At 41.3% G+C, this 241,484-nt stretch overlaps 8 protein-coding genes and 1 long non-coding RNA gene across 17 annotated transcripts; 7 read left to right on the top strand and 2 right to left on the bottom strand.

Moving 5' to 3' along the window:
• Nucleotides 1–4,830: 4,830 nt before the first annotated feature.
• SLC25A16 (solute carrier family 25 member 16) lies at nucleotides 4,831–22,563 on the bottom strand. The gene is made up of 9 exons (XM_082223783.1): nucleotides 22,320–22,563; nucleotides 20,698–20,790; nucleotides 18,512–18,645; nucleotides 15,720–15,783; nucleotides 13,311–13,432; nucleotides 12,466–12,532; nucleotides 10,090–10,252; nucleotides 7,337–7,405; nucleotides 4,831–5,243 (listed from the first exon to the last, which is right to left on the bottom strand). The coding sequence occupies exons 1-9, from the start codon at nucleotides 22,417–22,419 to the stop codon at nucleotides 5,087–5,089; spliced, it is 969 nt and encodes a 322-aa protein (XP_082079909.1). The 5' UTR covers nucleotides 22,420–22,563; the 3' UTR covers nucleotides 4,831–5,086.
• A 161-nt stretch (nucleotides 22,564–22,724) lies between these two features.
• On the top strand, nucleotides 22,725–110,129 carry TET1 (tet methylcytosine dioxygenase 1). 2 transcript variants are annotated; one of them, XM_082223778.1, is made up of 14 exons: nucleotides 22,725–23,194; nucleotides 30,845–30,924; nucleotides 31,177–31,251; nucleotides 41,693–43,765; nucleotides 55,415–55,465; nucleotides 72,809–75,416; nucleotides 76,706–76,796; nucleotides 78,820–78,913; nucleotides 87,705–87,913; nucleotides 88,524–88,674; nucleotides 92,118–92,207; nucleotides 93,273–93,410; nucleotides 94,172–94,496; nucleotides 96,101–110,129. In XM_082223778.1, exons 4-14 carry the CDS (start codon nucleotides 41,813–41,815, stop codon nucleotides 97,228–97,230), a joined length of 6,840 nt encoding a protein of 2,279 aa, XP_082079904.1. In that variant the 5' UTR covers nucleotides 22,725–23,194; nucleotides 30,845–30,924; nucleotides 31,177–31,251; nucleotides 41,693–41,812; the 3' UTR covers nucleotides 97,231–110,129. The 2 variants fall into 2 exon arrangements, with proteins under 2 accessions (XP_082079904.1, XP_082079903.1); XM_082223777.1 differs by lacking the exon at nucleotides 22,725–23,194 and having other exon boundaries at nucleotides 30,845–31,251.
• A 2,335-nt stretch (nucleotides 110,130–112,464) lies between these two features.
• On the top strand, nucleotides 112,465–139,325 carry CCAR1 (cell division cycle and apoptosis regulator 1). 4 transcript variants are annotated; one of them, XM_082223781.1, is made up of 25 exons: nucleotides 112,465–112,588; nucleotides 113,903–114,023; nucleotides 115,881–116,053; nucleotides 117,624–117,668; nucleotides 119,565–119,597; nucleotides 120,915–121,108; nucleotides 121,238–121,352; nucleotides 121,436–121,628; nucleotides 124,460–124,589; nucleotides 124,823–124,984; nucleotides 126,851–127,076; nucleotides 127,630–127,743; nucleotides 129,049–129,215; nucleotides 129,927–130,137; nucleotides 130,971–131,054; nucleotides 131,380–131,565; nucleotides 132,315–132,506; nucleotides 133,445–133,678; nucleotides 134,364–134,475; nucleotides 134,854–134,936; nucleotides 135,375–135,521; nucleotides 135,924–136,044; nucleotides 136,528–136,713; nucleotides 137,024–137,229; nucleotides 138,482–139,325. In XM_082223781.1, the coding sequence occupies exons 2-25, from the start codon at nucleotides 113,951–113,953 to the stop codon at nucleotides 138,533–138,535; spliced, it is 3,441 nt and encodes a 1,146-aa protein (XP_082079907.1). In that variant the 5' UTR covers nucleotides 112,465–112,588; nucleotides 113,903–113,950; the 3' UTR covers nucleotides 138,536–139,325. The 4 variants fall into 4 exon arrangements, with proteins under 4 accessions (XP_082079907.1, XP_082079908.1, XP_082079905.1 ...); XM_082223782.1 differs by having other exon boundaries at nucleotides 112,468–112,614; nucleotides 119,571–119,597; XM_082223779.1 differs by having other exon boundaries at nucleotides 112,469–112,614.
• Nucleotides 139,326–146,767: 7,442 nt separating this feature from the next.
• STOX1 (storkhead box 1) lies at nucleotides 146,768–167,627 on the top strand. Of its 2 annotated transcripts, XM_082222019.1 has the most exons (5): nucleotides 147,421–147,518; nucleotides 148,568–148,659; nucleotides 160,404–160,556; nucleotides 162,870–165,171; nucleotides 166,163–167,627. In XM_082222019.1, exons 3-5 carry the CDS (start codon nucleotides 160,424–160,426, stop codon nucleotides 166,320–166,322), a joined length of 2,595 nt encoding a protein of 864 aa, XP_082078145.1. In that variant the 5' UTR covers nucleotides 147,421–147,518; nucleotides 148,568–148,659; nucleotides 160,404–160,423; the 3' UTR covers nucleotides 166,323–167,627. The 2 variants fall into 2 exon arrangements, with proteins under 2 accessions (XP_082078144.1, XP_082078145.1); XM_082222018.1 differs by lacking the exon at nucleotides 148,568–148,659 and having other exon boundaries at nucleotides 146,768–147,518.
• Nucleotides 167,628–167,727: 100 nt separating this feature from the next.
• On the top strand, nucleotides 167,728–180,027 carry LOC309532099 (nucleolar RNA helicase 2-like). Its single transcript, XM_082222047.1, has 15 exons — nucleotides 167,728–168,165; nucleotides 169,175–169,432; nucleotides 171,042–171,117; nucleotides 171,511–171,689; nucleotides 171,970–172,087; nucleotides 173,045–173,230; nucleotides 173,972–174,117; nucleotides 174,472–174,621; nucleotides 174,973–175,134; nucleotides 175,381–175,500; nucleotides 175,622–175,695; nucleotides 176,455–176,614; nucleotides 178,024–178,158; nucleotides 178,944–178,988; nucleotides 179,765–180,027. The coding sequence occupies exons 1-15, from the start codon at nucleotides 167,743–167,745 to the stop codon at nucleotides 179,951–179,953; spliced, it is 2,421 nt and encodes an 806-aa protein (XP_082078173.1). The 5' UTR covers nucleotides 167,728–167,742; the 3' UTR covers nucleotides 179,954–180,027.
• A 2,565-nt stretch (nucleotides 180,028–182,592) lies between these two features.
• KIFBP (kinesin family binding protein) lies at nucleotides 182,593–193,101 on the top strand. The gene is made up of 7 exons (XM_082223725.1): nucleotides 182,593–183,064; nucleotides 184,977–185,075; nucleotides 187,728–187,807; nucleotides 187,888–188,071; nucleotides 188,648–188,732; nucleotides 190,165–190,274; nucleotides 191,683–193,101. The coding sequence occupies exons 1-7, from the start codon at nucleotides 182,678–182,680 to the stop codon at nucleotides 192,559–192,561; spliced, it is 1,824 nt and encodes a 607-aa protein (XP_082079851.1). The 5' UTR covers nucleotides 182,593–182,677; the 3' UTR covers nucleotides 192,562–193,101.
• Nucleotides 193,102–201,855: 8,754 nt separating this feature from the next.
• On the top strand, nucleotides 201,856–215,916 carry SRGN (serglycin). Of its 2 annotated transcripts, none has more exons than XM_082223714.1 (3): nucleotides 201,856–201,945; nucleotides 213,365–213,512; nucleotides 215,618–215,916. In XM_082223714.1, the coding sequence occupies exons 1-3, from the start codon at nucleotides 201,885–201,887 to the stop codon at nucleotides 215,820–215,822; spliced, it is 414 nt and encodes a 137-aa protein (XP_082079840.1). In that variant the 5' UTR covers nucleotides 201,856–201,884; the 3' UTR covers nucleotides 215,823–215,916. The 2 variants fall into 2 exon arrangements, with proteins under 2 accessions (XP_082079840.1, XP_082079839.1); XM_082223713.1 differs by lacking the exon at nucleotides 201,856–201,945 and adding an exon at nucleotides 208,001–208,354.
• Nucleotides 215,917–216,626: 710 nt separating this feature from the next.
• LOC309532919 lies at nucleotides 216,627–217,913 on the bottom strand. Its single transcript, XR_014220070.1, has 2 exons — nucleotides 217,348–217,913; nucleotides 216,627–217,086 (listed from the first exon to the last, which is right to left on the bottom strand). It is a non-coding gene; the product is annotated as an uncharacterized lncRNA (long non-coding RNA).
• Nucleotides 217,914–221,077: 3,164 nt separating this feature from the next.
• VPS26A (VPS26 retromer complex component A) lies at nucleotides 221,078–240,890 on the top strand. Of its 3 annotated transcripts, XM_082222200.1 has the most exons (10): nucleotides 222,479–222,555; nucleotides 223,835–223,904; nucleotides 228,536–228,685; nucleotides 230,859–230,934; nucleotides 232,416–232,572; nucleotides 234,343–234,507; nucleotides 235,728–235,834; nucleotides 236,562–236,630; nucleotides 237,479–237,621; nucleotides 239,323–240,890. In XM_082222200.1, the coding sequence occupies exons 1-10, from the start codon at nucleotides 222,494–222,496 to the stop codon at nucleotides 239,434–239,436; spliced, it is 1,113 nt and encodes a 370-aa protein (XP_082078326.1). In that variant the 5' UTR covers nucleotides 222,479–222,493; the 3' UTR covers nucleotides 239,437–240,890. The 3 variants fall into 3 exon arrangements, with proteins under 3 accessions (XP_082078328.1, XP_082078327.1, XP_082078326.1); XM_082222202.1 differs by lacking the exons at nucleotides 222,479–222,555; nucleotides 223,835–223,904 and adding an exon at nucleotides 221,078–221,390; XM_082222201.1 differs by lacking the exons at nucleotides 222,479–222,555; nucleotides 223,835–223,904 and adding an exon at nucleotides 221,415–221,449.
• The last annotated feature ends 594 nt before the right edge of the window (nucleotides 240,891–241,484 follow it).

The following is a 241,484-nucleotide window of genomic DNA, read 5'->3' as shown; positions in this document are numbered from 1 at the left end:
TTTTTTAAGCCGTCTGTCATGGTTGCTTTTGTTGGGATTCCTGCTTTGCAGAGGGTTGGACTGGTTGACCCTTGGGGTCCCTTCCAAGTCTACAGTTTTGCAAGGAAGGGTAACAACAGGGAGATTTAAAGAAGGAACTATTGGAATCTCAAGGCAGTAGAAACGTAAGATGATTGGAACCCCACTGAACTTGAAGCATGGGAAGCCCCAACAAAAAAATTATAATTTGGCAGAATATTTGGACTATATGAGATGTATTTGTATAATTTGGAATATGAAATGTGATCTGATTGGATTGTTAAAATGGAAAAATTAACAAAAATTATTATTAAAAAAATGTCTACAGTTTTGCGATTTATGCCTGCACTGTAATTCACCATGGATTGAGAGGCACACCTACTGGCCTGATGTTGATTAGGCTACTTTTATATAAAATTGCCACCAGAAATATTTAGGGAAGGGGTGGTGAAAAAGACCCCTCTTGTCTCCACATAGGGCTGGGAAAGATTTCTGCTTGAAGCCTTGGAGTGCTGCTGCCAGGCAGGGCTGACAATAGTGAGCTAGGAGGGTCAAAAGTATGACTTGGCCTTAGGCAGCAGATGCCATTTTTATTCCAGAATGAGGGACATCTCAGACAAAGGTGGGGAACCTCAGGTCCAAGGGCTAAATGCAGCCTCAGGCTTCTCTGACCCCTGCTCTCCCCAGACCACATACCTCATCAGCCCTGCTTCATACCCTCCCTGAATGTTTTTAGCTTGCTTGAATGGGTCCTTCAGACGCCTCCAATGTCTGAAGGATGGAGAGGGATGGGTGCAGAAACTATCCTACTACAGAACAATAAAATGTTCATTCTGTTTTTCCTCTGGTCCTGTCCACAACTGGCATGTGGCCCCCTCAGTAGGTTGCCCAGGTGCCAATGGGCTGCAGAATAGCTGAGCTCACTTAAAAAATCCCCATTGTGCATGGACACAGATGGCAAAGCAAAAGTACTGATTTATGTTTAGCCTGTCATGGCAGATGCAATCTGAATCGCCCCAGTGCCTACAGATTTCGAAAAAAAATCCCCAATTCAATGGAAACTTTTTTGCAATAGAAATTTGCAGGACATATATACTGTACAGGTGTGGGATACACATGCCACCAATGTTGTTAGTAGGATTTTTTCCCAGTCATACAACTGTAGAGTTGGAAGGGACCACAAGGGCCATCTAGTCCCACTGCCTGCAAATGCAGGAATCTTTGACCCAATGTGGGGCTCAAACCCATGACCCTGAGATTAAGAGTCTCCTGCTCTTAACAGCTAGGCTATCCCTGCATTGAACAGCAGGGTGTTTTGTGTGCAATGGCTTATGATATTCTGCATAATGGAGGGGGCGGGGTTCTTATCTCCTCCTTGCAGCCATTTGGAACACATTTGAGCCCAGCGTGGAGGCCAGGCTCATTCTTATAATGCTAAAACCAAGGTTTAGCATGTCTGAATACAGCCTGTCCACTATTAAATTAGGAAAAAGGAATATGAAAAGGCCAGAAACTTTTTAACATTTCTTATTTGGAGTAAAAATGTTAAGTATCTTTCAAAAGCACAATTGTCACATGAAATCCATTACATTTCATTGTTATAAAAAGCAGTCTTTTAAAAAGGTGTTTGATTATAAATTTAGTGAATACAGGATCTACGCACTATTCTCCAATAGGAACTTTACTAAGCCGCTGGAAAGGGGCCAAACATTCAAGAGAAAAGCAGATTACAAGAATCAAAGAAAGCTCCACAGTCAGCCCAAGAAAAGCAAGCAATGTTGTCAACTACGTTATTGCCATTCTGAGCAGTTACTTAGAAATAGGTTCTGGTGGGTAATTTGTGGCACATGAACTTTGATGCAAATGGGTTTTTTTGTATAAAAGCCTCGATTGTCTTCTTAATGATCATACTTTTTTAAATTTTTAAGATGTTTAGAAGATACACCTTTGTAAGTTTTCATTTTAAAAAATTGCAAATAAGGCCAGAGATTAACTGCAGTCACTTTAATATTGTTTCATCAAACATTTTAAATCTGCATAAAACAGAAAAAAAATATAAAATTCCAAACACATGCTTTTATATTGGCTGGTATGCTTAGTTATATTGCTATTCAAGACATTTCAGTTTAAAATAAAATATACATCTCTTGGACAATAATAATATCAAATGTCAAAAGACACATATTTCAATAAAATAAAAAATGCCAAACCACAGAACTTGTTATGTCCCAGCTATGGACTATTACTAAAAGCGATTTTTACAGCTGCTGCTAGATTTGGTAACATAGCTCTTACCAGTTTCATACTCCATATACAATATTTACAAAAAAAATAAATTATATTGCTTTACATAAAACATTTTGAGAAGTGTTGCAAAAGCTTTAGCATTTAAGTTTGGCAAAATCAGACTCTCTTAATCAAATAAACCCATTTTTAAAAAATAACCAAGACATACACATTGTTCCTAGCAATAGGAAGGTGAAATTGGAAGGCTGCTATTGAAAGGGAAGACACTTATCCAAGCTTCCTAAAACTAACCTATCCATAAAACCCATTGGCAAAATAGGTAGGATTTGTTGCAAAAAGTGGGCAAGTCCTCTTGAAAAAAAAGATGTAGCCAAACCAACAGTGGACAGCAAAGCTGTAATCTCAGGGCCGGGCCAGCCATTAGGTGGGGTGATGCCACCACCTCAGGGTGGAAGCCCTGCCACCTCCACCACTGGGGGAGAAGCAATGCCAGCATTGCAAAATCTTACTGGAAATCAGCATTGATGCTTCTGCACCAGCGTGGGGTGGGGGGGGGGTGGCACAGACAGCCTCAAGCAGCAAAATAGGATCTGCCGCCCCCATGCCATCATGCAATGTGGCTAGAACTTTACTGAAAAGCCCAAGCTCCCACTGTTGGGTAGACTTTTTTTCAACATTGAGAGATAAGTGAAGAATTAATAAAGTTGCATCCTATTACCAAAGGAGCCATAATAGAAGGCACAGAAGAAGAAAATCACTCAGTGCAGTAGAATATACTGCAGCGCACAGCAGGAATGGGGAACCTATGGCCCTCCAGAACTCTGACTACAACTTTCATCCCGGATCACTGTTTTTACTGGAGTTGGGAGTCCAGCAACATCTGGAGAAGAACAGGTTCTTCATCTTTGTAATACAGGCTGCATGGGGGAAACAGCATGTAGTTAAAGCTGCAAATTCCTGCTTGTTTCAGAAAGGTGGCCTTGTAGTAAAAGTATTCATTAACCTTCCAGCAGAAGTGTGCGCATCTTGGTCCGTACGTAAAATGTTTTAGATGCTCTCAATCTTACCAAAACAAAACCCATGCGAGGATAGGACTCTGCTTACTCATAGATACAGCATTAGATGAAGTGCTATCAATCAACCTTAACCAACCTGGTGCCAAATACAACTCCCATCAGCCCCAGCTTTGTGAAGACTGCTATAAATTGTAGGAGAACCTCAACTTTCAATAGCCTTTTGTACTTTTAATATTGGACCCATAAAGTTCATTTCTGTTTCCTCATGCCCCCTACCATTGTAGAAGTACTGAATCATATAAATCAAATCCAAATCAACAGCAGCTTAAAACAAGTTAATGTTTCCTAATTAATCAATCACATAACATCTGTGCAATTGCTCATGTTTGTGAGAGTTCCCCCTCCAACACATGGAAAGCAGAGGGGTCAGGTGATACAGACACATCAGAGAGAAGTCAGAAATGGCATGAAAGGGTTTCAAGCAGCCTTTCTCAACCTGTGGGTTCCCAGATGTTGTTGAACTACAACTCCCATCACCCCTAGCTAGAGGTCAGGGATGATGGGAGTTGTAGTCCAACAACATCCGGGGACCCACATGTTGAGAACCGCTGGATAGTGCTGGATTAATAAGATAGGCTTCTTTAGGCTACTGCCTGTACCCGTTTACCTGAGAGCTCCACTGAATTCAATGGGACTTACGTCTGAGTAGGCATGACTAGAATGGGGAGGTGTGTCATATAGAAAAGTAAGATCCAGTATCCAAAAGGAATTCCAGGAGTCTTTAGACTTAGTTTCTTGAAAACAGTTCCCAGAGCTTAATGACAAAGTGTTGTAGGGGCAAAATAGAAATGAAATGGGAGGTGCATGACAGCAATCACCTATGTTTGCTTTATATCCAAGAACTCCATGTGGCTGATTTGAAGTTCAAAGATGTTGTTTCTTACTCTCCTGCATCCCATGAAGCTTGTATCAGTTTTATTGTGGGGCAAGGGGGGGGGAGATAAACTGCAGGAAAGGCCTAAACACAGCCTCTTAGAGCACCACTTTCCCAATTTAAAAAGCAAGCCCCAAAACATCACATGATCTTCTATATCACATCTACTCCAACCTCTAACAGAAGTTTCTAAAGCAGCATTATGAACAGTTCAAAGACAAAAAAAATAAGTATTGCAAACCCCTTGGAAGAAACCGAGCACCACTTTTGAGTTCCCACTCAGGGAGATCTGTATCATGGAAATAAATTGTGAGATTATATACTTTCTAGCTACTAGAAAATCTGAAAATAAAATGAAGGGACTGTAATCCATGAATGAGATTACATTAATAAATTCTGAAGTAATTGGTATGTTAACTGCAGAAGCACAGCAGAACCTTAAACTTAATTGCATGAAAGCAAGTCAAAGTGAATTCATTAAAATGGGTTTCCAAGCGGATCTATAATTACTTTTATGTTTTAGTTAAGGTATATTGTCAACCCTTTAGAAAAGCAGATACTTAAACTCTCCAATTAAAAAAATGAAAGCAAACCTATTGAAATGGATTTTTTAAAAAATAAACAATCATTTGGAACTTCTAAAATTGGTTTACTTTTCACAGTAAATTCCCCAATTTATTTTTATTTCCATCAGTGACCTTCCACACTGTATGTATGCATAACAAAGAACTTATTCAACTTCTGTCCCATTTACATGCTATACTTCTTCTGGTAAAGAAAGCACTATAAGAACCAGTGATTCCCAAGGGAATTTTCACAGATAAATGCAATACAAAAACAAGAATTGTTTTTCAATAAAATTTAAGAGTCTTTAATTGAGGTGCAAGAACTGCTTCATAAATTCGTAGGTGGTGAAGGCGACAGCCTGTGAAGGAATACACCGAATATAATTCAGGGATAATCCTCGGTATAATCCTCTTCGTATTCCATGATTTCCATAAACATACTTCAGTGTCTGTACCATTGTACTAGAAACAGAACAGAGTAGATTTTAATATACTTAAAATGAAAGCTTTACTATTCACTTTCAATAATGGTTTAAAAATCTAGAAACTACTACACAATATTTGAATTTTACAAACTGGTTACTAAAAATTGCTACAAAATGTTTTCACTCATGCAGCACAGGAAATTGGACTTGGGGGGAAAAGCAAGGTGGTTGTTAAAAGGAGGGTGCAAAACTTTGTCAAGTTGTGGATTAGGTCTCTTTGTTAACGTACGGAAAGGACATAAGAAATATAGCATGCAGAAAAGGCACAAATATTTGTTGCTTTAGGGTGAAAATCCAACCGTCCCACATCTCCTACTTATGAACTAGGACACAATCCACCATAACAAGCAACACAATCCACCAGGAAGTCTCCCGGAAAAGTTACACGGAAATTAGTAAAAATTACATAGAGCACTACCCAAAAATGTAAAATTTCTGGAAAATTTGGAGTCATGAGGAAAATGTTTATTCCCTTAGGAAGTCTATGCAATATTCATTTTCTTATCTGACCTGTACTGTAACAAAATGCATTATTTATAAAGTAATAAACCAGTAAGATTGTTGTATTTGGCATATTTATGAAATTTACAGAGCAATTCTATCAATGCTTCCTCAGATCCAGTTATCTTAGTGGAGCTCACTCCCAGGTAAATGCATACTGTATAGGGTTACAGCCTCAAAAAGCATAACTGCCTTAGTTTTGTAGCAGGCTGTTTCTTGTCAGCAATTTAAAGAGAGAGATGAAAACAGGATATGAGGAATAGTCTATGGGAAGTCCTGGGTCTTCACATCCAAATCAATCAATCAATCAATTGCTTTCCAAAAAACATCCTGAAGCAATTTAACAATAAAAACATATTTTAAAAGTTCAAGTCCGATAATGATTAGGACAAAAATCACCAAAGGCTTGTTGAGGACTCTAGCCACAACGCATCAAGAAGTCTTCATTTCTAATTTGTGGCCTGTGGCTCAGAGCTGCTATTCTGCAACCCCAGAATGCATACTAGACCAGTCATTTGTGGCAGCCACTTCTCCTTACAGCACAGTTGAACTGCCTCTGATGTGCACAACATAATGAACTGTTAATCATTATGGAGGGGTGGAAATGCAATGGGAAGCCTGTTTCAGGACTGTATCACTTTAAACGGCAGATGAGATTTGATTGAAGGGACTGAATCTCAATTCTATGTGCAGGTTATATGGAAGAACCAACCAGCATTTCGGAAGGGTGACTAAGGCGAGAATTCTTCCTGACATGCCAGTTGTGTATGGAGACGCCACCAACTGTTATGTGAATGAATCCCCACCTGTAGTCTGAAGGGACACAGTCCAGAAACCAACTTAGACCTCTTTCATCTGCTGTTTTTGAAAACTTGGGTCCACTATGGTTCATATAGTGACACAGCCTATTAAAAACTGACAAAATCCCATCTTTACATCAAGGATAAGACGTGATGGAAGGAAACCGATGCATTAGGATCATACACTGAGAACAAATCTCTACCCACTTTTTTTGAATGTACCACTGTAGAAATTTGCCAAAATGCATCCTTGACTAGTATAAATTTCGTAACTTTGCAAATAATATATATCTTTTAACCAAAAGACAAGAAAAGGATGCTAAAATTGTAAAGAGCTATAGAGGGACGCGGGTGGCGCTGTGGGTAAAACCTCAGCGCCTAGGGCTTGTCGATCGTATGGTCGGCGGTTCGAATCCCCGCGGCGGGGTGAGCTCCCGTCTTTCGGTACCAGCTCCTGCCCACCTAGCAGTTCAAAAGCACCCCTAAGTGCAAGTAGATAAATAGGTACCGCTTTATAGCGGGAAGGTAAACGGCGTTTCTGTGTGCTGCGCTGGTGCTGGCTCGCCAGAGCAGCTTCGTCACGCTGGCCACATGACCCGAAAGTGTCTCCGGACAGCGCTGGCCCCCGGCCTCTTAAGTGAGATGGGCGCACAACCCTAGAGTCGGACACGACTGGCCCGTAAGGGCAGGGGTACCTTTATCTTTATTATAAAGTAGCAGAATAAGATATCAGTTTTCAATTTCATTTAAGGCACTAAACTAAACTTACAGGCACTTTTCAGACTCCGGAAGTATTGCTCCCAACTGCATTCGTCTACGTGTTACATCAAGAGGATATCTGGGAAGAAAAAGATGGGTTTTTTTCCCCAAAACAAGCTCCTTGTGTTGAACCTACATTATTTTGTTGTTTGTTTTTCTTTGTGTGTTGTTGCTTTTTTCTTTCTGTGTATTGTCTGCTTTTTGTTGTACAATAAATTAAAAATTAAAAAAACCCACAGTGCTGAAAGTATTTGCACAATGAAATACAGTTAAAGGAAATTCATATGAGAAATAAGAACTGTGTGGAACATATGATGGTGTCTTATACTAAATCAGATTGTTAGTCAACCTATCCCAGTATTAACGTATTTACTTGAATGTAATGCACACCTTTTTTGGCCGAATTACATCACGAAAATTAGGATGCACATTAGATTTGATGGTGCATTTACATTCGCCAGCAAATAATTTTTTGGTTTCAAGGTTTTGAAAATTGAGATGCACATTAGATTTGAGGGCACATTAGATTCGTGTAAATACAGTATCTACTCTGACTAGAATCAGCTGTTCTAGGTCTCAGGCAAAGGTATTACCTAGTTCCAATGTCGAAGATCTCCCACACATTTTTTTTAGAAAGGAGATGCTGAGGATAGAGCCTATGATTTTTTGCATGTTAAGCACAAACTGTTTTTACAGAACTATGAACTTCTTTACATTAGGGTTTCGTTTACAAGAAAATAGGAGGTTCAAGTTTATGCTACTTAAAGTTATCAGAAAAATAAACACAAAAAATCAAACAAATATGTATTCAGTTTCATAGAAATATAATCTCTGAAGCTAAACATGGTTTGTGTAAAAACAAGGTTTAAGGCTCAATACCACATTTGCACTGGATGAAGTAAACAGAAAAAGGCCACAATCCAGCCCAAATTAAGCATTTAAATCCCTCGTATTCAGCTCTCTCAATGAAAGCACATGCTTACACCTCCTTTACTGACACCATAGTAACTAACTTTGTCCCAACAAAGTCCCAATATTTTAAAGGACAAAAAAATGTAACATACCTGCCCATCACACAACTTAACATATTATATGTGAAAAGGAGATGCCAGGGGGAAAATAATGGAACTCACTGGCATCAAGTTGTGTGAAACACCTTTGCAGCTCATTTTTAAAAAATTTCTGACCTATAATATTTAAAGCAGCATCTAAAATTCTTAACACCCTGTACTGCCAGTGTGGTTTAGCAGTTAGTGTTACATAAGAGCCAGATTCAAATCCTCACACAGCCATGAAGCTCATTGGGTGGCCTTGGGTCAGTCATTAATTCTCAGCCTAGCCTACCACACAGGGCTGTTGTGAGGATAAAATGGGGAGAGAACTGTTATTTATGCTACCATGAACTCCTTGGAAAAAAGGAATGATAGGTCAGGATACAGAGAAATGTGTTTTAATTTTCTCAGTCTAATACTTAAACTGAGAAAATTAAAATACATTTTAATGCGAATGCCAGCCTATGTAATTCATAAATACTATATTGGAAAAACATTTATTGTATGTTGCAATACATATTTACTGTGCAATCCTAAACATTTCTACTCAATAGAAATAGGGCTTACTCCTAGGCAAGTGGGGATAGGATTGTAGCCTTATTAAGGTTTGTTTTACTTTCTCACGTTTAAAGTTGGATTTTGAAAACCCTTCCTTGGAAAACAACATATTCTGGGGTCTAGCTTTTTAGTTTTTTTTTATTATATTTGTGCACTGCTCTTACATGGGACTTCTAGTCATTGATCAAGTGCAGATAGGCTTGGCTTAGCAAATTGGTAGTATGAGTTATAGATAGGTAGCCGTCTTGGTCTGCCATAGTCAAAATAAAAAAATTCCTTCCAGTAGCACCTTAAAGACCAACTAAGTTAGTTCTTGGTATGAGCTTTCGTGTGCATGCACACTTCTTCAGATACACATTCTTCAGATGTGTATCTGAAGAAGTGTGCATGCACACGAAAGCTCATACCAAGAACTAACTTAGTTGGTCTTTAAGGTGCTACTGGAAGGAATTTTTTTATTTTGGTAGTATGAGGTACTCCAACCATTCTCTGATCCTCCCGGAGGTTTAATTTGACAACTATACAAGTTATTATAACTCACATTATCACTGCTGTATAAAGATTATGATTTTCCAACTTCCAGCTGGAATAGTACAGTTTTACTAAATTGACAGAGAAAGCAGTTGCCTAATGGACTGCACTCTTATCAATAAACAAACTGATCAGTTCAAATGTTTTTGAAGGAAGTCATAATGAATAAGAGTTGCAGCCTTCAAAAACTTTTGCAGAATACAATATGCTGCCAGCAGCATCTATCATCATCATGATTATCAGCAGCAACAGCAGCAGCCTAAGGTTCAGCCTAAGGTGGATTACAACAATTTAAGATACAATACAAAAAACAGTTTGAAACCTTAAAAATGCAATCACAAAACATAGGACGAGACCTGAAAATAGATATCTCTGGTGTCAAATGCCATAATATACTGTTCTTTACTATTATAGTATGAAAGTTTCTTTTTGCCTGGGGCATTATTGCCCCATTTTAAATTGAGCAATAGGCTTTCTTCCCATACCGCAAAGGTGTGACTGATGCCTTAGATTATGACAAAATTAAAATTTCATGATTTCCAAGGTAGGAATTTTGTTTACTTACAATACTAATGCAAGCTATCCTAACAATTCAGTGCAGTAAAATACTAGAAAAACTTACGATATTGTCTGTGCTATTGCTCCAGCTATGCCACCACACAGCAAATTTACATGAGTTTTCAAAACTAAGACATCAGGATTATCTAAGCAAGGCTTCCCAAGCAGGGTAGGCGCTTGGGCAAGTCCCACACTCTTTAAGGTACCAAAGGTAAAAAATGAGAAACCTGAAAGGGAAAAATGTAACTTTAATGGAAACCTGAAAGGGAAAAATGTAACTTTAATGGAAACAATACCACAACAAGCTACATCAACAACAAAGGCACAATCCAACCAAAGGTTAAGCACAGTTAAAACTCATATATATATATATATATATATATATATATATATATATATATATAGGATTGTAGAGCTTGCACCAAGCTCTTCCCTCATGGAGGAAAAAAAAAATCAATGATACTTATCAAAGCTTTCCAAACTCTGTCACAACACCAGTGTGTTGGCTGTAGTGTGTAGGTATGTCACGTGAACGCTCCCTGTGCTCCTCCCGGGGCTGGAAAGGGGTGAGTTTAACCTCTGGTTTGCTAGTAAAACTGTGTTACTGTGTCATGAAAAGTCTGTCACCAACATGAAAAGTCTGGAAAGCTCTGGCTTAGTCATAGCTGAGTCATATCTTCTCTGTTTGAGGATAGTCACATTGTGAAATTGTTGTCAAGTATGTATTGAAGAACCAATCTTTGTTTTTGTTTATCACTTGCATCTGACACCAACGCCGTAATCTGGCACAAAGTATCCGGGATGTGGGAATTATGTTGGGTTGTGTATTTTCAGAGTTTTAATTGGGGTGTGAGGTGCACCAGGCACCACAGTTCCTATGGTGCTTTGGAGAGACCTTGAGGAATGCCTCAAAGTAGCACCTTGGGATCGAAGCATGTACAGCGGTACCTCGGGTTACATATGCTTCAGGTTACAGACTTTGCTAACCCAGAAATAGTACCTCGGGTTAAGAACTTTGCTTCAGGGTGAGAACAGAAATCATGCTCCGACGGCGCAGCAGCAATTGGAGGCCCCATTAGCTAAAGTGGTGCTTCAGGTTAAGAACAGTTTCAGGTTAAAAACGGACCTCCGGAATGAATTAAGTACTTAACCCGAGGTACCACTGTAAATGTGTGTGTGAGGGGGGAGAGAGAGAGAGAGAGAGAGAGAGAGAGAGAGAGAGAGAGAGAAGGAAGAAGAATGTGTGTATGGAAGAAAGAGACCATGTGCATATACAGAAGAAGGGGGCCAAATATGGAGGAAGAAGCTTGATGGTGAATAGGAGAGGGCAAGAATGGGTAACTATGGGCTGAGAAACCTTGCAGGGGAGTAGTTGTGGTAAATGAAATAGCAAGCAGAAGGAAGGTTGGTAGGGTCTGGCTAAAGGGAACCAGTCTGAGAGAAAGTTAAGGGGGGAGGACAGGAGGTTGTCTATGGGTAATTTGCACAGTGGAAGTCAGAAAGAGGTGCTATACTAAGCAACAGAGTAGGTAAGGTCCCTACCTGCCAGAAATTAAGAAGGGTGACAGGAACCCTGAACCAGAATAAAAAATAAATAGGTGCCTAAGGATGAGAAGAGTTCTATCTTTACGTTGGAAGAGTGAGGGGCTCAGCAGGGGGATCTAATGATAAGAACCAGGGGTTCTTGAAGGCACTTAGTACTGATAGATAGGCAGGTGAGAAAAACTTCACACGGGTGTTATGGGGAAGAGTTAAAATGCTTCTGGAAAGGAAATGAATATGTAAACGCCATGCTACACCTTTCAGTCTATTCCAGGTGCAGTGAAACATGTATTGATATTAGAAAACTACCTTCCCCACTACAAATGAAAGATAAAAGTGATAGGAGATACTCAAAATCAACACCAGCAGTCAAGACAAAGGGCAACAGGAACCGTACAATTGGTTTCAGAATTGAGGAATATACAAGTGCATATGGACTGGTGCAAAAACAACCCTTATAAATACTAGAATGCATAGTGGAATAGATGTCAAGAACACTGTTTAAAATTCAAAGAAAAAAGAGACTCCATGTGGCTATAAGAATGCATATTTCCATTTTTGTTAACAGTCTGTAATAGTTGTTTACTTTACCAGTGATTTTGTGCTTATGCAGATCTTTCAGACTGTTAGGACAACTAAGGACAGTCAGTAGAGCATTTTATAGATGGCTCTCAGTGTACATCTGTACTAGTTGGGGGCACATTCCACGAACAAGTCACTATAATTATATAATAAATTCCCGGCAACAACCTTCTCTGCTGGTATCTACGCAAATCCTAGCACCACTAAACATGTGCAATTTTTATTTTAACAGCAGCAATGTGAACAGTTTTGCGAATCAAAATTAAACACCAAGTGGTGGTTCACTGGGAAAGACTCTCATTCAAATTCAACTCACCTGCATATGGAGCCATTCCTACAACTGTTGGCGTAAGCCCTCGATAAAATCCTTGCAAACCACCTTCCTTTTGGAGTAAGCCAATGATGAAAAGAACAAACAAACAACAAATATTTAATTGCACTGAGTACAAAGTGCACATATACATTAGATTAGAGTGATGTTTTGCACATGTAAATGAAATCAGTCTTTTCCTTTTGGTCAGGTTTTTTTTTAAAAAAAGGTGTCTCTTTATAAGCAAATTTTGTGATCTGATCCAAACTTTCAGGGACAAACCCAGTTGTGGATCTCAGAATGATGCGGGTGGAGTTGCTCCTAGAGGTACACAGGTATACATGTTTATTAAGCATGTGTGCACCTAGTTTAGTGCTCTGAGGCAGCCTCACTGCTCTGAAACTCTCTCCCAAAAAGACAAAACTGTGTCTTCTATTGTACTTCCTAAGAGTTGATGACTTAAGAGTATGCTTTTTTTTTTTTACTATTGCATGCTCTTGTTCAGTTTGTTTTGCCGATTTTGCTGTTTACTGGGAATGGTTTTATTTGTTACTATGATTTAGGGTGCATTCTAGGGCACAGCCACACAAGAGGGCTGACAGATAATCGTAACATTTAAAATATAAATGTTTCTATTGTTTTATGTTGTGAACCACTACCAAATCTCATGAGCAGTATCATTTTCAAAACTGTATTTTTCACTCTGCCACAAACAGCATCTCTCACAGAGTGAGAGATGTTTACACAGAACAGCTGTTTCAAGATCCTTAAAAGCTTGTTTTTTAAAAAAATTATTAGCCTCAGAAACCAGCAACACAATAGCACTAAAACAAAAGAGATAAACAAGCTACCTTCGTATAAATGGTCTTGAATGCATGAATAATTCCAGTGTATGTGTGATCCCCTTTTACTTGGAATGCCAGACGTGCTCTCACCATGTCAAGAGGGTAAGTGCAAATTACTGCAGTTATACCTTCAAAACAAAAAAACCACAAATACGACCTGAACTGGGCAACACAGTTATGACATGCCAATATCAAGAACATCGCTAACAGAAAAACACAAAGGGTCCTTTAAATAGAGGGTGATTTTTAAACTCAACCTTGTTTTCACATTTGGAGGACTTGTACTTTCATGCTTATAAGTAACTTCTCTAAAGAGTTGGGAACACAGATAATTTTTATGCAAGTAACATGCTAAAGTCAGGGAGGCTGCACAGAGGAATGAATGACGTCATGCAGAACTTTCAGGAATCAGTTAAGTCACACTCTGGTTAAGACCTAAGCTGCTTCCTTAAAATCACTGCAGCTTGGAATGACACTTTTAAAATGTGCATGTTTCATATGCTTAAACTAGCACACTATCCCCACCCCACCCCCAGGAAATGAAGCCAGCATAACCATATGTGTTTGGTACTTTTTCCTGCTTTTGCATTTGGAAGGCTTAAATCCCTTTGTTCTCAAAATGCCTGGGATGAAGGGCACTTGTGTTTTGAATAGCTGAAATCATGTTTTCCCCTCTGCTTCAGCCTAGTTGTTTTTTCCTTAAAGGAGACTAAGGCAATTATCCACCAATGAAGAGTTACTACCAAGATTTGAATTACACAGGACTCAGGAAATCCAGGGTGGAAAGTTTTCCCCATAATGTTTATCTTTGCTACTTCGAAAAGACGCATTACAACAGACTTTTCTTGGCGGTTCCCCCCCATAGCCTTGATGCAAAGGAATTCCCCCCCCCCTAGTGCTAGAAGGGGGGGTTAATTTTATGCGTCTTTGCTTCTCAATTTGTGTCTTTACTTCTCAATTTGTTTTGTGTTAATTTATGCACTGTGACTTGCTTTCATTTTTAACTGATTAGAGTTTAGAAATTAATTATTATAATTGTTAAGAGTGAATTTCTGTTTAATTATTTTTTGCTGATATTTTATTTTATTGTGTAGTATTATATTCTAATGGATTACTGAATATTACTTTATTTGATACAAGTCTATTTTAAATATGTTTAATTCTGACATTTCCGTATTGGATCAGGTTGTTAATAAGTTGTGCGATCTTTGTTGTTTCTTCAGCTTGTAAACCAACTTGTGTATAGTAATAAAGAAAGGCAGTATACAAATTAAAAGTGAAATGAAATGAAACAAGAACCATGGAGGTTTTCACAAGTTTTCTCTGCATTTCTAATGCTCAAACTACATTGGTGTTAGCACCACTAATACAAAACCTCAAATTCACATTCAGATTGCACATTTCAGTGTGTTTTCATTCTTCCTTCCATATTAATATTATCCAGGCCACTCTTGCAGTATACCTAAAAATGTGAAGACTGTTCATGTGCTCATTTCTTATATAATACATTAGATCTCCATCTGCACTAGATGTGCCCTGCCAGCTACACCAGGAAAAGTGTTATTGCTACCCCCTTTCTATTCCTCAGCTTACACATAAATTTCAGAGACCATAAATATGTAGTTCATTGTGAAATTATTTCCACGTGTTGAAGTTTTGTGTACTGTTATGTAGAGGGAAAAGATGCTCTAACCAACTATTTCAATCCATGAGGATTATGACGTAGTTAAAATAGACCTCAGGAGCATTTACCTTGTTTTGATGCCTAACAAACTATAATTGGGGTGGGGAGATATTTCTCCCTGTTTAATACTAGCATTCAAGAATACCCAAATGAAATTGATTAGCAATGGACTTGGGAAAGATAAAATCCAAGTATTTCATCATGCAAGACATCCTAAATGGCTTTTTTAAAAGGGGGCTATACAAATGTGGAATTATGACTGGGGTAAGCAAAAATGCAACCATGACCCTCTGACTATCCAAAGGTGAAGAACACATGGCTTTCTTGTGAACTTCTCAGAAGCACATAGGTGGCTACCACTGGAAAGGAATTCTGACTATATACTTGTGTATGCCCTGCTTGCTACAGCCATCAGGAAAGAGTGGGAGAGCATGTAAACCACAGCTTTCTTGTTCAGAAAGTTTTATAGCCACTTCTGATCATGCAAATGGATTTGGATGCTGTTAGGAGACTCTTAATCTCAGGGTCGCAGGTTCAAGCACCACGTGGATAAAGGGATTCCTGCACTGCAGGCGTTTGGACTCTACAATTCTATGATTCTATTATCTATTTTATTAACTTTAACTGATTAAAGACAACAGCCTTTAGCTTGGACTTTGATTACTAAATTGCAATTTAAAGATTGGCAAGCAAAACAAAAGAATAGTTAAATATACATAAGAAGGCAATACCTGCCATGGATCCAGCCATTAACCGGTGAATATGCCCAGAAATGCCAAGCTTCTGCTTTATCATCTATGAAAAGATCAAATATATAGAGTGAAAAAACAATAATCCTTCAGCACACTTTAAGTGAGCTTCACTGGTCATCAGATTGAAAACAAACACAAATGGTTTAATGCTTCTGACTACATTTTAAATAACAGCCTCAACACTACTTTACTATATTTCTTATTTAATTTATATCCCACCCTTCCTCCCAAAGGCAACCAGGGTGGCAAAACAACACCCTTATATTTATTTTATTTTAAGGTATTTATATACAACTGATATCTTAATAAACTATTTTCATTTTGGTTTATGTTATAGCAATGCCAGTTCTTGCTGTCTGACAGTACTACAGTCTTATTTTTATTTTATTGGTTTATTTATTGGTTTCCTGTAGGATTTGTCATAAACTTGCTTTCTTCCCATAGATCAGAAGTTGTTTCAGGCCTGGGAGAGTCTTTTGAAATCAAAGAATCTTGCAGGCACCACAAAGTACCCATTGCACAGAAAAGCTGGCAATGATCAGACATCCCTCCCATTGTCATAACCAAACAAAGGAACCCAGGCAAAACAACTAAATCACCTCAAAAAATAAAACAAACAATAAAGCAGGCAACATCCCCAAAGCAGACAATCCTCCCATTTAAACAAACAAGGGGGAAAAGTCCCCAGACCAGTAATTAAATAATGAGAGACGTAAAGAGACTTGGAGGCATCTGATGGGCACCACTTTGGGGGCTCCAATTTCTGATTTTGATTTTTTTGCAATGTCTTACAAAAGAAAAGTTTTGATTAAAGTGAACACAGCGCATCAAATATGGGGGGGTGTGCATCATATCCTTCGACAGCTAATTGTCTTTGTTTTGTTTTTTTTTTCTTTTGCTACTTAGGAGGCTTTTTTGGTATGTTTGAAAAATGCATTGCAATTCTGCAAACCTCAGGATTCCCCTCCACCCCACCCCTCGTTCCAGTACTAAGTTCCTAAGTGCACCAATAGCAGTGATTCCATATCCCCAATAGCTGGGAAAAACCTTCATCGATCTATAGCAGAGGTTTTCAACCTTTTTGGGTCCACAGCTCCCTTGACCAACTACCGTATTTTTCACCCCATAGGGCGCACCTAGTTTTTTCGGGGGAAATAAAGAAAAAAAATTATTTCCCCCCCAGGCGCGGGGCTGGGGCGGGGGAAGCCCGAGCTTCCCCCGATCCCAGCCCCCAGAACAGACTGCTCTCTGCAAGCCGTGGGAGGGCTCCCACGGCTTGCGCAGAGCTACCCAAAGCCCGGGCGCGACTGCTCAGCGCGCCTAGGCTTCGGGATGCAGGCAGCTCTCTGCAAGCCATGGGAGCCGGCGGGAACTCCCGTGGGCTCCCAAGGCTTGCGCATAGCTTCCTGAAGCCTGCATTTGCCCCATAGGACGCACACACATTTCCCCTTCATTTTTGGAGGGGGAAAAGTGTGTCCTATGGGGCGAAAAATGTGGTACATTCTTTCTGCGGCACCCGAGGAGCCCAGTTATGTCACCCCTTGCCCACAGAGCCGGCAGCCTCTCCCCCCCATTTCAACACTCCCCCTTGTGGAGTGTTCCCTCAGCCTCCTCCCCTCTCCTTGGGAGTCCTCTGGGCAGCTGCTGCTGCTGCCGTCCCTAGTCTCGGAGCTGACACCCTTCCCCTTGCCCCCGCCACCCCAAAGAGAGGTGCTTCCCAGAGGCACCATGCAGCACCCCTAACCACCATCCAAGGCCCTCCAGGGTGCCACAGCACACTAGATCTACGGAAAGAGAAGCGGCCTGGCAGCTCTCCAGGTGCAGAGAATTCCAAGGGTAAATACCACTAAAGAAAAGGCTGCGTTGTATCTCAAGCACTACTCTTATACATGCCGTTATCCATTTTATACCATATGTAAGCATTTGGGATAGACAGTGATTTAGAAATTGGTACAGTGGTACCTTGGTTTACGAACTTAATCCGTTCTGGAAGTCCGTTTTTAAACCAAGGTGTGCTTTCCCAAAGCAGTGGGGGACTCACTTTACAAATGGAACACACTTAACAGGAAGCAAAGCATGTTCTTATTCCAAGGCAAAGTTCACAAACCAAAGCAGCATTCTTAAACCAAGTTGTTCATAAACTAAGCTGTTCTTAAACCAAGGTACCACTGTACTTGCATATTCCCATTGCTCCATTTCATATCGAAGTCGGAAAGAGCCAACTTGTGCAGATTATGTGATTTACATACAAAGACATATTTGACATTTTAATGATATACAGAATGAAATGTAAAATGATTTGCTTAAATAGATAATGTATTTATAGGTCTATAAATGTCCATAATGTAGAGAGGGTAACTGGTGTTAAGAAATTCAACAAGTTTTATGCAACTCATAATATATTTCAATTTATACAAGTGATGTCCGACCACAAAATGCTGTGGTATATCCCGAGGCCCCTAACAAGAGTGCTTTTTTTTGCCGCTCCTCCTTTAATTTCTCTTGCTGGGCTCAAGTTTATTTGGCCTCACTCAACCCATCATTACTGTTATACTGTTCAATTTTAGTTTTTAATTAGACTTGCAGAGGTAACAGTCTTGATGTTTACAGCATAAACATAAAAAACTGGAAGTAATTGCATTACTCAAATCACTCTTTTGGGGGGAAAGAAACAAGGCAACTGGCAGTTATACATAATAAATATGTCAATTTATACATATTAACCAACCACAGATAGTACAGTTGACATCAGGGAAGTTAAATGCAGCTACCTTTTTATACTGGCCAAATGCTGTAAACTGAATTGCACCATATGGAAATATTCTAATCATCATTGCTCCATTTCCTTTATAGAATCCCAGGTAGCCCTCCTTTTTGGGAACAGCACGCAATGTAGAGATCACGCCTGTGAGGAATAAAGGATGAAAACAAAAAGAAAATGATCAGACCAACCAACAGAAAGTGATAGCTAAACGATCCAACAAAGTACAAGAAGATTTTATCATAAGATAAACAGCATGTTCAGGAAGCTAGGCAGGAGGAATGATAGAAACAGGCTGACAGAACCGAAAAGTGAAGAGAAATGGTGAGTGGACAAATGAGAGACTAAATCAAAATTTCTATTAACAACCCCCCAAAATAGTAACTGGAAGAAGAAATAAAAAGGGAAAGTCGGATCTCAAAACTCGGGAGTAAGGAAAAATGACATCTGATAATGGCATATAAACAGTGGAGGAGGACATTGCTCAAACAGTCTGTGCTGATATTTACTCAGCCTCACCTAACTTCTACAAACCTTGCTGTGTTCAGGGACACATGTAGTTAGAATGTTTGCAAGCCTGCAACAAATACACCCTCAGCATGCTAGAATCAAATAAAAAGACTGCATTTTCATTCCACTTACCTTTCTACAGAAAACCCTCTGTTTTTAGTTTATGCACACAAGTGCTATATCAGATTTTCTTAGCAACATTCCCCATTCTCTCACACACATTCCAAACTAAACACCTGTTAAGGGAGTATTCACTAACTGCAGTTTCTATCAGGATATGTATTTTAAAAGAGGGGTTTTTTTAATCTACTGATTTAAATGGGGCGCCTTTTTAGTTAATCAAAACATTTTAAAACTGATCTAAAAAATTATAATAAACACAGAAGCATTCTTTTTTTTGGGAGGGGGGGGCTACATTATACCATATTGGCAATTTGGACAAAGTAATATCATATTAGGACCTCTTAATATAGTGTCCTTAGAACTTCTTTCATCACATTGTGCTAAAACATTTACCAATTTCAGCTAAACTTGGCAATCAAGTCGAAGTGTGTGCAAACTAGGAGTTTGCCTCTCTTCTCCCAATCTTACACATAGCTACACAGAAATACCATATTTACTTGAGTATAATGTGCCATCGAATCTAATGTGCACCACAATTTTCAGAACCTTGAAACCAAAAAAAGTATTTGCTGGCGAATGTAAATGTGCCACTGAATCTAATGCACACTTAATTTTCTCAACGTGATTTGGCCAAAAAAGGTGCACATTAGATTCAAGTAAATACAGTAAGTACAACTATGTTCACTCCTTGGTGAGTAAAATAACTCAATGGGATTTTCCAACGTCCATGTGAGGTCAGTGACAATGTGCAGTTGGAGAGGAGAATGAGTGAAGTCCCCACAGCTGAGGGCCTCAGACAAGGCTACTGGTAATCATACTAAGCCAATGTTGATTCTGTCATACAAAATGGGGGAACAAATGAGAGCAGCTTAACCTTAAAATATGGCATCATGAACATCTCCCCCATGCTTTTAAGAATGATCTGAATTTTTATTGGGTTTACTGGCTTCCATTCACTGTGAATCAGAATACAGGAGTCAAACTATACCTTCAATTTTTCCTGGCTATGCGCATGACTAGCACCATAAAAAATATATGGAGAAACATGAAGAAGTGAGTCTCCAAATTCATGTTTAGGCTAAATGTGGGTTCCAGCTCTGAAAAGAATTCCTGGCAACATTAATTTTAAAGAAAGCCGGCCATTTTTATAAAGTGCTGCCAGTGACCATGTAAGGCCCAGCCAATTGATGTGTGATCACTAACACATGGGTCAGAACGGAGGAGTAAGGGAAACGGGCATAACGGGGGCGGAGTGGGGGGTAACAGGGCAGGGTGCACTTATATGCGCTACATGACACATGGGGAGGGAGAATGGAACCCCTGCACAAAATGGTCACTGCCTGTATATCTAACCCGTGGAGAAAAAAACAGTATCAACCCTATCTTTCAAATTCGAGGTTTGCAAAATTTACCGGTAACTTTGAAATCTCATTGAAAAGCACAGGGATTAAACACAAATTTGCCTCCAAATGCTGTACTTGCTGACAATATTGCAGTAAATTGAAAATGAAATATACTTCCCTTACAAATACAAGAATGCAAAATACACGAAAACTGTCTTACCAAGATTTTTGTAATGACGATTATGGGCTTGTAACAAAATCTTTACTCGATCCAATGGCGCAATGGTTGTTTTGGCACAGCATCCCGCAACACCTTTCAGAGACAAAAATGAACAACTCTGTTTGCTGACTGCCAAATGTTACAGCATGTCAAACATTCAGCAAGTTATTTTTAAAGTTTTATCTTTTCAAGGTTCATCCCATACCCGAAAAGCATGGCCTCCCTCACTCAGTGGGCATTATCTTCACTGGCAAAGTAGTCATGTTATGCAATCTATGCACAGGGTTTCCCATTCTGTTCCATTTTCTTTTAGCAACATAAAGCTGATTCATTGTACATTGTATATATGCTGATGTTCATTTCCAGGAATGCCTCACCTTACGGTGGAGATTCTGTTTCCTAATATCTCCTCCAAGTTGTGAAAAACCTAACACTCCTGATCATATGAAAACAATAAAGAATCTTATGAAAACCTTAACAACAGTGTTTGCTACAACAGGACTACTCTTTTGAAATATGGGCATGTGATTCAGCAGACAGAGAACCCATTATAGGTAGTGTACTTATTTATTTAATTTATTGCAAGTATAGAGGTATCTTTGCCAAGTAGATCAAGGCATCAAATACTTTTTCATAAGGCTCACCAACTCCAGCCCTTCCAAATCAATCACTAAATATTGGTACAGCTCAGAAGTAATTATGGATCAGCTCTATTAGTATCTTCTTCTGTTAAAGGTCCACCTCCCACAAAGAAGTTGTATCAAGATGTTAACTCTCAACCATCACCATACCACCCAGCCTTATGCAGCATCTGTGCTGTATCATTCAACTTCCAAGTCAGATCAACTACAAATGATACAAAAGCTCGCAAGCAGTTTAGGATGCAATACAGTGGTACCTCCAGTTATTCTTTCCTTACCACTTTACAACTGTCATTTAAATAACCTTTGAACGTCAGATCTTTCAAGGTTAGGGGGGAAAGCAAGCTGCTGTCTTATGCTTATTGTTGATTCTGCTTACAATTAATCTGATAACAGTTATTAAGCAGGGTTCAAGATGTTTGCCTGTAGTACATTATGTCTCTTTCTTACCTAGGGAACAGATACAGGTATGCATGTCAAGTTCTTAGGAAATAGACACTATCTTTCAGAGTTTCATTAAGTCTGCCGTATCAACTCGGTTCGATCTACTATTTATACCAAGAAAGCTCGGGGAGGAAGGAGGACTCGGGGCAAAGCAGAGCAGAATCCGACCCCGGGACAGGTGTCGTGGCTATAAGTATAGCTTCTCCTTCAAGGAACAAGCTCCGCCTCGGTTCTCAACTCTACAGTAGGCAGCCTTGAAGAGCGACGAGAGCCTAACGGAGTCAAGGGCAGCGCGGTGGGCGCGTGTAAGCAAAAAACCCAAGACGAGCGTATCGTGGGAATTCCACGGATCAGAGTTAAAGGGATTCCGAGCTTCCCTCGAAAAGAGAAAACGCAGCCGGGCGTCCAAAAACATTTGATTTTTCTTTTTCTTTTTTTTTTTGGGGGGGGGGGGCGTCGCGCGAGCACCAAGCGACCGCCGGCCCCCTCGCCTCGCCACCCCTGCCCACCAAATAAAGAGGATTGTTCCGTGTTTACCTCCGGCGAGGAGCGAGCGGAGCCAGTAGAAGTCCCTCCGCGCGGGCGACGAAGGCAGGCGGGCGCTGGGCCCCGCCGTCGCCGCCGCCTCCGTAGCCATCGGGCCGTGCTGGGTCCCTCGCAAGCGCAGCGGCAGGAGGAGGAAGGGGAAGAGGGAGACGCGGCTGGGCTCGACCAGCACCCAGCGCCTTCAGCACATGCTGCCGGGCTGGCTCTGCCTCCGCCCAGCCCGGCTGAGAGGCGGGGCTCGGCCGCGGACGCCGAGAAAGGAGAGGAGGAGAAAGGGAAAGAGACGGGCCTCCTCGTACAGGCTCCTCTATCGGAGGCCTTGCAAGCCGGGGAGGAGCGTCTTCTCCCGCGCCCCGGGCATGGTGCGGGGGCCACGGCCTCCGGGAGCTGCTCGGCCAGGCCCCGTGATCGCGTCAGGAGGCGGCGGGAGAAGCTCGCTCGGCAGCCGGCGGCGGCGGCGGCGCGTCTCCTCCCCCCGGCCTCCTCGGCTCCCTTTTCCCCGCCCGCTCCAACTGAGGAGGCCGGCTGTGTGGCTTCAGGGGAAGTGGGGAGGGAGAGCGGCCAGGCGTCCCCGAATGGGCCTCAGGGGGAGGTCGAGTGGGAAAGGGACCCCGAGGGTCATCCAGTCCAGCCCACTTGCAGTGCAAGGGAGATCCCGCGGTTGAGAAGGGCGCGTAGATATACGCCTTCTTTTCTGACGTTCCGCCGCCCCCTCTTCTCCCCCAACAGCCCCCGCCCCCCGGTCGGGCTTCTTGGCTTTTAACTACGGCAGGACGGGCGGAAATTCCACTGGCAGAGTTGATCATTTCATAGCCTTGCCGCGCGTGAGGTGGAGGGACGACACATTAAAAAAGCAATTGCCGCAGGTTTATATATATATATATTATTGCAGTTATGTAATACCCTTTACTAGGCACAAAATTGTGGCAAGCCTTGGCGTTCTCCAGAATTCTTTGTTGTGCTTTTCACGTTATAAAAGGTCTTTGTGCTATTCTGCTCTTTGCATGAAAAGAGTTTTCAGCTAAATCAGCACGCCAAGCAGCTCGGGATCATGCCTTCCAACAGTTGGCAGATCTGGGTACAAAAAAGTGCACAGAGTACTAAAAAAAAAGGGAAAAGCCTGCCTCCCTTTGTGTAACATCTTGCCTTAATGAAGAATTTCCCGATTACATTATAGTTGTTTTTGTTTTTATTATGTATTTGTGGTTTTATATCTTGATTTTATTCTGTGAACCGCCCTGAGACCCCCTGGTATAGGCCTGTATATAAATTCAATTAATAATATTAATTAATAATAAAGGTGTTGTCCAAAGTGGATTCTGAAGGTGGAACACCTTGTAACCATCACCTTCACATTTCATTAAAGGTAAAGGGACTTTCATTAAAGGTAAAGGGCCGACTCTGGGGTTGTGGCGCTCATCTCGCTTTCTTGGCCAAGGGAGCCGGCGTACAGCTTCCGGGTCACGTGGCCAGCATGACTAAGCCACTTCTGGCGAACCAGAGCAGTGCATGGAAACGCCGTTTACCTTCCCACCGGAGTGGTACCTATTTATCTACTTGCACTTTGACGTGCTTTCAAACTGCTAGGTTGGCAGGAGCAGGGACCGAGGAACTGGAGCTCACCCCGTCGTAGGGATTCGAACTGCCGATCGGAAGATCGGCAAGTCCTAGGCTCTGTGGTTTAACCCACAGCGCCACCCGTGTTAAAAAAAATTCTTTAACTTTTCACTGTGATACAAAACTACTCTTTTTATAATCTCTATTTATGCCCCTTCAAAAAGCCCTTATGAAAAATGTAGAAATAAAGGCTGTCCACACATTACCATTCGTTCCAGCTCCAGGGTGCTCCCACCACTGGTATATTTAGCCACAATCCATGCATATTTTTCTGTTTCTTTATAAATACTTGTGTTTGATGCACTTTCCCTCAAACCAGCTTCCATCCAGTTTGAAAACGTAAGCCACAAGCTGAGATGTGTACATTTGAGACAGCCATTGTACATGGGCAGATGACAGCTCTATTGAACAGGAGGGACAGGGGACATGGAGATACAGGTCAGGTAATGTGCATCAAATGAAGATGTCCCCACTCTCTCTCTGCTGTGTACAGCAATGTTTAAAAGTACCAGTATTTGAAACACAGTGGGGGGAAATTAGTTTGCTGCATTTTAAGCTGCTAATGTGTACATAGCCAAAGATTAGATAGCTAAAATGCAGTTTGAGCCATGCCATACAAATCTCCAAATTCAAAGTGAACAAATAAAAGATTGTGGCAATTAACACTTTAAAACAGTAAAGACATTTCAGTATTTACACTGATGTTCCTTGTAAGGGATAGATAAAACTTTTCTTTGCATCATCAACAGATATAGGAACACAGCAAAGGGGGACTTTCAGATCCAATTCTAAGGGGATACCTTGCAGTCAGTTTTGACCCTTGCTATGTCTAACCTTTGAAGTTATGCACTAGGTAGGTAACTTATTTTGCCTTTTTACAGATGAGGATCTGAAGGTGAGGGAAAGGGATTTATCCCAGGCTGCTTAGTACATCCGTAGCAGACAAACCCACTCATTCAAGTCCAAGCCTAAGAAGCTGCTCACTGGACCATACTCTACTCTTAAGGATGCTGTTTCAAAACTGCAGAAACACAGCTCATTGGAGAGATCTGGTTTGCTTATGCAATTTGAAGTAGATCACCTTTTTCTGTTCTATGGGACTGACGTGCTGAAAATTAAAGGTTTCGTGATCCTGTTTCTAGTTTCTGAATGTGAAATTTCCCACATAACACTCTAGTCTCTTAAACTACAGCCTGTCCTCCTAGGAAGCCTCACAGAAGTCCCTTAACCCACTAATGGAGCATGACCCTCAACGTGGCAATTGCTGCTGTAGTACAGACATCATTCTGATGTACATGGGAGTATGTTTTATAGCAGGTGTCAGCAAACCTTTTCATCAGGAGGCCAGTCCACTGTCCCTCAGACCTTGTGGGCAGGGGGCGGACTATATTTTGAAGGGGGGGGGGAGAACGAATTCCTATGCCCCACAAATAACCCAGAGATGCATTTTAAATAAAAAGACACATTCTACTCATGTAAAAACACACTGATTCCTGGACCATCTGTGGGCTGGATTTAGAAGGCAATTGGGCCGGATCCGGCCTCTGGGCCTTAGTTTGCCTACCCATGTTTTATAGGAAGGAAGTATTGCAAGAAGAGAAAATATACACTGTTGAAAATTTAAGCAGGGTCTATGGGAAGTTCTTGCTTTATATTTCACTCAGTGTGAGGCACTTTCTTAGAATTTCCATCACCTTTAATTCTTCCATCAATGCTTTTCTCACACTCATACTTTTGACTTTATAAAAGGTCTTTGCGCTATTCTGCTCTTGCCATAAAAAAAGAGTTTCTGGCTAAATCAATAGCACACCATGTCTTCCAACTTTTGGCAGATCTGGTAGAATTGCATAGAGTACTAAAAAAAAGAAAAGGACATGTCATTTTAACTGCGGCCTCACATTTATGAAACTTGCCCACTCATAATGGAGAGGTGTGTCAAGCCCACTCCCTGCTTGCATTTAGGTGGGCTTTAAATACGTTTCTTTTTCAATCTGTTCTTTATTTAAATGGTGAGTTGGACTTTAAACTGTCATTCATTTCTGTTTTTAAAAAGGCTATGGCTTTTTACTGGTTTAATTGGAAACAGTTGTAGCCTGCTGTTGACACTGGTTTTGACACTAGTTTCAAGTGTTATTACATTAACTGTATTAGCCTATAAATTATTTTATTGATAAATAAATAAGTAGATGTAAAATAGCCTTGGGAAATTTTCATTTCAAAAGGTTATTCCTCAATAACATAAATAAATAAATAAATAAATAAATAAATAATGCACTCAAGGCTTAGCGAAAAGTGCTATTATTCTGCCCATCATAGTTTTCTATATAATTTGTATATGCTTATTTAATTCAGTCATCACTGCCTCCAGTGAAATGGCAATCCTTGTCTGCAAGGTGATGTCAGTGGTTAATTGTTTTCTGCTGGATGCTTTTGTGGGCATAAACTGGTACCCATTCAAATGCTGTGTGTATGGATCAGATCCATTAATGCACATTTACTGATGTATGTGATAGGGATAAAACCATGCATACAAATAAGCATCAAGGTTGTAAAATGGGTTATAAATGGAATAAGAAACAAGGTGTCAAGGTACTGTAATCTCAGTATTAATTCCCATAACTGACAAACTATACTTACTTGTCCTATAAATAATATTTGGCTCTACAGTTCTCTTTATATCTGAATGTGATGTAAGCTGGTGTCATGCTTCATTAGTAGTTCATACTAGTATAGATGTTTGGGGGGTTGTTTTGTTTTAACTAACTATTCTTCAAATGAAGGGTGGTATATAAATTTTAACAAAACAACCATCACCTTCTGATCTATGGTTACACCTCCCATCCCCTTTTGCAAGTACTTTAGTTAGGGTGCCCTCTTAACAGGCAAAATACCGTATTCTTTGCAACATAACACTCACTTTTTTCCTCCTAAAAAGTAAGGGGAAATGTCTGTGCGTGTTATGGAGGGTATGCCTACGGGTGGCATGCCTACGGATTTTCCTCCTCTAAAAACTACGTGCGTGTTATGGTCGGGTGCATGTTATAGAGCGAAAAATACGGTATTTGGTCATACCCAGCGCAGATAAACATGTAGCAACTACTTTACAGAACAAAGAGAACAGTAATTAAATCTGAGGGCAACAGCAATGTAATGCTTTACGACTGAAGTCAAAGTGAGAGCAAAGTACTCCCATGTGGAAATATGAATGTGGTTATGAATATTCTAAGGTGTGGTGCTTTCTCACAGCTCACCTGAATGCTTTCTACTATGATGGGAAACAATGGTTAGATATATACTGAGTTATATTATTTGTCCTAAATTACTTTATAGCTGCCAGCTACCCGGGGGGGGGGGAGAAGCCTAGCCTGTTGAATTTGTCTGTTTTTAACCTAAATTTGGTATGGATAAATCACCAGGGGAAGTTTCTAAATGCTTAAAAAGGTAAAGGTAAAGGTACCCCTGCCCGAACGGGCCAGTCTTGACAGACTCTGGGGTTTGTGCGCCCATCTCACTCAAATGCTTACCACTTGACTAATATATGGAAATTGAGCTGCTGTCAAAAGCATGGGGTAAAACAAAAATTGGTAACGGGCACTGGTGATGTTAAATGACCTTAAGTATCTAGTGCTGTTTGTCTTTTGCAAATGGACAACAGAAAACCAGTAGAAAGCTTCTAATAAGCATATTTGTGTTTTAATTGGTGGGATTGGATGCAATTATGTAGTACAGGCAATCCTTGTTGTTTATGTGCATGAGTAGCTTCATCTAGGGTGGTTTCAACAGCTGCAGGAGGCTATGTATATAAATTGTGGTGGTTTGAGCATTGGGTTTAGGCTAGGAAGACCAGGGTTCAAATCTAATTAGGTGAACTTTGGCAACTCCTCCTTTCAGCCTAACAGGATTGCTGTGATGATAAAAGCAGAGAGAACTGAACTGTATGATCAGGCATTGATTGTGTGGTCTTTGTGACTGGCTTTTTACTTCTAGCTCAGAAGAGGCATGTACTGTAAGTTTTTTGTTGTTTTGATGGTGGTCATATCAACCACAATGTTGCAGAATACAAAGTGCTTGGTTTTCCCCCCTTAAATTTGTAGCTCAGCTACTTTCTTCCAATAAGCTCTAAATGATGTGTGCAGTTTTACACGAAATCTTTAACCTGAGTATGCATGTTGGTGTGCAGAGATGGATGGGATCAGAATACTATTTTGCACTGTTGGGGCAGATACTTTTCAGCTTGTTTTACCCGAGGATGTGGTTAAATAGCTTGGAGTTGTGAGGCCTTTAGCTTCCCCCTTGATCCTCCCCTTCATGGTTGTGAAATCAAGGACCTAGGAGGTAGTGAGTGCCTCCCTAAGATAAGGAGCGGTTCCTATCTCAAGGATGCAAAGTGAGACTTCTCCTATAATTGACTTTAAATTATCTGGCAATTAACAAATACCATTCTGTCTAACTTGCATTTTTTACAAAGCAAGGTGATAGAGCACATTGTGGCTTTTCAACTCTAGGCAGTTTGTATTATTACTTGGATCCAGTCCAATCTGGGCTCAGGGTTATTTATAGGATGGAAGGAACCTTAATCACCCTGGTGGATGATTCAAGATAGAGTGGACAGGGGTAGGGTGCTACCTCAATCCTCCTGGACCTCAGAGGCTTTCAGTATGTACTATCAACTGTAACATCCTGGGTCAATTACTGGGATTTAGGAGGCTCTGTATTACAATAGTTCAGGTTGTTCTTGAATAGCCATTCCCAGAAAATGGTGTTGGGGGACTTTTGCTTTGTCTGGTGGCCATTGGCTTGTAGAGTCCATTTTTAGGTGCAAGCTGTACAACATGAATTTTCCAGGAAAGCCATCCGAAGATTTATACTGCATTGTTATCAGTCAACCTTTCCTTTGCACCCTCTGATCTCAGGGAGGCTGTCGGAATCCTAAACCAGGGCTTGGCAGTAGGTCTGGAATGGGTGTGAGCAAATGAGCTGAGGTTTAATCTAAGCAAGACTGAGGTGTTGTGGCTAGGGAGATTCCGAGTTCTGGAAGGTGGCTTACAGCTGATATTGGATTGGGTTGGCGATCTTAGAATAGGAATGCTCCTGGCTTAAACTATATACAGAAGGCTGACTTTTCCACAGTGATCCACACTCTTACTATGTGCGCATTATTGAAGATATTGTAGGAACTTCAGCTGGTTCAGAATGTGGCGGCCAGAGTCCTCTTGGGGACAAGGTGAGCAGCATCTTTATAATATCGGCTGCAGTGGTTGCCAGTTGTCAAGAGTGGGTCAGCAATAAATCACACAGACGAAGTTAACACTTTATTAGAAGAGCCAGGCTGCTCAGTAGTGCCATGCTTAGTGAGCACAGCAACTCTTTCCCATAGGTTTTTCCCCTTTGAGGCAGTTGTGGGGACTGAGGGTCCCTGCCTTCCCACAGCTGTCTAAAGCCGCCTCCTCTCCCGGGTCGCTCCAAGATTCTGCCAGCACACCTGTCTGCTCTTTCTCCTCCATACCTCTTCTAGTTCTGGGAGACCAGGGGTGAGGGGAGGTGATTGCAGCAGGAGTGGGAGACACCTTCGCTTCTTCTCCAGACTAACGTATCTCTGCCTCATGGCCCTCCCTCTTCCTCAGATTCTCCTTCTGGACTTCTTTCTGCCACAGGCTCCTCCTACTCACTAAACCCTGTTGCCTCTTCAGCTTCCAACACCATCTCTTCCCAATCTTCTCCCTCTGACCACTCATTGCCATCCCACCACCAGTCCCTGAGCTCTGAGCCTTTGTCCCTTGAGTGTTCCCCAGCTGATGTCTCCCACTACTCCTCTGCATCCAGCCAGTCTAAGACACCAGTGCATTTTAGGCCAATTTAAAAGTGCTGGTTGTAACCCTTTAAGCCATAAATGGTTTAGGCCCAAGCTATTTATTTGAACACCTGTACCTGTGGGTTAAACCACAGAGCCTAGGACTTGCCAATCAAAAGGTCAGCGGTTCGAATCCCCGCGACAGGGTGAGCTCCCGTTGCTCGGTCCCTGCTCCTGCTAAGCTAGCAGTTCGAAAGCACGACAAAGTGCAAGTAGATAAATAAGTACCGCTCCGGCGGGAAGGTAAACGGCGTTTTCGTTCGCTGCTCTGGTTTGCCAGAAGCAGCTTTGTCATGCTGGCCACATGACCTGGAAGCTGTACGACGGCTCCCTCGGCCAATAAAGCGAGATGAGCGCCGCAACCCCAGAGTCGGCCACAACTGGACCTAATGGTCAGGGGTCCCTTTACCTACCTGTACTATCCTGCCTATACCTTAGGATCTGCTTTGGATACTCTCCTGGTATGCCTATGTCAAGAAGGGTGGCTACAGGGAGAGGTCCTTAACTCCCAATGCACTTGTATCAAATCTCTGTTGCAGGCAATAATAATTTGAGCACTGACAGCACCTAATTCTTCTACAGTCTGATCTTAAGAAGTATTAGGCATGCCTAAATCAGTTTAAATAAATAGGAATAATCATAAAAGGCCATTAAAAACTTTCTGCTGGAGGATGGCTTTGAGTATTTGTAGAAATGGCATGTGCTTTTTGTGACTGTTCTTTCTGTAGTGTATTTTTACTCGTGCTTATGTTTTTAAATATGTTGCTAGTTTTGTGTGCAACAAGCAAGTAACAAATATTATCACCGTTATTAATAAGAATTGATATATTTGGAGTTTGCGGAATGCTAGAGGCCATTTAGCACTAGGGAATATTTGTCCCACATGTGAACAGTGTTAAACTGCAGGAAATAAGCCAAATGTATATTCTAGCCAATTTTTTTTGCATCATTAGATGCATTTGAATCATAGAACAGTTTTATGCTTGATTCTTCAAATCAGTTTTATGCTTGCTTCTTTCCTCTTTCCTCCCACCTTTGTTGACCTAAGCACTATACTGTTCAGGGGCGTCTTGAGTGAAACTTTTGAAGTTGCGCTAGTCAGTGGCCCCAAGAGTCCGGGGTCGAGAGGTAAGCAATCCGACTCCGGAGTGGCGATCCAGCTCGCATCTTACTTTTCACTAGGAGGGCTCCGTCCAGCTCCAGAGCAAAGCGCAGCCGAGCCTCCCTCTCGGAGGGTCTGTCCGGGGAAGATACTAACCTTCCGGGAAGAGCACGCTTTATTCCCCCATTGCTGGGTGCGGGGGGTCTCCATGTTCCACATAGGTGCTTATTTTCCTTCCTTCATGGATGAGCCATGAAAGTTTCCTTGCTTTTTTGCAGCTGTGGATTGCAAAGTCATGCACGGAGCGCCTTTTCCTGTTAGTACTGTATCTTATTGACAACGCAACGAGCCTGGTACGTATTAAGGGATCTGTTCCCAGAGAAGCTGGTCGGGGTGGGGAGGGGATGGTTGGAGAAGCAGCCTCGCTTGGTACGCGAACCTTCCTTGTCTGCCCAGCGGGCTGGCGAGAAGAGCCCATTCCGAAAAGTTGGCTGCACTTTCCTCCAGGATAGACGTGGAGAAGCGGAATGCAATTAAAAGTTGGTGGAACCCTGAGAAAAGTCCCAGGGAAGTTTCTGCTGCTGGCTGCGGGAGGGAAAGGAAAGGAAAAAAACAAAATTCCCACATTTATATTTTTTTAATTAAAAAAACACCAAAAATCCTCCATAAGGTCCGACCTGTGACCGCCTTAGTGCAAGTTTGCCTTGAAGCAGCCCAAGTCTGCCCGGAAAAACCCGCCAGGCAAGCAAAACTGCCTCAAATCTGCATACAAAGGGGTTGGGGGCGAGACAGTTTTAACGAAACTGGCTTTTTTTCTCGAGCGTTTGCTTTTTGGGGAAAAGGAAAGGACAAACAGCAACTTCTCGAGCTGGCCTTTTTTAAACCACCACCCCCTTGTTTCCTTAAACGGTATTACTACTGCTTTTTAAATGCAAAAAAACCCCCCACGCAACGGGTTAAAGTCTGCTGTATATCTCGGTTTCCCAGCAGTGCATCTTGGCTGATCTCAGTAGAGTTAATTAATCATCGCACTGTCGTCAATTTAAAATCGAATTTAACCCATTGTTTGGTTCCTCGGCAGCCCTTGTAAGAGCAGTTGTACAATGAGAGCTGCAGGCCACCGCTGGCTTCTACCTCCTGCAGAAATAAATCCCACTCCAGGAAGCCATCTGCTTGAAACAAGAGCAGAGGCAGCGGCTTGGTCCTCCCCCTTCCCCCTCTCTCTGCTGATATCTCGCTTGGGGGGGGGGCGGCTTGAGTTTCTCTATATGTCAGTAGTATTGCTCAACAGGGCAGCTTGTTTAAAAGCCAGTTCGGAGGAGAAGCGGGCTGGAGGCTTGCCTCTGCATACTTGCCTCCGGAGTCACCATTTGAGCGCAGGAGGCTGTCCATTTGCATACGAACCCTCTTGCAAATGCAACTGCCCCTGGAGTACGTGCAGATGCAAAAAGTCAGGAGGGAAGCCAGTCTTCTTGTCACACTGCATAAGCCTGAGTCATGAGCCAGCAGTTCTCTGTTCTGCTTCCCTAAAAAAACAGATCTGCAGGGGGCTGCAGAATCTCCTCAGTCTGAAGGGTCCTGACAGCAAGAGAGGCTTTTAGCAAGACACACTGGTTCTTGTATTTTGCGGGGGTGGGGGGGACTGTTGCATTTCTCCTTGCAGAAAGGCGTGGGCCTTTCAGTTGTTTGAAAAGGGGGCAGATGTGCATCTGATCTCTGCCGTCCGCATGGTGTCTGTAAAAGCACACACGCTGACTTATCTGACACATCACAGACAGCGGCAATTGCAAGAAGTGCGCAGTGTCTGGAATTGCGCTTTTGAGCCCACCAGGGAAAATCCCTGCTGCTTTCAAGGTATACACTTCCTGGTTTTAATACCCAAGTGTTGCATTTATTGCAGAGGAAACTGCCGTTTGAACTTGTCCATATTACTCCAGTATGAATTGTGACAGGGAGACACGTGTCCTCAAGCGCTTGGGGAAATGGGTAGGGGAGCTGTGATTGGCTGCTGTTCCCTTTTGCGCACCGCATGTTCGGAGGCGTGTGTATTTCCTTCCCACTTTATGTGCTTCTCATAGTGGACACCGCTGGAATGCTGGTATAAAGCAGCTCTTACTGGCAGATCACATAATGTTATATTTGCAATAGCTTGTTAATTGTGATATAAGCAGGGATATAAATGTTTGGAGCAGCTCTATCCTGCAGCTGCTTGGATTTTTGATATGTTGCACTTCGTGCAGGATGAATAACATTTCTGAACATTTTCTTCTCGGCACGTTTGAATAGGGTGAACACCCAAAGGTGTCTCTCTCTTACATGCTTACGGTGTTTATTCCTGGACGGTCCCATAAAATGCAAAGTGGTTCTAAAATCTTGTGGGAACAAATGGATTGATTGGAGTTGCATTGATAAGCACTTGTTTGCCAAAGCCAAATGAAAATGTTCCATTTCTAAAAATACAGATATGTAATAAGCAAGTTGTGAAACTCGAGGGATTCAGTCATTGTGGCTTAAAATAAAAATGTAGATTTGAAAATGGACGGAACTCATTAAAAAAGTTGTCAGTGTAGTCCACAGCCCATTGTCAAGTAATTTATGTGTAATGGCTTTGTGCATAGATCGCTTGGATGTAGTGACAAAAGAGATGTTGGTACTGAAGGATTGCTTAGTGAGAAGAGTAATTGTATTAAATCTTGAAGCAGTGCGTAGATTTACTGGAAGTTTTGTATTCCGATGAAACTAGGGTTGTATTTGGCCACAGAGAGAGCATAAGGCAAAGGAAAACATCTCTCTTAGGCTTGATCTGGTCTAGGATTTTCCTTGTGAGAGTCGATGTCAGTTTGAAACACACTTGTGCCTGTAAGTTGTTCACTTTATGCAAGCAGATGCATTGAGCTTCAGCGAACCCACAGCAAAATGCCTTCTGGTGCCTCCACTGGCGACAACAATAGCAATGAGTCTAAATCAGGGGTCTGCAACCTTTAAGGCAAAAAGAGCCACTTGGACCCGTTTCCGAAGGGAAAAAACCTGGGAGCCGCAAAACCATTGCGACATTTAAAACAAATATATCTCCGGAGCCGCGATCTGACAGCGGGCGGGAAGGTGACGTCGGGACGGTGCATGACTAACGCATGCACTGCCCCCATGCGACATCACAGCCAGTACAGCGCCCGCCACAGTGGGGAGTGTCGGGGCGCACAATGCGCCTCCTCCCCTCGCTAGTATCCGCCCCGGAGCCGCGGCAAAGGTGTAAAAGAGCCACATGCGGCTACGGAGCCGCGGGTTGCAGACCCCTGGTCTAAATAAGCTCTTGACACCACTGCCTGGACCTTAGAGTGCTGAGTGCTGGATTTTTTATTTTATTTTTTAAAAGGGGATACCACAGCAGATATCACTGCTGCTCAGATATGTTTTGTGATGAAGCCAGCTTGAGGGAGAAGCTCACTAGCTTCTAGTTCAGGGTTCATCAGTCTTTATGGGCCCATGGACACATTTTGGAATTTTGAGAAAGTGACAGAGTTTCCACTCCCTCCTCACTTCCAACAGATAGAAACAGAAAATGCGCCTAGCCACACATGCTTTTTGCTTTTCCACAGGGTCTGAGTAAAAATTGGTTCCAGTAGAATTAAATGTTATCTTCTTGAATCAGCATGATTTGATATGTTTTTCCTAAAAATACGTCATCAGCTTTACACTGGTACATAGTAAAAAATTGCAGTTCTAGTGCAAAAACACTGATTCAGGGTCTCCATGGGTTTTCATGACTTTTGCACAGGGGACCAACAAAACCACGAAGAAATCACAGGACACATATGCAGACACAGATGAATGAACCAATTTATTTATTGGGGGGGGGGAGACAGTGTAAAACTATGAGGAGCCGTAAGGATCTGTGAATTGGCTCCATGCTTTTGCACTATGGCAGCACTAGGAATGGTGTTTTTTCTTTTTGTTTTACTGTGAAATTCATAGTTGCTAAAGTCTGCTTAAAATGGATGGTGATTAATGGGGGGCCCAGTTACCCCAACCTGCCTACCTGGCTCCAGAAGAATGGAGAAGGTCTAGGTGGCCTTCCTTGCCTTGACCTCACATCAGCCACAAATTCTCTTGTTTACCTGAGGGGAGCCAGTCTTCTCTCAGCCTTGGTGGTTCTTGTTGGCATCCATCTGTCTTGAGAGACAATGGAGTGCACTTCCAGGGGTGAAGTCAAACGCATTATCGGTACCAAAGTCGCAAATCTGGGCAGTGTGTATGGAGATCCTAGTCTGTCCAGCCTTGCTGATGTGGTCCAAAGGAAAGCTGAGTAATACATTTGGCACCAGCTTGGCTGCAAGAGTTGCCAGAAGGAGGTTATGAGGCACCATCCAACTGCCTTAGGGACTGTACAGTGGTACCTCGGGTTAAGAACTTAATTCGTTCTGGAGGTCTGTTCTTAACCTGAAACTGTTCTTAACTTGAAGCACCACTTTAGCTCATGGGGCCTCCCACTGCTGATGCACCGCTGGAGCACGATTTCTGCTCTCATCCTGAAGCAAAGTTCTTAACCCGAGGTAATATTTCTGGGTTAGTGGAGTTTGTAACCCGAAGCGTATGTAACCCGAGGTACTACTGTACTCTGTATTTGTGTAGGGTTTGCTCCTTACCATTTTGATCTCATGAAGATATCCTGCAAGGTTTATGGTCAGAATTTGGGCTACCTTTCCAGGTTGACAAGCCCCATCTGCTCCTCACCTCCCTCTACAACATGTGCAGAAACTGCCTTCTTGACCACTGGTCCCACTATGGGTCTCATCCGCTCAATTCACCAGAGGCTGTCTTCGCATGCAGGGAAAGTTCCAGACTCACTGAATGATCTATTGGCTACCCTTACCTGGCTTAGCTGGCCAGTTAAAGCTGTTTCGGGGGTATGGCTGCTGTCACCTGCTGACAGCTTCTAGGAGCCACGGGTGAGTGCAGGGTGGGACCAAAGGTAGACAAATCACCCCAGGAGGAATATGACATGTTCCCCCCACCAGAGGTACTACCCTTCCCCTACCTCCCCCCCCCCAAATCCCACCCAGCCTTGGTAATCCAGAGTTACTTCTGAGCAAGAATGCAGAGGATTGCACTGTTAGCAAACTAATATCCTGGCTGCCCACTTCCCCTCCCTCCCCAGCTCATTTTTTAAGGCTAATTCATACCTCTGGTACCCAGATAGTGAAGCCTGTATGTGCTGAGGAAATGACAGAGTGTGAAGTGACAACTTGCACAGGTTGTGCATAAAATTACAATTGCTGCAATTCAGGGCCTGATACTCCCCCCCCCCCTTTCAAATTCAGTGTTGTTTTTAATTTGGTTAGCTACATTTGGGGAATACATGATCCCTTTCTCCTTAAGCCCCATAGGAAGCTCTGTTCTCTTTTACTCTCCTTTTCTATTTCCCCCCTCCCCCAACTCCAAATACAACTCTCTTTCCAAAAAAATTTCCCCCTCTTTTAAGCCTAGCCTGTCCTTTTCTTAGGCAATTGGTCATGTGACTTTGGCTTAAGCATAGCATAGCCCTGTGCCTCTGATAGTTACTATCAGTGGCATCTTCTCTTGGCAGTAGGTTAACCCTTTCCTGGTCAGACTTTGGAAACTCTTGACTTCTCCACAATTATGTTAGAAGTTCTGCATCTAGGAATCTAATACATGTACACTTTCAACTCAGATGAACACAGTGGGATTTACTTATGTATAAACACATGTAAGATCGCACTGCCTAAGTACTCTTATTAGAGACTAAGGCTGCAGTCCTAACCTCATTTACCTGGGAGCAAGTCCCATTGAATTCAGTTGGACTTTCTTCTGAGTAGACATGAGGATTGCATTGTAATGCCCATGGGACTTCAAAGTACACACATGCTTAGGATTTTACTGTAAGACTATGTATGGCTACTTAAACAACACATCCATCCCCACAGAATCTGGGGTAGAGCAGCATCCTTGATAGCATCTCAATATGCATGCATAAGATCCCACTGTATCTATGATACACTGAATTGGGGCCAGCGTATTGAGGTCAGGGCATAGGACAATGTAGGTGCATTGCTCAAAGCAGTTAGTCTGGCGCAAGGAAGGAGCAATAAATGTTGTTTTCATATCTGGATATTCCGGATTATGCATGCCTACCTATAAACAGTTGCTAAGCAGCATTGAAATATTACACTTGCGAGAACGTTCCTCAAGAATAGGGAGGATTCTAGTTTTTATCTTGATGAGATAAGCATTTGCCAGGATTATACTGCCTCCACCAAACTCTGGGAAGTATTACATTAAATTCCTAGCTACCTTAATGCTGTATACAACTGGAAATCATTCTGGGTGTGCATATGTAATACGTACAAAAAGGCAACATGAGAAAGAGTTATCCATTTGTTGGAAGGGGACAAGCGCTTGCTTCCTACTTCAGTAGCCTTGGAGCTAGAGATTTCTTATCTTTGCAGTTCCTGACCAATATTCTTACAGGAAGGGGATTTCTCAACCCCCTTGTTTCTTGCTTCATTGTTCAAGTGCTCTTCTATTTAAGGGGGAGAAATTGTATTCCTCCCTCTCACTTAATTAAATAAATGTTTACATCATTAAATTCTTGTTAAAGTTTGTCATATTGCAGACCAGTGTTCTGGTTCTCTTGTTCTTTGGACTGCCACATTTTCTGGACACTTGAAGGGCTTCTGAATTTTGGCACTGGAATGCATGGGCGATGTGTCTGAGGCTGACCCAAAAGCACATATGCAGCATGGAGGGTTGTGGAAGTTGTCTTCGTCTTCATCATACTTCTTAAATATTTGTGTCAAGCTGCAATGGATTGTGATCCTGTAAATTGTACTGTTTGAAAGTGGTCATTTCAAGACCATGAGGAAGGGCCATAGCTTATTGTTGGAGCATCTCTTTTATATGCAGAAGGACCCAGATTGAGTCCCTGGCATCTCCAGGTACAGCTGAGAATGTCTGCTGCCTGAAATATTGTAGAACCACAGCCGCTCATTGTAGACAATGTTGAGTTAGATGGACCGATGGTCTGACGCAGTATAAGACAGTTTCCTATATTAGTAAGATGCAAGAATAATTGTCATAATGACACAAAGCAATTGCAGAAGATGTGTTCAAGTTGGGAAAGCTATCAAAAACGGTGTCAGTCCTCAACAGTTCACAGCATTGATTGCAACGCTTTTGAGTAAATCTAATGAGTACCTTGTTCAAATATGGATGATTAATAGGGCTTTGAATAATAGTATTTTAGGTGACAAATACTGTATATTAGTGATGGGGGCATTTGCAAATCTATATCACCTACTGGCTACATAGCAATTCTTCCTCTTCTTTATCCTGCTCAGTCTGGAAAAGCTGCATTTGACAGCTTTAAACTCAGTGGGACTTACCTTCCTACGTAAGGTTGTGCTATGTATCCTTTTATATTTGTTTCTTTGGGAGTCAGCTACAGCTGGATTCTTGTGCTCAACATCTTTAGGTGGAAATGGAACCGTTTTGTCCAACATAAAGTTGCTGCATATATATGTCTGTACATCGTATTTTAAGGCATGTGAGCGTTTGTGAATTCCATGTGGAAGGGTTCAGCTACTGTATTGAAGAGAGAACTGTGCAAGAAAAAGTGTCTTGCAGAAAGCAATATGAAAAATAAGGGGAAATGTGCAATTCCTTGGCACATCCAAAAGAAGCTCTGCACACCCGATGGTTGGAGCAAGCATAATGATTACCACATTGCAGCTACTATAAATTACTCTCAAATGAGGACTCTTGATGTGGCAGCTCCTCACATGGAGTGATTTTTAATAATGCAAATGTTGATGCACAAGAGGCTTGTAATGGTATTTAATGTCATTGGCTATGCATGGTGAGCCATCAAAAGCTCAACACCAGATGAATTGTTAGCACACAAATCAATGGGTGGATGTGACTATGTGGCAGTTGTAACCTATATACCCAGTCATCCTGTTCAGATAAGTTGGATTTACAATGCACTCCCGTACATGTCTACTCAGAAGCAAGTTTCACTGAGGACAATATGAGACTTTCTGATAAGTTTTCATAGGACTGCACTGTTGGACTCTAGAATACATTTAACTTAGCTGGATAGGACGATACATTGCATTTCCCCCCCTCCCTTTAATCTTTCTTGTTGGCATTATTTAAATGTACTCATACTTTTCCAAACTCCTCCGAGTCTTGCTTCCCATCTCAATGAATCACTGCAGCACATATTTTAGAGTGGGTTTAAACAAAACCAAACAAAAGAGCATGCCTAAAATACAACAGGGATATCCCTAGCTTTCTTCAAAGTGTGCAGGGATTTTTATCACTGTTGGTGAGGTTGCAGGGAAGTTAATAATTTCTGGAAACAAATCCTGGGGGAATTAACTAGATTTTAGGTCTACAATCCTTTGCATGCTTAGTTGCTAGCAATTCCATTGAGTTCAAGTGGCATTTACTTATGAGTAAACATGCATAAGCTCAAACTTGTTTTAGATCTGAAAATGTAGTGACCACGCCAAAAGGAAATGTTGCTAAGATCAAAGAGACACATTTGGGAAATGAAATACAGTGAGCCAGCAACTTAACACACATTTAACTTGTACACATTTAGCTTTACATGCTTGGCAATTTAAAAATAAATAAAGGGGGTGGGAATCCAGGAAAAAGCTGTGCCAAGCCCATCCATCATTATGCCGAATGTATTTTGAGTATGCAATATTTTGGGTTTAGGCACAATCTCTAGAACGTAACCTGCATATTAATTGCAAGCTTACTGTAGATCCCCAGACTGAGGAACTAGTCTGTCAAATTTTGGATGTGGCTATTTTGAAAAAAATAGTATTGGTAGTATGAGGAAATCAATATAATACAGTGGTGCCTCGCAAGACGAAATTAATTCGTTCCGCAAGTTTTTTCTTCTTGCGAGTTTTTCGTCTTGCGAAGCACGGTTTCCCATAGGAATGCATTGAAAATCAATTAATGCGTTCCTAGGGAAACCGCCTTCAGACCAGGTCCGGGGACAGTCTGTCCCCAGACCTTTTCTGAAGGCTGGCGGGGGAAGAAGGAGTTCCCCGCAGGGCTCTCCAAGCTGCGGATAGCAGCCTGCTGCCCCGCACGAGGGGCGCTCTTTAGCAGAGCGCCCCTCGCGCGGGGCAGACATTCGCAGCTTGGGGAGCCCTGCAGGACTTCTCCGCAGGGCTCTGCAAGCTGCGGATAGGCGCAGCAGGCTGCTATCCGCAGCTTGGAGAGCCCTGCGGGGAAGTCCTGCAGGGCTCCCCAAGCTGCAGGTGTCTGCCCCGCGCGAAGGGCGCTCTGTTCTGAATGTTGGCGGTGGGGAGGAAAAACCCTCCTCCCACCGCAAGCCCCGGGAAGGCTGCGCGCCTTCTCCTCTGTTCCCGGACCTCCCACCACAAGCCTTCAGGACAGGTCTGGGAACAGAGGAGAAGGCGCGCTGCGTTTCCCCGCTGTCCCAGGAGATTTCCCTATGGGCTTTCGTCTTGCGAAGCAAGCCCATAGGGAAATTCGTCTTGCGAAGCCTCTAAAAATCGGAAAACCCTTTCGTCTTGCGGGTTTTTCGTTTAGCGAGGCATTCGTCTTGCGGGGTACCACTGTACCGAATGTAAACAGGATCAAAGTTCAAGGACAACTCAAAATATTCTAAGCAGTTTTGGAATATTACACAGAATGTGGCAACTGTTTTACAAGTGTACTGTGTTTTAGTTGAGCATTTGAATAAACTTGTTTAAACATAAGGTGCTGCCTTGTATCAGATCAGGCTGTTGGTCCATCTAACTCTATATTGTGCACAGACTAGCAGAAGAGGTCCAGGGTTTTGGACAGGAATCTTTCCAGAAATACCTGGAAATGCCAAGGATTGAAGCTGGCACTTTTTGATTACATAACAATAACATGTGCTCTACCACTGAGTTATGGCCCTTTCCACGCACAATGCTAACTTGTTAGTGACTTTTAGACACTATGCCACTGTAGCATAGTGGCCAAACAGACTGAGACTGAGGTTTGGACCAGGAAGCCCCTGGCTAACATATTTTCTGTGCCATGAACTCTCTAGGCCAGGGGTCTGCAACCCGCGGCTCCGGAGCCGCATGTGGCTCTTTTACACCTTTGCCACGGCTCTGGGGCAGATACTAGCAAGGGGAGGAGGCGCATTGTGCGCCCCAACACTCCCCACTGTGGCGGGTGCTGTACTGGCTGTGACGTCGCATGGGGGCAGTGTGTGCGTTAGTCATGCACCGTCCTGACGTCACCTTCCCGCCCGCTACATTGTAAGGGGCATGTACGCTGGTCACTGCATTGAAAGGGGGCATGTATGCTGGTCACTGTTTTGAAGGGGAGTGAAGAACACACACACACACACACACACACACACACACACACAAAGGTAACTTGTTAATTTAATGTTTATTTCTATGAGGAGGAGTAATTCTGAGGGGTCAAACAAAGAAATAATAAAAAAGTGACAAAAAAGTTATTTTTATAATGACGAGTTTTGTGGCTCCCAGTTTTTTTTTCTTTGGAAACGGGTCCAAGTGGCTCTTTTTGTCTTAAAAGTTGCAGACCCCTGCTCTAGGCAGCATTAGGCAAGATATGTCACTCAGCTTCCCTCTTCCCAGTTTGTAAGAATGCAGAGAAATAATGCAAAGATAGTGCTTTTCAGGGTTCTATGTAACAAGAACAACAACAACAACAACAACAACAACAACAACAACAACAACGTAAATATAATCCATAATAATCTTAAACTCCTATCTTCTATTTCAGCTCTGTGCTCTACAAGGACAGTGCAGGTGAATATGCCGGCTTCTGCTGAACTGAAGAACATTTGCAAGACTCCATGATCTTTAAGTCCACTCCTAGTTGCACATCTGCTGCTTGACAGAGATGGCTCGTGATGCCAGATCTTCACGATCAGTTAAAAAGGAAGAGATAAGCAAAAAGAAATCAAGCCCAGTCAAAAAGAAATCTTGCCAAGTAACAAAAGATGCCAAGAAAACTTCTCCAAAAGCAGAAAGTTCAGCAAACTGCAAAAAGCACCTGGAAGAAAAGAATGACGGCAAGAAAAAACTACAGGAAGAGAAACCACCACTGAATGCAACATGCCGATTTCTCAGGAGCAGCGTCACCAAAGCCTTGTCTGGAACACCTTGGATGGATCTGGGGTTAACTGATAATGTTCTGTTGCGTAACCAGCCTCCTTTGAGCTACAATGGCTTTGCCATGACTCTCCGCAGGAAACCGTTTCCCCATAGACTGTTCCAGACGCCAACAATCATGCGAGCAACTAAAGGTGGCCCAGAAAAAAGTGTAGGGAGAAGAGAGAAACCTAAATCAAGAACCTCCTGTGTATTAGGAAGGAAGGAAGCAGAAGAGGCTGGAAAGGATTTAAACCAGGTTGGTGCATTATCTTCTCCCAAGGAGGCAGTGGAGGAGGAGGAGGATCTGTGTGATCCAGAAGGCCACTGCTCTGAATGTGATAGTCAAGCCAAAAAGGGAGAGACACCTTCTGAAGAAGGTATTTCTTCTTCTAATGGTGATGTACCAGGTACCCAAAATCCAGAGATATTAAAGGAGGTATGCCAGTGTACAGAACCTGCGCCCACAGAGCAGGTTCTGAAATATTTGCCTCCGAGTACCTGTGAAGAAAATTTCACTCAACTTGCCCCTGCACATTTTCATCTTGACTCTGCTATTCCTATAAAGGTACATGAAGAGAATGACTCGGGAGCATTTGTGAAATCACATTCTGAGAGTTGTTTGGATGGGTCTCCTGCCCCCAAACAGTATACCTGTTCACATTCCGATTCCGCATTAAGCCTTTCCTCGGAAACAAACTCCAAGGAACTTGTAGAAAGGTCAGAGTTTTCCACAGAGGCTCACTCCAAAACTACCTGTGATTTGGTGCTAACTGATGGCGATCCTGATGCTGCCATTTTGATTACCTCTGAATTGATCTCGAAATTGCATTTAGATGACCCATGTGTGTTACAAGGGTCTCAGCTCAATCAGGATCCTGAGCCTACCATTCAAGAAGTAGAACCTGCCTCATGCTGCATCTCTGAATCAGAAGGCTGTTTAAAAGATCCAGGCCTTTGTGTGGAATCTCATTTACCAAAGGACTTGGAACTGGAGCTAAGCAGTAAAGCACTTGATTCTTATTTCAACTCCAGACAACTTTATTTAGAATGTGACCAAACAAATGGCACGTTAGCATGTGAACAGGTTTCTAATACCTCTTTGACTAGTTTTATATTGGGAGATCTTGAGCAGACACTTGAAAAGATCGCCGTAGACACTTTCACTTTAGATTCAGGTGCTGTGCCTGTTGCACCCCTCAACCTAGAAAGTACAGCAGATTCCGTTCTGGTAAGCAGCGACACCTTTAAGGAAAGTTTTCCCAACTTGTCTGAAGATGCTAATTCAGGGCCTCCATCAGCTGCTGCAGAGAATGCAGATACCAAGACAGTTGTGTTAGATGAATCCATTCCAAAACCTCAGGATCCATTGTTGCAGTTGGAAAGTGGTGGGACTGTTGCAAACTCTGTTCAGGACAGCGGGAAATGTGGTGCTAATCTAGTTGTAGTTTCAGAGACTGCCTCCTGTGGGAACCCAACTGGCAGCCTTCCTGTCTCGCTTGCATCTTTGCAACCTGTGCTAGAAAAGAAGAAGCGAAGGCGATGTGGGGTGTGCGAGCCATGTTTGCGGAAAACTAACTGTGAAGAATGCAGCTGTTGCAGGAAACGCAAAACTAGTCACAGGATATGTAAAAAGAGAAAATGTGAAGAACTGAAGAAGCCTCCACTGCCGCCCTTAATGCTGCCCTTTGTACCATCAGAGGTAAGGAAAAAGATGATTCATTAAATGTGCATGACGCAGCCTTATTCAGATTGGTGCTCTCCAGCTGTATTTGAGCATCACCTCCCATCATTCCCAGCCAGCATGGCCAGGGGGCAATAAATTAGGGGAATTATAGACCAATGACATCTGAAGGGCACCATAAAGTCATTAAATAAAAAACAAAAATTACTATGTAACTTAGTTTAAATGTTACTAAATCCTGGCACTGTTAAAGATGCAGACCTCAGTCCAGGATTGTGTTAAGTGCATTTAGGCCCACTGAAATCAATCAATCCAGTGGAACTTATTTTTATATAAATACCATACATATGCATGGGAACCAGAGGTCCAGAAAACAAGTATGACTTTGGACATCTTTTTTTCCATGTTAGTGCATCTCCCACATATATATATATATATATATATATATATATATATATATATATATATATATATATATGCAGGTTTTGGTGTCTTCGGGTGTCTTCCCGTGTAAGAGTCGGGGTGTCTGTGCGACGTTTCGACGAGGTCTCACTCGTCATCTTCAGGCTGGTGCTTTCGGCTTCTTGTTACTGGAACAGAGCAGAGTCTGGTGTTTGAGTTCCTATAAATACTGTTGAGGGGTGTGGTGTATAGCCTCCAACGTTCTGGGCAAAGAGGAAGTTCCTAGATTAGTGTGCCTTTTCTTCTTTTGTTCCTTAATTACTTGAGGGATATCTTGGGTGATTTCATGAGTGATATTCAGAATATCACTGGGTGGGTCATTAAGTGTAGATTAGTTGCTAAAGCTTTCGTGTCTTGACCTCTTGAGCTTGTGAAGAGTTTTTCTGAGAAGATGGCTGTGCTGCATTTAGTTGTGCTCTGGCTTGGCTTCGTGTATAGGGGCGAGCTATGGTTTTGTGCCTTGTGCCAGCCAGATCTGTGTAGGGATTGCAGGGGGGTGCAGCATCCGGAGGTGCCACTATAGTTTGGCACAGCCATCTTCTCAGAAAAACTCTTCACAAGCTCAAGAGGTCAAGACACGAAAGCTTTAGCAACTAATCTACACTTAATGACCCACCCAGTGATATTCTGAATATCACTCATGAAATCACCCAAGATATCCCTCAAGTAATTAAGGAACAAAAGAAGAAAAGGCACACTAATCTAGGAACTTCCTCTTTGCCCAGAACGTTGGAGGCTATACACCACACCCCTCAACAGTATTTATAGGAACTCAAACACCAGACTCTGCTCTGTTCCAGTAACAAGAAGCCGAAAGCACCAGCCTGAAGATGACGAGTGAGACCTCGTCGAAACGTCGCACAGACACCCCGACTCTTACACGGGAAGACACCCGAAGACACCAAAACCTGCATTCCTGTACCCGTGAAAATCTACGAAAGCATATATATATATATATATATATATATATATATATATATATATGGAAACCTCAAGCATTGTGATTTTTTTTTTAAGTGACTGGTTTAATACTAAGTTCTAAGTAGTGCTGAAGGTAGAGACATACTTGTTAGATTTTTGCAGTTCTAATAACAGAGTTCATTCAGAAATACAGTGTTTATGACCAGTAAATTTCATGATATTTTTTTCCTATTTCCACTGTAATTGCATAGAGTTTGTTTCTTTGTGGGCATTGTGTGTGTAACATTTCAGGATAGAAAATCACAGCCAGGCTTATAGATCAGAGGGATCATGAGACCATCAACATCCTAGTGGATCTTGCTGCCTTGGTCTGAATTTTTCCCTGTGAATAGAACTGCTGCATTTTTAAAGCTTTGATCTCTCCAGATGCAAACAGCCTCAGCTGTGGTTTCTAATCCCTTTTCTTACAAGGAAGTGTAGGACATGCTTCTGGTAGCACAGTAGTGAAAATAGCTATATTCAAGTGGAAAGAGTTAAACCCTTTTTGCAACTGTGGCAGATCAATTGTTGAGTCTGCAGTGAGTTGTGAACTTCTGGTGTCAAACAAGGAATTTTGCCTGTGTGTTGCCTCTCAGGTTTAGCCAGAGGATGGAGCTACAGGAAAGCCAACAGGCCAGCAAAGAAGCGCTTCAGTTGCTCTAAAACTATTCCGCTCAGATCATGATGATTTAGAAGTAGATTATGGTTTGCCTCCCTTGAATTGCGTATCTTATCTTTCTTTATGCTGCCAGACTCCACTGGATGGTAGATAGCATTCCTTGGGAGTTTTCTTCTCAGCAGGGGATATTCCTTTACGTTGGGGAGGGTGTTTTAGAACAACAATGTAACAGCCAATGTAGGGATCCTGGATCCACTTTAAGACCCTATAAGCATGGGAGTATATTTTGCATTAATTGTGCATGTTGTTAGAATTCAGTTTTCAATATGCTGTGGAAGAAAGCTGGGGGAAATATCAATTACTCCTTACATTCAAGAACATGGATAATTGAATAAGGTTTGGCAGCAGCATACTGACTCGCTGATTGTGAATGCTTATCATGACTCACATAAAGGTGCAATTAAAATACCAAATTTATGAGTCTTGTGCAGCATTAAGAGAAGCCGGACAATAATGTGGGACAAAGGTTTAACTCATCATTAACTATAAAGGTACATATAGAAGATAAAAGAGCAGCCATCCCTAGAAAAAAGTGTGTGGTTGGGGGAGAAAGGTCCAGATTCAGATGTAACGCAAAGCCATTCTACAGCTTCATTTCTGGCTGCATAGCAGCAGCAGGAATGGGGGTGGAGTACCAGGATGCTTGCTCCTTCACAATAGGCATTATGTGTGAACTTTCCCAAAAAATATTTAAAATTGAAGTGCCAGAGGGGAAAACACAGTGAAGACTACTTTTTTTTGAACAGCAGCATTGCTATCCTAAATTACATACTGATTCCTCAAAATGGTTTCTGTGATCTATAAACATTACCTTGTTTGAGTCTGGTCTCATTTGGTATCTAGTGTCTAACACAAACAGAAATTATGGCAGATAACCGTTGACATTTTCTTGCAGCACAAGAGAGTCTCAGTTGACAGTTGAATCAAGTTCAGTGCTAAGGCTGGGAATTAAACGGCATGCTTCTTCAGACAAATTAGGGAAAACATGGCACCCTACAATTTTGGGCAAGGCTTTTGAACTTGAGCTGGAAGAAAATTTCTTTGTTGCTTTTTAGTGAATTGATAATGTACTTTTTACAGGCTGCAAAACACAGCAATAATTGCCCAGCAATTTTTGCTTGATTGTTGTTGTTGTTGTTGTTTAGTCGTTTAGTCGTGTCCGACTCTTCGTGACCCCATGGACCAGAGCACGCCAGGCACTTCTGTCCTCCACTGCCTCCCGCAGTTTGATCAAACTCATGCTAGTAGCTTCAAGAACACCATCCAACCATCTCATTCTCTGTCGTCCCCTTCTCCTTGTGCCCTCCATCTTTCCCAACATCAGGGTCTTTTCCAGGGAGTCCTCTCTTCTCATGAGGTGGCCAAAGTATTGGAGCCTCAGCTTCACGATCTGTCCTTCCAGTGAGCACTCAGGGCTGATTTCCTTAAGAATGGATACGTTTGATCTTCTTGCAGTCCATGGGACTCTCAAGAGTCTCCTCCAGCACCATAATTCAAAAGCATCAATTCTTCGGCGATCAGCCTTCTTTATGGTCCAGCTCTCACTTCCATACATCACTACTGGGAAAACCATGGCTTTTACTATACGGACCTTTGTTGGCAAGGTGATGTCTCTGCTTTTTAAGATGTTGTCTAGGTTTGCCATCGCCTTTCTCCCAAGGAGCAGGCGTCTTTTAATTTCGTAACTGCTGTCACCATCTGCAGTGATCATGGAGCCCAAGAAAGTAAAATCTCTCACTGCCTCCATTTCTTCCCCATCTATTTGCCAGGAGGTGATGGGCCCAGTGGCCATGATCTTCGTTTTTTTGATGTTGAGCTTCAGACCATATTTTGCGCTCTCCTCTTTCACCCTCATTAAAAGGTTCTTTAATTCCTCTTCACTTTCTGCCATCAAGGTTGTGTCATCTGCATATCTGAGGTTGTTGATATTTCTTCCGGCAATCTTAATTCCGGCTTGGGATTCATCCAGCCCAGCCTTTCGCATGATGAATTCTGCATATAAGTTAAATAAGCAGGGAGACAATATACAGCCTTGCCGTACTCCTTTCCCAATTTGGAACCAATCAGTTGTTCCATATCCAGTTCTAACTGTAGCTTCTTGTCCCACATAGAGATTTCGCAGGAGACAGATGAGGTGATCAGGCACTCCCATTTCTTTAAGAACTTGCCATAGTTTGCTGTGGTCAACACAGTCAAAGGCTTTTGCATAGTCAATGAAGCAGAAGTAGATGTCTTTCTGGAACTCTCTGGCTTTCTCCATAATCCAGCGCATGTTTGCAATTTGGTCTCTGGTTCCTCTGCCTCTTCTAAATCCAGCTTGCACTTCTGGGAGTTCTCGGTCCACATACTGCTTGAGCCTTCCTTGTAGAATTTTAAGCATAACCTTGCTAGCATGTGAAATGAGTGAAATTGTGCGGTAGTTGGAGCATTCTTTGGCACTGCCTTTCTTTGGGATTGGAATGTAGACTGATCTTCTCCAATCCTCTGGCCACTGCTGAGTTTTCCTTTTTGCTTGATACAGTCGAACAAAGGCAAAACAAGGCAAGGGCTGATTTAGGTATAGTGTGTATTATATTACTCTTTTACACCATGTTGCCCCGTATTCATTTTGTCTTATATTAAATAGATAGTATACATAGTAGCACTAGATCATTTCTTTAGAAAAGTAGGTTTGCAAGTAGAAATTGCTAGGACCATGCTGCAAAATACTTGACACCTTCAAACGATGGCTTCCCAGATGCAACCTCGAGGGTAGTTTGCTAAATTACAGGGGCCAAACAGGGAGAAAAGAGGTGGAGCAAAGAGTCAGGAAGGGCATGACAGCAACAAGAGCAGAAGCTGACAGCAGCAGGGGCAGAAGTGAGCAGTGCGGCAGAACTAGTGATGGAGAGTTGACCCTCTGGAGTTGTAAGGGCAAAGAGGAAAGCTCTGGATAGGGTGAACCACTGATGAGAAGGGCAGCACCATGTACAGTATATTAGCTGCCATGCCTGTGGTCATCAACAAAGGCCACTTTGGAAGCCCCTGCTTTCTATGGTGATATTTGAAGGATAAGACAATAGCCTAAATCCGTCCTGCTCCATTACACTCACACTTACAGGGTTATCTTGCTGCATCTTAAATAGCTTGGCTTATTATTTTAGTTAGCCTGTGGAGGAGCTGAGTTCTTGCAAAGTGTTGTGCTTTGATCTTGTGGCCAAGCTGTTCCAGCAGTTTATCTTCCTTGTCCTATTTGGCAATAACATTATTTAGGCAGATAACCCTTGGGGGGGGGGGAATAAACACCTTTTGAAGCAAAACTGGTTGGAGCAAAAGCAAGCGACACATGGCTGCTTTTGAGTGTGTCTGCTTTTGAGTTTGCGTAGAGCAGGGGTCAGCAAACCTTTTCAGCAGGGGACCAGTCCACTGTCCCTCAGACCTTGTGGGGGGCCGGACTATATTGGGGGGGGGGAATGAACGAATTCCTATGCCCCACAAATAAACCAGAGATGCATTTTAAATAAAAGAACACATTCTACTCATGTAAAAACTTGCTGATTCCCGGACCTTCTGCGGGCTGGATTTAGAAGGCGATTAGACCGGATTTGGGCCCCCATGGTATAGAGGCTTGATGGCTCCTTTTTCTTGCTAATCTGGTGGAGGAGGAAGGGAGGGCAGTGTTAAAAACTGGGATAGAAATGCTAGGAGCCAAATAGCTCTTGGGACCAGGGTTGTAGGTGCCAAAACAGAATATCTGGTCTCCATTTGTGGGGGGTTGGCAACACTATTTATTTATTATTTTGATGACTATGAACTAGTACACAAATCACATAAGTGACACATGGCTAATACCAAATTTTAAACAGAAATTGCTATTACGTGTTTAATTTGATGTATACAATAAAAATATCGATACCATACTTCTGTTTTCAAAACACACTACTCCTGGCTTCCTCAACCTCGGCCCTCCAGATGTTTTGAGACTACAATTCCCATCATCCCTGACCACTGGTCCTGCTAGCTAGGGATCATGGGAGTTGTAGGTCAAAAACATCTGGAGGGCTGAGGTTGAGGAAGCCTGCACTACTCTTTATTGTTAAACTCCTTAACATATTGTCTATCCGCAACGTATACTTCGAGGCTTCAAGGCACATATATTTCCATAATCCATGAGTAACAGCCAAGTGCAAATAACGGCACCCAGACCTTTTGAGGTGTTTGCAAATGGAGAATTCTGGGAACTGTGGTTTAAGGGTGCTGGGAATTGTAGCTCTGTGAGGGGGTAAACTACAGTTTTAAGGATTCTTTTTTGTGGTCGGAGAGGGGTTGTTTTAACTTTATGATGTGTGTGCAGCCCAGAGGCTCTGTGCTGCCAGCTTGTGGACATAGTAGTCTTCCATGCTCTCCATTGTTGCTTGGCCTACATTGCTGCTTTAAAGGGAAGCACTGCCCAGAAAGCAGTGAAGCTGTGTCTGCTGGGTCCCATCTGCACTAGACATTTAAAGCGGTATCACACCACTTTAAACAGCCTTAGTTTCTTCTAAAGAATCTTGGGAACTGTAGTTTGTCAAGCATGTTGTTAGTTTCCTCACAGAGCTGAAGTTCCCTTGTAAGATAGATTGACCATTAAACTATTCTGAGAATTGTAGCTTTCTGAGGAGAACAGGGGATCTCCTAACAGCGCTCAGCATCCTTAACAAACTGCAGTTCCCAGGATTCGGGGGGGGGGGGAGCCAAAGTAGTATTAAACTTCTTTAAATGTATAATGCAGATGGGCCTCAGACAGCACCTTGAAGCATACGCTGAGCCCACTGGAGTTGAGTGAGAGAACTGGACCCTCTCTGGCTGTACTGGGGCCAAAGTAGGAGGTTCAGGACCAGATTTTGTCCTTTCAGGCTGACAAATAACATACTTTTGGATAGTTGGGTGAGGATCCCTGCCAAAACGTAAGTGAATGAAGAAAGGCTAAAAACCAGTAAAGGCAGGTGGGTTTTTAATCCAAAGATCAAAAGCAGGCATAGGAATGTAATTGAGTACATAAGCAAGTTCCCTCTTCGCAGGAGCATTGTAGTTGCAATATTATGGGTACTTATGTATTTTTAATTATTGAGCAAAGCAGACATCTGCTAAGGTCACCAGAAAAGAATGGTGGGAGCTAAGACAGGAAGTGATTAAGGCAAGGAGCAAAAAAGGTTTTAGCAGAGGCCAGTTCAAGCAAAGGATGAATTCTAGCTCTTCTGTCAATCTTTTCCCCAGACTAAACATGCCTCCCTTTGATTTCTTCTGACCTCCTCATTGTATAGCAGCTTTGCTTCTTCACCCTTTTCTTTAAGTCTTCTCTCTGCTTTTTTAATGAGCTACCCCCTATTCTTTAACTTCTTTTTCGCTGTCAGTTTCATTTTCTTGGGCACTTCTGGTGTGTGTGTGTGTGTGTGTGTGTGCACGATTTGTATGTTGAACATAATGCTCTCAGTTTGTATGGCAACAAGTACTTTTCATCTTGAGAATTCTAGACAATTGTATCTGTAAACTCTGTGTCTGGCCAGTACAATGGACAAACAGGCAGAGAAGTATATTGTAACATCTTAGCAGAAGTAGAAAATTCTAAGCAAAATAGTCTTCAAAGATATGTTCCTGCTGCAACATGGAAAGTGAGAAATTGAGTATCTTTTCTGCAGTGCTGATATGATCAGCTCCTGGAATGTAGCATAGATAGAGAATTCTTGGCTGATACTCTACACTTAGACTGAATTATGTGTGTCTAAACCTCAAGACTTCCTACTGTTACCTAATTATCTTTCATCTGACAAGCCAACTAGTAGATGCAGTGCCAGAAAATGGGTGAAATTTTTTCAGATGCACTTTATGTTCTATTAGATGCAATTTTGTTGAGTCTGTGCATAAATGCAAAAAGATAACTTACGCAATTGTTGCGTGTGTCAGTGTATACATACGTTTCACATCTGCTTGCTTCTTTTTAAGAAAAACATAGCTTGTGAAGTAGCTCTCTGGGGGGGTGGGGGGAAGTTTAAGTAACTCCCAATATGCACTAATTCCCATCCCAGATTCAGAAGCAGCCTGGGTTTAAGACACCTGCTACTTCTCTTCTCCCAAGAGCAAAATAATCTTGCATCATGTACAAAAGATCATGTGCTCGTACTGCAGTCATCCACTATTGCAATTACAATTCTTACTCCAGAAGCCTGCATTGAAAGTATATGAAATTGACCTTTTACAAGTATTAACCACATTGGACTGTTGATGCAGTCACTTTGCATCTAGGGGTAACTAATCTCCTTCTATGCTACAAGTGACATCTTTGTTTCTAGGTGGGATGGAAGTCATCACTCATTTCTGAAGAATGGGAAATGGCAGATGCTTCCTTTTCGCTCTTGTAATCATAGAGCCCACATGGTATAGTGGTTAGAGCAGTGCTTCGTAAACTTGGGTCTCGAGCTGCTGTTGGACTACAACCCCCATCATCTCTGACCACTGGTCCTATGAGCTAAGGATGATGGGAGTTGTAGTCCAACATCAGCAGGAGACCCAAGTTTGAGAAACACTTGGTCATGAAGCTCACTGGGTGACCTTGAACTAGTTATTGCCTCTCAGCTGAATTTACCACACAGGGGTGTTGTGGGGATTAAGTGAGAAGATGGAGAACCATGTACACCACCTTAGGCCCCTTGCTGAAAAGGTGGGATACAAATGCAATGAATGAATGACTAAACTGGAGTTGGTAGCCAATGTGTGTTTGCTGCTAAGAGTACACTGCCTAGGCTTGGAAAGGTCAGTGTGAGTTTAGCATGCCCTGAAGCATCTAGGACAAGAAGAATATAAATACATGGACATTTGTTGTGAACTGATTGAGCTAGATGATATGTATTCATAAAGTAGCTGGGAGAGTTCTATAGTACTTCTATCTTCTCTATTGTACTTTCAAGTGTTTTGAGCACTCCACACGCATCATTTAGCTGATCCTCATAGCCCAGTGACTATGGAGAGCCACAGGCTCCAACACCCATTATCCCTGACCACTGAAGATGCTGGTTGATGGGAGTTGGAGCCACAGGTTCACCACACTTGTTTTACAGTGGCCCTGTAAGGTACATCACTATTATTATTGTCCATGTTGTAGATGGATGAGCTGAGACTGCTGAGAGAGGCTTGTGGAAGGCCACTTAGCCTGTGTACACACCATACGTTTAAAGCACATGACTTCCCCCAAAGAATCCTGGGAACTGTCATTTGTTAAAATAGCAACCTTTCCCAGGATTCTATGGGGGAAAGCCATGTACTTCAAAGCTGTGGTGTGTACCCTACTGAGTTTCCTGTGGAGGCAAAACTGGCTGATTTGTAGTCTTAGTCACTGTGCTATACGAGCCATACAAGGGGCTTTGCTTACATTGATGGTTTTTAAACTCTTTGCCTTCAAGGAACTTTGTCGACTACAAGTCATCTGTTCAAAAACCCCACTGTGTATCTGTCATGGGACTTTGCAAATTCATAGGGGATTCAGAGAGGGCATGGTCAGGTGCGCAGCCTGCTCACCGTGAGCCAACTGGCCCGGCCTACAGAGCCTCATTATTTCTCACATGAAGTGCCCCCCCCCACTCCCCTGAGGCTGAGCATTGCATAGGAGGGCTGGTAATGGAGGGCAGCATGTTTGCCTTAACTGATCTTCGCATTGAGGAACCTCCAATAAGCTTCTCTGGAACACAATCTAAAGCCCCTTGACTCTCATGATTAGTCACTCCAGGGCAGCAGTGCCATCCGATGACAGGTGGCATTTCTAGAACAGAGAAGATTGAATGGAGGTAAAAGTGGAGGCGGCATTTCACTTTAACTCCCGAAGCCATTTGAGCTGGTTAAACCATTTCCTCACCCCCTCTCTGTGTAGTTTTCATTTAATGTGAAATATTTGCTCATCAGTAACTCGATTACAAGCTCTAGGTTGGTGGGTTGTTGTTTTTTTGCAGACAGCTTACTCCGTCCTTTAATCTGATTACTGCTGTGAATAAGGACTGACTTCTAACACATTTGTTTGTCTCTATCTATCTACTGTATATGTGTGTGTGTGTATATATATATATATATATATATATATATGAGAACGCGTGTGTGCACGTGCGCACACACATCAGTAGAAAATGGAGACCCCTGCCAGAATGGTGCCATGACCTTGCCCCCCTCCCCAGTCTTTTGGGATTCAACAAACAAACAAACAAACAAGCAAACCTTAGACATGCTAAAGAAAGGATAAAGAAATTAGCACCTTTCTGAGCATACAAGAGGAAGCAATATTCTCTCTCAGTGGCAGTAGGTGGAGGATGACAGCCAGAGCCTCGTCTCTCTCCGCTTTCCTTATCATTAGCTATTAATTGCTGCCGAGGCGTGGCCAAGGGGGGTTGCCGAGGCATTAGCCGCCTCGGAGTCGGTGTCCTCGCATAACCTCCCTCTTAACCAAAAAAACACCAAAATAGCACTAATATGTAGCCCTCGCCTTATAAAGTCAAAATGCACAATACCTTCCTGGTGAGTGTGTGCGTGTGTGCGCAGCGTCCGCAGACACTCTCCCCCCCCCCCCGGGCTCAATTGATCCCTCCTCCTCCTCCCTTGCTCTGGATCTCTCCTCTCTGTCTTCTCTTTCGCGTTCAGCTTTAAACCAATCAGTCAGGCAAACCAGGAATTGGGGGGGGGCGCGTTTGGTGGCTTTGCTTTTCCAGTCATTAAATATATATATATATATAAATAAATAACACACCTCGCTTCCGCTTAGCCCCCCCCTCCAGCTTTCCAACCCCTATTTCCACCCCACCCCACCCCACCCCTCGGCCGGATCCACGGTCGCAGGGAGTCCATGTCGCAGCTTGCGCCCGCCCCTTGTGTCCTCTTGCTCCGAGTAAAAACCCCACATAGGAGACCCTTTGTTTGGGAAGGGCTAGGCAAGGGAAGAAGCGCTTTGGAAGCTCCTGGCCTCGCTTTGCTATTGGCCGGTCCTTTTCTAGAGCCTGGTGGTTGATTTTTTTTTGTAGTGGATTTTTTTTTTTTGTCTGTGTGTGTGTGTAATAATATTCGAGAGGCATGCCCAGCACGTCCCCAGTGTTGGCAGGCAGGGCTTGCTGTGCTGCTTTTTGCTGCCGCCGCCGCCGCCGCTGTTCCTTTTAAAAACACCATGATAATAATACTCAAAAAGCAGCGTGAAGTAGTGCTGTACTGTGGAAGGTTCTTCAGCAGAAGGAAGCAAGATGGCTACCTTGTGGGTTTTGCTGTGAAGAATGCAGAGCCTAATTAAACCCGACTCTGAAGGGGGGGAAGGTTACTACTATTTTCCCCCCTCCTTCCTCGCTAACCCTCTTTCCCCCCGTTTTCTTTTTGTTTTGATTCCGGTGACTTCAACGCCTAAAGTCTACTCATCAGTTCCTTCTTAAGTTCTGCAGTGAGAGAGAGAGAGAGAGAAAAAAGCCCGTATGGTTCTGCTTTAAAGTCTTCTAATGTTACAAGGCGGGTGGGGGGGGGCAATGCTTAAAAATAAATATTTGCTTTATTCACAAAGGCTTACTTTGCAATTTGATGTCTTTCTTTAGGTGCTAACTGAAAACAAAAGGCCTCAGAGGAGAAAGCAAAGAGTTCAAAAGGTAATAACGGATCATTTAATTTATTAATAATTACAGAAAAGCAAACCCCAACCTGTCTTACACACTTTTTTTTTTTTTTTTGGCTGTGAAATAGGCGGTAGAAGGGTGGAAATTCTAGAAAGTATTAGTTTCCTGATTTTCATATTTAGGGTGAATATTAAAAGCTCATAACATTTTTGTCTTTCCCTCAGTATGATGAAGTGCGTTTTGTAGAGATTTAACTCTTTGTGCACAGAGTTGCAGGATAGAATTTTAAATTACTTGTGATGCACTGAAAATGACTTGTGTCATCCTTGCTTCTTAAAGGCTGCGGTCCTAAACATGCTTATTATGATGGAGTTGGTCCTACTGAATTCAATAAGAGTTATTTACGAGTAAATGTGTTTAGAAATTGTGTTGAAAGTGACCCTTTGGTTCTTGGAGGAGGGCTGTCTTCATACAGATATCAGGCTGTGTGTATGTTAACCGTGGAATGATAATATCTGAGTATTAAATGTTGGCTGTTCTTGCATTCCCACCCCCACCCCCCATGAATTGCTTCTTGTTTTGTAAAATTGACACATTCAGGTAAATGTGGCCTGCAATTGGTAATTAAAAAAATACTACAGGTATGCATTTTCTTCAGTAAGTGTGTGTTGATCTGAAAATGGTTTTTAAATCAGGCGGCGTTCCATAAGTGTTTTGGTGTGGCGTGGAGCTGCTGAAGCAAAAATCGGGAGGGGAAAAAACCCTAGTGCATATTCGGTGTTTCTTGTGCATATATAAATGGCAACCCTGTTCTCTTCAGTGAGTCAGGGAATTCCTGTACACGTGCAGAGGAAATCCCTGTTTACGATGGGGAATCCCCATCCCATAGTAGAGAATTAGGGCCCCTCCCACACAAGCAGAGTGCTGAATGTCATTGGAGCTTTCCAGAATTCTGGATCATGGCGGATGTGTTTAGTCTCAGGATTCAAAAGTGAAAATGTATTGCGCGTTTATGTTGCCATATTTGTACTGGGGTGTTTGCCTCCAACTCTGACATAGCGGCATGTTCTGTAGTGTGACTAAAGTCCTGGCAAACTTACTAACTCGCTGCTACACCATGCGTTAGCTCCTGTGACCAGGCTTGAAGGTCTGTGGATGTTGTTCTTTTGTGGTAAGAATACTTGGTATGAGTGTAGTAATAGTTAACATGTATTTTGCTGTGTGTGATAGCTTGCAGTTTATTTAGAAACTAGTCATATGGTCCTTAAACGAAGCAGTTGTGTATAAAGATAATTATTTTATAAAAATAAAAACCTATAGACACTTAAAGTAGATTTTAGGAGAAAATTAAGTATCCTTAAAATCTCCACTTTGATAGATTAGGTTGCAATCCTGTTCACACTGATCCAGGAGCACCCAGTGAACCTAGTGGGGTTTGTTCCTGAGCAAATGTGCATGGGATTGTGCTATTTACTTGAATTTGCTATAGTTGGATTTGTGTTTAGGATGCTAAAGTATACTTGAATTGCGTGTGTGGACACACTTGAATTTGAAAAAAAGTATTCATAATTTTATTTGCACTGTGCTTAACATATTATCTTCCAAGTGCGAGCATTTTATGTCTTTTTTTATTTGGATCTGAAATACATAGTTGATTTCTATGTCATTAGAAATAATGTCATGTTTACAATGCTGTGTGCTTGCAAATTAAATAATCACTTTGTTGGCATTTTCAATTGACAACCCAAAAATTTAGGCTGCAGTCTGGTTTGGACATCAGTTCCATCAAAATCAATGGGTTGTAAAATCAAGTAAATAAGTTTCTTTTTGGATACTGGTTCCAATATGTAAGAAGCAGTTGTATTATTATTTTTTACAATGGAGCCAACCAACCAACCAATCAATCAATCAATCAATCAATCTATTGAGCATAGTCTACTGGGATGTTCTTTTGCCATTCATTTAGCTCCATTGTACTCTTGTGTGGCTCTCATTCATTTCTAGCATCATTTGTTTATTTATGTTTTTATTTTCAGCTGCTGTGGGAAGGCAGCCTTAACAGCAAATAAATAAAGAAAAGCTTTCTAGTGGATCGTCTCAGTTTTACTACATTGAGGATAGTGGCACTTAGCTGACTTTGCTGAAAGGGTGCAATCTAGACTTCACAGGTGTCATTGTGGAGGCCCTCGGGGCACTTGCTGGATTAGAAATTGCACCCAGTTAGTTGCTGATGCTGCCTCTAACCTGGCAGGCACCCAGGGCAAAATTAAAGGACCCAAGACCCCTGGAACACATTTATTGCTTTTTGTGGACACTTGCCAAGTTGAAAGCAGTATGTTGTGCACATCACTTCCAACATGATGAGCATCCCATGTTAGGTGACAGGGATTCAGGTAGGCACTTGCCTCCAACCTGGGTTGAGGTAGGGAGCTGCAAACTGGCAGGATAGAGTTTTGCTGCAGCCTATAGGCCACCAGTTGGCTTTCCCAGGGCTTCTGTTCCACTGTGCTGTTGATCATTAGTGCTTTCCAGAAGCTGATTGCTTATTGTATTGGTCTTTCCTTAAATGGGTCGGAAGGTTTAACAGTGGCATTAAGTTTAGATCAATGATTGTGGTGCCCTTCTGTTGTTTTGGAGAGCAACTTCCATCAATCCCAGCCAGCATGGTCAGTGCTCAGGGGAATAGCAGTTCAGCAGCATTGAGAGGGTACCACATTGGCTTCCCCTAATCTAGATAGTTTGATTTGCATCTGTTAATTTTAGAGCAAGCTTAAATCAGACCAAGTAGCACTGGGTTCTTTATATTTCATGTTGTTAGATTCTTCTTGTATGAGGGCATGTTACTGTATGTTGCGATTACTCCTAATATTCTGTTTCCCTCCTCCACGTACCTTGGCTTCTCAGCTCTATGTGACATCTTTCTTGCCCTAAAAGATAATTTAATTTTGTTTCCTTACTGTTTTGAGATAAGAACACAGCACATAAGACATTTCCTGCTCTAATCTGATGTCATAGCATGCCTCCTGTTTTTTCTCTCTCATTTGGAAACAGTGTTCGAAACTCCCATTGTTCTAGGTGCATTTTGCGACAGGGAATTTCATTAGCGCAAGCAGCTTCTGAGCTCTGGGCACAGTGCTGCACCTAAGATTTCAAATTAAAAATGCAGAGTGGAAGGAAAGGAGGACCTTTTTCTGCCTCCCCACTTCCAGCTACTCTCTGAAGGCTGGAGAAGAGACCCTCGTAAGAATATTAGGGGTCTGGGCAGGGAAAGGACTATACCATGTGAATAATGAACATAATATTTTAGTTGCAGTTCATTCATTTTCAACTTTGTATTCTAGTTTTTTAAAAAACGTGCCTAGACACTCCATTGCAGCACCCATAATCTAGGTTCAAGGTGCTATTTAGCTCCTAGCTTTCATATCAGTTTCTAACACTGTTTTGAAATCCATAAGCCCTTGCGTGTATTTAATAATAGATTTTAAATGTCTGTGTTACCCACCAGGCATTAGTATTTTGTTATATAGTGTATTCTTTTAGACTGTGCCTTTTTTGCCAGACATACTTAACAATCCAATCCTTTGCACACTTTCTTGGGATTTACTGTCATAATACCCAGCTGTCCTTTTCATCCACTTCTGCAGTCATGGTCTGGATATGGTGAGGAGTTGGGATGTATATAATCCTTTATAGTTGTTCAAAGAGGACTAGAGATAGTAGTCATTAAGCATTTTGAACAGTACAGATAGCTGTGGAATTTTCCCTTCCAAATTTCAAGGGTTATTACAGATTTACACTTTAATGGACTTCACAAATTCTCAATAGTTTATTGGCCACCCTATACAATGCTTCAAATGTAAATTAATAAACCACTAATATATCTCACAAACATGTAGAAAATGTCTGCTCCTAACAAACCAGTTTGTGGCATTAAGTTGCCATATATAAAATAGTAAAAGTGATTTTTAAGGAAGTTTACTGTTGGCGACTTAAGGATTTAATGCTTACCGCACCATCTAAAGTCCCCCATAGCACTCAGCAGCTGGTCCATAGCTGAGCTAATGGTGTTCATTTGGCTGTGAAACTTGTGTCCTCTGTTACATCGGAGAACATAGAAGCAAGAAGGTGGAGCAGACAGAGAGGGAACTCAATAGATTGGAGGATTGAAGGGGAATTTTGTATTGGAAAGAAAATACCATCCATCGTACTGACTAGCCCTTGGCAAGTTTAGAATTAAATCAGTGTGTTGGCAGTGGATAATAGATGTGTGAGGATTGGAGATTCCTGTTGAGTAGTGGCAGGTATGGAAGAGATGAGAACAAGCTGTCAGGTCAGAAAGACATTGTAACCAGGAACAGAATCATCATGAAACTAGGTGAAGGTATCATTCTACAATTGCTTATGGGATATAGGTGTCCATGGAGGCAGCACTTCATTTATTAATATACACTGTATAAGAATGCTACCCAGGAGTTGGATTTAGCTTATGCCCTCTAGATAATCTCAAACGATGATTAAACTTCTCCAAGAGGGCTAAGTGAATTGGAGATTCTAAGGAGCAAAGCAGAGGTTTTGGTGTCACACAGTGAATTGGAGGGACGTGAGGTCAAGTGTAGAGATGGTATCTGATTTATGCTACAGTAAATTAGAGGTTCAAATGAGTTTACAATGTGAATCACTAAAAGCTGTCTCTCTCTGCCCCCCCCCCCATCCTTGAAAGAGTTGCCAGGAGCATACAGAAAAGTTAAAAATACATGTTTTGAAAAATATAAAATAGTTACCTTAAGCCCTTAAGCCCTACAACTGACATTTTCTTCCTACCTTCAAGAACAGTTGAGAAAGTTATCCATCAAATAACCAGTTCACAAAGCGCTACTAGTGATTGCTTCTTAATATAATTGTGTAACTTAAAATAGGCAGGTGGTTATAGAAAGAAAAAGGCATATCTAATAAAGGTTATTGGTAAATTAATAATAATTATTATTATATTTACATGCTGCCCAGCTTGCTGGGTTACTAATTCAATATCTGTGTACAGCTTCAATGAAATCAACCAAAAGTAACATTTACTTCAATACAATGATATGAGATGTGTGGCTTATTGCAAAAGCAGCTAATGGCAGAGGCAGTGTATCATCCACCAGTTTTTAAGAGGCACAACAGATGCATAGAAATATGCAATAAAGTACACTCTGATGTTTGCTTTCCGCATGCTAAGCCATTCTTAGCATTTGGTGTGAAGTCAAGAATCTGCAGTTGGGCAACACCTTTATTAGGGCCAATTGAGCATTCTAAAATAATGACCAAGCCTTTTCTCAGACCAATATGGCTTCCTTTGCTTAGAATAAGACTAGCTTGTGTTGTGCACCTGATTCATTGATCTAAGTACTTAGCAGGCAGGATTTAAAAACTCAGTTTCTGCCTGGGACAAATTTGTTAAGCCCTTATAGAATGGTGTATTACAGTTCCCTCCTTCAACAAATTGAATGTAATTCTTTGGGATATAACCTGGTATCACTGGTCTTGGGCTTAACTCATATTTTGATATCTGAGCTGATGAAGTTATTGCATTGTTTTAACTTCCCTTAACTTGTGTAATTTCCATATTGGAGTGTTTTCTTTAAAAATGGCTCCACGTGTGAGAAAATGGGTAGTAATGCTGCTGTGTGGATACCTCAGCCTTAAATGTGTGAGTTGGCCCTACATGATGTACAATGTTTTTGTAACTTAAATGAACTGGATGGTCAAATGCAGGCATAGGCAAACTCGGCCCTCCAGATATTTTGGGACTACAACTCCCATCATCCCTAGCTAACAGGACCAGTGATCAGGGATGATGGGCATTGTAGTCCCAAAACATCTGGAGGGCCGAGTTTGCCTATGCCTGGTCAAATGTAACAGTCAAGTATGGTGGCATACTGGGATAGGGAGAGTTATATTTATTAGTACAGAAGGCACTCGAAGAAATCAGAAAATAATCAGATAAACAAGATAATAGCTGATGAAGTGGCACAGTCCCGTGTCATTTCAGTAAGTTCTAAAAGTGCCAAATCTACTTTTGGAAAAGAGGTTGTTGAGGCCAGCTGCACAGCGGGAGTTAAAAAGCAGGAACAAGTAAGTGAGATCTAGAATCATCCATAATAGCAGGCGCAGTTCTAATGGAGTACTATGACGGCATACGTTTGCTTTAAAATTCAGTTGATTCTCATAAGCACATAAGACAAGCCTGCTGTATCAAGCCAGTGGCCCATCTACTCTTGCATCCTGTTCTGACAGTGCCCAACCATATGTCTGGGAAGCCTTGAAAGCAGGACCTGAGTGCAACAGCACTCTGCCCACCTGCAGATCCCAGCAGCTGCTAAGCCATTCAGAGGCATATTACCTTTGACAGTGGAGGTGGAAAGGTACGCATCATAACTAGTAGCTGTTTCTAGTCTTGTCCTCCATGAATTTGTCTCATCTTTTAAAGCCTCACAGATACTCCATTGGATGTGCTCACAGTTGCTTGTTCATAATTCATTATTCCATGCGTCAGATGAAGCAGAGCCAGTATTGTTAGGTTCTATAAACACAAGTGGGTCTATTCTAAGCAAAAGCAGGAAATGTCTAAAATAAATACTGGGTTCTATTCCTGCTTTATTTGTTTCTTGTATGAGTGGCGTTTTAAAGTGCAAGTTAGCAAAATGTTTTGTTTCCCATGTGGAATGACTGTATATTTATATAATGCCATCCATCCTTGCACTGGGTACAAGAGGATAGGTCCCTGCCCCAAGGAGCTTACAACGTAAAATCTTACATGGAAGAAACAACTGACAAATGAAAGGGGGAGAGAAGGGGAGGCAGATAGGGAAGCAGTGTGCTTTGGTTTCAGCTTTGTGTACTTTGGCTTGTTTAGAGGCTTAGTTGCAGTAGGGTATGGGAAAGTGGGGTGTTGAGGTAGAGGCTTCACAGAAAACTTATGTTTTAAGGAGGCATTTGAATAGAATAAGAGGTGGCATCACTGCGGTCATCTTAGTGGTAATTTCAAGCAGAGGGGCAGAAAGAGCAGTCTTTTGAGGGGGCAACAGACCTGTGAAGGGTGCTAAATCTGGAGGAGCAAGGGCTGCACGCAGAGATAGAGCACGTATAGACGCACATACATTCTTGTTGCTATTCCTGGAATTTTCTCGACATTTGAGTCTGTTTTCCCGAGCAAACAAGAAGTTGTGTGTTATTTGTCCCTACTTTGTGCTGCATGGGTGCTTGTGGACTTATGGCATTGAACACAATATCTTGATATTTTAGACAACTATGATCTTTGGAAAACTGGGCTCAAAATGTCCTTCATGCTTTTGATTTGATTTTTACATTTATATCTGAAGGTGGCATATATGGCTCTGCGTGTCCCTGAAGTTCAGCTTCTCCAACCTGTTCTGGATGTGTTTTGGACTGGAACTCCCATCATCCCCAGCCTACACCAGCTGCTGTAGGGCAGTGTTTTTCAACCACTGTTCCGCGGCACACTAGTGTGCCGCGAGATGTTGCCTGGTGTGCCGTGGCAAAAATTGAAAAATTCGAAAGATGATTTTTTTTAAAAAAAAGTCAAATTTTCGCCCACTAGGCGGGCGCTGGACTGTGTCCACCCTATTTTCCATCCATCCTGGGTGGGGATCAGATTGGATGGGATCGGATGAGAGCGGACAGGCGGTCCGCTCTCATCCGATTCCCCATAGAGAGCAGCGGGGCTCTGACATCTCCCTCTCCGCACACAGTGGTGGTGTGCCTCGTGATTTTTTTCATGAAACAAGTGTGCCTTTGCCCAAAAAAGGTTGAAAAACACTGCTGTAGGGGCACTAAGTTGCCCTGCTTGGTTATTTTCCCTGTGGCATCTTGTTGTAGGGGAAAATATATAAAGCTGAGCTGCTGATTGGTCTTTCCCCATGCAACAGTTGCCACAAACTTTGGACACATCTGCTGACTAACACCTTCCAGTGTCTCTCCTCTTTCAGCACTGCAATATTGCCAAACTTTTCCAATTAATGTTGCAGTCTTTCCAGATGCCATCATAAGAAGGAAGAAATAACTTGATTTCATTTTTGGGGTTTTTTAAAAACAAGCTTTTCTATATTTATTGATATTGTAGTTGCCCTCTTCTCACACACTTAAAAAAAAAATTCCTCCTTGAAACAAAAAATGACATTGGGTGTTTGGGATGCTGATCTGCAAAAATAGCTATGCAATTATTGTGAGGATAGTATTATCCAAATTATTGTTCTGCCTGGTAGTTTTTGATTCTATCACTGCCGGACATTTGTTGCCCATTTAAACACAGAGATAGCAATAAGCTGGATACAAGCACAGACTGCCGTTTAAGGCTAGAAGAGGCAGGAAGAGCCCAAGCTGTGAGTAGAGGTGACCCAGTCCTACCTTACAAAGCAACAGTGTGCTCACATTTGTTTTATGTATTTTTATACTTTTATCCTACCTTTCCTCCAAGGAGCCTGAGGTGGCATGCACACTTTTAGTTTCACAACAACCCTGTGAGGTTAGGTTAGGCAAAGAGAGAATGACTGGCCCAAGGTTACCCAGTGAGCTTCAGGATTCAGTGGGGATTTGAACTCTGCTCTCCCAGGTTCTAGTCTGACACTCTAACCACTACACCACACTGGTGGAGGCATCTTGGAATAATCCGGTAATATTAAAGAGCTGATAGACCTTTTTGTTAGGAAGCTGCGGATGGAGGTAAGCTTTGCCTTCCTTCTCTTGGGCTATCAGCCACTCCTTCACTTCCCTTTACCTGCCAGTCAGCTTGGTAAGCTATGTTTGCTTCCTTTTTTCCAGAGCAGTTAAGGGAACCAAGTCTCCCTACTGACTCTCTCTGTTTTAGGACTTTGGCAAGCCTTTCAGAGATCTCTTCCCCAAACACCTTACAGGTGTCTACTGTAGGCAGTATTAGCAGCCTTGTGGAACTATGGTCCCTCTGGTTATAGGGCTGGTGGTTCTGCTATGTGTGTTGCCACCATAATGTGATACTGTACTGTGGAATCTGTATGTGTAGCCTTTTCTGACAAGTGCCCCACACTGGGCAGGTGCAGTTTATTATTTGGTTATCTGCTCAGGGCAATGGCTACTTGTCACAGGCAAGTAGGCAAATTGCAAGTATAATTGGCTGTGGTTGAGATTCCTGCATTGCGGGGGTTGGACTAGATGACTCTCGGGATCCCCTCCAACTCTACAGTTCTATGATTCTGTAATGCGGGAGAAGTGTGTAACCTCTGTTCAAACAACTATTTTCTCTACACTCCTTGCCCCTCCACCCGCTTCCTGCCCATTTGGGCTATAACATTCTTATGTAAAAGAGGACCTGCTGTTAAAAGTTAACTGACCCTTGCCTTTGCCATAAAGGTGCCAGTTCTTGCAGCAGCTTGCTGCCTTGTTGAGGTGAATGGTGCTCTGACTCCACAGTGTTGATTTTTGACAGTGAAGAACACTTTCCTTATTCCTTCTCTTTTTAAGCAACTTTGCATCCATAGTAGGTACTTTAGCAGGTGCTCAAAACAGGCTGGGTCAGGGCAGAGGGCAGAGGCAGGTGTCATGAGTCCTGTGGCATCAGCTGGGACAGGGTGGCAATGGCAGGATCTGTCAGAGGATGAGAACTCTGCGGTCGAGGCTCCTGAGTACAGAGTGCCCAAGATAGCGAAAGAGGCAACTGGTAATTTGGCAGAGGCAGCTGAGTTGGAGACATAGGGAGAGTTTGAGGGTTGGGCTCAGGTCCTGTTGCCAAGGATGCACCAGCAGACCCAGCAGCTGCCGCCGCCACCACCAGGAGCAGTCGCTTGTGACTGTGTGGACCTTCTCTTTAAAAGCAGAGCAGGAGAGGTGTGTCAAGTGTTGGGACAACATCTTTCCTTATGCTTAGCCAGGTATCCTAGGACTCTGTTTATAAACCATTAATAGCAGTGTTAGAAACTGAGATAGAAGCCAAATGGCTCCTAGGCCCTGAGTTGTGGGCACCAAAACAGAATGTCTAGTCACCATTTGGGAGAGGTGGCAACACTTTTTATTTATTATTTTGATGAGCATGAACTAATACACAATTCACATAAGTTACACATTGTTAACATCACATTTTAAACAGAAATTGTTAACACATGTTTAATTTGGTGTTTACATTACAATTTTTGATACCATACTTCAGTTTTCAAAACACACTACTCTTTATTGTTAAACTCCATAACATATTGCCTATCCTTAACATATACTTTGAGGCTTCAAAGCCCATAGATTTCCAGAATCCTTGAGTGTCAGCCAGGTGCAAAAAATGGCACCCAGACTTTTTGAGGTGTTCGCAAATGGAGAATCTTTAGGTACAAAATGTGCCTGGCGCCCTGCTAATTTCAAAGTCTGGTTAGTAGATCTGATGATGAGGCCATGTGTTGATTATATCAGTAAAGTTTTTGGGATTTCCCTAAGAGTCTTTCATCCAAGGGTGGGAACCAGGACATCCACAACTCTCACTGTGTTCCCTGTGTTAGATGTTAAAACACCTGGGTGGTAGTTTTTGAGGTAGAGCTGAAGGAAGAGGAAGGAACGCCTTCATTTGACTTTGTTCTTTTAATAGCTCATCATAATAACATGCCGTTTATAAACTTGAATTTCTGCACTAAAGATCCTATGTGGCTGCACAGTTTCGATAAGCTGCCACTGGATCTACAAAATACTTTGTGTATTTGTTTTTGTAGCAAGACCTGAATGATTAGGCCTAATTTAATTAAAAATTCTTTTGCAAAGGATCGACATTCTGTTATTTGCTGTTCTTAACATTTTACTGATTACTGCGAAACAGCATCCTTTGTGGATCTGAGGTTATCCTAGGCGTTGCTGATGTGGTACCCTCCAAGTATTGCTGGATTACAACTCCCATCAGCTTCACCCAACATGGCCGGTAGTCGGAGATTATCTTCTCATGTATGTGTAAATGGCTAAGGAATAGGAAGCAGAGAGGGAAGGATGCAGTAGGTAGAAGGATCAATATTGTGACCCATGCTTTTTAAGTTGTTTGTAAATGTACTTGAGTTAGGGGGCAAGCAGTGAGGTAGCCAAGTTTGCGTCTGATACCAAACTGGCAGAAGTTTTCATAATGCATTCCTGGTGTAAGGCAAACTAAATATGCTTTGGTACATAAAGGGTATATTTGGGTAAATGAACCCTTGCTGGAGGTGTATGTGACCAGATCTACCACTAGCTTCCTCTACAAAGCTTCTAGTTCCCTCTGGGTAAAAGTTCTGACTACTATTAATGGTTTTCTGATGTGCCTGAAGCTGCTGGGCAGCCCACTCAACAGCCTTTTTCCATAAAGGAAAAAGCTGGAAGCAGAGCAGTCAATGAGTGGCATTGTGTCTTCATGTTTGTTTAGCAGGGTACAAATAGGTATAGCTTTGAGACCATCTGGCATTCTGCTTTCCCTGAGCAGTGCATTGGTAATACCAGCTAATAAGGAACACAGCATTGCCCTGTTGGCTTTCATCTGTTAGGATGGGCATGGATCCAAATTGTGTTTTGTAGCTCATGGGTCCACTCCAATGTATGCCCTCTGCATCTGTAAATGAGACTAATTGAAACTGATCCAAATAAAACAAGCAAGACTGAGTTTGACATCTCAAATGCAGTTTAGGTTTGAAGTCCCAGGCTGAACCAAATGCAAGTGACTTGTTCTTGCCAAATAGATGGGGAAACCCATCCCAACTGTCGTAGATGGCTTAATCTCTGTAAGGTGAAATCCTGGATTCACAGGCCCTCTCATAATTCTGAGCTGGTTAGCAGGATGGCATTGCACTGGTAAGAGACAAGGAAGATTTCAGTATAGCCTTCAAAATGCCATTTTGCAAATAAAACCAAATAACAGATTTGGCTGAAATATCCCCTTTTGTTTCTGGGTTTCAAGGCGAGGAGATATGCAGTAATAAAAAAATGGAAAATGATTCCTGCATGCCACTGGCCACGTTTACACATAATGATAAGCCAAGGTTCTTGGTTTATCTTTAACAAACGATACTTTGCACAAGCAGAGTGCCTGTGTACTGTGTACAGAGTTGTGTACTTTTTGCTCCTTTCTTTGAATGAGCAGGTAAACAAACCAGGAAGGGCATAACATCACATTATAACTGAATCTGGAATTGTGGTTTGTTTTTCCCTAGCAATACACAGTTTATAAACCAATGACAAACCTTGCTTTAAGGCTAGCTAGTGATTTTGGCTTGTTAGAGAGAGACAAACAATCATAGGTTCAGATAATGGTATCCCTTTTGTGGTTTTTACCATCTCTTGTGAAGGGATCATCAAAGTGGGAGTTATCAGGTTGTGTGTACTGTGTGGTTTGTTAAGCCAAGGCTGTTGACTATTGGTACCCACAAACATTGCCAATGTGTTGTAGTCCAATTTGTTGTCTGATAGCTTGGTCAGGCCATTGGAAAGTTAACCATAAGGAGAGTTCTAGACTCCAATTGGCTTCATACCTCTTGAGGGGCAGGTCAGCCTTGCCTACAATTCTGACCAAGATTTTTGGGAGAGGGTCTCGGTTTTCAGCAGGTAATTAATTGTATGATAGCTCTAGAATTTACAGATCCCTTGCTTTTCTTCTGTACCTGCAATTCTAGACAGACACTTTCTGAATATGCACCTTGCAGCATCTGGATAACTGTATGTCCTGATACCTGATACCGAGACCTGGCTGTATGACTGGTAGGGTTTGGCCAGAATCCAACACAGTGGTACCTCAGGTTACATACGCTTCAGGTTAGACTCCGCTAACCCAGAAATATTACCTTGGGTTAAGAACTTTGCTTCAGGATGAGAACAGAAATCGTGCTCTGGCGGCGCGGCGGCAGCAGGAGGCCCCGTTAGCTAAAGTGGTGCTTCAGGTTAAGAACAGTTTTAGGTTAAGAACGGACCTCCAGAATGAATTAAGTACTTAACTCGAGGTACCACTGTAATGGATAACTGGCCATTCATTTGCTGCTCCCCCTGTGCATTAACAAAAGCTATAAATTGTTGGTATAATATTGCTTGGTAACTTTCATTTCATTTGTTTGTTTATTAAATTATGTACCACCTTTCATCCGAGGAATGTGGGGTGGTTTACAATATAAATATACTTAACAATCCACTGCAGCTCTCTCCCAGCAGGAGACTAGTTGCCTCTTTATCATTTGGACTCTTCCGTTTGATCAAGATTGTCTTAGTTGTTGTTTTTAGAAAAGTATTACTTTGTTGAGTTTTCATAATGGTTGGCGCCAAGAACAGTAAGCAGACGTCCCCTCTCTCTATTTGCAGATAACAAAATAATTGCAATTACCCTCCCAGTCTCTGGTTGTGCACTTCTTGGGGTGGGAGGGGGTTCACTTAAAGTTTGTTTAGAGAGAAAGAGGGATCTGATAAAACAATACTGTTTTCTGTTTGAGCCTATCCCGTTTAAATAAGGCCTAGAGTAGCATAGAGCAACATGGTGCCTTCCTGATGTTGTTGAACTAACTCTCATCAGCCCCAGCTAGTGTGGCCAAGAGTCAGGAATGTTGAGAGTCCAACAACATCTGGAGAGAACACCATGTTGGATACCCCTGGTCTGCAGTGGGAAGAATGGAGGGACAAAGATTCAAATATGATAGTTTGAGGAAGCATAGAGTGAACAGCGTGTTTTGAGTTTAAGAAAAAGGACATTTTAGCTTTAATCTTGAAACAAATGTAATGTGTTGGCCAGAAGTCACAAGCACTCTCCTGCTCCCACCCTAACAGAGCCATAACTGGGACAGATAAGATAGGGCAGGAATAGCCCAGGAACACTCAGGACTGAGGTTGTTGCTGTTATTTATTAGACTTGCCAGTTGGTTGTTACCCAGACGTCTCCAAGTGACTTACAACACATTTAAAACATACAGTACACCATAAAAACAGAACAAAGCAACTCCCATGATAGCTGCAGGAGACTTTGGCATTCAAGTTGAACTTAAATGACTATTTCAAACAGTACTAATACCTTCCATGCTGTGTACCATGTGTAAGACAGGTAGTGGAAACAATGCTTTGTGGATGGTTGAACTCAGTTGCCTGCTTTTCAGTTAGGATTTGTGGGGTAGCACACTTTGAGCTTTGCCACGCTGGAACTATTTCACATGTCATTCTTGTTTCCTATCAGAGCAGAGAGGAGCAGTGGTTCCTCCATGGGACCCAGAGGAGCTTCACATATTACCTGAGCAGTAGACATCACACTAAAGGGGGGCAGAGGCCAAGAGGGGCCTGCACTTTCTATGACAAGTAGCTTGCATTCCCCCTCTGCCAATTCCTGGCACCTTGAGCATATTTGAAAGAAAGGCACTTTTTGCATGCAAAATGTACCAGAGTCATAAACTACACATTTTAAAAAGAAGGCTGCAATCCTTTTTCTTACGGCGCTGCCACTGCTGATTTGTGCAGAATGGAACTGTATTGCAGCGACTCGTAGCTATAGTGAGAATGTCGCTTCAGATGAAGTCTAGACTGCAGCATGAGCATGTGGCCAATTTGAATGAAGTTTGGGTCAAAGAGGAGAACTTTCTTCAATCTACCCTTTCGTGCTTTGATACCCCTGGTTCAAATTCACTTGTAACCGTTGCTTGAATAGCTTGCTTTGGACTTAATGCACCTCTTGTGACCCAGCCCGCTCCATTTTTGGATGCAGAGAAGTAGGAGATAAGCTCAGCTTGTTGCAAAACATAACATGTTTTTTTCTTGGCTTGATTTCCCTTCCATCTTTTTTAGGGTACTCTGATGTGCTGGGACTTTCTGCAGGTGAACCTGCAGATTAGCATCTGTTTCAGTTTGATATAGAAGTTGAGGTGCAGGGGGAGTGGGTGATTGACAAGGAGCAGACTTGAATAGTTTTATACGCAACACTGTTTTGCAAACTGGCTGCATTTGACTTTACAGCTGTTTTAATACATAGCAAGACTTTCCGCCTGCCCGCCTCTGTACTGGAGGCAGCTTTTCTTTGTTCATTCTGCCTCCCTGTACTTGTATCTGGCCTGCAAGGAGTTAACTCCAGCTCAGTGAGTGCTGGGCTCCCGGCTACTGTTACGCTACAGTGGAGGACCAGCCCAGACACTGGCTGCTGGTGTTGCTGGGGGGAACGGAATCAGTGACGGCAGTAGTCGCAGCATCAGCCGGCTGCTTGTGCACATCACCAGCCAGCGGCTGAGGGGAAATAAAACTGAAAGCCCTTGGATGCAACAGTGTTGCTTGAAAGAAGCACCAGCACCCATGGACCAGGTTGGCATCCTGGAAGCAGACAAGCTGAACTGGGTTCATACCCTTTTGACCTTCTCCCACTTTGAGTCGGATGTAGTGATGAAGTAGCAGGGAGCAATGCAGAGTTGGGCTTGGAGCCTAAAACAGTGAGTTGGGGTTGGGAAGAGGTTGGCTGTGGGGGGGGGGCATAAAGGGTATTCCTGGAGCTTTTCAGATTTTCAGATTGTGCTTTTCAGGCACAATCTTCAGGGAAGCTGATTCTTTGTTTCTACAGCAACAGTGCAGGCTGGAGCAAGTGTTGAAACTGCTGCCTTACTTCGGCTTTCGGGCTCAGTTTCATCCTGTTCCTGGGTCAAAGCTAGAGATTACATACAAAAATGAATAAAAATTGCGGGTGGGGGATCTGTAGTACAGAACTTCTGCCTTTTCAGGAAACACTTTTAAGGAATGCGAACCTTCAAGAATATCACCACTGAAAGCTTTACAGCACTTGGAAACATAGCGTTGTTGGTCCTAGACAACTGTCCCCAGCAGTAAGTCTGTCTTCTATGCTCCTGCTGCATAAATAGTGTTTATGTGTTGCAACTTAGGTAGCTGCCCTATACCTGATTGGACCATTGGTTCATCTAACTCAGCATTGTTCTGTACACTAACAGGCAGTGGCTTTCCAGGGTTTCAGGCAGGTATTTCTCCCAGCCTTATCTGGTGATGCTGGAGGTTTAATGTGGGATCTTTTGCATGCACATCTCTGCCACTGAGCTTTGGCCTTTGCCCTTTGTGTGCCACATTTCCATACTATCATTCTTATCACCCTGATAATATCCCATTCATAGAAAGCACCTCCAGCTAAGCACTATGTCACCTGCCCAGCAGCAAACCAGTGTCCCCAAAATTTTAACTACTTTACTTCTTCAATTTTTCTTTCTGTACACTTAAAGAGCCTGGGACAAAAAGGAATTGATTGATTTTTGCCACTGGTGTGCTTATTTGTCCTAGCTAATGTTAACATATTGGGATAAAAGAATGTTCCGTGGGGTTTTTCAAACAAAAACTGATTTGGGGAAACAGGCCTACCCAGATATTTCACCCTTGGTTAGGGGCATTTTACTACTCCAAGATAAATTGGAATGTAGGTTGTGGTATGAAAACCATTTATGTTAATTTTTTTAATGGGTGAAGGTAAATCTCTGTGTGACTCAGTATACTGGTGTTTTACCTCTTCACGTTTTATATAGCAGAAGTCAACCCCCTTTCCTTCCCTTTGCAAATAATGCAGTTCCATACCTGTGACAATATACAGCGTGGTCCCAAAGTTGATTTTGTCTTTGTTGCAAGTCTGAAATCCAGACTTCTCTTTCCATCTTCAGAAAAAAGCACCAAACCTTCAGAATGTACAGTATTAGCTGACCTGTCCAATTAAAAGGACTCTGGTTGATGATCTTTGTTTCCAGTAAAATTTTTACCCCATTACATGTGGCTGATGAAGAATTTACAATAGTGTAATAAAACTTTAAAATGGCAAAAGGCAGATTATTGTACATTATAGACCAATGTGGATGAGTTTGGACTCCAATATTCATAATAAGATGTTTGATAAAGGCAATATTCTGATGTTTGAATAGCTCTCAAATGTAGAATTGATAAGCTGGAATATTCCTCAACATACCTTGTAGTCCACCTCTTCCCTTTTCCTGATAATATGTACACACTGTTTCCTCAGTCACAGACCACTGAACCAACCCCAAGATACACATTCAGTTAGGCAAAAGTTAGGCTTCAGGGTGCAAGTGTTACCTACAGTTACTGTATACTCTCTCTATATTGGAAAAAACCCAAACTTTATATAACATGCTCCTAAACTTTTTTTCTCTCGCACACAATTTTTATTTCAGTGGAAATCACTGAATTAGTACCTCCACCCTTGAAAAACAATCTTAATCTTCTTTGGAAGCAAGCACCTTCCTTTGGGCTGCATTCTCACACTACCACTGCTACAGTGTTGCATTGCTGATGTTTAAATACTTTTGCCCATAAAAAGGTTAATTAGGGTAGTTCCGATGCATCTGTATATTCAGGAATAACAGCATTGGCTAAAACTATTTTTGTGTTGTTTTTCAGGGAGACTTAGAAAACAAACCAGTCAATGGCTGCAGACCAGAGCTCATGGACTGTGTTGCCCACGGCCATGGCGAAAAACCCAAGGTGAAACCAAGCCATTTGCTGCCTTGGGAAAATGTACAGGCAGATGAAAAGGGAAGTATGACTGGCTTAGAAACGGAGAAGTGGGCACAGAATGAGAAGCCATCGCTTAGCGTCCATGTGAACGGTGACCTCTGTAGAGCTAGAGCAAGGAATGAGAACTCGAAACATTTTGAAAAGGATCCAAAAGCTGTCCATTCTTCCAACGTGTTAGATGACCCCAAAAAGTTGCTTGCACAAACTGTTAGAAATGGCATTAAAAGCATTCCTTATTCACCAGCAGAATGTGACTTGTTGCTGAAAAAAACAGGTGCTGATCCAGCAAACAGCTGCCCAGAAAGCAACTTGGATGCCTCTTTGGGTTGCGCTGCTCAGCTGAACAATATCAGCACTTTGACAACTGGAACATGTGGTGCTCTTCCAGAAAAGAAGGATTGCGTTCTAGCACAGCAGACAGAAAACTCTAATGCCATTCAGGAATCTGAGAACTCACTTTTACAAACTATTTCACTTTTAGATCTTCAGGACAAGCCATCTTGCACTCCCGTGCATGACAAAGATGGCTGCCTTGATGATGGTGCTTCAAATGGTGCTCCAAGCAAAGATTTGCAACCTGAAGATTTGTCACTTCAGTCAACTTTTTTATCTCTGATTAAAAACCGAAATTTAAGTGTAGAACAGGTTGTGGCTATTGAGGCATTGACACGCTTGTCGGAAGTCCCTTCAGGAGCTCCCTTACCAGCTAAACCAGAAAGAGTTCAGTGCACAGAAGAGCAAAGTTCACATTCACTTAACAATTACAAAAAGGATAATTCATGTTTCTTGACATCATCTGCATTGAAAGTAATCAAAGGAAGTTGTCCACAGAAGGACCAGCAGCTCTTTCCTCATGCTCCTTCGCAGAGAAGAACTCTTCCTAAAAGTCCCTTGACGTCATCTGCATTGCTAGCAATCAAAGGGGCTTGTCCACAGAAAGACCAGCAGCTCTTTTCTCATGGTGCTTCACAGAGAAGAATCTTTCCTAAGAGTTTGCTTTACAATGGTCAAGGTGCTATTTCTGAATTCCCCAGTAAAACCACTGGTCCGTCTAGCTTATTACGTAGGCTACATTTCTCCCCACGAGATACCAAGTCTTTATCTGCGTTAGTGTCTGGTGGAACTTCAGGTCATACTACCAAGAAACACCCTCTTTATCATAAAGCTGCCATTGGGCCATGCTCCAAAATCTCAAGTGTTGTCAAACAGCGGAGGAGCAGAGTAGACATGCTTGGAAAGTGGGAGGGGAAGGCTGTCCATGGCTCAAATTCAAAAAGTAATTCTGTATTTAGGGGAAATATTCATAGCCAGGATGAGGAAGAGGTAGCCACCCAATTAACTCAACTTGCAGCAATAATTGAATCAAGCAAAGCAAGCCCAGACCAGAAGACATCCCTTCTCAGTCGAATACCACCCGATATGCAACCAAAACATATACAGGACCAGTGCCTATTGCAGAAGAAACAATCTGTATTTGTAAGGAACAATTATAGTCCATTGTTAGTCAAGCAAAGGCAGCCAACACGGAAAAATGAAAAACCAGTACCAAGGGCAAAAAGATTAAAAAAGAAGCCTCAAGTAATGCTTGACCAACAAAATCAGCTACAGCAAGATTGCCATCTTAGTGAATTACAGGACATACCGAAAAAGCCTTCTAAAGTACGCAAGGTTGGTCGTAACACGTCACAGGATTCGAAACTAACTGCTTTGGGGAAAAGATCTTCTAAAGCCAAAGTACAGAAGGCATGGAATCGGAATACTTTGTCATCACAACAAAAAGCAGCTGCATTATTTCTTCCCAAAACTCAAATAATATACCACAGGCCTTTGCCTGCTTCAACACAAGACAAAGTGAAAGACAAGTTGTTTGGCTTTGAAATGGTGCCTGAGCACATAAAAACTATGGGCTCCAATGAGGCACGGGGCACCAATCCTCCAGGTGCTGCCCCAGATGCTCTGCACCAGAGTGGCCTGCTCTCCAATAGTCTTCTGACTGTCCCTCACTTCGAAGCAAAATCCTGTTTGAACCAAGGAAGTGAAAATGTACAGATGTTTACAGAAAAAGACAAGAATTCTCAGGTACAGCAAACAATGAACATGGCTCAGATGCATCCTTTGCCTCAGATCTTTGGTCAAAGAGCAGATGAAATGTGCAAGGAAAACCAAGCAAAACTTGAATGCGGTGCTGTGGAACAACAAATGGGCCAGAAATTGCAAACCATGTTCATTAACTGTAGCTTAGCCTCCCCAGGGGAAACCTTGCAGGCTCTCAGGAAAGCAGAGTGTGCAAGTGAAGTTACAGTTCCAACATCAAGAAGCTTGGAGACTGAGAACACACAGAGAACAGGGATCTTAGGGTGTTCTCCAACAAAGAATACACTCAGTAGTTTTCTTGAATCGCCTATGAAGTTCTTGGACACCCCTACAAAGAACCTAATCGATACACCTACAAAGAAAGGACAGACTGATTTTCCAAGCTGTGATTGTGTTGGTAAGTGTAATTTGGTTCATTTTGCATGGAGTTCTGAAAGTTTTCTCACTGAGGATTCCTTTAGAATTTTTATCTTGCAAATGTTGCCTCTTGCCTGCTCTGATGAAGTGAGTGTCCAAGTCTCCACCACATAAGTGAAAAGATGACTCTATATCACTCCATATACTAATCAAGTAATTGCTTGATTACCTGAATTTACCAAAAATTTCCAGTTACCTAAAGAGTTGGTGTTATCAGTTGAAAATACTTCTTCAGCCTTCACTTCAGGGAATTGCTGGCTTCCTGTTTCTCTGCAACAAACAGGGAGGAAAATTGTTTTGTTGGTTTGTTGATAATTAGGGAATAAAAACCTTTATAAATAATACAGGGGGATATATTTATCACTGCTCTCTTTGGTTGTCTCATTGAATTCCAATGTGTCCTTGGTAAAAGCAGTATGTTATTTACCATATTTCTCCGTCTATAAGACGCCCTCATGTATAAGACCCCCCTCCCTGTATTTTTGGGGAGTCAATTTTAGGAAATTGAGGGGAGATGGCCCAAAGTTGTTGAACCTCTCCCCCCAGGCAGCTGAGGGCAGGAAACACTCCCTAGATCATTTCCCGCATGCAGTGGCATTGGGGGAAGTTGCACTCCCACCAGCCATCCAGTTGGGAGCGCAACCTCCTCTGATGCTGCCATGCACAGGAAACAACCCAGGGACTGCCCGCTGTGCGCCACGGCATTGGGGGAATTTGTGCTCCTGTGCAGATGGCTGGCGGCGCACAGCTCCCCCCCCCATAGGCAGGAAACACCCTCCAGATCACTCCCCTCTCGCTGCAGCATCGGGGGAAGCCGCGCTCCCGCCAATGAGCTGGCTGGCCGCGCAGCACTTCTCCCCCCCCCCCGCCGCCATTATCCGTGTATTGGACGACCCCAGTTTTTTGATGTGTATATATGCATTTGGCTCCTGTTCTTCAGTATCTGAAAGGGAATGAAGTATTATATTAATGATAAACCAGTTAACAATAATAAACTTGAATCTAGTTCAAAATGTGAACATTTTCAAAAGATTACACAGTATTTCTGTTTTGATAAAGGCTCCATTGTTAATCCCATCAATATTCCTCAGCCTTCTCAGACTTGGAGATCCACCAAGTCTTTTAACTCCAGCCTGGAGTGTATGACATGTCTAATAAATATTTTACTGTATATGTTTATCTTTCTCCTCTTTAAAAAAACACCACAACTGTATGTGTGTACTCAGTATATGAAATAATTTTAACAGCTATTTTTAATTATTTCTGTAGAGCAAATTATAGAGAAGGATGAAGGGCCATATTATACACACCTTGGAACGGGACCAAGTGTTGCTGCAGTCAGGGAAATAATGGAAGACAGGTGAGAAAATACATATCAGTAAGTAAAGGTTGAATAAATATAGGCACAGCGCTATACACCCCCCCCAAATAAATCAAATATATATAATGATAGTATAAGTGGTTTATAACTTTTTCTTTTCTTGCGATACTTACCTAAGGCCTCCCTGCCTGATTATACTAGGTCGGAACTACAATATCTGTATTTGAGCTATAGTAACTAGAATGCTGCTGCTTTTTGAGTGCTGACTCTGTCTTCAGGAAAGGGGTTGAGACTCTCATAAGACAGTTGGTGTTAGGAGTTGGACAGGAAGTGGGTATGTGACATGGTGTGCTGAGGTCTGGAAGAGTCATCTCTTCTGTGTTGGTTTCTTAGGACTGTATCCAAGGCAGATGGTCAGTCACAGGAGGTAAATAAAGGACAACGTGGCCAATTGTAGTACTGGGCTGGAAGCCAGCTAGAGCTTGAGGGAAGTTCAGATACCATCTTGACAAAGGAGAGAGACCAAATGATTTCCTGAACAAGAGTTGCAAGGTGCATGCTTTCCTTTTCAGAGCCAAGTCACATTAGCAGTTGCTTATCATCAGCTACAATCCAGAGTTCTCATTTAGGTGTGCCTAAGGAATTGGGTATGCCCATCAGGACTTCTGATTGCTTTCTTTGAATAAGTTTCTTTGAAGTACAGCATCCCATACTGCATCATGATATGCTTTCCACATACTCCAGATACTGAGGTCACCTTAACATACTTAACACATTTAGTATGGCCCAAGCTTTCATGGACACCATGTCAGATGAATCTAGTACTATAGTGCTAGGGTGGATTGCATCATCATGCTATTCCAGACATTCTGAATGCTGCTTGCCAGACGGAATGACACTCTCCTTCCCCCCGGCATGCTGTTCTGGGGATTTTCCTGAGCCCATTTCAGGGGGCATATGGGAAGAGGAGGGAAGCCGCATTGCACAAGCAGAAGTCATTGCACAGCACTTCTGGTGAGAGGGCACATGACGTAGGTTAATCCCATTCTTATTTTGTTGGAGTTCTCCATGTGGTTAGGTTGAAGATCTGGTGTGTTTGTAAAGTGTAGATGTTTTACTTTGGGCTCCCACATTTAGTAAATTTTTTGGTTGGATTAACAGAATGTATTAAATTGGCTGGAAAGGTGCCACAATTACTTGGAAAGCAGATCTTAAATGTTTAAAAGGGCATTTTTCATTCAGTTGCAAATGGGGAAGAAACATTCTCTTTCTCAGTCTCTCTCTGGAGGGAATGCCTCTTTTTAAAGGTTCCTGCTATAACATTTATTTGATAAAACCATTGTTATATTAATGTGCAAACATATGCAGATTTAATTGGTTGAATTACAGTTCATATGATCAGCTAAGATAATTGATGACAGCCCTAGTTTTTAGTAGCAGTTATTGGGTGGGATAGTAAGAACTGGGATTAAGAGGACAAGATAGGAATGGTTCTCTAAAGTACTATAGTCAAAGTAGTGTATGCTAGCAATGAAAAGTGGTTTTTTATTTCAGTGGCACAGAAGGCGTAGTAATAATAATAATTTTATTATTTATACCCTGCCCATCTGGCTGGGTTTTCCCCACCACTCTGGGCGACTCCCAGCAGAATAGTAAAAACATGAAACATTAAAAACTTCCTTAAACAGGGCAGTTTTCAAACGTCTTCTAAAAGTCAGATAGTAGCTTATTTCCTTGACATCTGAAGGGAGGGTGTTCCACAGGGAAGGCACCACTACCAAGAAGACCGTCTGCCTGGTTCCCTGTAACTTCGCTTCTTGCAGTGAGGGAACCAGCAGAAGACCCTTGGAGGAGGACCTCAGTGTCTGGGCTGAGCGATGGGGGTGGAGACGCTCCTTCAGCTATACTGGGTCCATTCCTAAGGACTGAGGAAGGGGTTAATAGCTGCCTTCCCCAAGTGGTGCTGGGCATAAGCTTGGAAGGGGCCTGTTGCTTCTCTACTTATTAACGGAATTAATTACTAGGACATTTCATAATCCTTACTAGTTTTTCCTTTCTACAGGTATGGAGCAAAAGGAAGTGCTGTAAGAATTGAGGTAGTTGTGTATACAGGCAGAGAAGGAAAAAGCTCCCAAGGGTGTCCAATTGCCAAGTGGGTAAGTTTTTGTTTTATAGTAATATATCTTTATTTGTATTCTTGAAATTCATTTTTTTATTGCAGTTATGGTGCTTAAGGCCCATGAAGTGGTTTTTTCTTAGTGATCAAAGTGCTATTTATTTATACATTAAAATAATTTTGTTACCCCCTTTGAATCAAAAAGGTTGCACAATGTGACCAATGATCAAATCTAAGCCAGTCAACCAAGAATGAATGAATGAATTGAATTAAAAATCAGCAGCAGTAAACCAAACAAAAACCAGCAGGAAAAAGCTTACGAGCTGCTTAGTAGAACATCCAAAGACAGAAATTACTATTGGGACTGAAGTTTCGCTTGGGTTTTTAGCCTTATCCAATCCCACACTGAGAACTTCTATTGCCTCCCTAGACAATGCAGGGTGGCATGGGTATTATCAGCATACTGGTGTCACTGCACACCGAACCTCTGTATTTAATCTTGGTAAGTTTTACAGCTGTTCTATGACAGGGCAGTATTACTGTCACGATACAAACAAGAGACCTGAGGCTGAAGGTGATTGGTTTGCCAAAGGCCAAATGGGTAAGTTCATGACTGAGCTGGGATATGAGCTGTAGACTTCTCAGATCACAGCTTATGTTACTAACCACTATGTTACACCAGCCACCTGTAAGCCACACCTTGTTCACACAGGCATATTGGGTTTATTTTAATAGTTAGTCCAGTTTTTATTAAATGGCTTTGTTCTGAAGATTATGGATATCAACAAATTAATCCATAGGATGGGTTGTAGCATCTACTATACCAGCTTGGGGTCCTAAACTATGGTATTATGCTGCCTTCCTCACAGTGTATGTGTGGGTGCTAGGTACTGCCTTTGTGTGTGAACTCTGCATTTTAAAACAATGCAAGAACCAGGTGTTCCAGTTTGCTATGTGCCTTAAATCTGGCGTCTGATTTTGAACATGGAATATCAGTTTGTTATTCCTTACCAATAAACCATTTAATGTGACAGCTGTTGGAATGAGTCATTCTGCAGTGCTTTTTTGCCCTTGTTTGTACCTGAACTGATAATGAAGCATTCTAAAGTAAATGCCACTGCTCCCATTATCTCATCCCTGCTCACATGCAGGTATTTACAGCATTCAAATAAAATTGATTTCTGAGTAAACTAACCCCTGTTTCTCTTCTTGGAAAATTAAGAGCAAATTAAGGTTTGTTCGATGTCAGTTTATTATATAACTTTGCACATAGGTTAAGATCTATTTTGCTCTGAGCTTTGTATTGTGGTTTCAGTATTGAAAGTGAATGCCTGTGTTGATTCTCTTCCATTTTAATTCAGCGGCATTACCTAAGCTGCGCAGTTAGGATAGCACAATGAAATAGCTTATTTGGAGCAGAGTTGTCTGTGGACTGGTAAACTCTATGCCACTTTCTGTGTTAGTAGGAAAACTTATGTCATTCACAGAGATTCACTGGCTTAAGTGTGGGCTTCAAATTTGTGCTAAGAACTAATTTAAGGTGAAACAATAATGGCAATATGTTGTGCTTTGTTCTTATAGAACAAACACTGGAGAACCAACACTGGCCATTGTGCTCAATATAAGGGTAGACAACACTGAAGAAAACTAAATTTTAAAGAATTTTTCCTGCATTTTTAAAAATGTTTAAAGTATTTATATATGAATGAATTACTAAGTTTCCAAGCTGTGTACATAAAAATTAAAAAGCATACAATGGACAAGATGGATTGAAACTTTATTCTGTTATTATAGACTGTGGTCATCTATAACACCAAACTTAATATTTGATATTTATATAGTTTATATTTTTGCTGAATTGGTGTTAAATATGTACTCTTTGTGGGGTTTCCCTTGAGATTAGTTTGGAAGTTGCAGCTAGTGCAGAATGCTGTGCCCCGGTTATTGTGTGGAATACCTGGATAGGCATGTGTTACATTGTGCTGAGGAAACCGCGCTGGCTGCCCATCAGGTACTGGGCTATGCTGAAGGTCTTGTTGTTAACATATAAATAAACAGCTCAGACCAGGATACCTGAAAGACTGCCTGCCCTTGTATATAGGCCTGTAGGATCAATCAGATAATCTGAGAAAATTCTTGTAGTACTGTACCCTACAGAATGTCATAGGGTCATGATATGAAGATGGGCATCTTCTGTTATTGCCCTGCATTAAGAAATACCCTTTGCTGTAAGTGAAGCAGCAACCATAAGTTGTTTCAGATGTTTTGTGAAGTCAGATATTTTCGCCCAGGCTTTCCCTGACCCATAAGAATCTCATCCTGCTTTTGGGGTTGTATCCAACAAAGTCATCCATGATGCTTTTATACTACTGCTTTATTTTTGTTGTAATTATATTGTTTTTATGCTGTACACCAGTTAAAGAATTGTAAAAGTATTAAGTGGCATATATCTATATATCGGGAGGGATGCGGGTGGCACTGTGGGTTAAACCATAGAGCCTAGGGCTTGCCGATCAGAAGGTTGGTGGTTCAAATCCCCATGACAGGGCGAGCTCCCATTGCTCGGTCCCTGCTCCTGCCAACATAACAGTTCGAAAGCACGAAGTGCAAGTAGATAAATAGGTACCGCTCCGACGGGAAGTTAACCAGGGTTTCCGTGCATTGCTCTGGTTTGCCAGAAGCGGCTTAGTCATGCTGGCCACATGACCCAGAAGCTGTATGCCGGCTCCCTTGGCCAGTAAAGCGAGATGAGTGCTGCAACCCCAGAGTCGTCCTCAACTAGACCTAACAGTCAGGGGTCCCTTTACCTTTATATATCGGGAGTGAGAGAGAGAAGAAATTATAATGATTTAGGATGTATTTACACTATTGGGGACATTTCTCCCCAACTTTTAAGCACTTATATTGATTTTGTAATTAAAAACAATGCAAATCATTTGAAAAAAATCAGATATCCTTGCACCTAGATAATTGCAAGGTTGCCAGGAAGCAGTATATTTCAGCCATCAAATGCCTGGGTGAATATGCAGGCTTTTAAATTCCTTCTGAATGTTAATAATGAGGAAGGGAGATGTACCTCACCAAGGAAAGCATTCCATAAATGAGGAACTACCAAGATGGCGGGCACCACCAACAGGGCCTCCCCCACTGACTGTAAGACTTGAGATAGATGATATTGGAGGAGGTGCTCATTTAGGTACTTGGGTCCCAAGCTATAAAAGACAGAAATGAAAAGTCTCAAGAATAGATAACATTAGTGAGAATGGGGAATAGTGTAATATATACAGTTTGGAAATTATCTGTAATTATCTGCTAAAGCAGCAAGATGAACCTCGGTAGTCTGTATTTGACCATCTTCTAAAAGCTTCATCCTGTTTTTCTGTCATGTGGCTTTGAGCTGTTCCTATAGTTTGTCTCCAATTTCAAATTCCCTTAGAATTGTAGAGTTGGGAGGGACCCTAAGGGTCATCTAGTGCAACCCCTGCAATGCAGGAATCTCAACTAAAGCATTCATGACAGATGACCTATCTCTGCTTAAACACCTCCAATGAAGGAAAGTCCACCACCTTCCGAGGGAGTCTGTTCCACTGTCGAAATTTTAAATTATAAAATTTAACGCTGTAAAGAAAGTGTGGAAGATCAGTGTTTTTATTCAATAGACCCTTGTTCAATAGAACCACAAGGTCCTTTCTGCAGTCTATATCTGACTGGTCTCTTAAATGTCATCTTGGTGTGATAAGGATTATAATGCACTGAAGAAGCTACAGGGTACAATTAAGAGAGAAAACAAAGCTGCAGTTAGGATCTTTTAAAAAAGCTGAAGTGCTCAGCACTTTCCTGCATTCTAGACAGTGGTCTCATTTTCACATCCTTTAAACCGTAGTTAAACTAAACTATGGTTTCAAGAGTAACAGGCAGGATGCGACTGCACCTTACTGAAACCATGGGCATTTTGCTTGTTTTCCACCCCTGTTGGGAGCTGAGCTTGTTTGGAGGAAATGAATCACAAGCTCAAGTTCAGAGGTAACACTTAGCCAGACCATGGCGACCTAGCTCCTGGCAGCAATAAGAGCAGGATAGAAGAGACATGTATGCTTCATGTTCACCTTAAAATCACAGTTTAGTGTAATTGTGGTTTAAAGTGTTGTGCATATCAGACCAGCAGAGACTTGACTTTGCATATCTACACTGTGCCATTTCATTTAGAGCTTACTGTTCTTACCTGTGTTATATCTACATGTCACAATCTTTCAGTAGTGATTGGACCAGACATCCAGAAAATTTAAATCCATGGTTGCATCTTTGGTGATGGAAGAATAATAGGTTAGAGATCTTGCTACATGAAGGTTTGAGCAATGTGTCAGAGTTCAAATAAATTGCCACAATTTACATTCTTCTCCTGGGGCTGGTTAATGCATACCTCAATTCCTATTTAGTTTTTGCCGCATTGTTGCTTTTTATACTGGCGGATGACACACTTGGTGTATTTGCACATAATGCTAAGCCATGACTTGTTTCTCCCAACCTTGGTTTGCTTCCTCTTGCCTTGTCCCTTGGTTTCTTGCCTTCCATGGTTGTGTTCAAGCATAATGCTAAAACCAGACATGATTTTTAAGCCAATAACAAGCCACAGCTTCATATTGTAGTTTGCTGGCCGAAAGCAAACCATGGTTAGACTGCTGGGCTGAGTCCAGATATTCAAACAAACCGTGGCTTAATGTTTTGTGCGAACCAGGCTGTTATAAACTGATATGTTTTCAAGTGTTTTATTGACTGGAGTCTTTTTTCTGGGTTCCATTTGTCTTGTACACATTGTAAGCCACTGCTCTGCAGTCTTTCTTAGAGTTGCTGTCTGTCACTGCAGGCAGATGGAATCTTATCTGCAGGATGTTCCATTTTGGAATTAACTGCCCTAATCTATACTGCCGTAGAGAGAAGCTATTTTACCTTATGTCTGGATTCCACATTAGTGCAATTCATTCTATCATTTATATGTGTGTGAACCCATGCACGTTCATATTAGTTAGTTGGCTGATGTTGAAGGGACAGTCTACATCAAGTAATATATATTCACAGAGAACTTATTCCTTATTCCAGAGCTCCTGCCAAGGGTTGAGACAGTTGCTTCAGCAATCTAAAAGAGATATTTCAAGTAAGTAGAACCCAAGCAGTTAAAACTGCTGCAGGAAGTATGCTTGCCCATGGCATTAACTTTTATAAGTGCATTCTAGACATTGGGGTATGTGGTTTTGTAAAAACGGATATTTTTAATAATTTATTTAAGGAATAGTCTTTTACATATACAAGTCAATAACATTGGAAGATTTAAGTATCTCTAGAATATTTGATCATGCAAGATCCTAAAAGTACTCCTGCATAATGACTTCTGATTATATGCCATTATGAAACACCAACATAGTGGGAAGGTATTTCAAGTTTGAAGTATGTTGAAATGCCATCTATTACCTGCTCATTTCATATTCAGGAGTCCCCAGTGTGTAGGAAAAGTGGAAAAGGAGAACATCCTTGAGATAAATTCAGGCTACAGCAGGTTCTCTAGCATGTAATTTAGCAGAAAAGCAGACAATCTAAAAGGCCAATTAAAAATGCAGAAGTAGCACATGGTTCAGTGCTTCCTGTACTGTACCATTTCAAACTTTAGTTGAGGGGGAGATCGTATACTTTCATGATCCTCTGCATTTGATGTTTTTAATAAGGAGAAAGATAGTGCTTTGAATGTGTTGAGTTATTCTGTTGCTTGTGGTTCCAAATAAAAATTCTCATTTGCTTGAAGATGTAAGTGGATTTGTTCAACATCATGATTTGAAACAATTAAGTTACCAAGAATGATTCCTAAGAATGGGACGTACGTTTAACTTTTTGCATGAGTTTGTGAGTAACTGTATGTCTGTAAAGGTGAGCAGTATAGGCATGTTGCATATAGAGACAGTCTGAAGCTAAACTGATCTCAGTTTGGCTGGTGCTTGGATGGTACACTGCTTGGGAATTTTGTAGGTAACCTTGAGTCCCATGGAAGAAAGGCAGGATATAAACTTTTTTTATAAAAAGGATGAATAACCTAATCTGCAGTCACATGTTGAAGTTTGAATGTTGTTGATTTACAGTAGGGTGAAATTCAAAAATAAAAACCTTATGTCAATACAGCTCCACAACTGTTCTACCCAGGAAGTTTGCAGAACATTGTGGTTACTGGGATAGTAGGCAGTACTGCGAATTCCAGTATACAGTGGTACCTCAGTTTACGAACTTAATCCATTCCAGAAGTCCGTTCTTAAACCAAAACCGTTATTAAACTGAGGCACACTTTCCCTAATGAGGTCTCCTGCCGCCGGTGCCCTTCCACCATTCGGATTCCATTCTTAAACCAAGGTAAAGTTCTCAAACCGGGACACTATTTCTGGTTTTGCGGAGTTCGTAAACTGAATCGTTCTTAAACAGATCTGTTCTTAAACTGAGGTACCACTGTAATGTGATGGTGATAATAGAAATTCTGAGAAATTAGTTTAATTTCACTGCACACAGGTGGTGTGGTGACAATAAAGGTTTATTCTTCTTATTGTTTTTGTTGTTGTTGTTGTTATCATCATTGAAATTTTCAAGAATAATCAATCATACCACTATTTTTATAGACTTAGTGATATTATGAAAATCAGCACTGGTTTCATTTTAAGTATTGAGGGATGTATAATATTGAGAGACCATTTTAAGAGAACTTTGAGGGTAAATTCATTTTGATTTCATTACTGAAGATGTGAAGTTACAATTCTGGCATGCCTTCTGTAAAATTCAGTAAAAAAAAAGAGTAGTAGACTTGGTAGACCTGTTGTAATACTTTTTCATTCCCAGTCATAGCATCAAGCAAAAAATAAAATTCTTTTAGCAAAGCCATAAATACATAAATAAATGCACTTATCTCATAGTTCTACTAACAGCTAAGCTACAGCTGGCTCAATCCAACATTTAAACCAATTAAAAGGTACAGCCCTACAAGTAAGCAATCCACAGTGAATTATAGTTGTTTGTTCTCCAATAGGCCTTAGATTTTCACACTGCCCAGAAAGGATCATAAGTGTCTTTAAAAGTGTGATTCAGAATTGCCCCAGGTGGTTTGGGAATCTTGGGTATTTGGAAACGTCAAATGTTTTAACAAAAATACTTTAAGTAGAATGAAATGTATTTGGAGGAGACATGTTGAATTTAGGGGTGCCTCCTCCCCTGACAGAACCTACAACAGTTGCATGGCATGCAGAAATTTCATTGCTATGCCTTTTTGCTGTCAAATATGTGCAATGATTTGAAAACCTGCTCACATTGAATTTCTGCAGTTATTAAAAGTACAGAGTCTGTGTTGGTCAAAAAAATGGCATTGTGGAATACAACTCAGTGAGAGACTGGATCGTAAGGCTTCTGGTGTATTTTAGCAGTTTAAATCTGATATCTTACATTGAATAATTGCTACGTAACCTGCTGCTAGTAGAGTTGAATACAGAACCTGCTACTTTGCTAAAATTGGTTGTGAATCTATTTGTGCTGACCATCTCTGTTTAGTACTTCAAGGTTGTACTTTTACAAAGGAATAAATAGCATAGGAGGTTGTTTCTAAGACAAATGAGCTGGGAATGCCTTTGTTCCAGGGTCATAAGTAACTGCTAAAATGTGGGGGTGTAAATCACATTTGGGAAATTGGTAAGCCACTTTGGGTCCTTAGCTGACTTTCATGTGTGGCCTGTAGGCCCACTGCCCAGCTTATTAGCGCTAGAAACAGTTTAGGAGCCTACCACTGGGGATGCACCACAGCTGTTCTCAATGGCACTCAGCTGAGTGGGAGGGGAGGTATAGGCAGCAGAAGCCCTCTTTTGACATCCTTCTGTCTCATCTGCTTCATTTCATTCACATTTGTGACATAACGTGCCTGTGAGTAGGTATCTCTGCATTTTATGGTCTGTAACCTCCTAAGATCCAGACTTGCATATGCTTTGCGTGCTCCTCCATTACTGGTACTGTTATCAAAGAAGAATTGAGTAAGTGTGTAAATTTAATGTTACCATCAATAATTTTTTTTATAGGCCAAAGTGCCAATGTTACATGTCCAGTCACTGAACAAGGAATGGGTTTCTGTGCTCTTTTCTCCCCTTTCTCCACTTTGTTGCAAATTCTGCCTTGTCTTTCCAGCTTTAACTGCTGTACTGACACTAACTATGGAGTTTGTTAATTCATCTCCAACTGTGGTTTTGTAACCTGGTTAGAGTTGATGTATTGGGACGACAACGCTGGTGGGTTTAGATTAGTAATAATTATTTTACTGTTTTGCCTACCAATTTAAAAGAATCTGTAAGCTTTCAAACATGTAACACAGTGCAAACCAGTTAATCCTATTAATCTAATCCATCATCTCTGCAAAATGAACACTCAATTTGGGGTACAATCCTTTTTCCTGTCTGATGCTGTGCTCATGATTGGAGGAAGCTCTGTAGGACCTGACTTTACCCTCTTCACTTTAGCACATATGTATCTCTGTACATGAGCCATGAAGAGAAGGACATGGAGTTCTGGTATGCCTTGAGGCAGGCATGGGTAACAAATAACCCTCCAGATGTGACTAACTTAGAGAGTGGTGAAGACACCAATAAAACAAAATTCTGGTAAATAAGGGTTGGTAGCAATATGCAGTCTTTAGAAGAAATCCAACACAGGGTCAGCACAGGATCTTTAGAAGAAATCCGACAGCAGGGTGTCTGCAAACAAATAACTGGCATCAGTGCCTTAGATCCTTTCTGTTTGATCTACAAACAACTCAACCTGTTTTTCAGGTGATACGAAGAAGTAGTGATGAAGAAAAACTGCTCTGCTTGGTTCGACAGCGTGCAGGACATCACTGCCAAAATGCCGTCATTGTGATACTTATTTTGGCTTGGGAGGGGATTCCTCATCTTCTGGCTGACACTCTATACAAGGAACTGACCCAGAGCCTCAGAAAATATGGCTGTCCAACTAGCCGAAGATGTGCACTAAACGAAGAGTGAGTGCACTCCAGAACACTGATATTTTGATGCATGAAAGTTTTAATTCTCCCACAGAATTTACTTCTGTGACTTGTAATTAGTCTTTTTAAGATTTCAGATTATAGCCCTAGTACATAAAACTTGAAAAAGTGTGATTTTGTAGTTGAGTAGGATGTAGCCAACTTTTAATTGCCAATTTGAGTATAGTGTGGGAGGACCAAAATGAGCTTTCTGCTCCTCCTGTTTCCATCTCTGGCAAAAAAAGAAATTACAAGACGACAGGTGTGGTGTTTCCCTTCATTTTAATTTACTTGAGCCACATCTTGTTGTGCTGCTTCTGATGCTGTGAAGGAATCACAACCAAACCTATCAAGCATGATATCTTTCTCTAAATAGCTTAAATTATAAACTTAGTATATCCCATTAGAAGGTCAATTGACTAGGAACTCTCTTATACACAGTAATGGAAAAGTAACATTTATACCCAAATTGGTCAATATCAAAAACCGCTGATGAACTATGACATGTGTGTTTTTCCATTGTTCTGTTCAGAGATGTTTGGGGGTATGCATTTATAGAAGCTTGCTGCACTGCTGGCTGATTGCCACTTGTTTAAATCTTCCACAGTCGTACCTGCGCCTGTCAAGGCCTTGATCCAGAGACATGTGGAGCATCCTTCTCATTTGGCTGTTCATGGAGTATGTATTATAATGGCTGTAAGTTTGCCAGAAGCAAAGCCCCCAGGAAATTTAGACTTCTCACTGATGATCACAAACAAGTAAGTGTCCTCCCTGCCTTTCTCAAAATAATTTCTAATTTTACTTTTTAGGAACTAAAAGCAAAAAGGGTGCAGGGTTTTTTGCTAATTGGATCACTTGGGCATATGCATTTATAAGCATTCAAGGTAGCATGATACCTAATGTAATCTCCTCATTTCCCCCTCTCTATCCCTACTACATAGATTCTGTGTGAAGACTGAGCACCACGACAGTGCTGTTTGTGCCAAAGCACTCATACATTATTGGTTTACAGTACACCAAGATCTTTCTTGACATTTCCCCCCCCCCCATTTGTTTGCAGTTAACTTGCTGGCTCCTTCACCATTGCCATCCTTTCATGCCTCCAATAGCCCATAGCTGACTGTAGTTTATGTATGTGCCCTCCCAGATAGAAATTGAACACCCTCAAACATCTTCAAGGTGTCAGTTTAAATAACAGTTATTTCAGCCACTGTTTAGTTTTTATTTCCCATAGTCCCAATTTTTAAAAAAGTTGGAATACTTCATGCTAGCATAGGGGGCATGCTGATAGTGTGTGGTTTTGGTTTATTTTAATTTTTCCCAGTATTTTCCTGTATCTGAGTGCCCCAGAGTGGCACACAGTAAACATTGAAAGCATTCAACATTAAAAAACCGTTAAAGCCATATATAGCTATAAACAAACTGAAACCCATTGTAAAATACAATAATGACAGGAAAAGTTGAAAGTACAGTGAAAACCTTCTCCTTGTGCTAGTTATTCATCTCTTCCAAAATCATGGGTCTGCAGGTGTGTTTTTGCCAGTCATCTAAATGAAAACTGTGTAGGGGAATAATGCACCTCAGAGAAGAGACTGTTACAAGTTTTTGGGGCTATCACAGAGAAAACCCTCCCCTGTGTCCCTGCACTGTGAATCGCCTTTGGCAAGAGGGCCACAATAGGGACTCCTGTGCAATTCTTAATGAACAAGCAGGCTGGTGTGGGATGAGACGTTTTCAAATACTTATGTGCTGCTGAAGCAAGTGCTAAATCATATAGTTCTTATGTTAAGGATGAAAAAGATAGATCACTTTATAAATCTGTTTTCTGTTTCTGTCACTGTTTTTATTAGGTGTTATTTTAGCTAAATACTGAATATTGATCATTTTGCAGATGACATAAATCTAGGAAGTATAGCAATGCAAAAGCAGAAGAAGATAGATTCAAAGTACAGACAGATATGGATCATTTGAGCAACTGGACGGAGTGAGATGAGGTTTAATGTAAAGAAGTGTAAGATTGTTCTTTTAGGTAAGAATAGCACGTAGCATAGATTTATAAAGCCAGATATCTCTGTCGGCTAGAATGCAGTCAAAGAGAAATATTGGGTAGATAGCAACATTTTTGTGTGTGTTCATGGTATTGTGCATGCGTGTAAGAGCGACCAGATTTGATTTCTTCAGGGGTTTTTTGTGGGTTTTTTTTTGCTGTAACAACAACAAAAACAGCAAAGAGTTTTGAAGCATTTTTAAACATTAACACCCTTATTATGGCTTGAGCTTTCCTGCATTAGTCTTACTTCATCAGATGCCGTCTTAATGCTTGTGCAACATGGGCATCAGTTGAGGGTGTCATGTGCACGAGGAGTGTCATCTGGGAATAAGCCACGGGTGCAAAGAGGAATCCCTTGGGGTATATGCGTGGTTTCCCCCATGTCACAGAAGAGAGTGAGATTGCCATCGCACTGGATCACAGTGTCATGCTGAGCGTCTTGCAAATAAGTATGTTGCTTCAACTACTGAGCCACTACAAGACTAGCAAAACCTAAATAAAGTCGTAAAAGTGTGTCAACTTGGGAAAATGTGATTGCAATGAGCATTCTGTACTATTCAATTAAGACAGAGAAGGCACTCGCCATTCATCATCATGCCTTCTGTTTTCAGTGTCCAGGCCATAGATTAATGTAGCCAGAATGTCACAACAAGGTTTTGGAGAAGTCTGCAAGTTGAGATTTGCCGACGTATAAAAAATTATAGGGAGGGTAAAAAACTAGGGAAGGAATGAGGGAGACTCCAGTGAGAGCTAAGCATGCTCAGTGTTCAGGGATTGCTGAATGACTGATGATAGTAGACAAAAAACTTTTGGGGGGTGGGGAAGGAGAAACGAAAGGATATCCACTATGTGCTCAGAGAAATGTAACAATAGTTGTTTGGTCAAACCGATGTGCTTGCCATATTAGCATAGGTCTAAGTGAATTTTCTTTAAGCAAATGTAATGTTTTAATTTAAAACAAAATGGTTTCTTATTTTGTGTGTTTGCTTTTTCACTTCTTTCCCTCTCTCCCCATAGCCTTGGCTGTGAGCCAGAGGGCAGGATTCAGCTAAGTGGTTGCATTAATGGAAAGCAGCACAAGTCCCACTAGCACAACAGGACTGTCTCCTTGTCTCCTCCCCCATGCACTCCCACGCCCTCCCCAAATCTGCTTGGGAGTGCTGGGCAAACCGTGAGAACAGGGTGCAGGGAGAGGAGAGGGAGATCCTTCCCTTTGGCAAGCATTTCTGCTGCAATGATTGTGTTAAAGCATCACCAAAATCCACCCAGAGAGTTCTCATACTTACCTCTCCTATTAACTCAGTAGGCGGCCTTATGTATCCTGCTGTCTCTTAATTTGAATCACTTTGCTCCCATCTGCAACATTAGGATGATTATAATTATGACCTACTTTACAGGACAGTTGTAAGTATTACTGAAATAATAGTCTGGTTTGCAAAACCAGACCATGGCTTAGAGTGAAGTCATGGGCTGCTTTGCTCTTCTCAGGTTATTTTGCTTATGTGCTTTGTTGAGCTATGTCATAGTTTAGCTTAGCATGAACCTGGGTCCATGGTTTACAAATTGTAAACCAGACAACAAATCTTGGTTACAGCTTGTTATTAGTCTGAAGAGAGCTAAACAGTGAAGCTGGTTTAGACAACACCCAAAGCCACACTGTGGCTTAGGTCAGTATGGTGCAGCCATGGTTTGGCACAATTTGACATGTGAACTAGTCTGTTGTGTGTGAAATGCTTGGAACACTCTAAAGCATCATAGAAACACTTTCATTATTATGTAGCAGGTTTCCAAACATGGTACTTGCTTTGAAGAAGAAATATATGTTTGTATTTTAATGCCAACGTGAACTCCCTCCCAACACCTCCATTAGATCTTTCTCTTGGAAATGGAAAGTGAACTTGGGATCTTTTGTGAACTTCTTTTAGTGCCAAGCAATTAATTTGCTGACTGCTTTTCCCTTCCTTTGAGCAACTCTCAAGAATGTTGCTATGTTTTGCCATTATGATAGCAAACTTACATGTGGGTTAGTAACCAAAACCACAGGAAGCTGACTAAATAGCGTACTGAATCTACGTTTGATGTTGCTTTCACAGTTTTACTAGTCTGCTTCTCAAGCTATAAAATGATGTGATGACTCCTTTCCCTGTCTAGGAAGAACATCTCGAAAACAATTTGCAAACTTTAGCCACTGATGTTGCTCCACTGTATCAGAAACTAGCCCCTGATGCTTTTCAAAACCAGGTAAAATCAAGGAAACTCCATTATCTCTATTATGACAAATCATTGTTTTAATACTGGTGATGTAGAAAGAAAAGCTGCACAAGTTAGTTGAAGGCCTTTCGTTACCTTAACTGGCCTAGCTGAAAGAACAGCTAGGCTGTGATCCTATGCACACTTAACTGGAAGTATGTCTCATTAAACACTGTAGGACTCTCTTCTAGAAAGAAAAGCACTGCTGGTGTTACAGCTTTCAAATTCCTGCTGCTGTGTCCCCTGCTTACTAACAGGGTCAAAAAACTAATTGTTATATTATTCATCCTCATTGCCGATCAGTGTATTGCATGAAGTTTGGTAGATCAATAAATTCTGGCAGATGTTGTTTTAATTAGATTGTAGATCTAAGGATTTTTAGCACAATTCGCATCAAATAAGTCATGTATTTTCTTTCATATTTAGCAATGCATAACAATAACAGTGTTGGCATGTCATGGTAAATTACTAACAAGTTAGCCATGGTTAATGGTTTACCATGAGTGTGCAAATGGTTCTTACTGTAGTCCTCTCCTCTAGTGGGTTAGAGCAACAAACCATAATCCTTGGGAGTTATGGTTTGTTCTGCTCCAATCAAACCACGTTGTGAACACAAGGTTCATTCTTGGAGTGTGCAAGTTTTGTTTTGTTGGAGCAAAACAAACCACAACCCCTAGTTTGGAAGTAATGCTAAGTCAGGAATTGTGGTTTTTAATTCCTGATGGCTAAAGAAAGGGGCAAAAAAGGAGTGATCTCATGCTTATGTGACCTTTGGTATTCCATGGCATGTAAATTGGGTTTATCTGTTCTCAGTCCAGTTGTTCACTTCAAATGAAAAATTGTCCCTGAAGCTGGTGGTGTTTGGTGAGATACAATGTTATGTCCAGATAAGATTTATTTGTATTTGTGGGAGGGCAGTTATTAATTTGTTTTATTATGTATTTAGTGTTTCCATTTTGTATTTTTATGTTGTGAACCTCCCTGTGATCTTCGGATGAAGGGTGGTATACAAAATGAATGAATGAATGAATGATTTTTTTTATTTTTTTTTTAAAGGTGGAAAATGAGCACATGGGTCCTGACTGTCGACTTGGGATTAAGGATGGCCGACCTTTTTCTGGTGTCACAGCTTGCATCGATTTTTGTGCTCATGCTCATAAGGATACACACAACATGCACAATGGAAGTACTGTGGTATGCAACATTATTGGGATTCAGTTTCCCAAGTGCTTGTTCATTTACAATTTATCTACTTGGCTTCCTTAGGCTGTTACTCTGTAGCTGTGAATGCACCCTTATTTCTAGACTAGCTTGTGTTCTTAATTGTTTATGCTCTTCTTTACATTCTTGCAAAGTTTATCCAAAAAAGCCACATTTATACAATAAAATAAAAAGCAATTCAGAGCTGCAACAAATGCAAGAAAAAACAAATAATCAGCTTCCTGCCCTAAATAGACCTCTAGTTCTTGGATATGTTGCAATCCCCTTTATAAAGCTGAAGTAATTTGCAAGGGGCGCTTCAAGTTGCCGTGGTTGAAAGTTAAAAAGTTTTTATGGATTGATAGAGGTAAGGGAACCAAATCATTGCATGTGGAGAACAACTTCCGCAAGTGCAACAAAACTTCTCTCCCCTGTGCTGCCCAAAATCTGCTCCAGGGGTTCCCCACTTGTGAAAGTCATTAGATAGAAGAACTTTTTAAAGGTGAAAAGCAGCTGAGTAGATATGTGAATGATTGTGCTGTTAGTGTTTCTAAAATTGTGCAATGTTATTCAAACCATGACATGTGGGCTTGATGTTTGAAGGAGAGGGGAATTTCCTTATTTTTCACACAAGCACCCCAAGTAGAATAATATTCTGCATGCTAAAACATAAATATCACCTTTGCTAAAGTTGCTTCACTAACAAAGAAGTGATGCTTTATTATTCTCCCCCCCCCCCCCGTTTTTCTGGCTAGGTTTGTACATTAACAAAAGAAGATAACCGCATGGTTGGGGTGATACCCAATGATGAGCAGCTGCACGTGCTGCCCCTTTACAAAATCTCACAAACAGATGAATTTGGCACAGAGGAGGGTCTGGAAGCCAAGATAAAAGCTGGGGCAATCCAGGTGCTTACTGCTTTCCCACGAGAAGTAAGAATGCTAGCAGAGCCACGTAGAGCGACGAAAAAGAAGAAAGCAGACTCAAAGAAGCAAACCTTAGCAGAGAAGAAGCTGTCTACTCCTGCAAAGGGAAAAAACAGAGTGCAGGAAAATACCAATAAAGCTTCAAAAAGTTTAGGTAGGTACAATAAACCTTGTTTCAAAAGTTACCTGATACTGGCAGAAATCTGTTTATCAAAGGTAGGGCTGAGTCTCAGAATCTGAAATCAACAATCAAGCTCTCAGTGTATCTAATAAGTTAGGTATTGAGGGTGGGATGAAGCAAAACGTTAGCGCAATCAGAATCTCAAGCGTACATTTAATAAACAGACTGAATCATGGCAAGGTTGAGGTGCTATGTGGGTCAGTTTTTCTCAGATCCAGGAATTAGGGAGACGACCTGTTCTGGGTGGAGGAACAGGTGTCTAAAGGAACAGGTGTGCAGCTTGAGCAGTTCTTCTCGATTCAAAGCTGTTGTTAGAGGCCCAAGTGGCTTCAGAGGTGAGGAGTGCCTGTGCCCAGCTATGGCTGGTTTGCCAGCCATGGATGTTCCTGGATCAGCGACAGCCTGACATCAGTAATTCGTATTCTGACAGTCTCACAATTCTAAAGTTGCAACACCCTCTGCATGGGCTACCTTTGAAGATGGTCCAAAAGCTACAGCTGGTGCAGAATGCAGCTGGTAGATTGTTAAGTGGGGCACCAAGGTAGGATCACATGTAATTGATCCTTAAAGCACTGCCCAGCTTGCCTGTGAGCTCCTGGGCCCAATTCAAGGTGCTGGTACTGACATACAAAACCTTGAATGGCTTCGAGGCCCCGTATTTAAAGGAGTTCTTCTCCCAATACCTTGCAGACCCATGATTTGAGACAGTTGAGGGAGGCCTTGCTCACTGTCCTGCCAACAATATGGCATCTTGTGAGGTAACACAAGGCAGGGGCTTCTTGATACTGCAATTGTGCATTTCCCTGCCTGGAAAAGTGTGTCTGACACCTGCATTGGCAACTTTAGGTGTCAACTGAAGACACCTTCATCTGAACTTTGGGGACACAAATGGAATCTGGAGTCCAACAGTTTCAGTATCACCTGTTGCACTACATTTTTTTTAGTATTAAAATGTAATTTTAGAAGTTTTGTTTTTTTGTGGTGGTTGTATTTTAAAATTTTGTGAATCACCTTGGACTCCTACAGGAGGAAGGTTTCTATTAATGTTTTTGTTTTTATTTCTATATTGGTAAGTTGCTGAAGGCACTCAGTGGAAGATGACTAATGTTGACTCTGTTAATTTCTTATCCTGAAAAAGTACTGCATTTAGGTTGGGTAGAGCTACTAATAGTAAATTTTCACATGATATTTAGAGAATGTATACCTGTTGTGCATGTGAGCTGTGTCTGCTGGAGTTTGCAAGCCACTTCATCAGCTGAAATTTTAAAATTTCAGCCACTTCAGTAGGAAGTCCTTTTTAGTCAAAGGCAGGGTACTTTAGCACGTTTTGGATTCCCATATCCAACCAGTCTTCACATTTCCCCCACCCCTCCCAAAGACACACATGTGCTATTTCCAGCTCAGCTCTGACTGCTAAAACTCTTGCCCAGGATACAGCTGCCTCTTCTCTGCTGGAAACGATAAGCCTCCATTGAAGGGAAATTCATATTCTCACAATTAAGTTTGCTTTTTTTATTGACCAGCTACAGAAAAATGTACAGCTTTATATTTAAAACATTTTGTTCTTATCTCCTTAGGGAGCAAAGCTAATTCATTGCAACCTGGGACAAAAATGGAGAGTGGTGATCACCTTTCTACAATAAAACACAATTCAGACACTACTAAAAATTGCTCTGTACTAAAGCAATATGCTCCTTCCTCCCCTTTAAAGCTGGATAGTTTACATTCTTGCTCTCCATTAACTCACAAAGCTGGTGGTATAATGCCAGTGAGTAATAATCAACAAGATTTTTCAACTCCCTACGGGTATTTGCAATGCAGTAGTAACAAACCTCATGTGACACCCAAAGGTAAGATCTTTGATGTGTCCATCAGCGATCATACTGGAATTTTGCTGGATGACAAGAGGAATGGGGTGCCCCCATTTCTTCAAGACCTTACTGTTTCAGAATCCACAGCCTTCAGAGATAGCTTGCCCCACACACTTGAACAAGGAGTAGTCAGCAAGCAAAATTGTGAAATAAAGTTGGAAAACTCTCCTGCCTCACAGTTGGCTAGCTCTTGTGATTCCTCAGTGCCGTTAAATTCTCCAGAAGATATAGTCAGAAATGAAATTGGTTCTTCCCAGGAGTGTCCAATGCAAAAAGGTGGTTTCAAGAACCCAAATTGCGATTCTGCCACTGAGGATACACACCCAAGTTGCGAGCTCTTAAAGCGCACAGAGTCCGAAGAAAAAGCAGAGGAAATGTGGTCCGACAGTGAGCATAATTTTTTGGATAATGACATAGGTGGGGTAGCTGTAGCACCATCACACGGCTCCATCTTAATTGAATGTGCACGCCGTGAGCTACACGCCACAACTCCGATTAAAAAGCCGAACCGGAATCATCCCACACGGATATCGTTAGTCTTCTACCAACACAAAAACTTAAATGAGCCAAAACATGGGATAGCGCTGTGGGAGGCAAAGATGGCCGAGAGAGCAAAGGAGAAAGCAGCGGAAAAATCAAGCACTGAAAATACCAATGTACAACCCAATGACAGGAATGTGCACCAGGCCAGTGCCACGAGAGAGATTTTCTATGAAGACAATGAATTCAACCAAATTCCATCGCGCCGAGCATTAACAGTAACTCATGATAACATCATAACGGTGTCTACTTATGCCCTCACTCGAGTTGCCGGGCCGTATAACCATTGGGCATAAGTTTTTATAGCAACTGTACAACCTTGCCTTGGGAGCAGTGTTACACAATAATCCCTAAAGGTGCTGTTAAAGAACAAAGTCTTGTATGGTTTACTCTTTGTTCATCTCAACCATTTTGAAGGCTGAGGTAAAAAAAATGATTTTTTTCCTTAAACTGTGACTTTATATATTTTAACATCTGGTGATTTTCAAGCACATTTTAAGCAAAAAAAAAATATATATGTATAGTTAAATGATTTTGGCTAGGTTATTAATCCTGATTGAATTATTCAGTTTATTACCTTTTGGAATTTATACTTTGGTGCTTTGAATTGTCTGTTTACTACAAATGGGCTTTTTATAAAGATTTTAACATACTTCAACTTTTATGATGTAAAATCAATTTAGACAGTATTAGCTATACACAGCTCTTGGTGCTCAATCACAAGAAACAGTTAAAGATAAGCTGATTTTTTTTTCCTTCATGGTGCCATTGCTCCGACAGCTTCCAGTCGTTGCTGTGAAGCCCAAGTTAAGGATAACAAACCAATGATGATTTATCTTTGTACAGATCTTTCATGTCTGTATAGGTTTGTGTGTGCACGTGTATGGTCCACACACATCCACACACAAACAGTATCACTAGTGATGGTTGGAGGTTGTAACCTGTAAATATATATATTTAAAAGCACTTTCTATTTTTAAAGTTAACTTGAAATAGTATAAGGATCACATTTGTCTAAGGTTTCTACATTCTCTACCAAGAAATCGTTATTTTTCTTACTGTGTAGAGTTCCATACTGCTACAACAACAGTACACATATACACATATACTAAGAATATTTGGTTTTTAGACTCTTCCCTCACCCCACCTTTTCCCTTGAAATTTTTGGTTTGTTTCAGTTAATAAAACAGAGAGTTTGGATTTGCAAATATGAGCTTAAGGATCATTTTGTCTATACCTGTATTGCTACGGTGTTTTGTTGTCAGAATTGATTTGCTGTAGTTTGTTTCAGCAATAAGTGCATGTGTGTCTTTCATGCAGAGCATTGCAAGCTACACGTGACAACCAAATGTTCCTAGAGTCTTGGGGGTAGAACTGTTAATTGCATCAGCAACTGCCCTCCTAAAGTTGCCTTATTAACATCCTGGAAAGTAGGACTCTAAAATATTTACAAGAGAAATTTGCGGTATTGGCTGTTTTATAGTATATTTGAGTTCATTAAATCTTCCAGAATGTTCACCAGCTGTTAGCTGTCAACACATGAAGGGTTTTATAAACATTCAGTCCAACTCAGTGTGTGATTACTGAGAACTTAAGTCTACTTTGTCATTGGGTTTTTCTCCCAGGTAGAAAATTGTAGGATCACAGGCTCATTCTAATTTCCACACAGACTTTGCACGAAAGAGGAACCCATAGCATGCCAAAAGTTGCACGTTCAATCCCTGGCATCTCCAGCCAAAAACAAGGTCTCAAGTAGGCAGAAGTCTGTATTGTGCTATGTCTCCATTTTGGGGCCCAGCTGCATTATAACTTTTGTTGAGACGCAATTGCAGTGACACAAAACAGAAATATGATCTTGCCTCAACCAAAAACAAAACTAGAGAAAAGTGCACAGAAATAATTTTAAATCTCAGTTAACTTGATGTGCAAACTAAAACAAAATATTATTGATAGTCAACAGACAGTAGATAACACTGATAAATCTGACAACATGGTGTGGGGAGGGTATCCAAGACTTAAATGTGTGACAGTCTCAAAAAGTTTTCCTTCTGTAAGAAATTATACAAAATATAAAAGCAAAGCCACACCAGCAGAATGTAAAAAACCTCAAACTAGTTCTGGTTGTCACAACTCAAACAGCAGCTGTAAGAGGGCAACTCCTTTATGAGGGAAGGTTACAACACTTCCAAGTTTTTGAGTTACGGAAAAAGGTGATAAAGAGGACAATATGATGTTGTTGTTTAGTCGTTTAGTTGTGTCCGACTCTTCGTGACCCCATGGACCAGAGCACGCCAGGCACTCCTGTCTTCCACTGCCTCCTGCAGTTTGGTCAGACTCATGTTTGTAGCTTCGAGAACGCTGTCCAACCATCTCGTCCTCTGTCGTCCCCTTCTCCTTGTGCCCTCCATCTTTCCCAACATCAGGGTCTTTTCCAGGGAGTCTTCTCTTCTCATGAGGTGGCCAAAGTATTGGAGCCTCAGCTTCACGATCTGTCCTTCCAGTGAGCACTCAGGGCTGATTTCCTTAAAAATGGATAGGTTTGATCTTTTTGCAGTCCATGGGACTCTATAAAGAGTCTCCTCCAGCACCATAATTCAAAAGCATCAATTCTTCGGTGATCAGCCTTCTTTATGGTCCAGCTCTCACTTCCATAAATCACCACTGGGAAAGACAATATGATAGAGGTGCATATAAATTCACACATCTGTCATGCCCTCCTCCCCTCTTATACACAGTGCATAGTTAAATTATGGGATCTGATGTTATAAGATGTAATGATGACCACCAGCTTGGATGGCTTTGAAAGGAGATTGGACATGTTCATAGTGCATAAGGCTCTGTGGCTGCTAGGCTTGATGGCTGTGTACTCCCTTTGCTGCCAGAGGAAGGATGTCTCTGAATTCTGTTACTGGGGAGCACAAGTGGGGAGAGTGTTTTTGAACTTTAGCTCTGCTTGGGGGCCGATCACTGTGAGAACAGGATGCTGGACTAGATAGACCTTTGGTCTAACCCAGCAGGGCTCTTCTTAAATTATTGCATTGTTTGTGTTACCAGTTGTTCAGGAGGAGCCATCATGATACATGCCTGGATGCCAGCTCATTCTATCCATGTAATGAATATATTAGTAAAAAAGAGAATAATCACATACAGAACCTGTTCTGTATACACCACATTTAAATTGTTTCTCATGCGCTATAGGGTAGGGGTGGCTAAGCACAACCACCCCAGTTCAAGGGCCTGATTCAGTCCACCATGCAAGTTCCCACCTATTTTGGCAGCAGGAAAAGAAAAGACAGTGTTGAAGTGCCCAGGAGGTGGACTGTCTGCCTCTGTGTGTGCATGCACGCACATGTGCATTTATGCATGCAAGCAAGGGGGGCGTGACACTCATGGCTGGCTTGAGGATTCAAAGGGATGGCTGAAGTGAATGTAACCCAAAATAAAATAAAATAAAATAAAATTCAGCCACCCCTGCTAAAGTGTATATAATACCCAAATAAGGTCCAGAAAAGTAAATCCAAATACACTGCCAGGCAAACACGTAACAAATCCCTTCCCAGTTGGGCTGGAACTCCCTAGATAGGACAGTTTTCATGTGTATGCATGTGGTTCCTCCTTAGCAACAACTGGTACCACAAACATTGCAAGAATTCAAACCCTTTAGTTTCTGGTTTTATAATAGTTTGCTGGTATGGCTTTGTTTTTATATTGTTGTACATTGTCCTGCTAAAAAGTCTTCTGAAGTTAAAATGCACTTTGGTCTTTAACGCATGAACACACTCTCACTCTCACTCGTTACATTATGAGGTTATCAGTGCTATCTACAGTCTTGGTTTAGGTTGCATATTTAGTTCAAACTACACATTAGGTCTGTACACTCCCCCCCCCCTTTTCAGTTTCTTATTCATCCAGCACGATTGCAGTGTGACAAATAAAGTCTGCTTTGTATGCTTTCTTAAGGCCATGTACGTTCCCAAACATTATAGATGCAGGTACAATTTCAGCCACACACAGGAACTGTGGACGCTTGGTCCTACAGGGCAACTTCCCATTTGTAAAGCTTATGCCAGAGCTTACTGATTTCATCCTTGAAGCATGGTTGCTGAACTGATTGGTTTGCTTAAGAGCCTTGAATAGGCATAAACCTGCTACAAAGCTTTCACGTTAGAAGCAATCTTGGCAAATATCTGAAATCTCTTAGATAGTAATGGCCCACACTGCTCTTCTAGTAGCTCTGACAAGAAGCAAAGCTGGAAAAAAACCTTCACATTTCTAGCAACTAGTTTCAGATTTTTAGGTGACCAGATTTTTAGTCCTGGAAGAAGGACATTCAGATTCCTAGGCAGCAGCATCTAATTTCTGGGGACTAGATGCCAGGGATTTCATTAACTGTTGGGAATGCCCAGACACAGGGGTTACTAACAGGTCAAATAGATGGGTGCCACAGGGCACTGAATGTTCTCAGAACAACTGATGGTGCAGTACTGATGAAGGAATGCAGATGGGACTGATCGCACCTACTTGAATAGCAAACCTATGTAAAAACAGGTTACAGCCCATACATAGATTGTGTGAATTGCACCTTAGAAATGATTTACCTTTTCATGACAATGCATCGTAAATTAAACATTAGGTGTGATAGACACTCCAGATCTGGAACACTATAGCATCCAACTCCTTTTCTCTATTCCCCCCTTTAATTTTAGTTCAATTGACTAAGCCAACCACAATCAAAATATCAGCCTTGATAAGCATCATGCTTATCAAGGATCAGCAGTTTACATTTTAGAGATGGGGAATTTTTTTGGTATGGACCTGTCAGCTCAAATCAGTGGGCTCTGAATTATCATGTTTTGTATGAGCAATGGTTGCAGGCCATAAGGGTAAGCTTTTTGGTTACACTTGTGATTCTCCACCGTGTACATAAATTCCACAGGTCTAACCAGAGCTTGAAGTTTTACTGATAACATACTTGATATTGTAGTGGTGCTGTAACAAATAATGTCTAGATCCTCTAGACATGGTGCTTTTGTTTTTTTTTAAATGTCTACCATGGTTGTGTGTACAATCTGAAAATCTCTTTGGTTTGGAAAAAATTACATATATGTGAATTCTTCAGTTTACCCTTAGTTGCCTATGATTTTGGTCGTACAGAAATGTAAACGTGGAATTCATCCCAATTATATCACTGCAGCTACTTTTTAAAATGTTAGATGTGTATGCCAATCCAGGGATTAAAGAGCATTGGAAGAGAACTGAAATTCCCTCTCCTGCACTCATGGGGCTCCTCCATTTCTCCATCTTTCAGATTATCATCACTCTCAATAGTAGAGAGAACTTGTTAGGCAAAGTGGGGAGCAAGAACAGGGTGTTTGGACAACATCTGGCTCCTGCTTCTCACACATACACCAATGTGATTGGTGTTATATTAGTGATTAAAACTGTTGTCAAGTTATCCAGATCTGGTACAGCAGCACTATGTATAAAATGGGTGCTAGATGCAGGGGCCCCTTTCTCCTCTGCCCGGTTAACAACTGGTGTCCTTAAAATCAGTGGTAATTTAGCAAACAGCAAGTCCCATTGATTTCTGTGGGGCCCAAGTAAGCCGAACTTGTTCAGAGTTGTGGCTCTAATCTATGATCCTGCAAACCCTGGAGGGGTTTTATGAACATATCTGAGAGTGTGCCAGCATGATTGCATTTTAGATTATACCCCCATACCTACCACTCAGCAATGTTGGTCACATGGCAATGCCATTCAGACCATTTCCCCAATCTTTACGCCCATTGAATCAGCTGGAATTATAACATTCTTATAAAGTGTATAAGAAGAGCGAGATTTCAACCCAGTCATTCTATTTTTAAAGCAAACAAACTTTGTAAAAAGAAAAAAAAACCACCCATATGCTGCATTTTTGTTAGTTCAAAGATTATGATTAGTTCAAACAGAAGAAATGTAGGGATTGTAAATAATCTAAAGTCAATATTATACCATCATTTTGTACCAGCAGTTTTCTGCTTCTTGAATATCTATAAACATTAAATTGTTATGGTATTTTTGTGTGCCTTAGATTTGCATTTTGAAATCTGTATATTTTTTGTGAGCCTAAAAGTTATTAAAAATAACAGCTGTTTATACAGTAAATAGGGTTGTGAATTCCTCCAGCTACTCATCTGTGCAAGGCTGGGGTTTTTTTTAGTATCGCTGTCTATACAATCTTTCTGCAAAAAGGACTTTCCTGAAAGGGTTACCAGCTGCTTATATAGTCATACCTCGTGTGTGACTTTCAGGTTTCACTGCTCACGCATGTGCAGACACACAAAATGATGTCACGCGCATGCACAGACGCGGCAAATCGTGGCATGTGCAGACGCGGATTGCGTTCTGCTCATGTTGCGAACGGAACTCCAGAACGGATCCCGTTCACAACCAGAGGTACCACTGTATAGGGAACTTTAATGTCACTCTGCCACAGTTTTACCCAGTTCAGAAATTTAAAGAAAACCCAGCTTACAATGCTACTATAGCAAGAACATCTTTGTTCTTGTAAATTTTGCTGTGTAAAATTTGCAGTGTACACATTACTACAGATACAACATTGATGAATGAATTTCCCTGTGATTCTTGGTAAACACTATACCACACACACGCTTTATGTAAAGTTAGATGGTTTAACTAATAAACATCACCAAAAGCTTAAGATCAGGATAAAAGGTAAAGGTAAAGGACCCCTGACAGTTAAGTCCAGTCGCAAACGACTCTGGGGTTGTGGCGCTCATCTCGCTTTACTGCTGAGGGAGCTGACGTTTGTCCACAGACAGTTTTTCCAGGTCATGTGGCCAGCATGACTAAGCCGCTTCTAGTGAAACCAGAGCGGCACACGGAAATGCCATTTACCTTCCCGCCGGAGCGGTACCTATTTATCTATTTGCACTTTGACGTGCTTTTGAACTGCTAGGTTGGCAGGAGCTGGGACCAAGCAATGGGAGCTCACTCCGTCGCACCGACCTTCCGATCAGCAAGCCCTAGGCTCAGTGGTTTTAGACCACGGTGCCACCTGCGTTCCTAAGAGCAGGATAGACCCATCCAATTAGGATATCTCTTAACATCTCTGGTGAAGTGCATAGTTTTGACATGGCTACTAGTGGAAAATGTATTGTTCTATTTGAAGAAGAAAGCAGGTTTTAAAATGACAATGCTAAATAGGAAAACCATATGTATTTAAAATGTAACTTATCAACCTGATGCTAAATCCATTACTTGGAAGTCCCACTGATTTTAATTAGTCCTGTTAATTTCATTGGGCTGTCCTTCCATATAATGAGTTTAAGATGGAAGTGCATGATCCTTTTTAGCAGCTAATAAAACTTCCTTAGATTCATCAGGTTACCAAAACATTTAAAATATATTATTGAAATTAAGAAATAAAAGTGTTTAATCTGATTTCAGTGGTATATTTTAATTATTTTTGAATAAATTTATGAAATACTCTTGCTTATTACTGTTACACATAGATACAATGTAGCCAACTACATTTTTATAATATCTGATTTAACTGCAGTTTTAATAGCAGATGGTATCAACCATGTATGCGGTGTGCAAATTGGCAACTACTTACTGTATATACAGCTGTGTGCTATTTATTGTAGCATTTCAGAATATTTATCATTTTTACATAGAAATTGATGTAATTTTGTGAATGAGCTTATAGCTACAAAGGTTTGTAATACTATTGTCTTGTAATAGTGATTCTTTGGGGCTGTAACAAGCAGCAAAATCTTCAGACTGCTGTAGCAACACAAATCCCTTTTTAAAGCAGTTTAGTCTAAGATTCTCCCTATTGCTTTCATTGGTGACCTTCCATGCTAGCTAGTTCAGGAGCCTAGAGACAAGGAAATGAAAGGAATGGAATGGTAAAAGATGCATGTTTTCCTTGATTTGCTATAACTCCTATTGATCAAATTATCAGTGGCTTTGGCTCTGCAAAGTGCTTGAGATACATATATCACATTTTGGTCCTGTGAATTGTGGTATTTTGTTCTATTAAATTCCTAGCTCATCCAACCAACCTCTCATTAAAAAAATGTTATTGGCAGTAAAGTAAGGTTTGTACATGGTGTATAGTTGGCTGATTTGTTAATATGGGGAGGGTCTCAGGTGCATAAATTCTGTGTGTTCTCCTTTACTAGTTCAGACTAGGAAGCTTAGAGCCTAGCTTTACCATGCTCTGCAAAAACTCTGCTTGTATTATCAAGTCTCTCCATTGATTTTTTTTTGCTTTTACTGTTATCTTGCTTAAGGTTCCACAAACTGTTCTTGCTACCTTGGTGCACCCTTAAACTTCCTACTTGAAAGCATCCCTGCATCAGCAACAATCTGAATTAAAAACAGGATGCTATCTAGAACAGGATTTCTTAAAACATGAAATTCGGGACTTGCAGTTGGGTCACCTAAATGTGTAAAAAAGAGACCCACTTTCCCACATAATCATTCTTCTTTGATTTGCTACAGACAGTTACTATGAAAAGTGTTCTATGTTCCTGGAATGTTGAAGGTCAGTACTTAGAGATCTTCTTAGCCTCCTGCCCCAAGGAAGCAGCTAACAAGGATCTTAACAGAAGCACTATACGGTGACTGACGATCCTTCAAAATCGGGCAACTGTTGGTGGTTTTCACTAGCTGCTGTTACTTTGTGGTGTCTGGTTTTTCTACAAATTATACTGAGCTTGTGCTTGCAAAAATTAGTGTTTAAATCCCTTGAAAGTTAATGGAGTTAAGTTGCTCATGAAATTGATTTCAGTGGGATTTAAGTGCAATCATCATTCCCTTGATTGGAGCCCATATATGTTAACTTTTCTGTATCTGAGTGGCTCCTTGAATACCCCCATTTTTCTGTGTTACCCTCTGTATAGATCAGTACATAAATCTGTGTCTTAGCATAATATTGTAATAGCAGTGACCTCTATATTGTTAATGAATACAGGAAGCTAATTATGATCGGTAACTGACTGGCTAAGTTAAGCTTGTTAACGTGGTCCTACTTTTAAGGCATAGAGACTTCTGTTACAATTTTATTTGAGTCCACATCAAAAATATAAGACCAGAGAGTGCCACTAGCCTGGTTTGTACATCACACTAAGCCCAACCCATAGCTTAACCCAAACTCATGGGTACTAGGATAGGAGACTGCGTTTGCTGCTCCATGCCAAGCTAAATGGTGATTTGGCTTAGCAGGTTACCCAAAACTGGGCTCATGCTTTAGTTTTCTCCAGACATTTGGTCTGGCTTAGTGTGATGCACAAACTAGGCTCACTTGGTCAAGAACAATGTTCCCCACCCCTGCCCCAAGTTAGTGGCTTTGCAAGTAGATCCTTTATGAAATAATCAAAAGCTGCCAATCTTGCAACAACATGCCACCAGTGTAGACAAGCTCCCTTTATAGAAAACTTAGGCTAGCTCAAGTCCAGGCTCGATGAGCAGGGAGTAAGCTTAACTGGGTCAGAGTTCTAACAGGAGCAGAGCACACCCTGGGATCCCTTCCCTTGAGTTCCGCCAAAGCAGTCCAGCTCTGCTTTTCCTAGAGGGGTTGGCAGAGGACTACCATATCTCTTTGTTAGAGAAGGATATGGAAGCTCACTGTTGTTGCACACAAAGTCCAACATAATGCCAGGCACTATTTTAAAAGAGGTTGCTATAACTCACTTAGCCCTACAGTTACCTGTATGTTACCATAAGGTTGTATCATCCCAGTAACTAGACAACTCCCTGACTTCAGAATTGTACAGCTAACCGTGGTCCTGACCATGCCAGGAGAGTATTGCTAGCAGCCAAGGCAAACATGACTTTTGCTGGGAGAGTTACTGGCAATGCGCTCCATCAACATGGCAGACATCACTGCTGTACCCAACCCCTGAGCCACAGAGTCATAGTTAAGTGGCTCTTGAGTTGTCCCTTTCAAAGTCAGGTAATTGAAGAACATCTTTTAAGAGGTATGGGAGGCTTCTTGTCTACCCAAAAGCTTACCACAATAAATCAGTTTTCACCCTATAAACAGATGTATTCTCCACATCTTCATCTTACTCCCCTTTTTAAGTGTAATTAACCAAGTGTTGTATATTGATAGAATTTAATTAAACCTTCAAAAATTCACATCACACACACAAAATGGTGCTGTTGCAGCTTTACGTAGGTCTCCATGACTACCACAAGTACTGTTGCAGCATGAAAAAGTGTTCTCTAATGTAATGATCTTCAATTTAATGAACATAAGCCTCTTCTCAAAAGCTGAAAAGAAAGACGGATTTTCATTTATAAACACCAGTTCTTTATGTCCGTCTTGCAGGGTGAAATGGGCATTTGAAGTATAAATGAAAAACATTCTTCCAAGGGAACAAAAATAAAATAAATCAGTTCTGCAATCAATCAAGGATTCTTTCTTTGAAGTTTTTCTTTCTTTCACTACAGGCCAAGTAACAACAATTATGTGTTGGTTTCAGTTTTGAAAATTTGAGGCTGAAGCTAAGCAGATCGGGCTCTGGTCAGTGCTTGGGTGGGTGACTCCCTAGGAAGCATATTCAGTATCTTGAGTTCCGTAACAGAATAAAAATGGGATATTAAAATAAACATATTTTTATTATCCAGAACATAGGTTTGCAGCTGTAGACATACCTTATCCAATTCTTTCTGTAAGAAAAAACAGGGTGACTGATTTGTTCCATGGGATGATAGGAGTCATAATACTAGCAGAATGTGGTAAGACTGAATCATTTCAGCATTTGGCAAGTGTTTAATTGAACAGCTATGTTACACACTCCTTGTCCTGCTGAGATAGCATTAATAGCATTTTACCCAACTTCATTCCCTGTTGCAAATCAAACAGCATTTGTAGAAGGTAATTCTCAGTTAATTCTAATAACAGTGGTAGTTAACACGTGTTCACAAATAACTATAGGATTGACACCTTAACATGGTGATGCTAGAAAACAAAATAAATTGCCCAAACCTGTAGTTGTGATATGTAAAAGTTCACAAATGAAGGATTTATAGCCAATTATGTGATTGGAACTCTAGTAAGTGGCTATTTCATTTGTCTATAAGCAAATTAGCAATTTGCTCAACTGTTTCTATGTGCAGGCCATTGCAGCCATCATTTCAGAACCTCAAAATGTAATAATGAAATTGAGCAAAAATCTACTAGTTGTCTAAAAATAATTTCATTTAGCAAACAGCACTATGAATGAGAATTAAAAGTTGTAGTGGCATAGGCTGCAAATACAAGCTGGCTTGAGAGGCACCTGAAATGTTAGGGTAATCAAAGATCATTTAAAAAGAAGCCTAGTGTTACAATGCTATGTAGCTACACAGACACGCTTTAATTAAGCAATTATGATAGTTGGGTTTCTGCTATATAGTATATCAATATTTAATAAATGTTTTCAGTTTAGCAAGACTATACAATGTTCTTGCATTTGTGAATGCCATTTTAGAGTTATAGCAAAACATGGCAGCTTTGAGATTCTGTCTGTTGTGTCCTTCAATGCTGAATGTAGCTAGTGCCCAAGATGTTGAAGCCAGATAGGCTGGTAATGCTTTGTAAAATATTACAAATCTAATGTTCATTGTAGTTGCAACAAAACATTTTGATGTTAGACATTTTAAGACCTTATAGTTCCAGTTTTTGAAGTGCTGTCTTTTTTTTCTTTTTTAATAAATCTTCACATTGCAAAAAATATGTCAGAAGTACAACTGTGATCTAGAGGACCTTCTTGCCTCAAGTTTCAAAAGTAGCTTGATCAGGAGAGTAGGGGAGTTGGAGGAATGCTGTTTAGAAAAGCAGAAATGCTGCTGTGTGAATAAAGGGGTTTACTATATTATGGCTATGGTAATCAGAAATCAAGGGTGCAATCTAGTAAAAGCTGCAGTCTTAGGCATATTTATTCAGAAATGTACCACTGAATTAAATTAAGTAAATTTAAGAATGCAGTTATGCAATCTAATCCAGGAAATGTTTACTCATAACTAAATTCTACTGAGTTCAGTGAGGATTACACGGGAGTAAATTGTGCACAGGACTACAGCCTTGGTGTCAGTAAAATCAGTGAGGTTATAGAATAACTTTATGCATATCTACTCAGAAGCTAGCCCCATTGAGTTAAAAGGTGCTTTCTTCCAGCTAAATGTGCGTAGGCTTAAGCATGTTTGTTTGGAAGTGAATTAGATTGTGTTCAGTGGGACTTCCTTTCTAGTATGCTTCTGACTAAAAATGCATAATCAGGTTGCATGTCCCATTGATTTCGTTAAGAATTAGTTGTGACTAATCTTACCGGATTGTATTCAAAATGTAATACATAAAATAATCACAGCAGACATGTTCAAAAATTCAGTTTCAGTAGCCTAAAAACAAAAATAGGAAAATGCATTATGCTCAAGCAGAAGAAACTTGAGCTGTTGTTGACTAATATTCCCTGTATTGTATTGTTTCTTGTGTGTAGTGTGTTGTTGTTTTTTTAAACTGGGGTGCATACAATATTTATTTTTCAACAGATATAACTTTGATTTTGGTGGATTTTCCCTCGAACATTCTACTGTATTTAGATGATCCTAGTGGTTGAAAAATGAAAAGGCAAATACATTTTTATCATTTACCATTATTTTAAGTTACTAATAAATGGGAGGAAAGCACTTCACTATTTCACAATACTTACAGGAAAAAGGATTAAAGCTACTTCATTTCATTGGGTGGGGAAAAATATATTTGAATATTCTCTGCAGACAAGGGAACGCTTACCAGCAGTACTTGAAGACGTAAGTTTTGACTGCATGTTACTTGAAAGATCTTACTAAGCTACTCTTTTTGGTGCACAGCAGTTGTTGTACATTATTTCATGTTTATGTAGCAAGATGCATTTAAATTGTATTGAAACATGTGTGTAAAAATTATTGTTGTGGAGATGGTCTGTTCTGGTTTTTTGTTTTTGTTTTTCTTGGTTTTTTTCTTGTATGTGTCATATCTGTTTAAACTTTTAAATGTTCCTTTAAAAATGTCCTAAAAAGGCAAGATAAATTGCTGTCATTGAAAATATATTTTAAATTTTTGTCATGATTTTTTTTCCAAAAAAAAAATATTATTACAAAGTGTATCATTTCTGATAACACAGAACATTGTGGATGGTTTCAAATAAATTTTATACTTCTATTTTGCACTTGATTGTCTTAATTTTTTATTTTCTATATTTCTTGGGCATTTTCTCTTCTGAAGGATAGTACACACAGCAAAGGAGCATTTTATCCATTCATACAAATGCATCTTAGTAATAGCTTGGAGCTACAGGTAAGATTGCCCTTTCCCCACTTTTATCTGCTCCTGTGCTTTTAACAGCAGTTTCATCTGCAGGCATTAGCAGATGCAACTAAATTCCACCTCAGTGTCTGGAGTGGAAGCTACTCGTAGTGATTTCTGCATCTGAAGCTCCTGTTAAAGGCACAATTACTTTAGGAACTTAAAAAACAAAGAATTAAAACATAAGACATAAGAAATAAAGCAAACACAAAATTAGCCTAAAAACAATTTGCAGACTATTTAAAACCTTGGGAAAATTAAAAGGGCTTCATCTGGTGCTGAAATGACACACCAGGCAAGTTCTCCTGGGGAAAGCATGCTGCAGTTAAGGTGCCACCATAAGTAGGCCTTTACCGCTGTAGTTACCCACCACACCTCAGTTGAGTATCTTGGTATACATGCAGACAAATGTGAAAACAAGCAGTGTTAAAGTATCCTGGAACCAAGCTTTTGAAAATCAAAACCAGCACTTATGCTTTCCAGGTATAATGTATTATAGCCTAATTGCAGTTTCCAAAGAGTCTTCAAAGGGAGCCCAATATATTATAGCACATTAATCTGTTATTAGCAGGTAATCAAGTTACTAGGGCATGGATTGCTGAGGTCAGGGTATCTCTGTCCATGTTCCAAACTGTGCCACAGAGGCAGTGTGTACCTCCAAAAACACAGATGGGTCAAGGAGCACCCCAGACTCTAGCTTGTTTCTTTGAGGGAGTGAAGCCCAGTCTAGTGAAGCATTACTAGTATTAGTAAGATATTACTCACCCAGGCAGTTTTCTACATTTCTAAATAGAGATGAGTGTCATCTGTATTTGAAGTCACCTCAAAACATGTTGGGAGACATGGCAGAACAGTGCAAGGTCCCATAGCAATAGATGGCAATAAGTGGAACTGTAGCTCTCTAGCACCATCTTCTTTCCAATCTCTGACCCATCCAGCCTGTCCAGAAGGACATCAAAAGCCAATGCAAAGTTCAGGAGAATCAACAGGATTATTGCATAGTACGCCACTCTTTAAATATTTTAATTTAAATTGCTTTTTAGCTTTGGAAAGATAAGACAGGATATGGTTTCACTGTTGAAAGTTTGTGATTAACAATGTTCTCTTCTGTCTTAATTGCTTAATTAATTTTCACACTTGCACTATTCCATTGCACAGAAGCTAAACACAATTGATCAGTTATTTTGGATTATTTTAGGGGAGGAAACCACAAATTGAAACCTTGTTGATTCCCTAAGGGTGACTTCTTTGACAGATGAACCAGCTGCTTGTCCTGAAAAGCTGTACTATTATGCTTTGTGGCATTTATATTGGCTGAGATTTTTTCTTCATCTGGTACAGCTCCTCTGCCGTTAAAGAGTTAAATAGCTGGCAAAAATAAGCACGTTTCGCAACTAATGCTTGTTTTGGAAAAAGCATATGTGTCTCTTGTAGCTAAGTGCTTTCAAAATAAAACCGTATTCCTGTTGCTGATACAGTAATTAATATTGTGGCAGAAATCAGTGTGGTTTGTTCTTTTGTCGTCTTGTGGCGTTTAGTTCTCTTTATTTAGTCCACGGAACGCTCAACCCTGGATAACCCACCAACTTTCATTTAAAGTGGCATTTCTAACTGTACCTGAAATAATTAAACTACAGTATTGGCGGTTGGAGAGAAAATGTGAAGTATTCCCGTGGCGTGACACTGCGCATTTGAGCACTGGAAATTTATAAGATTGGCCCAAACATATAAATATTAAAGCAGTAACATTTCGTTTTCTATTTTGGGCTCCTGGTTTTTCAACGCTTGGGGCGCATTCTGAGCTTCAGGTAGGCAGCGGGCGTCAGGAAGCGTTTCTGTTTGCCTCATGGCAGCGCAGAATCTGAGGCGCTTCTTTAGGCCCGAACCTTTCAACCTCGACATTCCCTCAAGGTGCCTACTCTACAGTAAGATGGCGCTGCTGTTATGACCCGCCAAGCAAACTGGCGACGGAATACGACGTAATGCAAATCGAATGACGGCTTTCCTCATAGGATTCTTCGCTTCTCGATCGTTAGGGGAGAGAGAGGGTGCTTCCCTTGACGCATGCGCGCCGTTACTTCCCTTCCTTGTTTTGGAGACGGCGACCCCATCCTCCCGGAGCACGTGTGCGAGGGAGGGGCGGAGAAATCTCACTTCGAGACGTCACCGAGGTGCGCGGCGCCCGAGTGAATCGCCCCCTCCGGCCCGTCCGCGCTCGCGCTCCACTTCGACGCATGCGCCGTGCCTCGATTATCCGTGTGCGCGGGGTGTCGGAGGGGGTGGGGAATGTGCCGGAGGAGTTTGAAATGGCCCCTGTGAGTCCCCATTCGGCCCGCGCCAGGTAAAGGGTCGTCGGGGTTGAGGCGCGTCAAAGGCGCCGAGTCCGGGTTGGCCGTTTCAGAAGTGACGAGCCTTGAGGTTTCCGAGAGCGGCCCTTGGGCGGGCTGGGCAATGCGAGAGAGGGAGGCTCTGCTCCCGGGCGGCAGGCAGGCCTCTGCCCCTCATTGTTGTTGCGGGAGAGGAGGAGGAGGAGGAGGAGGCGCGTCTCCCGCGCCGCTTTCTCCTCGGGCCCCTGTCCCTCCACCTGAGGAGGAAGAGCGAGCGAGCTGGCTGGCCGTTTCGCCCTCAAAGGCCTCTTGTCTGTGTCCCCGCCCGCCTTCCACCCACCTCTTTCTCGACCCCCACCCCGCGTGCCTCGTAGGCATGGGGAGCGCGAGAGCCACCCAATAGTTACTTCTTTGTTTCACTCCGTGAATTCCCTCCACTCGCATTCTCTCGTTCCTTATTTGTAGGCCTTGTTTGTGTGGCGCCCCCCCCCAAAAAAAACGTATCCCATTAAATACAATTTATCTTCCATCCTGTCGGTGAGGTTTTCTTTGCAAGTGGTTCACACAGGACAATTGGACGTGTGATTGCTCAGAAGCGAGTCGGACTGAGCTCAGTTAAGCTGGCTGTCAGGTGCTCGCGACCTCGGTCTGCCTACGTGCAGGTTTCTAGTGGACGTTGCTTTTTCTCTCTCCCGCGCTAACTTCTCGGGAAACTTCCGTTTTCAAGAGATTGCTTTTCATCTTTATTCTCCGAATACATATTGCTTTGGAAGGCAGTCTCCGTTTCTGGCTCAGGCTAAGTGTTTCAGTATACCTGGTATTTTCCCCTGCTCTTTCACGCAGCAGCTCCAGTCGCTCCCCTAGGTTCACAATCGCTGATATTTACAGTGCAAAGACCTGTTCTTTAACTGCGGTGCCATTTTAAATCTGCAAGTCCATTAAACTTCTGTGAACAAAGCGATAGCGTTGCTCTTGGTAAGGTGCCATATTATGTTGCAGATGCATCCACACCTTGAAAGATGAGCTTCTAGAAGTCTTGGTTACAGCTACGTATTGAACTTTTGTCACAAACCAGGTTTTTTTATGCATTTACTTAGAACATCCAGGTGTTTATTTGCCTATGACTTTTCTGCAATCCTCCCCAACCAAAGGTTAGTTTAATAATTGTACTATTGTTAATTTACTTTAAAACGTTATTTGCCACATCACACATTGAAAACCAGTCTGCCTAATCTGGAGTAGACTTGCATTAAAATAATTTAAGTGTTAGTGTGGTTTTCATAAAGTTATTTATTTTGATAGGTCACAGTTGTAGAAGACTAAAACAGCAAAAGAATTTTGTCGGTCATCATGGCTCAGTTTGGAGGACAGAAGAATCCCCCTTGGGCTACCCAGTTTACAGCCACTGCAGTATCTCAGCCAGGTCAGCGTTTATATTTCTTTTTAACCAGTAACTACTGCCTTAGCTTCAGTCTGACATTCTGCAAGGTTTCATACTTTTTGTCAGAGGAAACCAAAATAAAATGAATAGTTTAAAGGGTTTTAATTGATAAATTGGGTTGATTAAAATGTTTTGTCCAGCCAACAAGGTGATCCTGTTTAATTAGCAGAACTATTTTTTTTAAAAAATATTTTTTTATAAGTTCATTAAAAATGCATGCCATCAAACACCTTAAATGAATAATTTATTCTGATGTGACAGATGAGGAATGCTTCTTCTAAGATTTTGCCACACACATATGCATTATCATAAAGATGGTGTGCTTTTTTCTTTAGTAGTATTTATTTTTCATATGCACATATATGTGGATTTAATAATTTTATCTAGGTGACATCCCTAAAACTCAGCAATTCTTTGGCATTGTGTTTATATGAAAAGGGCAGGAAATTTGCTTTGAATACATCATGCTTTGAATACATATTGGTGCCCCTGTTATACAGAGACTGGATTTAGCTTGAAATAGTAAGTAGCATATTTTGTTAGTTGTTGAGCCAACTATGCTTTGCAGTATACCACATTCAAACAAGTTATTAAAACAGGAATGCTACATTTCTTCAGAAGCATGGTTTTCTTCCTTGTTCCCAAGTTGGTTTCTTTGCTGCTTAAAAGGGAAGAACCTGATAATTTTTACAGACTTGGGCCTTCAGCTGGTATTTTTCCAACTCTGTTTTCAAAGTTTCTGTAAGTGTTTAAGAGTTTGGAGCATGAAGTTCAAGGCTAAGAATGCTTAGCTGAACATAACAGAATTTGTCTAATATATGGTCACTTTACAAATGATATGCTGCTTTCTGTTGGTGCCCTTAGGTAAAATGGAAATAAAATTGAATGAGATCTAAATTACAGAAGCTTGAAGGACCAGTAAAATTTGAGAATGAGCAGTTTTAACTGTGAGGCCTGAAATGAAATGAAATTGTTAATTGCATAATTACTTCTGGGCTTTCCCCTCTAAGCATGTGCAGCACCTCTTCCATGATCATGGTGAGGCCTAGATGCTGATACTAAGCCCAATTAATATACCATGTTATTTACCATGTTATAGTTTCTCTTCTTCCCTCTCCCCTGCTGCATCTATTAGCTGGCAATAGCAGGTGCTTGCATACTCTTATGGTGCATCAGTTTTCAGCTCCATTTTTATTCTACATATATTTTGTAACAATTGTTTGAATAAATGCAGAATGATTTATATCATATACTGTTTTGTTAACTGTTAAGTAGCACATTATATCTTTAAATGGTTAAGTTACAGTTTGATACATCAGCCAGTATTGCATTTATTTTCCTCAAAATGTTTCTTCCTTGCCTTCAAAAGATCCAGAATTCATCTATATTTAGCACCAGATCATTAAGTCTGCAATGTGGTTTGAAAATGGCCTGTGATCTGGCACACCAAGAAGTCTTGGCGTAAAGCATACTCCATCCTTAATTTCCTATAACTGAATATACCTATTAGCTTTAAGGCTAGGTTTTTATTATTGCTCTCAGTTTTATGTTCCAAGTGAAGAGTTGCTGAAGACTCCATTGCTTTGTTGCTTTGGATCTATCCTGCCAACTGTGTGTGTTAAAGTAAAGTTGAACCTTTTCTGCATTTGAACAGCAGCTCCTATATAAAAAGTGCATGTGCTGTATATTGGGGTGCAAGGAAGAGCCATTTCCCCACAAGCTTTGACTTACAGGAGGAAATCCTTAGTTCTGTTAAACCCCATGTTTGACCATGATGAGACTGTACTACCCACCCACCCCAAACTAAGATGTCCTAATGCTTAAATCCTACATTTTCAGCTGCTCTTGGTGTTCAGCAACCATCCTTACTTGGAGCATCTCCTACAATATATACACAACAAACTGCATTAGCAGCAGCAGGCCTCAATACTCAGACACCAACAAACTATCAACTCAGTCAGACAGCTGCTTTACAACAGCAAGCTGCAGCCGCAGCAGCCGCATTACAGCAGGTAAATGGAACTGCATCTGCTGACTCCTATTTTTGTGCAGCCAGTGAGTGGCAACTTCAGTAAAACAAGCCGAGGTCCAGATAAACTTTATAATCTGCTTTGAGATTTTTATATGTAAAATGACTTTACTATTGTTTAGATACTGAATGTTATATAATTTTTATGTAGCCTGTCATGTCTAGAGCTTTCTTGTAGTCATTATACTGAGCCTCTGTTTGGTGTTCTCAAAATATCACATACCTTCAGAAATAGGGAAATCTTTTTTAGTAGGGACAAGTGTTATTTGTTAGTGGCTTTTTCTAACAATGGGTACAAAAAAGAATTTCAGTAATGGAAAAGCTAATAAAACACTAAATCACAATTCTGTAAACTAGAGTAAAAACTAGTGATGCATCAAATTTTAATGCTTAAAACATTTTTTGGAGAAAGCCAGGTTTTCAAGTGATTTGGCAAGTCCCTAAACACATTCACATACCCCTTAGTGGCTTTCCCTAGTTCTTAAGTATGTTCATGGTTGTTGTTATTATTATTTGTTAGTTGTTTTATACAAAACTCTCAAACATGATATGCTGCTGCTATAGCATAATTTCGTTCCTCACAGTATGATCTTTACTATAGCAACATGATTGAATTTGGCTACGTGATGATGTCACTGAAAGTACCACAGCCCTCACATTGCTTTTATTCTTGAGGAAAAGAAGAAACATTTGCCTGTTGCGAAAGCAATTAGTCTGATGTTCCCAGCCAAACGATGCTGGTGATTTCTTGATGCACAGTACTGGCAAGCAGTGACTTGTGTCCTGATCCAGTTCTATCTATATATTAAATTTGTACCCCACCTTTCATAGTTATGTGTGGCCAGTTGCAACAGAATATAGATGAGAATGTGCATCCTATTGATAATGTAGTGTAGATCAACTGCAGCTGTATGCAGATGTTGTCCTTGCCACTGTTTTTAATGGGATGTATTTCCAAATGTGTGGACATTCTGTTATAACTAGAAAACTGCAACTAGATTTGAGTGAAGGAGTGTTGGCCTAATTCACCTTCACATATTTGCAAAGTGGTGTGAAAAATTGCAGAAAAGTAGGGGGCACTCTTCACAGGGGGTTCATACAGGGCTCCTTTTGCTTGCCACTAATAAAATCATTACAGCATATCTGTCCCCTGTGGTTTAACCCAAATTAGGTCAAACTAGTATGTGTTGATGAACTAGAATATTTAATCTGCAGCTGACATATCTGGGTGTTGTGATCTTGCGAAGCTCCTGTTCATTTCATTAAGGCTTGCTTATGGATATTTCATAGCAGATTGTACTCGGCATTTGTTAATTTAGTTCATGTTGTAATATCTAGACTGATTTTAAAAAAACAATAAATGCTTTTCAGAGAAGATACAATACTGTTTTGTTCAGCTGATGAAATAATAGAAATGCAAGTATCATCTTTTTTGTCTTAAACTTCATTTCTACAGTTTGGTTTTGCCATATTTACATTTCTCTGAGTTTGTAGTATACAGATAGATCTTTTTGGAGTACTGTCTAGTTATCAATTCTGATTCTGTTTTTCAGCAATATTCACAACCACAGCAGACCCTCTATAGTGTACAACAGCAGGTTTGTTCACCTCTTTGTGTGCATATTGTCAGTCTCTTACTTGCTCTGTCTGAATTGGTCCGTAGTCTTCCAGTTCTGGATGTTAGCCCAAAAATGTATTTTAGTTTTATGTCGTTAAATACAGAAATGATTGAAATGTTCACATTAAATGACATGTAAAACCATTTGTCCACCAATATACCTCCCTACTTAACGTAGCCTCACTTTAACATATCCTCCAACACTCATAACGTGGTGGGGGATTCAACAATGAAGTCTTATATTTCTCCCCCCAGTGTCACATCAGATTGAGCAATTTCAATATATGCTAACAAATTGTAAGACCATGTACATTTTTTAAAACACACATTCACACTCTCCAGCGTATTTTCCCCACCCAAATAGCTACCTTCTCATAGTGGGTTGTATCCAACACTGCTGTTCTGCTAGCACAGCAGACTTCTGCTTGTTCAATGGAACTTTCCCCTCTTATCTCTTTCAGCCTCCCCAGCCCACAACCTCAGAATCTGCTCCAGAGGGTTGAAAGACAATTCAGAGCAGATTCTGAGGACATGTGGGGAGACGAAGAAGAAGGGAAAGTGTCACTGTGAGCAGATCTCTGCAAATGCAGTGTGATATGCAACCCTACGTGTGCAAATTGCTGTGCCCTTATATTTGAATCTCTACAGAACCGTAGTGACTTAACTAAGGAATCTTGGAAACTGTTTTTCTGCTGTGATGAAACTGATCTTTATTGTAAAAAAAAAGCTTCATTTGCTGGGTTCTTTGAGAAGAGTAATGAGGAGACAGAAGTTGGTCTGAGTATGGCAATGAGGGAAGTGGATGTACCCCAACCCTCATATATTGTCCTGGATACTAAGAAGGGGGAGGATTGGTCTTGCCTTATCCTTTGTATCACATCTTCCCCCTAAACCTCAGCCACTGGGGCAATTCGGAATGGGCCACAAAATAAAGGCACGTTATAATCTAGAATTTGTGGATGGTAGTGTTGGAAAATGTGCTTTCAAGGACTCATCTTTGGACAATAGACATCTGCTGTTGATACAAGGTGATCTTGCCCTGCCACTGCCTTTTTTAGTCTTGATTCATCCCGTATTACATAAAAGGGAAAATCCCAAACCCCAGCCACTGGTCTGTGTGGTTTTATGGAGTTGTGGAGCCACTGCTGTATCCACAGCCCTACCATGCCAGGGCAAAAGTTGTGGGGGTAGAGTGCTAGCTGCAGGAGCCTGAACTTGACACAGCCTGATGCCATCACACAATGGTAATGATACCTGCTCAGGATCCAACATACCCTGGGCCAGCTCAGCCCACCCCACCTCCAGAATACTCCATTTTGGAACCTTCGGCTGGCTCCTGCTGGTGGGGGTCATGCTAGTAAAAGGTAAAGGTACCCCTAACCGCTAGGTCCAGTCGCGGACGACTCCAGGGTTGTGCACTCATCTCGCTCTATGGGCCAAGGGAGCTGGCCTTAGTCCGCAGACAGCTTCCGGGTCATGGTAGCCAGCATGACTAAGCTGCTTCTGGCGAACCAGAGCAGCACACGGAAACGCCGTTCCTTCCATACACCCATTCTGGCAGCAAAGTGATGCTTCTGTCCTCCTGGTGGTGGCAGCTGGTGGAAGACCAGTATTGCTGAGCAGAGGGACACCACCTAATTCATCCCCTCTGAGCCTAGCACAAAGGGAGTTTGGACTACTCTGCAAGAGAGGAAAGCTAAGTGTTGGCCAAAACTGCATAAAGAGCAGCTATTGTATAGATAAATAATATGCTAGAATTCGGGTATAGGCAATCATGAAAACATTTGCAGCTATTTCTCAAAGCTAAATATGGCTAAAGAGGAAGCTGGACTTGCACAAAGCATAAAAAGTAATTCATGGTCTTGTATTTTTTAAGTTGCAGCAACCTCAGCAAACTCTTCTAACCCAGGTTAGTTTTATTAAAGCTTTCATCACTGTATAATAAATTTGCCTGTGCACTTGTCAGCTCTGCTTTTGTTTAAAGTTTTAAACATAATGGTACCTTTATTATGTCTCATGTAATACAGACAACTGGTAGTTCAGTCCAATGTGTTCTTTATCCCTTTGATTACCTCCCCCTCCCAAACCAAAATATAAGTGCCCTTGTAGTTCTACTGTTATAGAGAGATATTAATTTCATGTCATTAGAAGGGGTATTTCTAATGCATATTTTCTCTTAGACTTCTGTTGATGCTTTTAAGTTTTTAGATGATTAAGACTAGAAACTTAGGCTGCCATTCTGTGCACACTTACTGCGAAGTAATCTCTATTGAATATGATGAAATTTACTTCTAAGTAAACCTGCATAGGATTGTGCTGTAAGTAGTATACAGATATTTAGAGAGACTTTTCTTAGGACAGGAAAGTAATTATTTTATGTTCATAAAAAGTAGTGGACAAAAGGTACGTACATCCCCCCCCCCCAGTAAGGCAGCCTATATTGCACTTGAAAATTCTGAAACATTTTGCAGCAATGTAAGATATTCATATTTTTGTCTGTGTGCTATTCTTTCAGAAAACATTTTAAACATATGTTTCAATGTGCATAACCACTTTAGGGAGGTCAAAATATAGCATAGGAAAGAATAGGTTACTGAAAAAATCATCAACACAAATTAAATAATAGAAGCAAAATTCAAAATCTGGAAATGTTCTTGGAAAACATCAATTACATAGCAACTGAAAAACAATCTCTGCTTCCCGATCATGATTGGTGCTAGTCTGAAGGCATTTCTGTGTTCTGATGTGCATTTACAGTTTTCATGTTTGAGGTTATTTTTATAGAAATACAAATAAGCCTACGGTTTGATGAAATGGTTTGGAAGAAATGGCTACCATAATAAGCAGGTGGGGTTTTGATATATTGGTTGAACCAGCTTATGCAACTGCGGTTTGATAGGAGAAAAATCAAGGTTTATCTGTTTTTTTTCCTCCCCCAATGTAAAAAGATATAGTTTTTTGCACTTTGTACAATGCAACTTTAGTTCAAAATAATTTTTCAGAGTGTGTGGCCTTTGACACCTGAGACATGTTTTCAGACCCCACCCTATTCCTGTGGATGTAATTTTTAAAAACATTTTAAATATTGAATTTTAAATTGTTGGGACCTGATGGTGAAGAATGGGTAATAAATTGAAAAAATACAAATTATTATTATCATTATTTCAGCTATACTATTTAGAAGATTGTCAATGCTTACATAATTTCATGTTTTATTTGCACGCAGCCAGCTGTGGCACTGCCAACAAGCCTTAGCCTGTCTACTCCTCAGCCAGCAGCACAGATAACTGTTTCTTATCCAGCACCTCGGTCAAGTCAGCAGCAGAGCCAACCACAGAAGCAGCGTGTCTTTACTGGAGTAGTTACCAAGCTACATGACACGTTTGGTTTTGTGGATGAAGATGTATTCTTCCAGCTCAGGTAACTTAATTCTACCATATGTGGAGAAGTGGTGATACTGATAAAATGCATGAGAAATAATATAGAGAAAGAGGTTTATTGAGAATTATGGTAGTGTGATGTCTAATCATGGGACTCTTCATTTTGCAGTGCTGTGAAAGGGAAGAGTCCTCAAGTAGGAGACAGAGTTTTGGTAGAAGCAACATATAACCCTAATATGCCTTTCAAATGGAATGCGCAGAGAATTCAGACTCTACCAAATCAGGTATATACAGCCACTCAGTCTGACTCTTGTCGGCACCTTTAGTGTAAAGCTGATTCACAAGTTGTTCCCTTTTTCCTCATTAGAACCAGACTCAAACCCAGCCTTTACTCAAGACTCCTCCACCTGTACTTCAGCCTATTGCACAGCAGACTGCATTCAGTGTGCAGCCGCAGCCACAGCCACAGTCGCTGCTACAGGCACAGATATCAGCGGCTTCTATTACACCTTTGCTTCAGACACAACCACAGCCTTTGTTACAACAGCCACAGCAGAAAGGTATTTCTTCAGTACTTGACATATATTGGATGTTTCCTTAAAAAAAAAATGTAGAAGATTATAACTGACTGAATAGTATCAAGGCTATATGGTCTTCAGTTTGCCTTGTAGCTGTAGTGCAAGAGAGATGCTGCATTCTGAAGTCAGAATAAACCATGATATGTTGTTATGGGAACTTCAGGCTTGCATATTCCCACACACGCAGGGTATAGTTGTTAAAGCTTCCAATTGCTGTTTGTAACCACAATTTCCAGTTTTATCCCAGTATGGAAAACTGTTTTTACAAACCATAGTTATTTAACCAGGTTCAATTCTCATTTAAATAGTTATGAAATGTATAAACCACACATTCCCATATTCAGATGAAATGGGAAACTGCCTTGTTGCAAACTGCAATGGGAAGTCTTGTGTGCAAAAGGTGGGAATGTACAGTGGTGCCTCGCAAGACGAAATTAATTCGTTCCACAAGTCTCTTCGTCTTGCGAGTTTTTCGTCTTGCGATGCACGGTTTCCCATAGGAATGCATTGAAAATCAATTAATGCGTTCCTAGGGAAACCGCCTTCAGACCAGGTCCGGGGACAGTCTGTCCCCGGACCTCTTCTGAAGGCTGGGGGGGGCGGAACAAGGGCTTTTCTTCCCACCCCCAGCATTTTAAAAAATCCCGGGACAGCGGAGGACTTCTCCGCTGTCCGGGCGATCTTAAAATGCTGGCGGGCGGCATTTTAAAATCGCCCCGGGACAGCGGAGGACGTCTCCGCTGTCCGGGGCGATTTAAAAGCCCCTGGGAAGGCAGGCAGGGGGGACAAAGACTTTCGCCCCCCGCCCGCCTTCAGAAGGTGTTCCTTCCCCCCCGCCCGGCTTCGGAGCACCATTCCGAAGCCGGTTGGCGGGGGCAGGTGTTCCCGCCCCCCTGCCCGGCTTCGGAGCAGCGTTCCGAAGCCCGGCGGCGGCGGGAGGAGGCGTTCCCGCCCCATCGCCCGGCTTTGGAGGAGGTCCGAGGACAGTGGGGAAGACGCGCTGCGCTTCCCCGCTGTCCCGGATATTTCCCTATGGGCTGTCGTCTTGCGAAGCAAGCCCATAGGGAAATTCGTCTTGCGAAGCGCCTCCAAAACGGAAAACCCTTTCGTCTAGCGGGTTTTCCGTCTTGCGAGGCGTTCGTCTTGCGAGGTACCACTGTAGCTCATAAACCTGACATTCACCATAGCACATTCTCATAATGTTAAACTGGTTTATTATAGCATTGGAATGTAGAACCCAGCCACACATTTTGTAATCAAGGTTTTCTCTGTGGATATTCTATGATTTTGTTTATAACTATGGTCTAAACTTTGTTTGTGTTGCCTGTTAGTATCCATAATATATATGCATTTTAACATCAGCTGTAGAATACCTTGCTTCATCCTTCTAAAGAATAAAAATGAGCCCCTCCACGGGCCTCCATAAAAAAAGTTGTAGCACCAGAATTCATAATCACTTTGCAGTTACTTCTTGCATAAAATAGGTTGGCATTAGGGCTGGTAAATTGACTAGTTCTGTGGTTTCTGAAGAGGTAAATAAAAAAGATGGGTGTCTTTCATATAGAGCCTTAACCTTCAAGAGAACCAGTTTAGTGTCTACATAGAAACTGTTGATGTTTTGGACTTTACTTGAGCAATCTGAATTAAGGAGAAGTTACCTTGTTTGGTTTGGTTTTAAATCTGCTTTGCCCACATGTTCTTTCTTAGGCCTCCTTCTGCTCTGTGGACTTTGTATTTGCTTGCACTATTTCTGAGGCTCATCCTGTTGTGTGACATCTGGCACAATTGCATGCTGTTATATGCTCTGGTAGACATTTTCTTGAGTACAGTACTGTTGCTCAGTCTTCCTTCCTACAGCTTGAGTCTAATCTATAGACTTCTTTTCCTTTGCTGCAGAGAACTGTGGATTGCCCAGTTGATGAGAGTAACCTCTATCTGTTGTACGTGTTGTAATTTATGGCATTGCCCTCTCACAGTGCTTAATGAGGCAATCATTGTGGAGTTATAGCAACAGAAATGATAGATTGTTGATGATTTGAGGGCCAGTTCAGACTACTTGGCAATTATTTGTGACCTTTTCCTCCCCATCCTGTGTGCTCTTGTGAACAACGGTCATGCTTGAGGGCAAGCTGCATGTCTCTGGATGCTTACTGATTAACAGTGACTCTCCAGCATGTAGTCACTGCCTGATTACGTGCACTTGCTTCCCTATCAGATATTGAGAAGTGTTAAGCAGGGGGCATGTGATGAACAAACAGCCTTCAGAACAAACAGTGAGGACTGGCCTTCAGAATAAACAGCAAGAGCAGTATTTTGTTGAAATGGACACTGATTTACACCCCACATTGCTGGAAACTGAATGGTTGAGTCAAAATCTTCCAGCATGTTAATATTTTCTGAGTAATGTAGGTTTAAAGCATTCAGTCAATATAATGTTCTCTTGAACCATTTTGTTCAGAGTTGTGTCCCTCCACTTGAATTCTGTTAAAGTGAAACTAGCTGCATATCCCAGTATGATGAGGCTTGCATTGAGGAAGAAAAAAATCATCATCTTGCCTATATAATTTGAAGAGTTAAATGAATGCATCCCATTGGATTAAATATGAGAAACCTTATGTTGCTTATACCTATTGTTATTAGCTGATTGTTGGGTTGCTGCCACATTCATTTCTGCAAAACAAATGAGCAAATATCCTATGCTATTAAAAAAGCATGAAAACGGATAGTCCAACAAATAAGCTACATTTTTGTGTTATAATTTGCTTACTGATATGAAATTCTTAAGAACTTGTGGGATTTTTTCCCCCTCCTAGCTGGTTTGCTGCAGCCCCCTGTTCGAATAGTTTCACAGCCTCAGCCAGCACGGAGATTAGATCCACCACCCAGATTTTCAGGGCGAAATGACAGAGGAGACCCCATGGCTAACAGAAAAGATGACAGAAGGTGTGATACAAAAATTCCTCTCAATTTTCTGTACATATTACAGACAGCAAATAATTTAAGTATTTGAAGTTTGAATGTAAGTACTGTTCAGTTTTGTTAATGATGATTTGAGAGTGGAAGTTCTGTATGTTTTGATGTTTGTTGCTGTTGGTTCTAGAGTTATAGGCATGTGAGCTCTGCGTTCATAATGGTAGACGCTAAAACAAGACATTTATATTTCACACATGGTTAAGTCGTGAAAGGGAGCGTGAGAGACGTAGGTCACGGGAAAGATCACCCCAGAGAAAACGCTCTAGAGAAAGATCACCTCGGCGAGAGAGGGAACGATCACCCCGAAGACCCCGACGTGTTGTACCCCGTTACACGGTCCAGTTTTCCAAGTTCTCATTAGACTGGTATGTTATCTTGGTGTCAAATTGCGATTTCATATTTTTCTGTGGAAGGTATCTTACTGCCATGAAATAAGGATGCATTAAATAAATCCAAGAGATTGAAACATAGCTTCATTTTTGTTGACTTTAAAGTTACTAAAAGTAACTCAGTTTTACTTAAATGTTCTTTCTCCATCCACCTCCATCTACTGTAGACAGAATATTTTGTGCAAATTAAGGAGATGTGCTTTTTAAACTTTCAGCTGCACAATGACCCTCTTTGTATTACACATTTTTACAAGCGTGTAGGGTGGCTGTGGACATTGTGCAGGAATTTTGGAGCCAGATATGTTGCAAAGTGGAGAGCTGAAACAGTTTACCTGGCAATAAAGTATTAGCTAATCTGTAAGATGTTGCAAGTTGGGTGCAGAATTCAGTGCTTTCAGAATCTCAACTTTAATTTGAAAGAACATGTTTCTAACCCTTGAAGGGGAGAACAAAGGTTTGAAAATGTGAAGGGAATGCAGTATTTTCATGACTGGTATAGGCTATAGAATTCTGAGAAATCTATAGTACCTTATTGTATGATACATTAAGGGTATACAACGTAAGAGTGTACTTTCAGTTTATCATGATAAAACAGGGAGTTTCTGCCTAACCTCGGCTAAAGCCTGATCAGGGCTGGACTGTAGTGATTTCCATCTACTCTGACAGTTGCCTAACTGTTCAACAGCTTCTGGAAAAGCAACTTGCCCTAAAACAAAAAATGGTGTTGGTTGGGTTTATTTGTTTGTTTCTTGACTGATTAAAACATTTTTTGGATATTTCTGATACTTGATAAAAGTTTAATGGCTATGACAAAAAGTACCTTAGCTTCCACAAAGGGCTGAACCAAACTTTTGTGAGTCTTGACTTTTGTTTCAAAATTTGCATGTTCTGTTTCAGAGAACGTTTCAACAAGCAAAAACAAAACAAAACCAAATTACCCCAAAACAAAACAAAACCAAATTACCCAAAATTAAGTTACTTTATTTTTCTTCCAAGTTGTGGACACTAACGGCTCTGAGCTCTGCGAAAGCCTCCAAAGGCTGGCTTTTGATGTTCTAAAGAACTGTGCATTGTTGCAGCTGCAGCCCATTGGGCACAGTTCAGGGGAAGCTCTTTGGCCTTGAGAAAAAAAGGAGCTTTCCAAGCAGCAGTTGCTGGAAACCACAGGAGCAGAGCGTGCTCTTGTGCTCATGTTGTGCTCCCTGGTTTCCCAAAGGCATTTGGTTGACCTAGATAGTCTGGACTAGGTGGGCCACTAGCCTGATCCAGCAGCCTCGTCGTATGTTCCTATGAGCTCTGCAATCCCTGAGCATGTAGGATCAAACTGAGGAAGTTCCCTGACATGAACAAACTAAAGCTTACGCAGAGTTCCTTTCCATATACAACTTGAGTGTTTGCTCTTCCACCCAACCACAAACCCTTGTGACTGTAATAAGGTGGGCTATATCTGAGCTCTTGCCAGTCATATGTGCAGGAGATTGTCCAACTCCTTCGCTCCCAAGGCTTGGGAGCTTCCTGAGCTGGGCCCACTGTGCTAGCTCAGTGACGGCAGTTTCCCAGAGCCTTAAAAACCAGCCTTTGTTTTGTTTGCTTGTTCGTTTGTTTCACACAGCTCTATATAAACAGATTAGAATTGAGGACTTGGATGAAAAACAGACAATACTACAAGGAGCAGTAAAATCCACACACAAAATGGAGCTACTTTTCAGTAATGTCAAAAGTAGAAGCAAAATCATTAAAAGAGTGTTTGAGCTCAGTTCTCATTCTACATCTTGCTACAAATTTGCTTTTAAGCCCCAGCTCTTTTTATTGTTGTAAAATATATTTTCTTACTGTTTAAAGCCTTAGCTGTGATATGATGGAACTGAGACGGCGATATCAGAACTTGTACATCCCAAGTGACTTCTTTGATGCTCAGTTTACTTGGGTGGATGCATTTCCTATGTCAAGACCATTTCAGCTAGGAAACTACTGCAATTTCTATGTAATGCACAGAGAGGTAGATCCTTTGGATAAGAACACTTCTGTACTGGATCCACCAGATGCCGATCATCTTTACAGTGCAAAGGTATGTCCAACAACCTAAATCATTCCTGCTTGCATAGAAATGTTTGGAAATGCTTCTTTGAAGGGATTCCCATTGTCTTCTGTGCATAGGTTTTCAGTGATGTTACCTTTGTCGCAAATCTTGACTGAACAGTAAACTCAGTTGGACCAGATTCAGTTTCAACTATTTTTTTCCAGAGTGGGTGACATCTTTCCATGGATTCTTTAGTTGGGCCCTTGATTCATGTTGTGTGTGCATAAAATCTTGGCAAGATTGCAACGAACTGTATGTGGCAATTCAAGAAGCTTTGGATCTGCAGGCTACTTGCTAATTTAGACAAGTCTTATTTTGTGCTTTGGGCATGTTAGATGCTGTTAGAAATTCAAAATCAAGTGATGATTTCATTGATATTTTCGGATATTTAACCCTTCAAAATAGGTGTATCTTTTTTTGACTTTATGCATTATTCTAGTCCTATTGAGTTTAGCAGTTAAGTGTAAGATACCAAGCTTTGAATCATAGCTTCGTTACGTTGTCTTGTCTTTTTTGTTTGTTTGTCATATTACATTAACAGGTGATGCTCATGGCCAGTCCTAGCATGGAAGATCTCTATCACAAATCATGTGCTCTTGCTGAAGATCCACAAGAGCTTCGGGATGGTTTTCAACATCCCGCTAGACTCATAAAGGTAAAAATATGCATTTCTAGCAAACAAACATAAACTTAAAAATTTTGCTGGAAAATTAATGCAGGTACAAGCTTTCCACATAGTTTTCTTTATCTTGGGGACATAGAATTCCTATATGGTCACAAATAATTACTTTTGAAATGTGTTTTATATATTATTCTTACAGGAGGCCCCCTGTAGTCTCCCATCCAAATTATTAACATGGTTTGCATGTTTTTTGCTCTCAGCACTGCTGAAGCATGTGGTCTTCCAAACCATTTATAAGACTAGTTTCATTTTTTAAAATGGACTTAGATCTGTTGCATTGGAGAAATGAGCAGGAGGAGAGAAGGTTCTCACCAATGCCCCCTGCTCCCAAACTGCTCTGGATCTTCCGTGAGACTTTGTTCACACAACAGAATCTTTAGATCCAAGCTAGTAAAGTGTTTTGTGCGTCTTGAAAGCAAATAACATCACCTTGAGAGAAATGTGGTGGGGAGGGGGTTCCCATAGACACCGTGAAACCATCAGTATAATCCTATGCATATTTACTGTGAAGCAAGTTCTCATTTTCTCCATTGGAACCTACTTCCAAGAAAATACCTTCTTATGTTTCTGGCTAAAATACTTTTAAACTCTCAAGGTTATGTCAGTGAACGTTTATACAATTCTATAAGCCCCTGATTTTACAGTATAGAATATTATTTTAATCTGTTGTTTAAAGCATTTTTATATGATGACAAACTGTTCCGAAGTCTTGCAGAATGAATGAGTAATGATGTTTAAACCTATTCCATTACTGAAATGCAATGTGGAAAAAAGAAACTGAACTCATTCTTGAGCAAGACTTAGGCTGCAAAACTGTATTCACTTACCTGGGATTATGCCCATGGTAGTCATGTATAGAATTGTGCTGTCATTCTTGCAGATTAGGGATAACTGCTTGTGATGGCATGTAAACTGACAAACAGGTATGTGTAATTTTAATGGGTTGTATCCAATGCAGAATGGACTTCATCACTCTCCAGGGTTTTGGGAGACTGTAGGGCAGGCTTCCTTAACTTCAGCCCTCCAGATGTTTTGAGACTACAGTTCCCATCATCCCTGACCACTGGTCCTGCTAGCTAGGGATCATGGGAGTTGTAGGCCAAAAACATCTGGAGGGCCAAGGTTGAGGAAGCCTGCTGTAGGGCATTCAGAAGAAGAAAGTGGAGTCCAGTTGAACAGTCGGAAATCATCGCAGCATAGGATTCTACCCTTTTTTTGCAGTTTGGATAATCTTTTTTTTCTTGGAAGGAAAGTGCTAAGTAGCCTTTTCTTCTCTAGTTTTTAGTGGGTATGAAAGGTAAAGATGAAGCCATGGCTATTGGTGGACACTGGTCTCCCTCACTGGATGGACCTGAGCCGGAGAAGGACCCATCTGTGCTGATTAAAACTGCCATCCGTTGTTGCAGGGCTCTAACAGGGATTGATTTAAGTGTATGCACACAATGGTAAGTACTACATTCTTAAAAACATTTTGATGAAATAGCAGCATGCTTAAAATCCTCATGGAAATGATTTGGGCAAAATCAACCACTTATTTATCAGCAGCTGGTAGTAGTGATACCCTAGTTGACAACGCAAATGTGATTTTGGTGCCAAAAGGTTTGAAGAACAATGAACTTTAAATAATGTGTTTGTATTTGTTGTTTGAACTTTGCAATGCTTGTATGTTAAAATATTCTTTCATTTCACGCATAGCTGGAGGAGATCGCCAAGGAAACTTCATTTCATTATTCTCGTGTTTATAAATAATTAGATGTTTGGGGCAGCCATATTTTCTCTTGGTCGATTTACTACTTGTGTTAATCAGCTGTCGATCGCTTTGTGAATGAGCACCTTCCAACAATAAATACAAAAAAAAGAGTTCAACTTTTATCTTTTATTTCCTCCCGAGTCAGATGAAATGGCACATTTTAGTGCCAAGTGCAAAAACAATTGCCTTCAGCTTTTTTAGTATTAAATTTATTCCCTAGCAGATGTCTTATAATGCACCGTACACAAGTTTTTCAAAGAGAACATATGGCTTTCATATTTTTTTTCTTTAGAAAAAATTCAGGTTGTCGCAGCAAAGTTGCTTTACTTGATGTGCTACAGTGATCTAGGCTCTGTAAAATGTATTGTAGAATTTTTTTTCCAACATGCTTCTTCCCTTGCAACAGGTACCGTTTTGCAGAGATTCGCTACCATCGCCCTGAGGAGACCCACAAGGGGCGTACGGTTCCAGCTCATGTGGAGACAGTGGTTTTATTTTTCCCGGATGTTTGGCATTGCCTTCCCACCCGCTCAGAGTGGGAAACCCTCTCCCGAGGATACAAGCAGCAGCTGGCCGAGAAGCTTCAGGGTGAACGCAAGGAGGCTGATGGAGAACAGGCACTGAACGCTAATCCCTTTTTCTATTTCTGCTTCTCACAGGCGCAGGAACACAGGCACAAAATGCACACCACATGCTACACCGCAAACATACCTAGGAGGAACATAATTGGTAACAATGACTGGTAAACCAGCTTTCAGCAGTGTAGAACTTACTTGTGTTTAATTACAGCTAGTGTACCAACTTAAGTGTATACTGACGCAACAAGTGGAATTTAAGCTGTGCGCTCCGTGCACAAATCTTTGTAACCTTAGAACTAGTTGCTGGAATCTGGGACCAGTTATTGAGTTAAGATTTCAGTTTTAAAAGTTGTGTTAAGCATTTTGCCGTTCTACCAAAAAACAAAAAACTTTTATTTTTTTCTCCCATGTGTTAGCCTTTTAAAAAATAATTTTAATAATGGTACTTTGAAATAGGCAAGACATTGAAATAACATAGCCTAAAAGAATCTTATCTGGCTGATTGGCAACTTGGTAAATGTAAAAAGGTCTAACAAAATGAGGAGTATTTTGGGTGGTTTGAAAATTGGGGGATATCATACACTGTGTGGTTGGTGGTGACCAGCAGTGTCTGTGTGTCCCCGATGATCTTTGTGTTGTTGTTCTTTATCACCCTTTTGTGTTTCACAGAGATGGCTCTTATTGGCTGATGAGAGGGGCACTGTTATAAACTAGTAGAATGTGTGTATGTGGCTTTGTTGAAATGGTAACTTTAGGAGAAGACTGTCTGATGAAACAGTTGTGGCCTTGCCCAGGTCAGCTGCAGAATTTAAGAAAGAATCATATTCATTTTGAAGCTTTCTGAAGGATGATGACTTTATTTCATTTTTTAGGATGAAGAGGAGAAGGATGATGGGGAAGCAAAAGAGATTTCTAATCCTACTCATTGGTCTAAACTTGACCCAAAGGCAATGAAGGTAAGCTGAAGACTTCAGGATGTTTACATTACATTACAAAGTCTAGTAAATATTGCAGTATTGTTTCTTTTCTGAAGGTAGTACAGCTATTGAGAATTTGTGTTGCTTTGATATTTTTAAATGAGTGAAATCTTTGAAAATCACTGATACACATTATATTGGGGCAAATGTATTATGAATTTTTACAAAATGAAGCTTTGTGATTTTTGCCAAGTTTTGCTTGCCTTATATTTCAGTAATTTGAGATGTGCTTGTCTCTGAATAGGTTTGATTATATAAATACTAAATTGTGAATTGAAGGCTCACTGTAATATTTATCAACTAGGTTAATGACTTACGCAAAGAATTAGAAAGCCGAACTCTTAGCTCAAAGGGCTTGAAATCCCAGCTGATAGCCCGACTAACAAAGCAACTCAAAGTGGAAGAGCAGAAGGAAGAACAGAAAGAATTGGAGAAGTCTGAAAAGGAAGATGAAGAGGAGGAAGAGAGGAAATCTGAAGATGACAAAGAGGTAGCTGTCTAGTGGATTTACTAGTGGAAAATGTTCACTAGTAAATGTTTAGTTCATTATTAAGCAGAACTTCAGGTGTGTTTGTGTGTGATAGGAAGATCTTCATAATGAGAGTAAGGACTGATCTTATGCATTCACACTGTAGTTGTGGTGGGCTGCTTTCTCATAACTTCTTGCCATACCAATACAAAAGCTACAGGGTCTTGTCTCCAGTGTTACCTAGCCCCTGAGGGAAGGTGGTGGTAGCATGGGAAGGAGCTGCTAAGCCATTTATGTCCACATCTCTTATTTACATGTGAATCTTCCTTGTTGCAATAAACATTGCTAGTGCCAAGAACACTAAATAACAGGGCTTGTTAAGTTACATTAGAGTTAAATAAATTTCCAGCCACAACGTAGTGTTGGTTAGGCCTTCCTCAAATGCAGGATGCATCATCTCTCATCTCCTTAATCTTAGGTGTCTTAGGGTAAGAGAAATTGACCTGAGGATCTTGATCACTGAGTGAAAATTTGAACCCGGGTCTCCCCAGTCACTCCCACACTCGGCTGACTCTCCAGGTTCTGTCATGGCGTGTCCTCGCTAGCATGCATATAACATTCACATAGGGGAAGGGAATAGAAGTGTCCAGTAAACAACTGAGTATGTGGCTCTCCCCACTCCCCCTGCCTTTTCACCCCGCTCAAGAAGTAAATATTTGAAGTTCATACTCTGACGTCTCCACTCCAAATTCCTTTTTTCAACTCTTTAGGAAGAAGAAAGAAAACGCTTAGAGGAAGTGGAACGCCAGCGTCGAGAGAGGCGATACATCTTGCCTGATGAGCCAGCAATCATTGTGCATCCGAACTGGGCAGCCAAAAGCGGAAAGTTTGACTGCAGTATTATGTCTCTTAGTGTTCTTCTGGATTACAGGCTGGAGGATAACAAAGAGCATTCTTTTGAGGTCATCTCTTCACCTAACTTTCTCCCCTCACTATTTCTGAATAACTGCTTGCGTGATCAGCCTTCTGATCACACGGCATTGGATACAATTAATTAAGGTGCCCCTGTTCTCTTAAGAGTGCAGCCTCTTCAAGCTTTTGATTTTATGCCCCCATCTTGGTTCTGTGATGAGACAGGGCCAGCTCAATTACTTACGTCAGATTAAGAAAAAAGGACACTGTTTACCAGCAGTACAGCTGTGAATCCTCCATTCATTTGAATTGGATTTGCACCAAGCTTGACTTCTGTGCTCCTGTTACAGTAAATAAATTATGACAATTGTATCCCTCTCTTCTACTGTAGCCTGGCACCATACATGAAGTGGCTTAGTGATCTTTAAGTGGGGCCAATTTATAAGAAAGTTGAACTTTGCCATGGAATCAGGGGATATAGTTGGGCAACTCCATATTTTGTAACTTCAGCCTGCCTTTCCGTAAAATGAGGATATGGTGAATTTCCTCACTAGAATTTTGTTTAAGCAAAAGAAAAGATTATAAAACTGCAGAATTTCAAGTGCCAGGTTAATTTTTTATTTCTGCATTCTTTTAATGAACAGGGATTTTGATATTATTGCTTGTATTGAAGTTGAATATTATGTAACTGTTTTCTCAGGTTTTAATCACTTCTAGCAAAGCCAGCAAAAAGTCTTGTGGCATGTTAAAGACTAATTTATTATATCATGAGTTTTCATGGACAGTAGTCCATTTTTCAGATTTATAAAGTGCTAACCTGAGTTGTAGGTATATTGAGGGTGGGGTATAGTACACAGTGAGGTAGAAGAAAATGAAATGCACGAAAAAACAAGCAGAGTTAATTACATTTTAACAAGATTATGTGAGTGTATTGTTTGTAATTCTGTTTCAGTGCTTTGTTAATTCTAGTTTGTTGCTTCCTGTGCAGGTTTCATTATTTGCTGAACTTTTCAATGAAATGCTTCAAAGGGACTTTGGTGTCCGAATATACAGATCCCTCTTGTCGCTTCCAGATAAGGAAGATAAAAAAGATAAAAAGAACAAAAAAGATGAGAAGAAAGAGAAAAAGGAAGAGCGAGATGATGAAAATGATGACCCAAAGCCTAAAAGAAGAAAATCTGGAGATGAGAGAGAAAGAAAAGATGAGAGGGATGACAGGAAGGTTAGTGGCCATTAGAAGAAATAACTAATCAGATGATGGATTAAGAACGGTTTGTGGAGGAAGGGCTTATTACTAAATATCATCAGTTTTAATTTTATTTCTCATGCTGGTTAATTTTATCAGATCTTGCCTGATAGGAATTTTATAACTGATTTCCTCCCCTTACAAGGAGTTCAAATTGTTATATGAAAAAAATAAATCATCCCCTACCCCAGACAATGACAACAACTGGAGCACTGCTTCAGCTTAATATTTTTTTGATTGTTGGTTCACTCTTCAGGGCAAATAGGAAATACAGAAACGTAAGCAATATCATCATCCGTTTTCACGTCCTCTTGCTAGGGGACTGGGATTGAATCCCAGATCTCTGTGATTTGTTTTAGAACCTTTTGCACCAAGGGTGAGATCCAGTGTTTTATGAATGGACTACCCCTTCCTCTCCTCTCTGTGCACTCCAGAATCTGCTCCAGTGGGCTGAGGGTTCTTCTAGAGTGGATTTAGAGATATACAAGGGAGAACAGGGTAGAGGAGAAGAAGGGATAGTCACAATACACAAGCAGAAACAGATTACCCAGTCAGGCAGACACAGTTGGATGGATATCAACCCCAATTCGTGTGGCTTGAAGGTTTTTAAATTACTGCTGCCAGTTGTTTGATTGTGTTAATATTTATGAACTAATTACAGAGAGAAGATAAGAGGAAGGATGATGCTAAAGATGAAGATGAAATGGAAGATGACAATAACCAGGAAGAATACGATCCAATGGAAGCAGAGGATGCTGAAGATGAAGATGATGGTATATGGGGATGATTACTCTAATTAAAAGGTGGCAGGTGCAGACAAAGGCAAAACTGTAGAGCCCTCAGTTATGTGTGTTGATTTACACTAGTGAATTTGCAATGAGTAACAGACTGTACAATACTTCTGTACCTTTTTATGTGAAAATCCAATCTATAAAACTACAATTATTACTTAAGATTATTGAACCAAAGTGGTCCAGAAGAGATGTCTTTGGCACATGCGTGTTAACAGAACTTCTGCTGTTTCTTTCTATGTTTTAAGATGCCCTTAACATCACGTGAGCTGTGTGCATCTTCATTCTAAGATATGTATAATAGCAGTATAAAGCGCTAACGTAATATGAATATGCTGAAGGTAATGTTTGTTTCCATAGATAGGGATGATGAGGAAATGAACAGACGAGATGACAGAAGAGAGGGAAACCGGCATTGCAAAGAGAGAGCGTCTAAAGATAAGGTATTTAGTGCTGTGAGTTCCTAACTGTGAATCAATGAAGATGCTAGAGAACTAGGAAGGAATAGCCTGTCTGCCAAAACTGTCTTCATCAGTCTTAAGTTCTGTTTCCTGAAGGGTTTGTTTACTGGAGATAGTGTCAAAAACCAATTGAGGTGAAAACTGTCTCCATATTACGTAATATACTAATAGCTCTGACCTGTAATCAGTGTGGGAACTAACTCCTGGAAAAAAATTCTGTCAGATCCTGCTGCTCCTATCTCTTGTCCTCATAAATTGTATAACCATCTATGAAAGTGCTTAGTGTTGTAGCGCTTTAGAAAATTTATATATATGCACATGCCTTTAAGGAAGCTGTACTTCACATATTTTCTAATACTGAAATAACTAATGGATAAAAAAAGGGAGGAAAGCCTTATTGTTATAAAATGTGTTTTTTAGGAAAGAGACAAAACACAGATGATAACTGTTAACCGCGATCTTCTGATGGCTTTCGTTTATTTTGATCAATGCCATTGTGGATACCTTCTAGAAAAGGATTTGGAAGAGATACTGTACACACTTGGACTGCATCTCTCACGAGCTCAGGTTTGTTGCTAAAGCTGTATGGGAATGAAGAAAAGGGAAGGCCTTGCAGCACTCAGTTTTTTTCTCTGGTTAACTGCAGTATAATAAAGAGAAATAAGACTTGTCCAGTCACTTTTTATACATCTGTATTTTCTTTGCTAGAGAAAAGGGAGGAAAGAAGGGGGTGTTCATGATGAAAAAAATGATAAATGATTGAAGTCCACATGCATACAGAAGAATTTTATTGTCAAGAATTTACGTAAAATTACTCTCTTGCTGTAAAATATTTCAAGCTTTGAGATTTGATTTTTTTTTCCTTTTTAAGGTATTTATATTGTAAAAATGTATTGCTTGTACTATGCATGAGAATCATGCCTTTGTTGAGCAAACCATTAATGTGAATTTGGTCTCCTGCTATCTTAGGTTAAGAAGCTGCTTAATAAGGTGGTGCTTCGTGAATCTTGCTTTTATAGAAAACTGACAGATACTTCTAAAGATGAAGAAAATCAAGAAGAAATTGAAACTCCACAGGAAGAAATGCTAGGTGATACAATTTTGTTAGCTATGAAGACATGTCTACCATTATGTATGGTGAAATATCTTCTGTCTGTGTCACTTTAATAGCATGTACTCTTTCTTCAATGTGGTAGGTAGTAAAGGCTGCAGCAGTGAAATTCAGAGAGGGGACCATTCTGAATGAGCAGAAGTCCCTGTGTGCTTGCACACGGCACATTTGGATCCCATCCTGTTTTTTCCATATTTTGCCAACATGACGATCTCAACACTATGGACAATCTGAAAGTTTTTTGAGTGGGAATTTTACTCCTTATGTTGGGACTGAGGTTGTGGGGGAGGGAAACTTTTGTTTCACTCTTGGAATATGCAAGTACACTGAAATTCTTGAGAAAACGTGGGACTTTGCTAATTTTCTACTGTAGGAGTCTTGAAATTCACCAGACATGTACTGTAGGAGTCTTAAAACTCACCAGACATGTTGATTTTAATGATATTTCTTAATCCCATATAGGAAACAGGCTGCTGCTACCATCACCTGCTATAAAACAAGAACCAAGAAGCTCAGAAGAAAACGTTGGCCTCATTGTTTACAATGGAGCTATGGTGGATGTAGGGAGTCTCTTGCAGAAACTAGAGAAGAGTGAAAAAGCCCGAGCTGAGATGGAACAAAAGCTTCAGTCACTAGAAGAAAAGACAGGTGGGAGAGTGAGATTTGAATTATTGCTTCACACATTCAGAAAGGTTTATTATTAAAACAGAAAAATACTTTAAAGCCAAACAATTACAATTCCTATGAATTGGGTGGAGTGTATGAATACTCAGGTCTTCTGGCCTGAATAAAGAGGACACATCTTACCAAATCACATTACTAGCTCTGCTAGGTGATACAGCTGTATAATTAGGTACATGGCATCTTTAGCGCTGTTTGTTCTGTAATGATTGAAGGAATATAGAAAAACCGAAAGTAAAAGATTAAGTGTTTTAAAATCTTTTTTTGGGGTTTTCAGATGAAGATGAAAAGACTATATTGAATTTGGAGAATCTGAATAAAGGTCTGTCTGCAGAACTTAAAGAAGTCAAAAAAGATGCTGGCCAGCTACAAGAGAATTTGAAGGCATCAGAAGATACAAATTTGCAGTTTGAGGGGCAGCTGAATAAGACAATCAAAAGTTTGGCTACAGTTATGGATGAAATACACAGCGTTCTTAAAAAGGTAAAGGTTTTTCTCATTCTGGTTGGGATTCAACTAATCTGTTGCGTGGGCACAGCGAGGCCCGCTTGTGCAACCAGACAAACTGCACTTTATTAAACTTTGCCCAACCATGGCGGTGCTGTGGCCTGGAGGGTTTCTGAAGGCCACACAGAAGCCTGTATTTGGATCCTGGGCCTGAGGTTCCCCATGCCTGTGAAAGAGGTGTATAAGATTAGGCATTGCATGGAGAAACTGGGTTCTCCCCTTGTCGTAATATTAGAACTCGTGGGTTCTAACGAAGCTGAATGTTTGAAGATTCAGGACAAACACAAAGAAAGTACTTCACATAGTGCATAGAACTCTCTTCCCCCAAGAGGTAGTGATGGCCACCAACTCAGATGACTTTAAACAAGGATTAGAGAAATGCATGGAAAATAGAGCTGTTGGTGGCTTATGTTCCCCTCCACTCTTAAGAGGCAGCTTGCCTCCGATATCCAACTGCTGGGAATCAGAAGCGGAGAGAGTGCTGTTGTACTCAAATCTTGCTTTTAGATTTTCCTTAGGCATCTGGTTGGTCACTGTGCAAATAAGATGCTGGACTGTGGCCTGATCCAGCAGGGCTCTTCATATGTTTATATGATGAATACCCCCTTCCATCAAAAAACAAGCCTTAAAGAGGCACTGACTGTTTACTTGGAGACCCCACTGTGGTTCTTTAGTCAAGCCACTTTGCAAGAGGAACAATATAATCAATATCCTTTAGAGCCAATGGACACTGTCACACATGTGGAAGATAACACCCAAAATAACCTCAAGAAATTGAAATATTGCTTCAGTTATATTACTTTCTTGCCAGCCCTGGCATTGAAAGTGTGTATGTGGGAGGGAGAGGGGAGGGGAGGGAGAGGGAAAGAAGAGGGAGAAAAGAGTAGTAGGTTTGGTTTTTGTCTCCTAGCATATTAAAAATGTGCAAATACCTGTGATTTCACATTATGTAAAAGAGTAGTATTTGAAATTGTATTAGTATTTGCAGCTATTGAAATCTGGTTTTCCTAGGTATTCAGGTATTCATTTTATAGTGTCATAGTTTGGCACTTCAAGCACAAGACACAAAGATCCATGCTTATTAATCACTAAGTGGCCACTAAGTGGCTGATGACAGGTGATTAAAACCTGCTGTTAGCATGGGAATAATGCTGTATATGAAATTATACGTTACTTAGGGCTTCAGTTGATATAACCCTTCATTAGTGTATTTCCTCCTTTTCTACAGGATATAGTGAAGATTGAAGATCAGAAATCCAAAGAAAATGGAGCAAATGTATGACAAACTTGCTGCTGCTGTGGGGAATATGATGTCACATAATGTAATATAAATCATGAAACTGGAGTGTATGAAAGTGGTGCATGTTTGATTTGAGTAGTATAAATACCTTAGTCCAAGCAAAGGATGTAAAAAGTTTTATAAATGTGCGAGCCTGCTTCAAAGCATTGCTTGTAATTCATAGCTCTCAATTTATTAGACACTCCTTGAGTGAAAATAATTTTGCATTGCAAATATGTTTTAGGGCAAACTTCGTTATAGTTTGAATGCTAATAAAGTTCATCAATTTAATGGAAAGTAGCAAGTATTTAATTACCAAATGTTTTCCTTTTAAAGTCTAGTGGAGACTTTCCCCCCATTATTTATAGAAATGCCATTCTTAGGTTTTTATTTCAGTCTAATTAGCCTTTTTAAATTCAGGTATAAATCATAGCATGCTGCTTAATTTTGCAAGTAAAGATTTTTAAAGAAAATTTTGAATTTCTTGTCACAGTTTCTTCCCTTTAAATCAAACCTTCTCACTTGGAAGTTGTTCTTATTACTGTTTTGGTGCCCAGTGATTAAGAAAAATAGTAAGGAACTTAGCAGAATGGTAAATTGGGATTTATATGAAAATACAGATTGGTTTTGTTATACATTTTTTATTATTACTGCATTAATATACCAGACACTTAAGTATGAAAATGTACAATTGCATAACTGGCCAGTAGATGTCACTATAATGCTTTATGGGGGTGGGCGTGGGGATTGCTACTACTTTTTTATTGGCTCTCATTAAACTGGTTGTTTATTTTCCAGTGTTAATTCATTAAGATTTCAAAAAGTCCAAGTGAGTAAAGTATTACATGCATTTCACACAACTTCTTAAAAGATCTAAATTTAAGAAGTGACAGCACTTTTGTTGTGAAAACAGAGGGTGGTATTTAAGAGACAGTGTGTAGGTACATGAGCTTTACTCAAGTTAATCAGGAACATGACCTTGGGGTTTTAATTGGCTGCTCAGTGAAGATGTTGAAAAAGGCAAATTCTGTGCTAGGGAACCTTGGGGAAAGTACTGAAAATAAAGCTGCACCTGAAATAATAGGTATAGTTCTGGTTGCTGCACCTCAAAAAGGATACCATAGAGCTGGAAAAGGTTCAGGAAATGGCAACCAAAATGTTAAAGTAGGTGGAGCAACTCCCCGATGAGGAAAAGGTTGCAGCAGTTGGGCTTTCTACCAGTGCAGTAGCAAGGTCTATACACTGATTGTTACTCGGTGTACCGTCACTGCCTTCCTAAGCTCTGATCAAACCAAGTTAAGTGTGTAGAATTTAATGGTAATTTAATGCCTTGGATTTTGATTTGTAGAATATGGGAGTTTCTCTTTATGTGCCCGGTATTTTGAAAGCTGAGAGCACCATGCAGTTAAAACATACACAGAATGGGGAAAACGGGGGCACCGCAATGCTCAAAGCTTTTGTTGGCCGTTTGTTTAAATACAGGGCTTGTTGCTTAGTTGCTACCTATTTAGTTTCATGGTTCATGAAGACCTGTTGCAACCTATGAAGAGGAAAACATAAAAAGCAGTCCGATTAGAGCACCCCTCTTTATTATTCATCCCTTTAACTGTACAGAATTAACTGTATTCGCTGGCCTAATTTCTTACCCATAACTCTATCTCAGTACTGTAGTAACGTTGGCAGCTTTTGTGATTGACCTAAATAAAAGGTCTGGTACATCTGCAGCAAACAATATGTGATTGGGGGTGGAAGTAAGGAGTCTGTAGTCCGCAGCCTTGCATAATTATTTTGCTGCCTCTGGTCCTTGTTTTTCCTCGGGATTAACTTTTTTTACATGCAGTTTTAATGTCTGGCTTCTGTAAGCCTGAGCCTATGAAATGTAAATGTCTTTTAGTGAGATTTGGGTTGCTTCTTCCCTCCTTTCACTCACGTTTTTGCATATTTGCCTTCCTGTTTCCTGTGACATTTAAAAATGGGAAAGCCCCCTTTGTAGGCTGACATTTTGAATTTTAAAGGATTATACGGAGGACAGGGGAGAGAGACTTCTGTCAAAGCCTTGAATGCTGCTTCACATGGACATATGTGATGATTTGTAAGTGTGAAATAACCACTGCAGATCAAACGCCACAAAGTTTGCGCATTTCCTAAAAAAAACCCCAACACACTGCAGTGAAGACTATTCACATCTTGGAGGTGTTGTGTGCTCTGTTCTTAATGTTGCATTTAATTTGCTTTGATTGTATGCTTTCATTTCAGATTTACTTTGGGTGACATCTAATGGTATTTCAGCTTGCACAGTAGAACTTCCCCTTCTTCCCCTTGTAGTCCCCCAAGGTGGGGAGAGCCTTTGAAGCAAATTTGGGGGTTGTGTGAGAGGCTTGGGGGAGGGAAGTATTGTCATGTTCATTTGCACAACACTGGATATCATGCATTGCTTTTTACTGTACATTGCCCAGAGATCTTGGTTTTATAGGGTGGCATATAAATGCTGAAAACAATGCGTTTGATGCTTATGCTATAGCAGCGCTCCAAATTAGTTGGCTCTGTTATGGAATTCATATCAGAATTGTGAATCCAGGGCCATAGCAAGGTGCATACCTGTCTTGTAGCGCGTACCTTCTTTTCCAAGATGCTGCAGCTAACTGCTTCCCCCTTCTTGTAACAGCTGCTGCAGTTAGTGTCTTTTTCACTATTATAGGTTTATTATGCTAAATTTGTTTTCTAAACTGATGGAAAACCCAGTTCGTTTTGCTTGTCCTTAAGTTGTGGTTCTATTGCACATGCAAGGAGGTACATCATATCTTCATATAAGGAAGTTACCTGTTTTGATAGAGGAAGTTTGTTTTAGGCTTGCTAGCCCGCCCACCCACCCACTCTTAGCAATCTCTGTTGAGGATAGGACTCTTAAATTATCAAATTTATTCTTATTATTAATAAATTCACAGACCAATAATAGTTGGTGCAAATAGCCTCAGTGGCGAGAAGTGCCTTTTACCAGCTGCACCTGGTGTGATAGCTATGATCATTCCTGAACCCAGAGAACTTGACCACAGTAGTTCAGGCGACTTAAATATTGTATTACTGTGGGGTTTCTCTTGTGCTTGGCCTGGAAACTGTAGTTAGTGCAAAATGCTGCAGCACAGTTGCTGACAGGAATGGCACCTCTGCTCGCAGATCTGCACTGGTTGCAGATTTGTTACCAGGCCAAGTCCAAGTATAAAAAGACCTTAACTGGTGTTGTTACTGGTGCCACAAAATACTTGCTCAGTAATTGTAAATATTCAGTCTTTTAGTGTGGCAGCACCTACACTTTGGAACGCTCGACATTAGGTAGAACCCTTCGCTCTACTCTTTGTTTATGCAGGACTATCCAGACATGTAGATGCTGACATACTTTTAATTATATTTTTTTTGGTTAATTTTAATTATTTAAAAATGCTTCATTGTTTCAGCTGTTTATTGATACTTTTTGTATTTCTTATAAACAGTTTAGAAGTTTTGCTACAACAAAGTGTATATAAATTTTATTTTAAAAATTACACAATGAAAATAATGATCATCACAGAGGAGCCAAAGAGTTCCTTACCATCTGCTTCCTAATTTGTGTTCAAAGTTTAAAATTGAACTTTTCGGTGGCATAGGAGGGTGATCCCTTAAACAAAAAGATGGTTGTGTAGGTATTCCAGGCTGTGTTCTTAATAAAAGGAAAAGTCAGCTTCTAAGGCCTCCTTTATACAAATTACAATATAAAAGGACATAACCCATGGATTCTACCTTTCTAGTTCCACATTGACATTCATTAGGTGCAATTGTATTAAATCAGCCAGATAGAAAAACAGAGGGCAGACCATTAAGATAAATAAGCGTAAATGCCTCTCATAAATTGCATTAAGAATGAAAGGAAAGAAAGGCACATACTGATGTCCCAACTTTGAAACTGAATCCAGATTACAAGAAAAAGAAAAGTCTTAAAAGGATCACTACTTACTCAATCACTACCAATAGTATAGAGAGAGAGAGAGAGAGAGAGAGAGAGAGAGAAGTCTGGATTTCAGGGAGGAATTGTTTGCTGCATATTCTTGTTCTGAGTGCTTTGCTATCATACATAAAGAGCAATGTGTGAGACTTCTACTTTAAATTAAAATTAGTCCCCTCTTCGCCTTTCTTTTTTTATTAACTTGACTCTTTTGAGGGACAAAGCCAAACACAGAAAAACTACTTTCTAAGAACCTGGTTAGAATAAGTATTAATTTGCAGAATTTTGCCACTTTTCTTTGATAATGAGTGTTTTGAAGTGTTGGGACCTTCCTGTGAAAGAGAGTCCTTTTGGTTTAGCAATATTTACTGGCAGTTAACATTTCAGAATTATCTTATTTTGCTTTTGGATAAGGAAAACTGGCTGGTTTATCATACTTTACACATTAGTTTTTCAATTAATTATTTTATTTGATCCAAGCATCATAAAATTATATAAAAAACACTTAACAGTATATTCAGATTGTGTTCCATATGGCTGGGGTGAAACCTCTGGATTAAAATTAAAGGAAAGTAGTAGAGAACCGCCGGAGCATGATTTCTGTTCTCATCCTGAAGCAAAGTTCTTAACCCGAGGTACTATTTCAGGGTTAGGTATTTGTATGCATATTCACCGCTTCACATTTTGGCACCTAGTACAGTGTTTCCTGGGTGGCGCTGTGGGTTAAACCACAGAGCCTAGGACTTGCCGATCAGAAGGTCGGTGGTTCGAATCCCCGTGATGGGGTGAGCTCCCGTTGCTCGGTCCCTGCTCCTGCTAAGCTAGCAGTTCGAAAGCACGACAAAGTGTAAGTAGATAAATAAGTACCGCTCCGGCGGGAAGGTAAACGGCGTTTCCGTGTGCTGCTCTGGTTTGCCAGAAGTGCCTTAGTCGTGCTGGCCACATGACCCAGAAGCTGTACGCCGGCTCCCTCAGCCAATAAAGCGAGATGAGCGCCACAACCTCAGAGTCGGCCACAACTGGACCTAATGGTCAGGGGTCCCTTTACCTTTTACAGTGTTTCCCAAACTTGGGTCGTCATCTGTTTTTGGACTACAACTTCCATCATTCCTAGTTAACAGGAACCGTGGTCAGGGATTCTGGGAACTGTAGTCCAAAACAACAACAACAGATGGAGACCTAAGTTTGGGAAGCACTGATCTAGTGCATCTGCATGTAGGACACACCAGTAGAAGGAGTGATTTGAATAGGCTTTCTTGTCATCTGAAGAACAGAAAAGCCTACAGAATAATTATCCCATTTTCTCAGCTACACTTGAGAAGGAATTTGCTAACAGCCAGCCATATTTGCATAAAAAAGCCAAATGTGTTGCCACAAATTCAACTTCTATATCATTGGAGAGCAAAGTACTAGATAGTGCAGACTTAGATTATTAAAATATTTTTTAACTAAAGGATTGGAAGACGGGAGGTGGCTTGATTGCTATGTTTCAAAAGAAGTATCATCATTGTATTTAACTATAAGAGGAAAAGAAAACCAAACACGTGTATAAAAAAATTACCTTTCTACCATTCTGTGCTAAGTCCTGATTAGAACAGAAATACTTGTGTTGGTTCTTTTTCTTATTTTTCTAATTGTAATACCTGACAAGTATCATTAAATATAGGGACATATCTGACCCATATAAGCATCTATCCATAACAAATGTGGAGTGTGCCATAATTGGAAAGCCTCCCTGTTCCCTTTGTTGGAAGCTAAAATGTATCTGGATACTTTTACTGAATAGAAAAGCTTAGGGCTGAGACTTCAGCTTTTTAGGAGGACATATGACCACCCACTTGACAAATGGGGCACAAACACAAGATACTGGCTCAGCGCCCAATGCTGTGTCTTTAACCCTTCAGCAGCAGTATTTATGTCAACTGCTTTATTAGCACAGTGTGCCATAGGATTGGCCTTTTCTCAGTTTAAAATCCTGTTTAGATGTAATAATGCAGCTTTACAAATAAGTTACTTCATTTCATAAAATTTATATACTGCCTGATTGCAAAAAGAATAAAACATCTGAGCAACTTCCAGCACAATCTAACCTCAGCACCATCTTATTACATCTAAATTTACAGCATTCTTCTAACTATGTCTATTCATAAGTGAGTCCTATTGAATCCACTGGTGCTTACGCCTGAGTAAGCAGGTTTAAGATTGTGGTTTTCACAGTGGGATCATTATCTCTTAACATTTTGATTCTAAGCATATTTTTGTCTTAGTAACGGCTACTGACTGCCACAGAGCTTGTTTGAAACTATGGGTTGTACCAATGCTAGTCCTACTCGGAGTAGATCCATTGAAATTAATGAACATGAGTACATAACTGACTTAGGCCCATTGGCTTGCTCTGAGTAAACCTAGTTGGATACCACCATAAGTGCATTTAGGACTGGAACATGTAAGGGCCAGTTCATTTTATGTGCAGGCAGTTGTATTTGCTACTTAAGACACTTGTGCTTGTGGTGACAGCTTACATTATGCAGTGGACATGTGCTAGGATGTTCAAGGTGGTGTACAATATATACAATAAAAATCAATAAAATTTAAACAGTTGTATTAAAAGCTTGCTTCCAGAGCTCACAGTGGTGAAAGCCCCAAAAAACTTCAGTTGCCAAACTTGGAAATAAATCCTACTGAGTTTAATGGGGCTTACTCCCTAGTAAATCTGGTTAAGATTACTGTGCAATTCTATACATGTTTACTCAGAAATAAATCTCACTGCACAGTTCACTGGGATTTATTCCCATAGGACTATAGTTTTAATTAACTGTCAACCTAGGCAAAGATACCCTGCTTCTCTCCCATCCCCCAAGTGTGTTTTTTTTTTATAAAAAAAATTATTGGTTTTTCAAAGTTTTTATACACACAAACAAACATGTATAATTTCATATCCCTTTTTCTTAAACCTTACTTCGCCGACTTCCCCATACCTCCCCTTTCTACATTCCCAATTTCCAAAATTATTTTGGCAAATCCTAACACTTAGTTTAATCAGATTTTCCCATTATTCTTTTCTTTTACTTAATCTTTAACAGCTGTAGTCTCCTTTTCCCCCCCTTAAAACCTCGACATTTTAGCATTCATTGATTTTACAATGTTTCTTAAGATAAACTTTAAATTTCTTCCAATCTTCTTCCGCCGTCTCTTTCCCCTGATCATGGATTCTGCCAGTCATTTCAGCCAGTCCCATACAGTCTATCACCTTCATCTGCCATTCTTCCAAAGTGGGTAGATCTTGGGTCTCCCATCCCCCAAGTGTTAACTGGGTCTGTTCTATATGAGTTGCATTATGATTTTAAAATCGGGGGGGGGGGGCGACGACAACAACAAATAACACACCCTTTCTTACTCTTCTCCCAGCATATTATCATATTTAGTTTTGATGTTAAAAGTAGGTAGAAAAATAATAAATGAAGTAGGAATGGTTGAGTAACACATCACTACTTACCCTTATGCCACTAAGTATATCCTGCAACTAAACAGCTGTTAAAGCTTCTTATTGTGTAAGAAAATGTGAGCAATTTCATATAAAGATCCTTTTAAAATCCTAATGTACTATGTCGATTGTTTCCTAAATGGACGGGATTAATTTAATGGAAGAGCAGATGTAATAAAGTGCAAAAGCTTTGGAGCGTAAGATGTGCATGCTGGTTTTTCAAGAATGTAATCTTCCAGCTGGATATAAAAATATGAGTGACAGCAACACAAAGTTTTTATTATGGTCGTCATCACAAAACACTTCTTTCTCAATCTCAACTGCAAAAATCTCAACTAAAAAAAATATATACCTTAAAAAACCAACATGGTGGAAGGATGCTCACAGAACCCAAACAACTAAATTGAAGTTCAGCTCAGAATGCTGAAGTATTCTGCAAATCAGCCGAACACTTGAAAAACAATTCCCAATTCCAAAAATCACACAGAAATAAAAAAGGAGCTAAGAACATGTAATTATCTCGTCATGGCGAAGGTACATAAACATCTCTGTTCCCAGCATTAGCCCATTTTGCATCACTTGCGTTCTTTTGTGCATGTCTGATGTGTCAAAGTATTGTGACAAGGACCCTTTGGTCTTTAAACAGCTAAAAATTGGCTGATGGTGCTGCTTTTTTTTTTTAAAAAAAAAAAGCATGATACATATACTGGCGCGCAAGGTCCTGAATGGTTTTGGGACCCAAGTGCTGAGAACCTCCCTCAAGAAGCCCTACCAACCCGACCCTGGTGAGGACCTGCCCTTTGGCAGTCTGGGAAGAAAACGTGCGCGCGACCTCATTTGCCTACGGCCCTGCGAGGATGTTCAGAGCAACTTAACGAGCCAAGTTCCCGCCGCGGCTTCGGCGGCGCTTGTTCCCAGGCAGGCGCGCGCGCGCTCATAGGGTCGGAGCCTGACTGAAGGGGAGCAGGACCTGCCATTTCCAGAGGCGGGCAGGGGGGTCGGGCCGCAGCAGCGGCTCTCCGGCAGGCCCTGCCCACCGTGTGGAGACAGGCCCGCTCTCTCCCCGCCCCCTGCCAGGAAGGGCTCGGTTCCCTTGGCAGCGACCGCAGTAGCGGCGGGAATAACGGGCAGAGCCTGAGGCACCTCCAGGATGTCGCGGCCGCCTCGGCGCGCCGTGCAGCTGGCGCCGAGCTCTCTGGCCCTGGTGTTGCGCCGCCTGCAGCAGCACCAGCAGCACGAGGAGGAGGGAGAAGCAGCGGCGGCGGCTGCCCCGGGCGAGCCCGAGGCGGAGAGCTGCGGCGACGAGGCGAGCGGCGCGGCCGTCTTCCAGGCGTTCCGGCGCGCCAACGCCGCCTGCTACTGGAACGGCGGGCTGGCGCGCGCCGTGTCGCGGGTGTGGCTACAGGGCTGGCTGCGGGGCGGCGTGCTCTTGCTGCAGGGCCCCGCCGCCCCGCTGCAGCTCCTCCGCGACGCCTGGCTTCGTAGGGCGCTGCGCCCGCCCAAGGGCTTCCTCATCAGGGCTGTGGGTAAGCGAGCGAGCGAGCGCGCAAAGCAAGCCGGCTGGCCAAGCCAGGGGCGCAGCTTCACCAGATCACCTGCGCAGCTGGGGCTCCGAAAAGAAGCCAGCGCGCGTGCCAAGCTCCATCAGATTCTCTCTTGGTTCCTCCCTTTACCTTGTGGGTCCGATCCTGGCTCCGTTCCTTTCTCTGCCGGATTCAACCAAAACCTGGACCCTTTATTTGCCAGGTTTTGCTTTAAGCTGATTCTGGGCCCTTCAGGTTTTTTGTTTGTTTCAGGATGCTCTGCGCCCTAAAGCACGTGTGATAGTAAGGAAGTGCGTCTTGAGCACATGCTGAGTGTTTTTCTCCAGTTCCAGACTCATGTACAGCCAGTTTTCTCGCCTTAGGGTTTCTGATGCTAGACCAACATACCCAAGCTAAGGAGTTTGGATCTGCCCAGGGCTTGGTTGAGAGGCTACTTATGTTCCAGCTACATGTGGGGTCGTATACCTCACTGCTGTTTTGCTTGTGCAGAAGGCTTCCACTTCTGTGATGGAATGTTCCTCTCCCTAGAGGACCCTCTGGAGCAGATTCTGAGGGTGTGCATGCAGAGAAAAAGGAAGTCCCATTGCAAGAGTGGGACCCCATGCACAGTGTTGGATACGACCCTTATAAAAATGAGTGATAAGTATTAGGGGTTGTTTTAAAAAGCCTGGTAGTGCCTTCTGCATGTGTAATGAACAGTTAATGTGTGAAGAGTGAACACAGACCTTATATAACATTTGGGAATGCAACATCAAGGGACGCTGGCTGGAACTGATGAACCTGATACAGCTACCAGGTGGAATTTGCTCTACATGGGGACTATCCCTATGTGATGCACTGTGGTGTAATACTTTCTCTGGTACTAAAAACTCGCTCTCTTGTGTATGTTTGTGGTAGTGTAGACTGAACGGCCCTAATGAGGCACTGCATGTTAACGGTTCACTATCTAAATTCTTTTTAAACAGCCTCCAAGCATACATCTGGGGTCTGCATGCATTCAGAAAATATTGCTTCCTTTCTCTCTCTTTCAGCCCCTTCGTTCCATAATTCCAAACTCTTGTCCTTCTGTGTGGTGGGAAGCCCTTGACTACAGTAACTCTGGCAAAGAAACATAGGGCAAGAAGTAAGCTGTTATCCCTTAGAGGACCAAGGTTTTATTAAATAAAGAAACCAGTGGAAAGGAGCACCTGGACTAGGCATTCTTTTTAGGCTTAAGTGATCTGAAGCTAAAAAACCCCCAAACCAAACAAAAATCCTCCAATGTTTCCTGTCAGCTGGGGATGCCATTTTGACTGTAATCTCTTCATTGCCTTATACCTAATGGGTTCCTTAGCTCACAGAAAGAACCTTGCGGTCATGCTATTGTGTGCAGGGAGATGGAGGGTGGGGAGAAGGGTAAACAAGGATTTGTCACACAATGTAGGTGCTCCGAAGGTTAATCTGTTCCTTTCTTGCTGTCTCTGTGGAGCTAGGGAGAGCATACTGCTTTTTAATTGAAAAAGAGGAAGGGTCTTTTATTTCAGAGAGAAATATGCTCCTCCGGGGGCACTCATGTGCCCTCTTGATAAACAGCTAACTTCTTTAAAGAAAAGGAAAAAAAGGCATTCAAGCAGGATGAAAATATTCTTGTTTTAACCACTGAGGTGTTAGCAATCTTTTGCCTCGCCTCAGTAAAAGATTTTTTTTAAGACTTCCTACATAAACCTAGACACTTAAATATTTATATTTGTGTGGTTTCGCTTTGGTGAATATTAATCTCCCTTGGCCCTGCAAAATGGGGAGCTTGTATGAGTTTGGTGACACCTGTGTGCATAGTAAACCCAGTATTGTAGAGAAAACATTATTGCTCCCATAAATGTAGCAATATTCTTCCATACCCTCTGGTGTGTTACTCTTGGTGCCATATTAAGTAAAGCCAACATATAAAGGAAATGGTTACAAATGCAGAATTCTATAAACATTGTTGTAAGTTTTCACTTAACAGCTATCTCCTTGATCCTGCAATTGGATCCATATGGGAGACTCTGGTGCCCATACAGAGTCCTGCTGAAGTTAACCGCCAAGTAATACAATTCCTTCAGTGTTAGCTGTTCAGGAATTTCTTGCAAGTGGTCTCATATTCAAGTGCTGAAAATCCATTGAGAAGACGATTGCACAGCATCCTTTGTTTTTAAAAAAACTTTCCCAATTAAAGTAGCTGAAAGTTAGTATTTCCAGGTTTCTTGCCTAATTCTACAACTCTGTTTATCTTAGTTTGTTAATGTAGAATGAATGAGTTTCAAGAACTGTACTGATGATGCTCTTGTGTGACTTCTTACGTCCAGATGAAACAGGATGAGGCAAAAGTGCCTTGATTATTTGGGAGTTATTCTCCTCCTTACTTCCTTGCTTCAGCCTCTGATTACCATCTTAATAAGGTTGAGGTTGATATTGGTAGAATCTCTGGCTAATCATATCTGTAGGAGTTTCCTAATATTGTAATAACATCACGAACATTCTTAAGAAAAATGCCAACTATTAAGTGCTTCACATTTATCATTCTATGCAACAAGTATGTAAGAATGGCCAGTTCTGGAGTCAGACTAGAAGGTGGCAAGGTCAGTGGGCAGTGAACCCCTATATAGAGAATGATGAGGTGAGACAACTTAAAGCACAACAGAGGCACCAATACTTTTCCACTACAAGGCTTCATTTTTAAATGAATAATCTCCTTAAGAGTTACACTGATTTCTTCCCCATGTCACTTGAGAAAGATTTACCTATCTTCTTGCCTGTGTGAATATTGCCTGCTAGAATATTTTCTCTTTTTCTTTATCTGTTACATGCAAGAAACAGCTACCCTTTTACCCTTTGTGGTGTTTTCATTAGTCGATAGGTATTTTATTGCAAGGGACGCGGGTAGTGCTGTGGGTTAAACCACAGAGCCTAGGACTTGCCAATCAGAAGGTCGGCGGTTCGAATCCCCACAACGGGGTCAGCTCCCATTGCTTGGTCCCTGCTCCTGCCAACCTAGCAGTTCGAAAGCACGTCAAAGTGCAAGTAGATAAATAGGTACCGCTCCGGTGGTAAGGTAAACGGTGTTTCTGTGCGCTGCTCTGGTTCGCCAGAAGCGGCTTAGTCATGCTGGCCACATGACCCAGAAGCTGTATGCCGGCTCCCTCGGCCAATAAAGCGAGATGAGCGCCGCAACCCCAGAGTCGGTCACAACTGGACCTAATGGTCAGGGGTCCCTTTACCTTTTATTTTATTGCAACATGAATATTTTCACACATGCATGTCCATAACAAATTACAGTTGGATTATAGCAGGAGTAGGCAACCTAAGGCCCATGGGCCGGAAGTGGCCCATGGAGGCTGTTTAACCGGCTCACGAGCCACCCCCAAACCGAGCCGCCTGCTCAGCAAGTCCCTGCGCGCTTCGCTAAACCAGCGCAATGTGGGGACTCTCTTCCACGGCTCCAGATTTTTGGCATCTGGGCATGCATAGAAGCGATTTCTGGCGCCGTGGACATGCGCAGATGCAATTTCTGGCGTTACAACCGCACCGGTCCAGTCCATGGAGGATCTCCGCGGGAGTGATCCGGCCCATGCCCAGTAAGCCTTGCCGACCCCTAGATTACATTACTATACTGAGGCTTCCCTTAACAAAGCACAGAGAAGGGTGCTTTGGAGTTTGGATTACTGATTATCTTGGATCACTTTTGACATGGTAATGTGGCAGTCCGTAGAGTGGTCTTAGAAAAAGGTAACAGATGTGTTATGCACAGCAGTTAATCATTAAGCAATATCCTAGTTTTATGTCAATTTACAGGCTTGTTTGAGCCTGTGGATCTGAGGTGTATACATATTACAACAAACTACCTCAGCTTATAAAGTGGTAATTATTAACACTCGCACAGGAAAAATTGGAACAATAACTTTCTACAGAAGTGAAAGCTGAGAGCTGTTTATCCAGTGAGAGTCCTTTCAGGGCCCTTCCAGACGATAGTGTGCCCCCCTCCCTGTTTTATTCTTCATAGCCCCATCTTGGTCCAGTGCCAGTGGCACGATAGCCAGCACCTGCGTAATGTACTGGGAGTGTAGCTTTGCACAGAAGGATAATATTTCTGCTTCTCCATCCCTTTTAAAATGGGAAGATATGAAAGTTCTGCACTAGAAAGGCAGAGTGAATAGCTTCCAGAAAGTTAAGGAAAAAGAAACCACAAGGACCTCAAAATTGCAGAGCCCTTCTGGCAATACCTTTGTTTCAGTGTTAGAAACTCAGATAGATAAGCTAATTGCCAAATGGCACCTTAAACCTGGGTTATTGTTTAGGCACCATTCCCCCAATAATGCTGCTGCTGCTGCTTCTTATTCTTCTATTAACAATGATAATAATAAATTTCTATATCGCTTTGTAATTTAAAGACAAAATCTCAAAGCGGTTTACAGCACATTAAAACGTCAAATAAAACAATACAGAATAAAACAAATTCAAGCTTCAAGGAAAATATTTCAGATCCTTCTCTAAGTGACATGCTGCTTTCCCCATGTTTATTTACTGCGTAATTTATATAGCTGCCCCATAGCAGAAGTACTCTAGGAAGCAAGTGTGGTGTAGTGGTTAGAGTGCCAGACTAGGACCTGGGAGATCAGGGTTCAAATCCCCACTCAGTCATTAAGTTCTCTGAGTGGCCTTGGGCCAATCACAGCCTATTAAGATACCTCACAGGGTCGTTGTAGGGATTAACTGAGAAGTGGGGGTGAGCAATGTACTCTTTGGAGAAAAAGTGGGATATAAATGCAATAAATAAGCTCTTCTGCTAACCTGCTTAAGAAAGCTGGAGGGGCCAGCCAGATGGAGATGTCAACCTGGCATCCAGAGATCTCCACATGGTTGCAATTGGACCCACACCAGTAGCAAAACGTGCCTGGCACCTGGTGCCTGGCTTATTTCTAATACTGCTTTGTTTTTTATGTTTTGTGGGCCATGGCGATATCCACAGAGAAGTTCTCCTGTGCAAGCCTCATTACGATGCTCTTGTGGCATTCCTGTGTACAAGAATAGGATTTGTGCAGGACATTCCGCCGCTGTCCAGGCAAGCCAAGCCAAGGTGCTTTCCCCACACTTTTAATTTTACAACAGTTGAAAATATTGTGCTTTCAAAGCTCAGGACTAACATTAGAGCTGCATACCAAGCTACACAGGACAGACTCCTTTGGCCCAGTAAGCCATCTCCTCCTCTTACATCTGTTCCTTTGTGTTTTCCCGCTCCCTGTGATGTCTTTCATTCCTGCCTCATTCCATAAAAACATCCAGTTCCCTGTTGAACACGTTCCTGTGACTTGCCCTTGTGGCTTTTACCTTATAACGTGTTCCATATGTTTGCTGGGCTTTGAGTGAAATGGTTTCAATTTAAACCTGTATTTCCTTTCACTAACCACCCCCACCCCAAATATATCCTTAAGGGCAAGAACAAGGCCTATGTTATATACGAGCTTCAGGAACACAATCGTTTGCCGCTGACTTTTGTGCCTCATATTTTGATTGCTGAGCCCAAATAATCCTTCCTTCCTCGTTTTAGCTATTGCTTGGTATCGTGTTCTAGGTATTCCTGCATATCCTCTGGAGTACTTTGGTTTTAGGTTTCTTCAAAAATCAATGGCCCCTTTCAGTTGCTGACACAGTAATTTAAAAGATATCAGTCCTGTGAGATGGCTTGTGCTTCATTTTCCCATTCTGCTACGCTTTCTTAGTCCTATTCAGAATTAGGACTGGTTCATATGATCGCTAACCACACACACAGTTCCTTTGCCTTGCCCAGGACTAGATCACAATTTACTTGTGCCAAACTGATTTCCTGAGGGCTGCAGCAGAGCCACAGAACAATGTGCCTAAGCATACTCTGTGTGTGTGGTGGAGCTCTCATAAAATATTTGACATGGAACGACAGAAATAGGGGTCCTCACAGAAAAGCAACCAGTAATGTGCTTAGTGGTTACATAAGCTAGCCGTCTTTTGATACAACCTTAGTGGCACCAGATAACCTTTTTTGAGTTGAGGGAAAAACAGTGAGTTATGTAGCATGGCCTCTCTCAGTCTCCTTTGTTTTCTTGGAGTGAAAGTACAGCAGTAATTAGGGAGGCCCAAGTGCAACTCTCCACTTGGCCATGAAGCTCACCGGGTGACCATGGGCCATTCATCACCTCTCAGGGTAGCCTTTCTTACAGGGCTGCTATGAGGATAAAATGGTAATGGGGAGGAGGAAACCGTGTGTGCCATTTCTAGCTTCTTGGAGGAGAGGAATATAAATTAAAATAAGAAATTAATTAGCCAAAAAAGAGAGAAAGATTGTGCAGCACACTGTTTCCTGCAGTACAGGCATCCCCCCACTTATGTGGGGGTTATGTTCTGGTCCCCTGCATGCAAAAGTGAAAATTGTGTAAGTGGGGGAGCGTCCTCTAAACATAATCTAAATGCCCTCTCTGCATTTAAATCCAGCTTCCCTTTTTGACTGCAGCCCATTGTGTTGCACTGAACTTTTGAGGGTCCCCCAACTTTCAGTTTGTTTTGGGGGAGCTCGAGAACCAAGGTTGGAAGGGGTGCCAGAAGATACCTTATCCCATAACACTTTAGATCCTAGCCACTATTTGAGGGGAATATTTATATGTTCATGAACGAGTTCTTTGCCCTTCTGTTAAAGGAACTGAGAAAATTTTCACCTGGTTAAGAATTAACCACCTTTTAATTGTCTGGTCTTGAAATTAAACCTTTATCTACAGAGGATAATAATTAAAAGGCAGAAAATTAACGGATGTCAACTAGTGACCCTGTAATTAGTGCTGGGTTTAGGTTATTGATGATAGATGATGTTTGTGGTATGTTATGCTTACCGTAATAGTGAACTTGCTGCTATATGCCACAAAGGCTTGTTGTTAGTAAACAACTGTACTGCTGGCTTGGTTTGGTTTCAAAGTTGGGAACAGGTTTAGAAACGGCCCCCTCCCTGGTCCAAGTAGCACTGGCAGTGATTGATTCAATTTCAGTGCCAGTTTTTTAATATTCATCTTTCATAATTTCTGTTTGAAATAAGATTTTGCCAGTGGTCACCTTTTAAATTTTATGGCATTTTCTGCAATAGTTAAAAAAAACACCATAAAACAAGTAATAGGGGGGTAACAGGGGGGGTAAGAAAGAAGTAATTGATAATGAGGGAAAGCGACAGCTTTGGTAATGGGAAATCAAAATGTATATCATCATTTTGAATATTTGGGCAGCACGTGCAGTCAGGAGCATTACATTGGGATGTTAAAATGCAAGGGAAATGTGTGTGTTTTTAGCAGCACACCTGAGCTTTGCTTAAATGCCGAAATATTCATGAAACTTGCTCTAGCCACTTGTTCCGTGGGACGTGTCGTCTACCAATACCGCATGAGCTTAATGAGGGATGGCAAATGAGCAGACGGTTGTGTGTTTTTGTGCTGCTTGGATTCCTTCCATGACTGCCTGCCTTTCATCCGTGTTTTGAACCCACCTGGCAAACGAGCCATAGGTTTGAAAACTCATGGCCCATTAATGCTGGACTTAAGAAGTCCTCTTTTGTTTTGAAAACCATTCATAATCATTTCATGCATTCGTACGTTTTAATGATACTCTTATGAAAAACATCGTCTGAAATCCACAGAATATCCTTGTAATGGATCAAATAGTTGCTGAAACAGTCTTCCAAATACTTTTGCTAATGCTGGTTGCTTCTGCCTCATTAATGGGCTAGCCAGGGAAGGCCTGCAAGCAGGTCAAAATGAAAACAACCAACCCTGTTTGTTCACACCATGTGGAACTTAAGAGGTATACTACATCGTAACATACTGTTTAAGCTCCTGAATCGACCTGAGCCTTCTCTTTATGCTGTTGGCAAGAACAACATCCTGTGACAATTAACAGAGTAGGGAGTTTGTTTTAAATCTGTGCTTCTTGGTTTGAAATAAAACAAAACTAACCAGTTTTGGCCACAGGGAGAGGTGGCCGGGGGTGGGGTGGGGATGAAAGCCATGGTCTTTAAAAAGTAAATGGGGGTTGGTTGGTTGGAAATTAACTTTGAGATGGAATTGGCATCAGTCATTATTCACCTATTTAAATCCTGAGTTAATCCTATACTCCTGTTAATGGAGTATAAGGATTTATTTGATCCATTTGACTGGTGAGGCAAGAGAAAGCCAGTCACCTAATAAATCGCCTATCACTGCCGGACAGATCTGTGAATACTCTCATTGCACCTTTTCTCTCTCTCCCTTTTAATTAGCAGATGAGTTAATAAAGGACTAAGTGTGTGTTGCAATCTGCAACACGATGACATGCCATCATATGTTGATGTAATCTAAAAATGTGGAATTAAGCATAAATACATTCAAGCAAGCAATTGAATTTGGTAGTCAAGGTAGTTGTTTAACTGAGCAGAGATGCCCAAGTACAGTCATACCTCGGGATGAATACGCTTCAGCTTAAATATTTTCGGGTTGTGCTCCGCGGTGACCCAGAAGTAACGAAGCGCGTTACTCCGGGTTTCGCCACTCACGCATGCACAAGCACTCAAAATGATGTCACGCGCGGAAGCGGCGAAACGCGGCCAATTTTTTTTAAAAAAAAATATTTAACAAGATTTATAATCATGAAAACTAAGCGGTTTACATGAAACTGAAGTCAAACCTAACTTATGTAGCAGCTAACCAAACACTGCAGCAGTGAAGAGAATGTAGTGGGAAGGAAGCTCATAAGCAGGAATTTTGGGGTTTGCCATTTATCCTAAGCAAATGGACTCTACAAAGTTGAAGTCCAAGGCAGCAGTTAAGCAGTAGAATGAGTGACAGGCAGAGCAGGAAGGAGGGCAAGGTTGCAGTGAATCGGTCCAGCAAGTTGCTGCAGGAAAGTCCTAACAGTGATCACCAATGGAATGCCCAGGACCTAAACTGGCCTGGAAGAATTTACAGCTTCATTTAAAACTCCTAGCCAATTGGGAGACTTGGAGCTTCTATTTAATATGATTCCTCATTCGTGAAGCTCTTTGAGTTACAAATTCAAAAGAAGACTTGCTACATTATTAAAATACTAATTAAATGTGGCCCAAATCCAAAGAAAGCTTAATATACAATTGAAATCAGGAGGACCTGTTACTTGCTGCTATTATATGTCCCATTAAGTTCAATGGGACCTCATAGTGTGACTTTCTTTGGATTTGAGTGCAATGCAAAACATTGTGTTAGAAGAACTGGGGCAGTGGAAGAACTAGAGGCAAACAGGCAGAGGTCTTATGTAGAATGGAGCATTTTTGGCAGAAAGGAGGACACTGTCAAGTTTGTGCTCCATCCTGATCTTCAGTCGTAACCCCCCACCCCAGGAAGCTGGTCCTGTAAGGAATAAACTATTAATTCTGATGTCCAGATATAAATAAATAGAAGCACCACCTCCTCAAAAGATACAATGCACAAAACGCAATTTCACAAAGTTATACAAATGCTACAGCCAATTTAAAAACAAGAAAGAGGAAGCTACACTTTACAGAGCCATCCTTTCCCTAAGATTCAAAGCTTGCTGGAGAGTGTTAGGATAAGGCAGAAATGCCTCTCCACTGGTGGAAAGGAGCTTTTGCCCAGGAGGGCAAGGGACATCTACTACACCCATGAAAAGCTCCTCTGGCATTGCCTGCAGTAGCTAACATTAGGGCCTGAAATGACATTCTGTGGGCTGGAATCAAAGGAGTCTCTTCATTCCTCCAAGAGGCTTCAGGACTGGGCTCATCAACTACACCATATTGACGCTGTCATAGTCAGTTCTCCCTCACTGCTTTCAGTGGGGTGCACGGCTTTACAAAATATGAATTATCTGGGCCAAAAAAAGAAAGACACCCCCTTGCAACATGTCTTGCTTTGTAATTGGTTGACAATCTACCACTTCACTCCCACCACCACCACATATTTATTATATATTTATTTTATTTGCCACTTTCTACCCAAGTCAGAGTGATTTGCAGCAGTAAAATTAACACAAATACGGTTCATGCAAGTACAAAAGTTAAGATCAATAGCGGCACACTAAAAGTGATCATTCACTAAAATCATCCTGCCCTTTTAACAGGGAGTGTTCCACCTTTCAGCTTATAATGTCAAGTTGCCACTGATGGTTCCAGTTACCATCTGGCCGGAGCTTATATTTCTCTAAGCATTTATTGTTTTGCAGTGGTCCAAATGACATAATTAGCAAACCGTTCTGTTATGTGACTTGGGAATCTCACCACTACATTGCAAAACTTGTTAGAATTCGCCGTTAATTTCTAATGGCTAGGGCTATATTTATTCCTCACACATACAATCCAGCTGTGGCTCTCTGGTAGTGTCCGCTTGCTTCCTTTTCTTTTTCGAGAAAAGTTGCTTGTCCTCATTACCACTCAGTGCATAAGGGAGGTGCTCGAAAGAATCTCTTAAAATTGGGTAAATGGGTATAAAAATGGAAAATATGACTCAATTAAAAGTGATGTACCTGGGACAAGAAATCCTAACTTCACTTATGCATTAATAGAGTCTGGACTGGTAGTTCCTGGCCAGGAAAGAGATGTTGGAGTCATGATAGCTCAGGCTTCCTCAACTTTGGCCCTCCAGATGTTTTTGGCCTACAACTCCCATGATCCCCAGCTAGCAGGACCAGTGGTCAGGGATGATCGGAATTGTAGTCTCAAAACATCTGGAGGGCTGAAGTTGAGGAAGCCTGTGATAGCTGAATGAAAATGACCTATTTATCTTTGTGCTGCTGATGAAAACTGATTTAGGCTGCACTGTAATTTGCTCCTAAGCATAATCAGTATTGTGAACTAGCAAGTATGTTCAGCTTTAATAACCTTAAAGTTGAGCTCTAGTGTACAGCAGATCTGTTGACCATAACAGATTTGCGCCAACTCACTCTACTTCTGAATCGGAATGTTGAAGGGAAGACAGAAATGTGCTACCTGCCCAGTGAAGGCACCATTAATCCAGCAACACTCAAGTTACAAGGACAGAACAAAACATCTTTTTATGTTGGTGAAGCGTATCTGGAGACTTTTTGTTCCCTATGTTTTGTTATCTGACTCTTGTATTGCAGATGACTTTCCCACATTGAGTTTCGGTATATGCTCTGAAAATGCGTTCTCAGATTTCGCATGTGTAAACAATTATCTGTGTTTGAGTAGACTGGTAAAATCATTTGAGGGTCAATAATACATGAATTTTTGGCAGGTTGCCTAGGCTGGAGTTTGTGAGGTTCTTTTTTTAAAAAAGTTACTTTGCTCACTGTAGAAGTTGAGCTGTATTTTTGCAATCAATGGGGCTTGCATTTGCTGTACCTGATGGGTGCCAGGTTCCTTTGTTCTGGGCCAAAACAAATATTTTGTTAAGCTTTAAATATATTGTTATGAGAAGTGCCCTGCCAGGAGGCATTTCTGCCACCACAGAATGGTAAGCACTATATTCCTGTTGGTAACCAACCAAGAATTGCTAGGTGCATGGGTTTCTGGTGCCAGGTCAACATATTTATAGGATTGCTGAAGCAGAGATATGACTTTATGTTCACATTTGTACAGACACCAAACTAGATTTGTGGATACACCAGTGAGTGGAATACTTTCCAAGTAAAGATGGTACTTCTGAAAGCTGATGGTACAGACTTGTGCAAACAGAAGTCCTCATGCAGGGTTTCTGCTGATGGGACTTGTTAGGTGCATCCTGCTCAAAGTGTTTGCAATCCAAAATAGCTATGGATATGAACAATGACCCCAACTGTTGTGATGTGTGTGTTTATCCCCTATACAATTCATTTGTGTAGATTAACCTTTATAAACAGATGGATAATCTTGATCTTTCAAGATGCCCTTTCATGATGGGTTCTGCTGTGTTTGTTAAGCTGAAAAATATGAGGGCTTGAGCAATGTGTTAACAATAGCCCGAGAGAAGCGTCATTGGGAAGAAATTATGCCACCATACATGCTGATGCTGGTCTACCTTGTTTGGAACTTTGGCTTTTCCTGGAAAACTAACTTTGTAATACTGTCAAAGATAGAAAATAGCCATTTTAAGGTGTGCTTTGCAAGAAACGTGAAACCAGCTTTTCCATTTACAATAACTAGCACCAATGTTATACTATTCACAGTGTTTTTTTCTTGAATTCCCGTTCCACACAAAGCAAGCTGACACTGATTTATACACCTGCTGGTAGTAGCTTAGCAACGTCATAGAGGAAATTCTTAGGAACTTCTCTAAACACATTCTGTTAAACAGAACCATTGCCAGTTGTAAAACAGAGGTCAAGAAGTGTTTAACAACTTCTTCAAAAGGGACTGTTGTTTATTTTGTTGACTTAAAGAGAAAATAATCCTAAAGAGACCCTTTCTTGCCCTAGCTGTAACACAAGACAGCTGTTTTGAGTAGGCTACATTTAATTTAAACCTCAATTATATTGCATTACTCATTGAATCGCATAAATGTCTTGGGAAGAGTCCTGTAACACCTTCTAAAATGTTTAAACAGACTGAGTGTTTCACATAGTTCCAAGGAAAACTTAGTGTTTTCACTTCATATGGTATGTATTTGGGGAGAAACCAGAGAACTTAAGTGATGGTCTAAGCATCCGAAGACACATATCTGCCTGCAGCATCTGCTTAACATGCTTCAAGATGTTTGTTTTTGAGCTAATAATTGCTAAAATGGCTTTTATTTCTTTAGAACTATGATCATTTATCCATCATGCTGAAGCTAAAAGAAGCCAACATTTTGAAAGAGCAATGGGGGGGGGGGAGAGAGAAATACTGTATTCCAAAGTAGAAAGGAAGTTCATTTCTTCCCCCCCCCCCTCTATTCCTTTTAGGTGATGTATCGCCAGTGCACATGAATCCCATTTCACAGTCCCAGTTCGTTCCTTTGGCAGAAGTCTTGTGTTGTGCTATATCTGATATGAATGCAGCTCAAATTACCGTTACACAGGAAACCTTACTGGATCAGCTGGGGAAACATTACCCAGGTAATCTGTTAAATCATGGGTTGTTGACACTTCACATAAACATTGGACTCAAGGGGGTTTGCAGCTAGCAGAGTGAAAGAATGCATGCTGTCTGGGACCAGGAAAGCAATTAGAATTCCCTTTGTAAATCAGCAGATGAAAAACAAAACACAGGATCTAAGTGTTCTAACTCACACTGCATTACAAATCTGGGCTGCCAGCTTGCAGTCATCAAAATTCATGGGGGTTGGGGGGAATTAGATATCAGGAGCATAAAGATGGTTGTGTGAAAACAATGTGGGCAAAGAATATACCAGATGAGCAAACCTACATGATACATGTGTTTGTCACAGTAACACTTTCCATTTTCAGTATATTATATTTACATCCAAAAACATATAAGTAGTTTTTAGTGTGTGTGATTTTTTTTTTTAAAAAGATCCCTCATTAGGCAGCACCGAGGTGCCTAATAATATAATATCCAACTTTCCTTCACACTTGAGCACAGGAATGAGAAGCCTGCGTCCCTCCATACTTTGTTGGATTTCATCTCCTATCAGCTGCAGTCAGCACAGCCAATGGTCAGAGATGGGAGCTGTAGCTTAACAACATCTGGGGGGCCACAGGTTCTGTCCCCCTACCCCAGCTTTATCATGAGTGAGAACAGAACCCAGGATGAAGCAGTGCAGATATGAGATGGGTTGATTCTCAGCAGCTGAAACCACTAGAGATGGAGCAGATCTATACACCTCTTTTTACTTCCCCCTCATCAGAATGAATGGCAGCCATTCTGTGTGGCAAAAGTAGCATGCTGGAGACAGCTGTAAATACCGGCACTTAATGGCCTGCCCTTGTACACTTTGTGTCTGCAGCATGGAGAGCATGCAAGGACCTCCCCACAAGAGACACCTGTGTCAGTCTTCCTTCCATGTATGTCCCACTCATTATAACTGCAGGCAGTTTGCTGATTTACAAATAAATGGATGTTATGAGGCTTCACCTTTACAAATCACCCTTTGCTGAACTGGAGCAGTAAACTTGCCTTTTGCTTAGTCTAATTGAGGGAAATGAAGTTGTGGGAGGTGGCTCATATTAAAACAATGAGTTTAGCTACATCTGTGCAGAATGTGCCTTTCCCTCCTGGACTGTGGCAGAAATCAGAACCTGACTGCACTTCCACTTTTGGGTCCAAGCACTTTTCTTGGCTGCAAATATATTGGCAAACTGCCAATTCTGCACTTCACTTTGCTTTGTTGTACTGCCCATACTCTTGAGTCAAAATTTGCTACTAACCTGAAGGGAATTGTAGGATGTCAATGCTGAGTAAGCCCCCTTTGCCCTACTAAGTGTGTTTGCTTCTTAATCCTAAAAATGGCTCAGTAATTTGTGTGGTAGGGGTTTCACTAGCCACCCTGGAGACTCCAATGAGCCTGTAAGGATTGATGATGGATTTTGTCTGCAGGTCACGCATTTGAAAAATCTTCAGTTTGGAAGCATTCTAAATAAGTATTTTATTGTTCATGTTTTGAAGCAACCCCTTTAGTGTGTATTTGCTGCCCCCTCTTGTCCAACCGGGAGAAGACATATTGCCTTTAGCATTAGGTAAAGGTACCCCTGCCCGAACGGGCCAGTCTTGACAGACTGTGGGGTTTGTGCGCCCATCTCACATCTATTGGCCGGGGGCCAGCGCTGTCCGGGGACACTTCCGGGTCACGTGGCCAGCGTGACATCGCTGCTCTGGCGAGCCAGAGCCGCACACGGAACGCCGTTTACCTTCCCGCTGGTAAGCGGTACCTATTTATCTACTTGCCCCCGGGGGTGCTTTCGAACTGCTAGGTGGGCAGGCGCTGGGACCGAACAGCGGGAGCGCACCCCGCCGCGGGGATTCGAACCGCCGACCTTTCAATCGGCAAGCCCTAGGCGTTGAGGCTTTAGCCCACAGCGCCACCCGCGTCCCCACAGCCTTTAGCATTAAAGGAAGACAATTGTTCCATATAAAAATCTATGGTGCATCCATATGAATAAGTTAAAGTCAGAAATCAGTTAGCTGTAAGCAATTAAAGTCAGAAATCAGTTAGCTGTAAATAATCCCCCCCTCTTTTCCATTTGGAAAAAGATTGGGGCTGCAGTTGTATGTGCACTTACTCAGGAACAATTCCCATGAAACACAACAGTAATTTATTCTGAGAAAGCACACACAGGAGCAGGCTACAACAGTGGTTTACGGCATAAATTTGTTCTGACCCAGAAATGTGGTAATAGTTATAAACTATTTTTCATATTGACTATGCCACAGAAATGACTAATACTATAATATCATCCCTTTTATTCTAGGTATTGCAAATCCCACACATGATATTCTATATAGTACACTTGGGATGCTAATTAAAGAACGGAAGATATATCACACTGGGGAAGGATATTTCATAGTGACCCCAAATACATATTTTATCTGTAATAATGCTCTGAAAAACAAGAGGGTCCTTTTGGAAGATAATTGCCCTCAAGAGCCTTCTGTTACATACCTTGTAAGCGTGGAAGATGCTGCAGAACTTCTACAAAATAATTTCCCTATTGCATCCCATTGCAGATCCTGCCATTGTTTCCCTGGGCAGACTGCAGTCAATGAGCAACATGTCAGCCCTCAGCCTAATGGGAAAAGTCAAAAAGGGTCTTGTGAATCCAGATTTTCAGTTCAGAATCAGGCCACCAGTACACTTGTTGAGAACCGTTCTTGTGGAGCTGCACACTATATGCAGTCAGGGAAAGAGAAGGAGAAGATTAAGAAGTTTGGTCTTAGCCTTTTCTGGCGCAACACTTCCAAGAAAGAAAAACCAAAAAAAGTGCACACTTCATTTTCCGCCCAGTTTCCTCCTGAAGAATGGCCAGTCAGGGATGAAGATAATTTGGATAATATCCCACGTGATGTTGAACATGAAATTATCAAACGCATTAACCCTGTGCTGACTGTGGACAACTTAACCAAGCACACTGCACTGATGCAGAAAATAGAGGAGCAGAAAAAATATATCAGTAAAGGAACCTCTACAGAAGTGTTGACAATGAAGCACAAACATCTTCCCAAAGGGTTCACTCAGAAGAAACAAAATAAAGCTGCAAAGCATCGCAGGAAACTGCAGTCCAATAAAGAAAAGCCCGTTAATAAGTCACCAAGGGAGTTTAAAAGTGATGACCAAATACCAGCTAATAGCAAACTGGAAAATTGTATTGAACATCCATCATCTTGTATTACAAATGAAACTACAGTTTGCAATCAGCAGTTGTGTGAGGATGCAATCAATGCTGAATCTCACTTTATATACAAAAAAGAAGTTACTAATCCATTTAAAGATATTTCTTGTAAAGGGAATAGGTCAGCAAAAGGACATAGGAGTCAGAAAAACTATGATGTAAAGTTCGGAGCTCCAAGATCAGAGAAGAATTTCCCACAGTCCTGGTCTCTGGATTCCTCAAGAACTGTGGACTGTAAAACTAAGCAATCAGTCAGCATCAAATGTGATGCTGAAGACGACAAAATGAAACAGTTAAATTACCTACAATGCAAGGTTTTACAAAAAGAAGTCAAATATAGTTGTCTGGAGGAAAGTGCAGCTTGCAAAGGTAATTTGCATAGAAGGGCAGCCCCAAAAAGTATGGAGATGCAGGCAGTGTCTAACACTTCTGCTGCATTTGTGGATGAAGCAGTAGTGGAGAAAATGCATCCTCAGAACTCCAGTCAAACTCACCAGTGTGATCAAACTGGCTTGCTGGGTCAAACAGCACTACAAATAACTGATACCCATCTTCCCAGTGAGGCAGATGCTCAACAATTTAAACAATCTGAAAATATTGTTGCTCACAGACAAAATGATAATTTAAAGAGTGAGTGTACTAACATGAACAAATGGCTTGAGTCTGTTAATCCACAAAATGAAAGATTCACTTATGATAAACCGACTCCGTATCAAGAATTGGGTGATGGTAACACTTGTAGTTCTCTATATCATGGTGATGAAGAGCAACATGATGTGGATTTGTCCAAGCCGCAATCCAGCCAACTCCCATATAATTCTTCAGATACAGGGAAATGGAACAGCATAGAACAAGAACTGGGCTCAACTGTGTTGGGAAATGGAAGTGTTAATTCTCATTTCTCAAGGTACAGAATTGATACAGACGGCGTTGGTCCCTGTGAGTGTGAAGAAAATGAATTCCTTGGTTTTTCTAGATCTAAGGATAGCTTAAAAGAGTATCAGAAGATGAGCCTAGAAGGAGGAAGTTGTGTGTGCCACCAGCTATCTCAGTTTGCCTACAAAAGCAATGAAGAGCGAGAGGATGTTTATGAACGTGGGCAGACACCTGATGCTGCTGAACCCTGTTTGTTTGATTTCTATGATGTGCATGAGGCAGAGACCAGAGTTTGGCAGAAGTCAGTAAATGAAGTGGGTGGAAAATTAGCATCCCTGATGCTGCCACCAAAAGGCTGGGAAATTAAGACAAATGATACGAGAAAGCAACAGTTGTTGGATAAAACTGATGCTGCAGTTCTAGATCAGTGTGTCCAGTATGAGCAAAACCACTTGGAAGGGACGGGAAACCACAGCATAACAGGAGACAGCGGGATAGATTCTCCAAGGTAAGAACAACTGTTACAAGTGACTTTCTTAAACACAAAGAATGTTAATGGTATTTCTTGTACACATTAAGGGGTTTTTTAACAGGACCTTCAGCTCTGCACTGGAAAAATGCAGATTGCCCATTGGCATAGATAACTCTCAACTCTGTTCACATGGGCCTTTCAGGACCTTGCAAGGCTGGGAAAGCACAGTCCTATAATGAAACATGTCATTTTCCTTGTCCTTGAATGCAAGGAGTCCTCATGAATGCCTCATGAATAACTTTGCCCACTTAAACAACCTTTTAAATACAATGCTGTAATTGTCACATGTGTGTATGAATGGTCAAATCATGTATACCACTACCAAATTCTGAATGGCAAAGGTAGGTGATTGTATTCAGTCAATCCTGATGTAAGGGACCTTACGACATGCCCAAGTGTCTGCAGGGATAGCAGGTGGTGGTACAGAGTACTCTTACTGCAGCACAGCAGGTGGAAGAAGTCCTCTTCTCAGTACTGTCACTGTACACTTGCTTCTGTTGCTCAGGAACAGCACTGCTAAAGAAAAGCGGAAATCGGGTATTGCAGGAAGGCAAGAAAAGGCCAGGCAAGATATCCCAGTAAGTGGGTCTGGGTAAACTGGCAAGTTAAATCATGTATACTACCCTTCACCAACCTGGTGCCCTCCAGATGTTTCTGGCTGTGGCTGATGGGAGTTGTAGTCCAAAACATCAGGAGGGCACCAGGTTGGTGAAGGATGATGTATAAGGAACACTTGCTGGCTCCATCGTACTATGACTCCATATTCCTTACCCTTCAATTGAAATAAATAGCATAATTTCCATAATATTCTTGAGCTGATTCAAAATAAAGATGACTTTTTTGTACTTGTTTAGCCACCCAGTATTTCTTTTGGTAATTTATGGAGAAATAAGTCACTCTGAATGTTTGAATATGGAAAAATAGGTTTCTTGTTTAATCTTCTGTTTTACAAAATAATATTTTTTAGAACACAAAGTCTGGCATCTGCGAATTCTGCCATCTTAGATGGACTGAAGAAAAGGCGAAGTTTTCTCACGAACTTGGAAGGCATAGAGAAGACTATACATAATGGAAAGACTCTGACACGAAGCTCCTTGCTTCAGTTGACTCCAGTCATGAACGTTTAATTTTTCTTATCAGGTTTTGATAATTCCTTGTAAATATGTTAATATATTTACTGTAAATTCTTTGAACTGTCGTATACATTAAAGTAGGTAAGATCATTATATTCTCGTAATAAGATGTATTAAAACTTTGTAATAAGCATTTTTTCCAGTGACTTTTTCTAATGTTTTATTTCTAATAATAAATTATATTGCAGAATTGATGATCTCAAGTTGCACTTCATTCCAATTGTCTCCACAAACCATTTAGGATGCCAACTTGTTCCAAGAGTCCCATGACTGTGCTAGATCAGTCCAAGCAATGATCCTAAGGGTATTTACTGATGCACCTCAAACCAGGAGTTAGTGCGCACGCATGCACACAAACACACACCCTTAGCTGTGCAGTGATTCCAGTGAATTTGGTGGTCAGGAAAGAAGTCCCATCTTCATATAATACAAGTTTATTTCAATTTGCTGCCACAAGATGAGATGATGGCCACTGGCTCAGATGCGTTTTAAAGGGAATTAGGCAAATTCACAGGGTATAAGTCTAGCTGATTTTAGCCACAACAGTTAACTAGAATATCTGTGTTCAGAGGCAGTGTATCTGAATACCAGCTGCTGAGGACATACAGTATAGAAGAGAGTTGTTGCCTGGTTGGTTACTGTGGGAAGCAGTAGGATGCTGGACTAGATTTGTCTCTGAGAAATTCTTAAGATTCCTAAGGTATCATTAGAATCAGGTCAGCTTAGGAAATACATGATCCTAAAAAAAGAGCCAACTCCAAGGGGCGGAGGGGTCTTCGCCCCCCAAATATAATATTTGAGAGGACCAGCCCCCCCCAAAAAGTTGATGGGCATTGCCATTCAAACTGTGTGTGTGTGCCTCATCCTGTGATTTAATTATGCGGGGCAGGGCTTACCTGGACCCTCCATATTTTATTCAAGTTGGCCCCCCCTGCTCTGGGCATATGCAGAGTGCAAATTCTTCAGCGAAGCGGGGGGGCGTTTCCTTACCAAAACCCTACTCATTTTAAAGTTTAGACTTTCGGTTACTTTACAGCGTGGGAAGTGGGGTGGCGGTGGTGGCTGCAGCACATAATCGAGAAGTGTGGGGGGGGGGGGAATGCCAGCCCAGTTTGATTCAGCCAAGTTGCCACGTATCTCTCTTCACCGCTGGGATTTACTGCTTGGCCTCCGGCAGCAGCGACAGGACTCGGGCCAGAGGGAAACGGTGCTGAACGGTACGGAAACCTTTCGGCTTCACCCCCGAGGCCGCCCTCTCGCCTGCCACCTAGTGCGGCGGCGTCAGCAGAGCCAACGCGGAGAAAGACGGCGATGACTCACCGAGGGGGGGAGTGTCCGTTTACCGCGCTTCACCTCAGGGGAGGCGGAGCAGCGGGAGCTGCTAGCCGGGGACAGTCGCACTCGCCGCCTGGGAATGGGCTGCCTCGGCCGCTGCCTCACGCAGCACTGCGCCCGCTCGCCGGCCCTGCAGGCTTTGGGCCTCGGCCGCTCCCGGGCTTTGCCCTCCTCCCGCGCCACCAGCGACCGCTCGGCTTCCTCAGCCCCGGGCCTCCCCACGCTTCGCTCCCCCTGTTGGCGGGGCTGGGCCGGGCCAAGAGCCGCCTCCCGCAGCCAAGCGCCGCCTCGCTTCCTCGTCAGCAGCGCTGCCGGGGCGGGGCTCTTTCCTTTTACCCCGGCGTCGGCCTTGAGCAGCCGCTTGTGCCACCACCTCAGCGGAGAAGAGTCCCAGGAAATGCCCGCAGCCCCCCGGCCAGACTACGAGAGCGAGGACGAGATGGAGCCCCGCACCCCGATGGACGCCGAGGCCGCCCTGGAGGGCAGCGGCAAGAAGCGCAAGGTATCCGGGGAGAGGGAGAACGGGAGAAGACGCCGGGCCGGCTGGGCCTCGTGGCCGCGAGTGGAGAGGCGAGCCGGGCCCGGGAGGAGGAGGAGGAGGAGCCAAAGGCGGCTTCTCTTCGTCAGCCGCGGCCCTCGGCGGCCGCGTAGTCGAATCCTCGCTTCTCGGAAGCGCAAGAGCGCGTGCGGGCGAGCCGCTGCCACGCGGCTGCCTTTAACAACGTGGGCCCCGCCAGTCTTGCTTCGCTCCTCCAACTCCCCCCCCCCGGCCAAAATTATTTATTTTTTAAAAAAAACCAAGCACTCCTAATCTTATTTATTTATTTTTTAAAAGGGGAAGTGCTTCTTCACGCAGCGCATAGTTTGTAGGAGGCAGTGAGGATGGCCGCCAACTTGGATGGCTTTCTGAGAGGATTATGCAATGGGAGGATAAAGCTATCCATGGCTACTGGGCACGGTGGCCAAGCTCGGCCTCCCCAGTTGGAGGCAGCGGCGTTTCTGAAGGCCGGTTGCTGGAAACCAGGGGAGGGGAGAGCGCCCTTGTTCCCTGCTCTGTTCCCTGGTTTCCCGCGGGTGTTTGCTTGGCCACTGTGAGAGCAGGATCCTGGATTAGATGGGCCACTGGCCTGATCCAGCTATGCTCTTAGTTACTTGCGTGTAATTCGAAAGATGCATGGTTGAGCTGCATTGCAGTGTAAGCAGTACGTTGTTATTATTATTGTTCATTAAGTTTGTTATTCACTTTATCTTGCCAAACAAGCAAACAAACCCCCCACGTAGATACATTAAAGCCAGGGTGAGGGTTACATAATAGAAAACCCCATCTACTTCTAAAAGGCAACGGAAGTAAGCCTCACTGAGGTCAGTGGGACTTTACATAAGGATGTAATTTCATACAAACACAATGAACTGCATAGCTTCAAATAATATAGGGGGAAATGTGTTTTTCCATGCCGGGGAGGGGTAGATATGTCTGTGCATATTAATTTAAGGTTGTTTGTTTATTGTAGAAGGATAAAAAAGATAAATCTAAAAAGCATAAAATGAAAATTAAAGAAACACCAACAGAGGAGAATGAACTGTCTGATACAGAATTGGAACCACCCAAGCCAAAGAAAAGTAAGAAAAAGAAAGAAGTTTTTGATGACATTGAAGTCATAATTGCGGAACACAATACAACATCCTCCGCCACTAATGGGGTTGGCAACTCAAAAAAGCAGGGTAATGCTGAAGAATCAAATACGGAATGTGAGAGTGACCAAGATCAGGTGAGATGATACCTTCAGACCTTTCATTTTGTATACTTAATTTCAATGGAATTTCAGTGCAGAAGTTGGGAAAGGTAAGTGTACTAACCCATGTACTGAGGCAAGGTGTAGTCATAATTCCTTTTCCAAGCACAATTCAAAGTGTTGATGATTTTTGAGTCTTAACATGGTTTGGGACTTGGATACATGAAGGAATTCCTTTCTGTGTTTCCATGCCTGGGGCGGGGGCTTAGGTTATCTGTTATCTTTGTGCCATCACTACCTGAAATGTAGATTGCAATGAGAAAAAGTACCTCCTTGGTGTGACACCCTGTTAATGTAAACTTGCTCTACAGGGAGGCTTTCCTGGTGACAACTTTATAATCTTTTTGTCACCAGATGAAGACTTTTTAAACTTCTCCCAGACACTCTAGGTTCCAAGTTTCAACTGTTTCAATTACTTATATCAATTGCTAGTTTTAATTGTGATGTTTCATTTTTTGTTATTGTAAAGACTTTTTGGTGGTGTTTTGTTGTGGGTCACCCTGGGAACAGCATTTATTTAAGATATTGCCTGAAGGGAAGTATAGATGAAATAATAATAATTAAAAGTAGAATGTTTCCCAGTCTAGTCCACACATCTATGTTTTCCAGCATTGGAAAGTTCTGTCCAAATATTCCATACATTGGAGATGCAAGGGCATTTTATTAACCTTGGGACTTCCAAGTGCACAGACCCAAGGGTTTGGGTAAACAGGCTGAAGGTGTCCATTTTCTGAGTTCAGTTTGAGGATAAAGGGCCTTGTTCTTGTAGATGTTATGGCAAAAAATACTCTAACGTAGGGGCGGCTAACTCCTAAATGGACTGAAACTACAGTAAACACCACAGTAGGGAAAACAGCAGTAACATCAAGATGAGTAGCACCAGACTCATTTAAAAACAGCTCATCTGATGTTTAAAAGGTTGACAATGAAAAGACATAAGATTTAGTGTTTGGGAAGCATCCCTAGCAAAAGTCCCACAATTGAGGTGATGCAGTCAAAATGTCTGTGGTTGCTTTAGAAGGTGGGGTACCCAGAAGAAGGTCTCTGTAACACAGAACGCTGCTGCCAATCTATGTAAATACTGAAATAGAGGGACCAGTGGTCTGATTCGCAATGATGTAGCTTCTGATGTTCATAACATACATCAAGTTTGGAAGCTACCAGACTTTGTATGAGGAACTTAAAATAATTTCCTTTATGAATTGTCACTTGGTTCCCGTTCAAATATGTAGTGCAGTCTCTGAGCCACATCATCAGTGTTTTGCCCTTGTTTAGCTGTTCTGTTGATAAATTATGTCTGTTGACAATGCACTTTCAATATAATGGGCTTGCTGTAAGTGTTTTGTACTGAGGTTTCTGTTCTTTTCTTGTTCATCTATACTACAAGTTTATGAGAGCCTTATGTACAGGATATCTTTGTATCTCTTGCCTTCCATTCCTTATTTCCCCCCAAGATGTTCGAATCTGTGAAAACATTTACCAGATATATTAAACATTTTTCCTTCCGGCACTTCTAGCACTTTTTGGAATATTTTAAATTGATTTTCTATAACTAATCTTTTGCATTAAAAAAAAATCCCAACAGGAATTGACTGAAGAGCAAAAGGAAGGAGACTTTGCCAACTTTAATCTCTCTAAAGCAACAATTGACCTTCTCAAAGGTATGTTCTTTAAATGTTTACAGTCTGAAGCAGAACACTCCTCTTCCCCCCCTCCCTGCCCATTTTCATCTTGCTCTCACCAGGACTGGTTATTTCATTATGTCTTAGAACAGTGGCTGAGCAATAGTAGATGAGATTCCATGTAAGTACAGAATGATGCCCATTGGAACAATAGTCAAAATTTACAAATACCCTCATGCATTCTAATTTGGCTGTGAACACCAAGGAGAGAGATCTCAGAATCATAGCGGTTTCCTCCAATATTTAAATAAAAACACTTGAATTACTTTCATGCTATGAATTGGGTTCTTTTTGTATAAGCAATTGTCAGCTGTTGAATACTGATGATTTTACATACGTCTATATAAAAGCCTTAACTGTATTCTTCCACAGCCCGTGGAGTTACCTACCTGTTTCCAGTTCAAGTAAAGACTTACAAGCATATTTCTGATGGTAAAGATGTGATAGCCCAAGCTCGGACTGGAACTGGGAAAACCTTCTCTTTTGCCATTCCTTTAATTGAAAAGCTTCAGGGAGATCCCCAGGAAAGAAAAAGAGGCCGCACACCAAAGGTGAGTGAAACTGACTTTTGCTTCTTCCCCCTCCCCTGCTGCCACCCCCACATGCCCCCAGATGTGCTCCACAAAGTTGGGAGACCCTCCAGAGCAGATTGGGCAGGTAGGAGGAGGAGATTTTCACCTATGCAGCTCTGAATATCTCCCACCATGTATAATTGTGTATGTTGAAGTAAAAATAAACTTGCAAAAATTCTGAAGATTTAAATAAAAGAATATTTCAGCCTATACGTTTACAGCACTCAAATAACTAACTGCATTTCAACAAAATATTTAGGTTTTGGTCCTCACTCCAACCAGAGAGTTGGCAATGCAAGTAGCCAGAGACTTCAAAGATGTCACAAGGAAACTCACTGTGGCTTGCTTCTATGGAGGAACAGCATATAATGGACAACGTAAGAAATCACAACAGTGTTTTTTTACGGTAGTAGCACTTTAAAAAAAGAAAGAAAGAAGGTTATCTGTGTGATTGAGGAGAAAATACCATTAAAATGTGAAGAAATAGTGTTACCTTTAGATTAGGCTCTATTACTGCTTGTTACATAAATATTAGCATTGGTGGTGTGTTATTAGGTGCTAAAGACACATTCACTCTATATCCCTGCTTTTAAAAAGTACTTTTTAAAAAACTGAAGTACTGGTCCCCCTTTCAAACAAAACAGAACACAACAGTCTGAAGTAAAGTGAAACCTCGGCTCCCGAACACTGAAAACCCGGAAGTAAGTGTTCTGGTTTTTGAAGGTCTTTTGGAAGCTGAATGTCCGATACCAATCAGAAGCTGTGCCTTAGTTTTCGAATGGTTTCGAGAGTCAAACGGGCTGCCGAAACTGATTACATTCGACAACCGAGGTTTGACTGTACTTCACTGTTTCACTTTTCTTGTGTTCAGAGGTGTGTGGTGAAACTTGAAACTTACCTATAGGAATTCAGTGTTGCTTAATAGCTAGGAAGGGATATCAAAAACTGAAGAAAATAATTACAGCTCTGTCCTATGTATTTTTACTTGGGTGGAACTAACTTCCACTGTATGCAGTGCAGCTCATTCTCAGGTTAAGTAAGCATAGGATGGCAGCCTTAGATTATATTTTAAAGCAAAGGGATTAATGGAAGCACTGACAAATGTCCAAATGAATAAAGTTACACATTTTGGAGAGTAGCATGCCTGAAGGTTTGGGGCGCTACCAAAGTAGTTCCTGCAAACATTGTCGTAGATATGATCATGTGTCACAGGAAACCGTTCTTTAGAAATGTGCTGCAGAGCTGTTTCATCTTCACATGACACTTTTGTCACAATTCGTGAAACTAATTCTTCAGCAATTTAATACATAATCAACATTAACTTTCCTTCACAGTTGACCTTATGCGTAATGGCATTGACATCCTGGTTGGGACTCCAGGTCGAATTAAAGACCATCTTCAAAATAACAAATTGGACATTTCCAATCTAAAGCATGTTGTCCTGGATGAAGTTGACCAGATGTTGGACATGGGATTTGCGGAACAAGTAGAGGAAATTTTAGCATACGCTTATAAAAAAGGTAACTACTTGTTCTGTTCACCTGTCATGTCAAGCCATAGAGGTCTTTTGTATCTGGATCTGTTTGCTCAGCAGACACTGTGCAGTCCACCTTAGTCTCTCACCTGAATTGAAAGTACTATGGAGCATTGGTCAATCTGTAGTGGAGGATTAAATTTGAAAGCAATTTAGTCTTACTCTCTTTCAGTGTCAGAGGGCTTTAAATATAATTTGAGTCCAGTGCATAATATAGCATATAAATGAAAAAATGAGCTATATGTACATTGGATTAAAATTATTATACTTTATTTTTAGATATAAAAGTTATTTTTAAATATTTTGAAATACCCAGTGTCACACATTGCTTCTAAAAGGGAATGATGCTCTAAAAAGGTTTGGTATGGGGTTATGTTCTTAATGGCATTTCAATATTTTTTTTAATTGGAACTTATTAAAAGTAGAACAGGAAAATGCTCACAAGTAAAGCATGAGACATTGGATATACAAGACATGTGCATTCATTTGGGTTTCTATTTTATACTCTGCATCTGCTTCTGTTGAATATTAATACCTTGAGTGCACATTTTGAGAATTATCAGGAAGTAAGAGTGCACAAATATTAATGTAATTTCTTCACTTATTCTGAGTGGTGTTTTGCCTCTATTATGGATATGATGATTATAGATTTTCCTTTATTTTTAATCATGGAAATTAGTTTAATTGCTTTAACTTTGTATGACACAATATTTGTTTTGTGTTAAAGATTCTGAAGACAATCCACAGACGTTACTCTTTTCTGCAACTTGCCCGCATTGGGTTTATGATGTAGCAAAGAAATACATGAAATCTAGATATGAGCAAATTGATCTTATTGGAAAGAAGACTCAAAAGACTGCAATGAATGTAGAAGTAAGTAATTTCTTCCAGTGAAACAAGATTAAATTTGTGTGTACCAAGTGTAATTCTTTTCTTTAAAAAGCAAGCAAACCCACAGTAAAGATAATTGGGTTGGATCCAAAGTTGGTTATACTTCGGTTAAACTGAAATCAATTGCATTTAAGTCATAACTTATGGCCCACTCCTAGGCATGTCAACTTAGAAGCAAGTCATACTGAATTCACTGGGGCTTACTCCCAGGTAAACAGGGCTAAGATTCCAGCCTAACTTGTACCATTGATTTTAGTGGGATGAATGTTCAACTAATTAAGCCTTTAGTCATAGCTTATTTTATTGCTAACCAGCATTAATTTCATTTTCTGACAGCATTTGGCTATTGAATGTCATTGGTCCCAGAGAGCTGCAGTCATTGGAGACGTTATTCAAGTCTACAGTGGTAGTCATGGACGTACCATCATATTTTGTGAGACCAAAAAAGAAGCAACTGAACTGGCCCTGAATGCCTCAATAAAACAGGTGCAATGACCCTCATTTCTGTAAAGGATTGCTACAAATTCAACTTAGCTTGAGCTGACTGTGGGAAAGGGTGTCTTGCTGAAGTGGATGCCATTTTGGCAGTCTCACAGTGCAAGTATCCTGTTTTCTGCATGAATGTATTCATGCAGCTATGGATATTTTGGACATCACACTTTTCATGTAAAGGGGGGGGAAATAGAAAATGGGTATGTCAGAATTCAGGGAAAATATTCTCTTGCATCCAAGATCTGTCAGCTCATTTAAATTGCTTTTGGTGTGGGAAGGAAACTGATCCTTGTCATTTGTCACTTCTGCCAATAATCTCCCATTAACTCTGTTTTATGTACTTAGGATGCACAGTCTTTGCATGGTGATATTCCACAAAAGCAGAGAGAAGTTACACTGAAAGGCTTTCGCAATGGATCATTTGGAGTTCTGGTTGCAACCAATGTAGCTGCCCGAGGTTTAGATATCCCAGAGGTTGATCTGGTAATACAAAGTTCACCACCAAAGGTAAATTACTAGTTCCTAGTGGAAAGGAGAGAAACCCCTTTAATAGTATGTTCGTGTTGCAGGCCAGAGGTAGCTTACTTAAAGTGACACACAACAGTAGATGCCACATGTAGTGTTTTGTGCAATCTGTCTTTCATTTTGCATAGCTAAGCACTCTTGCATGTCAGTAAATGTGAATGTTTGGCTTCTCTGTAGCTTTTTCGTAAGATTAATATAAGCATTTCCCACAACTTTTCATTTGTGAAGGATGTAGAGTCCTATATTCATCGTTCTGGGCGCACAGGTCGAGCTGGCCGAACTGGGATGTGCATCTGTTTCTATCAGCGCAAGGAAGATTATCAGCTGAGACAAGTAGAACAAAAAGCGGTAATTGTCATCTTCCAACTTTTTTGTGTCATTTATATGTTGGATATCTAAGCCATTGGCATGTGTCTCCAAGGGTGGCTTTTCACTTGAATAATGTACATACTCTTACTCTTATCTTCAGGGAATTACATTTAAACGTGTGGGTGTTCCTACAGCAACGGACATTATTAAGGCTTCCAGTAAAGATGCTCTCAGGTACTTCATTCTTTGTTTATATTTTGAACTTAATGCAGTGTCCAGCGCATGTCACGAGTTTCCATTAACCATATCTGTCCAAGATCAGATCAGGATATTGACTTAATGAAGACAGATTACAGATTCTGCTTCACAGCCTTCTATTTTAGCTCACAAGAACAGTAGCACAGTTGCATATTTTTGTTTCTTTGCAGCATGATAATAGCACTTTTGTCAGCTGTGGAGAGTATGTATGTGGGTGTGTACTGATTTGATCTGAATTTGTCAGGAAAAACCAAGAAACAAATTACTGGAGGCATACGGGGAAGTTTGGGTAATAATCTAGAGGTTGCATCCAGCTGGTCTTCCCCCTCTGTGTTCTGTGTGCTCCTCAAAAGGCTGACGCAGAGTTTTGGGGAGTGAGGGGACTCGCCTGAACAACATGGGGAGAGGAAAATGATTTATCTACCCATTTCTGTTGTAGTTCAGCATATACTGTTGAGTGGAGCTCCCTAAACCTCTGGAGAATCTTTTTGTAGAAGGCAAAGTGGGAAGAGGAGAAGATTATGCAACTCACCTTCTGTCAGCCATTGGATACAACCCTAGAATTCCAAAGCTGCAATCCTATACATGTTCTGAAGTAAGCCCCAAAATAGTGGGGTTTGCTCTCCAGTGTGTATTCAGGATTGCAGTCTTGTTTAAGCTTCAGTATCTCCTGTGTTATGAAATGTACACTTCTCATTTCAGCAGTTTACTTATACTGACTAATCTTTTGCTCAGATCTTTGGATTCCGTTCCTCCATCTGCCATTGACCACTTCAGACAGGCAGCTGAACGGCTGATAGAGGAAAAGGGGGCAGTGGAAGCTCTGGCTGCCGCACTGGCTCATATTTCTGGAGCTACTTCCATTGAACAGCGTTCTTTGCTCAACTCGGATGCGGTAAATATGCATGCAGTTGCATAACATTTATATAGTCTATATAAGATCTGTTTTAAGGATAATCCTAGTCAAACTTTCCTGAAAGGACTCTCCATTATCTGGGTGAGAACACAGCGAAACCTCCACACCCACAAGGTCACACACCCCCTCTTGACATACTGAATGTACCAATACATTTTCTTTTTGACAAAGGACTAGCCAGTGTGGTATAATGGGTAGAGTGTAGGACTGGGACCTGGGAGGGTTCAAGTCCCCACTCAGCCATACAGTTCACTCAGTGACCTTGGGTCAGTCACTGCCTTTCAGCCTAGCCTACCTCACAGGGTTGTTATGGGGATTAAATGGGAGAGGACCACATACGCCACCTTGAACTTGGAGGATAAGGTGGGATATAAATGCAACAAACTAAATAAATGAACAAATAATATTTGAGCCATAATTTAAGTGATCGTGCATGGGCCCTGTAATTCCTTCTTTGGCAGGGGATCTTTTCCTCCCACCACCAAGGATAAAACACACACATTCATAGACATTGAATTTTGTCATGGCAACAATATTAACTACTGTTAAGGTTATCCAGGATTCTCTTTTAACTGGAATTTGAATGCTGCTTATATCTGCACTGGCCCTAATTGTATGACTGGCCTCCCAATCAGGATGTATTAAGGAAACTAAATATAGATTGGATTTATAAAAGCTAAGCAGTCTATTTGGTAGTTTCACTGAATTATTGTGGAACCCTTTTTGTACCCTATGTTGTTTTTATTAATAATAATCAAATTCTTATACCTCACCCTTCATCTGTGGATCTTAAGGCGGTTCACAGCATAAAAATACAAGATAAAAACACAAAACACAATAAAAACAAGAAACAAAACAATAACCCCAACTCCCTCTCAAAAACACAATATATAGGATGTCAGTCAGACAAAAGCCTGGTTGAATGGGAATGTTTTCACTTGGTGCCTAAAGTTGTATAATGAAGGTGCCAGGAGAATCTCCTCAGGGAAAGCATTCCACAAACAGAGATTCGACAAATCTTCTCAGTATAAAGGCCCTGCCGTGCATCACCCCCTACCAGATAGCCCCCGTTGACAACACCAACAAGGCCTTCCCATATTGTAAGGTCCAAATATGGTTGATACTGGGGAAGGCACTCTATTAGATACTTGGGCCCCAAGCCACTTAGAGCTTTATATATGCTAGTACTCTACTAACGCCTTGAATTTGGCCTGGTAGTTCACTGACAGCCAGTGTGGTGCTTTCAGGATTGGTAGCACATGTTCTTATCAGGCTGCCCCACTTAGTTAGTTGTAATGTAAAGACCTTTATCAAAAACTCTTAACAATTAACCGGTTATATCCCTCTGCTGTTACTGTAAATGTCAATTGCTGCTTGCTTTTTTAAAGGGTTTTGTGACCATGACACTTCAGTGTTCAGTAGAAATGCACACCATTGGCTATGCTTGGCGAGGTCTGAAAGAACAGCTGGGTGAGGACATTGATAGCAAAGTGTCCCGAATGCGCTTTCTTAAGGGGAAGACGGTAAGAAATATTGACCTAGACATTTTGTAGGTATTTGCTAGTTGAGCATTTTATAGTATTTGGTTTTCCTCATCTGTTCTGATAAACATGCAAAGCACAGGTTTTGCACTTGAAAACCAAAATGGTATTGGTGAAATGATTTGAGGATGAATTTTATAATTAGAGTTAGTGTTGTCGTAGGATAGAACATAATATGTTGGAAATATGCAGAGTTGAATCATCACTTTTATGTGGCTGTGAATAAGTCCTAGTTCTCTAACATTTTAAATAGAAACATTATGTACTCTAGAATTACTATGAATGAGGATTACAGAGCATGTTGTAACATCTATAAAATGTTTGGAAGTAAGGGTTATTTGATCTGCTTTATAAGTGACGGAATAAAATACAAGCACTTCTTTGGGTAGACTTCATATATTTGCAGGAAATTTTTCAAGTACTGTACAGTTATTACTTCTGTTAATGTTAATGGCTGACAAATCCTTTCCTCCTCCATTTGACTTGTGTTTAGTTATTGAAAAACCAGCCATCTGTGTTTGTCCTCATCAAACTAGTAGCCTTTTCTGGTTCTTAATGCTGGTCTGTAAAATACTTGGCCTTCGCCAGTACCTGAACTATTCACTTAAACGCTGCTCTATAATTTTTTTATACAAATCAAATGCCGGCACTTTGTCAGGCACTTACTGTTGCATCTTCATATGTGAACTAATAAGTTTGCCTTCTACAAAGTGTTGCAGATTTCTTTGTTTAATGCCTGACGGTCAGTGTCTCTCTCTTGTATTCAGGGTGTGTGCTTTGATATTCCTGTTGCTGAACTAAATAAAGTACAGGTGAGAAATTGCTACTTAATTGATTTTTAAGTTTTTTCACTTTATTATTAATACATAAATGAAGAAATATGAGCTGCTATCATTATAAAAAAATTAAATTGGAAATGTTGCATTTTAGGAAGGAAGAAATTGGTTTAAGAAATTTAATCAAGGGGTGAAATGGAACCTGATCGTTTCTACTCTTTTTTATCATTAAATACCTCTTGCCCAAGATTTGATTCCATTCAGAACACCACCACGTGGTTAAAACATGTATTTTATCAGATTATGTCCAATAACTAGCGGCAATGTAATTAACTTTTCAATGGCTGAATAGCATTTATAAAGTGTTACCTAAACCATTGTTTCCCAAACTTGGGTCTCCTGCTGTTTTTTGGACTACAGTTCCCATCATCCCTGGCCATTGGTCTTGCTTGCTAGGGATCATGGGAGTTGTAGTTCAAAAGCAGCTGGAAGCCCAAGTTTGGGAAACTGATCAAAACACTAGTTAAAGTAAGAAACATGGCATCTTTTTTTACAGAAATGCTCGCTTTTGGAAGTTTTGAAACTTCCTTTAAACCAACTTTTGTTGGTCATTGTATGGAAGAAACATAGGAGGAAATAACAGGTGTCAAGAGGCAATATAACAATACTTTTCTTAACTTACTTTGATGCCTTGGGGGGTGGGAATCTTCCATGTAGCTCAGAAAACTTCTATCCCTTTATTTTATGTGATGTTTGCAAATACTGGTTTGTAAATTCAGCGCTGATTGTAGAAAAAAATTGTTTTTTATTAGCAAACATGGCAGGATACAAGACGCTGGCAACTTTCTGTGGCAACAGAATTGCCTGAGCTTGAAGAATCACGTGACAGCGGCCGAAGTGGTGGCTCGGATTTCAGGAATGGAAGGCGAGGTGGCGGCTCCAACAGGCATGACAGATTCAGAAACAGGGGCCAAAAAAGAAGCCATAGCCGGGCTTTTTGATCATTTGTTAATATGTCATACACAGCTGGGACTAAATCACTTGTTTTATCAGAAGTAAAGTTGGTTACACTTTCCTTTGTGCTTTTTATTGCTTTGTTAGATTTGTCTCATTCATACAATTCTGGCCATATAACTCACTTGTTGGGGTAGGGAAACGGGAGTGAATCATTCTAATTTTGAATGTTACTAGGTGATTTCGCAATAAGGACTTGGGTCCAGAGTTTGCTTAATTCCCCCTGAAAAAAATTGCTCTGGGTGGGGTTAGAGGATCCTCTGGAACAATATGTGGCTCTAGGGGACTCAACAGGGAGTGGGGAATTTGACAAATGTTGCCTCCTTCTCTCCTCTCCCCCATTCCACTAGCAGGATTTCACCACTCAATCAAAAAGCTGTGGACAAAAGGACCCATTGTGTTTGCAGAATGCAAAGTCCGGATCCAACCCAACGGCTGCTATGCCATCCCTTTGTGCTAGTTAATGTGAGTGGATGGTGGTGCAGGATCAGGAGCCAGCTGGACTAAATGCAGTGGTGCTCAACCCCAGTCTTCTACATTACTCTTAAGGCCATAATCATGATCACTTTGCTTGGCTGCTGACAGATGGCACCACAACCTACAGCTTTCTGAGAGGTATCAGGCCATTGTAGTAGCCTTGGAGGGAGGTGGCAGTGGGTGGTCCAGGCAAGTTTTGGATAAAGTTACAAGTAGCCAGGGCAGCTGCTCATCAGATGTCCGGCTCCGCTGCCCACTTTACCCACTATGTTGTTTCAGCTTTGGTGGCAGAAGGCAAAGAGGTGGGAAGTGACAGGAGAGCAGTACGGTTGTCAGGGAGCTGTCCTATCATGAGTGTCCTTCCACAGCTCACCTGAGCTGCTGTCTTCTGCTTGCAAAAGGCCTCAGCTGAGTGTGGGAGACTTGGTGAGGCCTGGAGGGAAGTGGGAGCTTTGTGGGGAAGAGCTGGGGTTGGTGCGCCTTGGCACTGTTTTGTACCTCTTGACATGGGGTGGGGATCAGGAGGATGGACTGAAGTACATTGAAGCTATCGGCCTGGGGCAGGCTTAGGAATCTCCGTTTGATATTTCAGATCAAGATGTGTTAGTGGGACAATCACATTTCAGTTATGTGACATTGCAATTATGTCATGTGATGGGTTGCCCTGCCCATATGTCAAAGTAGGCCCACAGGGTTGGAGCCAAACAGGTTCCTCACTCCTGGTCTAATAGATAAGTGTGTGGGGTTGGTGAGGGGAAGGGTTGTTGTGGGTCACGGTTGTAGGTGGGTTTGGTAAGCAGCACAAGCTGTGGTGGACACCTAGTGTTGAGAGTGGGAGAGGTAGAGTGCAGTGCAATGCAATGCAACCCACCCACCCCACCCACTCAGCCAATCCCATTATCACAACCCTGTGAATCTGAAATAGCATTGAAAATTGTAGCCTTGGTTCACCCAACAGCCCACAAAGGGCACTAAACTCCAGAACAAGCTATTAGCTGCACATATTTTTTAATAATATAATAATTTATTATTTATACCCTGCCCATCTGGCTGGGTTTCCCCAGCCACACTGGGTGTGGGTGGCTTTTAATGTTTTGATGTTTGGTTTTAGACTGTTGTAACCCATTTTGGGACCTGCTGGTGAAGGGTAGGTAATAAAATAACAATACACATTAATAATACACTATTATTATTATTAATATTAATATTATTACTACTACTATGTACTGCTTTTTTGCCCAAAGCCCTCTAAAAGCATGAAAATGTATCATACAGAGGAGTATAAGAAGGGAAGTGCCATTGATCAGTAAATAAAGCAACACAAGATTGCAAAATCACAACATTCGAGTGTGGGGGGAAAATCCTTCCCAAGTTTATTGACCAGTCTGATAAATATTTTATATTTAAATATTAAACCATGGGGATTCTCCTGGGTTCCCTCCCCTCTTCTTGAGGGTTTTGTGTTCCAAGTTAGGAGCCACTGTAAATCTCTGGGCTATGAAAAATCATCTTTAGATCCAGTACTCAACCAAAGACGACAGAGTGTCGTGACACCCCTTAACAGTCGTGGCTCCCCCCCCCCCCCGCAAATTATCCTTCCAAAGCGATAGCTTGTAGGGTGCCAGGAGTTACTGGGAGATCCCTATTCCCCCTCACGGAGATAATCACAAAACTACGCTTGAGCCCAATTTCCTCTGCAGCCGCGTGCTTTTCGCGCGCGCGGCCCTTGGCGCCCACCGCGGCCTCTGCTCACTTCTAGGGCCCTGCGGGACCTGACATCTTTCCGCAGGGCCTGCAAGACAGAGTTGTTCCGCCAGGCCTTTGGTCAGGGCGCAGCCTGACTCCCTCCTCTGGCAACCTGCACAGAATTTTGCTTAATTGGTTGCCATCAATTTGATTTAATTAATTTTTATAATGAAATATTTTTAGATTGTGTGATTATTTGACTGATTATTTGATTGTTGTTAGCCGCCCTGAGCCCGGCTTCGGCTGGGGAGGGCGGGATATAAATAAAATTTTTTATTATTATTATTCTCCTCCGTCCCTCGGCCGCCTGTGACGTCACTCGCTCCCCGCGCCTCCATTTTAACTGAGGGAACGAGGTTGACGCGCATGCGGACTACCCTTCGGGAGGGTTCTGGGCGGGCATAAAGCCAACTGATCGGGAGAGAGCGAGCGAGCGGAGGAGGCGAAAGACGAGCGAGGGAAGCGCAGCAGCCCGTTCAGTGGGGAAGATGGCGACCCCCGCCGAGTGGGCCTCCCTGTGCGAGAAGTTCCGCAGCGCCGTCAACCTCTCCTACGTGGAGTCCAAGAAAGACCCGGAGACGGAGCCCTACCGCTCCAAGTACAGCGCCCGGGAGCTGCTGGAAGGCATCAAGCAGCAGCTGGGCTCCGAGGAGGCGGAAGGCAGCCCGGGAGGCGCCGGCGGAGGCGCGGCCGGGGCCGAAGAGCGGGAGCGGCAGCGCGCCGTGGCGCTGGCCGCCGTGGAGTACGAGCTCGGGGTGAACCACACCGACACGCAGGAGTACTCGGCCGGCGAGGAGCACCTGGTGAAGTGCGCGCAGCTGCTGGAGCCTCACCGCCTCTCCCGGGAGTGCGTCTCCCTCTACATCCAGGCCCAGGTGGGGCAAGGAAGGAAGGAAGGGGTCGTCGGTCGCTCCCCCCCCCCGCAATAGCTCACCCCAAAAGGGGGCTCAGACCCACAACTGCGAGGAGCGGTGGATAAGAAACGGTGCATGAACGTGTGCCCCCCCCCCAGCACACGCGCGTCAAACCTCTTTGCGTCGCTCGCGCTGTTTGGGATAATGCAGGTTCCTAAACCTCAGAGTGCCGCATACTTGCCGGGGCATTTAAACATCAGCCCGGGCACGTGGCGCAATGTGTACATTCATCGCCCACCCGTCTTAACAGCAAAGGTTTTCTTGGGCCTGGGCAGTCACCGTTTGTCCTGGGAGATGGCATCATTTGGAAGTCAGAAATCAACTGGGGAGAATGAGCTTTCCTGACGTGTGCAGTTTTCCTTACGGAAAGGGCTGTGTTTTTAGTTTTGTTAGCCTAATCGATTCTGCGGCATCTCTCCTCATTATGACATCTAGTCGATGCATAATAGGCATCTAAGACGAATAATATGTTGGCTTGGATCCAAAGTCGGATCTAATGGCTAGCGGAAGAGAGCAGGCAACGTTTGCTGGTTCTCTCATCCTCCTGCACCTCTTCCCACACTTCCGGTGTTCCTCCATTATTAGAAGGGGGGAAGGAAAGGGGAAATCAGCAAAAAATATTCTTTCCTTCTCTCCTTTTCTTTGAGCAGAGATTTTTGTCAGTAACTTAACTCACAGGATCTCAAGATCCAAGTTATTTGATTTGGCACTTTGGAACTCTTATTGAAGTATTGGATGATGCCCCCAAAAGATGTGTGGAATGTTACATAACATTAACTGTCCACACTTTTTTAATCCATCAATGAATGAAGTTGTTTCCTCCCCACTCTTCTCATTGTTTTGCCTTTTTGTAAGACTAACCTTTGAACTGTTACCCATTCTATAGAAGTATTGTTGATACAGCATATCAGAGTTGGAAATCCAGAAGGCTTTCTGTGTTTTGTTGCTGCTGCAGCCATGTGTCCATTCTTCTTGTTTTAGTGCAAGGGGGTGGCATGTGTCAGATTGGAGAAATGCAGTGCTGCGGTGCAAAGTATTAAGGGAGGGTTGAGCTGGTGGTAATGGCAGACTATCCTCTGGAATATTGGTTTGCAAGGTAGTAACACTGTTACTTCAAGAAATGAAAAACAAATTTGCAGTTCATGGGCTCACAGTGATTATTTACTATTGCAGTTTGAGAGCTGAGTAACTCCACTCAAGAGAGTCTGTGGATCAAAATAATTTGTGTGCCAGTATCAGGCTGTGTGTACACAGCATGTTTAAGGCTTCTCCAAAAAATTCTTCCAACAGTTATTTGTTAAGGGTGCTAGGAATGGTAGTTCTGTGAGAGGTAAACTACAATTCCCAGAATTATTTGGGGAAAGGCATGAGGTTTAAATGTATGGGGCGTACACAGCTGCAGTAGCAAGGAAGGAATGATGACATTTAGTCCAGATGGCTTTTGTTCGCAAACTACAATGGTGTTAGAACTAGACCACTGTGGCTCCCAGTGACCAATAATAAAATGATTTGAGTTTTAGAATTGTAACCTTTTGGACTAGCTTGAAGCTTCTTCTGTTTCTTGCATGTTCATACTAATTGTTTTATTGCTTGCATGTTTCCCATCCTGGGCTCCTTTAGGAGGAATGTCAGGATACAAAATTCAACAAATTAATATTAGGCACTGGAAAGGATAGCTTATATTGAGGTAATGTGCTGCACATCCCTGGCCTGGCTCCCCAGTATGTGTCTTTAAGGCAAAATAAGTATAGTGTAAGTCTGGTTCTTGTATAATATGTAAGGGGGTGACCCCTCTTCCCTATTCACTGATGGTGGATTTGTGCCATTCATAGCTTTACAAAAAAAATGTTTCAATTTCCCTCTTCTTTTGTAGAATAACCTGGGCATCCTGTGGTCAGAAAGAGATAACATTAAAACAGCTCAGACTTACTTGGAATCTGCAGAGGCTTTATATAATCAGTACATGAAAGAGGTAATGTGTTGTATGAGCATGTCTTATGTTTCTGTAATGTGGTGGCACCTCAAGGCATAATAAAAATTGCAAGTTCTAATATCAATGAGTTTAAATCATTAAATAATAAACAGGCTTTCTGGATTAATTGTTACTGAGTTTTGCAAGTTGAGAGGCCTGTTTTCTCATGTTATAAAATGAGACATTTTGATACAATATATGTGTTGTCAGGAGTTTTCATGCCTGAATTCTGAAAAATGATTATAGTACTAAGTGAAAAATATATCTACTGTTCAAATATCATTTTTAGATAGATTCAAAATGGTTGGCATTGATGCAGAGTGTTCTGTGCAAACAGCTGACTAGAAAATCAGTGTCAACTCACAATGGCAGCTGTGCTTTCATCCCTCTGTAACCACATAAAGCATCTATAAAACAGCTTAGGGACACTTCCATTATTAGCTATAATAACTGGAAAATTCTAAAAACACTTTGACTTATTGCTGTATGGCTAAAATGCAGTGCAGAATTAGTTTTCTAAAAAAGAGCTTTTCTGTATTTCAGGAGGACTTATAACAAGCTAAACTCCTTATGCATAACAAGCAGCCTTCTAAGTTGTTGACTCTGCTGTGCCATAGCATTAGCACAATGGAACCTTTGTTATACCCTCGGGGGCGCTATTTATGCACTGCACGGCCTTTCTGCATTTCCAGTGTTTGTTCATTCTCCGACATGGCTTCTATGAAACCAGTGGAGTGCTGCACTTTGGCAAATTCTAAAAAGTGATGCTGAAAATATTTCACTTGTTTCATATTTACGCTCTTGTCTTATTTTGCTGAATTTGCTTTTGACTAGAGATGATGATGCTTTGGAGAAAGGCCTGAGAAGAACATGCCTGCCTTCTTGTTTAATCCAGTGTAGTTCCTCTGTTTCTTAACAACCTACCTGTCACATTTAGAGTATTCTTCCTGGATTGTTGAATCTAGGTACTAGTGGCTCAACTTCCTGTGCGCTGGTTTATGTTCATGCTAAACCTGTCATCTCCCTAGTGTCAAAACCCTGCCTTGGGAGGTGTGTCCAGTCCCACTTGATCAACCTTGATTTGAGATTAAATGTCTCATGCCCTGTCAACTCATTTCCCTTAGTTTTACTTGGTTGGAAATAAGAATTATTGTCTTCTTCCTAATATGATGGGTGACCTTTCCCCCTTGCAAGTGCATTTAAGATACCATTGTGATATTGTATGTCATAGATTATTTAGAGAGGAAGCTGCTTTTATTTCTTTATGAATTTGTCTCTCCCCTTCCCCATTTTTCTCTGTCCCTGATCTTAATAAAGCTTCTTAATTCCGAACCTGTTATTTAACCAGATACTTTGACAGTGCAAGGAGCAGGTGTCCCTCTGTGCTTGGCCAGTGGTTTATGCTACACACGCAGACATAGGGCAACAAAACGATTGATGAATTGACAGGTTGAATGCTGCAACTCAGTGACAGGGAGGTAGATAAAGGTGACTGTAGGCAGCTGCCCTGGTCTGAGTTTCACTTGAAAGCGCTTGCAGTTCTCCCTGCCGAAGAGGTGAGGTAGTAGTCAGGTAGTGGTGGCAAAAGAAATCGTGGGAGTCCAGACTTGTTAATCACACCTATAACGATGGAAGGGTTTGCAGCTCCAGAAAGACCTAAAATGAAATGGAGCTAGAGGAACCAGATTTGTATTCAGAACATATTTCCAGAAACCTTTTGTTGGATTTGTTAACTATACATATGGGTCTTATTTATTGTTATTAAAAAAATTATCTTGCTTTTCAGCAATTATGCCCTCAAAGTGACTTATTAAAGGTAGAAATGTGGTGAAATATTAAAAGGGGTATTTGGGGGCCAGTTGCTGCCCTCTCCCTGATTTTGCAAACTCCTCTATCTCTGTTAGCCCCATTTTAATTGGCGTAGAGCTGGGGCTAACTCAAAATGGCGTCTGCCACTATCCCGCCAGTTCCCAAGCAGAAAAAAGAAGAAGCCTTAGTGGTTTGCAATAAAAACAGCTACAAATTAAGCTTGAGAAATAAATTTATAACAGGGACATGTGACTACTTTGTGCTCTAGAGTTGTTCAAGAGCTTGAACTAATAACTGGATCTCAATATTAAATATGCTGTTCGTTCAGTGGGATATATTTCTCTTGTGTTGTTTTTACCTCTGTGTGATGTCTTGTACCTAGTTGCAACCGCTTTTGTCTTGAGTGCAGTGAGTAGCACATAAAGCAAAAATTTCTGAATGCATATTCTTACAGAGTTTCTGGTTTGTTCATTGAGGTAAACTTTCTTTTTTTCTATATTGTTACATTTACTGAAAGTCTTGTTTAAAAGCATCACATTCTTTCTGTCAGTGCTGCAGAGTTCAGGAGAAGTAACTGTTCAAGAGGATAGAACAGGTTTTTAGAAGAATGTGCAGTTAGAGATGCACGATTACAGGTTCTACAACACAATAGGGAAGAACAGATTTTTAAGAAAGAGATATGTCTTCTGGTTGGATGTCTTGATACTTAGATGTTTTGTGCAATAAGAACATATTTCTGGATGCATCTTAACTTAATATTCTCTGCAGTACCAAAGTGCAGCCTGTAGAGAGCATAAATCCACTGTATGTATTTATTAAGTTTGTATATGTTATGTTTTGCAGAATGGGAATCCCCCGCTTGATTCCAGTGAACATTTTATGGATGAAGAAGAGAAACTTACTGACCAAGAAAGATCAAAAAGGTATATGTTGAATTGTAAAGTCAGAGATTGGGAGGGGTGTTTCTGTCTTAAAATTAAATCTAAACCCTCTGTTTCCCCAGATTTGAGAAAGTCTATACTCATACGTTATATTATCTGGCCCAAGTCTACCAGCACCTGGAGATGATTGAGAAGGCTGCACAGTATTGTCATACCACCCTTAAACGGCAGCTTGAATATAGTGGCTACTATCCAGTAGAATGGGCTCTCAATGCAGCTACTTTGTCTCAGTATTATCTCACAAAGGTAGTCACTTCAATGTTTTCTTCAGTGTACCTAATTTGTTAAGGTGCTACCAATGTCAGAGTTGCTATTTGACCAGCTTTCAAAAAGCTATTGTTATCTGTGGTAGGAGTCTTATTGGCAGGCATTGGGTTGCATAATCTTCCACACTAAGTTAATTGCACTTAGGTTTCCTTTGAAATCCATGGGACTGAAAGTCATGACTAACTTGCCTCATTCACTTTGTAAGTCAATGTTCTTTCCTAGCTTTGTTGGCATTTACAGATGTCAAACTCACAGCCAAAAACATGAATAACAAAAGGGTCTTGTTTCAGGAGAAGTGCATTAGAGGAATTTATTCCTCAAATTTGTTATGATATGAGTGTGTATGTAAGGGTGGGGAGACTCATTAGAAGACCTTTACATGTTTGTCCTCAGCTTTCTTACTCTACAGCATTGCCAGATTATATCCCCAGATCCTTCAAAGATCACACATTTGGGCAAACAATTGGGCAACTGAATTATTTCATTCTTAAATATTAAGAGAAAAATATCTTACTGCGTGCCAGGAACAAACGCCACCATGTCTTCTCCTTACAGCAATGTTTCATGGAGTCCAGGCATTGTTTAGCAGCTGCCAGTGTCATCTTTGGCCAAGCTGGACAGGTGCCATCTGCAGAGGACAGTAAGTCATCTCCTTTTAATCCTCACTGTAGTGGCTTTGAGTTGTATGGGTTAGCAAAAATGTTGAATTCTCTGCTTGCTGTCCGTTTCAGTGCTGCATTGATTTTGTGGGACTGGGGGAAGAAGTTGCAATGTGAGAGGGTGAAGAGGTGCCCTTCAGCAAGGCTACACTTCTCTAATGGGCTTGTACAGCTTTGAAACTTAACGGTGCAGACTTGGAACATAGTGGTGGTGCCGAGGAAATAGCTTTCGATATTTCAACTTTAGAGAGGGAGAGAAGATGTACAGTTTTCCTCTGTTCATAGAATTGTAGAGTTGAAAGGGACCCCAAGACTCACCTAGTCCAGCCTCCTGCAATGCAAGAATCTCAGCTAGATCATGCATGACAGATGGCCACCCACCCTGTCCTTAAAAACCTATAAGGAAGCAGAGTCCACCACCTCTTGTGGGAGTCCGTTCCACTGTCAAACAGCTCTGACTCTCAGAAAGTCCTTCCTGATGTTTAGTCAGAATCTTCTTTCTTGTAACTTGAATCCATTGGTTTGGGTCCTGCCCTCCACAGCAGAAGAAAACAAGCTTGCTCCATCTTCCATGTGACAGCCCTTTAGATATTGAAGATGGCTATCATATCTCTAAATCTCTTCTTTACATGGTTAAACATACCCAATTCCCTCAACCATTCCTCATAAAGCCTGGTTTCCAGAACCTTGATCATCTTGGCTGCCTTCCTCTCCAGATGTTCCAGCTTGTCAATATCCTTCTTAAATTGTGGTGCCCAGAAGTGGACACAGTACCCCAGGTGTGGTTTGCCCAGGGAAGAACAGACTTCCCTTGAAAGGAACACTAGACTTCTATTGATGCAGCCGAGAATAGCATTAGCTTTTTTTACTGCTGCATCATACTGTTGACTTCTGTTAAGCTTGTTTACTAAGACCCTTAGATCCTTTTCACATATATTATTGGCAGTCCAGGTGTCCCACTTCTTATATTTTTGCAGCTGCCTATAACCTGCTATAAGTTGTATTGGTAGTATACCTCGCTGTTTCATTTTTTACTTTTTAGGACTGTTAATGCTAGAAATGCTTAAACTATTTTAACGATGTTATGAAAACTGTGTTCTAAGATGTTCTTTACACCCTGTTTTCCTGAATAGAAATTAAATGTCTCCCTCTATTTCCAGTAGAAGTATCTTGAAGCTGTTTGATCCCCCTTACAATATGGAAAAGCTTCAGGATTAGAAAATATTAGGACCAAAAGTTAAACCTTCCTCCTTATAACCATTTAATAGATTCCAGTAGTATTAGTTACTTGAATTCTGTGTAGTCCTTCAGGTAATTTTAAGTGGCTAACTTATTCTCCCCCCCCCCCCCGAGATGGCTTTTCAAAATCTAACTGTCAACTAGCCTAATGAATATTGTAATATTTTAAACCAGATGAAACAGAACAAGATCAGCAAGACCTTCGCCAGAGAAGAGCTGAAATTGCAAGGTGTTGGATTAAGTACTGCTTGAACTTGTTGCAGGGAGCCAGGAAATTGCTTGAGGTAATCAAGAAACGGAGTGCAAATAACCTTTTTAACATTTGCAGGAGTAACTAAACACAGTAGTTGCAACAGCTGCTAGTGGTGCTGAGACTCAAGGCTATAGTAAATGTAAGTCACAAGGTTGCTGTGTGTACAGAGATAGGAACCAAAATCAGTTGAGTGCTGGAATCTCTGCTTAATTTTTAAACCTTCAAGCAATATTCTGCTTGGGCAGTAGAACACTTAATCTTGTGTTTGCCAGTTTTGACCATATCACCTTGATTTCATCATGGGCCTTGATGCTTTACTGATAGTATCCAAATGGGTTCAGTAGGAGCTAGATACATTACCTAACCAAGAAAGCAGAGTTTTCTTTGTTAAAGCTAGTCTGCAATTGGTGCATACTCTGTGTTTACACAGTTTTACACTTCAACTTCTTCGGTAGTTTTCTACTTGCCTATTATTGTCCTGTCAGAGTGGATATTTAGCAGTTGGGATAGGCATGCAGGCAAGTATTCCCATATGTCCCAGTGGCCGTGAAGATGTCAGCATCTCATCTATTAAAAAATCAGCTGTGTAATTTCCACTGCCTTGTTAGGTTTTCCTAAAATTGTTGTGGTGCTTATATACTGCTTTTTGTCCCAAGTGACCCCAAAGCAATTAAAAAAAGAAAAGAAAATATCATTATGAATCACAAAACACCATTAAGATAACAGTAAAATATTAGCAGCATATGTAAGCTGCTGAGATTTTCAATTTGGGAAAGCAGTTCCTACTGTCTGATAACACAGTACAGTCATACCTCATGTTACAGCTGCTTCAGATTACGTGCTTTCGGGTTGAGGACCACGGGAAACCCAGAAGTACTGGAACGGGCTACTTCCAGGTTTCGCTGCTCGCGCATGTGGAGAAGCGCCAAATCGCACCGGCACAGACACAGTGCTTCAGGATGCGAACGCTGCAGGTTGCAGATGTGCCTCTGTTACGGATTACATCCGCTACCCGAGGTTCCACTGTAGTACTAACAATGGATAGGAAAGGAAAAAGAGAACCCTACAAGATGTCAGATATATTGGGAGTGGTTTAACGAAAATTTCAAGTATGACAACCACTTGCTGTGAAATAAGTCAAGGAAAATATCTCAAGAGTTACTGCTTGGAGAATTGTTGAAAACTCTTTAATATGCCTCCTCCACTAAGTTGCTGCAATAAGCTCAGCTTGTGTTTCCATTGAATTCTCAAAATAAATAAGAATCATATATGGAAGTACTAAATAATTTCTAGAAATCCAAAACATGTATTTTTCTGTCATGCAAACATAGGAATAACAGAAGTTGCTACTGTGAACGTGATTAATTTATCAAATTGGCGGTATCTAGTTTTTTGACATCTCGTGGAGAAGTATTTCATACTGTGCATTCTTGTTTTAGGACAACATTGGGGAGCTGGATCCAGACAGGCAGTCGGAGCTTAAAGCCCAGCAGAAGAAAGAGGAGGCTGAGAAGGAAAAGGACAGGAAGAAGGCTGTTCTGTTTGGAACTAGTGATCTGTGTGACTCTATTTTGGCCATGGAAGAAAAAGTGAGCTGTGTGTTTCCACTAGACTTCAAAGAAGCCAGAGAAGTCTTCTTAGTGGGTCAGAATTATGTCAATGAAGCAAAAGATTTCTTTCAGGTAGATGGGTATGTCACTGACCACATTGAAATTCTTCAGGATCACAGTGCCTTGTTCAAGGTGCTGGCATTCTTTGAAGAAGATTATGAGAGGCGTTGCAAGATGCACAAGCGTAGGATAGATATGCTGGAGCCCATATATGCTGGCTTAAACCCTCAGTATTACCTTCTGCTCAGTAGGCAGCTTCAGTTTGAATTAGCTGACACCTATTACGAGATGATGGATTTAAAAGTGGCCATTGGAAATAAGCTAGAGGAACTTGACTCCCACACAATAAAGAAAATCAATTCTCTTGCTCAGATGGCCATGAAATACTATGAACTCTTTTTGGATTCATTGAGGAACCCTGATAAGATTTTCCCCGAGACCCTAGAGGAGGATGTCCTGCGCCCTGCCATGGTGGCCAAGTTCCATATTGCCCGCCTTTATGGCAAGCTTATTACTTCGGATGGCAAGAAACAGTTGGAGAACATGCAGACCTCGTTGGAATATTACTCGTTTTTGGTAGACTACTGCGAGAAGCACACAGATGCCGTCCAGGCCATTGAAACTGAGCTAGAGCTCAGTAGAGAGATGGTTGGGCTTCTCCCAACAAGAATGGAAAGGCTAAGAGCCAAGCTTTCTACTTTCACTTAAACTCCTTCCTCCCGTGGAAATGTGCAATATTAACACAATCGCTGTCCAAATAGGCAGTTTCCCTTATGGCAGTTGCCTTGTAGTCATCCGACATCTGTTGTGTGCTCCCACTGTGACAGGCAGCATAGAACCCGTATAAAATGGAAAACTGTCAAGTGTAGTAATTCTCCCACACTTCAATATTAAGTATACAGTGAATGGTCAACTGGTGCTCTGTATTGCTTGCTCCGTACTGACATGCGCACCTTCCTGCCTTATTTTTCTCCTTCCACTACGTGGTCCAGTTTCCAACTGTAGTGCTGCTCTCCCAACTGTTTCTTCCAAAAGGGAACTTTTTGAGTACATTGTATTTACAACCCAATCCATCCCCACAAAATAAGAGACTTAGGTAGGTGGAATTTATTTTCCTCATTAACAGTCCCTGGAAAAAACCTTAACATATCTCTAATTTAATGGCGTCATATTTATTTTTGTATATGTTAGCTGTCCTCCTTTTGAATCCTGTTAAATAGGATCAATAAACAAACATGCCTGATTGCACATTCTCTTGCCGTCATTTTGTGTGTGTGTTGTGACCTGTTTGGCAGTAGAAACCTGTTCCAGTTTTTCTCCACAAGTTACAGCCTGAGTCTTAAATACATTCCAGCTATTACCAAACCATAGGCCAGGACTCTTGTTAGTCCCGTCCTACAACTGAAGTTCATATTCCCATCTGTAAGGACCAGAGTTGAACATTTAAAGACAATAAAAGCAAAAATTCTCTGGCAGCTCACATCTGTGTTCAATGACATATTCTCTTATTAATAGTGGTTTTTGAAAGGGAGAGGTGAAAATTAAGAAATGCCCACCATCCTATTCTCACAGTGGCCAGTCAGATACCTATGGGAAGCTACCATGTAAGACATGGATACAACAGCATTCTTCTGCTTGTGATCCCCAGAAACTGGTATTCAGAGGCATGCTGCCTCCAGCAGTGAAGTTAGAATCTAAGCATCATGGCTAGCAGCCACTCCTCCATGAATATGCCTATGCCTCTTATGTGAAGGAGTACTTTATTTTGTCTGTCCTGAATCTTCCAACATGGAGCTCCATTGGACACTCATGAATTCTAGTGTTATGAGAGAGGGAGAAAAACGTTTTCTTACCCACTTTCTCCAAACCATGCATACCTTTAAACACTTCTGTCATGTTCTCTCCCACCCACATACTTGCCATTTTCCAGACTTCTTGTTGTTTAGTCGTGTCCGACTCTTCGTGACCCCATGGACCAGAGCACGCCAGGCACTCCTGTCTTCCACTGCCTCCCGCAGTTTGGTCAAACTCATGCTGGTAGCTTCTAGAACACTATCCAACCATCTCGTCCTCTGTCGTCCCCTTCTCCTTGTGCCCTCCATCTTTCCCAACATCAGGGTCTTTTCCAGGAAGTCTTCTCTTCTCATGAGGTGGCTGATTTCCTTCAGAATGGATGTGTTTGATCTTCTTGCAGTCCATGGGACTCTCAAGAGTCTCCTCCAGCACCATAATTCAAAAGCATCAATTCTTCGGTGATCAGCCTTCTTTATGGTCCAGCTCTCACTTCCATACATCACTACTGGGGAAAACCATAGCTTTAACTATATGGACCTTTGTTGGCAAGGTGATGTCTCTGCTTTTTAAGATGCTCTCTAGGTTTGTCATCGCTTTTCTCCCAAGAAGCAAATAATTTTCCAGACTAAAAATCCCCAAATGTAATCTTTCCTCATTGGAGAATTGCTCCAGTCCCTTGATCATTTCTGGTTCTTTCCTGAATATTTTCCAGCTCTACAATGTCTCTTTTGAAGTCTGACCAGAACTGTACGTAATATTCCCAGTGTGGTCACACCATAGATTTGTCTAGCGGCCTAATGACATTGGCAGTTACATTTTCCACCTCTTTCCTAATGCTGCCTTATATGGACTTTGCCATTTTCACAGCTGCTGCACATGCGAGTCAACATCTCCATCAAGCTGTCCTCTGCAACCCCAAGGTCTTGTTCCTGGTCAGTCAACAGCAGCTGAGACTCCCATTAGCTTATATATGAAGTTTGGGGTTTGTTGGTTTGTGTTTTGTTTGTTTTTGCCCCAGTGAGCATCACTTACACTAAAATACACCTACTATTTTACTATCATTCACCCAGTTTGGAGAGCTCCCTTTGGAGATCTTTTCAATCACCTTTAAACATCCAAAGCAATTTGGCCACCTCACTGCTCACCCTGACTTCTAGATAATTAAATAAAATAATTAAATAAAAAAGCACAGGTACCACCCAATACTAATCATTTAGGGACTCCACTTTCCCCAAACCCTGCATTAGGAGAAAAGTCCCATTTATTCCTGCTCTCTGCTTCCTGTTTCTTAACCGGTCATTGATCCTTAAGAGGGCCTGTCCTCTTACTTCATGACTGTTAAGCTTACTCAGGAGTCTTTGGTGAGGTACTTCATCAGCAGCTTTTTGACAATCTTTAAGTACACAATATCTGATGGATCAACTTGTGACAATGTTTGTTGGCACTCAAGGAACAAGGTTTACTCTTGCGGAAGCCATGCTGGTTCTGCTTCGGTAAGACCTGTTCTATACCCTTAGTAATTCAGCCTTTACAGTGTTTTCCTTTAGCTTCCCAGCACAGATGCTAAGGTAAGTTGCCTGTAACTTCCTGGATCCTATCTGGGTTCCTGGTTAGGAGCTGAATCCTGGCTTGTTAAGCTATTTGCACAAGAGGAGCAAAGCAGCTGCAAAGGGGTTCCATTCACCTGCATGCAAGTCACCACAAGCCCACCACAAGACAAGAATGAGCAACATGTTTGCTGCAGCTTGGGCTGGATGTTTTTGATTTCGCAGTTCTGCCAGCAACTCATTTTTTGTGTTACTAAATACAGTACCCTTAGGGAAATAGAATGGGGGGGGGGGAGCAAGGGCTGCCATCTTCAGTGTTCCTTGCATCTTGATGAGGGTGGGAGAGCTATGGGTAGATTTGAAGATCACATTACACTTCCATTCATCTGTCCCTCTTGTACGCAGTACATTAACCATTTGAAAAAAATAACTATTCAAGAAAAACACCATAGCAGCAGGATGCTAAAACTGTAAGTTAATTGCAAGCTCACCGTGGGTAAATATTGGTTGTAACAAGGCAGTGAGGTATAATTGGGAAAACTATATATTTGATTTAGCTTGCCTACAAACCCCCTCTCCCCTCTGTGCTCCTGCTGGTGCTGCTACAATCTCTGACTGATGCACTGTGGAATTCTTCAATGATAGGTCAAGTACCATAAACAGTTACTCTGGAATTAGAAGGGTCTGTTATTTGTTTGATGCAGTCTGGAATACTTTTTCATGAACTAGGCAAATTAATGTTTTGCCATTTTTAGCTCTTATCAGGAAAGGGGGAAGAGTTGCCAGGCAGCGCCCACAGAGCAACCGTTGCTGAGAGCTTACGCCGCCTCCTCTTGCCCTAGTGAGAGACTGATCACATCACAAAGGCCAGCTGAGTTGCTGTGGGCAGCTGCTTAAGGGTCTGGCTATTCGGGACATTCTGTGGAACATCGAGAGAAGTTGCTCTTTGTTCTCTTCCGTTGTACAATTGCAAATTGTTTAGCAAGCCACCAAGAGCCCTAAGCATAGGACAAGATATGTAATCTACAGGGTACTGCCTTTGTAGATGGTCTGAAGACTACAGCTTGTTCAGAGTGCTGTGTTCAGGCTAGTGTCAGTGACTAACTGTTTGGAGCGTATTCCTTTATTGCTCAGTCTTAGGAAGCTGCCTTATGCCTGGGCACATTATTTGTACATCTAGGCCACTATTGCTTGTTCTGAGTGGCAGCAGTTCAGCTGCACATAATCTAAATTGTCTTGGTCAATGTTGGCACACAAGAACATTGTTTAGTGAATGTAATTACCTCCTCTTCCAATCACAAATTATCCTGTATTAATATTTATTTAATATTTTTGTTGTGGGGAGGGGAAAAGAAACTACTGTGCTCACTGAGGCCCCATCCCCAAGCAGCGGAGATTTTATTCAGTAACACCTCTGGCTACTGAGGGCTAGAAACTATTATTACTACTGATTTTCAGAAAGCTGAATTCTGTACTTTTCCTATGTGCTTACAAAAGAACAGGATCACTTTGGCTGTAAAGAGAAGCTGGACTCAAGGCATAGCGGCCCCTCAGCCTTTCTTTCTTTCTTTCTTTCTTTTTTTTGCAATATTGTGTGGACTTCTGAAACCATAACTGCTATGTGAACATCCAGTGGGCTAACCTGTGTTGAAAAGTTATGGAGCAACTTTCCCAATTTCCTGTTGCACTGTAACAGTGTAACAGCACAGATGCATGCATGTAATTTTCTTAGAAGCAAGTCTCACTGGTGGTCAATGGGACTTACTCTCTAGTGAGCATGTTTAGGTTTGGAGTCTAATAAGACCATTGTCAGTTGAGATGACTGCCAAAGTTAGGCATGGATGGCTGTAACGCTCCATAGCTTCCCAGGCAAGCTGTTCCGTTGAAAAACTTTATGAGCACTTAAGTGGTTGGTGCGTTTGTTTATTTAAAATCTATCAATGAAAATAACGGTTTTATGTCCTTGGTCTGTTGTTCGGAGAATATTAGCAACAACAGCTGCACATCCCAACCGCACAATTTCCTCTCCCAACTGGTAGTGATGTCAGTAAATGTTAGGTTTTGGTATGGAAATGCAATGCTGATAATCAAGTTTAATCTATTCACCGTGACCGCTGGCATACACATAGTTTTGCTGCTCTGAAGGAAAGTCTTTGTTTAATCAGGGCACAAGCCAGCCAAAGGTTATTTACCAATTAGTTGTATCAATTTCAATGAGAGAGTTATGGGCAAGAGGCTTTCTCAGTGACAGAGCACAAGGTCCCAGGTGTTCATCCCTGAAATCTTTAGGTAGGACTATGAAAGTTTTTCATTTGAAACCATGGTGAGATACTGCCAGTCAGTGTAGAGAATACATTGGTCTAACTTGGTATGGCAGCCTCCAACATTTCTAGTATGCACATTTTTAGTATGCACCATTGAAATATAAAAAGGGATGCTTAGCTTTGGGTGGATGGTGTTGTAGATCTAATTCTCTTATCAGAAAATAAGGCAAGGTTTCCTGGAGCATACCTCATCACATATCACCCAAAAACACACACTGCAAGTTACACGAAAGTTGCAGCAAGAGGGTGGGGTTGGGGAGAGATAAGCGTGTTTGTTGATTAATGATCCCCGCTCTCCTTAATTGCCCACTTCTCCTAAATATGATGCAGTAATTTATAGGATCATGGCATCTCCCCAACACAACAGGAGTCATTGATATGCTGGCATGTTCTATGTACAATTGCTGACGAGTAAGACCTGTTGAAAACATGCATAAGAGTGGGCTGCAAGTAGTTAAATTTGGTAGGGGTTCATATTGCATGGCTTTGCAACATACCTGCTCAACGTCTGTTGTAGCCTCAGCATGAAGCAATTGCTGTGAGAAACCAGTAACTTGCACAAAAAACTCCCTCTAAGCCACAAAGCGACAAGAAGCATAGCCTATAACTATGGCCTTGTTCTTGGAAACAGCAGATGAGGTGATAACAGTTATCATGCCAGAACTGCAAATGGGGCTCACATGACTAAATGATACTGCATACGATAAAAATCGGGGTCAGGCCAAGATGTTTTGTGACCTGAGGCATAGGAGAAGATGGCATCCTCCAACGTGCAGAAGTCGGCCAGATTGGCAGTTGACTCTTTCTTCAACACTGACAATGAGACGGCAACATCCACCACCGCAGCCTGGATTGGTACACACAATTCTGTCATCAAACACTTGGGCAACATTCCCCACCTCCAGCTGCTGCCACCAGAGGCACCTGCCTCACCATGCCTAGCAGAAGGACCCTGGAAGACATTATTCCTGCCCACAGAAAACTTGATACTGAGGGGAGAGCTTGGCCTTCTCCCTATCACAACCAGCTTTTTCCATGCAGAATTGTGTTTGCAGGAAAGAGCATTCCTTCTCATAGTCAGGTGGGCGGACTGGGGGAAGAGCGAGTTCCTTACACAATATGTGTTATGTTCACTATGCAAAGGATTGCCAGCACTTTAAATGGGGAAAAAAGCTGGTAGCATGGCGGGAGAGTACTACTCAGGATGTAAGGCCCAGAACAGGCCCAGTGCTGGAGTCTAATGCAAATTTCTTGTCACAGGACAGAGCTCAGTGTTTAGGGGTGGGTCTGAGGGAGCCAGAGTCTCTTCCCTCCCCCCATCCCATTTATTTTGTTATCCCATTCATTTTTGCTATTAAAGACCACTGGTGGATGCCATTTTGCCACCATGACTATATGCACACAGTGCCTTGGAAACAATGCAAAGTCCCTCGGCAGTCTGGGTAAATAAAATGAAGGCCACCCTGTAACAGTTGTTGAGAGAAGAAGCTCTGCCACTGCTGGAGAAAGATGATCCCTCCTGCCCGCAAATGGCCAATAATAAAAAGCCAGTGTGGTGTGGTGTCATGCAAAGTGTTAAGACTAGGACTCAGGAGACCCAGGTTCAAATTGGCTAAAAAGCTCATTGGGTGACTTGGGCCTGTCCCTGCCTCTCAGCCTGACCTTCCTCACAGGGTGGTTGTGGGGGATAAAAAGGGGAGGGGAGAACAATGCACATCTCCTTGAGGAACGTGGAAGAAAAGTGGAGTATAAATGTAATAATAAATAATAAAAGTATTGACTTCTCCAGAGGGGCAATGGGTTGTTGGTTTGTGTTGTTTTTCTTCTTGTTTTTCGTGTTTTTATTTTGTATTTTTATACTGTGCACCACCCTGAGATCTACAGGTGAAAGGCAGTGTAAAAATTTAATATTAATAAATTTGATTAATAATAATAATAATAATAATAATAATAATAATAATAATAATAATAATAATTGACGTGTATGTTTTAAAATGGTCCCATTGTTGACGACAGATTTTCATTCATTTTGAAATGAATACTGACTGCACCCCTATGATTTTTGGTTGTGTGGGTAGAATCTAGTAGTAGAGAGCAGAGGAAAAAGTTGTCTGTTCACCTAAATACTTTTGTTTGAACCATTAGAAGGCTTTTCTTTTTTTAACTGCTGCTGTTGGTGAAATGTGAACTTTGTCTTTTCTTTTCTTCGCAGCTGGGCAGAAAACTGAAATGTTATGGCTTGGTAAATTGATTGATTGACTGAATGATTGCTGGGTAGTTAGTTAGGCTTCTATAATGTGAATAAATTCTTAGAGGGGAAAATCTATCTGTCAATATATTAATGCTAGAGGAAGCAGGTGGGAATATGTTGACAACTTTTGGCATCTCCCAAGACAGTTTAACAGTTGTACAGTCAAGACATGCAACTGAGGTAGCCTGTGTCCTCTGTCAGAAGGACATCTGTTCTATGATGTTTCATAGATTGGAACTGTGTGGAACAGCTGTCTGCTGTTGATTTTACAAATGTTTCCTAATTCATCTTACTTGTGGTTTTTACATTTGCAGCTTTTTGAACTTTCTGCTTAAAACAATGTTGAGCTCCCCCCACCCCCAGTAATAGAGGATCATATGCTAGATTTCTGTTTAATATCTATAAGATAAGAGGGTAACAGTATGTATAAGCAGAATGGACGAATCTGTCTATTTCATTTTGTCTCTGTTTTTCATTCTTGCAATTATAAATTCAGTTTTCCACATTTCCACAGCAGCTTAATTCCCCCCCCCCCCCCGAATCTGGCATCATGTATATGGAACCTTTTCTCCAAGACCCAAGTGTAGTGCAGGTAATTTTTTCTACCTTTTTATTCCTCTGTGACCTCGTTCTCTGACCACCTGCAAGACTCCAACACAACAAGAAGCGTGCGTGCCCACCCACCCACTCACCCACCCACTCAATAATAAGCATTTGGTTCAAACCTTTTTTTGCTTTAAAAAAATCCTTCCAGTAGCACCTTAAAGACCAACTAAGTTAGTTCTTGGTATGAGCTTTCGTGTGCATGCACACTTCTTCAGATACACTGAAACAGAAGTTGCCAGATCCTTCTATATAGTGTGAAGGTGGGGAGGGGTATTACTCAGAAGGGTGGTGGGAATGGGAGATTGGCAGATAGCTGAGATGAGCCTGTTGACGACTCTTAATGACTGCAATAGGTCTTACTTTTTTTGCTTGGGTTTGCTAGGGGTGATATTGTAAGGGGCCACCAGTTTGTGTCTTTGCCTTGGGTCAGGCTTAGCAGGATTGTAATGGGACACAGGACACACTGTTGTGCTGTGTTGGAACTGCAGTAGTTGACCTGCTTTTGACTGCAGATCAATAGCACTGATTCTAGCAAAGGAAGGGCCTCAATCTGCTGTTCATCCCTGCTTGTTCTAAATAACTTCAGCCTTTCCTTCTATTATCTGACAGACATTTCTGTGCTACACTGTAAGAATCATTGATCCGGATAATTTTTATGAACTTAGTCCGGAAGCAGGGGGAGTGTTGGATTTTATAAATCTCAGATGCTACCGCGACATTATCTATGGCTTTTTTAAATACATAATACCCTTTGGCAACTCTTTACCCCCACTGTGCATGCAGTGACTACAGAATGCCTTTGTGTTATATCTGGCATATTTAACAATCTGTATATAAATCATGGCAAACAAAATAAACCAAATAATTTTGTAAGCAGGGACCTGGATATTATTTCATAGGCAGGCAAACATTTTGAATCCGCAAATGCTTATTTGCTCATTATCAGCTACTTGCGAAATAACCCCAAGTATGCAACAATAAGCCACATGTGCCTGCTTGGATAGGCAGACTCAAAAGTATTCACAGGAAAGAAATCTCTCCCCCAATTTTAATGCCTTGGAAGAATGCAAAGCTCTTAATCTACTTTCCATGTGGCTTGAAAATAGTGTATGCATGTTGGTCCAAAGTGTAAGAAAAAGTTACAGAAAAAAGTAGTATATTGGGCTAACCTAAATGTTGTGTTTCTCCTAGTAGGATACTGTATACTACTAGATGATAATGACGGTGGTAATTTAGGAAAGATTATGAATATCTGGTTAGTTCCAATACAACTTTAAGAAAAACAAAACAGCCAGTAGACGCATGTGCTCATAGTTTGTAGACAGTATAATTTGAATTTGATATGACTGTTGATATTTAATAAGAACAAGAATAGATAAAGCCATTTGATTAGGTGTGCCTTCCCCCAATGGGGAATGAAGTTAGTATGTAAATGACTTTGTCACTGAATAGTTGTGATTTGGGCCTCATTCTGTTCCAGGGATTTCCAGCCTCACACCCACAGGTGCCATGGAGCCTCATGCAGATGTCCCATACACTGAACGTTTCTTCTTCTTTTTCTTTAAAAAAGGTAAGCCTCTAGCCATCCTAGAAAGAAAGTCACCCTTCTAAGCAATTTATGTGAAATGCGCAAGTCTGCCTTTTTTTTTTAGCCAATGCGGGAAGTCAACACTGTGACTGATGAGTTGTTTGGACCCCAGTCAATAGGAACTCCTAGAGACCTAAAGAGTTGCTGTTTCCCCTTCCACTTTAATGTTCTTTTTTCCTGATTCCGCCTTATTTTCTATGCAGAAATTGAACATGTTAAGCCTTTTACTGGATGGCAATACAACTGAGTGAGACAATAAAGACAACCAGTTTATACCAAGTGGTTGAATATATACATCATGGTAATAACGAGTTAAAATTGCAAATGACCAAGCCATGTTTTGTTCTACAGATGAAACAGACCTTCTTTTCTTTTGGTCATCATAATTATGACCTACATACATGATATAATGTGATAGCTCAGTTGGTAGAGCATGAGACTTTTAATCTCAGGGTCATGGGTTTGAGTCCCATATTGGGCAAAATATGACCCTCGTGGTCCCTTCTGACTCTATGAATATATTACGTTTTGGTCTCTGAAGAAAGAGTTAAAGACAGGGAGGCAGTTTATCCTTATGAAAAGATTACTGCTGTAGTGCAAGATAAGTTGAGGGATTTATCAACATCTTTGAGAAGAAGGCACCATTTTGAGGGAAGTGTTAAGATTAGATTTTGTTTGAGTGGCTATTTTGAACACACCTCCACCAATCTTTCACTAAACGAACCAGGAGCCTACTGTAGTACAGTGGTACCTCAGGTTACATAGGCTTCAGGTTAAAGACTCTGCTAACCCAGAAATAGTGCTTCAGGTTAAGAACTTTGCTTCAGGATGAGAACAGAAATCGGGCTTCGGTAGCGCAGCAGCAACGGGAGGCCCCATTAGCTAAAGTGGTCTTCAGGTTAAGAACAGTTTCAGGTTAAGTACGGACCTCTGGAACAAATTAAGTACTTAACCTGAGGTACCACTGTACACATTTACAACTCATTTTTAAACTCTCTTTCTCCAAATTTAGGACTATCTCATACATGACAGTTATGACTCTGGCTTAAATTAGTATTCAGGAAAAATGTGCAACTTACATTGGCAATCATGCACATTAAATCTCTCTCCCACATCCTGGCCTGCTTGAACGACTTTTGCATTTGACCAAAGCAAAGCACAAGACATCTGGAAGCCCTTTTTAGGGCCAAATGACAAGATACTACTCGAATGTTTAGGATTGAAGTCTTGTGCCATAAAAGCTTTGAAACTGATGCTGTGTTTGTTTGTTTGTTTGTGTGTGTGTGTGTGTGTGAGAGAGAGAGAGAGAGAGAATTTGGGGTAACAAAAGAATGAGTGGGAAAGCCCCCTGCCACTTCTCTGTTCCCACTCACCTCCTCCTGAGGTGGCTTTTCCTGTAAAGTAAGAGCTACTTATTACACAAGTTTATGCATAACGTTCAGTTTGGCGCTTAGCGTCTCATGTGAAAATGACCGTAGATTGGTTGGCAACCTTCTCTAACCTTACTAGACCCTTTATTGAGAATAGGGCCGTCAATGGCTACTATCCATGATTGATGTTCTCCTTTCATTGTCAGACAGTATATAGTTGCTGAGGGTCACAAGTGGGGAGAGTGCAGTTGTGCTCATGTCATGCTTCTGTTCTGTTCTGATGTACTTGCAGCTCTGCCTCCTTATGAACAGTCTCTCTAATGGCTTCTTAATCGTTTTCTCTCTCATTTGCTTTTCTGTCAAGATTATGTTCATCTCCCTTTGTACATGGGCATACAACCCCATGCTGCACTTTTGCATCCTATCACTGAGAGCACCTACGTAAGTGTAATTCCTGATGCATTTCCTGGTGACATGAAATTTATTGAAGACATTGTCATAACTTTATCGCTGCCCTCAAGCATGTCATTCTGGTTGTTGTTGTTGTTACAGTGGTACCTCAGGTTCGCTTCAGGTTACATATGTTTCAGGTTACAGACTCCGCTAACTCAGAAATAGTACCTTGGGTTAAGAACTTTGCTTCAGGATGAGAACAGAAATCGTGCTCCGGCAGCACAGCAGCAGCGGGAGGCCCCATTAACTAAAGTAGTGCGTCAGGTTAAGAACAGTTTCAGGTTAAGAATGGACCTCCAGAACGAATTAAGTACTTAACCCGAGGTACCACTGTATTTTAAAAGCCTTGTTTTGTTTCCCTCATTAGACTACTTATATCTATGTTGAGAATTAATGGCTAAGTAGAAAAAGGGGGTCAAGTTTTTAAAGAATGGGACTTAGGTTGTGTGCACACTATACATTTAAAGCACATTTGAAGCATATTTCTCCCCTCAAAGCAATCTGGGCACTGTAGATGGGTGACTGAGGGGAGGAATGAAAGGCAAACAAAGCACACAACCCAGTCTGTCAAACTCTGCTCACTATTGTGAATGACAGCCAGAAGCAGAGTAGCAATGAATATCCAGGAAAAAAACAGGAAACTGTGCAAGCTAAAGTGCCGAATGTACAGAGACAGAAAAACCAGATCTTTATGACCCATTCACATTATAAAGCCTCCATATGGAAGCACCTTAAGAGTAGGTAATAGTGGGATTCATAGTCATACACAGGATAAGGCAGCTTCCTATGTGGTCATGATTTTGTGCCATTCTCTCTGACCAACCGGGACGTCCAGAGCACGCCCACTCCATTTTGAACCCTGGCTTCCTCTATTCTCAGCATTGCTTCTCCATTTGTTGGTTCCTATTCAGCCAACGCTTTAAGGTCTTCAGTACCTCACGGGGGAAGATTTCTGGCACCTACCTATTTGTATTAAGTGTACGTGGGATAGAATATATGAGATGGAATATGGAGGTAGCTGTGAATTTGTTGTGTGACCTCATACTGGCCCAGAATATCACTCACATTTCCATATGCTGTAGTGGAACACAGAGGATTTCAACTCTTCCCATCTCCTTGGGAATGTTCCTGTCCTCAGAATCAATGTGAAAGACTGTCAGTCTTGTTCAATATTGTCTACACTGGTGGACAGCGGCTCTCGAGGGTTTGAGGCAGCGAACATTGTTTGGATGGAGTGACCAACTTATTATTGTTGGGAAAGTTCTGTGCAGATTTTATTTCTTCAGCCATTTCAAAAGCTTCCATGGAAAGTTTGATAGTGATATAGTTAAAACACTTTCTGTGACATAAAGGAAGTTGCAGTAGATTGTGTCCTAAGTGCTCAGCCACAAAGTGATTCCATCAAACTAGCTACCCACTTAGGCTGATTATCGTGTTGTAACACGAAAGAACACCGTAAAAATAGGAAACAGCAGGCACTCTTAACTGCTGAATGTATGGCCTGCCATTTCCTTGAGGTGTATCTGCTTGGTATTAACGCCACTTGTTAGAGGTTTTGACCAAGATGCATGTTAAAATGTTTAGGAAACCAGATAAATGTGAAATTGCTTGGTGTGCAAAAGCATAATAGAATCATAGAGTTGGAAGGGACCACAATGGTCATGTAGTCCAAAGCCCTACAATGCAAGAATCTTTCACCCAACATAGGGATTGAACCCATGACCCTGAGATTAAGAGTCTCATGTTCTACCAACTGAGCTATCCAGCTATCCCTTCACTCTCCTTAGAGTTTAATCTCTTAATCTTTACTGGAAAAGTTTGAAAAGAAGGAGGGGAGATGGGAAGGTATTGATCACAAAGAAAACTCTTGAAATAAATGGTTGCTCCCATTCACATGTTCCTTGTGGCTTGCCAAAGAGTTGCTACAGTTTCTAATAATGGCTCGGTCTGGCTTTAACCCCCACCCTACATAAAGAATGTTCCAGTTCATTTTATCAGCTATTTGGCAAGAAGTTTGTGCAGATCATTTGATTTGCTGCAGAAAGAATGACTGAAATTACTATGTGCTTCTGATGCGCTCTAAAAAGCTAAAAGTATCTGTGAGGGGACAAATAGCTTTATACACCACTTTGAGGGGTTTTTTCTACAATCAAGCAGCATATAAATTTTATGAAATAAATAAATGAAACCAAACATGGGTATTGTCAGACTTAATGAACAGTTTCCCTGCGCAATCATTGGATTCCCCACTCCCGCAAGCAGCGTTAATACTGCATTCTGTTTTCCCAGTGTTTCCTTACCTAATAATTTTCCCGTCTTATGTGATCTTTTACACAATGTAAACACCACTTCTATAAATGTGGGATCTAGTGCATGTCTAATGCTCTGTTTTAATTGCTTCCAGACAAAACTCCATTGGCAACCCCGATAACACCAGAAAATTGTGGGATGGAACTGGGGGGCCGTATCCTGGTTTTCTGCTCTTTCCCACTGTTTTTGTTGGTGAATAATGGGGAAACAAACCATATGTACATGTGCTTATAGGGTGGGGAGTGGTGTATGATGACGTCACACCAAGTCCACCAGTGTGAATGATATTTAGTGTCATATATAATTTAATGACATGGTCATATATCCATTAAATAGTCACAGTTCCACAATGTAACAGGAACATTTGAAAGCGGGACAGATGAGCTGGCATTATAACTGTGCTGGCTCTCACCCTCAGACACAGTACCTGGACTCTCAGCTCAGGGAAACCAGAGAGCTTTATTCAAGAAATCAGTATATGGTATCAGTATTAGTTCAAACTGATTCAAAAGTCTATAAGCTTCTAAGATTCATGGCTAGGCAGCAGCTAAGATATTATCTCAACATTTGACATGTTCCTCCTGCTCAACTTTTGAAGTGGGGCAGGACGAGTAATTTGCATGGTTCTTGTCCCAGGCAAAAAAGACTACACTTGCAAGCAAGCACTCCTGTGGTTGTGCTGGGTCTGTTCACACCAACACAATCATTGGCACATCTTTGACAATGGGGCCTGAGTTGGTTTCTCCAACTCAACTTCTGCCTCTGATTCAGTGGGCCCTATCCATTGGCCAGCAGCCTCCTTGGTTACCATGGGAACTTCACTCTCAAGGGGTTGGGTAAGATTGACTTAGATAGTTTCCACCCCCCATCTCTGATGTCCAGTAACAAAGGGGTCAATCAATCAACTCACTGCTTGGCCTCTCCCCATCTCTGAACTCTGTATCCTTCTCCTTCTCTGCCACAGGACCCATGACACTAACCTGGAAAACTAAAGTAATAAGATCCGTATGGTGCCAATATGGCCTGAGCTGATTCTTGGAACTTTGGTTAGGTGTGTCTGCCCCTTGGACAGTGCAGTAAATAGTGCAATACTACTGTATATATTTCTGTTCAGAAGCAGGCTCTATTGACTTTAATGGGACTTACTCTCAGGTAAGTGTTTATTGGATTGCAGATTAAATTACTGAAAAGATACATTCTCCCCTGTGAAGGAAACCAACCCTAGGAAGTTTTAGTAAGAAATAACGGTGGGGGGTGGGGTTCCAAGATGGTGATGGCTTAGCAAGCAGGCTTCGAAGCTCCGCAGATAACAGGACTGTAATTAGCATTGACTGCCACCCAGGGAAGTAATTTTTCCTATTTTACTTCTCTACTTTTAAACTTACCAACCTACTGAGATTCTAACAGCACCTTCTTGTCTATGCAAGAAGTAAGAAATAACTACTGCTCAGAAAAGAGAGAAGGATTTTAAAATATTTCTTTCTTTCTTTAAACCAACCAACATCTTAAACTCTTGTAGCCACTTACAATATTTAAAACAAGCAACAAGATACTAATATTTAGTATTATTTATTATCGCTATATTATACAATAGTTATGGTATATAGTCATTTAAAACAATATTATTATTTGGTATTATTTAAATATAATACTATAATTATTTTTAAATTATTTTAAAAAGCATTTGGGGTTGGTATAAAACTGGTCGGTAGATACCCTTATCATTATAAAGCTGCACCCTTAACTACTCTACATTGTATTGACTTGCTGTGTGCATAGATTCTGAAAATTATTTTTTTAAGGCTGCAATCCTTAATGCTAAAAAACCCCTGTAAGTTTTATTAGAATGAAGCCTGCAATCCAGTTACTTTGGAGTAACTCCAGCTGAATTTGGTGGGACTTTACTTCTGGGTAGCCATGCACTGGATTGCGCTGTAACCTGTCAGTCTTGTTTGGGCAACTTCCTTCTTGTGCTGAGTGGTTTGAGAGCTGTAGAATTAGGGCTCCAGGTTTTGATGTTAGATGCGTCACTTTTTTGTGCTCAGGAAGTTGTGACGCAAGTCATGGGTTGGGTTTGAGGTTTTGGAAACCTTTTGTAAAGGCAAATCACTCTCCTTGCCCTGTTGCATTTGCAAAGTAGCAGTGACAGTTGGAGGATAACGGAGGCATGCAGGCCAAAATGCAGATGCTTGTCAGACATAATGGGAGGATTTTCGTGGCGCTTTGTGTAATCCTCTTTATGGGATGCACAGTACAAGGTAAAACCGCAAGTGGCTGTTTTCTGTTTTTTCTTTTTCTGTAATCTTGTTGTAGTTAGTTGTGCAAACCTACACCTGTCTACTCGGAAACAAGTCCTACTGAATTCAGTGGGACTTAACTCCCAAGTAACTGTGCAGAGGATTGCTGTCTAAAACAGAGCTGCTCCATGTCCTTCTCATGTGGATTTTAAGATTAGCATTATATACAACACCAGTCATGTGTTACTCCAACGCCACATATGAATGTGGAGGTAGCCTTGCTACAGCAGAGCAATTTCTTTGCATGGGTGGCTGCCCTGATGTGTTGCTTTTATTCTTTTGAAAAAGGAGAGGTGTCTGCTCCTGCTCCACAAACACAGGAGTACACTGCCTCTAAAGACTTAAATTAGAAAGGGCAGGGGGAAGGAAAATAAAAGTGACCTAAAGAAGGCTGACTGAGTTACTGGGCATTGCTAAAAAAAAAAAGGAAAAGGTTGTCCTCTTAATGCTCAATACTCCTTGTTTTGTTTTCAGTAGGCATGATGTGCTCTCCTATGTGTGAGTAGTGCAGTAGGGGAGCACGTATCTATGGGGAGGGGGGGAATATGGTCACTGAATGACATTGGTATGGTCTGTGGGGGGAAGTGTGTCACTTATTTCCAGTGATATCACAGACGCTAAAAAATTCAACTATCCTCTACCCAGCACCTTACAGTTGCAACAGCTATATGAGCTGTGTGCCTATGTGCATGAGTCAGTGAAGGGAATTCCATTTTTCACAACAATATATTATGGTTCGAGCACCTGGAAAATGCATTTGGCGTACCTGCTGGGAAAGCTGCTGCACTTGCACTTTTGTTATGTAGCAGCTAGTCATTAGGAACGTGGAACCTATTATAATTCGGCTATAAAGTAATCATAAGAAATACTTTCAACATCAACAAGTTCCAGTCTCTGTAAAGGTAGCAGAATAAGACACATATATTTGGAAATAAGTTTCATAAGTAAAGCTTAATAGTTTCCACCCTTACTTTAAAATGCTATTATAATTGTCAAATGATTGATGGTACAGTGGTACCTTGGTAGTTCAACGCCTTAGTTGTCGAACAAATCAGCTCCCGAACGTCGCAAACCCGGAAGAGGGTGTTCCGATTTGAGAACGTTTTTTGGAAGCTGAATGTCTGATGCTGCTTACGCAGCTTGCCTTTGTTTTCGAACCGTTTCTGGAGTTGAACGGAATAAATTTGAGAAGCAAGGTACAACTGTAATTTAAAGCAACGTTTCCCAGGCTGTGGGTTGTGAGGCCTGTGCAAGTGGGCTTTAGAATCCTAAACGAGTATGAAGAATGCCACTTACAACTTGTAACCAATCATGGGAAAGCCTCAAGTCTTACATTTGAACACTTGGGAAATGTTCTCTACTGGTTGGCAACAGATGTGGTGATGGTTCACCACAAAGTGGTCATACAGGGAGTTTTTTTGAGTGACTATTACAGTTCCCCTCTGATGTGCAGGAAGATTCCCCCAATTAGGTGATATTGCAGTTGAAATACATGAAACTGACAGCTGCCAAATACTTAAGACCCAAAATTCATGTGACAGTAAATGGATGAGTCACCATACCAAGTACGTTTGGACTTATGGGTTTAAAATTTGCTGTATTTGGTAAGTTATAGAAAATAATAATTAAAAATGATATCTTATTATTACTTTATAAATCAAATATTACCTTAGGTGTGTTTCACCTATGTTCTCTATATTATAATAACCAAATATGCACCAGGGAACCCAATTCTATGCAGGTCTATTCAGAAAAAAGTCCCTCTGAGTTTAATGGGGCTTACTCTCAACCCTAAGGCTGCAACCATAAAGGGACTTAACCCAAGCAAACTTATTAAGGATTAAACTGTCAGTTCCACAAACTCATTTTTTAAGTCCTCTGAGCTGTTTCTAGTAACCTATTGTTATAGAGTTAGGGTGGAATCCAACCCTGTGTTTGGTCCATCAGGACAAGGATTTCTGCTTGTGTAATGGAATGTTCTCCCTTCTGATCCCCCATGTACCCCCTAAAATCTGTTTGAGGGGTCCCACTAACCACCTGCACCAGATTTGGGGGGCACCATTGGGAGGAACGAGAGAAGGGGAAATTCTATTGTAGAAATGGAAAGTTTGTGCTGACAGGATGCATTAGTATACTACCCTCGGCTGGAAAATGTAGACACTATTTTTCTCTCAGCCAATTTCTAGACGCCTTGTTGATTTTGTTTGATTGGTGTGTGTTATGAAAGAAAAAACCAAGCTGTTTGAAAAGGCATTCAGCTTCCTCTGTTAGGGCTTCAGGTTGTCTTCTGGTACAAGAGGAAATTTGTGTAAGTGTGAAGAAATTGAGGGCTCTGTACCTCAGGAGTTACCACACAGGATACATGAACAGCTAAAAAGAAATGCAGTTCACAGCCCAACGATCTGGACGTATTTATCCTCCCCCACAACATACATTTAAAGCACATGGCCTCCCCCAAAGATCCCTGGGAACTGTAGTTCTCAGGGTGCTGGGAATTGTAGCTCAGTGGGGGGGGACTCTAGTTTCCAGGATTCTTCGGGAGAAGCCATGTGCCTTAAGTGTATAATGTAGATGTATAGCAAACTCATTCTATGAGTGATGGTGCTTATGTAGCCAACGGGGCACCATCCACACACAAGAGGGGAGGCATCAGCACTTAGGGACGCCTTAAGGTTGGCAGAAATAAAAAAATCAACAAAATCTTCAGATTAAAAATCCCTAAGGGCGGATCCCTCACAAATGACTGACTGATGACTGAGTATGCTCTGTAGGCACAGAACACCGGCTGACTAGCTGACTTTTGGCAGGGAGAGGAAATGGAAATGGTGCAGAATGGAATAGAGTATTGCAAAGTACCATGTTCTGGAAGATGTCCTGAACAATGAGCACTTTACACTGCATCATTATGCTGAAGGTCTGACTTGTGAGACCTCTCATTTTCAAGTTTCCTTGGGATAATAACATAGTGCCACATGTCGAACTGTGGCTCATCTTTTGGCGTTTCACAGTAAGCATAGATGGCAATATGCCCTTTTTGTATTCAAACCGTTAAGCTCTCCATAGAAATGGCTAAATCTGTCAAATTCAGTTTATTCTCTGTTTCGCATTTCCCTCATCATGAATTCAATTCTCCACATTTCCACATCCGTTTGTGGGAGAAATTGTCCTACTGAAAATTCACCAGCATTTTAGTGTGAATTTCTCCTAATTGACACCATTGTGCATGCAATTTTGCATAATATACACCTTTTTGAAAAGCATTTCTCTCTATATATTATTGGATGATATTTTCATCAATATATACTTTTTAATGCACACTTTACATGACTAAACGACTAAACAACAACAAACCCCAGTCCAGTACAGTATATGTCTTTTTTCTTTTCCACACATTGCTTGATTGGAGAATCAATTCAGAAAGTGTGATCTTTGAAGGATGCCTGTGTTTTCAGTTCATGTATTGTTTCGGAAAGGTTTAATTGGGTAGATTTGCCTTTAATGTTAATTTCTTCCACATTCCTAGCTCTGGCATCCAAAGAACTGATTTGGTTTACATAAGGGCACTAGCCCAGAGGATGTTTTGATTCCTCCCTTCCCTTTGAATGGCAGGCAGCATGCCATACACACAAGCCGCTTTTGTAACACTCCTAGATTTAAAAACTGGCTGCTGTTTGAGCAAAAGAAGTGCAGAATCTCACTTGGGCTGATGAAAAACAGTTTTCACGATTTTTTTATCTCCTTGTTAAACTGCTGCTTATGGCACTTTTTTTTTTAATAGCTCAAATAAAATGCTGTTTGAAACTACTACACACAGGCTAAAGATAGCAATCCAAAAGTGTCAACAGGAAACAACTTTCAATAGCTACCCCCCAAAAAAAATCCTTAATAAAACCAGTCTGTGCTTTTCAGAAGGCTAGGAAAATAACTTAGGCAAATTTTAAAGCAAGTGTAACAGGAAAGACACTGCCATAACTTTAACTTAAGTTAAAAAGCAACAAAGGATGGACACAGCTATAAAGCTTGCTATGTAATTAGTTAATACTTTTAAAGAACAGGATGAAAGTTTAATTCCGCAAATTGAAATGCTTATTTCTGCTTCTTTGATCTTTGGGTTGGGGGGAGGCCTGCACTGGAATGTGGTTAAGCTAAAAAGGAAGGAGTTAAAGTCAGAAAGTATCTAGGAAACATCTGCAGTAACTACAAGTGGTAAACAGGCCTTTATGAGGATTTAATCTATTCTTATTGCCTTTATCCAAACCACTTTCCTATCCTTTGTATTAATATACCTGTTGTTCCATTTTGGAACATTTTGGCTTCCGAACACCGAAAACCCAGAAGTAGATGCTTCGGTTTTCAAATGTATCTCGGAAACCGAATGTCTGAAGCGGCTTCTGCTTGAGCGCAGGAGGCTCTTGCAGCCAATCGGATGCCACGCCTCGGTTGTCGAACATTTTGGAAGCTGAATGGGCTTCCGGAATGGATTATGTTCGACAACCGAGGTTTGACTGTGTTCTCTATTCAGGCCCAGCTTACTAAGATTATTTTCAAACTGGTAAGTATGAGATTGTACCTGCCAATTCGAATATACTGAGGAAGAGGCTATGGAATTTTAAGGCTGATCTCTCTGTGTCTTCCATCAGCCACCAACTCTGCTTTGGTTACTCCCTCACTCGGAGCCTCCATATTTTTAAATGTTGCTGTGCATATATGTTCAGAGGTGCCCATTTTAAAATGAAGCTACTGATGGTTTTCGCATGAAGTGATATTTGTGAGAAGCTACTCAGACCTTGGCAAAAGACATCCCTGTTTGGAACTTGAATATTGAATTTTCTGTTCTGTTTTCCATAAAGTACAGTGATTGCATTAAATATGAGGAGTCTGTATTAGTATTTAATGCAGGGTTATCTGTTGATATTTAACTGTTAAGGGTTATGAATACACCTGATTCTAACAAAGGTACATTTTCACCAGGGGCTCCTGTTCAGTCCGGCCACTATGCGTGGGTCAGGTGCAGACCTGGTGCCGGCTCTGCAAATTGCATTGAAGAGCGAGGGCTAAGCTTTGTGATTCCTGATGGAAGTGCTAACATGATCCTCCCTCCCATGGCTGATCCAATGCTGTAAGAAAAAAAAAACTTTTGTCTTTAGTACTTATTATGAGTTTTCACTAAGCAATGTTTACTAAGCAGTGTTTACAGGATGATGCAAAACGCAATAGATTTTAGGCAGCTGTACTGATGCCATGAAATATTTTTCATTTAACCACTATACATCTGCATCCCCATTACTTGGATTCAAAAAAAAAAACAAAAACAAACCACAGGCAAATAGAATTGCTGCTCCTTTTTCCCTGGCAGGGTTCCTGTGCATTTTACAGCAGCCTGACAGATTACCCTCTGCTTTCTTTTCCAAGCTCCTTTCACAGAGGTGTGTGTGGAGTGGGGACCTATTCTTTGCTAATGAAGCTCTGCAAAACACCATCTATTTTATTTCTTTATATCCTGCCTTTCTCCCATTATAGGAGCAAAGGTGACTCACAACATGAACGAAAACAGATACAGCTGAAAATATACAATCAATATAAATATTTTAAGAAAATACTATAGCTATTTTAAAGCAAACACAAACACAAAAAGAATATTCAACACCCACCCTGCCTAACCACAGCCAGTTAGTGGCCAAAGGTTTGTCTGAACATAAAACCCTTTGCCTACCAGTGAAAGGAAAGCAGAGAGGCTGCCAACTTAGCCACCCGTGAAAGAGAGTTCCACAATCTGGAAGCAGCCACTGAGAAGGCCCTCTCTTGTTTTCACCAAACGTGCCTGGGAAGGGACTAAGAGAAAGTCTTCCTCAAGATCTCAAAGCCTGGGAAGGCTCATATAGGGAGATACATCATATCTACTAGGGATGGGCAGGCATTAGACTTGTAGGATCTGCTTAATCTGCTTAATTTTAGAAGCCTGAGGTCAACTAAACAGAGGTGCAGCACAGTGTCTTGGATGTTATATGCAAGGAATAAAGGTTGCCTCTGGGTGCATGCTCAGCCTAGGACAAAAAACCCTAGTTTCCCCCAGCTTTGTTCCAACAGCCCAACTTAGAGTATGGAGGGGGGAGGTTGCTTTTAGTTGTTGCTATGTTTGGACGACTGGAAGTCAAACTCTAGCTGATATACTGCAAACCACCCAGCAATCTTTCAGTAGATTCCCAATCTACATTCTGCTCATACTTTATCTACACATTGGCGGGGCTGTAAAGACCCCTGACCATTAGGTCTAGTCATGGCCGACTCTGGGGTTGCGGCACTCATCTCGCTTTATTGGCTGAGGGAGCAGGCATACAGCTTCCGGGTCATGTGGCCAGCGTGACTAAGCCACTTCTGGCGAACCAGAGCAGCGCCCGGAAACGCCGTTTACCTTCCCACCAGAGCGGTACCTATTTATCTACTTGCACTTTGACGTGCTTTCGAACTGCTAGGTTGGCAGGAGCAGGGACCGAGCAATGGGAGCTCACCCCGTCACGGAGATTCGAACCGCCAACCTTCTGATCGGCAAGCCCTAGGCTCTGTGGTTTAACCCACAGCGCCACCCGCGTCCCTTGGCGGGGCTGTATATGTAAGCAATGAAGCAACCATGCCTCTCATTTATTACAGCAACTCTGTCAAGTTGCTTGGGCTCTGCCCTTAAGATTTTAGCTCAAATCCTCCAAAGTCTATGTTTCATCAATTCCATTTTCACATTTACTCCACCTTTCTATCAGAATCGACAACACCTGGAGTCCACCTCTCAGTTTCTTGGAAGAATACGACTCTCATCAGACTCTCCCTGATGTCTGGCTGTAAAAGGGCACTCATCCCTAGATACACAGCATATATTTCTGATGTAAATGGTCCAATCTCAGGGTTGGCCTCAAATGGCAGGATGCGCTGGGGCAACAGATCCAGATGTAGATCTTTATTCTCCCCTTGTTGCCGATGTAGATCTTCACTCACCACTTCTTTCCTACTGGGGAGGGAGCACATCATTTTGTGCTTTGCCTCAGGTGCCAGAATGGCTTGGGCCAGCCCTGTCCTATCCTTCATTTCAACATCATTAAATTGGTTCAGTTCGTTCCCAAGCTTAATTTGGAGAATGAGGATTTCAAAGTTATATCCAAGGTTTAGAATAACTTTTTATTTGATGATGATGATGATGATGATGATGATGATGATGATTTGGCTATTTTTCAGAATGAAGAAATTTCAAGACCACCCTGAACACTTTCTAGTTTCTGGAGATGAGTATGGATCAGGAAATGAAATTGAAGAAGAATATGGGTCAGGCATCGAATTTGACACAGATGATGCCACTATTTCTGACCAGATCACACCTGATCCAAATCTGAAGTTTAAACTAAAAGATGAAGCTTTGTTTTTCCAAGATAACAGACTGTAATCTCTGTTATGGCAATTGCAATCTAATTTCTTGCATGCTTTTGTGTTTTATGATTAAGTGAAATGACAACCATTTCAAAAGTGTTATAAAAACTTATCAAACAAACTATAAATGCCTTAATTTTTTAGTGCTTCTCTTTGGTATAAAATGTGCTGAATGCAAGAGTTCTCTTTTTTTAAAGATGTAAACTCACCTTCCAAAATTTGGAATTTCTTTTTAGTTGTCGGAAAATAGAATCTGAACATATCAGCCATTTGTTCAAATAGCACTTGAGTTAGGGGGAAATACAATTTTTAAAAGCAGCAACTTTGGTCACATCCACAACATATGTTTAAAGCACATGACTATTCCCCAAAGATTCTTGGGACCTATAGTTTTGTGAAGAGTGTTGAGAATTGCTGCTCTGTGAGGGGTAAACTATAGTTACCAGGATTCTTTGGGAAGCCTTGTGCTCTAAATGTCTGGTATGAATGTGAAACTGAATTAGGTAATGGAATGTAAGGTAAATTTCTTCCGAATGCCTCACTTCCTTTTACTTGGCTCTTGACTTAGGGATTGCTCACTCTTTTTAGCAGCCCAAGGAAAGCCAGCAAGAGTGTGCCCCATAGCCCTTGTGTGATTCTCAATGATCTGGAGACACATTCTACATTTAGCCATGGAGTTGGCCATGTAAGAAGCAGTGAAAGAACCCAGACGTTTCCACTGTTTTGGGTTTGGTGAACATCCTTTGAATTATACCATGCTACACAGTTTCCTGGTCTGTATAACACTTTTCAAAAGTTTCATTAGTTTGCTATTCTTTAAAAAAAAATTGACATTCCGGATAGTGATGGAGAAATCTGTCAGTTTCTCATTCTTCCCATCTTAAATTCAGACCACCAAAATTCTGCATCAGTTTGCATTAAAAAAGGGAAAAAACACTGTTACAAAAATTTGTATGCATTTGCCCTAATGTGGTGTAAACGCTTTTTCTAATATACACATTTTTGCAAGCAATTTCACCTAATATAATGCATTTTGTATGCTATTTTCACTAATAAAATGTATACATTTTGGGGTACACCTTCCCTGGATATACACATTTTAAACATATTTTTGAGTTGGAGAACTGCATTGAAACATTTGAAGAAGTGGATAGGAAGTGAAGGATAGCTGTGTCTTTGCGTATTGTTTCAGAAAATACAAATTAGGTCGGTTCACATTCAAATGCAAACCAAACCAGATTTCTACCCCATCCCTAATGCCAGACCACAAAATAATTATACTTACCGTATTTTTTGCTCTATAAGACTCACTTTTTCCCTCCTAAAAAGTAAGGGGAAATGTGTGTGCGTCTTATGGAGCGAATGCAGGCTGCACAGCTATCCCAGAAGCCAGAACAGCAAGAGGGATTGCTGCTTTCACTGCACAGCGATCCCTCTTGCTGTTCTGGCTTCTGGGATTCAGAATATTATTTTTCTTGTTTTCCTTCTCCAAAAACTAGGTGCGTCTTATGGTCTGGTGCGTCTTATAGAGCGAAAAATACGGTATGTTCTATCCCTTCTGGAATTTGTTATTTGCAATCTGAGAAAATATACTGCTCTAATCACCCAAGTGTTCTTGTCCTGTTTCAGTTATATCATCATAATGTGGCCTTGTGTTTGCAAATCTGCACATCCTGAATCTTTTATTCATCTTAAAAGCAGCTACAGAACTTCTTTTATAGTATACTTTAAACTGCTTTCTAACTTTGCCCTGATACTTGCATTTATTCAACTATTATTCTATTAAAATCTAGATGCAATGAAAGACTCTTTTATTTCTTCAGTAATAATCTAAATATTATTGGTTATACTGCCATAAATATGGTGCTGTTATCTAAGCTACAAGACTTGTGAAAATGTTAACGTAAAAGACACAAGAAAATCCACAAGTTGGAGAATATACATATAAAATGCATATTTCAGCAATGCTTTACACGAGAGAGGGGAAGGTTAAATTGTTAGATTATTATATGATATAATGTTCTCTGGACAGTGTTACCACCCACCACTGCCCATTGCTCTGATTACCATTTGCTCTGTTTTCCATAGGTGTATGGAGAACCTAAAAGCTTGCACACCGTTTTTTGATGTTCTGGTTGGCCTAATGAATACGGCTGCTGCAGAAGTGAAGAGTGACACTGACTTAGTTTGAATATTTTTGCTATCCAATACCTCTCTGATCTGGTCTGCCTCCCCCTTCAATGGTAGTGGCAGAGAAGCAATAACACTTGTGCTAACCTAGAACTGTTCTAAGGAACTGCAGCGTGAACATACAATCTAGTGCCAATTTAGTGACTGTGGGTCCCTCCTCCAGCCACTTGACTGTAAGTAGGGCAGTATATTTTGGAACCTTGTTGTGTTGCAGAAGTGCTGCCTGAGGCGAGACTTTCAGCCTGCATGACTCCCAGTACACACACACTCTATCCCCACTTCCACCCATTCAGTAGATGCCCAGAACTGATGGCTTTTTACTGAAGAATAGGGATGCCCACTGTGCGTGCAGCAGGAGGTATATACTCTTTTCCATATCATTGTACAGTGGTACCTCGGGTTACATACGCTTCAGGTTACACACTCCACTAACCCAGAAATAGTGCTTCAGGTTAAGAACTTTGCTTCAGGATAAGAACAGAAATCGGGCTCCGGAGGGGTGGCAGCAGCAGGAGGCCCCCTTAGCTAAAGTGTTGCTTCAGGTTAAGAACAGTTTCAGGTTAAGAACGGACCTCCGGAATGAATTAAGTACTTAACCCGAGGTACCACTGTACAGTCATACCTTGGAAGTTGAACAGAATCCATTCCGGAAGTCCGTTTTACTTCCAAAATGTTCGGAAACCAAAGCATCGCTTCTGATTGGCTGCAGGAAGCCGCATCAGACATTCGGGTTTCAAAGAACATTTGCAAACCAGAACAGTCACTTCCAGGTTTGCAACGTTCAGGAGCCAAAACATCTGAGTACCAAGGCGTTTGGGATCCAAGGTAAGACTGTACTTGGTTCTCGAATTTAATCCATTCTGGGAGTCCGTTTTACTCCCGAAACCGTTCAAAAACCAAGGCACGGCTTCTGATTGGCTGCAGGAGCTTCCTGCACTCGTGATAACTAGGGAAAGTGGCACAGTGTCTGCTCTGGCTGCACAAGGTCCCAGGTTTGATTTCTGGCATCTCCAAACTGCCTTTTTGAATCTCTGGAGAGCTACTGCCAGTCAATGTAGAAAATACTGAGTTAGATGCGCAAATGGTGTGACCCAGCACAAGGCAGCTTCCATATTGCAAAAACATTAATGGGAGATCCAGGTAGAGCTTCCATCATGCAGTGGAGAAAACAGGTGAGAAATGCTTTAGTTTAGAGAGAAAGAGGAGAAAGGAAAAATGTAGGTGAGGCAGGGCAGAGGCAGGGACTCATGGCTTCCCTGAAACAATCTTGGGAACTGTAGTTTGTTAAGAGTGCTGGAAATTGCAGCTCTGTAAACTACCATTTCCCAGGATTATTTGGGAGGAACCCATGTGTATATGTGTATAATTTTCTGTATATGTTTGGTGTGGATATTGCAGCCAGGCCTCATCTGCTGCATCCTTCTTATCAGGAACAAGAAACACAAGTTCCCCCAAGCATAGTAAGTAATATTTCTTAGTGCCCTCCTTTTGGCTACAGTTGAGGTGCACCCACCATCTTGAGTTCACGGTTAGGAGGAGCAATAACATGGATGGGGTAGATGAGATTGGGTTTCTGGCCCAAGGTCACCCAGACGTCCAGAACTCCTCTGTATTGTTATGTAATGTGGATAGCAAGCTCTTCTTTCCCTTCTCTTCCAAATCAGTGCGTTCCCACACTTTACCTTCTCCCAATCCAGATTTTTTCATACCCTTTCCTTTTTGAAATATACCCAGCATGCCCCCCAACGTTTCTCTGATGAAAATAGAGACGCCCCATTCCATAATGATAATTTTATTTTTTATACCCCACACATCTGACTGGGTTGTCCCAGCCACTCTGGGTGGCATCCAACATATATAAAAACATAAGAAAACATTAAACGTTTAAAGCAACCCTTCACTGTACAGGATTGCCTTCGGACGGCTCGGGAGTCGGATAACTCCATACCCCCCAACATTTCCCCATTGAAAATAGGGAGACCCTAAGGAAAAGAGATTGACAGTCATCCTTCTGGTTGGTTGATTGGTTTGGCTAGGAGTTGGATAATTGGTTAATTGGTGAGCTATGAGATGAAGGGGAGGGGCAGATGCCTTGTCAATCAAAGAATGCCTTGTCAACCAATCAGAGGCAGCTTTGTCAATCCCACCAGCAGGTATAAAAAAGGACGACCAGGCTATAGGCCTGCCCTTCTTCTCCCCCCACACCTATTCTCAGGTTTTTTTGGTTATTTGTAATTCCTTTACCACTCTTTCCTTCTTTCGCTCTCTTCCAGATTGTGCAGTGTCATCTTTCCTTCTAGCTCCTTTTGTCTCATGCTTTTACAATAGTGAGCCCAAAAGGAGGAAGAGAATTTCTATATGGTAAATCACAAATGGGGCCTGCAGCCAAATGTTGCAGTGCATTCTGCTGCTTCTGTTTAGGGTTCCAGCCAGCTATTGCCTCCAAGTGCATTACACACAAACACACACATCAAGTGCCAATATATATTCCATGGTTTATTTAGCATTCTCAGTTGAATCATTATAGCTCTTGTCCCACTTTCTCCCCGCCCCAAACATTTCTCTGTGGAGGGCCTCAGTAAAGAGGAGAAAGGAAAAATGGAGGGGAGGCAGGGACTCATGGCTTCCCTGAAATAATTTTGGGAACTGTAGTTTGTTAAGCGTGCTGGAAATTACAGCTCTGTAAACTACCGTTTCCCAGGATTATTTGGGGGGGAACCCATGTGTTTTAAATTTTCTTTATATGTTCTGCGGGGATATTGTAGCCAGGCCTAATCTGCTGCATCCTTCTGATCAAGAACAAGAAACACAAGTTCCCCCAAGCATAGTAATTTCTCAGTGCCCTCCTTTTGGCTACAATTGAGGCGCACTGTATGTTTTTGACATGTGCCATAATATTGTTTCCACCTACCAAAATATATTTAATGGTATACATATTTTATTTATGTGGTTAAACTGTCTACAACGGGTGCCAGACAAAAAAGCAGGCAACGGAGAAGACGCCCGCGGCTACAACCCTTTATAAAAGTAGTTGGGAAGAAGCACCATTGAACTCGGCGGGCCTTTCACTCCCAAATAAACATGCCTCGGATTGGGCGGCATGGTTAGCTCATTTGCAGAACGGAAAGCGTCAGGAGGGGGCGGGACCAAACTTTCTGCTTCCGTGTGTGTTTTCAGCCTCGTTGCGAGAAGTAGCGCCCCCTAGTGACCATTGCCTCCCTGCCTGCCGGCGCCGTTCGCCTAGCCCGGCTTTCTCCGTCGCCGCCCGAGGGAGGCCTGGTCACGTGCTGGGGGCGTGGTTCCGAACGGCGGCCTCTAAGGGTCACATGACAGGGGCGCGGGCCGGGGTTGCTACTGTTGCTTGGGGAGGGGGGCCGGAGTCCGACTGACCATGGTAAGTGAGCGGCTGCCGGGCTCCGTGCGGGGTGGAGAGAAGCGGGGCTGTTCATGGCGGTGCGTCGCCTCGCCTGTCCGAGGCCTGCAGGACCGTTGTAGTATGAGCAGCGGCGGCGGAGGCGGCGGCTTCCTCCTTCCTTCTCCTTGTGAGGCGGGTTGGGCCTTGGGGGGCTTTTGAGGCGAGGGAGGCCGGGCGAGCCGTTGGCCGTTCCCATGGATACGGCACTCGGCGCGAGGGGCTTCCATTCGATGCCGCCGCCCCGCTTCCACCACGCGCTCCACCCCGCCTTTCTGGGTGACGCGGGCGGCGTGTGTTCCGCTGCTTCTTGAGGAGAAGGCGAAGTACGCGGGGAGGGGCGTTCTTGCCGCCGGTGCCCCGGGAAGATGAGGGTCTAGGTTTCTCACGGCGGGCTAAGCGAGCAGGGCGGGGGGGGAGGGGGGAGGGAAGTGGCTGAGATTTTCGTGGAGTGCGGGACACGTCAGAGTCACCTGGGCTGTCTCTGGTGGCAGTCCCGGGTTTGGCTTCTAAGAGGAGGAAATGTGGGGTGGGGGCGTAAACGTGTCTGCGGGTTTATATTCTCGGGGGATTTACGCACCTCTTCGCGTAGGGAGAGGCGACCCGCACCACACATTTACTTACAGTGCGCTGTTACTTCACGTGTTGCCCAGCAGCACTGGCATGCAAAACCTAACCAGCCTAATTGGGTTGTTGTAGTTGTAAGGTTTAATTTTAAGAATGCTGTTAGTAATTACCAGCAGGGATGAAAGGTGTATAGGGAACCCAAGAAGGAGAACTGGGAGCAGGTTGTAAGGATTGGACTGTGAATGCTTCTTTGCTGATTTTTTTTTTTTTTTTTTGGCTTTATGTCCTGCATTTCTGCCAAGACACTTGAAGTGGTTTACAAATTTAAAATACTATAATATAAAATGAAGAGTTGATAGAGCCCTTTCAGGCCGACTGGGAGTTGGTGGCGCAAGTTCCCTGGCCACCTACCCTCCCTCAGGGCACACAGGTATTCCTGAAGCAACCCTAGGAAAGGTGTAGCAGGCACTATCCCAAATCTCTCAGGCCGCTGATGGTTCTATGAAGAACTGGGTGGTATGAAGTCTTGGCCTGCACAACTGGTTGCAAGTGGTCAGGCTGAACCTGGAGTCTGCAGTACAGTGGTACCTCGCAAGACGAACGCCTCGCGAGACGAAAAACTCGCAAAACGAAAGGTTTTTTCGTTTTCGAGTTCCCTCGCAAGACGAATTTCCCTATGGGCTTGCTTCACAAAACGAAGCTTGCCCCGGGGACAGCGGGTCTTCTCTTTTGAAGCAAGGGGCTGTGGGGAGATAGCAATCTCCCTGCAGCCCCTTGCTGCAAAAGACGTCCGGGGGAAGCGGGGAAGCGAAGCGCTTCGCTTCCCGCTTCCCCCGGACCTCTTCTGAAGCAAGGGGCTGGGGGGAGATAGCGATCTCCCTGCAGCCCCTTGCTGCAAAAGACGTCGGGGGAAGCGGGGAAGCGAAGCGCTTCGCTTCCCGCTTCCCCCGGACCTCTTCTGAAGCAAGGGGCTGGGGGGAGATAGCGATCTCCCTGCAGCCCCTTGCTGCAAAAGACGTCCGGGGGAAGGGGGGAAGCGAAGCGCTTCGCTTCCCGCTTCCCCCGGACCTCTTCTGAAGCAAGGGGCTGGGGGGAGAAGCCATCTCCCTGCCGCCCCTTGCTGCAAAAGACGTCGGGGGAAGCAGGGAAGCGAAGCGCTTCGCTTCCCGCTTCCCCCGGACCTCTTCTGAAGCAAGGGGCTGGGGGGAGAAGCCATCTCCCCGCAGCCCCTTGCTGCAAAAGACGTCGGGGGAAGCGGGGAAGCGAAGCGCTTCGCTTCCCCCGACGTCTTTTGCAGCAAGGGGCTGCGGGGAGATGGCTTCTCCCGGTGCTCCGAAGCCGGGCGGGGGGGCAGGGGACACCTCCCGCCGCAGCGGGGACACCTTTTGAAGGCAGGCGGGGGGGAGCAAAGACTTTGGCCCCCCGCCCGCCTTCAGAAGAGGTCCAGGACCTCTTCTGAAGGCTGGCGGGGGGCAAAAGTCTTTGTCCCCCCTGCCTGCCTTCCCAGGGGCTTTTAAATCGCCCCGGACAGCGGAGAAGTCCTCCGCTGTCTGGGGCGATTTTAAAATGCCGCCCGCCAGCATTTTAAGATCGCCCGGACAGCGGAGAAGTCCTCCGCTGTCCCGGGGGTTTTTTAAATGCTGGGGGTGGAAAGAAAAGCCCTTGTCCCCCCCCCAGCCTTCAGAAGAGGTCCGGGGACAGACTGTCCCCGGACCTGGTCTGAAGGCGGTTTCCCTAGGAACGCATTAATTGATTTTCAATGCATTCCTATGGGAAACCGTGCATCGCAAGACGAAAAAACCGCAAGACGAAGAGACTTGCGGAACGAATTAATTTCGTCTTGCGAGGCACCACTGTACTCTAGGCATCACACTTCGAAGAAGGGCACTGACAAATGAACATGTCCAGAGGAGGAGGGCATCTGAGATGGTGAGAGTTGTTGAAACAAAGTTCTCTGAGGAATAGTTGAATGAAAAGTTACAGATAGGTAGCCGTGTTGGTCTGCCATAGTCAAAATAAAAAAATTCCTTCCAGTAGCACCTTAAAGACCAACTAAGTTAGTTCTTGGTATGAGCTTTCGTGTGCATGCACACTTCTTCAGATACACTGAAACAGAACTTCTGTTTAAGGTGCTACTGGAAGGAATTTTTTTATTTTGAATGAAAAGGTAAAGGACCCCCGGACGGTTCAGTCCGGTAAAAGACGACTATGGGGTTGCAGCGCTCATCTTGCTTTCAGTTCGGGGGAGCCTGTATTTGTCCTCAAGACAGGTTTCCAGGTCATGTGACCAGCATGACTAAACAGCTTCTGGTGCAGTGGAACACCGTGACAGAAGCCAGAACGCATGGAAACTCTGTTTACCTTCTTGCCACAGCAGTACCTATTTATCTACTTGCACTGGCGTGCTTTTGAACTGCTAGGTTGGCAGGAGCTGGGACAGAGCAACGGGCGCTCACTCCGTCGTGAGGATTCGAACCTTCCAATTGCCAAGACCAAGAGGCTCAGTGGTTTAGACCACAGCGAGCCTATGTTTGGCTCGCCAAAAGATTAAAGGGAGACATGAGAGTGGTCTTCAGATTTCTGACAGGTTTAATGAAGAAGATGGAGCAGGCTTGTTTTTTGTTTCTCCAAAGGGCAGGACTAGAACCAGTGGGTGGGAAGTGTAGGGAAGCAGATTTCAGCTAGGTTTAAGGAGAACATTCCTAATGCTAAGTACCATTTGACAGTAGAATAGACCACCTGAGTAGGTGATGATGGGCCCTCCTTTGCCAGAGGTAGAGATCCTGTAGTTACTCCTTGCACTGTGCAGAGAGGGGGTTGGATTAGATTACCTCAAGGGTACTTTCCAAATTGCTAGTCATTTCATTCTAGCTAGTCATTTCATTTCACATTTTTTAAAATATTGGCAGGGTGCACCTTGTTTAGTGATTCCATCCAGGTGTGTACTGATAGATAAGTAGCTTAATGGAACAGGTTGGGTATACTATATAGAATCCCTAGGAATTCTAGAACTGGTTTAAGACCTTCTTTATTACATATACATCCATAACAATGCCTTAAAGAATCTGCATGTGGTCTTACACTCAAGTAATAAAATGTAAATTGTTTGGGCAATATACTCGAGTCACTAGCAAAATAATATTTATATGAATCCTTAAGGTCAATTGATTAGAAGTGACTTATGTCTGTAAAAAGCCTATGGGGGTATTAGTGAGCTTTCAGGCAGTGGCTTAATATTGCAAATGGGTCATTCAGATCTGGTTTTTCTGTGAGCATGATTGGTATGAGTGTTGACACATATTTTCATAGGCATTATGTTTTTCCCCATCAGTACTAGTGGGTGTTGGTGCCAGAATATTTCCCTGCTGTGTTTTCTTGTTCCTCCGCTGTATTAGTACTGCTTTGCTCTTCTACCTTTTCCAGTTTTAAATAGGTGCACAAGTATTTCTGTACCTGGGTACACACCTTTAATCCCCCCACTTGTAAATTCACAAAAGCAAACTTAAAAACCCTTAGTTATCATGTTTTATGACGTGTAAAATGGAGACTTTTGATTCTACAGGGTGACTCATTTCCATATTTTTTTAAAAAAATATAATAAGTCTTGTGCAAGACCACAGAGGAAAGTGGGAAGGTCTTGTGCAAGAAAGGTATTGCATAAGACCTCTATTTTTTTAAAGTCTCAATGCATGTACTACAGTTTGTCTCTGAGATATACCCTACATATACTGTGTGAAGATGTCTACCATCTCTGAACTGGTTGGCTGAAATTTGAAGGTGTTCAGTGTATGGCAGTTGGTGGAAATAGGTAAATAGGCTGAGATTGTTTGGGTCTCCAGAAACAAAGTGACTAGGCTGTGTGCAGTTGAGAAAAAATGGAAGTAGGGGTGGCAGTAGAGACCACTCATCAAAACGTCACAACACATATGACAAACTGCTTACCAAAAAAACAACATGGTAATAAGCCTCTGCACCAGGCGTGTTTTTATTTTCTTTTCTTTGCATAGTAAGGTGAAATTCAGATTAAACGGATTAAAAAGTCTTGTATTATGATACAGATGTCTTGTGGATGCTGTCAAATCTTGCATCCATGAACAACACCTACTCCAGAATAAACTCCAGTCTGGAAGCACCCTGAGTCATTTACTCTGATATTTTAAGGTGGTGTGACAGTGCCTACAAGAATTATATACAGGGATTTCCTCAGTCTTCATAAGCTGTAGAAATCTTTGGTGTAGTTTGTAGGTCATAAAATAACTTTCAGGCATGGCTGGCTACCATTAGTAACACTTGGTCTGGACGAGCTGCTGTGAATTTAAACCCCATGACATGCCAAACCAATGTAACTCCCTCCCTCCCAGCCCCACATGATGAACTTCTGCTTTTCATGCAGCTATTAAAGGCAAATGAAGTCTGTCAGACCCAAAGGTTGACAATGCTAATTTGCCTTTGCTTTACTAGCCTACTTATATTAATAAATTGATTCTTGGATGGGTGGCAGATACTACCAGTACCTCTAGATGTTGAAATACTGAGGAGACATTTACCATATATGCTCATCACTTGATGACTGCAACATCAATAATGTGTTGTGCACGCTTACAAGTGTGCCAAGAGCCCATGCAGATAGATGTCTGAATAACTCTTCAAATACAGCCTTTACTCTGGGGGCCTTGTTCATATTCAGCTGACAGTCATTGAGATGGCTCAGATTTAATGCTAAGGTTTGCTATTAGCAGGAATGAGCCTCCTAGGTCCCTTGGGCTTACATGTTTCTTCCTCCCAGCACCTGCTGTGATCCCCTTCTTCTTGGTATATGACAAATTTGCCATCTTGTCTAAAGTGACAAACTATGCTTTGTGATTAACCGCATCATGTTCAGTGCCTGGCTAATTTTGAACACTGCTGTACAAGCTGAATGGCCTCTGTGTTCCAAAGCAAGACAGGATAAACAAAATGTAGTTAGATTTAAAGTATGCGTCTGTGTGCAAATATAACAACAGTGTGTTGCAAACACACTCATTTTAGGATTTGAAGCCCCCCCCCCGCTAAATTAATTCCTTTTATTGTAGATCAGTTATGTAGTGTGTTAAGGCACTCAACAATGTTTTCCAATTCAGTCAGAAAGTTCAGTTTGTTTTGCCTTTAATGGTGGCTTATTAAATTCTTGTAGAGCTCCTTTGAAGTCTGGACTTCCATTGTGCATATTGTTTGGATAGCTTGGTGTTTGCTTATTAGCAAGAATTGAATGCCATCTAGGTTTTCTTTTTTAACAATGCTTTGAGGCACTGAGACAGGATACAGGTGGTCTGTTTTGCTTCTGTTCCTCCACAAGTCTCCTGGCCCACTCTCCTTCCCTGTTTGCTTTGGGGCCAAATTAAAGAGTCCTGCTGATTCCTGAAAGAAGGAAATAGGACAAAAGGGATCAGTTAAGGAATGGGACAGAGGGCTTTCAGCTGAATCAGGCCTTTTAAGTACTTCAAGTATAGCCCAGGTGTGGGACTGGGAACCTTTTGCCCTTGCTGTACTTAAGTTCCCATCAGATTTAACAAGCATGTTGATGACTAGGGATGCTGGAGGTTGTAGTTCAACAACATCTGACAGGCTAAAGGTTTCCTACACCTGGTAGACAGAGAGTAGCTAACGTCTACTCGGAGTAGGCCCATTGAAGTTAAGAAATATGTGATCCATTAATTTCAGTGGGTCTGCTCTGAGTAAAACTTGGTTGAACGCCACCCATAGTCTCCGGACAATTCATTAGCAACTGAAATGCATCAAGCACTTTTTAAATGTTCTTTGGTCCCGAAACCACTATTTCTAATAGTCTAATCCAGGCATGTCCAACTGGTTGCTCGCGGGGTGGGCGATCATGGTCGATCATGGGTTTCTGGTTGATGGAAGTTGGACGTGCTTGGTCTAATCTTTCCCTGAGTAGTGGTGCTTTTCTTAGATGAGGCACAAAAGATAGATGAGCAGCATCTGCAGCAATGGGACTAGGCTTCAAACTATTTGGGGGTTTAGGGCATGGGGCCTTAGCCTGTCATTTCCCCATTTTGTTCAAGTGGCTCTCAGACAAAACTAGTTGCTGATTAGATTTCTGTAATGTAGTTTTAATGTATTTTGTAGTATTTTCCCCTTCCATCAATGCAGAAACATATATGTAAGAATTGTTTTAAGTTGCTTAAATTAGTTATCTGTCACTTCACCCTTAAAATATTTTGATTTATAATTGTTATGGGGTAGCATGTGTGTGTGGGGGGGGGGCTACACTGGCACATAAGACATGGTGAACCTGTATTTCTGTTCTAGCATGATGCTTGCTTTTCCACAAATGCGACAATTCATAACCGTGTTCTGTTGCTATCTCACACCAGTTCAGTTTCTACAGCTGAAATTTTTGATAGAATTAATTTTTTTATATATGTTTAAAAGAGCAATTAAAACAAGAGCTATAGAACTTTTTCTTCATTATTTAGCTACACTTTGTGGCTGCTATATTGAACTTGATAAAGTTGTTGTTTATTTTATCTAAGACTAAGTGAATTTGCTTTTTATTGCAGAGTTTTCTGGGAGGCTTGTTTGGTCCCATTTGTGAGATTGATGTTGTTCTTAATGACGCAGAATCACGAAAAACAGCTGAAATAAAAACAGAAGATGGTAAAATAGAAAAACATTATCTTTTCTATGATGGAGAATCGGTTTCAGGAAAGGTAATTTTTTATTAAAAAAAGAAGTTTGTACTTTATGTAAGATATAGGACAGAAACGGTTATTAATGATATAGCTGTTCCAGATAATCTCATAATAGAATCTAGGTTCTAGTGTATATGTCATATTGAGGTTTGGTAGTAAACAAATTGTTATTGTTGATGTTATCAAGTCAATATGTATATGTCAAGGAAGGACCAACACATTTATTTTGTTGCAGAGGAACTTCTTTCAGTGTTGGCACAGGAGATAATACAGTCATCCTCATTAATTTTTATTGCACAAATATTTGATAATGTCACATTAATGATCTATGGTGTTAACTGATAATTTGTGGGTTTTATGCAAATTTAAAATATGTTAGATTAACTATCCAAATATTTAAGTTGTTGACATTCTTATTTTTATAAGTGGTTTCTCTTCATACAGATTCCCCCCCATGCCTAAAACTACTCTATATCTACATCTTCTAGTTCACAAACTTGTCTTCTGTGGAGCTTGGTTTCAACACTACTTTTTTGCTTCTCAATTTGATATTGAAAGAATGGAAGAAAATAATATATTCTAAAGGTTCAAGTAATAATACAAGCAAATGTTGCTGCACTTGGGTCATATTTAAGGTGTTCTGTTTTCACAAATGTTATACAGGGGAACTTATAGTTCTCCAGATGTTGCTGGACTACAACTCCTGTTATCTCTGCCTAATGTTCTAAGAAGAGCCTTCTAGGATTAGGCCAAAGGCCTGTCTAGTCCAGCATTCTGTGGCACGGTTGTATTGAACTGTTTTATTCAGAGTAGACTCACTGAAATTAATGGACATAAGTTGGTCTTGTCTAGTCTAACACTGAATACAACCCAAAGTGTCTTATGCAAGAGGTCATATATAACCATCATGTAAAGTTGCCAAGGATGGGACACAGGTGGTGTTGTGGTCTAAACCACAGAGCCTAGGGCCTGCCAATCAGAAGGTCAGCAGTTTGAATCCCCGCGACGGGGTGAGCTCCCATTGCTCGGTCCCTGCTCCTGCCAACCTAGCAGTTCAAAAGCACGTCAAGTGCAAGTAGATAAATAGGTACCGCTCTGGCAGGAAGGTAAACGGTGTTTCCGTGCGCTGCTCTGATTCGCCAGAAGCGGCTTAGTCATGCTGGCCACATGACCTGGAAGCTATCTGTGGACAAACGCCGGCTCCCTTGGCCAGTAAAGCGAGATGAGCACTGCAAGCCCAGAGTCGTCCACAACGGGACCTAACTGTCAGGGGTCCCTTTACCTTTAAAGTTGCCAAGGATAGTTTTATCTTATACAATTTTTCTTAAACTCTTTATAAGAATATATTGAGTCCAAAAATACTACCCCGGTTGTGATGGTTTTGAATTTGCCTTTAGCACAATGCCTTCAATTCTGGCAAATGATTAGAAAGGAGTTCTGGTGCAATCCAGACCCACAGTAGGGGTTCTGATGTGCAGAAGAAGTATTTGTAAAGCCTGAACTTGCCCCATCTTCTACATAGAATATTCTATTGGAATTCTCTTACTTATAAAATGGAAAAGGGCAGTGCCTGGGCACATTGCACATGACCAGATCCAGCGCCTCTATTCTTCTAACCTTCCGCTATTCATTGCCCCTTTAGAATGCTGGAATGGTGCCATATTTATCTCCATTCTTTGCTTTAAAACTTGTCTTTTCCTGCTTCTGTCATTTAATGAACTACTTTCACCCATTGCTAAACAGCTGCTTCACCAGTTTCTCTTCCCACAGTCCCTTTTTTTTTTTTTAAAGTGTTGTAAATAATTGCATAAGGAGGAACTGGCAGGGCGCAGGGAGTGCTGGTGGCATCTAGCAAGTTTTAACCACTTTTGCTTTGAAAATTCAGTAAATAAGAGTTGGAAGAAGGAATGAAAATGCCATGTAGTCCAGCATTGTAACACAGGGCTGGAAAAGGGGCAAAAAACCAGAACTACACTTCCTTTTGAAAAATACTGTTTTTATCAACTGCACCTATCTGTTTTTAACCATTGTTTTATTTTGTTACTGATTATTTTTTATTGTTCTACATTGCACTTAGTTTTGCAAATGCAAAGGTGGGATATATATATGTGGTTTAAATGATCTAAAATAAGTTTTTGTACAAATGGATCATTACACTTACACCTTTTCATTGCTGTTTTGACTTTTTCAGGTAAACATAGTCTTTAAACAACTTGGAAAGAGGCTAGAGCATCAAGGAATTAGAATTGAATTTGTAGGACAAATTGGTGAGTCTCTTAGAATTACCATTTGGTATGGATAATTTTGAGTGCTCATAACCCTGATATAGGAATCGTAATCTGGACTGGTCTCTTGGTAGTTGAATACAGTGTTCAAAATTAGCCAGGCTCATTTTGCACCAGGCTTTTGACCTGGGCACCAGGATGTCACCTGACATCTCCACCATCTGGAGGCACATTCTGGGGATCATTGTATCTGAACTATTTTCACTATTACCACATCCTGTAGAATTCTATCAGTTAATTTTTATCTGCACAACCAGGAGCCAAAATTTTGTTTCTATGCAGTCTGAGCAGGAGTGGTGAACAACATTATAGTGAATTGTTGCTTGTCTTCACTTACCCCATCCCACTGCCCTGCTCACAGTTGTGAAGAATATGGTTGCTTTATGAAAAGAAAAAAAAGCTCAGAATAGGCCAGTATATATGTGTGGACTGTCCCTGGGTCAAGTGACATTTCTTCTTTAAGTTCTCCAAGCTCTTAACCTAGCTCAAGGTTGTCATCTGAACTAGGCAGATGTTTAACTGAGAATCAATCACAGTCAGTCCATCATTTGAAGAATAAGACTTAAGAGCCATCTTGCCCCAAAATGGCAACCATTCTGTTTTGGCGACTATAACATTGGTTAAGGAGCCATTTGGTGCCTAGCTTATATATCTGAGTTTCCAACACTGGTTGTATAACAAGTATCCCGAAGATGTTTGTTTTGAAGTAAATAATGTTTGCTGTCTGTGATTCAAATAAATTGGATCTGTGATATGTTGCCAAGCAACAGTTACACAAACAGCATGCATCTTAAAAATAGTAACTATATTCTAGCTAGATCATATGTGGATCTTGAAGATTAAGATGCAACAAGTAAAGATGACATAATTTATTGAGGCCACATCTTTGTATGTTCTGCTTTTGTTTTTTCTTGAAGAGCTTTTTCTTAAAGTTTGTATATTCTGTTTCATAAACCAAAATTTGTTCAGTAAATTCTCAGTAAAATTGTTCAGGAAAATTTGTTCAGTAAATTCTCTCTCTCTGCTTATAATATGAGAATATAAAATAAAATGACACATTTTGGAAAACATTCTACTAGCCTACCTTTTAAGTTATTGAATTTACTCCAACAAGTCATTTGCTTGTTTGTCAAACTGACTGTTGATATTAAACAATGGTGGACTGTTCTGCAGTATATTTAACAAAACAGTTGTATTTTGTACTTGTATGGAGGATCTGTGCAATACAACTGACATACTGAAGGAGTTCTGAATTCGACCACACTGTAAAATAAAAAAATATTTTGTTGAATTCACATGATTAAATGGAGATAGAAATAATGCCAATATTTTAATATCTTTCTATTTATTTTCTTCTTTTCTTCTTTGACACTTGCAGCAGTCCCAAGTGTCAAGCCATTGTATACTCCTTAAGGAAAGCTTCTGTTACATTTCCTCTCTGATTCTATTCATTACTTTCTTAGAGCTTTTCAGTGACAAGAGCAATACTCATGAATTTGTAAACCTAGTGAAAGAACTGGCCTTACCTGGTGAATTAACACAAAGTAGAAGTTATGACTTTGAGTTTATGCAAGTTGAGAAGCCATATGAATCCTACATCGGTGCCAATGTCAGATTGAGGTATGGAAACTGAAAAGTACTATTTCTGCAGTTATGGTTATAATAGTTTCTAACTTATAGCATTATATAGGTATGTGTAAAAATATATTATAAATTGGTTGCATCAAAAGGGCCCATCTGTTTGTGGAAGGAATTTTGATCTAGCAGAGACGTCCACAAAGAGGGAAGGGGTTCTTTTGCCAAATCCCCCCTGCAGCCTCTCTCACCCCTTGAAGGAAGGTGGTATGAGGGTTATAAGGGGGAAATGGTATCTGAGAAAGTCACCTCCCTTCGTTTCCATGTGTAGGAACCTTTGCTGAATTGAAAGCTTTTACATTGCTGAAAGAACTGTTTCCATTAATGGAAGCGTACTTTTGAATCTAACCCATATGGATCCTTTTTCTCTCTGATCTGATGGCTTTGATGGATTTTTTTTATTTTCCGGCCTTCAGAATCTAGATAAAATATCTTATGAATCAACTCCCTATATGCCCCTGCAGGCTGGTAGGCTATTCATCTGAGAAGTCTCCAAAGCTGAGATTTTATGCAACCTGTGCTCCAAAGACAAAGTGAGCAGTCTTGTCTATCAAATGTCACTCTATACTAAGAAACTTGTATCACTTTCTTAGAATAATTTCTTCTAACAAAATCATTTTGCTCAAATCATTTTAAGTTGTTTAGAGTAATATCTGATTATGGCAGGCCACTTTTACAACAGCTGTTTTGCTAGCCAGAGCCTTGTTTTGAGTGTAGCACAGCAGCTGAATCCAGTGAGAGAATTGTGCTTGTGAAACAAGTTGCAGAACTTCTCAGTGACAACTAAGCTTTTGCACTACTGCTTGCAGAACAATGTTAATTCTCAAACTTATTCCACTAATGTTATGTTGGATAGTTATATAGATTAATATGCAGCTTTTGAGAGATAATTGGAAGGTATTTGAGTCAAAAGGCATGCAGTGATGGAAGACTCTGAATTTCTGTTCTTTAGTCATTATTAAAATACTTGATTACAGCATTGTTAATTTTAAGAAATACAAAAATGAAAACAAGTTGCAATAAAATGAAAGAAAGAAAAATTTCTACATAGAAAAAGTAATTAGCCATATAATAAATATGATTATAATAATGATAACAGGAAACTATATGGAAATGGTAAAAAAAGCTTTAGCAAGCAATCTGAAACACGAAAGGCGTGAATTTGGATGTGCCTACCTTAAAAATAATATATAAACCTTAAAGTTAAATGTAAGTGGGTCCTCAAAATACATTGCATCCTGTTTATAGAGCTGTAAAGAAATACTGGATTGAATCCTTTCAGTTTGCAGAAGGGATTTTGGTTCAGCAGAGACTCATGCTAGATTGAAGGAATAGATTTCCTCTGCAGCATCCCACCACATCTCCCATGCTGTACCAAAAGGACCTTCAGTCCTCTCAAGCCAATCTTCATGGAGAGCTGCAGGGAAGTGGGAATGAATTGCCTTTTCTCTTCTACCTGCTGAAGCTTTAGAGTTCTGCTGCAGGCATGTCTGGTTCCAACCCATTGTGCTAATAAAAGTTGGAATCACCTTCTCTCTTGCTTTAGGGAACGCTCTTATTAAATTCTCATTTTGGCCTTGCAACAAAAGGAATTAGAATTGTGAGCAGATTGTTTTAATTCAGATTTAACTGCTAATGCAGTTTATGAATCTCAATATAGTCTATTTCTGATGTTAGCTAATTTGATAAAGTTGGCCACTTCATGTATGTAAAATATTCTGTGTATACAATCTGTGCTAATTTCCTGTTTTGTAGGTATTTCCTTAAAGTTACAATAGTAAGAAGATTGTCAGACTTGGTAAAAGAGTATGACCTTATCGTTCACCAGCTTGCGACATACCCAGATGTTAACAACTCTATTAAAATGGAAGTCGGCATTGAAGATTGTCTGCATATAGAATTTGAATACAACAAATCCAAGTATGTATTATGAATAAGGGAATGTGTGACCTTGAAATGGATAACCAGGGAAACTCCTTCAGGTTAAAAGTGTGGAACACATAGCAGTAATTAACTGATTGCTAATGGACCATGTATAGGTATAGGTGGGTGAAGCTGACCTTCCAAAGTTGTTACAGTTCAAGAGTATTATATTACTCTGTTCTTGAACCAACTGCCCACATGGAAACTTCATCTGATACAAAATGCTGCAGCTAGAATTATGATTACTATACCAGCTACTGGTACTGTACTGTGATTTTGATTACTGTACTATATTGGCTCCACTGACACCCAGTCTGTTTGTGAGCTCAAGTAGTTGGAGGTGACGCTGCTCTATGTCCCATCAGTGTTTAAGATTGATTTGCTGGGTATACATAAAAGGTCCTTTTTGAGAACTCTACCCAAACTTTGGAACTCCTTTCTCTGGGAGTCCAACTGGTGCCTCCTTGATGGCATTCAGAAAGCAGGTGAAAACTATTCTGCTTTGGTGGCTTATGATGATTTCTTAGTCTTGCCTCCTTTAAAACTGTTTTGCTGGTGGCTGTTTTTCTGTGTTTCTTTTAATTTTGCTATTTTTTAAAAAATGTGCTCATTGTATGCCAATTGAGTGTTCTGTTACTATGAGTGGGATTCAAACTAAGTTAGTTGTACTTATCTAAAAGTAAGACATTACTGACTTTTCACATTGATTGCAGTGGACCTAAGTGCAAATAGCTTAGTCTGGATCCAATTCTACATGATGCAAAAGTAGGATACAATTTTTAAAAATGCTTAGACCAGACCTATGTCTTCTGTTAGCATGGGGCTCTTTAGCACTAACTGCCTAAGCAACAGAGAAGAGATCATTATTGCAATCTGATTTGTTATGGCATCAACATTTTAAAATCTCAACTTACCTTCAGTGCATATTGTGATAACTTGTAACATTCTCTACTACTACTAGCACTTTCTGTTCATTGGGCTTTAAAGTGGCTTCTGAAAACATGCTGCCTGATAGAGGAATAAAACTGAGTAGCAGCTACAAACTTGAGTGTGGGTCTGCTCTTTGGTAAAATGAGTAACCCTGTTCAATATAGATAGTTCTGTTTTCTTATCCTGTTTCAGCAATATGAATACACAAAAGCATTGTAAAATGCTGTAAACTAGTTTAAAAATGTTAAATCTGCAGTTTACAAGCCCCCTTCCTTTGTTTCTGTAAGGTATCATCTAAAGGATGTGATTGTTGGAAAAATTTACTTTCTCTTAGTAAGAATAAAAATTCAGCATATGGAATTACAGCTGATCAAAAAAGAGATTACTGGAATTGGTAAGATGAATTTTGAAACTGTCATTAATATTTTTACTTTTAATTTGATGTGTTCTAGAACTATCTTTTCTGATATTTCCAATTTATAATAGGCTGTTATATTTTGCATATGTATGTGTAGCTAGTTAGCTTCTTTTAGCTGTACATAGTGACCAATACTGGTTTGCAGGTAACTAGTTTATGCTTCACAGTGAATAGGTTCCTGAAACCTCTGCCTTCAACTGTATTTAGCAATATACATGGCAATCAGGCATTCTGTTCAGCTACTTTTCAACTTGAAAGATCTTCTTGTACAATTGTTTGCACTTCTAAATGTAGTAATATTTCAGAATTGGCATGGTGGGTAGGCTCCAAGTGGAACATATGATTAAACTGGGGTAACCTGTTCAGATTTAAGATTTGGGTGGCAGTTGTTTACTTTGACTAACTAACCATGTTGTTGGTCCTGATTAACAGCTGTAATCAGGGTTCATAATTCCTCTGAGGTTCTGTTGTATTGGACTGAGCTGGGGAAGTACAAATTTTGGATATTACTAAGAGGAGCTGTGTCTTGAAGAGCTGAGAAGTAGTGATATTTTCTGATTACCCCTGTAATTCAATACCTATTCATGATCTGATAAGGTATAACTGCTAAGGGGCTTTAGTCCATAGAAATAAATAAATGTATTCAACTAAATATGCAAAATTGAATTAAAGGACTTTTTAAAAAATATAATTGTTTAACCAGGACCTAGTACCACGACAGAGACAGAGACTATTGCAAAGTATGAAATAATGGATGGTGCACCAGTTAAAGGTGAGTTGGTGTTTGTTAACATTGTCAAAGCATTTTTATGTTAAAATATAGGTTGTTTCTCTAAATTGAGTGTTAATCCTATTATGGAGTACATAAAAATTATCTTGAAGCCTAGACTGGTACAAAAAGAAAATCTAAAGCACTAAATACCAATTTTGCCTTATGCATCATTTAAGTGCCTTAAATGAATAATAAGGGGCTCCTAATCTGGGGCCTTCACTCCTTAATACCATTAAGTATTAGTTGCTTTCATAAATTAGAAAACTGATTTCTGGTTTGTGCCAGGTCTATCATTACTTTTTCTTGTGTTCTTAAGAGTCAAGAAAAAGAGTAGGGAAAACATGGACAAATGTGCTACCCCTGAACATAAGAAGAGCTCTATTGGATTGGACTAGTCTAGTGTAGCATCCTCTCTCCCACAGTAGTCAACCAGATGCTTATTTTCTGCTGCTGTTAACCAGCAATTGATATTCAATAGCAATTGGCTTGTCCCTTTAAAGCCATCTATTAATTACCCTGCATGTTGTGATAACAAATTCATATTTCAGCTTTGCTCTTTGTTTGTTCTGAATTGTGCTCCCCAGCTTGATTGGATGACAGAAATGGATGCAGAGCCATGTTCACATTTAAATATATAGCTGTTTTCCTTTTTAGAGGCTACTCCCGCCCAGATTAAAAGGCATGTTGAGATTTGGTGTGACTTGCTTAAGAAGAAATTCCCAGCCCCTTTCTTTTTAAATTGATGTCATCCCATTCCCTGTGACTCCAGATTATTCACTGTCAGGAACTATTCTAATCCTTTAAATGTTGAGGAAAGAAGCAAAACTAATCACAACTTTTTATCTAAGGTGAATCTATTCCTATAAGACTCTTCTTGGCGGGCTATGATCCTACTCCTACAATGAGGGATGTGAATAAAAAGTTTTCAGTAAGATACTTCTTGAACCTAGTATTAGTTGATGAAGAGGACAGAAGGTACTTCAAGCAACAGGTATGACATTGTGCACTGAAGTATTGTAATGAGGTGGATTATTATTTATTTGTGTTGCCTTTTCTGTTAGAAAATATTCAGGGCAACTTTCAAAGTACTAAAGCCAGCACCCAATAAAGCAATAATTGGGATACTTAAGCAGAAAAATGCAGTCCATTAAAACATCAGTAATAAAAGCAGAACAATGCTAATAAAAATCTTATCTCCCATTACCTGCTTAAGGGAAGGCTTTATGAAACAATATTTTTATGTGCTGCCAAACTGTCTAGAGTGGGAGCATAGGAGACCTCATGAAGAGAGCTGCACAACATGGGCACCACACCATGCTTCAGCACAACTTTCTGAAAAGGATTGTGGCTTTCAGTATCCAGGTTTTTTCAGAAGTTTATATGGAAATGCTAAGGGGCGCACGCGAGTGTTCTAGGAGAGATGCTTCTATCTGCGACATCAGTATGTTTAAAATATGAAGCCTCTAATTAAAGGATAAGGTGCAAAATTGGCTACATTATGCCCAAATTAATGAGGTTTTTAAGCTAGATAAAAAAATAGGATTCCAGGTGGAAAAATCGAAACTTGAGACAGAGTTGTTAGAACCAAAGACCAAGGTATTATCGAGAATGTACAACTTGCTGCTTAAATGGAATACTCAGGATGAGACAGTTAAGTCAGCCATGATAAAATGGGCTCAAGACATTGGTTACAATATTATGTCTGAGGACTGGGAAAGGTTATGGACCACCGGTGTGAAATTTACGGCATGTAATGCCTTGAAAGAAAACATTATGAAAATGGTATACAGGTGGTACATGACCCCAGTCAAGCTTGCTAAGATATACCATTTGTCTGACAATAAATGTTGGAAATGCAAGGAGGCTGAAGGGACATTCTTTCACCTCTGGTGGACTTGTCCAAGATTGAAGGCCTTTTGGGAAATGATCTATAACGAGTTAAAAAAGGTGTTCAAGTACACCTTCCCCAAGAAACCAGAGGCCTTCCTTCTGGGCATTGTCGGCCAGAAGGTGTTAAAAAAGGATAGAACTTTTTTTATGTATGCTACAACAGCAGCAAGAATCCTTATCGCTAAGCATTGGAAGACCCAAGATTTGCCCACACTGGAGGATTGGCAGACGCAATTGATGAACTACATGGAACTGGCCGAGATGACTGCAAGGATCCGAGACTTGGGAGAAGAGGCAATGGAGGAGGACTGGAAAAAATTTAAAGACTATTTGCAAAAGTATTATAAGTTGTATGAAACATAAGACGCCGTATGATTTGGAACGTTAGCCCCAGCAATGAAATTTAATTATTTATGAAATTGATAACACTCATGAAAGAATCAAAGTTTAAACGGGTAAAAAGGATATTATGTTATATCTTTAGAGTAATTGGAGAATAAGAGATTTAAACTTAAATTGCAACTGAAAATATAAAGAAACACACGAAATAAGGGTATAATTTGCTGATAACTTTATTATCAAGAATGCATTATGTGGGAGATGTGGGGAAGTCCAATGGAAATTTGAAATAAGTTGTCGAAATGGTTGTGATTTTCTGTTCTTTTTTCTTTTTTTCTTCTGTTCTGCCTTTCCTTTTGTTTTCTCTGTAATTTGGAAAAAATGTAATAAAAATTATTATAAAAAAAAAAATAAAATAAAATATGAAGCCTCTAAACTGTACATTTTCTTCCACCTTAAACAGGAGATCATTCTTTGGAGAAAAGCTCCTGAGAAACTGAGGAAACAACGAACCAACTTCCACCAGCGGTTTGAAAGTCCAGAACCACAGGCATCGGCAGAGCAGCCTGAAATGTGAACTGGGTGTTGGGAGTGAAAGAACTGTTGATAGATCAGCAGGTTAAAGGTGGCAACAGCCTGTAGGGAAGAAGGCCACAACACCCATTTCAGCAGTCTTCCTCATCTTACAGTGCTGCATTTCCCACACTACTAAAACATTCTTTAAGTAAACATTCAAGTGTGTACATACATTTAAAATGAGCGCTTTCTCAAACACTGGAACTTTCTTAAGCTATTTTATACTGCACATTTTACTTTTTGTCTGGTGTGATGCACTCAGATATATGCATAAAGCTTAAAAAAGTTATGTTTTTCCATGCATGTAGGCTGGTGCATTTAAGTTTTGCTTATCATCGATGGTAGACTAAAGCATTTCCTCTTCCTATACCACAGTCATATCATACATCCTTCCTCATCGTCTACTGCCTGTATCCTTCGAAACTAATAAATACATTGTTCTAAAATGACAAATTCAGGGTTTATAATGGGATTTTGTCCATACACTTGGAATAGTTCTCATGCCAGAGTTTTCAGACTTTGTCTCTTTCTGAGGAATGTATATAATAAAGCAAGCTTCTTTCTCATACTAGCTTTATAAGAGGGGTGATGACTCTTCTAATTCTTGGCACCTCCATCTTAATGATTCTATTATCAAATTGCAAAGCCCTTGAAGGCTTATATGCCCTAATACAGAATTATCCCATTGAGCTGTGTTTCAGTGGCAAAGGTGTGTGAAAATGTAGCTTTTACTGATTACACTTTTGGAATTCGGGTCATAGGCACAAAATTCAGATCACTTTGCATTAAAATGCACACTTCATCTTACCACCTCAAACATTGGCTTGTAGGAAGGTCTGTGTATGTAAACCAAATTGAATTCTAAGTAGGCTTTGGAATTCTGTTTAGCAAAACACCCAGTCATTTTTAACTTTAGTGAACTTAGTCTTTGGACAACCCTTGTTGGCCTCCATCTATCCACAATTAAGCATGTAGTTTTCAGAAACGGAGTTTAACTATGGTCACAATATGGAACCTGCTGAATTAGATGGCTACTCATATTTGTAGTTCACTTGGCCTATTTACCAAGAATGTTTCTAAACTTCACTGCAAGTGTTATTGGTTACCTTACTTTATGAGTAAGTGAAATTCTCAAATTATACTTCTGTAAGAACTGTTTTACTACCATGGCACTTTGATAAAGCAGTCAAAGATGCTGCGTGCTGGGATATTTCTCTTTAGCATGGATGCCTATGACTGAGAGAACTTAACTCCCTCATGTAAGTGCCTATTCAGAATTTCAAACAAAAAATGCCAAATATTTTCATGGACACTTGCATGTTGTAATCTGGAAACTATTCCAATAAATTTTTGAAAACTGATTGTATTTAACCAGCCTCAAATTGTGCAACTATGTATAATAGACATAATAAACTGCTCTTTGAATTATTAAAAATAGCTGTATTCTCACTAAAATATCTAGATTGTGTCTTCAATTTTACATTGTGCTGTAGTGAGTTTCACTTCTAGAATTATTGAGTATCTTAAAGTTAGACTTGGGATGTTCTTAAATAGCATTTAATGCATTGTTGGGGTGGAAGAAATTCTAGTTCATCTCAAGTTTTAGTGATCACGGACTACCAAAACAAAACTGGGATTCTCAATGGGTGGCATACTTTCCCTTTGAACCTGTTCATTTAGATATTTTTCTTACAAATTTGGTTGAAGTGAATTGAACAGATCAGAGCGTTGTAGGCAGCTAAGTGGTACTCTGCGTAGAAGTACTGAAATTAAGGGACCTCAATTAGTCATGCCTATTAATTTTAGCATAGGACCAATCCATTTCTTTCAGTTAGATGTGTATTTTTGGAGATCAACTTTTAGTGCCATGGTGACTAATTATCTAGATAGAGACAATTTTCATATCTAAAACCAAGCCATTATCATTTGCAACTCTATAAAGGAATATGCTGCCTTAGGATGTGGTTGACGCATTAAAAATAAGTGGCAGAATTTTTTTATTATGTGATTTTTAATCTAATTTGACTACACTTAATATGTTTGAAGTCC

Source organism: Podarcis vaucheri (assembly GCF_965113315.1).
Source record: "Podarcis vaucheri genome assembly, chromosome: 5".
Classification (NCBI taxonomy): Eukaryota; Metazoa; Chordata; class Lepidosauria; order Squamata; family Lacertidae; genus Podarcis; species Podarcis vaucheri.
Note: the sequence above shows the minus strand (reverse complement) of the source record. Positions and strands in the feature narration are given on the sequence as shown.

Bases quoted from the DNA above. Each gene is read 5' to 3' on its own strand.
- STOX1 (XM_082222018.1), top strand. From the start codon at position 147,143: ATGTCGCGGCCGCCTCGGCGCGCCGTGCAGCTGGCGCCGAGCTCTCTG. The intron at 160,557-162,869 runs GTAATCTGTTAA...CTTTTATTCTAG, and splicing joins GCTGGGGAAACATTACCCAG to GTATTGCAAATCCCACACAT. The intron at 165,172-166,162 runs GTAAGAACAACT...AATATTTTTTAG, and splicing joins AGCGGGATAGATTCTCCAAG to AACACAAAGTCTGGCATCTG.
- VPS26A (XM_082222200.1), top strand. From the start codon at position 222,494: ATGAAGTCTTGGCCTGCACAACTGGTTGCAAGTGGTCAGGCTGAACCT. The intron at 234,508-235,727 runs GTATGTATTATG...TGTTTCTGTAAG, and splicing joins TTTGAATACAACAAATCCAA to GTATCATCTAAAGGATGTGA. The intron at 236,631-237,478 runs GTGAGTTGGTGT...TTTTTATCTAAG, and splicing joins GGATGGTGCACCAGTTAAAG to GTGAATCTATTCCTATAAGA.
- SRGN (XM_082223713.1), top strand. From the start codon at position 208,264: ATGCAGGCCAAAATGCAGATGCTTGTCAGACATAATGGGAGGATTTTC. The intron at 208,355-213,364 runs GTAAAACCGCAA...CATTTTCACCAG, and splicing joins TATGGGATGCACAGTACAAG to GGGCTCCTGTTCAGTCCGGC. The intron at 213,513-215,617 runs GTAAGAAAAAAA...GCTATTTTTCAG, and splicing joins CCCATGGCTGATCCAATGCT to AATGAAGAAATTTCAAGACC.
- CCAR1 (XM_082223781.1), top strand. From the start codon at position 113,951: ATGGCTCAGTTTGGAGGACAGAAGAATCCCCCTTGGGCTACCCAGTTT. The intron at 121,353-121,435 runs GTATATACAGCC...TTTCCTCATTAG, and splicing joins TTCAGACTCTACCAAATCAG to AACCAGACTCAAACCCAGCC. The intron at 132,507-133,444 runs GTCATCTCTTCA...CTTCCTGTGCAG, and splicing joins ACAAAGAGCATTCTTTTGAG to GTTTCATTATTTGCTGAACT.
- TET1 (XM_082223778.1), top strand. From the start codon at position 41,813: ATGGCTCGTGATGCCAGATCTTCACGATCAGTTAAAAAGGAAGAGATA. The intron at 43,766-55,414 runs GTAAGGAAAAAG...GTCTTTCTTTAG, and splicing joins TGCCCTTTGTACCATCAGAG to GTGCTAACTGAAAACAAAAG. The intron at 75,417-76,705 runs GTAAGTGTAATT...TTATTTCTGTAG, and splicing joins TCCAAGCTGTGATTGTGTTG to AGCAAATTATAGAGAAGGAT.
- LOC309532099 (XM_082222047.1), top strand. From the start codon at position 167,743: ATGGGCTGCCTCGGCCGCTGCCTCACGCAGCACTGCGCCCGCTCGCCG. The intron at 169,433-171,041 runs GTGAGATGATAC...AAATCCCAACAG, and splicing joins GTGAGAGTGACCAAGATCAG to GAATTGACTGAAGAGCAAAA. The intron at 175,501-175,621 runs GTAATTGTCATC...TCTTATCTTCAG, and splicing joins GACAAGTAGAACAAAAAGCG to GGAATTACATTTAAACGTGT.
- KIFBP (XM_082223725.1), top strand. From the start codon at position 182,678: ATGGCGACCCCCGCCGAGTGGGCCTCCCTGTGCGAGAAGTTCCGCAGC. The intron at 188,072-188,647 runs GTAGTCACTTCA...TTCTCCTTACAG, and splicing joins CTCAGTATTATCTCACAAAG to CAATGTTTCATGGAGTCCAG. The intron at 188,733-190,164 runs GTAAGTCATCTC...ATTTTAAACCAG, and splicing joins GGTGCCATCTGCAGAGGACA to ATGAAACAGAACAAGATCAG.
- SLC25A16 (XM_082223783.1), bottom strand. From the start codon at position 22,419: ATGGCTACGGAGGCGGCGGCGACGGCGGGGCCCAGCGCCCGCCTGCCT. The intron at 18,646-20,697 runs GTAAGACAGTTT...TATTCCTCACAG, and splicing joins TCGTCATTACAAAAATCTTG to GCGTGATCTCTACATTGCGT. The intron at 5,244-7,336 runs GTAAGTTTAGTT...TTCTGTTTCTAG, and splicing joins CCGGAGTCTGAAAAGTGCCT to TACAATGGTACAGACACTGA.